This window comes from Schistosoma haematobium, chromosome 7 (genome assembly GCF_000699445.3).
Source record: "Schistosoma haematobium chromosome 7, whole genome shotgun sequence".
Taxonomy (NCBI): Eukaryota; Metazoa; Platyhelminthes; class Trematoda; order Strigeidida; family Schistosomatidae; genus Schistosoma; species Schistosoma haematobium.
The window spans coordinates 16,590,880-16,879,237 of record NC_067202.1 but is presented as its reverse complement, the minus strand read 5'-3'; the positions used below and the strand labels follow the sequence as shown (position 1 = coordinate 16,879,237).

The following is a 288,358-nucleotide window of genomic DNA, read 5'->3' as shown; positions in this document are numbered from 1 at the left end:
TTGACTTTTTCTTCCAATTGTTCCCAATTGTTAATCACTCTTTAAATGTTTGCCACCAATTGGTGGAGCAATATCTGCATTTTTTCTCTTTGTCTTGAGGATTCTAAATCACAACTTACCTCGTAATGTGATGTGATGTTGTCCTATACACCTCCAAGGTCTTCTCCTAATATCCTCTTCATCTGGAGGATTTAATCACACAATCAAATGTAAATGATAAATAAATGTTTATGATTATTGTCAATTAAAATTAATGAACCAACCTTATTCAGACCATCCACCCGTATTCACCATCCAACTCTGTCCTCAGCAATCATTCCCAGTTGCTTCCAGTTGCTATTCGTTCTTTTTATATCTGCTTCTAATTCTCAATGCATTGTGTTCTTTGATCTTCCTTTTTTCCGTTCCCCTTCAGAATTACAAATCAGTGCTTGCTTCGTGATGCAGCTTGGTACAGTAGAACTATCTTGGCATTCGTATTGAAGATTCCCATTTTGATATTGGTTGGCAGAGAGTTGTTTTGAGTTCCATATGTTTTTCAATTGTAGGAATGCGGTCCTTACTCTGTTAATGCTTATATTTTACATCTACATCAGATCCTCCTTGTTTACTAATGATAGCCCCCAAATGCCCTGGTACGGCCAAGAGTGGGGAGGGGCCGCTCTCCCTCTCCAAATGCTCTCACATGGCTACGCGTATATAGCCTCTGCCAGGGAAGTTCCACTCACTGCCTTCTTGCACTACGGGCGTTGTTTACGAAGTTGAGAGGATGAAAAGCGGACGTCCGGCGCTTTAACCGGGTTGGTGGACACGGTGGATTCACCTAGGAGAGTTCGAAAACCGTCATTCCAAACCAATGGTGCACATGGACTCCAGTATCCTGAGTGAACAGATGGCGCAGGAGCCAATAGTTGCTCTGCATCTCCTTACGTCACTCCACTGCCTTGTGGATCAGACCTTTAGGTCGAAGACTCCAGGTGTGACTCCTTAGGAAAACTACCTGCTTCGGTTTGGGCACCCGGGCATTATCATAGCCCTCACACATATCAAATAAGATTTGTGTGGCGCATATGTATTTGGTGCCTCCTTGTACCAATATCTATGTGTTAAAATTAAATAAAATAAACCGATGACTTTCTCTATGTATGTGAGGGTTTCCATCACTTCCAGAGTTTCCTCATCAAATGTGCTTCGGTTGATATTCTCTATTTTGTATTCGAGGATCTCAGTTTTTCCACTGTGTACTTTGGAGCCTATTGATACAAAGGCTGTTGTTACACTGTTTATCTTCACTTAAATTTGGAATTTTCAAAATGAAGTATTCAATATACGATTCTCACATTTTACCAAGATACTATGTTTAATAATAAATTGATTATCTCCAATTGAATTCTCATTTACAAAAAATGGATGCAAATAATGCAGTAAATATTTGAAATGAAAAAGAACTCATGTCAGAAATTTCACTCCTAGTTACCAGTGGAATCCAACCAGGTCTGTTGTGAGATATCGACTCACTGAAGACAATGGTATATGGTGGCGCGACTTCGTGGATTGGTTAAAGTTAGACATAAACACCATTGGGTGCCGGCTCAGTGGTCTAGTTGGTTAAGCGCTTGGCATTGGGACTGGTAGGTCCTGGATTCGAATCTCGCGGGGTGCGGGATCGTAGATGCGCACTGTTGAGGGGTCCCATACTGGGATGAAACGGCCGTCCAGTGCTTCCAGGTTCTCCATGCTGGTCTAGCTTCAATCGACTGATGATTTCAATCAGTGAAATTTCTAAAATCTTCACAAAAACCCTTCTGATAATGCAGTAAATGTTTGAAATTAAAAAGAACTCATGTCAGATATTTCATCTCTAGTTACTATCCAATATTCAACCAACCTCTATCCGTATAAACCAACTTACCCCACCACTACCATCACCCCCACCACCACCTTGAAAACGAAACAGGGAATGGTTTTCAACTAAACAAGTCATTCATTCATTATTATGATTAATCTATAGTTTTCTGATAGAATTATTCGATTTAATAAGGAATTATGTTTATTTCAATGGAATAATTTAGAATTATTTATGAAATTAATAATCATTAAGTCAATGATTCAAAGATGAAAATGATTAGAGTATAGTCCATAATATTGATAATGTAATCAATAAATTGATAGTTATTGTAACTTAGTACTTTAGGAGATAATATGTATTATAGGGTTGGATAGGTGGGTGGTTGAATGAGTGAGTGGGTGGGTGGGTGGTTGGTAATCAGATAGTATTTTGTTCGAGATCCAATCTAATTATCAATATTGTTGATGTATACTACATTGGAGAACTTCATTATGTAGGCAAGTAACACCGCCTATAGTTCTTTTACGGTTACTGTTGGTTCAAAGCCTGGGTAAAAGAGGAGAGTTGGGTTTAGGGTCATTCGTATTCATAAATGTTACACTATAATGTAAGTTGTATCATCATTCATGACTATTGATCAAGGTATAGGTAAAAATAACTTGAAATCTTGATAGTATTTGTGTAGTGCTAAGTAGTCAAAGGTGTTCGACAAGATTCTCAGTATCTAACAACCAACAGTAATTTTAAACTTGTACATGTTTCAACGAATCAACTTGAGATGAAATAGTAGAGAAATTTGTAACTTAGTTGAATCTTTTAATCGTGAGTAGGTTCCTTGTCTATAACTATTATAATACGTTATTTATCACCTAGGACGGAGACAATATCATCCCTAGTTCTAAGTTTCCTTCAAGTCTTTTGTTCTTGAGAGTTAAACTCTTTCTTCATGAATGTCTTCAACAGCGCATTCTAGCGATGTGTCATATACAGACTTGTTACGAAATATTTTTATCATATACAATTCTGATTCGTCATCATCATCATCCAAATCATCATCATCATCCAAAGCATCATCATCATCAGTCTAAACAACTTAACATATCAGTATATTTCAATAGTTGAGATCATGAGTCAATTGAAGCTAGACCATCATGGAAAATATGGAAGCACTGGATGTCCGTTTTGTCCTATTTTGGCATTCCTCAGTAGTACACATCCATGCGAACGCTTAACCTTTAGACCACTGAGTTAACTGGCATCCGATGGTGTAAATGTCTAATTTCAAATAATCCACGAAATTGAGTGACACATCCGCCATTGTCTTCAGCATTTATTTTATTTGTGATAAGTGAATATCAGCAACAAATATCCGACATAATTTCTCTGTTTGATCAATACAGCCTTATTAACACGATGAATATATATACCCAAAATTAAACACTTATCCAAATCGTCTCCTATAATCCTTAGTTTATATCTTTTTTGCATTTTTCAATTTTAAGGGAAGTACTTACTTACTTACTTACTTACATCTGTTATCTCTTATGGAGAAGTATATGTCGTCCATTAACATTCTCCATAGGACTCGGTCCTAGTCAAAAGCTTGTAGTGCAGTTAGGATTCGAACCCATGCCCTTTCGAACTGGTATGTGTGGATTAAAAAATACCAAAAATTATTCATAAAACTAAACGAAATCATGAATTAATCTCTACCAATTAATGAAAACAAATGTCAGTTTTTTTTCTCTCTTAAAGATATTTTCCTCTTGTCTTTAATGTCATTTAACACAGTGACATAATACTGGTCATTAAAGGTTGATACTTTAAGGGCACTAAACAAGTAAATGATTTATGATTAAATAATGAAGGAATTTTTGAAAAAAATTACATTTAGAAATCTTAAATTTGTGACCCATCAAGTCCGACATCGATGGGATATATTGTGGGTCATATGAGGAGAAATTCGAACACTTTACTCCGAACTAAAGTTTGTAGTGATGATGTTGTTCAGAAGATCAATGAACGATCCATGAATAGATCATCCAGCTTAGAGAGCGAAACTTCACCTAAATCATTCAACTGCGCTACGAACCTTCTTCAACTTACTTACTTACTCATGCCTGTCACCCTTCGTGTACGAGCATCGGCCGTCTATCAGCATTAGCCATCGAACTCTGTCGACCACCTTACAGATAATATGTATTGCACATATTAGTGACGATTAATATAAATGTTCATATTCACACAACTATGAGTTTAAATGGAGACTTTGCATGGAATTCAGTCCGATGCTTTTCATAAACCTTACACTTTTTAGTACATATAATCCAGTGTTCAAATTGCTGATAGTTTGTTTTAGGTTTCTTTGAAATAAGTCATGATCAGACAATAGATGAGTGCTTGGTGAATTGATATATTTGATCTTATTGCAACTGTTGATCAAAGCATGTTAACCAACCAGTTTTTTGTTTGTTATTTCGAACAAATTTAATGTTTAGGTCCGTCAGTCACTTAATGTCAATTAATGATGTGTGGTATAGGTCTTAGTACTTAAGCCAGCCGTATACCGATCGCCAATTATAAAGGATAAAATAGATCGAGTCGATCTAAGCTAGATCACCATTGAAAACCTGATAGCAATGTAAGACCGTTTTGTCCTAGTAAAGAACTACTCATCAGTGCACATCCACGATCCTACACTCATGACTTGAACTCAGGATCTTCGATATCACGTGAGAACACTAGCACAAAACAGCTGTCCAATGCTTTCAGGTTTTTCCTAGCAGACTTCTCCCTCCGACAGTATATAATGTCGAAAGACAACATCATCACGGTAGTTTGAACAAGGTTCACAAGTCATTTGATTACCACAATCACACATAAAAAGACTTTTTAGTAATCCCATTTGTTGTAACCGCTCAATTCTCACGTTATCTCTAGGATCCTCTGTGAACCGATCGTATCTAAGCATTAAGGACTGAAATTGGCGCCGTGACCTTAAAATCCGTTAAACACTTTTAATTGTCTCGTCTACAAATTGTTGTCTCATCAATAAATTCATATGAGCTATTCGACTATAAACATATTTTTTCAATAGTTCAGATTATTAGTCAATTGAAGCTAGACCACTATAAAAAACCTGGAAACACTGGACAGCAGTTTCATCCTGTTGTAGGATTCCTCAGTAGCGCTCATCTATAACCTTCCAGGATTCATATGTATTGATAAGAAGTAGTTCTATTGAATCCTTTTCATGTAGGAAAAAGTTTGATAGGACACGCATTGAATAAAACAACCAACTGAATCACAAGACAAGCCCGAACTTGGAATCTTTCATGTCAAAGAACAAGAGGAAAACCAAAGAACACATTAGGTCGAGAATTAGAGACAGCTATGAGAAAAATGAACAATAATTGGATAGAAATAGAAAGATGGACCTAGAATAGTGTGGGTTGGAGAATGTTGGTCCGTGGTCTATGCACCACTGGAAGTAACAAGGGTAAGTAAGTAAGTAAGTAAGTAAGTAAGTAAGTAAGTGCGGGAGTAAGTAAGTAATTAACGAAGGAAGGAAAGAATGAAGAAATACGTTTATTCTATTGAAATGGTGCATCCCTTTTCGATTATTTTTATTTTCACTATCTCCCTCTCTCTCTGTGTGTCTCCTGTTCACAAATCTACCACATACATTTGATCTTCATAGTTCAATATACAACTGAAAATAGCACTCAATAAATGGGAGGGAAGAATACGAAAACAAACAAACAATTCTATCCATTTTGACAGATCATCATAAAATTTTCTCATTTGATTGTTGTTGTTGTTCACTTTTTTTTTCTTTTTTTTCTTTCTTTCTTCTTTTTCTTCTATCATTGAATAAAAATATATTTTGTAAACTGTGTTAGATACAAACATGTATCCAATGCATATTACTATGTGTATTTATATTACATAAATAATTAATGAGTCTTAAAGAAGTGTATAACGGTATAACAACTGTTATATATACATATATATATGTACTATTGGTTGATATTTTAATGCCAACTTTTCTTTTTACTACCACTTTTCACCTTAGATACACAGTTAGGTAACTTATCTTTAACTATCAACAGAAATTAAGTACATTTTATAAGAATGGAGTGAGAGAGAGAGGGGGGCTTGTGGAGATTGGAATAATCAATGTAAGCTAGAGCACTACTGAAAACTTGGAAGTACTAGTAATATTACTAATTGTAGTATGGAGAAACTGCAATGATTGGAATCCAATTTGTGTCAAATGGAGACAACAAACGAAGAGTTGTATATGATCATGGATCAACTGAAATTAGACATTAATTAGACATCGATATCTGGATGTTAAGCGTTCGCGCATGAGACTGAACCTGTTGGTTTCGAGACCCTTAGGTGAGGTATCTAGGACATAGATTTCTGAGCAGTCCCATACTTGGACGAAATGTCCGTCTAAGGCTTTTAGTTTTTCACTGGTGGTCTAGCATAGGTCGACTCATGAATCCAACTATTAAAAACTATATTCTAATTGTAGTTTCATCGTGTTAATAGTGTGGTGTGTGCTACTTATATTGACATAAGTAGTATATGATGTTAGTTGTGAACAGAATGTCTGGCAGCAAAGAGACAAGAGGATCGAACAGTAAAGAATGGAAACAGGATGCAATTTGTATGAAAGTGCAAGAACAATGAATTCTGAGTCATTATGAGACAATCGATGGACATTTTGCGAATTAAGTATTTACTTTATGATTGTTAGGTTTTATTAACAAGTCCTATGATTTTGTCTCATTTACACCCCATCGTCCCCACCCATGTTCTGTTCACTACAATAGTAGTAGTAGTGTAATGAACAAAAAAACCCAACGGGGTTAACCAAATGTATTACAGAATCTCTTAGTAAAATCTGAGAATCATACAGCGAATTCTTCATTTGCAAAATATCCATCAACAGTCTCAGACTTCATCGTTCCTTCATGTAAACACCAATCCTTCTGTGTTCAGATTCTCTTCTTCTTCGATCTTTTTAACCTTCTACTACCAGACATTTCATTTCCTATTGATGATACATACTACTTATATCTATCGATATCTCTAGTACACACCATAGTAGTAGTATGAGTAATGAAATAAAACTATGCATAATTATAGATGTTAATAAACAAAGATGGATAGTGGTTAGCAGTGGAATCCAGAACGCGTGTTTCTTCCTATTTGGAACTCGTCAGTTGGATATCTAACATCTAACATTATAATAATGATAAGCACTTCATACAATATCATACTGTATTCAACATAATACACAATAAAAGCAAATCCATTAGTGAGTGCCAGTTTATAAATAAATCTTGTTTTTTTTTGCTTCTCTCACACTATTTTACAGATGAATAGTTAACCATTCAGATTGAATTTAGTTTTAGGTATGTCGGTCTATCGCCCCGGAAACAATCTCTCTCTCTCTCTCTCTCCATATATATATGGGTCCCATTCTGTATTATTCATATTTAGATTAATAGACTGTCATAAATATATTATATTGCTTTCTATCGTTTATTTCTATTTCTTCCCTGTTGTCACATCTAAATGAAAACCCAACTACAAATATTCGTGGTGTGTATAAATAAACACATACATATGTATATATAAATATGGATAAAGCTTAACGATTTCATCCCTTGTAACATTCTATAAACTCAGGTATATCAATGTATATTCTGTTGATCATGGTTTGTAAGTAGTATGGATGTATGTATGTGTCTATCTATGTATGTATGTGGTTATATGGGCAAGTACTTACTTAGAAGAATTTGTTATCTATGAAACAATCCTTAGAATCTTTTTTCTACAAGTTCAAATGTAACAGACATATATTATCAAGGCATAAGACAACGGACATAGATACAAATAAATATTCTCTCCCCCCCCCTCCCCGCACCCTATTCTTTTTTTTTGTTCGTTTTAGTCACCATCATCATTTGCATCATTTTCAATTTTAAAAATAAATAACTTTTACAATCGTTATATGATAACAGTATCCTGATAATCATTCATATATCTAAGGAGATCATTGTTCCTTTGTCATATACATCATAAATGATCATGATTTAGGATTTAATTACACTGACCATGAATGATGATGATTATTCATTCATTAAAACATTCGATATTGAATTCATTCAATTCCAATTTCACATGGATACATTGGATAAATAAACTTTCATTTAGTTTATGGAATTAAAAAAAAATACTACCACCAACACCACCCTCTTACCCCCCAATGAATTATTCGAATCATTATGATATAAGTAAGTGAATTGAATGTTTATAAGAAAGAAAATAATTTCCGACCCTCCTCCCCCCCCCAATTTTTTTCTTTAATGTAATATTCATTCATTAATAAATGAATGAAATTAGACATTAACACTGTTGGATACTGGGTAGTTCAGTAGTCTGGAGATTAAGATCGATAGGTCCTGGATTTGAATCCTGTGAATGGGATTGTGAATGTGCACTGACGAGGAGTTCTATCATAGGATGAAACGGTCGTCCAGTGCTTCTAGGTTTTCTATGGTGATTCATGAATTCAATTATTAAAGATTTAAAAACTGTTGAAAACCTTTTAGTGTTAAGTAATCATTTCATTGATGTTTTGTATCTATAATTAAGTTTTAAATAATGAAATATAGAGAATTTTAGGAGTTTTTAATAAATGTTGTTTTATTTATTTCATATAAATTATGTTTCTGATTAAGATCATGAGCCGATCAGTGTTAGATCACAGTTGAAAATTTGGAAGAAATGGACAGTCTTTCCGTCCTATCATAGGACTCCTCAACAGTGCACATCCATGATCCCACTTAAGGGATTCGATCTCGCGTGTGAACGCTTAATCTCTAGACGACTGAGACGGCATTCAACAGTGTTAATGTCTATTCTCAACCAATCTATGAATTTGAGTGTCCAATGTTTCTAGGTTTTCAATGGTGGTCGAACATCAATCGGTTGATGATCTCAATCAAAAACTTAATAAACTCCACAAACCCATAGTGATAAAACGGATTTATATTGTAGTAATAATAATAATATTATTAATGGCTTTATTCAATATCATATTTCGGGTACAATGTAGAATTTCCAGGTCACCAAGTTACCGTTTCTTATTTCTTGATCGATTCTGACGACACATACTGAAATCTTGTAGTGATACTGAGCAATTGTCTTGTAAATCATTTAACCAGGATTGTTGAATCATTACGATACATGTTTCAAGTTAATAGGAATTAAAGATAATCCATCTTGCCAATAAGTGATTAGCAGTTAGATGTTAACAGTTCAGGAATCGACATCTGATTAATGTTTATTCTTTTCAATACATATTGACAGCCATCATGATGTCTCTCATTGGGCTCTTTTGTAACTTGTACACCGGAAAGTCGTAAACCTTTCACAAACACATCTGAATAGGCTATGTGATGAATAGACATAATGATGTGTTAAGACAAACATAATAACAGATCACTTGTTGAAGTGTCTATATGACAGGAGTAGGTATCTCAGTGATTCAAGCAGACTGCCAGTTGAAACTCTAAATTAGTATGTCCCAACTGTCGACCTAGTTGGGTTTCTCAATAGACGATAGATGAATGATAATATGATCTAGAAGACATATTTCATAAATAAAGATGATTGTGTAAAGAACTAGTTTATTCAACATGGAGGGAAAACTAGTTTACTCTTTAAATCATTATGATTTGTATCTATCAAATGATTTTTTTATGTATTTCATTATTGACAATCTTTCAATAGTGTTATAACTTGTGGTTTTGTGCCTTTGGTGCTTTGTTTTTCACCCCGTCGCCAATAGTTACAACTTGTGACCTGTGTGTCCCTATTAAAATATAAAATAATGATACCATCAATTAGGCAACAGTGAATTATCGACCGGATCAATAACGTATAAAACCTGTACCACCAGTCTAGAGTACTTATCGGTCATGCTTCCCGCCAAGTCCTGCCTGTTAAGTTCAGAACACCAATCTCAGCCTCTGCGATATGAATCATTTATTTCAAACATGCTGGGTTTATATGCAAAACAAGCAGACCACATCGATAGTAATTGATAGACTGGACATAACTCAATAATGGTAATTAGTATCATATTAGTTTATAATAAGAGGAATATGAATAGTTTAGTTACTTAACAATTATACAATAAAAAATATACGTATAGTCTTGGTTCGTAAGTGGATCCCAAAAGTTATCAATTATTATTCACATCGGGATACACATTCCATCCCTGTCGTTGGGATCTTCAAAAAAGGGGAGGTGTTTTATCCTTGGTTGATAATTCACTGTTGTCTAATTGGCGGTATCATTACATTACACATTAATAAGGACACAGGGCACTAATTATGACAAATGGCGACGGGGTAAAAAACATAGAACCACGGGAACAAAACCACAAGTTATAACAAATATAATATGGAGTATAGTAATACTCTATAATATTGGTTTATTAAAATTCCCTTTTATTGGGTTATATGTGACACTCGATAGCCTAATCGATAAATGTCAGTAAAATCAATATATAAATGGGTTTGATTTGATTTAAAGGTGAATATGTTTTTCAAGGGCCTAATAAATCTTCATCTATTATCAGATCTGGTTATCTCTATTATTGACGTCTTCCATAGTCTCTAGGTATATCGTATCCATCAGTTTAGATTGATGTATATTAAAGAGTGATTTTTAGTCAAAAATCAATTACATATCAATCAGTAGAATGTGTTCATAACTACCTACTTAGAATAAGTTCCTTGTAGTACATCCAAAAATTCAGGATAGAAACACAAATATAATAAATTTTATATCATAAAATGATCCATAGATAGATCCTTGGTTTTAATTTCACGAGGGTGGGGTGGGTCGTGGATATGCACTTTCGAAAAGTATTATATTGGGACAATACAGCCATTTATTGCTTCCAGGTTTCCCATAGTGATAATATCCACAAACCTCCCCCCCCCAATTTCTGATTAAAATAAAATGAAACACTGTGTTTACCAGCACTTATTAACAAGATAAAAGGAGAAACAAAAACATAATTCAACTGTACTGGGTATGATATAAACAACGAACATCACACATATTGTGTATAATTCAAGTCTCTGTCTTTGTTTTCTTTATTGGGTTTTTCCTATTCAAGTATCCATTTCCGTAATAAACCTTTTATTAGTAAGAGTATCATTAACGATCGATTAACAATACATTGATGTACTAACAGTTTATTACATCATTTCAACTTCAATACAATTATTTATTGACTTATATACTTACATCTGTTATCCTCAATGAAGTATAGGCCATTGATGCACATTCTCTAAATCATTCTGTCCTGGGTCTTCTTTTGTAGTTCTATCCAATTGTTGTTCATTCTTCTCATATCTGTTTCTATTTCTTGAACTAATGTGTTCTTTGGTTTTTCTCTTCTTCTTTGACTATGAGGATTCCAAGTGAGGGCTTTCCTTGTGATATAGTTGAGTACTTTCCTCAATGTGTGTCTTATCCAATTCTAGCGCATTTTTTATTTCTTCCTTCGTTGGGATCTGGTTTGTTCTCTCGTCTACAATAGTTTATTACGAATAGTGTCTGGTCAATTTCGATACAATGAACAAGATTAATTCTATCCTCTCGTTTTGTTCTTGCTAACGATGGTGAGAAGCTTATTTCTTCGTAAAACTTTTGTTTATAGAGACTCTAATTCAGGTAAATATTGATTCAGTAATTATGAATTTCAGAGTTTTGATTGAAATCACGAATCGATCAATTTTAGACCACGATTGAAGAACTGAAATCCCTGAACGACCATTACGTTCAAGTATACGACTCCTCAACAGTGTGGATTTACTATGCCGCATGTAGGACTCGAGCCCAGGACCTTCAGTCACGCCGTTGTATGCCAGGTCAGTGGTCTGGAGCTTAAGTGTTCAAGTGTGAGACCATAAATTATAGATTTAAGTGCCGTGTGCAGGATCGTGAATGGGCACTGCTGACGAGTCCCATACTAGAAAGAAAATGCCATCCAGGTCTTCCAAAATTTTAATCGTGGTCTAACAATGAGTGATTCATAATCTCAATCAAAACTCAACATTCTCCACAACCCTATGCTGATGATCATGATTTAATTTATAATAGCTTGGATTATCGATTCTTGATATTCCGACTAAAATTTGATCAGTCTTGCTTGGTATATGTTCGTCTCATGGGGACTGTCTAAATGTAACCATTGTAATAGAAGCCAGTGTAGAGTAGATGAAATGTAGCTACCAATGGAATACAGAATAAACGTGTTATGTTGTATAGAACTAGTCAGTTGAATGTAACTCATTATTAAGATTTGAATATAGTCTCTGTTGCTTCAAACGCTAATGTTTTATCCGCTGATATGTAGAGTCCGGATGGCAATTCACTTGTGTTATCTAAGCAAAAGGAACTGATTCGAATGCCGATGTGAGTATCATTTGTGAGATGCAGATACATCTAGCTAAGAAGTTCCAAATAGGACGAAATGACGTGTCCTCAAATCCACTTCTAGTCACATTCCATCTATTTTATATGAACATTCTCTGATGGGATATGATATTTATTTCAAATTATCGGTGTTCTAATTCGAATATGTTGGCTTTGTTAGTTGAATATTGATGGTAGATCACATTCAATCGGTGTTAAATAACCTCAACTGTGGTACGGAATTGTGTTGGTTCGCATAATACACTAGTTATTATGGTGAAGTAAATGGGGTAAGGGGATTAATATCAGAACAAATAAAGTGATTGAACGTCTATTGAGAGCAGAATCAAGAATCATGCATTAGGAAGTATACTTGAGAACAATCATCAAACCAAAATCGGTTAGGATATCAAATCAATCAGAATAGTAGCTAGCTACACTGCAACTCGATCGATGGCATTCGATCACTAATTTCTCAGTAATTGATTTGTGTAAGACACTGAGGTGTGCAGAAGCTTTCCACAGTCTGAATAAGTCATCGTCGACCTACCTGACTGTTTCATTAAATACTATGAGGTGAAATCTATCGAAAAGTACGCTTGTTCCCTAATCAACTCACATAAGCTTAGATGTGGGACATTTTACATCAACTGTCTTCAACTACCCACTATGAATGCTTCATAGATTCTTGATAGATCTCTATTTAACAGTTTTACATTACAGATTACATTAAAGGTTAGATAGTCTTTAAAGTGCAAGTATGATTGGATGATTGTTTGGACTGTGGAATATGGAGTTCCTGATCACTCAGTGTTCACGATCCCACCATGAGTTTACCCTTTAGACTATTCCGTTGAAATAGTGATTGGAACTCATGGAGTTAACAGATATCATATGATTGTGTAGTGAAGCAAGTGGAAATAGATTAATGATAATAAAGATAGATATGAATTGAAGAATACCGACAATGATGTAATTTAAACATGGGAGAGAGTTGCAGCAATGAGTGACGTAATAAATGACAAGGTGTGGGGCGTAATATTACCAGGCCGAAGAAAGAAAGATTTATTACTGCCTCATTTCAGATACATAGATCTGGTTTTTGACGTTTGATTGCTATCGCTTCAGCGAATTTCAAAAAATTGTAGTTTGATTGTTTGTTAATCATGTGAAAGGACTTCAGTATACTGACTTCATGTCCTCTGTCTAGGAGATGTGTTGCGATGACAGTGCTGAATGCCTTTATTCCATTTGATCTTAAACATTTCAGAATATGTACTTTGAGTTGAACGTAGGCTCTGCTTTCTCTCCTACCGATGTAACTACTTTGACAGATACATGTAAATTTGTATACACAGTAGGTGGTAACATGAAAGTGGTACCTATCAACGTTTGATTGTGTCAAAGAACATGTTGTTTTTGTACAGCAAAATCAGTTTAGCTGAAGGACAAGTTCTTGTCAATGCAGTTTTTAGTCACATATTTTGATTGACCCTGTGACATCGTCACCTTTGAATTGAAGTTGAATAACATTAGGCTTGTTTCTATTCATTGTAGTTTCTTTGGGCTTTTTCCATCTTCATATCTCCCATACTCCTTCATAAATTTCAATGGGAATCCGTTATTCTTTAAACATCTTTCCAACATTCATTACTTCCTCTTCTGGTGTATCGGCAGTACATACTCATTCTCTTCTGTGGAATAGTGTTTGAACAAGTGGTGTTTTGTGTAACTGATTGGAGAAAATCAATTGAGATTGAGATCAATCAATCAATCCTATTCCATATTGACTTTCTTATAAACTGAACGTTGAACTACTTCATCCATCCTTCGTTTCATTGCGATATCTAGAGCAAAATGGAACTTGTTCTGATTTTCATGTCCCATAGTAAACTGGATATTTGGATGGACTTCGTTGAAATGTTTCAGAAGATTTGTCAATCTCTGTAACGATGTTGATTGTAAACGGCTGATAACAAACGACTTAAGGAAATCAAATTGAACAGTTGCAGTTTCTTTATCCATGTATTCCAATCAAATATCAGCTATCTCTCTGGACATCATCATCATCATCATCATCATCACCATGATATTCATTATAGGAAAGGAACTAATTAGAGATGAACATTTTCCCATTTTATTCCATTGTCCATTATAATCGATTGTCGTTTACTCTCCCCCCGTTCCCCGATCTATTCAGTTGTGAATAGAAAATGTTCATTGAATAATTAGATGTGTAATTACCTATTGGTAGTAGTTATTAACTAACTACCTAATGACCTAATTAGATATCATATTAATGATTCATGAATTGAAATCAACTAATCATTGAATCTATTAGTGTAAATGAGTGAGTGAGTGAGTGAGTGAGTGAGTGAGTGAGTGAGTGAGTGAGTGAGTGAGTGAGTGAGTGAGTGAGTGAGTGAGTGAGTGAGTGAGTGAGTGAGTGAGTAGAGATAAAGATGATCCACCTTCTTATGGATCTGTGTGTTTTGTGGAGTTCACTAACTGGTCAGCTTTCGATTGAATGATGAATTTACTTTGCTCGATATTCAAGACTGAAAGTGTGTAAATATACACACGAACACAAACCCATTTGGATTCAACTACAGTGATGAAATGAAAACAGTCAGATTGAAGTTCTGTTTGATCATGCGAGTAATTTGAAATACGGTAACGAATAGGTTGTTACTTATTAAGAGTTATGTGGGAATGGAATCAAACCAACCATCAATATTTAGTTAGGTATTATGACACTAGAAATAGGTGAACTTGTCAAGACTGAAGAATAAGAATAAATCTTAATGATTGTTAATAGGATGATAATGCAGTGATTGGTGTATTTAATGAAAAGTAGATGGAAACACAAGGGACGGGTTCTAGTGAGTTCTAATGAGATCCCATAACAGATGCAGTTGAATTCGCATCGAATATGATACAACTGTTTGTACACAGAAGTTAATCGATACAGAATGACGAATATGATGGATTGTTTGAAGTTAGACATGAACACCGTTGAATGTCGGTTCAGTGGTGTAGAGATTAGAAGCTAACGTGTGAGACTCGATCTTCTAGGTTTGATTCCCTGTGACAGGAACATGGATGATCCATGATGAGGAGTTTGATACTACAACAAAACACTCGTTCAATATTTCCTGGTTTTGATTGTTGATCTAGTCAAGATCAGTTGGTGATTCAAAATGTTAGAATGGAAATATATTCATTATAGTAACATGATTTATTTATTACCTTCTCAAGACGACAAAGTTGTTTAGAATTCACTTCAAAGAACCCCATCTATTCATATCACCCAAATGACTACACAGGATTCTTCCATTCTAAGCTTAACTCTCAACCCTATTTTCATACTTCATACGTTTATTAATTATGCAGAAAGTATATGAGGATTCTAATTCTTTCTATTTAGTGGTGAATTATTGGTTCGAATCTCCCTCCAATTTACTGATTGGCTTATATCTGGTTGAATTTCCATGAGATGATTTGTAAAGTCACTGAAGATCGTTTCAGATTCCACTGTTAGTTATATTCCATCTATTCAATCTAACTTAAATGTTGTGTTTTACAAGTCGTTGTTTTCCAGTAGTTGATATGTTCGACTTATCTCTCATGGGGAATGTTTACTAACAGTTGAGGTGTTATAACTACCTTTTCCATCCATCATGTGTTGAATAGTTTACACAATGAACTGATTTTATTTAGGTTATCGTTTAAGATCAAGAATTGACCGGCAGCCTTTCTGTCCATGTTTTACTCACTCACGACTAAAACACAAGGGATTGAACCCAGAACATTGGGTATCGCATTCGAAACCTTGATCACTAGACAACTGAGACAGTATTCGATGGTTGTAATGTTCTATTTTTTAAAAACTTAATCTCATACTAGGACGAAACTATTGTTCAGTAGTTTCAGGTTTACATTGGTGATCTAGCTAAGATTAATTTGCGATTTTCACCTATCAAAGTTCTGCAATTTTATGGGGAGATTGAATGTCGTGGTTCCGATTTCCGTATGTGGGGTCGTACATGTTCACTATTGTGCAGTCCCATACTAGTTCAAATCGGCCATCCAGTACTTACAGGTTTTCAGCAGTGGTTTATCTAAGATCAATTCGTGATTTCAGCTGTGTAAATACATGTGTTCGACAATAAATCGATAGAATTCAATAAATTCATCAATTTTGTATTTCTATACCGGATGTACATCATATTGTTGCAAAACAATTATCCTATTTATATATTTATAACTTAATTGTGTACAGTATCCAGTATTTAGTTACTTAGAGTTATGTAAAACAATAAAATGTTTTCATACTTATCGAAAGAGGAATGAAACATTAGAACCGCTTATTTACAATCATTTGTTCACTGAACAGTGACCGAGTACTAATCGGTGTCTATCGGTCAGCATTTAGAGGGACGTAAAATAGACGACTTTACTCTGTGATTAATTAATCGTAAAATATATATCATAATCCTCCAAAGGGTCAGCTTCAGCCAAAATAACTTAGTGATAACGTCTCTGACTCTAACGTTAAGTGACAGGTTCAAATCTACAAGGGTGTATCTGTCTCATCAGGATCATCGATACACTTTTCCGACGAGTGTTAATTAGCCCCAAATAGAGTAAGGTTTACCATCAGCTACCTGCAACCACCACGCTAAATCTCAACTGAATACCCGAAAGGTTGAGTTGCTTTAACCAGTGGTCATATTGCTACATGATCGATATAATTTGATCAACACTACAATCAACTTGACATACATAATATTAGTCACTAAATTGGAATTATCTTCAATCAGGGCATAAGTTAGTAACGTCAGAATTGATTTATTTAATCTCCAACGAAAATGTTCACATTTCCACCCAAGTGGTAGATAGTAAGTCATGATATATTGTTTGCAATCACTTGAATTGACATTGTCTCCACTTTTCTAAGTTACAATTGATGGTTAAGGTTAGGAATTAGATTTAGGGTTTTCATCACGAACTGATGTCAAAACATTATTTAAACAAATGGATGAATGAATTTCGCGCCGAAATCTAAGACCTGTTATCTTAAATCTGATTGTCATTGTGGTGGATTTAATGGAAGCGTTTAATAATAAACATACACGTTTACTATACTTTTAAATTTGATTAAAAAGAAATGTTTTTTTATCGTTGAATTTATGAGTCGATGTAAGCTAGACCATCGTGAAAAACTTGGAAGTATTGGACAGAAGCATGGAACTCCTCAACAATAAGCGTCCACGATCCCTCTTGTGACGTTCGAACCCGGAACTTTCGGTCTCGTATACGAACGCTTAACCTCTAGGCCATTGATCAGGCATCCAAAAGGTGTTAATGTCTAACTTCCATCGATCCATGAATGGCTGCGCAACCATTCATCCATTATGTGGGGTAGATTCCTGTCTCTATCCGACATTGATTAGACACTACTTGTCACAACTTCTCACTAGAACATCAGGAAATCGTCTTAGATTCAGTCATTAGTGTGCACTATTAAGATCACTACAATCTCCACAAAAACCTTATTCTCATCAAATAAAAGGAATAGACCAGTTATCTTATACTTCGATAGTTCTTTATAGCATGTTGATAAAAAACATTCGTTTGAATAAAAACTCATGATGACACTATTGAAAATTATTGAATATTAAATTATATAAGATTTTCATTGTTTAACTCATCAACTGTTCTTAGTTAGGTCAACATTGAAAATGAAGGAGATCTAGGCAGCTGTTTCCTTCTAGTATTTCGTTCCTCATCAGTATAACTTAGACATGACTTGGATACGTGTAATCGGATATAAGAACTTGATTTTCTCATGTGAATGTTCATTCTCTGAATCACGGATTAGGCTTTCAGTTTTTCATTGGTAATCTAAGTGACATCAGTTTTTGATTTAACCACTACGATACGTCTACAACTTTCCATGAAACGCAATATACATTTTGTTAAGAATTGTAAAAATGAACAAACATGGATGTTGGCTAGCAGTGGGATTCAGGGTCCGTGCCATGTCGCACTATTTCGGGCTCGTCATCTGGATGTACCTGCATCCCCGAATTGATGTTCACTCAGGCAAACGAACCCAGTACCGTTCGTTTTAAACTCCACTTAACCACTGAGTCTTGATGACCAGTGGGTGGAAATTTAAATTCATTTGTTAGTGTTTGCCTGAATCCTGAATTGGGTCCTGGATTCCACTGCTAGTTACCATCCACTTTTGTTGATAATAATAGTAACTTAACGCAATATCGAGGCAGTCCACATAGAATGCACATATGCCAACAAGAGACTGATAAAATGCAGTCCTAAATAACAATGGGAAGATACAAGTAAACAATACCAAATGAATTCATACAGTGAATACTTCATATGTAAAATGTCAATCAATTGTCTCAGACTTCATTGTTCTTTCGTTTCCACATTAATCATTCCCTATTCTTATTCTCTTTTCTTTTGCCGTGTATTTCACTGTCGATTGATGATGATACATACTACTCATCATTCATACAATCAACATTAAAAATAAAACTAAGATTTTACATCTAAACCAGATCGATAGTTCATTATTGTTTATAAATGATCTGATTACTATCAGAATGGGTTTTGTGGAGATCGTGGATGCGCACTGCTGAGAAGTCCCATACTGGGACGAAACGGCCGTCCAGTGCTTCCAGGTTTTCCATGGTGGTCTAGCTTCAATTGACTCATGATTTCAATCTGATCTGATTACGTCATAATTTCACCAATTCAAACGAAGTAAATGAAAAGGTACCCGCAATAAGAAATAATTTCACTAAATAAAATGATTGATAATTTGGTGAGACGTTAATTTATGAATGACCTTTGAGCAACAGCATATTGACCTTGAAAGTGTTCACCTACTAACCAGGACCAAATGAGGGTTATAAACCTGTGTGAAGAATTAGAATTATGATTTATAATTGATGGTTAAAGGTTAAGAATTAGATTTAGGGTTTCCCATCATGAACTGACATCAGTTATAATACCAAAACTCTATTTATCCAAATGGATGAATGAATTTCGCGCCAAAATCTGGGACCTGTTGTCGTAAATCTGATTGGTTCGTCTATAAATTATAATCTCGCTGATATTTCTTTATCATTTGTTTGAATCTATTCATTATTAAAGATTGAGTTTTGGCATATATGAATCATGAGTAAATTATCTTACAAGTTTAGATCAAAGCTGGATAGTGGTAAACAACGGAATCCAGAATAAACGTTTCGTTCTATTTAGGACGTATCGTTTGAGTATACCAACAACCCAGTGTTGGTACTCATATTGGAGCTCAAACCGAATAAATTTAACTTCAAATGATTAAATCATTATACACCAATTGATCGAATGCAGATGGCTGTTAATTTATGCAACAGCATCGATGGAAAGATTTAAGCACGATCAAATAAATAACAACATTCATTATCAATACACAAGCTTGTAGTTATCTGGATTCAATCAATTAGTGCATAATGACTTGATCATATAAAGCTAAATGTATTCGGTTTGAGCCCCAGTGTAAATATTGATATTCAACTGATAAGTCCTACATAGGACGAAACGCTCATTCTAGACTCCACTATCTGTCACTATGGAATTTTAAAATAAAGTTTTACGACAATTTGAATTAAGTTTTACTAATTATATCAGATGCTTAAAGGGAATCGATGGAATGTTTTATACTAAGATATCGTTCCAGTTGACATTTAATAACTAAGATCATATGAAATCTCATAGGATTGAAATCTGGCACATTGAATGTTTTAGTCATTGGGAGAGTAAAATAAGTTATTCACGTTTCAAACGACCTTGATCAACGCTGCTGAAACCTATGGTAAATACCACTAAACCAGGGTACACACAGTCTAGCACGAAGACAGATGCGTACTTCATTAAATGTTTTTGGGTTATGGTAATAATTCTTTCTCAGGTTCACCTACGGAAACCTTGTTATGACTTTCACTTCCTCTAAATAATCAAATTAGGTCATCTTCTCAGCACCAATGGAGCGACAAAGCGACTACAATAACAACAACAACAATCCAAAGACCTCACTAAATCATTCAATCGGTAGTAACAACGGGCGGTGTGATCATTGCCTAGATGATTATGTCAAATAATAGAAACTAATGTCACATTTATATGATTATTATCGTGAATCGAATTCAATCTACCAAGTTGCATTATATCCATATCTGTGAGACTGAAGGACTAGCCATTATAATTTATTAGATTACCATGAAAATTAATTAGAAGCAGTCAGAAGAATTACTTACTTACCCCAGTTACTTCCCGTAAAGGAGCATCGGCCATCCACCACGGCTCTCCATCCAACCCTGTCCTCAACAATCCTTTCCAGTTCTTTCTAGTTATTATTCATACTTTTCATATTTGCTTCTATTTCTCTATAGAATATGTTCTTTGGCCTTCCACTTTTCTGTTTCCTTTCAGGATTCCAAGTTAGTCCTTGCTTCGTGATGCAAGTCAGAAGAATGATCTAACCTTTTTCTCGTATACCAGTCGATATATATCAATTAGTTGCCTCTACAGTCTTAAGATATCTGGTATTCAAATTACCTTTATTCACTGTTATAGCCCGTTATATCATAAGTCAACTTCTATTACAACGTATTATCATTAGATCGTTACTATTGTTTAGTGAGCTTTATAAATATATATAATCAGAATGGGTTTTGTGGAGGTTTTTAGAAATTTCCCTGGTTGAAATCATGAGTCAACTGAAGCTAGACCACCATGGAAAACCCAGCTCAATGGTCTAGTTGGTTAAGCGCCTGGCGTGAGACTGATAGATCCTAAGTTCGAATTTCGCGGAGGGCGGGATAGTGGATGCGCGGCGGTGAGGAGTCCCATACTAGGACGAAACGGCCGTCCAGTGTTTCCAGGTTCTCCATGGTGGTCTAGTTTCAATCGACTCGTGATTTCAACCAGTGAAATATATGTAACATAATAATACAATTTTAGATTATTCTATGTTTAAACACTAAACTAAGATAGAAATACAATTACGCTACATTCTACTTTGTTGTATACAGATAGATGCATTCGTAAATGAAAAGTATAATTAGAATTCAGAATCAGGTTTCTTGTCAATCTGATCTACTAAAAGGGTTTATTATCTTAGGTATGAAGACATTTGATATCCAATGATTTTGAACTTGTATCTTATTAGTATCATTGACACACTAGATCATTTTACTCTGTAACAGTAGGCATGAGTATAACTACGAACCAGTTGACATTGAGGTCCGATTAGCCTAACAGTTCATTAACTACTCAGACTCTTCTTTTTTCCTCAAATTAACGTTGAGTAGAAAATAACAAGACAGTGGGATAAATGTTTTTATCTGAAGATTTCACCAACTCATTAACGTACAAGGTTATGTACTCAGATATTTGAACTACAAAGGCCAATAAAATAGAAAATGCAATGCTTGCAGAAATCGGAATGTACAACTCATCTTTAAATTATAGCGGTTTTTGAATAGAAGATATGGATCATACTAAAGCTTCAGATTTAAAGGAATAAAGGAATGTGGTTAGAATGGGGATTTGTGGAGATTGTAACATTTTCACAGTTGAATTCACTACGATCAGAAACCTGGAAGCACTGAAAGACCTTTTCGTCCTAGTATAGGACGCCCCCCTCAGAAGTGAACACTCACGATTCAGCACGTGAGACTCGAACCTATGACCTTCGATCTAGAGCGCGAATCTTAAACATCTGGATCACTGAGCTATCCTCCCAATCTATTCAATGTCAAACCTGGATTTGATTAGCCTCTCTTAACATATTAGTTCCTTAAAGTGATTCTTCCACATTAATTCCTTTAAAATGTTGACACCTATGAATCTTCCTACATTGACTTGAATATTGACTTTGGATACTATCTGAGGTTGCTATAATACAATAGTGAAATACTTTAAACTGGAGGGGTTCGAATTATCTTTCAATATGTCACTATCTGATAAAGGAGGATATGAAAAACTATTTTATTTTTGTAACCACACAGTATTAAACTTTCAATGTATAAAAATCTTATTAATGCTTGTTATCACAAATAGATTATACTTTGGATAATGCCTAATAATAGAATGGATAATACACGTTTCATCCTATCAACTAAATGCATTTCTAATGTAACATTGATGTGAATACTGAAACTAGAACGAAATGACTCTCATTTGATGAATCGATTGGCTTCCTATTCAATTGTTCTATTTTAATGTATACATTCACACTGGAATATAGGTTTATTCAAGGAATGCATCCTAAAGTAGGACAAAACATGTGGCCTGTATTATGTATTAATTAAAGCTAGACCACTATAAAAAACTTGGAAGCACTAAATGACATTCTTCCTAGTGTTGGACTCCTCAGCAGTGTGTATCGACGATCCCGCATACACGGCTCGAACTCATAACCTTCATTCTCATGTGCAAATGCTTAACCTCAAAACTATTGAGCCGGAATTTGTTATGAGATAGTGGTGGATAGTGGTAAAATTTCGTGGATGCCAGTTCAGTGGCATAAAAGTTCTAGGTTCGAATCCTGCAGAATGCAGTTCAACACTAAAATGAAATTACTCTCCAGTTTTTTCAAGTTTTCTATAATAGTCTAACTCATCAATTCAGCTATTAAAGATCTCCAACCCACACCTCCATTTTCTAATAAAAATAATAATCCGCCATGGGATTTCAGATACTTTTTTTTGTACTAAAAACTTTATTTATGTTATCATAATAAATAAATAAATAAGAAACACGGGAGACAAAAACAAACACTCCCATGTGTCAATTTTCTTAAATAAACTTGTGAAAACAAAAGTTAAGGGGGGGGGATATGTGTGCATGTGTGCATAAGTGTGTATGTATGTGCATGTGTGTGTGTTTGTGTGTGTAGAATTAGATCGTTAATCTGATGTGAAAAAACCCATCTCCCCCCTCCCTCTTTTATTATGTAAATAAATATATGTATCCATCCTATAGATTTATTGATTTTTGAATCATAATTAATTCACAATTAAACTTAAGGTAATTTTCATGTTATATAAGGTTAATTTCAATTCAATGATTACCCCTTTATAAAGAAGGATACAAAGTATAAACTATTCAATACAAAGAAATATAATTGAATCATTTAGTTTATCTAATCTATCCATATGCTTATTTTATGTATTCACTTGTTATTTTCTGATATGAAAGGATTGTTAATGATCATCTCTACAATCGGTAAACTGATGATTGATAGAGATTAATTGTTCTCTAACATTTTTAAAAAAATTGACCTAGTTCATTGTTAATATATAAATTTCAATAGAATAGATACAATTAAGCGGATTATATATGTATGAATATCTTGGTATGATTGAAAGTGATGGAGAATCAGTTTTTTTGTTGTTGAAATAATCTCATATAGTTACATGGATACAAAGAAGTTCTATTGATTATCTTCTTGTACTATGGGTGTTGTTTAAGAAATTGAGAGAATGAAAAACGAATGTCTCACAGGAGCTGTAACCGGGTTAGTAGATATAGAGGATCCAAGTAGGGGAGTCGGATAACGTTGACTTTAAACTGATGGTGCACATGGGGGGTCCCAGTATCTTGAAGGAGCAAATAGCGTCTGAACCAATTGTTGGTCACCGGTTATCATGGGATTGCATCTAGTAACGTTGGTCCACTGCCTTATGGATTAGGCCTATAGATCGAAGGCTCTGATTGTGGTCCTTTAAGAAAACCACCTGTTTTGGTTTGGGCACCCTGCTAGTATCCTAGCCCACACATAAATCAACTGAGTTGTGTGGTGCATATGTATTCCTTACTCCTTTGTACCAATATTTTTATATTCAAATTAATAAATGTTGGTTATGTGGATAAAAAGTTGATCATTCAATGAAACATTGTTTAAATGATTAAAATTATAAATCATTCATTATATAATCACTATGTAGTAACTAACGTTTGTTTTCTTTAGTCCTTAACGTTAATATGATACTGATCATTAGTCAGTAACCAATTAACGTATGGTTATCTCTTCATAGTTCGCTATGTCTTAGATAAAGTATAATATAGTTGTTGAATATCTAAATGTTATCATGACTAGTTAACTAAATTATGATAATCGAACATTACAAGTGAAGGGTATTGGGTTCGACTATTAGTGAACTATAAATAAATCCAGATAATTACTTGTAAACTGTTTGAAAGTCACTAGCGAAAACATAGTCAATTTCGAGATGTTTATCTAAGAAGAGTTTATATTGAAAGTATAGTACGTTGTATTCTTACAAATCAATGAACTACCGTCAACCTTTGGTATCAGACTGTGCCTTATTAATGATAGGCTAGTCTTTTTAGTTATTAGGTATGATGATTCTTAACAGTTTTAAAACAACTTAGTATGGTATAGATGGGATGTGGCCAGTGGTGGAATCCAACCAGAGTTTAATGTCGTCCTATTTGAGATTTACCAGTTGGATATGCCTGACATATCCCATAGTTAATGTCCACTCCGTTAATCGGACCCAGTACAGTTCGCTTTAAACGCAAACGCGTTATCCATTTAGCTATTTAATCCAAACAACCACTCATTTGTGCAATAGATATGAGATCTGATTCAATGTGAATTAGCTTGAATTATCCAAGTATTAATAGTTTTCGACTAAAATGTGATCAGTCTTAACTGACATTTGTGTATCTTATGAGGATTACCTAGACAGAGCAATTGTGGCGCAATTTAGTTTAGAACAGACTGGATGTATCCAGCACTAGAATCCAAAACGCTCGTCATATGAATTTACCAAGCCATAAGTGAGTAACTATCTGGATACAGTAGTCAAATGAATAACGCATTGGCGTTTAAAGCGAACGGCACTCGGTCCAAGTACCGGAGTGGACATCAACTATGGGATATGGCAATTACATCCAACTGATCAGTCGTAAATAGGATGATATGATACGCGTCCTGAATTTCACTGGTAGCTACATCCGACTTATTCTATACTACCTTATGTCATGATCGCTTTATCAAGGTAATCCGCATAAGATGCTCATATGTTAACCATGACTGATCAAAGTTTAGTCAAGAATGATCAGTAATGGGATAATCCAATCCATTTTCATTCAAATTACCTAATAACTAAAAAGACTTGCCTATCATTAATCAGTCATAGTCTGATACCAAATGTTGACGGTAGTTTTCCCATTCAAAGTGTTTATCAGCATAGGACTTCATGAAGTTTATAGAATTTTTTTTGTTTTCAAGTCATGAACTGATCTTAGTTAGATCATTATTACTATAGTACTATTAATGTCTATGTATTCACAAACATGCAATCGGTAATAAGATCCAGGACCTTCAGTTACATTTACGAACCCTTAATATCTGGATCACTGAAGCGGTACGCGAGTTTTTTATTATTTGATTTAAACCCATAATAGAACGAAACAGTTGTCCAGTGTTTCCTGGTTTTCAATTGTGCTCTAGCTATGATCAGTTCGTGATACGAACGATGAAAACTCTACAATCTCAACAAAACCATAAACTGTTAGTAATCGTGTGTTCACTAGTAACTAGCCTCTAGATGTAACTCTTATCCCCCAAATGCCCTGGTACGGCCGAGGGTGGAGAGAGTTAGCTCTCCCACTCCAAATGTTCTCACATGGCCACACCTATAGAGCCACTACCACGCAAGTCTACTCACTGCCTTCTCACGTTACTAAACAGACACCAAAAATTTTCAGCTTACATGACGGATATGATAAATAATTATTAAGAACTAGAAAGTACTAGACTACAGTTTCTTCATATTACGGGACAAGCTAGCACAAATCCTAAACACATATTCAGTTTGAAAGGATATTTTCTTTATCAAGGAGTTTACATTTTGGACTTTAGTTCGATCACAGTATGATATAACAATCCTTCAGTAATGACTGTCACATTCAGAACATAGTTGTATTCCATCAGTCATTATGTGGTGTGTGCTACTAATGTCGATAGATATAAGTAGTATGTATCAACAATCGAAAGGGAAATGCTTGGAAACAGAAGATTAGGAAGATCGGAGAAAAGAGAACAAGAACAAAGAATGATTGCTGTGGAAGCGAAGAAACAATAAAGTCTGAGACGATTGATTGAGAAGTATTTAAAGTATGATTCTCAGATTCTAGTAAGAGATTCCATAATTTTGTATTCAATTACATCTGACTGTCCTCACTTGTGTTCTCAACCAATACAGTTATAGCCTGAAGTTAATCCCTATATAGTACAGGATCAATAATATCTGATATCGTTTTGCTAAGATTTTCAAAAAGTATATACCTAAAACCTGACATGGGATCATGCCATCACCTTTCAAGTATCCTAGTAAGCATGGTAACATTAAATGATTGTCAAATAAAAACAAAAATTTCATCATATTCTGTAAGCGTTGAATTCAAGAGTTCATCTAAACTAGACTATGATTGAAAAACTTGCAAACATTGAACAGTTGTTTCGTCCTAGTATAAGACTCTTAAACAGTGTCTATCCACGATCCCACATGCAAGACTCAAACCCAGGACCTTCGATTTTGTACACTAGTGTGATTCAGAATGAATTTTAATTATATTTAGGACTAGTTATCATTTGAATATACTTGATCATATTCACACCGAAACTTGAGCTCATTGTTCTTTGCTTCAAGGACCAGTACAAAACAGAGCCTAGAAACACTGGACGACCGTTTCGTCTTGTTGCAGATCTCCTCAGTAGTGCATATTCATGATCCACCTCGCGGAATTTCAACCCGGGGCCTTCGGTCTCGAATGCGAACGCCTAAAACTTAGACCATTGATCCAACATCTAACGGTAATAATGTCTAACTTCAACCAATCCACAAAATTGTGCTACCATCTCCCATTGTATTGAGTTAGATACTTGTCTCTACCTGATACGGATTAGCTCCACTGCTCACAGCTTCGCACTAGAACTCCATGAATTCCCTCACGAAGCTAGTCACTAATGAGTAAATAGTAATTATCACTATGGAACAAAACGGCTGTCCAGTACTTCCAGGTTCTTAATAATGATTCTCCACCATCTCAAGATCAGCCGATTCATGATCTCAATCAAAAAACGTCATAAACTTCACAACCTCATAATGAAAAAATAGAAGAAAAAATCTAGTGTTCACCTCATCTAAACTATCCCTTCATACTGTTTACTCTTAATTGTTATCATTTCATGATTTCAATGAAAGAGAGAAAAGAAAATTAAAAAAGAGAAAGAAACAATGAAACAATAAAAAAAGAAAATCAAATTTGAAGAAAAAAATTGGCACCCAAAAACCATATTGTTCCTTTTTTCTTTTTTCTTTTTTTATTTTAAAAAAGGCAAAACTCTTTTATTTTTCTCCCACGAATTTGAAAAGAAATTAATTAACTGAAGAGATTCGTACAAACAAAGACGAAATTAGTTTTTTTCTTTTCTTTATTATAAACTATCAAGATACTACTGATGATAATAATAATAGTGAAAAAAAACACAAATAATTAAGACTAAAACTTAAGGTGGATTACAGTACTACTACTACTACTATTATTATTATTATTATTACTATTGAGATGGTGGAGAGGGTTTGTAGTTCAGGTAGACTTCTATCTGGAGTTTTGTGCTGCTGATGATAATGTCGTTCAGAAGAACGATGAAAACTCTACGACCAAACTATCCAGTTCAGAGAACAAAACCCCATCAACATGTGTGTGTGGGGGGAGTGTGCAAGAAGGTGCAAACAATTTATTCTCCTCATATGTGTAATTATGTGTTATATATATATATATATATATATATATATATATGGTGAACTGGTGATTGATCTCGCATTGGTTGTTCATGTGTGTGTACATGTGTTTGTGTGTGTGTCTAGCTCACTACTTACTATTCATGAAAGCCAATTTTAATTAAATTATTATTAATTACTTTTTTGTAACCAAATTTCTATTGAAATTTCTTAATTGAATAAGGTGTGTGTGTGAGAGAGAGAGAGAGAGGGAGAGAGTGTGTGTCCTCTTGGAGATGACCAAGACATAGCAACAAATACAATTGAAAATAGAATAGAAAAGAATAAAAGAAAATAAAACCAAAAAAAATTAAGCAAAGATAGATAGTGGCTAGTAGTGTAATCCAGTTTGACGCGAGTTTCATCCTATTTGGGACTCGTCAGCTGGATGTACCTGTTTGACTGGTTTTTTTCACAGTTGGGTTCATGATTCAATGTAAGCTAGACTACCATTGAAAACCTGGAACTGGCCGTTTTGTCCTAGTATAGAACTCCTCAGTAGTTCACATTCACGATTCCGCATGTAGGACTCGAACCAAGGACATTTGATCTCGCATGTGAATGTTTAATTTCTAGATCAGTGAGTAAGTAAGTAAGTAAGTAAGCAATTAGTAGTAGTAAATTTTATGAATAAACCAATCAACCCTAAAAAGCGTTCTTACATGATAACTCACATTATTTTATAATAAAAACCTCAATCGTAAACGGTGAGATTATACTTTATGGACGAACTAAACAGATATAAGATAATAGGTCTTGAATTTCGGCGCCAAATCCATCCATCCATTTTGCTAAATAGAATTTTCGTATTATACATGGCATCAGTTCGTGATGGAAACTCTAGATTGAATCCCTTACCCTAACCATCAACTGTATATCATAATTCTAACTCATTATACTGGTTTATAACCCTCTTTTAATGCTATTTAGTAGATGGATATTCTTAAGGTCATTTTACCATTTCTCAATGGTCATCCATGAATTATAGTCTCATCTTTTAAACTCTTAAGCTTAAATCCATCTAGGACTTTCAAAAATGTTCCAGGATTCTTCTAAGAGTTGAACATAATAAACAATCGATATCCATTAGAACAAACTTATAAGTGATTTCGTTTTTGACAATTTATAGGTTGAGTAATCTGTCGTTGAAAAATCATTTGAATTGATTCTAAACTCTCCCTTATACTTATACTTTTACTTATTACAGGCATAATTATTAACTTACTACATAATTCTTTTGTAGGGCCCTTTAATTTATCGTTATTTAATCGTCATTTAGATCGAATAATGCTGTCGTAAGGGCTCTCCACCTTAGTGGCCCGATATCTGACTCCAAAGAGATTGTAATGATGATTGTTGTTGAAATATATATGTCACCTATCCTCGTATAGAATCATCGACTTTAATCGCGTTAGTCAATAACGGAATTAAATAAGTCGAATAACGAGAATGGACTTGTGAATACATATATTCTGTGTATGAAGCGAATAGAATAGAGAGAAGCGGAACGACGCACAGGGAAGATGGTGGGCAAGCCAACTCCGATTTAACCAAGCGTTAATTAATAGTTATAGTTACACAAAAGTAAGTTACAGACATGTGATGAGTAATGGGATAAGAAATGTACACACACCTATGCACTCATATAAAAACAGTCAAGATTGATAAGCGAATGTGACTCAAGTAGAATGAATAGAATGGGCTGTCCGAAAGCTAGAATAAGGTATATGGGTTTAACATAATAACCAACACTACACTTTTCTTTTTCTTTTTTCATTTTAGATTCTATTGTCTTTCTCTTTGAACATGATTCAATGTTCGATCTTGTCAAACAAACACACACACATATATACAAATAAAGTAAGTTATCTTAGCTTTCTCACAATTGATTGATCACTGGGTGGTGATCAATCTCATGCTTGTCTAGTCCTTATTAGTGCAGATCGAATGCTATCGATCATGTTGCAATGTGGCCACCAGTCTAGGTGACTCGACACTGCGGGCACTATGTATTGAGATTTAGATGATGGTTGGAGGTAGTCAACAGGATCTCGTGTCACCCAGCTTCACAGTCAAAGACGTTACCTCTGACTGTGAAGCTGGGTGACACGATATCGAATCCGTCAGGGAGCACCAGTTCCCCCAAGATTACAGGTACACCTTGCTGACGAGTGCCAAGTAGCACGAAACCCGGGTCCAGGGTTTCCTGTTGACTACCTCCAACCACTATCTTATCTTAGCTTTCTATTGTAATTTATACAATTCATATGTTTCATCGATTTTGTTGATTAATCATCAATCAATATGGTAAATATTATCGATTATAATTGGTAACAATATTATTGATTCATTGAAATTAGAAATATAAACCATCAAATTATAACTTAGTAGTCTCAGTCAGTCAGTCAATCAGCTACAACGTAGGACCAGGCACAAATGTGCATCGGTCCAAGTTGTCATATTTCATTAGCACAACAAGATGAATACCTGATTCATAGAGGTAGTCACTCCAATGGTAATAATATATAAAAGAAAGACTGAATATAAGGATATAGTATAGGAAGAGAGAAATATATAAAGCAGTTTAAATATCATAGATTAGGGGAAGACAACACTCGGAAAACATCACTCAAGACCACTCAGACTTAATAGTCAAGAAGTTAAGAGTTCTTTGTAAGATCTTAAGTATCTAGAATGACTTGTCTAAGTAAAGTTATCTCAAAATGAGAAACAAAACTCACAAAATTCAATAATGTCAGAAACTCTTATTTAGTTACTTAATTACTTACTTACATCTGTTACTCCCAGTGGGGCATACACTGCCAACTAGCATTCTCTAACCCACTCTGTTCTGGGTCTTTCTTTCTAGTTCTATCCAATTATTGTTCATTTTTCTCATGTCTGTCTCTATTTCTCACTGTAATTTGTTTTTTGATATGCCTCTTCTCCTTTGGCCTTGAAGATTCTCATTTTACTAAAAATGAGTTGTTTTGTAATCGCTTACGTTTTTATGTAACATTCTATCTTGGATTTTTTTGATTGAGATCATGGATCAATCAATGTTAGACAACTATCGTAGTAAGAGACTGGTGAATAGTGCGCATCGATGATCCCTCACGTTGGACTCGAACTTAACCTATAGACCACTGAGCCTACATTTAACCGTGTAAATGTCTAACTTCCACCATTCCATCATATTGCACCACTGTCCACTATTATATTCAGTCAGTAATTGTCTCATAACAGACACTGATCACGGCTTCTCATCATATTAACTCCATCAAATTCATCTTCGAGCTAACCACTAGTGAGCCAATTGTAATTATCAGTATAGGATTGTTGAGATTGTTGAGTTTAGATTGATATCATCAATGGATGAATGTTAGATCACGATTGAAAAGCTGAAAGCAGTGGACGATAAACTTTTCCTAGTATAGAACTGGTAAACATCAAGTATTGATGATCCTACATGTAGGACTCGAATTACAGATCTTAAATCTCACGTATAAACGCTTAATCTCTAAACCACTAAACCGGTATCCAACAATGTCAATGTTTAATTTCAATCAATCAATCAATCAATCAATGATGGTCTAACATTGATCGATTCACGATCTCAATAAAAACAACAACAAAAAAAAAACATACTTAACAATCACCACAATCCCAAGCCGAAAACTTTTGGGATCTTACTATTTTTATCTGTACAAATCTATTCACATTAGAAGATATATCGTTCTTTCTTCCATTTTCTTCTTCTTCTTCTTCTTCTTCTTTTTCTTCTTCAAATTTTCTCATTTATCATATTCTACATTTGAAATGAAAATATAATGAATTATTATTATGATTCCCCCTGAATATTCTATCCAAAGACACTTACTATTTATGTGTATATATATCCTTAATCATATTTACAATTCAAATAGAATCCAATTGATCACTATACTCTATTCATATTAGAAATATTTCAATGATGATTAATATGTTTATAAAAATCGATATTTCGACAGAGTTATATGTTGTCATAGCAACAATTAAAAATTAAAATCAAATTTTATTTCAGATAAATTGTGTTCTAATCAATATTGAACGATATAAACCACTAAAATAAAAAGAACTTATACAATGATGATTAATTATGTATGTTTGCATTGTTATTTAGAACTGTAATTGATCAGTCTCATGTTAGCATATCTGCATCTTGTACGGATTGTGTCGATATTGTCTTTAGGCAAAAAAATAGATAGTGACTATCAATGGAATCCAGTTTGACGTGCGTACAGTCCTATTCGGGACTATTCTGCCAAAAAGTGATTGAATGAAATATCTTCGGCTCTTTCTAAGCTTCTTAAAGATTCATTGAGTTCACCCATTAACCATCCTCACAGTGTTTTATTCAGATATCATTCTACTGAAACAGCGTTTTAAATAAAGAGTTATATTTTATTATCAGAATGGGGGATTTGTGAAGATTGTAATAATTTTAATAGTTGAATTCATGTGTCGATCTAAGCCGTGAACAGTAGAGTCCAATCTACCTCAGACAATAGATGAAGGATTACACAAGATCATAAATCGATTGAAGTTAATCAATAACACCGTTGTATGTTACTTTAGTAGCTTACATAGTTATGCGTTCACACACGAAACTTACAGTTCTGAATTCCAATTCCATGTGCAGGATCGTAGATGCACACCTTTGAGGAGTCCTATACTATAACGATATTATTTATTATTATTGTTTAAACACATAAACATTGGTGCAAGAATGCACTAAACAGATATGCGCCGCATTAATCGTTCGATATATGTGAGGGCTGCCTGGGTGCCCAAACCGAAGACGGTGGTTTGTTTTGGGGGGGCAACACCCAGAGTCTTCGATCTAAAGGTCTGATCCATAAGGCAATAGAACAACGTCGGGAGTTCCAGTTCAATGTTAGTGGGTGACCAATAGTTGGTTTATACACCATTTGTTCCTTCAGGATACTGGAGTACATGTACACCATTGGTTTGAGATGAGGGTTTTCCAACTCCTCTAGGTACATTCTCCGTTTCCAACAACCCAGTTAAAGCCCCTACCGGACATTTGTTTTTCATCCTCTCAATTTCTTAAACAACAGTAATCCCTCGAGAAGCCAGTTAGTAGTAGTAGTAGTAGCATCTCGTTGGCGGTGGTTATATGCACGTGGCTATGTGAGAGCATTTGGGGAGGAAGAGAGAGGGGAAGCATTTAAAAGGCTACTCAGACGAAATATCTCGTCAATAGCTCCAAATTTTCAATAATCGTCTAGTTTAAATCAACTCATGAATTCAACTATTCATATAACAACTAGGTACTCTAGTCTAAACCTTATTTATCTACTCAACCCATATAAACCAGAGTTGTTTTTTTTTGTTTTTTTTTGTTGAGGGAATTCATTTTTCATTTATTAAAATTGTCTAAAATAGGGAAGAATAAAAAAGAGAAATAAAAAATAGAAAAGTTTTTTTTAGATTGGACTACCACTTGGATTCGGCTTCAATTGAATATTCTCTTTCTTTCTTTCTTTCTTTCTTTTTCTTTATTTTTCTCTCTTTTTCTTTCTTTTCTGTTTTACAATTTTGATAAATTTTATGAGAAATACTTACTTACTTATGAAAAAAGGACAATAGGATAATGATATTTCCTATTCATTTCCGTTCTAGATTTTAGTCAGGTAAATCATACTTATATGTAATAAGTAGTATTGACAAAAGTTTTTGTATATAAATATGGTATGGTTAACATTACACTTTTAAGTAAGACTATAATGAATGAGAATATACAAGTGAGGATAAAGAAGTCTTGGTAAAAATCTAAGAATCCTATAGCGTACCGTCCTATTCGGAACTCGTTAGCTGCTGTCAGTTGATGTTCACTCTAGGATTCCAACCCAGTAACGTTAGCTTCAAATACTATCTCAATATTCATTTAGCTACTGAATCAACTCAGGAATGCAGGTACATTCAGCTGATGAGTCACAGATAACATGAAACATGCCTTTTGGGTTCCATTGCTAGCCATCATCCATCGTCGTTTATTAATATTTAGTTTACATACATAAAATCAAACTGTGATATAAGAATTTTGTTGAGAAGTTCCGACGTATTCCATGGAAAAGTCCTTCAAACAGCCCAGAAAATGTCGAGAAACACTATTCAATCAACATTGGATAGAAGCTTTACAGAAACATTCAGTATTCGACTATTGGTTTGAAGATTCCAAATAAATTTAGTGAGTCCTCAGTTATAAGAAGTTCGATATGAATCGTTCCATGAGTTAATTTAGCTGTCGAACTACAATCGGTTCGTCAATTAAACCATAGAACAATATCATTTCCATTCAAATAGAATACTTGTTGAAGTCTGTTTTGGATCTGTTAATGAATTCCACAAACATTCGACATGAATACAACTATAGTGAACTAGAACACTAGTAGGGACAACTAAATGTATATAGACACAAAATTACAGAATCCCTCAGTGAAATCTGAGGATCATACAGTAAATAGTTCAGTTGGAAAATGTCAATCAATCGTCTCAGACTTCATTCTGCCTTCATTTCCACAACAATCATTATTTGTTCTTGTTCTCTTCTCTTCTCTTCTCTTCGATCTTCTTAATCTTCTGCTACCACCAGTCATTTCACTTTCTGTTGATGATGTATACTACTTACATCTGTCGACATCAGTAGCATACACCACAATATGACCAAATAATCATATTCTGAATTTTTTTAAGTATTCTATTTGCCCGTTGTTGACATTCAATACTGAAATAGATCAGTACTCGTTTATATGTTGACCTTTTCGAGTTAATACTTCTATCTCACATGTAAATCCAAATTTGTTTATATAATGGATAGGGATTTATGGTTAACTACAAGAAAATCATAATTCATGTCATTTGAAATTTATAAACTGAATAAACATATGAAATAACTTGTTGATTGTAGTATAGTACTTTAAGTTATTTACTTATTGGATAGGTTAATCGCGTCCGTAATAGCCCATTGATAACATGTCAGACTGTAGAGCTGTGTGACACGGGATTGGATCCGTTAGGGAGTATCAGTTCCCTCAAGATTACAGGTACAACTTACTGACGTGTGCCAAATAGCACGAAATCTAGGTCTAGGGTTTCCAGTCAACTGCCTCCAACCACCATCTTATCTGAACATAGTACACGCAATGTCAAGTCACCTGGACTACCGGACACATTGAAATTTGGTCGATAGGATTTAATGTGTACTAACAAGTACCTGACACACATGAAATCGATCACCATCCAGTAGTCAGCCAATTGTAATTAGCATGCCAATGTTTGTTATCATGAGTCGAAACCTAAAATTCTAATGAGGAAATCAGCTTTGAGATGAAATAATATCCAACTGTCAGTTCACAGATTGAATGAAATCTATTATCAGATATTTGTTCCTTAGTTCATCGTTTTTAACAAATTATATCTTTTGTATTGATAGTAAAAATGATTTTGTCTATCATTTTAATGAAATGTGTTATATCCTTAAGGCCTGTTTATTATCACGTGATAAGATCGCCAGTCAGAACATCGACTTATTGACCGAATCAATGACGTATAAACCAGTATGAACAGCCTAGAACCTTTCTGAGTTCTTCTTGGACCTCCGATATAGTAGTTTCTTGCCTAACACAGTCGGTTTAGTCCAGAACGACAGTAACAGCCTCCGCGATATGAATCATGTATTTCAAACATTCTTGGTTTATATACAAACTGACCAGACCATATTATACCATAAAGTAGGAAATAACAACTAATCAATCAATCCAAAGTTTTCTACCTGGATTACTTTCGATTAAATGACAGAAATGGGCAGAATTTTACAATTGATGTATGATACTTACTTACTTACTTACTTACTTACTTACTTACTTACTTACTTACTTACTTACGCCTCTTACTCCCAATGGAGCATAGGCCGCCCACCAGCATTCGTCAATTCCACCTCGTGTCCCTCTAGGGCTACTGCCAGCCCCAAACCTGGATAAAGAAGGAAGGTTAGGCATAGGATTATTGTCCTCATCTCGTAGAAAACTAACTCGTTAAAAAAGATAGTCGCTAACCAGAGAAAGATAATTCAAGCTTACATGTTACCTTCCTTTTAAACTTGTTTGACTTATTTAACTTTTACACAGTTAAACTATACAACACAATTGTTCATTTTTACATGTTTTCATCATCCCTACACTAATTGTCTTAGAGTTTATTTCCTTTGCAACAACAACAACAACTAACAAGTTATGACAACAATCATTAAATGAAATTGTGTATTAATTATAACTATGTTATACATTCAATTGTTGTCTCTTGTCATTTGACATCATATGAAATGAATGCCAAATGAAATGATAATTTATGTATGTGTATTTGTACATGTGCGTGTGCGTGTGTGTGTGTACATATATGTGTGTGTGTGTGTGCATATCTGTATCTGTGCCAGAGTTCGTACTTGTAGGTTAGAACTTGTCATACAATTTCATCTTCGTTTTATTCTTTTTTTCTCTTTCTTTCACGTTTCAGTTTTGTTCAAAAACATGTTAACAACTATTTATAGACTTGTTTTATGGAAAACTCATTTTTGTATTCTGCCAGTATTACTACTATTGTCACTACCACTACTGATACTACTACTAATACCACTATTAATACTACTATTAATAGTAATGAAACAGTTGTTAAAACCCGTACAATATGTTGTTGTTTTTTTGTGTGTGGAAGATCTAACATCCATATAGTAGATTATATCTTTTCATTTATAAATTGTTAACATTCATTTTAGTAATCATATAACATTTAAAGTAACTGACTGAATGAATGAATGAATGGCTAAATTGTCATTAATTGTGTAGTTCGAATCTAGGTTGGATCTATGAATGATGAAGTACTGTGTACTGTGTAATAAATATTATAAATCTATACATATACACGCACACACACACATACATATATACATACACTATAAGATATTCAATAACATTGTAGTTGTATTGTCTATGAAATTCAGTTGGAATCTATGCTTTATTGTCGATAAAATAGATTACTTTCTGTCTCAGTTGGTTATATGTACCTTTAGTATACTTTTCTTAGTGTGAGTGTGAGTGTATGTATGTAGGGATGTGTGTGTGTACGGGTGTGTGGACATATATATTTCTTCAAACCATTATGATTGTGGACAAGTACTATATCATATGACAAAATATAGGCAAATATAAAAATTTAATTCAATGATAACTTTAATATATTACTTATATCTAATAGATTTAGAAAAGATTAATTTCAATGGAAGATAATAATCTATGAAATCTAAATATTAATTTTAAGGGGATTTGTGGATACTTTGGTGATGAGTCTAGTTGAGCTAGACCACTGATGTAGACCTGAAAGTACTGGACAGACGTTTCGTCTTACTATACAACTCTCCAGCCACGTATATCCACGAGTAAGCACTCGGGATTCGAGCCTAGAACCGTCGGTCTCATGCGTGAACGCCTAACCCCTTAAGTCATTGAGCTGACATACAAAGGTACTATTGTTTAACTTCAATCGATTTATGATCTTGTGCAATTCTTCATCCATTATCTGAGGTAGATAACTTTCTGACACTCAACATAGTTCATAGTTATATAATATACCCATGGGCACCAGGGTAATATTACATTGGTTTTCAGACACCATCCAAACTTTCATGTAACAATCTAAACAGTACAGCTCAATCCCGTTTAACAGGTGAGCTAGAAATTGGTCAGGCTTAAAACGTTTAGCCCAAATAGTACGGTTCAATCCCGTTTCCACGAGAACCAGACACCATCCAGGTTTAAACTTCATTACTGTGTTTTGATATTTCAACTGTCAGTGGAATCTAATAAATATGATTTTCCAACAAGGGTACTATACACTTAGTTTATGAGAAAGTACCAACTTTTACGAACAGTTTAATGTTTCATTGAAATTACTTGAAATAAAAGAAATAATTGAAGAGGTTTATTACATGTGATTATGAGATCACGCCCAAGATCCATGATCCTTGCTCAAATCCCATTAGTGTGGGATCGTGAATGTACCCTGCTGAGGAGTCCTATACTGGGACGAAACAGCTAGTTAATGGTTCCAGGTTTCTAACGATGATTTAGCTTATATAGACTCATGAATTGAACTATTAAAATTTACTATAATCTCCACAAACCTCCATTCTTATTATATATTTACCTACAAACTACTGATTAAAACGACATCCAGAATGATATAGAGTCATAAATTATTTTAAATGTTCTGTCAATAAATAAATTTGAAGGTAATGAACTACAGATTAGTCAATAATTCAGTGGACGTAAACAGTTTGCCAAATCATCATGTTAATATGCTCCAAAATGCATTTCCTGGAGTTCTATTAAGAAGCTATGATCAATGATATGCGAGGCAATCACCCACCCAAGACAATGAATACACTGAATTGATTGACGTTTGAAATTAGTTCAACTGTATCCCGGCTAAATGATCTAAAGATTAAACGTTCATACTCCATGTTGAAGGGCTTATTTTCAATTCTCAAATACGAGGTCAGGATTGAACACTGTTGAGGAGATCAACAGCAAGACTAAACATGATTGCCCAAAGCTTTCAGTTTTACAGTGGTGGTATAGTTAAAAATCAGTTTGTGATTTTATAATCATCAATTCTGCGATGCAGGTACATCCAGTTGACGAGTCCCAAATAGGACGAAACGCTCGTCAAATTAGATTCCACTGCTAATCATCATCCACCTTTACCTATAATGCTTGTGACTTAACACAATATCGAGGCAATCTGTACAGGATGCACATATACCAATAAGAGACTGATCCATTTCAATCCTAAACATCAATAAAAAGATTTAAGTAAAGCCATACCGTGAGGAATATAATTAGTCAATCTGTTCATTATAACTTATCAATTGAATAATTCCAACAAATTTGTTAATTAAAAGTAATATCAGGTTTGATAAGATTATGAGCCTTTTAGAAAATTGAGAATAATATCAAAAGGGGTTATTGTGAATAGTATAGTAAATTGAATAGTTGAGATCATAAGTCAATTGAAGCTAGATCACTATGGAAAACCTGGAAGCACTGGACGATCATTTTGTCCTATTGCGGGACTCCTCATTAAAGCACATTCAACATCCTGCCTCACGAGGTTCGAACTCAGGTTCTATCGGTCTACTATAAAAGAAATAAAGATATTATAAGGATTATTTAATATATATAAAGCTTGAGTTGACAGATATTTAAATGAGTATATTCATTGATTACTGAATAGTAGTAATCTTGGTACACCTTGTTGACATGGTCCAACCAATAAAATACCTTATCCAAACCCATTCTGTCTTAAGTCAATTGAACTGGATGGCTGATTATATTGTTGATAAAAACTATGCAATAAATATATCTAGATACGAAAAGAGAATGAGATCAAAAATTCAGACAAGTGGTAACAATACTATCTGATAGATGGTGTACGAACCGTAACAATAACTAGAGAAGCATAACTCTAGTCATTATTTAATGACCAATCAATGTAAATATCTCAGTTCCATAAATACTTACTTACTTACGTCTGTTACTCCACGTAAAGGAGTATAGGTTACCCACCAGAATTCGCCATCCAATCCTGTTCTCAACAATCCTTTCCACCTCCATCCGGTTGTTATTCATCCTTTTCATATCTGCTTCTATTTCCGACGTAACGTGTTCTTTGGCCTTCCTCTTTTTCTCTTCCTTTCAGAGTTCCAAGTTAGTGCTTGTTTCGTGATGTAGTTTGATGATTTGCGTAATGTATATCCTATCCATTTTCATCGTCTTTTCCTAATTTCGTCTTTAGTTGGGAGCTGGTTTTTCTCTTCCACAGTAGGCTATTACTGATGGTATCTGGCCAATGGATGTTGAGTATCGTGAGTAGACAACTATTTATAAATACTTGTACCCTCTTGATGATGGTTGTTGTAGTTCTTCAAGTTTCAGCTTCATACAGTAGGACTGTCTTGACGTTCGTATTGAAGATTGTGACTTTGATATTGGTTGAGAAACATTTGTTTTTTGAGTTCCATATATTATTCAACTGTAGGAATGCGGCCGATGCTTTGCCAATCCTCACCTTTCCGTCTGCATCTGATCCTCCTTGTTCATCGATTATGCTTTTCAGTTATGCGAAGGATTCTACATCTTCCAGAGTTTCGCCATCAAGGGTGATTGGACTGCTAATCTCCGTCTTGAATTTGAGGACCATGGTTTTCCCCTTGTGTATGTTGAGGCCTACTGATGCAGAGACTGCTGCTACATTGGCTGTCTTTATCTGAACTTGTTCGTGTGTATGCGATGGGAGTGCCAGGTCATCTGCGAAGTCCAAATCGTTTAATTGGTTCTGAGTTGTCGATTGCATGCCGTGTTTTACCTCAGATGTCGAGGTCTTCATAATCCAGTCGACCACCGGAAGAAAGGTGAAGGGAGAGAGTAGATAGCCTTGTCTGACTTCGGTCCTTACTTGGAATGCATCTGTCATCTGTCCTCCATACACGACTTTGCATTGCAGTCCGTTGTATGAGTTTCGGATAATATTGACAATCTTCTGAGGAACTCCGTAGTGTCAAATGCCTTTTCATAATCAATGGAGTTGATGTACAGTGACGAGTTCCACTCAACTGATTGTTCGACGATGATCCGTAGTGTCGCAATTCGGTCTGTGCATGACCGATCCTTACAGAATCCAGCCGAGCGAAAGCCGAGTTCCATTAATGGTCAGTTATAAATTGAGTAACTCAAACATGAAAATAGTTGACAAAAGTTCAAACTTAATCGAAGATCACAAATGTGTTCTAATGAAGTGTCAATTAGTATATGAATTAGGTCCAAGATTTCCTCCCGACTACTTACAGCCATCCAATATTTAAGTGGAAATATACAATTGAAAAACCAAGCTCAAAATCAAATACACAATCACTCTGTGAGAAATATTTCAGAAATCATCAAGAAGATCTTAAAATCCTTTGGTATCAACTTCATTCACCAACCAGCACAATTACTTCGCTTTATTCTATGCAGACCAACGATATGAAAAGCAAAGGAAGACAAGCGCAAAATTAATACATTGGGCAAAGTGTACACTCCTGGTGTCTACACATAAGTGAGTACAGATTAGCAGTGAGACAACATGATGTTCTCTCATTGATAACAACTAGTAGACATAATCAAGGAGATGAATTCAACTAAAGAAAACGTCAAAATTTCTGGTCGAGGAAGCTTCAACTATACTAAAGAACTTCTAGAAACATAAAATCCAGATCAATCAGCAATCAACAAACATATCTACGTTAGAACAATTTATGAACCGATACAGAAGAGATCAGTGTGAATCCGAAGGCAAATGAAGGCAACAGAATCTATGAAGACAATCAATCATGAACAATAGTATAAGAATGAATCGAAATAACATTTATGGAATATTTAGAAAGCCAATGTAGACACTGAAGATATTGTCTAGGACAACAGTGAAAGCTACACGTTTAAGTCATCTAGATTGGAAAACTTAGTGCTACACATCAATCATGGTTAACTGATTTAACAAGTTACCTTTAGAAGAGGTAAGAATTCCAAGTGTTATAAGTAGTTTCCATTATGAGTCGATGATAACCCTAGAAATTTTATAAACATAGAGTGCTAAATCGATGATTCACCTCAATTTAAATGCCTTCGGAAGTATACATTTGCAAATCAAATCAAACTGACATTAACTTATTCAACTTTTACCATGATCATAACACATCGAAATCAATGAGGTACTTTCAGGCTAGCCATATTCTTACGTTCAGTTTATGTATGATCAGTCGTGATGATTATCTAATACATATTATGGAAATAAATTGTTCTTACACAAAGTTAAACATTAACACCATTGGATATTGGCTCAGTGGTTTAGAGGTTAGGCGTTCGCACATGAGACCAAAGGTCTTGTGCTCGAGATCTGAGTGCAGGATCGTCGGTGTATACTGTTAAGGAGTCTCATACTAGGAAAAAATGGTTGTCCAGTGCTTGGGGGCTCTCAATAGTGGTCTAATATGGATCAATTTGTGATCTTAATCAATAAATTATTACTATGATTAGATATATTATTATTAAAGAAAGTGATATCAAATTAGCAATGTAGTTGCAAAATGATGTACATTCTTCGAGATAGATTTTAACACAAATAAACGTTTCAAGGTAAAGAGCATTAAATATCCTGTTTTAAGAAATATGAGTATTCATTAACTTAAAGGCGTTTAATGACTCAGAAGTCATGATATAATTCACTCATACTGCTTGACTACAATCTTATTCCTTCTACAGTAATCTGTTTGATTTTCAAGTGTACACATTAAAGTCTACCATTAGAACTGCAAGATATCTATTTCCAAACTACTAACTTGTCACCATTATGTAACTACAGTATGTTCAGGAACTGAGGATAGTTCCTATCAGGAAATTTTAAACAAAGTGGCTGTTATATCCCGATGAGAATAATGAATAGTAACTTTTGGGATCCATTTATAGGCTGATACTATACATACATTCTTATTGTATAATTGTTAAGTAGGTAAACTATGCATATTCATATTCCTCTTATTATAAGCTTTATTTTGACTTATAAATGATTATTATACGACTTACTATTCTTGAGTTATGCCCAATCTATTAATTACAGTCGCCTACAATCACAACTACATTTGATTAGATCTTCTACAAATGTTGTTGTCTAATTTATGGTACGATATGGTCAGTTTAGTTTGTATAGAAACCCAGTATGTCTGAAATAAACGATTCATATCGCCGAGGTTGAGATTGATGTTCTGGAGTCAACAGGCAGGCAGTGCTAGGCAGAGATAAGGACCGATAAAGACTCTAGACTGCTCGTACGGGTTTATGCATCATTGATCCGGTCAATAAATCACTGTTCTCTAATTAGCAGAATCATTACGTTATATATTGATAGGGGCACATGACTACAAGTTATAACAATGATGTGGGGTTTTATCAAAGCATATCATAATTACGTATTCAGTAAAACGTTTCACAGCATTCTTTTTTTAGTTGAAAACATTACGAAGTGACCTTAGCTCTACAACCATCGAGAAATGGGAAGTACCGGACAACTAGTTTGTTCTAATGTGAGTTTGTTTAGTAATGATCATTTTCAACAAACCTTAGATTGAATACATGATCATTAGGTCTCATAGTAGATATTTAACTTTTTAAACTACTCAGTCAACAGCTATGTGCTTACATTTCTAGTTTCGATAGTTTATTTATATTGTTCAGTGAGATCTGTTCCTTCTGGCTTCGATGCCTTATGTTACTACGGCTGCGAAACGTGGCCAGTAAGAGTAGACGATACGCATATGCTACTGGTATTTGACCACAGATGCCTCAGAAATATTGCTCGCATCTGCTTGGATCACCGGTTAATTAATAGTGAGGTTAGACATAAGGTATTAGGGAATGATGATGGTCAGTCAGTTGATTAAGTTGTGAATCTTCATCGACTGAGATGCTTAGGCCACATGTTACGTATGTCTGAAAACCGATTACCACGACGCGCAATGCGGACTGGTATTAGAGACGGTTAGAAGAAGGTTAGGGTCAGCCAAATCAAAACATGGCTTTAGCGCCTGAAGTCACCAAATTTTAGTGTGAGCCATGTTGGTGGTAGTTGCAGACTACTTAGCTGTGGTCAGCGTGATTATCGTAACCAATGGTTGGAGACCCATGGTAACATGGCTCAGAATCGATCTTAATAGTGTAGGTGTATACACTCTCTATCTTCCCTTGAACTATGAGATTAAAATCGCTTCATATCTTTCTATGAAATAATTCTTTCTTCCTGTACTACGTCCTTATATACAATCTTTCTTTTATATATTACACCACTAATGAGGTATGGTAACTTGGACTTATCCACATAGGTGCCTGGTCCTACATTGTATCTGACTGACTGACATAATGTTATTGACAATATACAATATTAAAGAATCCTATACAAAGAGCAAATACCCATTCAATACATTCAAGTTTCATTGATTGTTTGATTCAGATCAATTTGTGATCTAAACTATGAAAGTTAATACTCTTCATAACTAATGATAACTTTGAATCAAATAAACAAAATCATTTACTTATCTTATCAATACAAACTATTAAGAAGAAAAAACACACTTTTAAAGTACACTGTCATCTATTACATAATAGTAAATAGTGAAATGACAGACCTTTCCCCCCCTCATTCTATCGATAACGAACGAGATAAAATCACTTCTATTTTTGTCTAATATTAAGAATCTATTTACAATAGGGTTGAATGGTTGATCATTATTTGAAATGTAAATTCATTTATTTGAATACATAAATATTGGTAGAAAGGGGTATCAAATACATATGTGCCACACATGTCATTTAAGTTGTGCGAGGTTTGAAATACCTGTTGATTGCCCAGACTGAAGCAAGTGGTTTCATTAGGGGGCCACTGCCAGAACCTTTGACCTTAAGGTTTGATCCACAAGGCATCGGAACAAGTAAAAAGATGCAGTCTCATGTTAGTCGGTGACCAACAACTGGTTCATATGTCATTTTTTCCTTCAGGACACTGGAGCCCTTATGCACTATTGGTTTGGAATCAGGGTTTTTCAATTTCCCTAGTTGAACCCTCTGTGTCTACCAACCCGGTTAAAGCTCCGGATATTCGCTTTCCATTCTTTCGATTTCGTAAACAACACCCATAGTGCATAGTAGGACCTTCTTGGCATTAGCTGTACGAGCATGGTCATGTGAGAGCATTTGGAGAAGAAGAATTGACTCTCCCCACCCTTGGCTATACCAGAGCATAACATCATTGTTTCAAGGAAAAAATCTATCTGAACTCATAAGTTTGTTCTTCTTACTAGTCAACATTTACATGATACTTCACAATCAATAACTGTTTATGATATATGTAATTTCATTGGTTAAGATCATGAGTCAGTTGAAGCAAGACCACTATGGAAAACCTGGAAGCACTGGACGGCTGTTTCATCCTCTTTTGGGACTCCTCAGCAGTGCGCATCCACGACCTCGCCCCCTGCGAGATTCGAACCCAGGATCTACTGGTTTCGTGCGCGAGCACTTAACCACTAGACCACTGAGCTGGCATCCAAAGGTGTTGATGTCTAACTTCAACTAATGCACGAAATTGAGCGACATATCCAGCATTGTTTTCATTAAGTTACTATCTCACAACAGACCTGGTTGAACTCCATTGGTCACTACTTCTGATATGATATATGTATTATGTATGTGTTACACTTTTTAATGAACTATTACATAATGATGTCACTGAATAATGATTATCTTTAATGAATTCAGTTACTTATGACATCAGTTGAATTAGTTTAGATAGATAGGTATAGATAGATAGATAGATAGATAGATAGATAGATAGATAGATAGATAGATGTGTGGATAGATAGATAGATAGATAGATAGATAGATAGATAGATCTATGTATTGTCCATAGAAGTGAAATAGAATGTCAGTCTAATACATTATGATGCAATGACCATATGTCTTTTGTTTAATTATAGTTAGTTCTAGTTTTAATTAAACGTCAAAATCTATTTGGTATGATGTTGTTTATTAATAGAATTGGGGGGGGGGCTTGGATCTGCTGGAGATTATAGTAATTTCATGAGTCGATTTAAGCTAGATCACTATGAAAAACGTGAAAGCATTGGATGCTGTACTCACTAGTGATTGGCATCAAAATGGATCTACTGGAGTTCTAATAAGACTAGTGAAGTACAATTGTATCTGCTGTGAGTCAGTTACAGATTGAAAACAATGGATGTTGGTTTACACAACATAATGGAATGATTGTAATGATTCCAGTTTTTCAATGATAGTCTGGACTTATGAGTTCAACTTTAATTTGAATTTTATTCATGAACTATAGTTATTTACAGAAGATAATGGTAGATGATCGCTCAATATTATGAATCAATTAAAGTTATATATTGACTCAGTGATCTAGACGTTAAACGTCCGTATGCGAGACCGAATTTCCTTGGTTCGAAATCTTAGGTGTACACTGTTGAGAAGTTCCATACTAGAACGAAATAACCATCTAGTACTTCCAGGTTTTCAATGGTAGTCTAGCTTTAATCAACTTATGAATTCAACTATTAAATTATTACATTCACTTGATATTGTTTACTTGTATATTTCCATTGTTATTTAGGACTACAAGTGATCAGTCTCATATTGTCGGTCGGCACAGGATGTATATATGCCAATAACAGACTGATCAATTTCAATCCTAAACGTCAATCGTAAAATACAAGTAAAACAACTCCAAGTGAATATAAATTTCACCTCTCATTACATAAACAGGTGGCTATTAGACCTTAGTTGTTAAGTGAATAATGAGATGACATTTGAAGCGAATGGTACTAGGTTCAAGTTCTAGAGTGAACATCAATTGTGAGATAGATGTACATTCAACTGACGAGTCCTAAACAGGACGAAACATGCATCAAACTAGATTCCAATACTAACCACTACTGCTTAATCTATTTCAAATATAAATGTAATTATGTTCAAAGAAATAGAACAAAAAGAAAAGCCAAACAAATCTCCATAAAACATTCTGTAAAAAGAGAAGAAAAAAAGAGAAATTTATCATAAATTGGCTACAAGTAATGTAGTTTCATAATGTTTTAAAATACATTCGTTTTATGGCTTATTTTTAAAATGGAAATTAGTCTAAAATGTTTTGTAAAATGTATCTTACAAAACTTTCATTGTACTAGTGATTCATCTTCATTGAAAGTTGTTGTTTTGTCGGGCCCGTAATTAATTCGTCATTTAGATCGAACGATGTTATCGAAAGGGCTCTCCAATTTAGTGGCCCGATATCTGACTCCAAAGAGATTGTAATGATGATTCTTGTTGAAATATATATGTCACCTATCCTCGTATAGAATCATCGACTTTAATCGCGTTAGTCAATAACGGAATTAAATAAGTCGAATAACGAGAATGGACTTGTGAATACATATATTCTGTGTATGATGCGAATAGAATAGAGAGAAGCGGAACGACGCACAGGGAAGATGGTGGGCAAGCCAACTCCGATTTAACCAAGCGTTAATTAATAGTTATAGTTACACAAAAGTAAGTTACAGACATGTGATGAGTAATGGGATAAGAAATGTACACACACCTATGCACTCATATAAAAACAGTCAAGATTGATAAGCGAATGTGACTCAAGTAGAATGAATAGAATGGGCTGTCCGAAAGCTAGAATAAGGTATATGGGCTTCACATAATAACCGGCACTACAGTTTCATCTTAGTATAGGACTATGATCCCGTACCAAAAGACGACTTCCAAGAAGTACGACGAAGCTTCCAGAGGCCCTAAATAAGTTGAAGAGTTTCGGTTTAATTAGAATATGATACAGCTTTTTTAGAATATGAACACTGTATGATACTCATGGACTGTAGTATAACATGTTTCTTTGAGGATTGGTTGAATTATAATGTTGATATGTAAAAAAAGCTAATATTGGGGTGTGTGCTACTTATGTTGACATAAGTAGTATATAATGTTAGTCGTCAACAGAAGGTCTGGCAGCAGAAAGACAAGAGGATCGAATAGTAAAGAATGGGAACAGGATGCATTTTGTATGAAAATGCAAGAACGATAAAGTCTGAGTTATTATGAGACAATTGATGGACATTTTGCAAATACATTCGATTGTATCCACTGGTGTTCTTGTTCACTACAATATCTATAAATATCTATGATATTCTGTACAATTTGATACTTACCCAATAAGCCCTTCTCTAGTCTTCTTTTATCGTATGATTTACGACTGTGGAGGGCTCTATACAATCGAGTGTTGTAGTTGTATATCGTATTTTGCGTTAATCAAGTAGCGAACTTAAAAGAACCGAGGATTTTCGGTCTCGCGTGCAAATTCTTAACCTCTACACTACTGACTCAACATGCTACTGCGTTAATATCTAACTTTAACCAATTCATAATATTATGTGATGGTCTAACATTGTCTTTAGAGAGTTACTATCTCACAACAGACATGGATTGAACTCTACTGGTCACGGTAATAGATCTTAGAAGATAGAAAATAGGAGATTACGACCATTGAAGGAAGAATCAATAGTTCAGTATACTGTTTTTACACTCAAAGGTAAAGGCTTGACTTGATGGATGAGAAGAATCATTGTTGTTTTTCATTTACATTCTTATTGACCCAACTCTACACATTGTATATACGATTTCACAAGTGGTTTCTAGTGAACTGAAGTGACTAGAACTGATCAGATGCTTTTGACTCACATCTATAATCCTTTAAATAGTTAGGCAAGTTGATATTCACAGATGAATTCCTTCGGTGAATTGCCTTCTTTCTTCGTTTACAATATAGATTTCAACATTTGAGATCATGAGTCAATTGAAGCAGTGATCAGTGGAGTTCAACCGGGTCAGTTATGAGAGAGTAACTCATTGATGACAATGGTGGATGTGTCTCTCAATTTGGTGGATTAGTTGAAGTTAGACATTAACGCTGTTGGATGCCGGTTCAGTGGTCTAGTTGATTAAGCGACTGATGCGAAACTGGTAGGTCCTCGGTTTGACTATCGCGAGGCGGGATCATGGATGCGCACTGCTGAGGAGTCTCATGCAGGGACGAAATGGCCATCCTGTGTTCCCAGGTTTTCCATGGTGGTCTTGCTTCAACTGACTCATGATCTCAACTGTTGAAATTACTACAATCTCCACAAAACCCCTTCTGACACAACATAGATTCCCTTCATTTTTCTTATTAACCATTCATTAACAACATGCATAAAACAATAAAGAATTCTATTATACAATCATATTTTCAATGTTACTAATGATACTTTCCCCCCCCCCCGAAAAAAATAGGTCAACTTCGATTTCACTGAAACAACCTTTTTTCTCTTTTTTTTCTTTTTACTAAATTTCTTTTTTTGACAAGACATTTTCTTAAAAAAAACAATTGAGAAGTTTTCTTTTTTCCTCTCTTTTTTCTTTCTTTTTTCTCTTTTTCTCGATTTTTCTTTCTTTCTTATAACATACAAAACGAAATAGATTAGATACATAAGTTTTAGTTAAATTAGCAACAAAAAATGCTGTTGTTGTTGTTGCTGACATTTTCGCTTAAAGTTTGAATAGAAGAAGAATTACTAGACGACAACGATGACGACGACGACGACAACAACAACAACAACAGCAGCAGCAACAACAACAAAAGCGAACAAACAACCAGTGTTAATAGATAATTTGACAATGATTTTTCATGTTGTTTTTTTTATGTTAAAGTCATATAACGGTCAGTTGTCAACAGATTTGTATATCTAATGATGATAATGAGAGATTTGTTCAAGTATTCTATAACTATGTAACATAAATATCTATATGATAAATTAGTTGTGAATGTACAAAGTATGTATTACATACACCGAGTGTTGTTTTACTTGTATCTTCTTATTGTTGTTTAGGACTGTAGTCTTTTATTGGTATATGTGTATTCTGTGCGGATTGCCTCGATATAGACTTAATTCACAAGCATCCACAACGCATGTTTCGTCCTATTTGAGACTTGTCTGCTGGATATACCTGCATCCTAGACGTGTTGATGTTGACTCTGAGACCCAAATCTAGTACCGTTCACTTCAAACACCATCTCGTTATCCACTTAGCTACTAAGTCTTGGTGTTGTTTTACTCGTATCTTATGATTGATGTTTAGAACTGAAATTGATCAGCCTCTTATTGGCATATGTGCATCCTGTACGAACCGCCTAGGTATAGCCTTAAGTCACAAGCTTTTATAAGGAAAGATGGATAGTGACTAATAGTGGAAACCAGTTTGACACGCCTTTCGTCCTATTTCCGACTCAGTAGTGGGTTCGAGTCCCGGATTGAACATCAGCTTTGAGATGCAGGTAAATCCAGCTGACAAGTCCCAAATAGGACGAAATACTCATCCTGGATTCCGCTGCTAGCTAACATTCATATTTGCTTATAATGTAAATATTAGTTGGTTGAATGAGCAAAGGTATGATTTGGTTATATTACCAAGCCTATGATGATATAAATATTGATAAGTTATTCACAAATTTAGAAAAAAGTGTTTTAACTAGTTTGTATGGAGTTGTTAATTCAGTTCACTATTGTGGTAAACCCTAGAGATTTATCCGGTAATCTACTGATTCGTAAAATGATTGTGGTATTTGATTATCGTATTGTTGCTACAGTAGACATCAACATATACAAGAGAAAAAGCAAGATCTTCAGATACAAGACAGAGACCATCAACACAATCAGAATTGATGGAGGTGGAAACTTTCACGTGTATAGACAGAATTATTGATAAACAAGGAGAATCTGATCCAGATATGATGGCAAAAGTCGGCAAAGCAAAGACAGCATTTCTACTGTTGAAAAACATATGGAACTCAAAACCGATGTCAGCAAACGTCAAAATCAGAATATTCAATACAAACGTGAACACAGTTCTATTGTACGGAGCTGAGACTTCAAGAACTATCACAACTATCACCAAAGAAGTACAGGTATTTCTAAACACCTGTCTTCGTAAGATACTCATAGTCCATTGACCAGATATCATCATCAACAGCCTACTATGGAGGAGAAAAAACCGGATTCTAACTGAAGAGGAAACTGAAAAAAGACTTTGGAAGTAGATAGAACATATATTAAGGAAATCACCAAACTACATCACGAGGCAAGCATTAACTACAAATGCTGAAAGGAAACGAAAAGCAGAAAGGTCAAAGAACACACTGTGTTGGAAATCGGAAATAGACATGAATAGGATGAATAGCAACTAGAAAGAACTAGAAAGCATTACCTATTACACTGTTGGATAGAGAAAACTAGTTGATGACCTATGCTCCTCCACAAGGTGTTACCGGCCTAAGTAAGTAATGTCATACATGACAAAATAAGTAACTTGAGAGCAGTCATTGTACATAAATATCTGAATACGGTTACACCGAAAAGGTAACATCATTTATCCTTGAATTATTACGCAATTATTGCCTTCTTTACATCTATATGTATGCGGCTTTTTGAAAAAGAAAACAAGTTCACCTGCTTTAATGATCGTAACACACTGTCATTTTGATCTCATTATTATTATTATTATTATCATCATCAAAGAGTAACTTGTCGCCGACTAAATAGATTACAGAGGTTATAGTTTCATCTAAATTATAATTGAATATTCAAGTACTATTCAAGGAATCGATTTGCGAAAATCTACTTCAAAACATAATTTCTCAATCCATAACATTACGCCTGTTACTCCCAATCGAGCATAGGCTGCTGACCAGCATTCTCCAACACACTCTGTCATGGGCCTTCCTTTATAGTTCGATCCAATTGTTGTTAATTCTTCTCATATCTGTCTCCGATCCCCGGCGTAATGTGTTCTTGGGTCTTCCTCTCCTCCTTTGGCCATGAGGATTCCAAGTGAGGGCTTGCCTTGTGATGCAGTTGGGTGGTCTCTTCAATGTGTGTCCTATCCACTTTCAACTCTTGTTTCTGATTTCTTCCTCTGCTTAGATCTGGTTTGTTCTCTCCCACAGCAGGTTGTTGCTGATAGTGTCTGGCCAACGGATCCGAAGTATTTTGCGTAGACAGATGTTAACAAACACCTGTATGTTCTGGATGATGACTTTCGTATTTCTTCAAGTTTCCGCCACATACAGTAGAACTGTCCTGACATTTGTATTGAAAATCCTGACCTTGGTGTTGACTGTTATATCCTAGCTAAGATTAAACTACGAGTAACTCCTGAAACCTAATAATGAACTAATATTATCTATATATTCCTGCTCTATAACTAGATTGTGTTTATCTATATCCGTCTTATTATAAGCTTCATTTTGACCTATAGATTATTATTGTACGATTTACTGTTTTTAAGTTATGCCCAGTCTATTGTTTACAGTCTTCTTTGTTCACAGCCAATTTCGGCTATATTTTGTATGAATGTTGTTTCCTATTTTATGGTGCGTTGCGGTCTGTTTGGTTGATATATAAACCATGTATGTTTGAAGTGAGTGATTTGTATGGTGAAAGCTGGTATTGACGTTCTGAACTCAACTGGAATGACTAGGAGAACAAACGACCATTAAAGACTCTAGTCTGTTTATACTGGTCGATACATCATTGTTATGACATAGTGTTAAAACTATATAAGTCATATTTTGATTGACGAATAAATCACTTGACAACTAGCCAGGCTTAAAGTCACAACAATCTCCATTAGGAAAAAAAAAATAGAAAAACAACACACCAACGGAAACATTACAGTTATTGACATATTTTACATTTTGTCTATCCATTGGAGGAAATAACAAGCAAACAAACAAACAGTTAATGTAGGTGAACAATTAGTGTCGGACAATAACTTGTTAAAATGTATATTACATATGTACTATTGATTAGTTACCATGTCATTTATACTATAAATTAATTCTTTATTTTAAGTACATTTATATTATTGATGAAAGTAGTAACTACGAATAAGAATAAATTTTCTGAACATTACATTCGATTCCCGCGAGGCGGAGTCGTGGATGCGCAGTGCTGAGGAATCCCACAATGGGACGAAACGGCCGTCCAATGCTTCTAGGTTTTCCATGGTGATCTAGCTTCAGTTGACTCGTGATTTCAACTGTTGAAATCATTACATAACTATTGAAGAGTCCCACAATAGGATTGATAAGTCTTGTTAATTGAACGCCTATATTCAGTTCTTATACTCTTCTAGTTACCACTGAAGCTAGAACTAAACAGCGAAATATAAGAGATACGCTTTACTCCAAAGGTTCGTTTTTATACAGAAAATCTAGGGTATTTATGGTATTTTAGATGTCCTTGGGTTTTCCCGAAAAATTCTAGAATGCTACTAAACATAGTAGCAGTATAAGTAATCATACTATCACAAATTCGATATGTGACTTTTCACTTTTTAGATGTTTCTGTCAAAACTTTTACTGAACGCTGATTGGATAAGATACTTTTCAGTGTATTCAAAGGTTTTATTGACTTTTTTTTTCAAAGAGTTTTCTGGATCTCCTCAACAAGGATGAAACGTCCGTCTAGTACTTCCTGGTATTCCATAATGGTCTAACTTCAATTGATTCATAATCTCAACTATTGTCTTATATCTATCTTGATTAATTTCATACAATATTTGCTTCTTAATTAAGATATTGAAAAATCCCTCGTTGACCACTGTCTCTATCAATTTTGTATATTTATTATTAATTAAGGTTACTTAATGTTCGTTTCATATTAGTGATATAAGGACCAAGAGAGCCTAGATAGCATTGAACACTTATTTCTTCCAATCTCTGTTTTACTTTTCATAAAACCTTATGATCCTTCCCTACTTTCTACATGTTGGAGTCAAGTTATCTACAAACTATCAACTTGATCATTAGTGGCTTAGAACAAGGATATACTTTTAAACATGCATATACATAATGATGATTTAGATGGTGGTTGAAGGTAGTCAACAGGAAGCCCTGGACCCGGGTTTTGTGCTACTTGGCACTCGTCAGCAAGGTGTACCTGTAATCTTGAGGGAACTGGTGCTCCCTGACGGATTCGATCTCGTGTCACCCAGCTTCACAGTCAGAGACGTTACCACTGAGCTATCCGAGCCGTGACCAACCTCCTGCAGGACTGAGATGTAATCACAATTGATTGATCACTGGGTGGTGATTAATGTCATGCTTGTCTAGTCGATCGATAGCATTCGATCTGCACTAATAAGGACTAGACAAGCATGACATTGATCACCACCCAGTGATCAATCAATTGTGACATAATGATGATGTTTACAATTGATTGATCACTGAGTGGTGGATCAATTTAACATATGTCAGGTACTTCTTAGTTCAGATCGAATCCTATCGACCAAGTTGTAACGTGTCCAGTAGTCTGGGTGACTCGACATTGCGTGCACTATGTTGAAATAGGATGATGTTTGGAAGTAGTCAACAGGAAACTCTGGACCCGGGTTTCGTGTTATTCGACACCGGTCAGCAAATTGTATCAGTAATCTTGAAGGAACTGGTGCTTTCTGACAAATCTGACCCCATGTCACCCAGCTTCACAGTCAGAGACATTACCATTGAGCTATCGGGCCGTGACCAACCTCTTGTAGGACTAATACAATTTACTATAATCTTCATTAACTGTCATTTTAACATTCCTTAGCAATTGGATAAAATACACTTCTATGACTTCGTTAAACTAACTTACCAAATGAAAGACAAAAGTAAAGAGAAAAAAAAACAATGAACGAACTAACTAACTAACTACAACTGTTTAAATTATGTAAAAATCAGTAAAAGTTTCATTATTCTTATAAGATTAAATGAATAAATATAGATAAATCACTAAAAGGTGTAATAATGTAAATGTCTATACACATATACTAAATCACATGTTTTTATTCAATCGGCTGCCCCCCCTCTGTTACCCCCATCACTCCCACCACCACCACCACCACCACCTCTCCCCTACCCATTCTTAACCACAAAACTACAATAATAAACATTCTAGTATTATTATTATTATTATCACCATAGTGAAATCATTTCAAACCATCTCAATGGAATGAATACTATACAGAATTACAAATCATTATGATATTGAATAGAATTGAAGACTAAAAATAACCACAGCAACAATAATAACACTAATGTTTATTTAATACAAACTGATTATGATTATTCTACACAGTTGTTACATTTTTGTCATTTAAGAAAGGAAGAAAAAATCTTTTTGAATGCCTTCAATACCACTTTCTCTTCTTTTTTTCTTTTTCTTCTTCTTCTTCTTCTTCATTTTTCTTTTTTTCGTTTACTTACTGGCTTACACACGGATAAAGTTTATGAAATAGAAAGTGAATTGTCTATTGAATAAACTTGTTTAGATTAGCGAATATAAATTCACATTTTTTTAAAAAGCAGAGATGGATAGTGATTAATAGTGGAATCAAGGATTCGAGTTTCATCCTCTTTGGGACTCGTCAGTTGAATGATTTTTATTATTCTTCTGATAAAAGTTGTCCATTATGTGTTTTTATACGGAAAAAGAAACAATCATGTCGTTTAATGGAAAGTTTTTTTCTGAGTACGATATTTTGATCATGTACAATGAGTACCTGTAACTCAGAGTTGATGTCAAATTCGAGAGAGTCGAACCCAGTAATGTTCGACTTAAATGCCATGGACATATATCTAGCTGACAACTAACAAACAGAACGAAACACTCGTCCTGTATTTCATTGCTAGCCACTATCCAATCCGCCTGGAGCCCCTCTGGGGCTACTGCAAGTCCCAAGCCTGGATAAAGGAGGAAGGTTGGGTATGGGATTAGTGACCCCATCCCGTAGAAAACTAAATCGCTAAAAAAACGCTACCCAGAAAAACTTATTCAAACCATTTAAAATATGCCATGGGAGTTAGAAGGTCTTCATTTAGAAGAGCTATGACGCCCCATGGTGAAAGCCGAGTTCCTTCGGAAGCTATGAGGATGATGCCAATTCTGATAAACGGATCGACCATTAATTTAGGTACATGGAATGTTCATACAATGTGGAAGACCGGAAGAGTCTTCCAAATTGCCGCTGCACTATCCATCATTGCTAAGAATACTTGTGAGTTAAGATAATATCCAGGCAATATGCACAGTATGCACATATGCAAATGACAGACTGATCAATTGCATTCCTCAATATCAATGGGAAGATTCAAGTACACAGTATCAGTGAATCCATTCTTTTTTCTTTAAAAAAAATTGAATTTTAACTTTTACTTCGTAGTTCATGTGTCTTAATTATTTACTGATAATACTTATTTACTTACTTACGCCTTTTACCTCTCGTAGAAGAGCATTGGTCGCCCATCAGCATTTTGCATCCAACTCTCTACTGGACAATCCTTTCCACTTCTTTCTAGTTTCTATTTATCCTTTTCATATCTGCTTCCAGTTCTTGACATAGTGTATGTTCTTTGACCTTCCTCTTTTCCGTTTCCATTGAGGATTTCAAGTTAAAGCTTCCTTCGTGATGTAGTTCGGTGATTGTAGTATTTTAACACTTGAATTCATGAGTTGATCTAAGTTAGATCACCAATGAACACCTAAAAGTATTAGAATCTTATACTAAGACGAAATGATCGTCCAATGTTTCCATGTTTTCAATGGTATTTCTAGATTAAATTGATCTGTAACTCTGTTTAACCTCAATTTTGTTTAACTTTCATTATTCCTCTAATCAATATTAGTTTCTTAGAACAAGTTTGTTAAAAATAATACATAGTTACCATATTAATCAATTGTCGAACTTGCGACGATACGTATGATTCCATACTTACTTACTTACTTACTTACTTACTTACTTACTTCCGCACTTACTTACTTACTTACTTACTTACTTACTTCCGCACTTACTTACTTACTTACTTACTTACGCCTGTTACTCCTCGTGAAGGAACATAGGCCTCTCAACAGCATTCGCCATCCAACCCTGTCCTGGGAAATCCTTTCTAGATCCTTCCAGTTGTTACTCATCTTTTCCATATCTGCTTTTACTTCCCGACGTAATGTGTTCTTTGGCCTTCCTCTTTTTCTCTTCCTTTCAGAGTTCCAAGTTAGTGCTTGTTTCGTGATGTAGTTTGATGATTTGCGTAATGTATATCCTATCCATTTTCATCATCTTTTCCTAATTTCTTTGTCAGCTGTAAGCTGGTTTTTTCTCTTCCACAGTAGGCTATTACTGATGGTATCCGGCCAATGGATGTTGAGTATCGTTCGTAGACAACTGTTTATAAATACTTGTACCTTCTAGATGATGGTTGTTGTAGTTCTCCAGGTTTCAGCTTCATACAGTAGGACTGTCTTGACGTTGGTATTGAAGATTCTCACTTTGATATTGGTTGGTGTTTAACTTATATTAGTGTATCGTGTCAATGAAATTCAACAACCTCCATGAACTATCTATACTGATATAGGGATATAGTGAACGATTAGACTTATTTGCATGAGATATCTATTTCAGTATGATCTTAGTCAGGGTAGAATCAAAAACTAGGGGATAATAAACCCCTAAACAGTCTCGTACTGAAATTGAACGGTTGTATCAACAATTTCCTAGTTTCAATAGTATCCTAAGTGAGGTCGATCTATAACGAATACGACGTGTAGCTAATATTAAAAGACGTGTGTTTTCAAGCTCAAAATGTTGAAATTAAGTTAAGTGGGAATTGTATGACACATTTTCTTGTACTCTGTCTGAATTCCATTAAATATTAACGTCTCTTTTTTAATGATCAATCTCTTTTGTGTATTATCAGTATGAGGTTGTGGAGATTATTATGTTTTTGATTGAGACCATGAACCAATTAGTGTTAGACCACCATTGAAAATCTAGAAACACTAGACGGCCTTTTTGTCCTATTGTGGGTCTCCTCAACAGTGCATATTCACGATCCCGCTCGCGGGATTCGAAGCCAGAGCCTTCAGTCTCGCGAAAGAACTTTTCACCTCTAGACCACTGAGCCGGCATTCAAAGCTGTAAATTTTTTTGCAGTCAACTTTATGAAAGTTAAATTCATCACAAACTATTATCATTAAAAGAATGACTGAATAATAGGCAACACTGAGCAGCTGTATCGTTCGATTCCAATCTTTTTGATCTGATTAGAAACAACTTGATCTTGAATCGAGTATGATACATTTAAATCATTAATTCACCATTGTATGATTCATCTAACCAGGTTGAATTAATTCATGGTAATGCTATGATAATCATTCAATGTTCTTTAGCATTACCGACGTGATTAAACTCCATTGTATATGATTTCCCACTGAATGTCAATGTAATTATTCCACTACTTAAATTATATATCTGTACAGCAATACATAATGATTGCAAATAGGATTTCTTCATATGGTTAGATCAAGATGTATTCATAACAGAATGACGATCTGTTGAGATTGTAGTAATTTTAATAGTTGAATTTATGAATCAATCTAAACTAAACAACCATCGAAAATCTGGAACCACTTAAAAGTCATTTCGTATTAGTATGATACTCTTCAATAGTGCGCATTCACGATCATGCACCGAAGGGACTTGAACTCACATGCTAACGCCTAATCTCTAGACCATTGAGCAGATAGGTATCCAATAGTGTCAGTGTCTAACTTCAATTGATCCATGATCATGAACAACACTTCATTCATTGTTTGAGGTAGATACCTGTCACCACCCAACACGTATCGGACTTATTTGGTCACGAATTCACGTCAAAACTCCATATTCGTATATTTCCATTGATACCCACTTAGTTTTGTAGAATTATTCACTTAAATTATTTACTTTATTACTAGACAAGTTAAATCAACCAGAATGGTAAAATGGATACAATACTTTAAGTGAAATGAGTGTTAAAAATACGACACACCTCAGTAACGACATAACAACACACACACTCTCGCTCTCTCTCTTCATATATATGATGGTAGAGTGAAATGTCCAGTCATGAACATCAAATAACTAGAGCATGAGATCTAGACATTATACATTGTCATTATCAATCATACACTCAATTGAACATATGACATTGGGAAGTCCATTTATTTGCGTAAATCAATGTTTACAGTTTAAGTTTTACACATGTCATAATTATTCGGTAAATAAATAGTAGATTGTAGTGCTGAAAATACTGTTAAGTGTATGAGATCTAGTCGTAAATTATTATTAGCCTTTGCTTAAAAAAACTTGTCACTTAAGTCTATTTCAAGACAATCCTCACAGAATGTACATATGCGCCAACAAGAGACTGATCAATTACAACATCAAGTGAATTTAAACTTCAGCCCACTGCACAAACAGGTGACTATTGGGATTCAGTAACTAAATGGATAACGTGATGGTATTTTAGGCGAATGGTACTGGGTTCCAGTTCCAGATTGAACATCAACAAATCTGGGATGTAGGTACATTCGACTGATGAGTCTCAGGTAGGACGAAACACGCGTCAAACTGGATTCCATTGCTATTTCACCACTATCCATCTTTTCATAATTTACATAATATTTTATAAATTACATTTAAAATATAATTCATACTTCCTTCTTTTTCTATTCATCCTTTAAGGTAACCTAATCTTTATCTAAACTTATACATACACCATAGTAACAATAATGACTTATGATAAAACCCGCTTAAAATTCAATTCAAATATATCTTATTATAATCATAATAAACAATTTGATTTACCATCATTACTGGCTACTGGAAAATTTTATATTGATGAATATGGTTTTCTTGTTACATCCAATGGTACACGTTATCGTATCCCATCTGGTCCACCAGAAGGTCGTAAACCATTACAATTTAATCAATTACCAATCATTAATAATAAGAATAAATCAATAATTCATTTCAATTATCCAATCAATATAATCAATAAATCCCATGAAACTATTCATATTGAATTACAAGATACTCATAAATTATTCAATAATTCTGATCATGATTATGATGAATATCATCATAATAGTATTATGCCCTCCTCCTCCTCCTCATTATCATTATTACCATTACCTTATATGAAATCCAATCTATCAATGAAACCATTGAATAATAGTTCATCTATGAACTTCATTCATTCAAATCAACATCATGGTCATCATCATCCTAGTGATACATTACATACCATAGATTGGAATGTGATCTTATTCACATTGATTATTAGTTCTATATCATTAGTATGTAATATTATTTTAATTGTTTTCTTATCCTATCGATTACATCATCATCATCATCCTCGTCATCCTCGTGATTATCAGAAATGGTTACATCATCACCATCATCATAAATACTTCAATAGTTCATGTAATCATAGTAATCATGAAAATAAACAATTGACTACTACCAATACTACTAATAATACTACTAATTATGAATATAAAGATATATTATGTAATCATCTTTTTAAAAATCAATCAATCCCATGTCAGTGTATTACTGATTTAAACCTAGTGACTAATTGTCCATATGTATATAAACAATTGAAAGGTAACAATCACACTAGGAATACTACTACTCATAAAGATAATAATCTTAGTAATATAATGAATTCTAATATTAAAAACTTATCATATCCATGTTGTAATATAAATTCTAATTGTGATTTACATTCATCTCTATTACATAATCATAAAAAAAGTAAAAAAATTAAATCATCTATCATAAAACAATCAAATCAATATAATGAACATGATCATTTATATTCATGTAATAAATCATTACCATCTAATCATCATTGGTTACTATGCTCTACAAATCAACAATCCGATATTGATTCATTTAATAATAATAATAATAATAATGATTGGAAAATAATTCCTAATCATGATATGATTAGTGATTGTAGTAATGAAGATGCCCATGACAACAAAAACAACAACAGTAACAAACAGCACCACCACCACCACCATAGCAACAACAACAAGAATAACAACTACTTATCTAATTCAAATATTTTATATACACCATCAAGGTATTCGAAACAACAACACAAATGTATACATCTTCAAACAAATACAAATCAAAGACATCATATATCACAACAACCATTATCTATAATTCATTCATATAATACTTTATTAAATCAATCCCCTAGACTAAGTGATTGTGTTAATGATCCAACTATTCAAGAAGACGAAGATGAAAAACAACAAGGACTAGAACAAGAAGAAGATCACGAAGAAGAAGATGATGATGATGAAGAACAAGAACGGGAAGAACAACAACAACAACGAGAAGAAGATGAACACTTGATAACTAATCCAAAATGTATCATATTGAAAAATTCCATGATTATTTATCATCAATATATTTATATATGTTATACTATAGCAATACATTTAGGTATACTTGGTATTATATTATCATTATTACAATTATTAGTTATATGTATTGCATTAATACAAAAAACTACCTTAGATACTACCTATGATATAACATATAATCATGAATTTATATGTCTATTATCGAATTCATTAGCCACAGATACACTATTATGTGTTCGTTTATACCTAGTAACTATATTTATATTATGTTCATTTATTATATTCTATATACAAATCATCATGAAAATGGTAATCACCATCATAGATTTTACAAGTTTTCAATTACCTAAATATTCCTTCTATAAACGATTTCTATTTACTATCATACATAATACTACTAATAAGCATACTACTTATAATCATGATAGTAATCATATTTATTTTCAACAAAATTTTGCATATATTGCTTTAATTCATTCAATTCCATGGGCATTAGCTGCTGGTACATCATTATTGATTGCTTTTTTATTTCAAACACCTATACATTCAAATTCATTGATAATCAATAAATCAATATTTAATCATAGTCAATATACATGGATGGAATCAATTAAATCAAATCATATAAATCTATTATTTAATGGATTACATTCATTATTGACATGTTCTATGAAGAGAACAACATCATTATCGGCATCATTGTCGTCGATATCATCATCGTCGTCGACATCAACTTCTATGAATCCTGATGTCATGACAACTAATACTTCTACATGGATATCATCAATTCTTTTAATTATTATCCCATTATTATTACAAATGATGATGATTATATTATTTATTATATTATTATATATGATTATATCTTATATTAATCATAGAAATTGTAATATATATCAATTAAAATTACCTAATCAATCAATAGTATTGATTATATTGATTTTATTGATCGAATTGATTAGTTTATGTATACCAATTGTATATTATTTTATTATGACATATTATTCAATTAATGATAAACAATTATTATTTATTACACGTATTATTATATTACATTTTTGTATTGATCCAATTTTATTGATTTATATAATACAAAAATGCCTTAGTAACAAACATATTTTAATGCTTAGTAACAAATTTAATAGAATCCATATGAAATCAATAAAAAATAAAAAAAATAATCAATTAATTGATTATCATTCATTAGAATGTATTAATAATAATGATAATGATAAAAATGAAATGAAACCATTAACATCACCTATACATTTATTTAATTGTTTACCAATGCATCATTCAAATACTATTAGTACTACTATTACTACTTATACCACTACTAATACTACTTATAATAGTAATAATAATATTCAATCTGTTGTTATGCCATATTTAACTGATTCAGGATATTTTGTATCAACAATCAATAATCATAATAATAATGATAATCATTCACTGATTACATCATCAATCATCAATAATGATAAAATCAATATGAATAATTATATATTACCCATAACAACGGATACAATTGAAGTAACTATGCCTAATATATATCCGAATAATAATAATAGTAGTATTACTAGTAGTAGTAATAATATACATCTAAAAGATTCATCATTATTAACCCCAGTTACAGAAATGAATAATCATAATACATTAATCTATAAAAATATGCATGATGCCTATCCACAATTATGTCAACATCATCAACGTTTATTAGCTGAACAATATAAACAACCAATTATGGATACAATAAAACGTAATCGTCATTTTACTAATGTACCACGTATGAATCAAACGATAACAACAACCAATTTTAATGCATTATCTCTCAATAAATCAATCAATGAATATTCCAATAATGAGAATAATGATAATACAATACCTCATATAATGAATGAAATGGTATGTACACAACAGCATAGTACAGCAACAGCAGCTGTGATGGCAGCTGCAGCAGCTGCAGTAGCAGCACAAGCAAGTACATTAACTAAACCAATACATTCATTATTAGATTCAATACAAATGACACCTAATCCATTATTATTTATAAATAAACAAAAAACAATAGAACAATCTATATCAAATGATAATCAATAATGAATTATGAACAAATTAATGATTAAGATTAAACAAGTGTATGATAAAGTCAGAAAGAGTTTTGTGGAAATTTTTTTAGAAATTTCATTGATTGAAATCATGAATCAATTGAAGTTAGACCATCATGGAAAACCTGGAAGTACTGGATAGCCGTTTCATCCTAACATGGTACTCCTCAGCAGTGTACGGTAGTACAACTTCGTGGATTAGATGAAGTTGGACAATAACACCGATGGATGCCGGCTCAGTGGTCTAGTTGGTTAAGCACCTGACGCGAGACTGATAGGTCGTGGGTTCGGATCTCGCGGGATGTGGGACTGCTGAGGAGTCACATGCTGGAACGAAACGACAATTCAGTGCTTCCAGGTTTTCCATGGTGGTCTAGCTACAATTGACTCATGATTTCAATCACTGAAGTGTATAATAATTTAATGATTCATTCAATTCATTATAAGATGAATATTATTTCTGTATATAAAGATTTTTATTCAGTCATTGAATTGTGTGTTGTTTCGTTGTTGTTGAACGGATCCAAGTTCGACGACTGTTGGAAACGTAGAAGAAATGAATATCTGTTTTGTTACAGTAGATGACACTTCAATAATCGGTACTGATGATTTAGATATAAGAAATCAAACTAAGAAACTTCGGTTTCACACACATGGACGAACACTTAGCCTTTAGACCAATAATCAGTCAGTCAGTCAACTACAACGTAGGAGCAGGCACATATATGCATCGGTCCAAGTTGCCATACCTCATTAGCACAACAAGATGAACAACAAATTCATGGTAGTTAATTCAATGGTATTAATATATAAAAGAAAGATTGTGTATAAGAATATAATAGAAGAAGAAAGAATTAGTTTGTAGAAAGAAAGGTATGAAGCAATTTTAATCTCATGGTTTAAAAGAAGATAAAGAGTGTATACATCTACTCTACTGTGATGGATTCTGTGCCAAGTACCAAGAGTCTCCAACCAATGGTTACGATAGTCACGTGGAAACCAACCAAGTGGTCTGCATCTACTAAAATGGCTCAGACTAGAGGTTAGTGACGTCAAGTACTGATGCCACGTTTCAGTTTGACCGCCTCTCACTTTCTTCGAGCCATCCCCTACACTAGTCTTCATTGAGCATCGTTCTAATCGGTGGTTGGGCATGCGTAATACATTGCCCAACCATCTCAGTCGATGAAGACTTAAAACTTCATCACCTGGTTTAGCATCATCATTCCCTAATACCCTGTGTCCAACCTCACTATTACTTAACTAGTGATCGCAGCAGATGTGAACAATATTTCTAAGGCATCTGTGGTCAGTTACTAGTAAGCTACGAAAATCCCCTACTCTTACCGGACATGTTTTATAGCCATAAAGTAGGACGAAGCGAACTGCTGAGCAGCAAAACCGTCCTTTGTTTGGTAGACGGATATCTCGCCTACGCTTTAAATGAAGCGAGTTGGCAAAAGCCAAATGAGCCACACAAGTCACTTAATTTGTGTGTGTACTATGATACTGTCCGGGTGCACAGACGAAGTAGGTGGTTTTCCTAAAGGGCCATATCCGGAGTCTTCGACCTAATGGTCTGATACACAAGTCGGTGGAGCAACATAAGGAGATGCATTAGCATGGTAGACAGTAACCAACACTATTTGTTCCCTCGGGATCCTGAAGTCCATGTGCTCCATTTGTTTGAAATATAGGTTTTCCAACTTCCCTATGTGTATCCTTCGTACCCACCAACCCGGTTAAATCTCCTGCCAAATATTCGCTTTTCGTCCTTTCAATTTCGTAAACGACACCTGTAGTGCGAGAAAAGAGTGAGTATGACTCTTCTGGCAGTGGTTGTATGTACATGGTCATGTTAGAGCATTTTGAGAGGGAGAGCCGACTCTCCTCACACTTTTTGCACCAGGGCATTTGTGGGTTACATGAAATTCATCAGAAGAAATTGGTTACATTTTCATCAAAACTACTATTATCTGTAGGTCTGAAACGCACTTTGATTAATATTAGAAACTGAAATATTATCACCGAACCATTCAAGCCTCAATCAATCACCTGTTAGGTCAGTGCACAAGGAAAACTCAACAGAATTCAAGACTTTAGATAACACCTTATACGAGAGTATGCTCATGTACTAAAATGAAACAATTTTTGATTACACTTCTGTTGTAACGTGTGGCCTTGTTCCCCTATCAATATATCGCCAACTAGAGAACAGTGATTTATCGACCAGATCAATGACGCATAAAACCCGTACGAATAGTTTAGAGTCATTATCGGCCATTCTACTCATCTTGTTGAGTGCAGAACATCGATCTCAACCTCTGTGATATGAATCGAGTATTTCAAACAGTAGGTTTATATATCAACCAGACAGATCACATCGTACTATAAAATAGGGAACAACATTTGTACAAGATTTGGCCAAATGTGGCTGTGAATGTGGGGGGGGTAGTGATTAAAAGACAGGGCATAACTCATGAATGGTAAGTCGTATAGTAATAGTTCATTGATTAAAATAAAGCTTATAATAAGAGGAATATGAATATGAATAATTTAGTTACTTAACAATCATACAATAATATAAGGTCATAAATAGATCCCAAAACAGTTACGATTCATTATGCTCGTCGAGATGCAACAACATCCACCATACAATACATGTATACCAATACACTTGAATGATAGAATAATCTTTCTTATTCACATTAGAAATCTTGTACATAAACAAAAATGTATTTCGCTTTACGGTTTCCATTTAAAAAAGAAAAAAACTAGGCTAAAGACCACCTATTCTTGTTGCCCAGTGTTTATACCTCTAATCTCCAAATTTAGATGGTGGTTGGAGGTAGTCAACAGGAAACCCTGGACCCGGGTTTCGTGCTACTTGGCACTCGTCAGCAAGGTGTACCTGTAATCTTGAGGGAACTGGTGCTCCCTGGCGGATTCGATATCGTGTCACCCAGCTTCACAGTCAGAGGTAACGTCTTTGACTGTGAAGCTGGGTGACACGAGATCCTGTTGACTACCTCCAATCATCATCTAAATCTCAATACATAGTGCCCGCAGTGTCGAGTCACTTAGACTGGTGGCCACATTGCAACATGATCGATAGCATTCGATCTGCACTAATAAGGACTAGACAAGCATGACATTGATCACCACCCAGTGATCAATCAATTGTAATCTCCAAATAGAACATAAATGTACATACATATATATAGATGTATATGTATATGCAAAGAAGTATGAAAGATTGTATAGGTGTAATACTTTTTCAGACCACATAGTAAGAAAAATGAGACAAAAAATTTAGATTGAAATAAAATGTATAAAGGAAATTTAAGCCTTTAAATGCCATGGTACGACAGAGGGTGAGGAGAGTTAGCTCCTCCTCTTCAAATGCTCTCACATGACCGTGTGCATAGAACCACTGTCAGGAAAATACTACTCAATGCTTTCTCACACCATCGGTGTTGTTTACGAAATTGAGAGGATCAAATGCGAATATTCAGCAGGAGCTTTAACCGGATTAGTGGACGCAGAGGGTCCATCCAGGAGAGTTGGAAAACCTTCATGTCAAACTAATAGTTCACATGGACTTCAGGATCCTGAAGGAATAAATGGTGTATGGACCAATCGTTGGTGACTGGCTACCATGTGAATGCATCACCTTACGTTGTTCCACTGAATTGTGGATAAGATTTTTAGGTCGAAGGCTCAGGGTATGGCCCTCAAAGAAAACCGCTAGCTTCAGTCTGGTCACCCAGTCAATATCACAGCCCATACACAAATCAAGTGAATTGTGTGGCGCATATGTATTCAGTGCCCCTTTTTACCAATATTTACGTGTTCAAATAAATAAATAACTCTAAAGTTTCACATGGGAAATTTATTCGAGTTCCTTCAAAGAAATAACTTAGATTACTTTACTCAAATATCTCAAATCATATAAGAAATTTGATCGAAGTAGTTTAACAGTATTTGGGTACTGAGTTGATATAATGCAATAAGAAGGAAGAATGTATTTGGAAAATCTTAGTGAATGAGCTTGAAGTAAATCCAACTGTAGGGACAATGAAATGTCACTAATCCTTAGCCTAGTCATTCGGTAGTTTGGTCACTGAATATAGAACCGACCATCGATCCCCGTCAAGGTCAAGGACGACTAACGCGCGTCATTTAATCGTACGACATGGAGTGGCCCATGAGGCGATAGTCTTACATTCGCTTGTATCTACTTTAACTAATATATTTCTGTAATAAAGTCCTTTGTGTTGTACAGTCTTCAAAGCATCTATACTACCTCGATAAGTCGATGGGGCAATCCACGTAAGGTGCTGACCGCAAGGTGTGACTTCGATATTAGCTGGTTCATCACACCTTTTCTTTCTTAATTTAATAGGCCCTCAATCATTCGACGTAGATCATCTACACTGGTGATTTACACAACATTTTGCCACACAATTTGATTCAGCTTTTTCAACAAAATGTAATCAAACATCAAAATTATTGAATAGAAATAAGGACATGATTCACTGGTTAACTGTATACTAAATAGGTCATCCAATCAACATTAACAATGTTTAAAGTAGTTATTTGATTAAGTGTGTAATTATCATGATTTACGTACTTCATTACGCCTGTTACCCTCATGGAAGAGCATAGGTTGCTCATTACCATTCTCCATCCAATACTACCCTAAGCAATCCTTTCTAGTTGTTTACTGTTGTTACTCATTCTTTTGATTACTGTTTCCAATTATCTGTGCAGTGTGTTCTTTGATCTTCCTCTTTTTTGTTTCCATTCAGCATTCCATGTTAGTGCATTCCTCATGATGTAGTTTGATGATTTCCTCAATGTATGTTTTATCCAATTCTTCTTCAACTAGAAGCTGGTTTGTTCTCTTCCCCAGTAGGATGTTGCTGATGGTATCCGGTCAACAGACATTGAGTATCTTATGTAGAAAATTGTTTGAAAATACTTTTACTTTTATGGTGATGGTTGTAGTAGTTCTCCAAGTTTCAGCTCCGTGAAGTAGAACTGTAATTATTATAACTTAAATAAATATCTGCTTTAAAGATTGTTAACATTAATTGACTGACTTATTTAGTGTGCAATGAATCATGTACTTATTTGTATTCAATAATTTCGATTTCAATAGTTGGAATCATGAGTCAATTGAGGCTAGACCACAATGGAAAATATGGAAGCACTAGACGGCCGTTTCGTACTAGTATGGGACCCCTCAACACTGCACATCCACGATCCCGCCCCCCCCCGTGAGATTCAAACACAGGACCTATCAGTCTCATACTAGGACGAAACAGCCGTCCAGTTCTTCCAGGTTTTCCATGGTGGTCTAGCCTCAATTGACTCATGATTCCGACTATTGAAATTTCTAATATCTCCACAAAACCCCTTGTGATAATAATTTTGATGTTTGATTATATTTTGTTGAAAAGCTTGAAGTAAATTACCATGTAAAATGTTGGATTTAATTCATATCCATTCGCTGATATTTTACAAATACATTTTTCCTCCTTAATGTATCTCAATGGCTAGCAGTGAAATCCAGTGTGACGCGCGTTTCGTCTTATTTAGGACTCGTCAGCTGGATGCACCTATATCGTAGAGTTGATGTTTACTCCGGAACTCTTTGATTAGCGGTTTACATTAGTAGGCTTCAGCTGATAAATCCTTTTATATACAAATAATATTGAAATAAACTAGAAAATAGTCCAAATTTAAAGAATGATTTACATCATTCTTCTTATAGAAGTTCTCTACTGTGTGTTTTCGTACGGAAGGAGAAACAGTCATATAGTTTAATAGACAATTTTCTTTCAGTATGATACTTTGACCATGTATCATGAGTAAATTAAGCTTATACAATAAGGTTACTGATTAATAAACGAGGTCTAGGGAGAAATTCAGAACAGTGAAACGTTTGTTAACATTAACATTGAATTATCGACAATCTATAACTTGAATTCATTGAAGTGGGAAATATCTAGCATTCGATTCCAATCAAGTATTGCAGCATTCAAGCCCTTATCGCCAACGATTGGTTCATACGCCATTTATTCCTTCCGGAGCCTGGAGCCCATGGGCACTATTGGCTTGAAATGAGGGTTTTCCAACTCCCTCATATGGACTCTTCGTGTCCACCAACCCGAATAAACCTCCTGCTGGATATTCGTATTTCGTCCTCTCAATCTCGTCAACAACAGTAATACCGTGGGCAGGCATTGAGTATGACGTTCCCGGCAGTGGTTGTATGCATATGGCCATGAGAGAGCATTTCGAAAGGGAGAACTGACTCCCCCCACCTTCGACTTTCTCTGGGCATTCGGGTATTGATTTTCATCGATACCCGAACAAAGATCAATCCGTCACGTATTCTAAGATGGTAATTAAAACTAGTCAACAGGAAACTCTTGAAATAGGTTTCGTGCTATTCAGCACTCATCAGCAAGTTGTACCTGTAATCTTAAGAAACCTGATGTTCCCTGACAGATTCGATCTCATGTTGCCCAGCTTCACAATCAGACTCTTTAACGTTGAACATATTCTCTCTCCAGATTAAAATATTCCCCATAACTCCCCGCCATTTATTATCTCCTATAAATAAATAAATTTTAAAAGGTATATTATAAAAAGGGATTATTCTTTTTTGGGAAAAAAAGAATTATCATTTAAGTAATCAAGCGAAAAAATCTCTTTCCGCTAGACATTACCCGTTGAAATGTCCAATGGTTCCTTTTTTTCTTTTTTTTAATTTTTCTTTTTATCCATTCATCAAACGTTTCTGTTTTAAGGGTATCAATTAAATTTTTACATCTATAAGTTAAGAAAAAACGAAAACTATAAATAACCCAGTGTAGATAAGATATAATAGTTTTCATAGTAGTAACTAGTTAATGTAAGTATATACAACTGACGAGCCCTAAATAGGACGAAACTCTCGTCAAACTGAATTCTACTGCTAGTCACTATCCATCTTGGCTTGAAAAAAATGACTAGTCAGTTTGTGAAGATTTTTTGTGGAGATTGTATTAATTTCAATAGTTGATATCATGAGTCAATTGAAGCTAGACCACTATGGAAAACCTGGAAGTAATTGACGGCCGTTTCGTTTTATTGTAAGACTCCTCAGCAGTATGTATCAACGATCCCACCTCGCGAGATTCGAACCCAGGATCTATCGTTCTCGCACGCGAACGCTTAAGCTCTAGATCACTGAGCTGGTATCCAGTGGTATTAATGTTTAACTTCAACTAATCCACAAAATTGAGCGTCACATCCATCATTGTCTTTAGTGAGTTACCATCTCACAACAGACCTGATTGAACTTGTTATACCCGAGCAAAGATTAAATCACGAGTAACTTCTGGGGCATATTAATTGACTAATATTATCTATACATTCTTAGGGTGTAACTATTTAATAATTGGATTACGTATATTTATATTCCCCTCTTATAATAAGCTTTATTTTGACCTATATTTTATTATTGAACGATGTACGGTTCTTAAGCTATGTTCAGTTTATGAACTACTGCCTCCCACGTTCACAGCCACCTTTTGGCTTTATTGTGTATAAATGTTATTTCCTATTTTATGATGCGTTGCGATCTGTTTGATTGATATATAAACCCAGTATGTCTGAAATAAATTATTCGATTCGATTTGCATAGTGGAAGCTGATATTAGTGTTCTGGACTCAACTGGACAGGCTAGGCGGACATAGGACCAATAAGGACGCTAGACTGCCCATACTGGTTGAACGTCATCATCATCATAAGACGTTTATATTTATTTTTAAAAGTAAAATATATCAATAATTTAAAATCCTTAACAAATAGATTCATTTCACTTGGTATTGTCTACTTGAATCTTCTGATTGTTGTTAAGGATTGCAATTGATCAATGTCTCTTTTATTGGCATATTTACATCCTGTGCAGATTGCCTCAATATTGCCTGAAGTCACAAACATTATAGACAAAGATGAATAGTGGTGGAATCCAGATTGTCGCGTGTTTTGTCCTATTCGATACTCGTCAGATGAATGTACCTACATCCCAGATTTGTTGTTGTTCACTGTAGGACTAAAACAAAGTACTATTCGCTTCAAACGTCATTGCGTTATCCACATAGTTACCAAGTCCTGATAGCCACCTAATTGTGCGATGGGGTCAGCTTATATTCACTTGGTGTTTGATTAAGTTCATGAACCAATTGATGTAAGACCACTATTAAGAACCTGAAAGCATTGGACGACCATTTCGTCCTATCGTGTGACTCCTCAGCAGTGCGCAACAGGATGAAATGGCCATCCAGTGCTCCAAGGTTTTCAATAGTAGTCTAACAACAATCGGTTCATGATCTTAATCAAAAACTTAATCATCTCCACAACCCTATACTAATAATCATTGTGTTAGAATTACAAATGATCAATCTTTTTCTTGGCATCCATCTTTGTTATGTTTTTCTTTTTGTTTTTTTTCTTCTTTTTTTAAAGCACCATACGGGAACTGATGTGAAATGTTACATTTCTTTATTGATTTAAATATAAAGTATTAATATTATCAAATATCGATTTATTTATTTATTCTATTCAGTAATGTTAGTGGTTAATCATTAAGTTTTGTATCCAGGACAAAGTGAATTACCAAGGAAAATTAAGGTTCTTGATGTGATTTTTATATTTAAACCAATTTATATCTGATGGGTTTTGTGGATATTATAGTAATTTCAATGGTTAAGATCATGAGTCAGTTGAAGCTAGACTACCATGGAAAACCTGGAAGTACTGGACGGCCGTTTCATCCTATTGTGGGACTCCTCAATAGTGCGCATCCACGACCTCGTCCCCCGCGAGGTCCGAACCCAGGACCTACTGGTTCCGTGCGCGAGCACTTAACCACTAGACTACTGAGCCGACATCCAGCGGTGTTAATGTCTAACTTCAACTAATCCACGAAATTGAGCGACACATACACCATTGTCATCAGTGAGTTATTATCTCACAACAGACCTGGTTGAACTCCACTGGTCACTACTTCTCACTAGAACTCCAGGATATACCTCTTGAAACCAGTTAGTAGTGAGCCTGTGTTGATTAATATCAGGGAGCGAGATCGTGGATGAGCACTGCTGAGGATTCCCACAATAGGATGAAACGGCCGCCCAGTGCTTCCAGGTTTTCCATGGCGGTCTAGCTTCAACTGACTCATGATCCAAACCAATTTAGTTGACATATTGTAGTGGACGAGAACATACAAGTGGGAACAAACAAATATATCAAAACATAGAATTACAGAATCCCTAATGAAATCTGAGAACCATACAGAAAATGTCCATCAATTGTCTAAGACTTCATCATTCTTTCGTCTTCACACTAATCATTCTCTGTTCTCGTTCTCTTTTCTTTAATCTTCTTAACCATCTGCTGTCAGGAATTTCACTTTTGATTGATGATACATATTACTTATATCTGTCGACATTAGTAGCACATACCACGTTAGTTATGTGTAATATAAAATGAAGCGATGTCGAGACTACAATTTATGGACAAGCCAGATCAGATATAAGATAATAGGTCTTGAATTTTTGCGCGAAATTCAATCATCTATTTGGGTAAATAAAGTTTTGGCATTATAGGTGATGTCGATTCGTGATGGGAACCTAACCTTTCTCTACCCGACACGGATTAGTTCCACTGGTCACAGCTTCTCATTAGAACTTCGAGAATTCCCTCACAAAGCTAGTCAGGATATGCTATAAGTGTAATCAAACAGTCTATGTCTTCAAAACAAGTCAGTTTAAGACTAAATTCAACTTTCAACATATTCTGTAGGTTCTTAGATAACTCCATTGATTAGGAGTCATCAAGAATCTATTTAAAAACTAGTGATTAGTATTTGAACAACTAAAGTTTGGTTGGCAGTTCCTTTTTGGAATTCTGTTAATTAAGACTAACAATCAAAATGATCTAATCTTTTGTTAGTTTGTATTCTTACTTTGAATAACTGTTTACTTGTCAGATGAACTACAACAATTGAATTTATACAACAATACTCGAAATGCTCTCACATAGGCACGTGCATACAACAACAGTTAGAGAAGTCCTACTCACTGCCTTCTCGCACCATGAGTGTTTTTTACGAAACTGAGAGGACGAAAAGCTAATATCCGACGCTTAAACCGGGTTGGTGGATACGGAGGATCCAGGTAGGGGACTTGGAAAACCCTGATTCCAAATCAATAGTGCACATGGGCTCCAGGATCCTGAAGGAACAAAATGTTCATGAAACATTCGTTGGTCACCGGTTACCATGGGAATGAATCTCTTGACGTTGCTCCACTGCCTTGTGGATTAGACTTTTAGGTCTAAGGCTCCGGGCGTGGTCCCCTAAGAAAACCACCTGTTTGTGTTTGGGCACATCATTATGAAATAGAGATAGATGATGATTACCAGTAGAGCAACATCACGAAATGCAGACCTATGGTATCCGGTAATCAATAATTGGTTCACATTGTTTTTTCTTCAGGATCCTGGAGTCCATGTGGACCATCGGTTTGGGATGAAGATTTTATAACTCTCCTAGTTGGGTCTTCCATATCTATCAATCCAATTAAAGCGCAAGACATTCACTTTTTGTTCTCTGAATTTCATAAATAACACCCCTATCACGAGAAAACAGTGAGTAGAACTTCCCTGTCGGTGAGTGTATTCACGTGGCTATGTGAGAACATTTGGAGAGGGACACCTGACTCTCTCTCTCTCTTTCTCTCTCTCTTTTCTCGTTTGCACCAAGGCATCCGACGGCTTATATCCAACTAAACAATCACTAAACAACTAAAATACATTAAATAGATGCTTATTTCTTAAACATCAAACTTTACATCATTGTTTACCTAATACTTTATAAACAATGAAATTTATCTCTTATATATACTTTACAACAATTTGTTTATCTTCAGACTTTATTTCAAAATTAAAATAAGATTAGATACTAGCTATTACATAATCATTATTGATTAATAACCATAGCAACTTGTTTATTGTTGTTTAAATGAAGTAGTTTAACTTTTACTTGGTATTGTTTTGTACTTGTATCTTCCCATTGAGGTTTAAGTCTGCAATTGATCAGTCTGTTATTGGCATATGTGCACACTGTGCATATTGCCTCGATATTGGCTTCCTTCACAAGCTTTTCGTAAGCGATGATGGATAATGGCTAGCAGTGGAATCCAGTATGACGCGCGTTTCTTCTTATTTGGGACTCGTCAGCTGGATGTACATGCATCTCAGAGTTAATGTTCACTCTGGGACCCGAACGCAGTACCATTCCATCATTGCTTACAAAAAGCTTATGAATTAAGGCAATATCGAGGCAATTCGCACAGGATGTACATTTACCAATAAGAGACTGACCAATTACAGACCTAAAGATCAATGGGAAGATTCAAGTAAACAATATCAAATGAATTTAAATTCACCCCATTGCACAAGCTACGGAGTCCTGATAGCCACTTGCTTGTGCAACGGGGTGAAGTTTATATTCACAGTTCTGAGTTCAAGTCCCAGAGTGAACATCAACTCTAAGATGCAGGTACATCCAGATGACGAGTACCGAATAAGGCGAAACGCGCATCCTGGATTCCAGTGCTACCCAATATCCATCTTTGCTTAGAAATAGTTTAACTTCCTATTGAATAATGATGCATGCATTGAATAAACAAAGTACTTGTGACATAAATTGTAATCGGTTTAATGATAAAATTGTACAAGTATGATTATAATGAATCAACCATTTATCTTATTGGGAAACGGAAACTATTTGATGAAAGATAGTAAAAGAAATATTCATTCATTCCTTCGTTCTTTAATCAATATTTAGATATTTTACTATTTAGATAGGCACTTACTGATTTCACGTCCTTCCTTCCTTCCTTCCTTCCTTCCTTACTTACTTACTTACTTACTTACTTACTTACTTACTTACTTACTACTTACTTACCTACTTACTTACTTACTTACCACCTTACTTACTTACTTACTTCTTACTTACTTACTTACTTACTTACTTACTTCTTACTTACTTACTTCCACACTTACTTACTTACTTACTTACTTACTTCCACACTTACTTACTTACTTACTTACTTGCTTGCTTACTTACTTACTTACTTACATATTGAAATAGTCATCGAACAACTTGAAGATTTTGGATGGTATTGTAATCACTTAGAACACAGCTAGGGACAACGAAATGTATTTGAATACAAGGTTACGGAACCTTACAGTCAATACTTCATTTGCAAAGTGTCCATCAATTGTTGCAGACTTTGTTGTTCCTTGATGTCCATACCAATCAATCTCTGTTCTTGTTCTCTTCTATTCGATCTTCATAGCTTTCTGCTGCCTGGAATTCAACATATATACTACTTATATCTGTCAACATCAGTAGCATACACCACAGTACTACTGCTAGTATTAATAATAATAGTATTATTACTCACTATTATTATTATTATTATTATTATTATTATTATTATTATTGAGCATGCGTAATTGATTAATCTTTAGGTATTGTCATTATTGTAAAGCTTACATATAAATATCATCGAGTTTAAAGAAACTATTGGTATATTGAATTTTTCAGTAAACTTCATAACCTTTATCATACATTCGAATCGTGGATTCGCACTACTTAAGGAGTCCCACAATAGGACGAAACGGTCATCTAGTGCTTCCAGGTTTTTAATGATGGTCTAACATCAATCAATTCATGATCTCAATCATTCAAGTATTGTTGTTTAACTTGTATCTTCACCATTGTTATTTAGAATTACAATTGATCAATCTCTTATTGGTATTTGTGAATCCTGTATGGATTGTCTCGATATTACTTTAATTCACAGGCTGTATAAACAAAGATAGATGGATGGTGACTAGCAATGGAATCCAGGACTCACATTTCTTCTTAGTTGGAATTAGTCAACTGGATGTACCTGTATCTCACTGTTGATGTTCATCTTGAAACTCGAACTGAATAACATTCGTTTGAAATACTATCGCATTATCCACATAACTAATGAGTGTTTATAGCCACCTACTTGTGCAATGGCATGAAGTTTAAATCCACTTGATGTTGTTTTAGTTATAACTTCCTATTGTTATTTAGTATTGCAATTGATCAGTCTCATATTGGCATATGTACATCCTGTGCGTGTTGACTCGATATAACTTTAATTCACAAGTATTATAAACAAAGATGGACAGTGGCTAGTAGTGGAATCCAGGATATGCATTTCTTCTTAGTTGAAACTTGTCAACTGAATGTACATGCATCCTAGACTGATTGATATTCATTCATGGACTCAAATCCAATATCGTTCACTTCAAACACTATTGAATTATCCAGTTGACTACTGAATATTGATAGACATTCGCTTGTACAATGGAGTGAACTTCAAATTCACTTGGTATTGTTTAATTAAATCTTCTCATTGATATTTAGCACCGTAATGGATCAATCTATTATTGGCATATATGTATACTGTTCGGATCACCTCGATATAGCCTTAAATCACAATCATTCTAAGCAAAGATGGATAGATAATGGCTAACAGTGGAATCATACATTATGTCAAGATGATATTGATGAGGACTATTTTTTTATGTCTTATATCCTCATCACAAACATAAACACACACACACACACATACACATACATACATACTATATATCACATATCACATATAATCTAATATGAACAGTTTACCTATCGTTGTCAGTTTTATCATTAATTCATTATAAACTGACATATTATCTATAATATTTACTCTGAAATATAAAGTAATATAATCAAATATTTATTAATGTACAACTTAGGTGATATTGTTTTTTGTTTCTTTGGGAAACAGATAGAGGGAGAGGGAGAGGGAGAGAGAGAGAGGTGGAGACAGAGAACGGGAGAGGGGGAGTGAGGGAGGTGATATAGAAACTATGAGTAAAATAAAAATGCATAATTACACTTTACATTTGTAATAATTAAGATAGAAGCATAAAATATGCGTATTTATATTATATTCCCTAATGAATAATAAAGGATAAATAACTATGATTATAGATGTAGAGATTTTCCATAAATTCAATTTAATGTTCTTTTTTTTTGAACAGTTGAATGTAAGCTAGACTATCATTAAAGACTTGGAATTATTGAACGATTGTTTCGTCCCAGTATGGAAGGTGGGACTCGAACTTACGAGCTCTGCTCAATCTGGAACCTCTATAGAGATATTTCGTTCTATAATATGGGATTCCTCGGAAGTGGAAAATGAACCCAGAATTGTTGGTTTTGCGTGTGAATGCCTAACTGTCTAAGCCATTGAGCCGGTATCCAACGATGCTAATGATTAACTTTAATCTTTCATCCATGTTTAGTATTAAGTATTATTAATATCAATTGAATAAAGTTTAAAGATTTTGTGAATATTAGACATTTTGTTTAGTTTTAATTGGTCAATGCAGAAGACAAACGATATTGACAATGAAAAGAACCTTCAATGTTGTTGAAAACCAAGAAATGATCCATATTAAGTCTGTTGAATGTTGTTGAAGTTTTACTAGTCCTTCAACAAAGATTATTTTAAGGAGATATATCTTGAAGTAAATTACTAACATGAACTTCTCCAGGCAATCCATCACTTATACAGTTGAAATACTCTGAAATGATTCAAACATCCCCTTATGACATTAAGTATTGAATGCCCTATATAATAAAACTGATAATAAAGATCACTGAATACAGAAATGGTAACTGAATGATGTATTGGTCCTTATTAGCCCCTATTTATATAACGATATTAATGAGGAAGCATAAGACAAAAGGTGAACACTAATATGACTCCAACTCAGCTATACTGAAGATAACAGACTTCTTTTCTTTCAAGAATGAAAAGTTATATAGTTGACTAATCAACCATTCATTAAATGACAAATGAACTCCGCCTGGAGTCCCTCCGGGGACTACTGACGGTCCCAAGTCCGAATAAAGGAGGAGGATTGAGCATGGGATTAGTGACCCCATCCTGTAGAAAACTAACTTGCTAAAAAAATGCTACCCAGGAAAACTTATTCAAACCTCTTAAATTCTGCCCTGGTAGTCAGAAGGTCTCCATTTAGAAGAGTTATGACGCCTTATGATGAAACCCGAACTACTTCGGAAGTCACGAGGCCGATGCCCTTTCTGACAACCAGAACAATCATTTATTTAGGTACATGGAATGTTCGTGCAATGTGGGAGACAGTGAGAGTCTTTCAAATTGCTGCATTGCTGCTGCTGTACATTGATAGCTAAGGTTTGGTACCGTTTTCTAAAAAAATGAAACATACACTAAATAGATGGCTCCCAATTCTATGAGGCATAGATACTTCTCAGTTTAGCTAATAAAGTTTCCTCTTCCTTTGTGATGTGTGCTACTGATTTCAACAGATATAAGTAGTATGTATCATTTATTGAAAGTGAAAGTTAAAAAGATCGAAGAAAGATAGAACGAGAACAGAGATTGATTGGTATAGAAATGATTGATTGACATTTTGCGAATGAAGTATCTACTGTATAGTTCTTAGATTTTACTAAGAGATTCTATAGCTTTATCCAGATATATTCGATTTTCCCCATTTTGTGTTGTCGTTCACTAGACCTTCACTGTATTCTTAATCCAGGAATCTACTAAGTTTTATCAAACTATGCTTGTGTATGAGTTGTTAGAATGGGAAGATTTTGATGTGAATTTGTCATGTATAACATGCAACATTCATTTTGTATTACTATAGCTTACATAACTTATCCTTTATTTCCGGTTATATTCACTTATGTTAGGTTCAAGATCTTGACTACTCAGCCAAAGATCAACTGATTGATTGGAGGTTTTAGCCAAATGACTGAAATGAGGAAAACCTGATTTATTGGATTCAAACTTATTAACTTGAACATTCTAAACGAAGATGAATGATGGGTAACAGGGAAATCCAGGATGCGCATTTTCTCTTATCTGGGACTCGATAGATGGATATGTCTGCATCCCATCTTTCTTTACAGTCCTTTTGAATTAAGGCAATATCGAGGCATACGCACGGTATGCACATATGCCAATAACAGACTGATCAATTGCAGTCTTAAACCTCAATGGGAAGGTACAAGCCAAACAATACCAAATGAATTTAAATTCACCTAATTGCACAAGCAAGTGGCTATCAGGACTCAATAGCTAAGTGGATAATTCGATGACGTTTGAAATGAAAGGTACTGGTTTCGAGTCCCACAGTAAACATCAACTCTGAGATTCAGGTACATGTATATGACGAGTCCGAAATAGGACGAAACTCGCGTCGTGGATTCGACTGCTAGCCACTATCCATCTTTGTTTATAATGGTTGTTCAGTGACTTCTGATGATTACAAATAGCTATGCATAATGATTTAAACAAGATAATTTAAGGTAACTAAGTACTTTATCTTCTCAATAAATGAATATATTTATTCTATCAGCTACGAGAGATATAAGGGGTGAGATAAGAGATTATTATTATTGGCTTTATTTTATATGGATTTGCCGGAGTTCTAGTGAGTAATCGTGACCAGTGGAGTTCAGCCGTGTTCGTGTGAGGCAGTAACTCATTGAAGACAATTGTGGACGGTCGCACAATATCGTGGATTGATTGACGTTAGATATTGACACCATTGGATGCCAGCTCAGCTAAGCGTTCACATGTGAGACCGAAGGCGTTGGGTTTGATTCCCATGCATGAGATCGTGAATGAACGCCACTGAGCAGTCCCATTCTAGGACGCAAACGGCCGTCCAGCGTTTCTAGGTTTTTAATGGTGGTCTGACATTCATCCATTCATGATATCAATCTAAGCTCATTTTCATATTTTTGGTACAACATAGAATTCTCAGCACAAAATATTCCAACAAGTTTCTTTTTCTTATTTGTTGATTGGTCCTGATCATAAATACTGAGTAATCGCCAGTTAGTTATTAACAGTTCAAGAATCGACATCTGAATAGTGTTCATTCTTTTCGATGCATATTGTCAGCAACCACGATATCTCTGATTGGGCTCTTTCCTAACTTGTACGCTGAAAGATCGTAAACTTTACATAAACACACCTGAATAACTTATGCAATCAGTAGACATAATAGTGTATCAAAACAAACAAAACTTGTTGAAATATCTCGATAGTAGGGAAGATCAAGTAGCTCAGATATTTAAGCAGGTCACTCGTAATAAGAATGTTCGGCGGGATTATAATTTATGAACGGACCAATCAGGTATAAGATAAAGAGGTCTCGGATTTTGATGCGAAATTCACTCATCCATTTGGATAAATAGAGTTTTGACATTATAGTTGATGTTAGTTTGCGATAAAAACCTTAAATCTAACTCCTAACCTTAATCATCAACTGTATATCATAATTCTAATTCCTCATACTAGTTTATAACCTTCATTTAACACTAGTAAATAGGTGGATATTCAAAAAAGTCACTTTAGCGTCCTTCAAAGGTCGTCTATCAATTATAACCTCTCCGAATGTTCAAAATAAACAAAAACGATGGAAGATTGAAACCCACTTTTTATTCTAACACTTAGAGAATAATATTTCACGAAAATTTAAATGAAATGATCATTAATATCACTACCACTACTACTACGACTACTACTGCTACTACTACTTTTGTGAACAGACATTTTGTTCACGACTAACATCATCTACTACTTATGTCAATATAAGTAGCACACACCACACTCGTCCTCCCTTTTAAAGCAGTCGTTCTTGCGGTGGCCCATGCTCGCCGTACCACATTCTTTGTCTCTGTTGTCTGTGCTACGCCCTCCGTTGAAATGTCGATTCCGTGGCGCGCCGACCTGTCAGGGCAACAACATCCGACATTTACCCGGCACCTGGGACGCTTAACACCCATCGGCCTGCTGAGCCATCTACATCCGACGTTTGCCCAGCAGTCAAAAGTCACACCGCTCCACACCCGCTACGGCCAAAGCCGCCCCGCCAGAACACTCCACTCGACACCAGCTCTCCGAACCAGACTGCCTTAACTAGAACCTCAGCTCGAGGCCCGCAACGGCGTCCATAGAATAGCACCTTTCCCCTCCTGGTTGATAGCGACACTAAACATAGTGAACAAGAACATGGGTGGGGACAACCGAATGTATTTGAGCACAAAATTACAGGACTTGTTAATAAAATCTAACAATCAAATAGTAAATGCTTAATTTGCAAAATGTCCATCGATTGTCTCAAAATGACTCAGACTTTATTGTTCTTGCATTTTCATACAAATTGCATCCTGTTTCCATTGTTTACTGTTCGATCCTCTTGTCTCTCTGCTGCCAGACATTCTGTTCACGACTAACGTTACATACTACTTATGTCAATATAAGTAGCACACACCATACTACTACTAGTACTACTATTAATGATAATAATACTACTAATAATCATGATTTTTTCAGGTCGGTAAACTTATTCAATCGACTGATTTCTAATTAGTTCTTTTCTATGCCAATGACAGTATCAATGAAATGTAAACAGATCTAAAGAGTGAAAATAGACTTTTTTTTCTTCTTTTTTTCTTTCTGGAAACAACAACGACAAAAACAAACAAACAAACAAACAGAAAGTAACGATTAAACGTCTATAAAACTTATGAAAAAAACTTCTTTTTTTAAAAAAAAAGATAAAAGAAAAAAGAGAGAAAAAGAAAAAAGAGAGAAAGAAAAAAGAAAGAAAGAAAATTGTAATAAATGAGTTTTATTCAATTCTATCAAGGTATAAATAATCATAATCATAATTAGAATTAGAATATTTCCTGGATAGAAAAACTTTTACGACTATAATCAATAATGTTTAGTCTATAATTATGATACATCTATGTATCTATCCATCTGTCTGTCTGTAGCGTATCTCTATGGATAACAATCTCTATGTGTATTATTACATTTAATTGTATCTATATAGAAATGATAAATTACATTATTATTACTATTCATTTAGATGATTTTATAAACTGTCATTCTAGTCTAAAGTTGATTGTTCTATATACATAAGAAGTTGTATTGATGTTATCCAAACAAGCGTTTATAAGATAGGAATCTCATAGATCAAGGATCATCAAAGCGTCCTTCAAAAAACAAAGAAAGAGGAAATTACAATGAACGTCATCTAATGCTATACGCCTACTAACGACTACAATGAAGACGTGAAAGATCAAATCTATGATAGGCTGTAGTTAATCGTTGAGAAATGCTCAATAAAGGACTTGACCATTCTGATGAGAGATTTAAATACCAACGTTGGAGTGGACAACATTGAATATGAAGACATCATGGGACAACACGGACTGGGAGAAAGAAACGAAAATGGTGAGAGATTTGCAAATCTATGTGCCTTCAATAAGCTGGTCATAGGCGGCACCATATTCCCACATAAACGCATGCACAAAACCACATGGACTTCACCGGATCACACTACACAAAACCAAATCGACCATATTTGCATCAACAAAAAGTTCAGGAGGACAATGGAGGATATGAGAACCAAGAGAGGAGCTGATATAGCATCAGATCATCACTTGCTGGTCGCCATGATGACATTGAAGCTCAAGAAGCACTGGACAATGGGGCGAACAACATCAAAAAAGTTCAATATGGCCCTTTTTTTCGGGATACTAACAAACTCAACAAATTCAAGATAGTCCTCAGCAACAAGTTCCAGGCCTTTCATGATCTACTCAATGGAGAAGGAACTACTATGGAGAGCAACTGGAAAGGGATAAAAGAGGCAATCACTTCAACATGTCATGAGGTCCTGGGTCACAAGAAGCACTATCACAAGGAATGGATCACTGTTGATACGCTGGATAAGATTCAAGAAAGGAGGAACAAGAAAGCAGCAATCAATACCAGTCGAACAAGAGCAGAAAAATCCAATTATTGGTTACCGGTTACTATGGGACTGCATCTCCTTGCGTTGCTCCATTGCCTTATGGATTGGACCTTTAGGTTGAGGGCTCCGAGTATGGCCCTCTAAGAAAACCACCTAATTCGGTTTGGGCACCAGGACAGTATCTCAGCCCTCACACAAATCGAGTGATTTGTGTGGTACATATCTGTTTGGTGCCTTCTTGTACCAATATTTATGTGGTTAAATAAGTAAATAAATCCTTTTCATTTTCCGTATTGTTCCACATGTAACACAAATTACTTGTCATTTGTCAATCAGAGTGTAGGCATACTATGATGAAGCCGATTCTCCATGTACGTACTGCTGTTGTTTAATCACAACTCAAATCGCAGCTAACCTACAGCGATATTTTAGTAAATGAGAACACAAACGGGAAGAACCAAATATATTTGAATACAAAATCTAAAAACCATACAGTAAATAGTTCATTTGCAAACTATCAATCAATCGTCTCAGATTTCATTGTTCCTCCATTTCTATAATAATCATTCTTTATCACAAGGGGTTTTGTGGAGATTGTAATAACTTCAACAGTTGAGATCATGAGTCAATTGAAGCTAGACCACTATGAAAAACCTAAAAGCACTGGACGGCCGTTTCGTCTTATTGTGGGACTCCTCAGCGGTGCACATCCACGACCCCGCCTCGCGGGATTTGAACGCATTCTTTGTTCTCATTCTCTTTTCATTGATCTACTTAATCTTCTACCTATCAGCTATTTCACTTATAAATGATGACGATGATGATAATATACTACTTATATCTATCAACATCAGTGGTATACACACCAATACTACTGTCTATGTATTATTTTTTCTTTTAAACATAATATTTGGATTGACAGACTTAAGTGAAATATCACTTATCTAATAACATTAAGTATTATTGACACATACAAATAAAGTATGTACTTTGATGATACTTTTTTCCATCTTGTATTCTCTTCAAAGTTTCTTTCTTTTATTTTTCTTTGCTTTTTTTTCTAGAAAAAAATCTGTTTCCAATCTATTGACATAAAGGAAATAGCGAGAGAGAGAGGGGGGAGGAGAGGGAGTAGGAGAGGGGAGGGGACAGGGAGGGAGGGGGAGAAGGAGAGTGTGAAAGAGAATTACACTTTTGCAATGTTATTTTTTGTCAACTTTTAGCTATGAAAGAAAAATCATGAAAAAAATAAAGAAAAATAAGTGGAGATAAATGTCTCTTTCTCTACATTTATTGAATTAATCAACAAATTCTCATGGTTTGGATAAATAAGAATTATTTATTGAATGGTTGAATTAATGAATCGATTGAAACTAGACCATCATGGAAGTTCTGGCACTATTGGAGAGACATTTCGTCCACGTATGGCATTCCTAACCAGTGTGCATCCACAATCTCGTACGCACGTGGGGTTCGAATCCAAGATATAACGGTCTCGTGTTTTAATGCTTATTCTCTAGACTACTGAGCTGGCATATAATGATGTTAATGTCTAAGTTTAACCAATCCAAAAAAATGGAGCCACTGTCCACCATTGTCTTCAGTGAGTTACTATCTCATAACAGACCCAATTGAAGTCTACTGGTCACGACTTCTCACTAGAACTCCAAGAAATACCTTTTTGAGACAGTCATCAGTGAGTTTGATTGACTCATGAACTCAACTATTAAATTACTAGGACCTCCACAAAATCCTCTTCTGAAAATATTAAATGGTTAGGAGTGTCAAAGTTAAGAAATCGTAGACTTGTGTTTCATTCTACTTAACATTTGTCAATAGTTAAAATGGAAATGATACACCCTGGTGAAACTCAAATCTAACAGTAATCAGCTAAACAGTTTGCTATTGAGCTATTTGATAGAATTCATTAATGACAGAAGGATTAGTTAAATATATTGTCGGTCACTTCGCATGGATCAATCCATTCCAAAATATGAATAAATAATAACATAGAAGACAAGAAGGACAGTTGCAAAATATCATTAATTGATTGAAGTTAGACATTAGGACTGTGAATGCTGGTACAGTGGTCTGGATGCTAAGAGTTCGCGTGCAAGACCGAAGGTACTGGATTTGAATGCCTTTGGTACAGGATTGTGGATGTGCATTGCTCACGACTCTCATACTACGACGAAATGACCTTCCAGTACTTCCAGGTTTTCAAAGATGATCAAACATTGATCGGTTACATCAGATAGACTGTAAATTACTGGTTTAACAATACGAACTATTGATGTCATCCATTTTGGTTAAGACATATGTACTCTGCAATGGATATGGAGAAGATAAGATCAAGTCGCATGATACGAATAACACCAGTAGGACCATATTTTGTAATATGTAAACATACTACCTTTAATTAGTAAGTAGTATTATTTTAAATATGACTTCTTGTAAATTTAAAAGACTGGACTTGTTTTCAATGTCAGTATACAGCTAAGTTGACACAATGTTGATTATGAAGACAGAATCTAGCATAAGAACTTACTGTTAAATGAATAATCACTTTCTTTGGAAAAAAAATAGAACGTTATCAAGTGGTTGAATATAGTTCATGGGAGATCTCAAGTTTCTTGTTAGTGTAGTTCAGAAATACACTCTGAAACTTCAGATATACATCCCATCATCTTTGAGATGGATCGTTTCAGAGTACATACCGGAGTTTAAACCTTCTAAGAACCAGTAAGATTTATAAAACTTCACACATCACCAAAATTCTATAAATCTGGCCAAAGTATAGAATTTATTTCAGAAAAAAAACAACGTAATAATCATGATACTACTCATGACTATCTAATAAGAGGAACAAGAATATGCATATTGTAGCTACTTAACAGTTATACAATAAGAATATATGCATAGTATCAGTCCATAAATAGATCCCAACAGTTACCATTCATTATTCTAATAAGGATATAACACCATGGATGAATGATCATTGTACAAATGTTTTATACTTATTTTGAACTTCTTAGAACTTTTCATCCACAATATCAAAATTTATACAATAAATGACTTAGGAGAATTCAAGTGTAAATCTAATCATTCAAATCTAGTCTAATCCCAGTATAACATGGTTTGTGTAGCAAAAGTATCGAAATTGAGAAAGTTCCATAGTGATCATAAAGCATTTTTAAACTCATTTCTAACTAATAAGAAGGACGAAACTCTAATTTATGAACGAGCCAATTAGAAGCGTTTGAAAGATTTCAAGGTCACGGCGCCAACCCTCGACACAGGTTTCGTGCTACTTGGCACACGTCAACAATGTATACTTGTAATCTTGAGAGAACATCGATTTCAGGGTTTCCAGTAGACTACCTCCAACCACCATTTGAAGGTGAGTAAACGAAAAATTTGTGAACCAATGGATGTTACGTCACTTCCTGTAAAGTTTCATACTTCATGCAAAAGAAGAAGGATGTATGGATTTAACTCATGGATCAATACTTCTGATCAGCATTTATCCATCATAATGTGTAGAGTCAAGTGATGAACCTATTCTGTTCAAATCTCTTTTATTGTGATAAAGGTCAGACTAAATTATAAATATTCTAGATATGTGTATGTCGGTGTTATGGTTGGTAGTTTAATCAAGGACATGAGTTTCCTTCAACTTGAAACTTATTAGCTATCTATACCTGGAACTCAGTGTTTATCTTATGCTCAATATGGTTAAGTCATTTCAACAATTGTTTATTTCCCTGTTTAGATTTATTTAGAATACATCATATTCCTCCACAACTCAATTTCGTCGGTTGGTTGACGTTAGATATTAACACCGTCAGATGTCTGCTCAATGGTGTAGAGGTTAAAAGTTCTCTCGCGAGTCCAAAGGTCCTGAGTTCAAGTTCCGCGGGGCAGGATTGTGGATGCGTACTGCTGAGGAGTCCCATAGTAGGACGAAGCGGCCGTCCAGTGCTTTCAGGTTTTCCATGGTTATCTAATTTCTTAAAATGTTTACTGTCTATAAATGTTGATTAAAGTTTTACAGAAATAAATGTAAATATTTAAATTATTGTGAGTAGTATAAAACGTTTTTTTGAAATTATCAAAGCGTTATTTTCAAAGGAAATTTCTAGACTATAACATACTTAAGCCTGTTACTTCTCATGGAGGAGCATGGGCCATCCACCAGCACTAGACTATAACATGCTATTACTATTTACAGATCTTCAGGATGATATAGGCGAACATGTATGATCGTTTTTGATAAGACTTTAATTTATAGATAACCTTTGGGCGATTCTGGCAAAGCAAGAGCAGCATATCTACAACTGAAGAACATCTGGAACTCAAAACAACTGACTGTCAACCAACACGAAAGTCAGAATTTTCAATACAAATGTCAAGACAGTTCACTGTATGGAGCGGAAACTTGGAGAACCACGAATGCCATCATCTAGAAGATACAAGTGCTTATTAACAGCTGTCTACGCAAAATACTTCAAATCCGTTGGCCAGACACTACTAACAACAACCTACTATGCGAGAGAACAAACCATATTCTAGAGGAGGAATAAATCAGGAAGAAGTGCTGGACGTGGATAGGACGCACAATGAGGAAAGCACACAACTGCATTACAAGGCATGCCCTCACATGGAATCCTGAAGGCCAAAGAAGGAGAGGAAGACGAAAGAACACATTACGCCGAGAAATGGAAACGGATATGAGAAGAATGGACAACAGTTTGATAGAACTAGAGGGGAAGGCCCATGACAGAGTGGGTTGGAGAATGCTGGTTGGTGGTCTATGCTCCATTGAGGGTGACAGGCGTAGGTATATATATATATATATATATATATATATATATATATATATATATATATATATATATATATATATATATATATACTAGACTTGTGAAATGAACACTGTAGTTTTTCAATATAGGTTCTAGGGGTTTGCGGAGATATTTGAATATTATTTAGATCATGAGGGTGTTCACCTAATGGTTTATAATTGATCGTTAAGCTTAGGAATTAGATTCAAGGTTTTCACCACGATCTGACATCAGCTATAATGCCAAAATTCTATTTAACCAAACGGATGAATGAATTTTGTGCTAAACTTCAAGACCTGTTATCAGCAAAGCGCGTCCAAAATCCCACACCACGGGACTCGAACCCAGAACCTTCAGTCTCCTGAGAGAACGGTATTAATATCTGACCTCAACTAATCCACAAAAATGAGCTGAGAAGTTGCACAATGAACTGGCTCAATGGTCTAGAGGTTAAGCGTTCGCATGCGAGATCGAATGTCCTAGATTTGAATCCTGCGAATACACTGAAGTGTCGCATACTAGGATGAAACGACCATCTTATGTTTCCAAGTTTCCTATGGTGATCTAAATTCATTTGACTCATAAATTCAGCTATCAAAATTCATATAAGCTGTCTACAACTGTTGAATCATTACAAATTATCTTCAATGATCATGTTATTATCAAATTCAATAATCAATATATTTGATCCATACAGATCAGATATCATGTGACTTGATCGGTTCATTTTAAAATATTCTCTAAACTACAAAACTATATTCACATTATACGCAATTTGATATTGTTAATTTTTTGTATAGAAGATCATTCTATTCTATTCCATTTTAGTTTAAGATCCTGGAACAAAATCAAACCAAAGAATGTTCCATGGATTAGATCTAAACTAAGAAATTAATAATGAAAAAGAAGTGCTTCAATAAATTTCTCAAAGTATTTCATTTAATCCATAGAAAGAAGTATCATCTAAATGAAAATGAATTCGTTTCAGTACATCCTTATGGAATATCTTCTATTAGTCCATTACCAAAAGGTATATTCAATAAAGAAGGATCTATGGAAGGTGATGATGGTGATGATGAAGATGAAGATGATCATGATGATGATAACAATGAAATCTCATCGATTTTTTCTATTCCAACACAAAGAATGCAACATAATTCATTGAATTCACATAAGAATAAACATGATGTCATTCAATATGTTCTAGGTGATCCACAGACGATGATGCATCATTTAACAAAGAAGATTAAACAAAAAATACCACAATTATCTAATAAAAATATAATGAATAGTACTAAAACAAATAAAGTATCTATGGAGAAGTTGAATAACTTGACGACGCCCCAACAGCAACAACAACATACTACTACTACTACTACTACTACTAGTACTTCTTTGAATGAGAAATCAATAAAAGAACAATCCAAGAAGGAATTAGAACCAAAACATCTGGACAATGTTAAAACAAATGAAGTCTCTATGGAGAACTTGGATAACTTGACTCCTCCTCCTCCTCGTCCTCAACCACAACATACTACTACTACTACTACTACTACTACTACTACTACTACTACTACTACTACTACTACTACTACTACTACTACTAGTACTTCTTTGAATGAGAAATCAATAAAAGGACTATCCAAGAAGGATTTAAAACCAAAGTATATGAATAATGTTAAAACAAATGAAGTCTCTATGGAGAACTTGACGACACCCCAACAACAACATACTACTACTACTGCTACTAGTAGTAGTAGTACTTGTACTAGTACTTCTTTGAATGAGAAATCAATAACGAAACTATCCAAAAAGGAATTAAAACCAAAACATAATGATAAACAACAAAAAGATAAAAGCTCAACGAAAACAATCTCTTCAATAAACAAATCCAATAAATCTCATAAAGAGATTGATGAAGACAAATTGAAACGAAAAAAGACGAAACAATCGAATATACATAGACAAACAATAAACAACGAATTGATTGATAAAACAATGACTAAATCAAATAAGAATGATCCAACTATTCAAAGAGAACATAATACCATTGAACTATTAGATCCAATCAATGTTAAAGACAATACAATGAAACAAACTGATGATCTAATCAATAAAGACTTATCTATTGAAACAATTAATAAATCAATAAAGAATGATCTAAATATTCATGAAGAACAGAATACAATTGAAATATTAAATCCAATCAGATCGATTGAATCAATTCATTATCCAATAAATATTGCCATGGCAACAATCGATCATATAAATATTCCGTTAGAAACAAAAAATCAATATATTGAAAATGATTTCAAAAGTTTAAAAATATTAAATAATAATATTCTTCATTATATTGATTTAATAGATAATAATCAGAAACAAATAGATTATATCATAGAGAAAGAAAACAAAGATAAGACACTGGAAGGTAACCATGACAACAATCTAGATCATAATGTCTATTCAATGACAAAAAAAGAGAATGGAATTCAAACCGATCAAGAATCTCAAGTTATATCAATGTTTAATGTAGATCATCCAAAAGAGATCTCATCTAAACAAATTCATCATATAGAAAAGATAACAAGAGATTATCTTGATAATAATTATAAGAATAAATTAAGAACTATTCATAATGATCAGAATAGATCTATTGAAGAGAAAGACTGTACAAATTGTGAACAATCAAAACATGAATCATCTAGTGAAACCTTCTCGTCATATCCAACTTATTCATCAATAAATCATGATGATGATAAATGTGAATCGATACAATGGTATCATAATCAACCATATCATCATCATGATCATCATTCAATTCATCATAACTGTATGCTTAGGGATTCGACGAAATCTCCACGATTATATTCATGTTATTATAAACATAATGAATGGAATAATTCATCAAAAAGATTAAAACAATTGAATACAAATCCACTGAAACATCAATATGGATGTTACTATGGCAACTCTTGTAAACAGGACCATTTCAATAAATATCGATATTCATATCTTAAACGATATTTATCTCCTCAAACGATAAAATTATTAAAGAAAGAATTAAAGTATAGATTACCATTTAGAGATCGACATTATTTAAATCGAAATGATCAAAATGAATATTGTCAATGTAGTACATCATGTTCACCATCTAAAGAATATGATACTTCTTTGATGAATCTGAATCAATTGACTCATTCTAATATACCATCCAATTCATTTAATCCAATACAACAATCATCATTCATGAATAACATTATAAATCCTATGAATATACCATCATGGTATAGTTTAAATGTACCAATGATAATAACACAACCACGATTTATCATAAGACATATCCCAATACCAATGATTATTCCACAATGTTCTACTAGAACAATTCAATCAATGAATTCATATCCATTATCTACAATCAATCCATATGTTTATCCGGATGATATAACTTCTAATATATCACAACCAATACATTATAGTCTACCATATTATCAATAGACATGATATGTAAAGTGATTATTAGTGAAATATACTTTTCAAAGTTATATAGTTTATACCTTGATTAAAAGTGTTTCATGGGATATATTGATGGTGATTGGAGATAGTTAATAGGAATATCTGGACTTTTGGCATTCATTCACAAGATGTACTTGTTATTTTAAGGGTATTTGATGCTGCTTGACAAATTCGATCATGTATCAACTAGCTTCATAGTCAAAGATGTTACTGTTGTGACGACTTTTATCGGGCTGTAAGTTACATGTGGTGTTGAGTGCCAAGTGTTACGTATGCCTGAACACCGATTACCACGACGTGCAATGCTAACTGGTGTTCGGGATGGTTGGAAGAAAGTTAGGGGTGGCCAAACTAAAACGTGGCATCAGTCATTGAAGTCACTAACTTCTTGTTTGAGCCACTTTGGTAAATGCAGACTACTCGGTTGGGGTCCGCGTGACCACCGTAATCAATTGTTGGAGACTCTGCATGACATGGCTCAGAATCGATCACCATGGCCTAAGTGTTTACACTCTTTGTCTTCACTTAAACTATGAGATTAAAATCACTTCATATCTTTCTTTCTACGAACTAATTCTTTCCTACTGTACTACGTCCGTATTAGTAATCTTTCTTTTATATATTACCACCATTGAATTAACTACTTCTATGAATTCGGTGTTCATCTTGTTGTGTTAATGAGGTGTGGCAACTTGGATCGATGCATATATGTGCCTGGTCGTACATTGTAGCTGACTGACTGACTGCTAGTTACACGTGATTTATTCACCAATCGAAATACGACTTATACAATCTTAGTACTGTGCCAAACCAGTGATGTTCGACCGGTATGAGCAGCCTACCGTCCTTATTGGTCCGTTGTTCGCCTAGTCGATCCAGTTGAGTCCAGAACGTCTATAACAGCTCTCATTATGCGAATCATTTATTTCAAACATAATTGGTTAATAAACCAGACAAACAGACTGCATCACACTATAAAATAGAAAATAACATTCATACGAAATCAAGCCAAAAGTGGCTGTGAACAATCCATGAACTGAACATAATTTAAGAACAGCAAATCGTATTATAGTAATAATCTATAGATCAAAATAAAGCTTATAATATGGGGAATGTAGATATATATAATCTAGTTACTGAATAGTTATGCAATAAGGATGTACTGTATAACATTAGTCCACTAATAGTTCTCAGAAGCTACCCGTAGTGTTTAACCTTCACTAGAATTTAACATTTACAACTAGGGTTGGTCGATAGGATTCTATCTGCATTAAGAAGGACTTGATACATATGACATTATTCACTATCTAGTGATCAGTCAATTGTAAATGACTCAGTTAATCAGTTATAAATAACGTTGAATTTGATACAAATTTAAATCAGTTCAAGGATGTATTAGTACTTGAACTGGATCATAAACTATGACATGCAAAGGCAGGTAGAAATACACTTCAATTCAGTAACTAAGTGGATAATGCGATGAAGTTTGAAGCGAACTGTACTGGGTTCGAACCCCAGACTGAACATCAACAAATCCGGGATGCAGGTACATCCATCTGTGGATTCCCAAATAAGACGAGATGGGCGTTCTGGATTCCACTGTTTATAATACTAAATCAGAAATTCACAAAATGAAACCTATTTCTATATGTTCCACCATAGTATGTTAAAGTTGTCGTTGATCACTATCCACGTCATAGTTTGTTGTTACTCAAAGTATAGTAGTATAAGATTTCTCTATTATAGTCTTACAAACATTCATCTGTTCATTGAATACTTGGCTAGTATTCAGAAATCAGTTGATCATTCTATAATCTCAGCATATTCCATACTGATAATTATCATCTACTCATTAATAATTAGCTTCAAGGTGCGATTCATGAAGTTCTAATGAGAATCTGTGACCTGTGAAGTAGGATTATGTTGATTGTGAAATAGACAGATACCTCAGGCAATGGAATGTGGTCGTGCAATGTCACGAATTGGTACTAGTTAGGTATATTCACTACAGGATACCAGGTCAGTAGCCTAAAGTATAAATGTTCACGGGCAAAACTGAGTGTCCTGGGTTAGAACCTTCATAGAGCGGTGGTGGATAATGCCCTGTTGAGTAGTCTCATTCTTAGACAAAACTATTCATTTGTTTATTTGAACACATAAATATTGTTACAAAGGGCCATCGAATGCATATGCACCACACAAATCACTTGATTTATGTGTGATACAAGCCGGGTGCCCAGACCGAAGCAGGTGGTTTCCTCAAAATGCCACACCCGAAATCTTCGGCCTAGAGGTCTGATCCACAAGGCAGTCGAGCAACGTCAGGAGATGCATTTCTATGGTAACCGGTGACCAGCAATTGGTTCATACACCATTTGTTCCCTCGGGATACTGGAGTTCATGTACACCATTGGTTTGAAATGAGGGTTTTACAACTCCTCAAGGAGGGCTTTTTGTGTCCACAAATCCAGTTAAAGCCCGTGCCGGACACTCACTTCTCGTAAAACATGAGTAAAACATGAGAAGACAAAGACGGATCATAGGAAAGGGTAACACCAAGATAATTGACCTTTGACACTGTGTTTATCAAAGAGTTTCCAATGTCACAATCATTATGGGATCCTAACATGGTGCTTAGGTGTTATTCATGTCTCATACTAAAGTTAACAGCTTGACATTTAGACAGATTAAGTATGAAACCATTAACAACGAATCATCATTCAATACAAGACAAAAACTCATTAATTTCTATGGGATGTAAAGAGGTAGAAATCGGCATACATACAACAAAATCATCTACATATTTCACAAAGGTGTTATTTTGTGGAAGATGGCAAATTATGCAGAAATATATTCTTCACTTGTAAGAATGTGGTCGATGCTTTGCCAATCTTCGCCATTACATCTGCATCTGATTCTCCTTGTTCATCGATGATGTCTCCCAGGTATGTGAAAGATTTCACATCTTCCAGAGTTTCTTCATCAAATATGATTGACAGACATTTTCCTTTCTAAACCAGAAAACGGCCCACTGGCACAAGAGATCGATAAGTTTCCATTGTACTGTCGATATATGGATGATACATTTATCCTTTGTAACGAGCATACGGACTTGATAAGAACACTCGAACAATTCAATACAGCTCATCCGTCCATAAAATTCACATGTGAGAAAGAAAATGGCGGTAAAATAGCCTTCCTAGATGTTCTGCTTACGAGGAGAAAAGATGGATCGCTAAAAAGAAACATAAACAGGAAAATGACCTGGACGGATCAGTATACCAACTTTCTCAGTTCCGTTCCTCTACAACAAAAAAACGAACCTTATTAAGACACTACATCATAGAATCAAGACTATATGCACTATGGATACGATTGAAGATGAAACAAAGACATTGTTTACAACCCTGAAGGAAAATGGATATCCGGAGAAATTTATAAATAAAAACTTAGCCAATCACAGACAGCGTAGAGAATGCCCAACGGTAAATAAAAAGCCTCTATATATACGCTTACAATTCAGAGGCGACACATCGAGTGAAATGTTAAGAATTAAGTTAAGTAGATCAATTCAAAGGACTTTTAATGCAGCTAAACTACAACTAGTATTCTTCACACAATCAATAATCACTCCGAGGTTGAAAGATATATTACCTAGACTAGTCACCTCCTTCTGTATCTATCAATTCAACTGCTCCTGTGGTGCAAGTTATATTGGCAGATGTTCTAGGAATTTGTACATTCGAGCTCGTGAGCACCTACCTGTGTGGTTAAGCAAAGGTGTTGTCAAAACTGTTAACAGCTCCATCTTAGACCATTTAGTCTAAACAGGACATACAGCCAACATGGAGCAATCTTTTGCAATCATCTATCGTGTCAACAGCAGTCTACCTAATTCCGTCAAACTGCGAATCCTACAGACGACTGAAGCAATTACTATTCGGATCAAAAAGCCAGGGCTTTGTATCCAAAAGAAGTATGTTCAGCCACTTCTTTTACCCTGGCCAACTAGCTAATAATCAATCTTATAATGTGGTGACGTAATCTGGTTAATGTTCACTTTATGTCCCAAACTTATTATTATTATCAATTTCCAGTTAGCACTTTCTCTTCTTAAATATTGACCTTGAAATTGGTTTCTTTTTAAACAATGTCCTTGTATATTTACATAAACATTAAAACAATTTTATAAATAGTAAAAGCAGAAATGAAAAGCGCGCGCGCACGCACACACACACACAGACATGAAAATAGTTTCCATGTTCAATAGGTTTGATTGTTAATCGATTTAAAGTGGAAACACATAGACACCTTCAGTCTATTGATGTGTGTGTGTGTGTGTGTGTGTGTGTAGATATGCACAGTTATGTGTGATTTTTTTGTGTTCACCCTACTGGATATTGATTACTTTCTAAACCAATTATAAAATGAAAGATGGGGAAGATAGATAATTGATTGATTTTATTTATGGTGTAAATATCTTGATACAAATTAACCATTTATAAGCAAAGATGGATAGTAGCTAGCAGTAGAATACAAGACGCGAGTTTCGTCCTATTTGGGACTCGTCAGCTGGATATACCTTCATCTCAGACTTGTTGTTGTTGTTGTTCATTTTGGGACTCAAACCCAATACCGTTTGCTTCAAACGCCATCTCATTATCCACTTAGCTATTGAGTCCTGATAGCCACTTGCTTGTGCAATGGAGTGAAGTTGAAATTCACTTGGTGTTTGATTGAGATCATGAACCGATTGATGTTAGTCCACCGTTGGAAACCTGGAAGTACTGGACGACCGTTTCGTTCTAGTGCTCACTGCTGAGGAGTCCCATAAGAGGACGAAACAGCCGTTCAATGCTTCAAGGTTTTCCATGGTTATCTAGCTTTAATTAACTCATGATCTCAACTATTACAATTAAAAATTAATCTATGATTTCGAAAGGAGTGATGAAATCAAAATCAATGAGATGAGAAGAGTTGCAAGAATGATGTATTAAACTAATGAGGCGTTTTACTAGTTATGGATTTGGCGAATCAGAGAAGAATAGAGTTTGACTTTTGGTTAATAACCCTGAAAGATTTCAGCATATCAACCTGATACTCAGTGTCAAAGAGATGTTTTGAAGTAGCGTTGCTGAAAGCTTTTAATTTCATTGGTCTAAGACTTTTGGAAACATGCACTTGGAATCAAACATAGGCCTTTCTTTCTGTTCCACTAATGTAACTGCTTTGGTAGGTACAGATAAATTTATGTATGCAGTTGATGGCGACGTGAAACGAATACCTATGGTTCTTTGATCGCAGTTAAGAACATATTATTTCGTTTTTGGCTGAGATCATGGATCAATTGATGTTAGACAGCCATGGAAACTCTGGAAGCACAGAACAACCGTTTCGTCCTAGTATAGGGCCCCTCAGCAGTGAGCATCCACAGTCCTTCGCGCAGGATTCGGACCCAGGATCTATCGGTCTCGTGCGCTAACGCTTAAGCTCCATTCCATTGAGCCGGCATCCAACGGTGTTAATGTTTAACTTTGACCAACCCACAAAATTGAGCGACCATCTTCCATTGTCTGAGGCAGATACTTGCCTCTAACTGACACTCGCGAGACTAAAGGTTCTGTACTAGGATGAATAAGCAATCCACTGCTTCTGGATAGATCAAAATTCGTTATGAAAGAGGGCAAGAAAGAAGATAATATCATTTAACTACTTTTGAATTTTAATGGTATCTTTGAACTGATATTGAATCCTTATCAAACTGTTTCAACATCCTATATTTTATTTAAAAGCACGTTTATCTTATGGAACGAATTATATCTGATATTCAGTTGGATACTTATTGTTATATCATTGATAGTTATCAGCGGAAAACTGTTAAATCTAAGCCTTATGTTAGCTGTCACATAAGATCGATGGTTCAGTACGAACGTCAAGGCAGTTCTACTGTACGGAGCTGAAACTTGGAGATCTATTACAACAATCGTCAAGATGGTACAAGTATTTATAAAAATTATTGTCTGCACAAGATACTCAGTATCAGTTGACCGGATACCATCAGCAACAGTATGAGTGAGAACAAACCAACTACCCGCTGAAATGGAAATTAAAATAAGACGTTGGAAACACATAGGACTCACATTACAGATATCACCAAACTGCATCACGAAGCAAGCCGTAACTTGAAATCCTGAAGGGAAACAAAAAAAAAGAGGAAGGTCAAAGAATACACTGTGTTCGATATTGGAAGCAGACATGAAAATAATAAAAAATTTAATGGGAAACAACCAGAACGGTTTACCCAAGACAGAATTGGATTAAGAATGCTGTTGTTCAGCCTATGCTCCTTCATAGAGGGGTAACAGGCTTAAATAAGTAAGTAATAATATTTGTTTGTTACTAAGTTGAACATATTGGAAAGATCAAAAAAATTTAACAACACACACACTATAACTTCACTATAGTTTGGGGAAAATATTCTCAAGGTTGATTTCTATGCCATATAAAGAACAATGAACTAGTATTACGTAATCGTATACAATCCCCCCCGATGACTTATTCATTTTTTTTTCACTTATTCTTAATCGTTACTATGTGGAGTTGTGAAAATTGTTTTCTGATGCTTAACAGTTACATATTCACATTACTGACGAATATCAAACTAGGACGAAATACATTTCTAAATCTTATTAGTTTTTTTTCTGATAATAATCATCTGCTCACTAGTGATTGACTTCAAGAGATACTCCTGGAGTTCTAGTGAGAAGCCGTTACCAGTAAAGTTCAACTAGGTCTGTTTTGAGATATCAACTCACTGAAGACAATGGTATATGGTAGCGCGACTTCGTGGATTGGTTGAAGTTAGACATTAACACCATTGGATGCCGGCTCAATGGAATGGAGCTTAAGCGTTAGCGCACGAGACCGATAGATCCTGGGTCCGAATCCTGCGCGAAGGACTGTGGATGCTCACTGCTGAGGGGCCCTATACTAGGACGAAACGGTTGTTCTGTGCTTCCAGAGTTTCCATGGCTCAGTGGTCTAGTTGGTTAAGCTCTTGGCGTGGGACTGGTAGGTCCTGGATTCGAGTCTCGCAGGGTGCGGGATAGTGGATGAACACTGCTGAGGAGTCCCATACTAGGATGAAACGGCCGTCCAGTGTTTCCAGGTTTTCCATGGTGGTCTAGCTTCAATTGACTCATGATTTCAATCTTTTATGATTATCCAACTAAATTCAATCTGTTATATAAACTGGTTTATTCTCATTCCACATTCACATATCTCAATATCAGTAACCAGCATAACAACAGAAATATATCTTCTATTATATTATACTAGTTCATTATCTACTATTTAAAAAATTATAAAAATCAATATAATTAAGAATAAAAAGAAAGTAAGGTATCATTATCCCCTTCTATCAAATACCTATCTATGTATGGTTAATAAGATTTAGGGAAATGAAATTTTTTTTAAATTCTTTATTATGATTGGTTAATTTCAATGAACCTATTCAATCATAAATTAAAGGAATGTGCTACACATAATGAGTGGGTGGATAAAAATATAAACGGATATAATAATCACTATGGGAGATAACAACAAAAAAAACCCTAATTAAACATTATTGTTATTTCGTTTCAGTCATTTTCTTGATCATCACATCATAGAGATTAAAAACACAAATTATTAACATTCATTAACATGGAGCATATTAAAAAGAAAATGTTGGCAATGAAATTAGACAAAGAGAATGCTGTAGATGAGTAAGTTGCGAGGGGGGAAGGGTTGATTTATTTTATTTTCTCTTTTTTGTGAAGGTTGCAAAGTTTTTGATTGAGATTGACAGAAGTTCAATGGTCTAGATGTTAAGCGTTTTATTGCATGAGACCAAAGGTCTTGAGTTCGAGTCCTGTGTGTAGAGTTGTGGATATTCACTTTTGAGTCACATACTAGAACAAAATGGTTGTCCAGTGCTTTTAGATTTTTACTGATGGTCTAACATCAATCAATTCATGATCTCAATCAAAAAAGTAACAATGTTATATTGATGATTATTTAAATATGGATATTTGAACGGTAGTGTTCATTTGGAGTAATTTTGTTTCATTCATTTTGATTCAACGGATCGGGTAATGTCATGTTTATAGGCACATGAATAGGATGATTTCAAATCAATTACTATTCATATAATATCATGAATTGATTATAATTGGTAACGATTTCAATGGTAGTATAATAATCCAAAAGCCTTTAGTCTTATTCTTAATGTAACCATTATTTATTTTATTTGTTTAAACACATAATTATCGGTACAAGAAGGTACCAAATAGATATCCGCCACATAAATCATTTGATACTACTCGTGTGCTCCAACCGACGTAGGTGTTTTTCTTAGGGAGCCACTCCTCGAGCCTTCAACCTAGAGGTTTAAACCACAAGGTAGTGGAGCAACGTAAGAAGATACAGTCCCATTGTAGCCGATCACCGATAATAGGTTCATACACCATTTGTTCAATCAGGATACTGGAGCCCATATGCACGATTGGTTTGGAATGAGAGTTTTTCAACTCCCCTATGTGAATCCTTCTTATCCACCAATCCGGTTAAAGCGCCAAACATTCGCTTTTTTTCCTCTTAATTTCGTAAACAACATATGTGGTGGGAGAAGGCAGTGAATAGGACTTCCTTGACAATGGTTGTATGCATGTGTTCATCTTTGAAGAATCTCATGCAATAACAAAACGACTGTCTAGTATTATATGTCTAATTGATGTTAATCATTGATATGAACTGTTTACCGGCAGTAGCCTGAATGAGAGTGGATAGATGTGGAAGACCATAATGATGACTTTGAAGTCATTCAGATCTGAACATTTAGAATATCAATAAGTATATATGTAGTTGAGAATAGTGATTGATGTTTTCTTATATTCTATAAAAACATATGACTGTACAGAAAGATCATTTAACTGACCATATCACTAATGATGTTTATTTTGTTAACCGTACTCTTGTATAATTTAATAGTTTATATCACTGACTAACATTGTTTAGACAATCACTGAAAACCAGGAAATCCTGGACAGTTATTTCACCTTAACATGGCAATGCTCAGTCAAACTACACATCCACGAACCCAAAGGAAATTGAATCGAAGTTTTACTGATCTGATCACTAGTGTCGAACCTTTACACTATTGAATTAGCATCCATAGACTTATGTGTCTAACTTCTCATCATAAATATCTTGATAGTATGGCATTGAAGATTTTGTAGTCTGTATAGATGAATTAATTTCACATAAGGATAGGTAGTGAGTCTTCAGGTAGAAGTTTGTAGTCAGATAAAAGTTTTTTCTGATGATATTGTTCAGAAGAACAATAAAAGCTCTACAGGCAAACCATCCAGCTCAGAAAACAAAACCCTTTCAAAATCATCCACCTGAGCTACAAATCTTCTCCATTATCTCATAACTAACTACTCATCAATATTACTTACTTACTTCATTACGTGTACCTGTTATCTTCCGTGGAGGAGCATAGGATGGCCACCAACATTCACGATCAAATTCTGTCCTGGACAAAACTTTTTAATTGTTTCCAGTTGCTATTCATCCTTTTTATGTCCGCTTCCGATTCTCGGCACAGTGTGCTCTTTGGCCTTCCTCTTTTTCGTTTTCATTCAAGATTCCAAGTTAGCATTCATCAATATTAATCCTATCTATGTATTATCAGTCATAAAAATAGTTTAATAAGAGATTCTACACAAAGGAAGTAATGCAATGAACAACTTAAGAAAAGTATGTTATTGAGATGTTCTTACAGTTGAAGCGTGAACAGTAAATAAACGAATAAATCACTTATCTCGGAGTGATTTACATTTTACGATCAATGATTTATCCGAGAAGTTTTGATTGAATGAAATATTTATACTCGTTCTGCTCTATTTTACGGATGCGAAGCTTGGCCATTAAGGGTAGAAGATATTCGTAATTTACTAGTATGTGATCACAAATGTCTTACAAATAATGCTCGTATCTGCTGGGATCACCGGTTAAGTAATAGTGAGGTTAGACACAGGGTATTAGGGAATGATGTTGGCAAATCAGTTGATACGGTTGTAAATCTTCATCGGTTGAGATGGTTGGGTCATGTAATACGCATGCTCAACCACCGATTACCACGACGCTCAATGATAAATAGTGCTGGAGATGGATAGAAGAGAGTTAGGGGTGGACAAACAATAAAATGGCATCAGCCCATAAAGTCACTAAATTCTGGTTTGAGCCATGTTGGTATATGCAGATTATTTGGTTGGAGTCCACGTGACTACGTAACCAATGTTTGGAGACCCTGGCGTAGGTGTATACACTCTATCTTACTTTCTAACAACTAATTCTTTCTCCTTGTATCATATTCTTCTATGAAATCAAAGCAATTAATTCATATGATCAGAGTGTAATCCATCTGAAGAATGTAGATTTATGTGTATGGCTTAAAGCGACCTCTTATCAAATTAAGAGATAATGGATACCATTTGGATGTTTAAAATGGAGTAGGCTTGGAATCCAAGGATAGTTGGTTAGAAATCAAATGTTGCTAGTGTAATGAACGAAGACGTGGGTAGAATAAATCAACCCGTATATTTGGAAAAATTCCACACAGTATTTTTAATCTATGAAACAATTCACTTAATACACAGTTTGCACATCTTTTAATTGTCTATAACAAGTCCTATCGTTCTTCCATTCCCGTTACTACTTAGACTGCTTTTGACTTTTCTTTCTCTTCTCTTCACCTTCTTCTTTTGTCGATAACGATCCTACCCCCTTAATTCCTGATACATACTACTTATATCTATCCGTATAAGTAGCACACACCATATAAAGATGATAATTTCATGACTAGATCTGATTTTACAAGGTGATAACAAATCATTATTATCAACCCTTTTTCATAAAATTTACCGTTTCGTCCTAGGATGGGACTCCTCAGAATTGCGCATTCACAACTCCGCATGCGGGAATCGGACCCAGGAACTTCAGTCTCGTGCACACTAACGCTTAACCTCTAGATCATTGACCCGGCACCTAACGGTGGTAATGTCTAAACTCAACCAATCCACGAAATTGTGCCAACGTCCATCATTGTCTTCAGTGAGTTACTATCTCGCAACAACATACGCTCACTAGTGACTGACTTCAAGAGGTATTTCCTGGAGTTCTAGTGACCAGTGGAGTTCAACCGGGTCTGTTGTGAGATAGTAGCTCACTGAAGACAATGGTGGACGGTGGCGCAATATTATGGATGGGTTAAATTTAGACATTAACACCGTTGGGTGCCGGCTCAATTGTCTAGAAGTTAAACGTTGGCGCGTGAAACTGAATGTCCTGCGTTAGGATCCCGCGAGGCGAGACCGTGGATACTCACTGCTGAGGAGACCCATAATAAGACGAAACGGTTGTCCAGTACCTTTAGGTTTTCCATGGTAGTCTAGCTTCAATTGATCCATAAATTCAACTATAATCAAATAAGCATTCTATTTCAAGTTATCACTTTGACAGAGTTTTGTTCTCTGAGCTGGATGGTTCAGTCGTGAACAAAACTTCATCAAAATCATTCACCTGAACAACAAATCTTCACCATCTTACGTTATTACTTAATATTAGCTGTTTAAAAATTTTCAGCGAGTAAACTGTACTTTCCCTCATGACTTAACACAAATCTATATTGATCTAAGTTGTTTTGTTTTATATCAACATAACGAGTGAGGAAACTGACAAGAGACATGTCAAACGAGTCAAAATAATAGTAGTATCAATGATAATGCGAAAAAAACCATCGGAAGACCTAGAAAAAGAATAAAAATACTCAATATTTGTAATAAAATGAGGAATAAATGTATCTATGGTGTTGTTGTGGTAAAAGAGGATAAAATTGTGAACAATCGAATGTATTTGAAGACAACATTAAAGAATGTCTTAGTAAAATTTGAGAACTATACAGGAAATACTTCATTTGCAAAATGTCAATTAATCGTCTCAGACTTCATTGTTCCTTCATTCACACATCAATCATTCTTTGTTCTCGTTCTCTTATCTTCGATCTCCTTAACCCTATGTCGTCACTTTCGATTAATTATACATACTACTTATATCTGTCGACATCAGTAGCGTACGCCATATTGTGACTGATTTTCAACCGTGTTATTTTAGTGGCCCGACATCTGACTCCAATAAGATTGTATGAATGATTGCTGTCGAAATGTATATGTCGCCTATTCTCGTATATAATCATCGACTTTAATCGCGTTAGTCAATGACGGATTTAGATAGGTCGAATAACGAGAATGGACTTTTGAATATATATATTTTGTGTATGAAGCGAATGGAATAGAGCGAAGCAAAATGACGCGCAGTGGAGATGGCGGTAAACCAACTCCCTTTTGGTCAAGCCCTAATCAATAATCATAGTCACACAAAAATAGGCTACAAACATGTGATAAATAGGATTAAAAAACGTACACACATATGTGCTCATATAAAAACAATGAAGATTGATAAGCGAATAACTAATAAGATCAAAATATGACTCAAATAGAATGAGTAGATTGGCCTATTCGAAAGCCAGAATAAGGCATATGGGCTTAACATAATAACCCACACTATATTAACACATAAAGTCTTCAACTATCGATTTTCATTATCTCATTGACTTTAGCAAGGAAGTTTATATTGGCTGCTTTTTTAATTTTAAACAATGTATTTAACTTCGATATTGGTTACTTCACTTGACTGATACATCATGGTGACAACTTCATATCTCTATGAAAGTCATAAGAGAATAATTATTCTTCGTTTGTTTAGTTGTGTTCACTTACTTGTTAGCTAATTTACCATTCCTTTTGCGAGCAATGATGGATAGTGGAAAGCAGTAGAATCCAGGACGCGCGTTTCGTCCTATTTGGGACTCGTCAGTTGGATGTACCTGAATCTCCGAGTTGATGTTCACTCTGGGACTCTAACCCAGTACCATTCGCCTCAAACGCCATCGCGTTATCCACTCAGCTACTGAGTACTGATAGCCACTTGCTTGTGCAATATTGTGGTTGTTTGAAAAATACTCATTTTGAAGTTAATCATAACCTGTGGAATTCAACCACATTGTCGTCAAGACATTTAGGCGAGACTACAATTTATGAAAAAACCAATCAGATTTAGGATGACAGGTCTCGGATTTTGGCGCGAAATTCATTCACACAGTTGTCAAAATAGCGTCTTGGTATTTTAGCTGATGTGATGAAAACCATAAATCTAATTCATAATCTTAACCACCAATTATAAATCATAATCCTTACCATTGATAATTGCTTTATAACCATCACTCAACCCTGGTAAGTAGGTAGATATTCCCAAAGCCACTTTAGAGTCACTCAAAGGTCGTTCATAAATTATAGTCTCATCGATACTTAGCTATCTACTGATTACATTGTATTGTTATCAAACTGACTAAGATCCTATAATTCTATTAAGCTAACCTCGGAACTTAGTGATCTGTGAGTAAGTCCTACGTATGATTAGGGATATAGACGTTTGAATGATCGCAAAGTTGGATGAAATGGTTATCCACCATGCCATCATTCTCAAAAAACCATTGTTTGTTTTCCTCAATCGGACTACTTTTATCGTTTTTTGATGATTTTTATAACAGGGCTGATCAACTAGAAGCAAAATTACGTGAAAAAGAATTAGAAATGCAAACTAAAGATGAAGAAGCTGCAGAAGTGATTAAAAAAATTCAACAAGTTGACACTGACAAAGAAACTGCACAAACTCAATTAGCTGAAACCAACACTAAATTAGAAGAAACCGACAAACGAGCAACTGAGGTAAGTAACTATGAATCCTTTTTTTGTCGTTATTATGAAATCAACAATTCACTCATTGAAAAGTGCCGCCATTTATTTGAGTTTGGTTAAATGAAATGGCTTATATGCAGTTTTTAATCAAAGTCCAATGGTTTTATTGTTATATGAGTTATTCACATTCAATCAGCTTGACTAAGTCCTAGTTTCATATTCCAGCCCTACTTCTACAAACAGAAGGATTACAATGATAACAACTACTACTACTGACAGGATTCGTAAGAAGAAATATACATTATGAAAGGCTATTTCACTCCCGACAAGTTCAGACTCCATTAGTCACGATTTTCCATTGGGATATTGGTAATCACGCTTCAAGCTAGTTAATAGAATGAATAGGATTGCTTTTCTGTCTGGAGGTTTCTAAGGGCTGTTTACAATTTAGAGATACTCCGCTTTTTGCTGAGGAGGGAGACAATAATTTATGAATGTCCTTTTAGCGACCCCGAAATGACCTCGGGAAAGTTCATCTACTTATCATGGTCAGCTTAGTTAACAAAAAGGCTGTTTAATCATAATGATGAGTGAATTTCTTGCCAAAATCTAGTATACGCTGTCTTTAATTTTGTTGATTCGTCCATAAATCATAGTGTCGCTTATACGAACTGTTAACGGATATCTGTCTCTTTAACTTGTGATAGGAAATTCTTTAGTGTCTTTACTCCAACATTTTTCTTCATCTAGTTGATCCATGCACAGGGACTCTCAAAAATATTTTTACGCTTCATAGTCCGTTGACTCATTATTTATAGTTATTGTGTGTATCAAGAGTCCTAAATGGATATGCTTTGGTATTCTTGCTGATAGCGATTTGAAAGTGAATATCACTCTTTGAATAACTGTGACATTCTTAATGTCATACCTGTCTCATGAATATACATAATGTAGTGTTCAAAAGGATTAGAAGTAACAGATATTTTAGAGTCAGTGGGCAACACGAGCATTTTTTACTCAATATTGCTTGTAAACGTCTTTACGGTAGATAAGTTTTTAAAGAGGTATGAACTGGATTTTTAGCAATCATTTTCGATTATTATACCAAGGTATCTTTCTGAATAGCTAGTGTATACTTGAATAAGTGAATATCATGATGTTTCGTGACAGTTGCTAACTTACAGTCGTCATGTTATAGAAATAAAACAATTGAATGCACCTTTGAATGATTCAAAAGAAAAACTCTCGGTTTCTAGCGCTCCGTTATATCACTTAACTGAACAAAGTTACTTTTAGCTTCTGCTGTTAGTACTTGCTTATTTTTAAACGCCCAAACTAGGGTGACACTAGAGGCTATTCTGTCTCATAACTCCCGAGGTGGAATTGATGTTATAAAATTTTGATTCAATAAACAGTGATGTAAGTACTAAGTAGGTAACAAGCAGTTTCAAATCTTCAGTGACGCTAAACGTTTTTTTAGTAAACTCCTGTCTAAATATCTCCGGATCATTTTTCCACATAGTTTTATGTTTCTGATATGAATCTGAAAAGTCGTCCATTCATAATATATATATATATATATATATCTTTGTCACTTATTGTCGGTGTACATTAAACTAGTCTATCTGGATCCTCCTGAGGAACTAAAATAACACAGCTTTGGTCTACAAACATTCGATCACGAACACGCTGCGTATGTTATCAGGTAACTAGGTCCTTATTGTTTGTCAAAAGAAATAACGGCTGGAGTAACTAAAGGTTACGCCTCAGAATTGTGGTCATGTAAGATGCCATAAAGAACAACCGATCTTCTCAGACTTGAGCCTTGATTTCACTTAACGGTTCTAGGCCATCAGTAGCGTTCACTGAGCTTATCTCAGTCAATCCGCCATAAGAACGGTTATATATCTGGCAGTTATTTTGGGGTCAAATTGCTTAGATGGAAACGAGCCATTAAGTACTTGGAAGCAGCAACCATCGCTCCATGTGTAGAGTAGCGTAAAGCAGACACGATTTAAAATCAACAAACACAGACAGGAAAGTGAGAGGAAACTGTGTAGGTGAAGTAGAGAAGGGGGAAAATAGAAGATACTATGAGATATATAGACGGCAAGGGTTTGACAACATCTTGCCCTATGTATTCGACAGCTACTTCTTTTAAAAAAGTCATAGTTTTAACGCCAACAAAGATGGAGACCGGTTATGATCTTCTTCACTTTTAAATACCATTTAAAACAGGAGGCAATGTTTTTTCTTTAGAATATCACAAGCACTTACATTGTTTTACGTAAGTTATCTTTGACGCAGGTTTCTCCACTCTGCCAGTCACATATAGGAATGGGGTTAGTCTGTAGAATACATCAACAATCTATTTGCCAGTTAGATAATGTGCTGTACTGCATCGAAAGCCTTGGAAAGAACGAAAGATAACTCATGAACAGTCGCTTTCTAAATCCAGAAAAATATTTCACTGTGTGGTACTAACATAATGGTTGTAAAACAAGATTAGCCTTTGTGAATGAACTTTTTGTCTCATGAGAGATCTTTCTAAAGTATTGTGTAAACCTTACTGTTTCACATAAAAGAGAGGATTTTATCCATACTTTTTGTCAGGGCATGAACTGAAGGCTTAAGGTATGTCAAGCCAACAACACGAGCACCTTTGTATATGCTCCCTCCCGTACTATAAATAGATGCGTGACTTGGGGTTCACCTCGATTTTTGTGACAGTCTCTGACTCAGGAAACCTTTTTTTCTTCCCACATTTCGATGCTAAACCTGTTTATTGACATCATATATCCATCAAGCGCTATGTTCGTCAACAGAATTGAAACGTATTTTTCTAAAAAAAAAACAGTTTTATATGCTTGCTTCCACACTGTCGTCGTTTTCCATGCGTAACAACTCAGATCCCACAAATGTTTGAAGATTTAGTTCTTTTGCAGCCTTACTCAACTGACTTACTACCAAAGCTCTATACTTCTAAGGTTAAAAGTGTAAAATCTCTGCTATTTGAAAATACACATGAAATAGTCCATAGTTTTTCACCTTCTGCAGCACTCGCCCTGAAAAATATCGATTGGCTGCTTCTAATAGTTGTCACGCTAACATACGATTTACATGAATACCCCTAGATCTGCAATGTGGGTTGAAAGGCTATTTATATAAATGAGAATAACTTATGGCATTTCAAATAATGTTATCATGCCAAACAAGTAGATTCAGACGAGCTTTTGTCACTTAATTTGAAGCTAACACATGAGCCTCTTAAGGGATTCAGGCATTTTGGTCTGTTCCAAAAACAAATAAAGTAAGGCTAGGTATGCGTTTCTGCACCACTTTTGCCGTATTTCTGGATGTAAGCCAGATTGTCTGTCATTAAAGTGTTCATACAAGTGATGAAGCTAATTTACAACAACTAAATATATTTGGGTAGAACGATAAGTGATATAACCACGACCTGTGATAATACATGATCATAATGGCATCATCTGCATATATTTCAAACGTCTGAGTAAACTAATCAGATCATAAATCAAGAACTACGTTGCAAACTGCTGGTAATCGAGGTAGTATGTAGCGGTTCACGTTAAAGACCCCACAGATATCCTACGTTTGATAACGCATTTGTCCGTAACACAATTATACTTCAAGGGTATCAAACAAGCCGGATCAGAAGTTAGGGATGAATGACTTCGAAGATATTTTGGTACAGTTGTCGTTATGTTGAGAAGTGTTTCATCTAAGCTAGCCAGCAGTTGCGAGGGATGGTTAGCGTGACGTACCCACTCGTGATCTGGTGTGGATGCGTGACCGAACGCCTTCAGCTAGGGTATGTTCGGCAAAACCAATGACGTAATTGTCAAAGACTTGCAGGAATATTTATTTCGGGTAGTTATTTACAGCTACAACGTTTAGCAAGAAGTAATTTTGTGTACTAGGAGAGCATGGAGTTTGGAGTGAGTGAGGAGAGCTGATAACCCATCAAGTGCACAAAATGCACTTACATTTAATGGGAGATGCAACAGACAACAATCAGCAATAACGCGAGCCTCAGACTATGACCATACATTTTGTCATTTCACTTTGACTGATAACATTTAATGCGAGTAGCACTCGAAGCCTCATTCTTTTCTGGGTAACGTAAATATTGAGTGCTTCTGGAACTACTTGAGATCGATTTTTAAACTTGTTTACAGAAAGTCAAGGTCAAATAATTCCAGATATTTTGCCTCCAACACTGAGACTATTTTCCAGAAATATATGGTTGTTACAGTACTATAGTACCTTAATATCACAGTAACAAAACGACTGATCATAACACTTTCTCGCATATCTCACCAATATAGAACAATCAAAATCATTCAGAGAATGTTTCGGGTGTAATCGAATCTACTAAACTCACCCCACGAGTCTCATTTTACGATACATCTCGAGAGTCTAATGAGCACACTTGGGACGGCTCAATTGTGAAGAATCGGGTTCATAAGATGAAGCACTTAACACACAAAGGAGTAAGAAGAAGGAATCAAGACAACCCAAGAATAAAGGAGGAGCCAAAAGGAATAAAAAGTTTTTTAACGTTACTTTCTTATGACTTGAGATTCGGCTACCAAAATCGATTGTCGGATGTAATAGAATCTGGAGTTCATCCAGTGGAATTACTCGGACCAAGGTTAGAACCTGAGGGTGAAGACCAAGTGACTTTAGAGAGCTATTCAGAGTGCAGGAATTTACCATACGAAGGGACGGATGAGCCGTTATTTTCCGATTATGGGAGCGAAAGTGACGATGAAGACGAATACATTAAACGGAGACGCAGCTCGAAGTTCATCGATGACAACTCTGCTATGGAAGAAGCTTTATCAGCCGTTTATCTTAATTCCGGAACACTCATAAAGATGGCAATTATTGGTGTTGAGCTGCAAAATGTTATCAAAGTTTCCTTACGAAAGGTGAGGATACTTTATTTACACCGATATTTTAACCGCCGTGTTTGGTTTTTATTGCACATTTTGGTCATAAGATATATTCGGAATATTTTAACTTAAGAATGTCCAGTCCTGTTATCGGTGCTGTGAAGTCTAAAATGCAAGGAATGAAGCTTCAAATTGACCAGCTTAAACAAGAGTTATCTACTAAACAAGCTATTTTAAGGAAGGAGGAAGAAAATAAAACCAAGGTATATAGTTTTTAAGACCTACTATATTTACATGGAGTCGAACAACTTCTTTATTTGTTTTTTTTTAATTTTAGGCCGAAGCTGAAGTCGCCTCACTACAGAAGAGAATTCGACAGCTTGAAGATGAATTGGAATCTACGGAGACTCGTCTTCAAGAAGCTACTGTTAAGCTCGAAGAAGCGAGTAAAGCTGCTGATGAAAGTGATCGGTTAGTTTATAATACTCAAAAATAACCTTTTAACCAATCATAAACACATGTCCTTCGTTGTGTTTACCTTTGCACTCTTGTTTATAAATGCTTATAATGAACTGGTCAGTTTGGTGGTTCCAGAGATTGTTGTTCCCTTGAAACATCTAGTGAATTGTAAAATTGCTCGTAATTCGGAAACATATCTTCACGAATTTCTTGAGCTTTGTTTCTGATTGTCATATTTCATGACCCAGTATTTAGTGCAATCCAGATTTCTAGTATGGTAACACAATCTCTAACACAAATTGGTTTTCGATAATAATCGAAAGCATATTTTAACACATTTCCCGTATTCTCACATAATGCGAAAATACAGTCTTTCCTTAGTCTTATAACGGATTCAAAACCAGGCTTAAGCAGGAAAATGTTTGTGGAATATAAAACTATGGCAAAATTGGATAAACCATTCTTAACTCCGTAAACTTAGGAATTAGTGGCTCCGGTTTCACAAAATAATGTCTACCTGAAAATTAGATCAAAGCATCACTGACAACATACTAGTTTAGAAGACCCTCTTAACGTACATTGCTCGAATTAGAACTGATATTGACTTTTAGGTTAAACCTGAAAGCATCTGGGTGGACAATTGTACTTGTTACTGAGCAATCGAAAAGGTCGTGCTGTTTACTGGTATCTGATAAATCTAATGTTTTTAGAACCTGCATCGGTACCGCCATGCGTATTCTGTATCAAATTCTTTGGTTTCCAATACTAAAACATTTCGTGATTGTAGGTGTCAATGAAGTCTTAATACAACCAACTATCTTCATGTATGCTCCTATGGTTTTGCTTGTTACTGGTGTTTACTGTTAGTATGGCTCACTTTGTGAAGAATAAAACTAAAAAATTCCTGTTTTCCCTGTCGTTTAGAAATTGAAGCCGGTGGGCTTATTTGACTCAAGAATATATTTCCAATGAAGATCCTAATCACAAAATATTGGTGATTCGTTCAAGTATATCTCGATAGTCTGTTGATATGAATGTAAAGCTCCGCACTAGTGTTATTCCTATGGGTTTACAAATATCCATCGTATTTCTTATCTAATAATGTCATCAAGTTTCAGATGCGTTTTTCTGTCTAAATTGCGAATGCTGACTCAGAAATGGTCTGCTTTATCGCTTTGATTGATCGTAGAGCGAAGTTAAATGCGTTGACCAGTCTATTTACCTCGAAGATCTTATCAGCCCTAGTTAGTGTTTGACTTCAAGACAGTTTCAGAAATCCTGCTTGGTCATGGACGTTAAGTGACATAGCTCATAATCAACATAATAACATAGATGCATTCATTTCTTTTCTCGGTGTAGGTATTGATTCCCAATATCTCTTCAAACATACCTTTTCATTCTGTCTTTTCGGAAAATAGCAACGTTAGATCATCCTGATTCTCATTACTACTAAATTACTTCGACTTCTTTCATCTCGTGCCACTATAGCAACTTAGAATGACATACGCTTGTCTCAGGCTCTACCTTGATTACAGTCGACTGATATCTCACTCGGTGATATAATGTAAGTGGATAACCTTAACAGTTATAGTTTACTTAGGAATAACATTTAGTTACATAACAAACATAAAAAAAACTGAATTCATTTGAGTCTTTTTTTATTTCCTTCACAAAACATCATGTTGATATTTGGAATATGAGGGTCTTGAAAGTAGTTCATTCAGTATTTAGCTCGGGGATTTCTCACAGATTCGAGTGTTCAACCAATTGAAAACTCATTGAAAATCATTTATTAGAAATATCTGAATTTTATACTTTCCGTTTAGTGTGACAACCAAAAGAATGAATCTGTTTTACCTATGTCAAACTCATACTACTAAGCAAGCGTCGTCACACTCAGTTTTAAAGTAGCCGACACTTTCTCTTCATTAAAATGAATTGATTTATGGATGACAACATTGTTCCCCATTTTGATCGATTTTGTTTGATTATGTTTTGTCATTGACACTATATATTCATAATCTTAGTGCTCGTCGGGTGCTTGAGGCCCGCCAGACTGCGGAAGACGAGCGGATTTTACATTTGGAATCTGTGGTACAAGAAACTGCAAAATCTGTGAGAGATGCAGAAACAAAATACGAGGAGGTATTGTATTACATTAAAAAAATTTTTTTTAATAAACATTAAATATTGACTGTTTGGTTATATTCTTTCTAAAAGCAATTCAGAGGAAACTTTCACAAACTTTGTATTAATAACAAAGTATTATGAAAACATTTAATTCCTTTATATATGTTTCATAGTGGTCGTAAAGTATTGGAGAATCGTACTTTCGCAGATGAAGAACGTATCAATCAGTTAGAAGAACAATTAAAAGAATCTACATTTATGGCTGAAGATGCTGATCGAAAATACGATGAGGTGCATTTCTAACTAAAGCTAATGCATTCAATGTCGTATGAGAATGAGTTTCAGTGCATGCCGTATTGTATCTGTGTTTACAAAAACTGTTAGAATAGTTTAGATAGTGATTGTTTCTTATTTCTACCAATTTTGCATGCCTTGTTATTCAAATAAGTTTAGATGGAACTCAAAACATGGTACATTTAGAAATTTTTTCAAGCACTTACAAAGACAACTATAGTAGTCAGTATGGCAAGACTACGGTTTATGGACAACCTTTGACCTATTCTAAAGTGACCTTAGGAAATTTCAATCACTTCATTGGTTCAAAATAGGGTTATACATTAGTGTAAGGAACTAGGATTAGGAGTTTTTCATGACGAACTGACATAAGCTATAACGCCGAAATGCTATTTAGCCACATGCATAAATAAATTACACAACAAAATCCAGGAGTTACTGTCTTAAATCCGGTTGGTTCGTCCATAAATTATAGTCTTGCCATTTTGATAGTAGAATTTGTGAATCCACTCCATCAGGTTCATTTGATGTATTACAACTGCATGCTGTATTTTGCATACTGCTTTAAGTAGCCGTTATTCGCTAAATGCATTGTTTATCTCATTTGTACAATTGTATAAATTGTATCATGAGGTTGTACAATTGGTGATTATGCGGTTTGCTGGTTCTACATTTCCCCCTCCTAATGAAAATACATATTTCAATACTTGATAACGTTTAGTTTGCGTGATATCATTCAATTTTCAATCGATTGTTAACGAAAATTCAACTTCATCAGTGGATTGTCAAAGTACATTGTCGAGATATGATGAAAACGTGTTATTCAATCACTTAACATCTAACACATATAGTCGGCTACGTATATCTAGTGTGTATACATACTATGAGTCAGTGTCTGTAACACAACTGCAGCCAGATTTTCAGGCCAAGAGTGAAATGTCGCATCATATGATTTTATAGTCGTTAACTTATGAAACTGTCAGTCCCTTTTGTTTTGTTTTATTTTTACAGTCCTATAAAACCTTTAATTATTACTAATATATCACGTCATCTTATCGTGTTGTGGTAACTTAATATTATATATGATTTTATAGCAAACAAAAAAATTAAAATGCATAAACCTAACTTGTTGTATATGTAGGCGGCTCGTAAGCTGGCTATCACGGAAGTGGAACTCGAACGGGCTGAGTCTCGATTGGAAGCTGCCGAAAGGTAGTAATTCCTTCCTACTGCTACTATTAATACTACTATTACATTTGATTATGCACCAATATTGATCGTATGTTCTTTGTGTGTGTATATGTAGCATGTTAATTTCCACTTGACGCCCACTTGTTTTATAATTTTCTCTCAATTCTGTCTGTTTTTGGTGTTGTATATATTTTATTATAATTGATTCAAGGCATGTACAAGTGCAAAACTGAACATTATTTTCGTGCTTTTAAATTTACATGGCTTGGATTTATTTTTCGCTGATTGTCGTGCATCTCTTCTATCTATTGCTGTGTTAATTCGTTTGCTTGACCTATATGTTCGGCTGTCATTCGCAGGCCACTCGAAAACTTGCCGTTGCCGAAGTCGCACTGTCTCACGCGGAAGATCGGATTGAAGCTGCAGAAAGGTACTTCTTAGATTTACTGGTGAAACTGGTGATTTACATCCGGTATTGCACCATATCTGTAGTCTAGTTCGATTGTATGTGATGTTAAATGTGGGATCTTTTTTTCCCACTAAAAAATACTAGCCATTTGTCCTCAAGAACAACATTAAACGAAACTGCACTTAAATTACTAAATAGTTTTACCATTATCATTAGTGTTTTTCATGTTATGGAAAGACCCGGTAGATATGTCGGTTATGCATGTTGTCTCTTTGAAAACTTCAATTCTCATCGTATGAATAGTAATTTTGTGAAATAGAGAAAAAAAATGGGAGTAATTAGTTTCTTATTGGTCACTTACTATATTAGTCAGTTGGTTTGTGTGGTGTGACAGTTGCACAAGCTTTTAACTATCTAATTAGTTCATTGAATGTATATTACAACAGTCAATATTGTAATCGCATTGTGTTATTTTGTTCAGTTTGCTGCATTACTTATTGCTTGAATTGATTTTATTTCATATAGCATATATTCCACACCCTACTCCCTAGTATGTAGCCGTCATTATCGTAGTCTAGTGTAATATACAATCAACTCATCCACTACATACTTTAATATCAGCCATCGATCTAGATAGGGCAGATCTCGAACTCGAAATACTTGGTAACTGAAAGTTGAGTACTAAGTTACCGCTCCTTATTTTAGGGAATATTTGATAGAGTAAGGTTGTTCATAAGAATTATACACTCATTCTGCTAGAAAACAACAATGATTAGTCCGTTGACCAAAGTATTGGATTGCAGACGGGAACTTTTAATTTTGAACAACCCTCACTATCTCTTAAATTATATCTAGAAAGTGTTCCCAAATATACTATAGGTTTACTTTGACCATTTAAGATTAACCATAGTGATTATACATTACGTTTTTTTTTTGAGTAACTCTGACCTACTTTTCTTCCTTTGATTTCTCTTATTCATGCATGATCTTAACATGATGTGCTATGGTGTTATCAAATCATTTCACTGCATCATTTTGCATGCATTTCTAATTATAGTCGTTTAAAGGAGCTTCAATCAATTATTCACGGTACAATGGGTCAGTTAAAATCTTTAGAGCATCAAGAATCTCAGGTTTGTAAAATAAGCATTATTTATATAAAACATATGTAATATTGACTAATACAGGGTATATTTCTTCGATCTCATCAATAGTAATAATACTAAGGTGCTTATAGTGACTATATTGAGGAATTTAATGGAGAGTAAACTGAAATGATTAGATAACAACCAGTAACTAACACATAGACCATGATAATAACAACAATTCGTATTGTTGTAACTTATGCATGGTTATGAAGGTTTGTTGCATGATTTAACTCGTGAATATTATCATGTAGTCTTTTCTCTTCATCTAATTTCTACTATCAGGATTGCATGATATATCACTTACTGCCTGTTTATTTCCTGCTATCCCTGAATGCTTTATACCACTTCGTTGTGTGTCTACAAAATGAAAAACTGCATAGTGTTTCTAAGTTAATTTATTATAATCTATTTATAGTAAAATTACAGAACTCGAAGAAGAGTTACGCATTGTTGGTAATAATGTAAAATCTTTGGAGATATCTGAACAAGAGGTATTTCTATTATTTTGTAGATTCTATATTTATATATATTTGCATATCATATATGCAACTGATCAACCAATGTGTAGTGATCAATATCTTGTTTGTGTAGTTTTTTTATTGCTGATCGAAGTTACAATGTGATCACTATTCTAAGTGAATGGACATTACTTGCACCATGTTAAGTGGGTGGAGGTAAAGTATCACTTTCGCAGTTTCATTCTAATGCACAACTTTTATATATTATCAAGCTAAAAAAAGATGGATAGCTTTCCGAAAAGAAAAATACAACTGACGAAATCATTCTTTACCATCGTTCAATTTTTTTAGCCATTGAAAAGCCAATTTTGTGCATTCACTCACGAGATTGAAGGTTGTAGGCCTGACTCACGGTCGTGGGGTTGTGGATGACTCACTAGCGAGGAGGTTCATATAAAACGGTGGAACAACTGTCCAGTGCTTTCAGCGTTACAATGATTGTCTAACTTGGATCAGTTTGTGATTTCAATGAAATTCAACTATCTCCACAACCCTATACTAATTATCAGAATATGTAGATTTACAAGTCTAGATATCTGTCTATGTAAATAGCTCACCACACACACATACATCTAATCTATTTTAAACTGTTCACTTTCACCATATCTAGAAGCCCACAGTTAACCATCATGCTTTAGATGTATTTTACCTGAATAATTTTGAATATTAGCTATATGTGTGCTTACTTATACATCATTATTATTATGAAACTTTTTTATTTACCAACTAAGTACGTTCGAATAATTTTCTGGTTAGCGTTTTTTAACGAGTTATTTTTCTACGAGTTGGGGTCGCTAACCTCATGCCCAACCCTTCTCCCTTATCCGGGCTTGGGACCGGCAGTAGCCCCAAAGGGACTCCAGGCGAAGTTATTAAGTACATTAGAAAATGATAATGTTAACATTCAAAATTTCTTAGAAAAATTAGTACTGATTACATCTCATAGTGCTCTACACTTTTTCCCCAGCCAAATCCTACAAAATATTTCAATATGGAGAAGGTTTGTAGCTCAAGTGAATTTGGTGGAGTTTTCTCTAAGCTGAATAGTTTGATCGCAGAGCTTTCATTGTTGCTTTGACCAACGACATTAGCACAAACTTCAGGTAGAAGTAAAGTGTTCCGATGTGTTTTAGATGAACACTGAAATGCTGTGGATAGATTCTTTCCAAATCTTGGTTGCTATTATTCCATCGGTTATCATACATCCGACGTCGGGGATGGTGATGAGTAGTTGTTGCTCGAACGCCTACACTAAAGCTCAATAGGTTTAATGTGTTATTGAACACAAACAGTCAGTCAGCTACAACGTAGGACCAGGCACATATGTGCATCGGTCCAGGTTCCCATACCGCATCAGCACAACAAGATGAACACCGGATTCATAGCAGTGGTTGGGTCAAAGGTGGTAATATATAAGAGAAAGATTGCATATAGAGATATAGTACAAGAAGAAAGAATTGGTTCGTAGAAAAAAGATATGAAGTGATTTCAATCTCTTAGTTTAAGGGAAGACAGAGAGTGTATACACTGACGCCATTGTGATCGATTCTGGGCCATGTCACCAAGAGTCTCCAACCATTGGTTACGACAGTCACGCGGACCCCAGCCAAGTAGTCTGCATCTACCAACATGGCTCAGACTAGAGGTTAGTGTCTTCAAGCACTGATGTCACGTCTTGGTTTGGCCGCCCCTAACTTTCTTCCAACCATCTCCGATACCGGATAGCATTGCACGTCGTGGTAATCGGTGTTCAGGCATACGTAATACGTGGCCCAACCATCTCAGTCGATGAATATTCATAACCTCATCAACTGATTTACCATCATTTCTTAATACCGTCTACTTACCCGGTGATCCCAGCAGATGCCAGCAATATTTCTAAGGCATCTGTGGTCAAATACTAATAGCTTACGAGTGTCTTCTACTCTTAATGTCCATGTTTCGCTGCCGTAAAGTAAAACAGAACTGACTGCCGCGCAGTATACTCGTCCTTTTATTGATAGATGGATATCGCCTTCGCCATAGGTGACGCAAGTTGGCAAAAGCCAAGCGAGCTTTTCGAATCCGTCCTGAGATTTCGTCGGACACCAACCCATTAGGGCTGATCAGACTTCCAAGATAAGTGAAGTTGTCAACGCGTTCGACTACTTCACTTCCTATCCTTAGTTCAGGTGTTGAACACAAACAACTATCACTTTACTGGATATTCTCTGTTTTTGTACCTAAAATAAGGGTGGAAAATCATGTGACATCAATGGTAATATTAAAAATGATATACCTAAATTGTGGACACTTAAAATCAATGAGACGTCGGTTATGTTATACGCCATTTTATTCCCTTATTTTAGTCTAACATTGTATTTGCCTACATTGGACTGGTCATATTTATATTCTAGGCAGCCCAACGTGAAGAGGCATATGAAGAGAATATTCGTGATTTAACTGAGCGCTTAAAAGCTGTAAGCTAAGCATGCTCATACACCCCCTTTTTTTAATATCCAACTTATGTTTGTGTGTAAAAGTTGCATGGGGAACTTGACACTTGAAATATTATTGTTATTATTTAAATAATCATGTTTATTCTAATATCTATTTTTCCCCATGTTTTTTTGTGTTAAATGCATGTTTTCTTGGATTGGATATTGAATTCGCATGTTCTCAAATACTGTTTTTGGGGGGGATGGGGTTGGGATACATTCCATTTAGTTAAATAAACAACGTAGTCTTCATCAATCTCAACTTGCCTCTTTATCAAAACAATTGATTGAGGTATTTTAGTTTTTTTTCTGTTTCCTTGTTTTATTTTATTTGTAAAGTGATTGAATTTTCCCAGTGGTTGCTGTTAAGAACTACAAGTACTTCCAATTGATGAATCCTAAATAGGACGGAATATGTATCCTGACTTCCACTATTAGTTACTATTGAATTGTGCTTAAAAATACTCGTTACTGTGTTATAATTATATAGTTGGTGCTAACATAGTTGATTAACTAGCCAGTTGCTAACAGTGTCGTAGAATCTTGCATAATTGTGTATTTATTTATTTATTTTAACACATAGATATTGGTACAAGGAGGCACCAAATACATATGCGCCACACAGATCTCATATGATATGCATGAGGGCTGTGATACTGCCCGGGTGCCAAAACCGAAGCAGGTGGTTTTCTTAGGGAGCCACACCCAGAGCCTTCGACCTGAAGGTCTGATCCACAAAGCTGTGGAGCAACGTCAGTAGATGCAGTCCCATTGTAGCCGGTGACCAACAATTGGTTCATACGCCATTTGTTCCTTCAGGATAATGGAGTCCATGTGCACCATTGGTTTGGAATAAGGGTTTTCCAACTCCCCTAGGTGGACTCTCCATGTCCACCAACCCGGTTAAAGCTCCGGACGTTCGCTTTTCGTCCTTTCAATTTCGTAAGCAACATTAATAGCACGAGAAGGCAGTGAGTAGGACTTCCCTTGGAGTGACTGTGTACGCGTGTCTATGTGAGAGCATTTTGAGAGGGAGAGCGGACTCTCCTTACTCTTGGTCGTACCAGGGCATTTGGGGGCCATTGTGCAAGTGGAAATGAACTTGATGCATGATCAAATTCTAATTAGATAATTTAAGGTATCTAATCGTTAAGTGTGGTTATCTCACAGACCTCCAACCAAAATATTTTAACATTTAAGCACATGATTCAGTCACTTTTTGAACAAACATTATTTCCCAAATTATTATTATGTTTATTAGCGTTGCATGTTGGGGTATGTTGTATATAAATGGGTATAAGCACATGTCTTAGTCATTTGATTAGGTGGAAGTCTACCGATTTACCATCTCTTACTAATGTAACCTTACACTTAATCTTAATATGGCTCATTTGGTGGTTCCATCATACAACGATGCTTCGAAGAAATTTATGTTCAAATACTAGCAAACTATGCTTATTTTGAACTTGTCAGACCATATGGTATGGCAGCTTTGGCTAATGTATATCCATTCTTGATCGCTGGATGATTATCACTGACTATTGTGAAGTTAACTATCCGTTTGATAGAAATATACATGGATGTCTCGACTGTTCTATATGTAGTGAAATGATTCGGTTTGGCCACCATTAGCTTTCTTTCTACTTCTATGAATTTGGTGTTCATCTTGTTGTGCTGATGAGGTGTGGTAACTTGGACCGATGCATATATATGCCTGGTCCTACGTTGTAGCTGACTGATTGACTGAGCTTTCTTCCAGCCTACTCCTATACCGGACAATATCACTCATCGAGGTAGGATGTGGTTAGGCATACGTAACATATGTTCCAACCATCTCAGTTAATGAAGATTTACTACTTCATCAATCGACTTGCCACCCTTACTTAGTACCCTTTCCCTAACCCAGGCATTGTTTACTCCGTGATCCAAAAATTCATGAGGAGTGTTTTGAAGACACCTATGATTAAATGCTAGTAACCCCAGTATATGCTTTATTTTTAATGTCCATGTTTCATATTAAGTAGAACGAAGTAAAGTGCTGCACATTAAACTTATCCTTTGGTTGGCAGACGGATATCTCGCATACGCCACAAGTTACGCAAGTTGGCGAAAGTCAATCAATCCTGGATCCGTGCTGAGGTTTCCTCAGACACCAAACTGTCAGGACTAGTAAGACTCCCAAGATAAGTGGAGTGGTCGATACGTTCAACTACTTCACTCATTGCCATTAATTCAGGCACTAACTCAGGTTAATCCTAAAGTGAAATTTGACATTTGGTGGGAGAGAACCGCATTTCAAATCTCCTTACATTGTTGCTTAAAGTGGTTAGAAGACTGCATTTTATCAGCGTTTTATCAAACAGAACTATATCATCTGCGTATTCTAATTCATTGTCTATGGTATAAATAGTATTGGTATTTTATTTCTCGTTTAGTTAATTCTTAACTTTGTAAAACTCTTTATTAGTTATTGCATTATTGGTAGAGTAACCAAGTCTTTTTGATTGAAGCATGCATAGAAGATACTTCAATAGATGGTCTGATTTCCATGAAAAGGAAGGTGTATTTCACATCGTTTATTTTATTTATAATTATTATCGTTATTATTAGGCTGAGGATCGAGCTCAAGAATCTGAACGACTTGTCAATACTTTACAAGCTGATGCCGATCGTCTTGAAGGTAAAATACGCATAGACATACACATATACCCCTACATCGAAATATTGTATTTCAGCATTTAAATAGGTTTTCATTTGCATCGTGTTGTTTAGAGATTTGGATTTATATCCTAGTATATTGCCCTAAATAATGTATGTATATACATTTCTATCTTATTTCGTGCATGAGTGAATGCTTGCCTGTTTTTTTTCCATTTTATTCGGCATATAATCTTTCTTCCAAAACATTAAACTGGAACTATATTCCAGGCTGAACGACGTGTTAAAGAAGCAAGTCATCAAGAGGAGATGAAACAAATAGAATTGTGCAAATTAGAAGGTGAGTAGTGTGTATTCTGAGAATATTTGTTTTTTGAATTATTTATAATTCAGTGTATACTCAACTCGGAACTCTACTGTTTCATGTGTCAGAGAAGAAGGCTAATGATATGTACATTAACTATCTAAACCGTTACTTCATATGACGATATCACTGTCATCATCGTTATTCTGGTAGTAGTCAATTTAATAGCATTAAGTTTCCTATTTAGCTTGATTAATATTGTCGATTTTGCAACAAATCTTATCCTGTGAAGCTTCTTAGTTCGTTTGAGTGTTATTAAAAGTATGTAGGCGTTTGTCACTTCCTTTTATTGGGCGATCTGAAATGGAAACTGGTCTTGATGACATGAGTGAGGCAGGATAACTGCTTGAAGCTAGTTTAACTCAGCCTTTTGTTAGTGGTTTCCAATAAATTAGCTGCTTTCTTCAGGGTCAATCTTTTCGAACGCGCTCATTTGTTTGTGGAAAGGCGTCACCACTTCAAATTATGGATGTCTGACGGAAATAACTAACAGCCGTCAAACTTTAGTACAGTCAACTATGTAACTTTCCTTCTATCCTATTGTCCTCTAATCGTTCTGTTTGTCATGACAGGACCTAAGGAAATAATTATTTCAGCTAATGCAGCTTAATTGGATCATCACAATGGGCGAGCCTAATCACTACCACAATATCGCTATTTCAATTTGTTTTACGTTTTCTATTACTAACCCTCTCCCTGTCTTAAGTCTGACTACTAAATTGATGAGATTTTTCTCATAGAATTTAGTCAAATAAAAAGAATGTAGTCTGATTCGTTCTCCTCTTCCTCCTCCTACGTTACTCACGTACGAATTCATGAAACGTACATTTTATCTTTGTATTTATCACGCAAATAAGAAGAATTCACTGTAAACACAGTTGATCATAATCAAAGATGGATGGTGGCTAGCAGTGGAACCTAGTAGGCACGTCCTATTTTGGGATTTATGAACTGAATGTACCTGTATCCGGGAGTTAACTCAGTAGCTAAGTGAATAACGCGATAGGGTTTGAAGTCGAACGCTACTAAGTTGGAGTTTCGGAGTGAATATCAACTCTTGGATACAAACACATCCAGCTGACAAGTCCCAAAATAGGACGAAGCGCGCATCTTGAATCCCACTATTACCCATCAGTCATCTCTGCTTGTGATCTAAGGTAATATCGAGGCAATCCACACAGGATGTACATATGCCAATAAGAGACTGATCAATTCCAATCCTAAACATCAATCTGAAGATTAAAGTAAACAGTACAAAATTGAATAATTGATTATACTTTATATTTAATTAATCATTCATTCATTTGTAGAAACATTGGAAGCTGAACAATTAAATCATACGAATCTACGTCGTGAAATGGAAACAATGTTTACTGAAGTAGAAAATATCTAATCAATAGTTTACTATTGACAGAAATATTTTGTTATTTGAATACTTTTCAAAGGAACTAATCATGATAATGCCCCAGTTACATACAAAACAGATCGTATAGTTATACAACTGTATACATATACATAAGCATGAGATATGATCAGTTAGATAATGCTATGAAAAATTTACAGCATGATATCTTTTGGTTTGTTTTATGCCTAACTTCTATTGTCTAATGAATAATGCTCCTTTCTTTTTCCAACCCCTGCCTCCTCCTCCTCATTCCCACACTCTTGAGAATGTGTCTTGAAGATTTCCTCTTGGAAATACTACTGTGTTGTTACTATTATTTCTTATCAGTATTACTTCAATTGTGTGCTTTGTTTTCGCCTTGTGTTTTTGTTATTGTTGTGTATGGTCTTATTGGTGAAGATTTTGATCTTGTAGGATGTTATGCTATTCTGTTTTGGTAAAACAGCGCCTGTTTATACTTTCTCATAGGCTACTCTCGTTGTTTTTGGTTCCATAATATCAGTACTTTTTTTCTATACTAACTCCCCTTCTATTCTCTGTTTGTCTACCATCCTCATATACAAATAGTGCCTGTTTTTACCCAAATGATTTCCATTGTTTATACGTGCATCATGTTTTTCATTTCTTTCCATGCTCGTTTATTTACATGGTGTGTGTGTGAATGTGAGTGTTTGAGCTTTTGCATAGTGTCATAATTAGCCTTATGTAATCTGAACATTAATTGTTAATATAGTAAACAATTTGTAATCAAGTACACAAACTTGTGTTCTATTCACTTTATTTATTTATCTTAACACATAGATATTGGTACAAGGAGGCACCAAATACATATGCGCCACACAAATCTGATTCGATATGTGTGGGGGCTGTGATACTGCCTGGGTGCCAAAACCGAAGCAGGTAGTTTTCTTAGGGAGCCACACCCAGAGCCTTCGACCTGAAGGTCTGATCCACAAGGCAGTGGAGCATCGTAAGGAGATGCAGTCCCATTGTAGCCGGTGACCAACGATTGGTTCATACGCCATTTGTTCCTGCAGGATACTGGTGGCCATGTGCACCATTGGTTTGGAATAAGGGTTTTCCAACTCCCCTAGGTGGACTCTCCATGTCCACCAACCCGGGTAAAGCTCCGGACGTTCGCTTTTCGTCCTCATTTTTGTAAACAACACCCCCGCCACGAGAAGGCAGTGAGTAGGACTTCCCTGGCAGAGGCTATATACGCGTGGCCATATGAGAGCGGACTCTCCCCACTCTCGGCCGTACCAGGGCATTTGGGGGCTCTATTCACTTACTAACTATTATTTAACCGAAGTAAATACTTTTTTATATTATATTAGTCGATATAGAGAATTTAGTCAGTTTTAGTTAGATTGTTAAGTGTTTCAACTATACTTTATTTACTGTTACCATGCATGTACCATTGAGAGGGAACTATGCTAGACTATGATGTACATATCTTGTACAGATGCCCTGATATGACCGAAGGTGGGGAGAGTTAGCTTTCACATGGCCACTCCAAGGGAAGTCCTATTCACTGCCTTCTCGCGAAGTAGATGTTGTTTACGAAATTGAGAGGACGAAAAGCGAATGTCTAGTGCTTTAACCGGTTTGCTAGACACGGAGAATCCACACAGGGGGGTTGGAAAAACCTCATTCCAAATCAATGGTGCATATGGCCTACAGGATCATGAAGACACAATTGGTGTATCAACCAACTATTGGTCACCATCTACCATGTGACTACATCTCCTGACGTTACTTCACTTCCTTGTGGATCATACTTTTAAGTTGAAGTCTCAGGTAGTGGCTTTCTAAGGAAACCACCTGTTTCGGTCTGGGCACTCGGTCAGTATCACAAACCACATACAAATCAAGTGACTTGTGTAGCGCATATGTATCCGATGTCCCTTTGTACTAATATTAATGTGTTCAAATAAATAAATTATCACGAATTCAATGTAATGGTAGTTAATCAGTCATGTCCCCAGTTAGCTCTACGTTGACAGATTTGTTAAACGTGTTAAAACGTGAAACTTAAACAATGGATAACCAACCATTAATAATAAAGTTAAGCTTAGATTAAGTAGATATCTTTCGTTAAACTGAACCTGATGTATTTATATTCAATTATGTTATTAACAATCAAGTTATCTTAGTTTTTTTTAGTGTAGTTAAGGTATAAAGACTTGTCCATATGAGATTCTATAAAGATGGTTCATTATCATTGATTGTATTGAGTAAAATAGTATTATGTACTGTAAAACATGAATTACAATTTTAATATAAACGAAATATTGATCTAAAGGTAAAACCATATAGTGTACACAATTTCTCTGTATAAAGTGTATTCGATGATGATGATGTAATGGTAAAAATGAAAACAATTTAATCTCTGGTACAAAATAAGATGTAATACCCTAGTTAACAGACTGGGTATTCGATCAAGTTATTATTATTATTATTATCATTTATTGATTTGAACACATTAATATTAGTACAAAGGGGCACCGAATACATATACACCACACAAGTCACTTGATTTGTGTGTGGGTTGTGGCACTGTTCGGGTGCCCAAATCGAAGGAGGTGGTTTTCTTAGGAGGCCACACTCGGAGCCTTCGATCTAAAGGTCTGATCCACATGACAGTGGAGCAAATGTAGTCCCATGGTAGGCGGTGACCAACAATTGGTTCATATTTCACAAGTTGAAATCATGAGCCAACTGAGGCTAGACCACCATGGAAAACCTGGAAGCCATTTGTTCCTTCTGGATCCCATTTACGTCATTGATTTGGGACGAGGGTTTCCCAACTTCTCTAGGTGGACTCTCTGTGTCTAGCAACCCGGTTAAAGTAATTACTTACGCCTGTTACTCCCAATGGAGAATAGGCCGCCGACCACCATTCTATCATCGGCCTTCTTTTCTAGTTCCATCCAATTCTTGTTCATTCTTCTCATATCTGTCTCCATTTCCCGGTGTAATGTGTTCTTTGGTCTTCCTCTTCTCCTCTGGCCTTGAGGATCCCAAGTGAGGGCTTGCCTTATGACACAGTTGGGTGATTTCCTCAATGTGTGTCCCATCCACTCCCAGCGCTTCCTGATTTCTTCCTCCACTGGGATCTGGTTTGTTCTCTCCCACAGTAGGTTTTTGCTAATAGTGTCTGACCAACGGATCCGAAGTATTTTGCATAGACAACTGTTAATAAACACTTGGATCTTCTGGATGATGGCTTTCGTAGTTCTCCAGGTTTCCGCTACATACAGTAGGACTGTGTTGACATTTGTGTTGAAAATGCTGACCTTGATGTTGGTTGACAAAGTAGATTTCCTGTAATCGGATATTGTAATTGAAAATTATTTATAGAGAAAGTTTTGACCACTTGACTGATCTTGTATGTCTCACCAGTCATGGTGAGTTGATGATTTTATGAAACCTTGGCTTGAGTTTAGAAACTTGATTTCTTTCTTGTCAAACTTTATGTCACTTGTAGTGTAGGCGAGATGTTCATCTGGCAATAGAGGGCAGAGTATACTGTGCAACACTAAGCTCAGTCTTGCTTTTTGGTTACGAAACAGCGTTTGATAGTAGGAGGCCATTCGTTTATTACTAGTACGTCATGTAATTTTGAGATCAAGTAAACGATTCTGAGAATGAACTCAAAATATCAGGTAAAAATGGTATGTTGATTGATAAAAATGTGAATCTTACATTGTGCATATCCAATCACCATCTACTTAGACGCTCAATGTTAACTGGTGTAAAAGTGGGTTGAAATAGAGCTAGACCAAAACAAAACAAAAAAAAACATGACATCAGTTCATATAAGTTACCAACTATCAGGATGACGATTGTAGTTAGGTGCATACTACCTAGTTTAGAACTTTACATTAACCATGATCAGTAGCTAGAGATCAATCACAACTGTATAGAATACAGTCACTCTTTGTTTGTAACATAACATACATTCCATTCTTTTTTTTCTTTTGTTTACTCTCATAGATGAATTGGTCACTGAGAAAGAGAAATACAAAGCACTCAGTGAAGAATTGGATTCAACCTTTGCAGAACTTACTGGAAACTAATTATCACATGACTTCTATCCTGTCTCCCCCCTCTCGCTCTCGCTCTCTCGTTTCTCTTTATATTCTATAAACTGTTACTAAGTATTTTTTTCGATCCTTACCCAACTGGCACCTTAATTCATTCAAATATATTCTGCTTATATGATATACAATTAATTTGTATCTTATTAATGTCTTATTATAAACCAAAAAAACCAATGATCAATTAGTCTTTGATTATCATTTCTCGAATTCATTTTCTCCTCCCCCCCTAAATATTGATTATATTCCATATATGTATGTGGGATGTTTTATTGGATCAAAATAATGAGATCAATCAACTTTGTCAAATTCTTTTCATTCATTTTACTTATGTCACAATGATCCAAATGATGGTAACATTTAATTATGATGTGATGATTTTTCTTTTCTTTGAATAAATCAACCTATTCCTAGATTTCCTTATGTTTAGAACCTTAAATTTTGATGGCAATTACACGTAATTATGCAAATAAATATACATATACAATATACATTTTCAACTTAACTAGTATTGTTTCTTAGTTCTTTCATCGTCCCCAAATACCATGGTATAGTTGAAGGTGAAGACAGTTTACTCCCCCCTCCTCCTCTTCGAATGCTCTCATATGGGGTCACGCATATATTGTGATTCATACTCACCTCTTAGTTAGGGTGTTCTTTACTAAATTTAAAAGACTAAAGAAGAATAACCGGTTGGAGTTTAAATCGGGCTGTGGGGCATGGAAGACTCAACTAGAGAAGTCTGGAAACCCTGATTCCAGTCAATAGTCAATATGGGTCACTAGCTACCATAGGGACGCATCACTTGACGATACTTCACGGCCTTGTGGATAGGACCTGTGAGTCAAAGGTTGGGGGAATGATTGTCTAAGAGAATTACCTGCTTCGATTTTGGCACCCGGGGAATATATCAGCCCATACACAAATTTTATTTTATTTATTTAAACACATAAATATTGGTACAAAGGAGCACCGAATACATATGTGTCACGCAAGACATTTTATTTGCGTGTGGGCTATGATACAACCCGGGTGCTCAGACTGAAACAGGTGGTTTCCTTAGGAGGCCACCATTCGAGCCTTTGACTTGAAGACCTAATCCACAATGAAGTGAAGAAACGTCAGTAGATGCAGTCACATGGTAGACGGTGACCAATAATTGGTTGATACACCATTTGTTCCTTCAGGATTTTGGAGCTCATGTACACCATTGATTTGGAATGAGGGTTTTCCAACTCCCCTATGTGGATCCCCCAGGTCCATCAACTCGGTTAAAATACCTGCCGGATATTCACTTTCCGTCCTCTCGATTTCGTAAACAACACCTACTTCGCGAGAATGCAGTGAGTAGGACTTCCCTGGCAGTGGTTGTATGCATGTAACCATGTGAGAGCATTTGGAGAGACAGAGCTGACTCCCTTGACTATCGGTCGTAGCAGGGCATTTCGGGGCTCAAATTTAGGTTCATATATTCTTCAATACCCCTTTGTACCAATGTTTAGACAAATAAACAATAAATGAGTTTTATTGAATCAGTACGTTAACAATAGACTATTCTTCATTTAGGAGAAAAATGTAATTAGTAGTGACCTTCTGTTCCATATTTGACCGTAATGACGATTTAGACTTGTACAATGATTAGTGAATGGTGTCACATTCGCTTAATCCTAAATTGTTGATCAAGTTTTGTTGATCTCGGTTATTACTCAAAGATCAATCAATTTCAAAGAAAATCAATCGCATCTAGAGTAGCTCAATAGTAATATCCTAGACTGAAACGTTTATTCAAATTCCGTGTCTAACGTTTCCTGTCGATTATTTCCGACCACATAGCATTCAACCTTTTGTTCAACTTCACAAAAGTCTATAATTTCTTAAAGATTCAAATTTATATGACTCAACATGAATATCTTAATGGTCAAAGCGTTCAAATACTAATTATAGTTTCTTATAAGTTGTTGCGATGAAATTGGAGATTACTTTCGGCGAGACTATAATTTATGGATGAGCCAATCAGAAGCGTTTGATAGATTTCAAGGTTACGGTGCTAATTTCAATACCTGATACTCACGTACGTTCGGTTTATAGCGGATTTTGAAGATGTGATAATTTAGCGGCTACAACAGATGGGATTACTAAGAAGTTCCTTTATTTGTGACTGAGGTAATGAAGTAATTGCTGTACAGTGTGCAGACTACCGCGATGGTGTTATCTATTTTGGAGGAAGAAATCTGCTAGATCAAGAACTTTCTTCGCTCGATCCCGATTGAGACTGAGACAAATCATAATAATCGTTGCAAATTTGATAATAAAAGCACCAGTAACACGTTACTGAAGCTTTAGCTGTTCAGTGGTATGAGTATTGTAGAGATATATGTGCAATAAAAATGACAAGTTTATACGAGTCGTTTGGAGGATTTCGAAGAATCGTTGAAATAGACAAAACAGTAGTCAGGAAGCGAAAATTTAACAGAGTACTTAGTATTAAGGAAGACTGGGTAAGAGGCAACTCCATAAATATACCTCACAGGTCCTTGGACTTTACGACAAGTCAGCCCAAAAGGGACACTTCCAAAGGGTCAGAAACCAATAGGCGACGACAATAATACCAATTATACAAGAGTATGTGCAGCCAGGCACAACAATCTATACAGATTATTGGAGAGCGTACAGATACCCGCATACACTTAGTTATGTACATCATGTCTTTGTCCACAAGCTCCATTTTCTAGACCCTACAATCGGAGTGCACACAAACATTATTGAAGCTATGTGATCGAGGCTGAAGGAGTTTCTACAATCTAATCATTGCTCGAGAGGTCAACTATTATGGAGCCATATAAATGACTTTCTCTACCGTATGATCTACGATTTGAGAACCTCTAAACCTCTTTCAAACCTTGATAAGTTTTGGAACCATGTAAAAGAAGTGTATCTACTTTAAGTCTTTGGTTTTGTATAATATATTTTTTACTTTATACTAGGTGTCTTCTGATTGGCTAGTATTTCTCAGGGTCACTTAAGATTCATTCAAAGGTCGTCCATAAATTATAGTCTCACCGGAATTGAAATCCAGAAAGGATTAGACAGATCCTTAGTATTAGTACGGAACTCCTCACCACCGTGTGCCTATAAACCCATGGGAGGTTGAACCCAGAGGATTCAGGCCTCTTAATTAACGATCCACTCTAAATCTGTTTACATGTGTAACTTTAATGTGTTCGAAATATTGCATGGTCAATCTTCCAACGTTGTTAATGAGTAACTCCATTGATCACATCTTACTAAAACTCCGGAAATTATCCATCACATTTAAGTTTTCAACACTCCCTTCTCTTCTCATCATTTAGTTTTTGGTATATTGTATCGAATACTTAGTTGAATTCATGAGTCAATTAATACGGCGAGCATGGGGTAAGTAAGATATTCCCAACACACAACCAGCATAATAGCAATGTTGTATTCCTTAAAGAAGGAGTGGGGTTAGCAAATGGACACCACGCCTTTTCCCGAGGATATCCGTCTCCGGCGGTAAGATCTCAACAAGTACGGAGCTAACACGAAAATTACCTGCAAAAAAATGTGTGTAAGACTAACCCCAATCAGTTGTCCCTTGGGCACTGTGGTCACGGTCACAGGTCACTAAAACCACCTTCAGTCCAATTTTTTTCAGATACCTCCAGAGAAACGCTTTCACGGTGTGGACAACCGGGAAGTGATAACCGCCTTCATACCTCTAATAGCACCGCTTCGCTCTCTCTTCTTCACTTCATTCACTACGATTCTCTGATTGTCTGTTCCAATCCACGAATGTACACAATATACATATTCAAAATATCCATTCTCGTATATAACTTATTTAATTCCATTATACATCAATGCGATTGAAGTTGGTAATTCTATACTAGGCTAGACGACATGAATATTTCAGTGCCAATCATATATACAATCTTGTAGTATCAGTCATTGTTTTATGCCCATATACCTTATTCTAGCTTTCGGACATTCCATTCTATTCATTCTACTTGAGCCATATTTTAACCTTGTTATTTATTCGCTTATCAATCTAGACTGTTTTTATATGAGCGTATATGTTTGTGCCCTTCTTATCCTATTAATCACATGTCTGTAGCTTAATTTTGTCTGACTATAAATATTGAGTAACGCTTGACTAAAATGGAGTTGACTTCCCAGCCATCTACCATACATGTCATTTTGTTTTACTATGTTTCATTCGCTTCATATATAAAATATATGTATTCACAAATCACTGGCGAGACTTTAATTTAGGGACGAGCCAATCAGAAGGGCTTGAGCAGTTTCAAGGTCACGGGGCCAAGTTCAACACGCGATGCTAACATACGATCGGTTCACAGCGGATTTTAGAGAGGAGGTGATTAATGAGAGGTTACAACAGATGGGATGGCGAGGCTAATTTAGGGACGAGCCAATCAGAAGCGTTTGAGCAATTTCAATCATTAGCCAATCAGAAGACAGCATAAAGTAAAAATATATTAAAAGAAAGTAATAAATTACAGTGGATATTCTTCTTTTACATGATTTAAAAACCCTAACCTTGACCTTAAAACCTAACCCTCATCTAACCCTAACCCTAAACCTTAACCCCCACCTAACACTAACCCTAACCCTAACCCTCAACTAACCCTAACCCTAACCGTATGTTAGCACCCTAATCCCTAACCTTACCCGTAAACCTAACCCTAACCCTATGGACGAGTTTCTATACCATATGCATTATGAATTCAGAACCTCTGAACCTTTATCAAACCTTAACAAGTTTTTAAATCATGTAAAAGGAGAATATCCACTGTAATTCATTACTTTCTTAGAATATATTTTCACTTTATACTAACTGTCTTCTGATTGGCTAATAATTGTCAAGGTCACTTAAGATTCGTTCAAAGGTCGTCCTTAAATTAGAGTCTCGCCCAATCATTTATACTATCTAAATAGGAGTCAGATCCACAGGCCACTAAAATGGTGAGCTCTTCAACGAACATTGTCTGATCTGAATGACGGCAAATAAAAGGGCCCCAATAATCTAGTTGGAATTCAATCCCAGGCCTACTAAAATGATAATCCCATGGACAATAAGATTGACGTCAAAATACACATACCACTAAACATGTTGATCATAAACATAAGTCTAAATGTTTCATTTTTGTATATTTATATTCATATATTGATATATATATATATATAATAGGATTATATATATAATTGGTTACCTTCAACATACAAAGTATATGAATTTGAAAAAGCGCTAGATAAAATCAATTCAATTGTGCGTATAAACTAAGCTATAAATCACTTCTTTTTTTGATAAAGAAATGAAAAAGATATAAAATAAAAGTAGAAGAAGACAACAATGTGAAATCCATCTTCAATATTGAACTATAGATTAGATAGATTGATTAGATAGATAGATAGACGGCTTAGTATCTTGGATTCAATATCTATATCTATATATATATATTGCAATACATTTTAGTAATAAGTCAACAACTTCAATGTGTTCCATTACAAATATATCCATTTGTATATAAGTAATAATAATGAAGAGTATTGAATGTAATCAAAGTTACAATTTATTGATTGAAAAATAATAATGATGTGATTTCTGTTCAATTTAATGCTTATTTATATTATGTAACCTGGTACATACATAGTTGCTATGCCTATTAAATATCTATCTATCATCCATTGAATTTACTTCAGTTCAGTTCAGTTTAGTTTAGTTACATGAAATAAATCTATAATGGAGATATTTGTGAAAATGAATAAAGAAACAAACAAACAAAAAGAAAAAGAAAAATTTTTTTTTCTTTTATCTGTTCAATATTATAGAGATTGAAGTATCTATGTATATATATAGCGAGCGAGAGCGAGAGAGAGAGAGGGAGGGAGAGAGAAGTGATTCTATTTAAAAGTACTGGAAAGTACTGTTATCACAGTTGGAAATTAGTACAATTACTTATTGAATTGAAAAAAAAAGAACAGAAATAGAGAAAAAAAAGAAACAAACAAACAAAAAACAGGCCAAACTATATATCACTATGGTATTCTACTTTATATCATACAATACATTGTAACATGTTTGGTATAATAATATTACTGTATATGCATATATATATACTCAGTTACACATACATACATACATACATACATACATACATACATACATACATGTAGTTATATACATATATATACACACATATGTATTTCTTTATTCTGATTGGATATATTTTTTGAACTCATTTACAAATGCACACGTCAAATACATACATACATACATGTAAGTATTACATACACATGAACACACACACGCGCACATAGATATATTAATGTATATCTTTATTCTGATTGGATAATAATGATGATAATAATAAAGAACCTATTGGCATACACAAAATATAAAAAAAATGTGTCATCAACAGAATGATAAATATCCATACACATTTATGTTGTCACATAGTAACTAATCTATTCATTTATCCATCAATTAATCAATAATAAATGCAAATGTATATGAATAGATCATATATAAATAATTAATAATCAATAATATTAATTGTATTGATGACGTAGTAGTAGTGGTAGTGTAATAATGAATTCTAGTTTACCTCTGTTTCTTTCTTCTATCATGTAGATCTATTTCATTCATTCATATATACATATGATCTGGATTTTATTTTTGTCTTTTTCTTTAGTGTGTGTGTGTGTGCGTGGTTACTCACTTAATAAATATAACTTTTTTTGTAAAAAAAAAAGAAAGAAATTATTAAATGGAAGACTCAACAATCACATTAACAACAAAAGGAAACAATGACATGTATAAACAAGAATGATTTATTCTCTTTAGAAAAAGGGAAACAAAAAAGAAAAATGAAAAAAAGAGAAAAACAAAGAAAGAAAAAGAAAGAACAATTTACAATTGACCTACAATAGAAAAAAATCTTTAATCAGGATGTATACAGTTTTGTTCTGTATTTTTTGGTGTTTTTTTTCTCTCTCTCTCTCTTGTTACTGATAGGAATGTTTTTTTGATTGAAAATAAAGAAGAAAGTCTTCACTGATAATGGTAATATTATGATGATGATGATGATGCCCATACATTACTTCCTTCCTTCCTTACGCTTGTTACTTCTCGTGGAGGAGCATCGACCTCCACCCAATAACACCCTTCATCCAACCTTATCCTGGGCACTCATAAATTAAGGGATAATAAATATATAGTAAATGGTATACACATATGTATATATATATATATATGTACATTAGTAGTCAAGTTGGAAATATGGATTTGATTACATAATATTACTACTAATAATAAATCAATAAGTTTTTTTTTTTAATTTTTAATATTCATTTAATCGATGCATAATATAATCTGTAATTATATTTGCATTACATTCTGGTGTATCACATAATACATGACACATATTTTCTCTTGTATTTTGTTTTCTAGCAACAAAACCAAAAATTCTAAAAAAATAAAATGAAAAAAAAAAGAAAAACGAGAATGTTATAATGAAACAATCAATATTAATGGATAATTTTTGTAAAGATTCGAATTTAAGACCTTTTGATCACATATGGGAATGTTTAACCTCTAGACGATTGAGTTACAGATAAGATTATGCATGAGCGATGTTGAGGAATACCACACTAGAATATAATGATTGTCCAGTGCTTCAAAGTTTTCACTGATGGTATAATTTAGATGAACTGATGAATGTGAAAGCTATCTAGTAACATAATGTACTTACTTACGCCTGTTACTCCCAATGGAGCATAGGCTGCCAACCAACATTTTCCAACCTACTCTTTCCTCGGCCTTCCTTTCCAGTTCTATCCAATTGTTCTTCATTCTTCTCATGTCTATCTAGATTTCTCGGCGTAATGTGTTCTTTGGTCTTCCTCTTTTCCTTTGGCCTTGAGGATTCCATGTGAGGGCTTGTCTTATGACGCAGTTTGGTGCTTTCCTAAATGTGTCTGATCACATATGGGAACGTTTAACCTTTAGACGATTGAGTTACAGATAAGATTGTGGATGAGCAATGTTGAGGAATATCATACTAGAGTGTAATGATTGTCCAGTACTTCAAGGTTTACAAAGATAGTATAGTTCAGATGGACTGAAGAATGTGAAAGCTATTGACTATCATGAATTACATACTTACGCCTGTTACTCCCAATGGAGAATAGGACACCGACCAGCATTCTATAACCCACTCTGTCCTGGGCTTTCCTTTCTAGTTTTATCCAATTCTTGTTCATTCTTCTCATGTCTATCTATAGTGCTCGGTGTAATGTGTTCTTTGAGAGGACGAAAAGTGAATATCCGACAGGTACTTTAACTGAGTTGATGGACACGGAAGACTCACGTAGGGGAGTTGGGAAACCCTCGTCCCAAATAAATGGTTAAATTGATTCATGATCATAACTATTGAAATTACTATAATATCCACAAAAACCCTTTCTGTTATTTAGTAGTTTAATTAGCTGACAAAATCAAAGTTTTGAACACTTTTTTTGTGATGGTAGTCTAGCATTCATAAATGTTAGACTTGAAGTACAGTTTAATGATAATCTGAAGAACTATATTCTATGGTTAAATATCATACATATATTTGAATGGGTTTCAATTTCAACACTTGAGCTCATGAGTTAATTAAAGCTAGACCATCGTGAAAAACCTAGAAGTACTGGACGACCGTTTCGTCCTAGTATGAGACTTCTCAGTGACAATGCACATCCATGATCCCGCCCGTCTGTCCGGCTTGAAGTACAGTAAAATGGTAATCTGAATATCTATATTCTATGGTTAAATATCATACATATATTTGCTGTGCAATTCTTAAATATACTTTATGTTAATGATCGTTCTATATTAATTGTTGATCTAAATCCTCCTGGAAACTTTCTTGAGCTACTGTCGATCTCAAGCCCGGATAAAAGAGGAGGGTTGAGCATGGAATTAGCGACTCCATTCCGTAGAAAACTAACTCACTAAGAAAAAAACACTGACAAAGTAATCGTTGATTTATAGTTCTAATGGTTCATATATATGTATTATACTTAATTAATTATGTATCTGTCATTTAGTTCTATACAATAAATGACCTAATTATGCATAGATTATAATTTCTTACTTGTGCACGTTATGATCTTGTTTACTGATACATATGATCATGTGAGCTTGAAGTTATACACTCTAATTCATTGAAAAAAAACTACATATTGAGTAGTTTGATTGTTCTCGTGTTCTATGATGTAGGGTAAGTTGAAGATAAAGCATTTGACAGTATGGATAGGAGGACCTTATTAAAACTTCTTTGACACTATGATGAACTTGAGAAGATCGTCAATATCATATGAAATTCATAGGAAGGACTACACGGCGTGAAGGACAGCAGACAGATATATTCCAAATAAGGACTAGAGTCAGATAAGTCTTCTTACTCTCCATCTTCCTCTTTCTTCTGGTGGTCGACTGGATTATGAAAACCTCCACATCTGAGAGGAAACACGGAATACCATAGATATATCGGAATCAATTAGAAGACTTGGACCTGGCTCTTATATCCTATACACATCAACAAATGCAGGTCAAAACAGTCAGTGTAGCAGCAGTCTCTGCATCAGTAGGCCACAACATACACAAAGGAATAAGCAAGGTCCTCAAATACAACACGGGAAACACCAACTCAACCACACCTGATGAAGAAGCTCTGGAAGATGTAGAAACTTTCACATATATAGACAGAATCATCGATGAACAAAGAGGATCTGATGCAGATGTGAAGGCAAGAGTTGGCAAAGCAAAGACAACATTTCTGCAGTTGAAGAATATATAGAACTCAAAACAAATATCAACCAACATCAAAGTCAGAATCTTCAGTGCGAATGCCAAGATAGTTCTGCTGTACGAAGCTGAAATTTGAGGAACTACCACAACCATCATCAAAAAAGGTACAAGTCTTTATAAACAGTTGTCGACGTAAGATATTCAATGTCTGTTGACCGAATACTATCAGCAAAAACCAACTGTGGAAGAGAACAAACCAGCCGAAGAGGAAATTCAGAAAGGACATTGGAAATGGATCACGAGACAAGCGCCAACTTGGAATCCTGAAGGGAAACGGAAGAGAGGAAGACCAATGAACACTCTATGTCGGGAATCGGAAACAGACATAAAATAGATGGATAGCAACTAGAAACAACTGGAAAGGATTTCCCAGAACATAGTTGGGTAGAGAATCCTGGTGAGTGGTCTTCGCTCCTCCACATGGGGTAACAGGCGTAAGTAAGTAATAAGCATTAGAATATCTACATTGGTCAATTCACAGTGGATACCATTGGTTGATTATGAATATTACGTAATATTTATGTATATAACTTACAATGAAGATTTGAAGCCCATTGATCTGAGTTCAGGTGATTCCCAACTATAAAACAAAAAATATTGATTCACATAATAAACTTTTAGTTTTTGTTTGTTTGTAAATAAATAAACGTTTACGATTGATTGATGAGTGTGAGTTTCACATACAGAAATGAGTAATCAGAGAGGGGTTTTGTGGATATTATAGTAATTTTAATAGTTGAATTCATGAGTCGATTGAAGCTAGAGCACTATGGAAAACTTGGGAGCACTAAACGGCTATTTCGTCATATAGTACGGGCCTCTTCAGCAGTAACTCACTGATGACAATGGTGAATGGTGGAGCAATTTCGTGGATTATTTGAAGTTAGACATTACCACCGTTGGATGCCGGCTCAGTGGTCTCATGGTTAAGCACTCGAACGCGAGACTGATAGGTCCTGTGTTCGAGTCCCGTGAGGCGGGATTGTGGATACATACTGCTGAGGATTCCCATACTAGGACGAAACGGTCGCCCAGTGCTTCCAGGTTAATAAAACAGCTGTCTAGGCTCAACCAATCATTGGATTCTCTTATTATCCTAAGGGAAAGGTCATACTTTGGACCAAATGATAAATGAAGGATACTAATGGGTACATGCTATAGGTAAAGATTTAGCCTAACTTTCTGAGGAAATAGGCACAAACCACAGGCTAAAAGTACCGTATAATTCCCTAAGGGACATGTAACAATATTTATTTATGAGTTTTGTATATATTTTCGATTGGATCAGCCAATTACTCTTGATTTTCCCATTCAAGGAAGTATAAGAATTAGCAGCAGGCTAAGACGACCGCGGAACAGTATAGTGTGTTTTTATGTGGAGCAGGGAGAAATTAGCTTTGTCATTGATGTATTCCATTTTAGATATTACTGCAAGGAATTTAAGACCCTTTGGAATTAATATCTCTTACAAATCAACATAAGCATTTCGTTCCATTCTATGCAATCTGAGGAATGCAACAACAAAGGACAAAAATGATAAGTCATCCATTACGCTCATTGTGCTAACTTTGAGAAGCATTAATATTGGACAAAGTGAACATTGCTCTCATGTAAATATCCATAGACACAGAACAGTAGTGAAACAACACAGTATCTTATCACTTATATAGATTCATCCGAATAACTATAGGCACTGACGGATTCAAATCTGTGTCATTCAGCTTCACAGTCACAGATGTCATCACTAAGCTATCTGGGCCGCGACCAACCTCCTGTAGGACTAAGATGTATTTACAATTGATTGATCACTGGATGATGATCAATGTCATGTATGTCAGGTCCTTCTTAGTACAACGTTGAGTTACCTAGACTAGTAGCCACATTGGAACTTGATCAATAGGATATGATTTGCACTAAGAAGGACCTACAACAACGTAGAACCTGTAAAATGATTTCAATGATCAATAATTTCGATTTTTATAACTTTGAAAAACAAACCACCTACACTTACCATCTTTGACAAGGATCAATTGCACAAAATGATACAGAATGAAATGGATAATTCCGTCGAAAAAACAATTTTCTCCAATTATCTGTAACTGTTAATCCATCTTGTGAAACACGTATTGTTACTTCTGTTTGTCTAACCTATTTTAATGATAAACAATACAAATCAATCCAATCAATCAAACCTCAATTGGACACAGTTGAAAAGACTCTATATATGACATATGTTGCTATGGAAATGAGTGATTTATCCTAGTTTAAAATCCTCAGCAGTGTGTAACCAATGCCTTGTCGTGAACTTAACCTATGACCTTCTCATATCTAGCAGTAAACGATGTTATATCCCGACGAAAACAGTGAATGGTAATTGTTGGGACCTATTTATGGACCAACTAGATAAACTATGCATATTCATATTCCTCTTATTATAAGCTTTATTTTGACATACAGACTACTATGATACGATTTACCGTTCTTGAGTTGTACCAAGTCTATCAATTACTATCTGCCTCATTCATAGCCATTCTTTTGGCTAGATCTTTTACAAATGTGTATTTTCTATGTTATGGTACGATGTGATCTGTTTGGTTTGTAATATAAACCCAATATGTTTGATATACATGATTCATATTGCAGAGGCTGATTTTGGTGTTGTGGACTTAACCGGCAGAACTAGGCAGGGAGAAGGACCGACAACGACTCTAGACTGTTCGTACGGGTTTATATGTCATTGGTCCGACCGATAAGTTACTGTCATCTAATTGGTGGTATCATCACGTTACATATTAATTAGACACAAGGCCACAAGTTATAACAAGTGGTTTCACTTGTACACCACTACTAAGTTAAGATCCAATGCTTCAGAAGTTCAGCCTCAGTTAATTTGTGAGATAGTGTGACTGTTATTCAATAGTGTTGATGACGAGTTTTATATTTCCAAAATGGATAAACTCAACCAATCACGAATTCCTACTAAATATTCACAAAATCACTGTTTAGATTATGCTTATGGAGATCAATTTCATTTGAGAATATTTTCCCATATCACATCAACCAGTTCTTCTCTCTCTCACCTTTGGGTTTCGGTTTACGGACCTACACACAAGGTGTTAAGTCCGGGAACAATAGTCAATAGAAAAAGATAGGAAAGATAAATTTAACACAGCTGAACGAAAAGTTTAGCCAGTTTAAGCCAACCCTAAAGGAGACAACTAAGAAATCCTACACCCGATTGGTTCTGTTCTAATAAATACACCCGTTCTCTTGCGGGTCAGGGATTCAAGGCATGTATTAGCTCTAGAATTACTACAGTTATCCATGTAGTATTTACGATCTAAGGAACCATAGCTGATTCAATGAGCCATTCGCGGTTTCACCGTTTTAAGGTATGTACTTAGACATGCATGGCTTAATCTCTGAGACAAGTATATGACTACTGGCAGGATCAACCAGTTTGTTCACAGTTATATAATATACCCTTGTGGGCCAGGGTAATTTTACATTGGTTTTCAGGAGAACCAGACACCATCCAGACTTTTACGTAAAAACCCAAACAGTACAGCTCAACCCCGTTTAGCAGAGGAACCAGAAACCGTACAGGCTTTAACGCTACAATCTGAATAGTACAGCTCAATCCTGTGGCGCAACCACACAGGTACCAAGCACCCTGGTGGACCATTCGCACCATTCATATACACACTCACATCACATGTATAGTTATTCTGATCAATGATCGCGTGAATAAATTATGCACAGCACGAACAGGCCAAAGTTGACCTATTCCGCTTACACGACAGTCAAACTCGTTAATATTAGCAATGGCGGCATGCCTTACAATGTCCCAATGACAATGGCCCTCGGGAACACTGAAAAGCAACCACCAGTATGAATGAAATCGGTTAACCAGCAAACCAATTTTTGCATGAACAGTCAGCAAAACTTGCCAAAGCAATGCCGAACCGTCCACAATAACAATGGCGAACCTCCAGCCTCATATGAGACCTTCAGCTCTATATAGCCATATAGCTTATATTGCGTACAACACATGTATAGGGTAGTAAGCGAAATAGCCCAGCCTGAAGCGTTAGGGCTTAAATAACGCTTAAAACCCACTGTCTGATGTCGGAATACTATAATACTATATTATGAAGAAATCCTACAATAAATCTTTGTTACTCATAAGTAATATAAATAGAACAATTAAACTTCACAAGGAGGTTCCTAGATTATCATTCATTTTGACGATAGTAGGATTGATTAATAGGGAATATTGAAGAATTCTTATGGTGACTGTTGACGGTTGGGGAGTGAAACATCTAATAAATAATCCATAGGTTTCAATATTTTCTAATGTAACCCCCTTTTAATAAAGAATGGTGATATTGAAGAATATTAAGTCTAATTTCAACAATTGTCATGTTCAGAAATAAGTGCCTTTTTGAACATGAATTGTAGTTTTCTAAACGATACTTATCATTAAACATGTTGATTACTTATGAATGAATTCATGTTTATTCATTGATCATGTGGTTTAGGTGGTTTTCTTTAAGATCCTGTGTTCACAAGCACTTTATCTCACAGATTCACATTTCATTCAGAAGGGGTTTTGTGGAGATTGTAGTAATTTCAACAGTTGAGATCATGAGTCAGTTGAAACTAGACCACCATGGAAAACCTGGAAGCACTGGACACCATTTCCACGATAGAACAAAACGGCCGTCCAGTGTCTATGTCTAGTCATTTCTGTGACCATTGATACTGCTACTACTTCAACTGTTTTGTTATCATCATTTTGTGCTGATAGGATATGACAACTTAAACCAATGTGTCATATGTGCCACATTCTACGTTTCATACAACTGAATGACCTAACAATCTATGTGTGAACCGATACGATACATGTATTCTTCTTGTATAATTGTTAAGTAAGTAAACTATTCATATTCGTGTTCCTCTTATTATTAGCTTTATTTTGACACATAGACTATTATGAAACGATTTACTGCTCCTCAGTTATGCCCCAGTCTATTCATTACAGCCTCCCACATTCACAGACACTTTTGGTTAGATCTTGTACAAATGTTGTTTCCTATTTTATGGTACGATGTGGTCTGTTTGGTTTGTATATAAACTCAGTATGTTTGAAATAAGTGATTCGTGTCTTGGAGGCTGAGATTGGTGTTCTGGACTCAACGGGCAGGGCGAATCGGGGAAAAAAGTGCAGTTGGATACCTAGGCCGCTCATACAGATGTATAAGTCAGCGTACCTAAATTGGCAATTGTATTTTACCATAATCGTATAAGTTGAAGATACAACAGGTTCTAATCAATAAAGCACTAATAGAAGTTTAAAATGAAGATTTAATGTCAGAATTAAGGATGATAGTTTGGGATTAACATTTCAGACTTAGGACTAGGATCCATATAGAACAGTTATGACCTATTATACTAATTCCACAATGTAGGAAATGATTATCATCTTTAGAACTGAAAGTATCTAACCCAAGTTCTCGGCGGGGAGGATTATGCTTAGAAACAACCAATGAAATAGTGAGTTTGATCCTGTCTAAGACGAATGATCTAATAGTATAATTTAGGGTCAAGTAAAAAACCTGTTCAATGATTGTTTTGATAGATAATCATGTCATAGACATAAAGTTTTTCATTGTATCCAACTGGAAAAAGATCGTTTCCCATCTCTCTTTTTAAGTTGATTGTCATCAATCATCCAATGGCTTAATCAATGTCACAGATAATCAATTCAATTAAAGATTGTTTAATTACTGACAAGGACAAGATCATAATTTGTGAACGAATCAATCAGACTTAAGATAGTAGGTCTTGGATTCCGAAACGAGATCCATTCATCCATATGATTAAATTAACTAATGTCAGTTTATGATGAAAACCTTAACTCTAGTTCCTAAACCCTAACTTTAAACTCTAAGTCCGAATCTTACTTCTTCCTATTGATTATAGTCAGTTATCATAATTCCATGATCATCTTTATCTAGTCAATTAGTTATACGAAATGGATACAAATCTTCATTAGTTCAAGTCCCAGTACCGAGTTAGTATATAAAAAAAGTATAGAGATAACTCCCAGCATCGTGGAAGTAGTAACAATGCCAGTAACAATAACAGAAAATGCTGGACTGGGAGCAGATAAGAGTTTCGTCTCTCCGAAATAGTCTCACTTACACTTATTAATTCCAATTTCTTTTAGTAGTCTGTAGAGCATTTCTGCGTTACCTACAGCCGTCGCCTTTTCCATCTCTTTTGCTTTCGTTGCCTATCACTGCTCACGGTCCTTCTTTAACCTAGATCTGATTTGTTTTCTCTCTTCATCGTCTTCAGAGCCTGATGGGATGAGTTTACAAGAATCCAACAGTGTAATAGACTTAGAAGAAATTCATTGGTTTTTTGTAACTCTTTGGTTTAAATCACTAACAGATGTCACTGCTGTTTCCACAGCTGTTTGTATATCTTTCCAAACAACATCTGGGTCAACCTCGTTTTCAGGACTACCTAAGTGTGATCTCAGTTGTTCCTGGAACCCACTTTTGGTTTTCTCATTACTCAATTTAATCCTAATGGGTCATTTTAAAGTGACTTTTTCGCGTCCAGTGAGGCGCAAGCAGATGTGTGCCCGTATTAGAGCATGGTCGAAGCCCAAGCAGGTATTCCAGAATGAGTTGGTTGGGTCACGTGTTGCACACGCCTGACCACGATTATCACGACGCGCAACGATGACTAGTGTTGGGGATGGTTGGATAAAAGTTAGGGGTAGCCAAACCAAAACGTGGCATCAGTCCATAAAGTCACTAACTTCTTGTTTGAGCCACGTTGTTAGATGCAGACTACTCGGTTGGGGTCCGCCTGACCATCGTAATCAATGGTTGGAGATTTTGTACGAAATGGTTCAGAATCGATCACAATGACGTAGGTGTATACACTCTTTATCTTAAATCGTGAGATTAAAGTTGCTTTATACCTTTGTTTCTATGAACTAATTCTTTCTTCCTGTACTATGTCCTTATATACAATCTTTCTTTTATATATTACCATCACTGAATTATCTACTTCTATGAATCCGGTGTTCATCTTGTTGTGCTAATGAGGTGTGACAACTTGGATCGATGAATATATGTGCCTGATCCTACGTTGTAGCTGACTGACTGCTTGAATATCTGGACTACCTGTTTCTGTCATGTAGATATTTCATCAAGTTTACTCCCTTTTTATGTTTGTTTTGATACATCATTATGTCTATTAATCATATAAACTATTCAGGTGAGTTTCTAGAAAGTGTACAACTTTTCGTTGTCCATTCAGAGACATTATGATGGCTGTCAGTATGTATTGAAAAGAATGAACATTATTCAAATGTTGATTCCTGAACTGCTAACATCTAACTGGTGATCACTCAATACTTATCTAGTCAAGATCAATCAAGAAATACGGAATGGAAGCTCGTTAGAATCCTCTCTTGTACCAAGCATATAATGTTGAATAAAGTCACATTAATAATAATAATAAATGACATATTAATTACAAGAAATTAACTTTACCTGAGCTGCATTTTCCAAAAGGACATCAACTGCTTTACGAATTGCTGAAGAACCTGTAAGATTCTCAGTGTCAATACTTCCTAAATAGATCGATGTAAATGCTGTGTAAAGTGCCCCCCCCCCAAAAAAAACAAAAAAACAAAAGTAGATTTCAGGTTCTTCAAATTGGATAAAATAGTCATATTCAGTAGTAATTATTAAACATGTGAAAATATCAATAAAGAATAGTTGGTGAGACGACGTTTGAGGGACACTAAACTGACTTTGAGAGTGTCCACCTAATGAACAGGACCAAATGATGATTATAAATTAATGTGAGAAATTACGATTCTGATTTACAGGTGATGGTTAAGGTTAAGTTTTCATTACGAATTGACATCACCTATAATGCCATAACTCTGTTTACGCAAACGGATGAATGAATTTCGCACCTAATTTCGAGACCTATTATCTTATACACCTGATTGGTTCGTCCATAAGTTATAGTCTCAACGAACATCTTATTATATATTTGTAAGTCAGATGGGTTTTGTGGATATTATAGTAATTTCAAAGGTTAAGATCATGAGTCAATTGAAGCTAGACCACTATGGGGAACCTGGAAGCACTAGACGGTGGTTTCGTCCTACTGCGGGACTCCTCAGCAGTGCGTATCCACGACCTCGCTCACTGCGAGATTCGAACTCAGGACCTGTCAGTCTCCCCGCGAACTCTTAACCATTAGACCACTGAGTTGGCCGGCATCCAACGGTGTTAACGTCTAACTTCAACTAATCCACGAAATTGAGTGACACATCTACCATTGTCTTCGGTGAGTTCCTATCTCACAACAGACCTGGTTGGACTCCACTGGTCACTACTTCTCACTAGAACTCCAGGATATAACTCTTGAAGCCAGTCACTGGTGAGCATAGGTTGATCAATATCAGATTAATATCATTCTTGATGATAAGGATTGAGTTCTGATCAGTTGATCTGATTGCTTAATTATCGCTATTTCAAGTAAAGATACATGGGGGCTAGTAGAGGAATCTAGGATCTGCATAGTTTCGTCTTATTTACAACACGTCAGTTGGATACATCTAGGTCATTTTTCACATCGAGACTCGAACCTTATACCTTTCGTTTTAGATATGTAACGTGTTATCCTTTAAGCCACTGAATGCAGATAGCCACTAATACACACCAGTGATGAAGAATGGTTGCAATTTCATGGCAACACTGATAAGTGATTTAAACTAAATTCCTCAATTTTTACAGCTAATGGTATCATCAATATGTTATCTTTAATCACCATGGAAATGAATGATCGTATGACAGTACTTGAAAAACTAAAAAAAATGAAAATTCAATATTTTTAGAATGTAAATAACTGAAAAGTAAGTGCTTTATAGGCAAAGATGGATAGTGGCTAGCAATGGGATGCAGGATGCGCATTTCGTCCTGTTTGCGACTCATCGGCTGGACATAACTACATCCCAGAGTTGGTGTTTACTTTGGGACTCGAACCCAATACCGTTCTCTTCAAACACTATCGAGTTATCTACTTAGCTACTGAGTCCTGATAGGGTTCTGGGTTTGAGTCCCAAAGTGAACATCAACCCGTGGTGGAGTCCCAAATAGAACGAAGCGCGCATCCTGGATTCCACCGCTAGCCACCATCCATCTTTGCTTATAAAGCTCGTGACGCATAGGATGCACATATGCCAATACAATGGGAAGATTCAAGTAAACAACACCAAGTGAACATAAGAAGTAAATGGCTTTGAAGTTTACATTTACTTTGAGAGAAAGGGAGAACAACGAATTTCATAATTGTTTTATTCAGTAACTGTTATGATGAATTCATTTGTAGGGAGTTACGATACGTTTTTTCCTGGAATTCTTTAATTATTGGAGTTTCGTGAAGATTTCATTTCAACTACAAATTGATAGACTTTGAGGATTTGTGTATAACAAGTAGTACTAGGCACATGTTTGTCGTGTTAGTTAAAGAATCCCGCAGTTGGGATGAAAAGTCTGTTGATGAGACTATAAATCTTATTTAATAGAGATCCCTAGAACATATGATCCATATATTCAGCTGATTCTACCTTCAAGGTGCAATACTGGAGGAAGTAGGGGTAAAGTAGAAGAAAACCAGGCAACGCTAAACTTAAACAGTGGGTCCGTACATGATGTAATTGATTATTGAATTGCTATATGGAGATTACCTAGTCGGGATTATCGCGATAACCAAGATCAGCAGTTGGAGACGTTGGTCGACTCATATGAAGGTATTTCAAAAATGAAAACGAAGGAACTTCTCTCACTAACGGAATTCTAACCGAAACCATTCAGGTCCTTTTGCAAATGAACCACTTACAGACCAGAGATTCATAATCCGATGTTGCTTGTGATATTCATTTTATTTTTGATATCGACAAAGTTCTATTTCTTACTGTATTTGACTAGACCATCTTGGAATCCATGTCAGTGAAAGACACTAGTGAAGTTTGTTTAGATTATCCATACGTTTACCCAATTTAATGACTAAATGATATAGTCGACTTAAGGTAATAATTTCTCAACAATATCTTCAGAAATCTTTCATCCAATCACCATATGCGTTAGAAACTTCTAGAAAATTCAAGTTATATGTTATACTCTGACTAGATGATGAATCACTGTTACCAAACTTAGAAGTCTCCAGAACTTTCCAGAGATTAAAAGTTACCAATCAACCTATTAAAACATATGTTTCCTGTACATTAATTAACCTTCAAACAAAGCTTCTATATACATTGTGTTCTTTCTTTCCTATTCAAAATGTTTATATCGGGGAATTTTGCGGATCCAAGAAGCGATTACGAAGTCATTATCAAGTGTTTGAGTAGTCAACTTATCACATATACAAAGTAAGATAATTTATATTGACTTGGTATTGTTGTGTAGGACTGAAATTGATCAATCTCTAGTTGGCATATGTGCAACCTGTGCGGATCGCCTGGATATAGCCTTAAGTTACAAGTTTTTTAAGAAAAGATGAATAATGACTAATGGTGGAATCCAGGAAGCGCGTTTCTTCCTGTTTAGTACTCGTCAGCTGGATATACCTGCATCTGAGTTGATGCTCTACCTGGGACTCGAACCAAGTACCGTTCGCTTCAAACGACATCGCGTTATCAACATAGCTACTAAGTCCTGATAGCCACCTTTTTGTGCAACGCGGTGAAGTTTAAGATTCACAGTTCTAAGTTCGAGTCCCAGTGTAAACATCAACTCCAAGATGCAGGTACATCCGGTTGACGAGTACCGGATAGGGCAAAACGCTCATCCTGGATTCTACTGCTAGCCACTATCCATCTTTGCTTATCAGGTAATTGATCGTAGAAACAAAACTTTTTGAAATGCAAATACTCGGGTTTACATGATAGAAAATCTATTTCTTCGCTTTGTAAATATATTTTTTTATACAAAAAAAACCCCAGTCACTGTCACATCAACCATAATAACAGATGGTCAAGATTGTCGATAACATTTATTTCTATTCCAACATGTTCAGAGGGAAGGAGGATAGAGGAGAGTATCATCGAAACATTCAATAGTAAAAACACTTCTAAAAAGAACTGTGTAAACATAAACGATTAGTTTAATTGTATACTCATACTACTATTAGTACTACTCGTTTAACTACTGATAATTGTTTTATTGTAGAAGATATTGGAAATAAACTATACAATAGACTAATTGTTATTTGTTAAATATTAAACTAAATATACTCACTTCTTCCTGAATCTGGAGGACCTATCGGTCCTAGTTCACCTTCATATACAGCAGGAGGAGATCTATTCGATCTAGACTTGGAACTGCTAAATGGTGTAAGAAAAGAATCTTGTCTAGTTGCATGATGCATACTCGGTTGTGAGGGATGTGTTCCTGATTGTTGGTGTTGTTGTATTGGATTATATGATGATTCCATTTCATATGAACCTAAGTCATTAGGTAGAGATTCTGTAGGATGTCGTACTGAAACTCCTTGGGATCTGTCCGTTCTATGAAAGTCATGAGGACTTTCACAGCCTACATATATGCAAAAAAATTACTATCACATATAGATTAAAATAAATTAACATAACTCGAGGACAAATTTCATGTCTGAGTGACATCATTTATGGATTTAGTTAAAACCAGCGAGAAATCGACATCAGTGATCATAAATAAAAATGACTCAGACCTTCCACAGAAAGATCCTAACTAGTACCCCTAAATGCCCTGGTACGGCCGAGAGTGGGGAGAGTCCGCTCTCCCTCTCGAAATGCTCTCACATAGCCACGCGTATACAGCCTCTGCCAGGGAAGTCCTACTCACTGCCTTCTCGCACTGCGGGTGTTGTTTACAAAAATGAGAGGATGATAAGCGAATGTCCGGCGCCTTAACCGGATTCCAAACCAATGGTGCACATGGGCTCCAGTATCCTGAAGGAACAAATGGCGTATGAACCAATTGTTGGTCACCGGCTACAATGGGACTGCATCTCCTTACGATGCTCCACTGCCTTGTGGATCAGACCTTCAGGTCAAAGGCTCTGGGTGTGGCTCCCTAAGATAACCACCTGCATCGGTTTGGGCACCCGGGCAGTATCACAGCCCTCACACATATCGAATCAGATTTGTGTGGCGCATATGTATTTGGTGCCTCCTTGTACCAATATCTATGTGTTAAAATAAATAATAAAATAAATAAATCCTAACTAGTAGGTTTCAAACATGTGCACATTGATAATGTCTCGGTTGTTTATACATGAATTAACTGGATTAAAAATGTGGAACGGTGCATCTCAATCTGATTGTTTGAATGTTTCCTACTGGCTGTAAAATTACTAATATTGGCTTATAGCAACTCACGTGCAATTGAGTTTGTTCTCATTTAATTCAGTTAAGCCCTTTAGTTAACTTATTTAGCGGACAAAGTCAACTCTGTACTATAACAACTTATTGTACCTTTATTATTGCTGTGCATGTATGAAATATGTATGCTTGATACATTGCTTACCGCCTAAGCATATATTCATTCTGCTAGCTTTATTATTAACGCCCTAATTGATTCGATAATCCATTCATCGCCCTATATATATACATGTACATTTACACACTACTCTCTCGGTTCGCTGACTCATTCATTTGCCTCGCTGCTTGGTGGTCTGAGTTATCTGCTAATAAAAAACTGTACTCGCTGCTTCTCTTTGCCTTCTGGTTTCGTACACCGTTGAGGTTTATATGGTAACGGTCACGATTGTGATTGGTCAACGAAGCACAGCCACTACAGGCTAATTGATTTTAGTAAATTTGTACGAACTTAATTCGTTGTGTAATGAAGAGAGATGAGTTGTAGCTAATCAATCTATTTGACATTAAGTAGTCTACGTGATCTCATGTGCTCCATTTGAAGAAAAAAAGATTGTTTTCATTTGAGTAAAAGTACACTAAGTAGCTCAGTGAATAACATGTCAGGCGTTTGAAGTGAAAGGTGTAGGAATAGAGTCCTAATGTGCACATTAACACTAGGATACAACCACATCCAGTTGATAAGTCATAAATAGAAGAAAACGACGCGTTTGCTGGGTTCCACTGCTAACTACATACTAGTTATACCGAGTCATCAGTATGAGGTTGTGGAGATTGTTGAGTTTTATTTGAGATCATGGAACGACCAATGTTAGTAGACCATTGGAAACCTGGAAGCACTGGACCGCCGTTTATTCTTAGCATGGGACTCCTGAATAGTGGAGTTCAACCGTACTAGGTGTGAGGCAGTTACTTACCGAAAACAATGCAATATCCTGAATTGATTGAAGTTAAACGTTGGAAACGATGAATACTAGATCAGTTATCTATAGGTTAGGCATTCACGCGTGGGACCGAAGGTCCTGGGTTCGCGTAGCGCATACGGGGTCGTGAATGACTACTGATGAGGAGTCCCATACTAGGACAAAACAGCAGTCCAGTGCTTCCAGATTTTCAATGGTGGTCTAACATAGATCGGTCCATGATTTCAATTATACTGAATTGTTTATGACTTGCAAAAATACGAAACAACGACTGATTTCTTCGTTATTTTACAATACTCCCAACAAGTCGATATGTGTGCACAAACTTCAGTTAACCATGTTCATAATGACTAGAAATCCATAACTAGCTTTTCAAAGTTATGACTGATAAAATTCAGCTATTTCAGCGATTGTGACAAATATTATGAATACCATTAAATGTTGATCAAGTAACAGAGGAACTAACTGAAGCTGGAAATGCTAATCACTAGTGTAAGGGATGGCCTGCATAGGCTATTCTAACCTCTGGACAAATCAATCTATCCATTTTTTTCAAGCCACATTTTTACCTTATCACTTAATCGCTTATTAACCCTGACTGTTTTTATTTGAGGGTATGTTTGTTCACTACTTATCCTATTCATCATGCGTATGTAACTGATTTTTTGTTTGACTATAAATATTTGTTTCACGTTAGGGTAAACCGAGTTGCATCATACACCTTCTCCACTGCGCATCATTCCATTTCGCTTCACTCGCTTCGTTTCTCCGATTGTCTATCCAAACCACTGAGTGTATGAAGTATACGTATTCGAACTCCATTCTCGTATCTGAGTTCATTAATTCCGTTAATCACTAGCACGAGTTAAATCAATGATTATATACGAGGTTTGCTGGCATTTTTATTTCGATAGCAATCAGCCAACAATCTATTTCAAGTCAGATCTCGGGTCACTAAACTAGTCTTTATCTATTATGATCATCATGGGATAATTGGTTCTGAAAGTTTTTCCCAGATAGAATCACAAGTCAATACTGAAGAGTTGTTCAGTGCTTCTTGACTTACAATAGGTCTGAAGTTAGTTAGCAATTCATCTTTTCAGTCTTCATGAAACCTTTTTCACAAGATTGAACATGACTATAGAGAATATTGCTGGGTTTTAATAGAAACACAACTACTAAAGAACTACTAGTATTGATTAGGAAAATGTTTTGAAAGATACACCTTAGTATAATTCAGTTGTAAGAGTTTGAATATTCCCATGGTTGGTGCTAAGATTGAAATTAATTAGCTTTTTAATAGTTGAATTCATGAACCAATGGAAGCTAGATCCCTATGGAAAACTTGGAAGCACTGGACGGTCGTTTCGTCATAGTACGGGACTCCTCAGCAGTGCGCATCAACGGTCCCGCCTCGCGAGAATCGAAGCCAGGACCTATCAGTCTCGTTCACGAGTGCTTAACCACCAGACCACTAAGCTGACCGGCATCCAACGGTGTTAACGTCTAACTTCAACTAATCCACGAAATTGAGTGGCATATCCACCATTGTCATCAATGAGATACTATCTCACAACAGACCTGGTTGGACTCCACTGGTCACTGCTTCTCACTAAACCCGGGAAATACCTCTTGAAGCCAGTCACTAGTGAGCATATCTCACGAAGTGGGACCATCGATGTACACTCCTGAGAAGTCTCATACAAGAACGAATCAGCCATCCGTTGCTTTCAGGTTTCCATGATGATCTAGCTTCACATGACTCATGAACTTAACTATCACATTACTACAATCTTCACAAAACCTTTTTCTGATAATTATATAACTATTGATATTAATGAGTAAACATACCTGTATGATAGGATCCAACTTGTGAAGAATATTTTGGTACTATTGAAGTTGGTGATATATGATCAGACTGTGAATTTCTTGTTAATACTATTAATGAAGGAAGACTATTGATTGAAGTAGGTAATTTAAAAGGTAATCTTAATATACAAGGTAATGCTAATGGTTGAATTGTATGTTCATATAATAAACTAACTAAATTAGTAAATATTGGTTCATTTGAAGATCCACGAAGTCGAACAGGTTCATGGATTACACTTAAAGCTGATGAATCCATTGGAATATTAGATGGAGGTAATAATGTACCAGATACACCAATTGCATGATATACAGATGATGTTGTAGATTGTAAACCTTCAATTAAATAATGTCGTATAGAATCGAATTCTTCACCTGTTTGAAACAGTAAGAAAATAAAGTAAGACTAATTAAACATATTAACCAATATATATTATTACTGAAAACTAGGGAACACTGAACAGCTATGTTGACCTAGTATGGTATGCTCCAACAGTGATCAACTACGCAAGACTATCGGTTCGGCAGTGAGCATTTAAGCATTAGATAAATAAGACAACATTCAATAATTTACATGTTTAACTTCAATCAACCTGTTATATTGTGTAGACAACTTTCGATACCACTGATGAGTACTTAGTTCACACTCACCATGGTCGATCTTCCATTAGTCACGACTTTCAACTTAGGACATGGGGGAACTCACTCTCGAAATAAGTCAGTAGTGGATCTAGTGTAAGTAAGTATTTTTCTCTTAGAATTAAAATATGGCTACTTTATAGAAACAATGTTGATTAATAATTACTTAGATGAGTATTTAGGGGAACCAATAGACAGTAGAAGGCACCTATTGTCTCGAACCTATGATTTGCAAGTCATTCAGTCGGTATAATAACTTTATATTACTTAGGTACGTCCAATCTTTTGTGAGGTACTGGGTAAGTATGAGCCACTTGGTCATTAACTAACTCCAAGTATTTCAGTCTTACATAAGTATGGTGTTTGTATGAACTAACGATTCCTTTGTACTTGTTAATTGCTTGATTTTGAATTCCAAATACAGTACATTCGTTCATGCTTATCTAGTATTTCTTGATCCAATCGCGTTATTTCTGGGATTCCTAGTTTGTACTATAATTCAAATACTCCTAATTATCATAATAAAGCCACTCGCTGCTCAAGTAACTTAGTGACAACTTCTCAAACTGTGAAGCTAGATCACACGAGTTCCCCTAGGAGCATCAGTTCTCTCAAGATTACATGTAAACCCCACTGACGAGTGTCAAATAGCACGAAACCTCAATCCACAGTTTCCTATCGATCATCTTCAACCGTTTACTATAAGAAATATATAAGAAACACTCATTTCCTTCCTGGCTTCATTAGAATGGCTATTCTAGCAATCTGATTAAAAAGTGTCTAGCGATTCAATATACCATTAAATAGGAAAAAAACAGATTATTCTACCATACATGAAGAATAACATTGTGAAACACTTTGAAATCAACGCAAGTAAGATAACAGTGATTGAAGACAAATGAAGATGTCATTTATTCAATGAATAGCACCGTCAGCGAGAAACATCACATTGGACAAAGTGGACACATTCATTCACACATAACATAAGATACCAATGAGGAGACATGATATGTTATCAATGATAACAATCTACATGGAAAATTCGATTGTAGAAACTGTCTAATTCTGAATAGAGGAGAATTTCTAGAAGGATGATATTGAAACATTTATGTTAATAATATGTGTTTTTGTATAGTCCGTCAGGACTCATTAGCTAAGCGTATAGCGTGATGGATTTTAAAGCGGATGGCACTGAGTTTGATTCTCGAAGTGAATATCAATTTCAAGATTCAGGTACATACAACTGACGAGTCCCGAATAGGACGAAACATGCCTCCTGTATTCCACTGCTAGCCACTATCCAACCATCTTTGCAATATCGAGGCAATCCACAAAAGAGCTACATCTTTCAATAAGAGTCTAATCAACTGTAGTCCTAAACATCAATGGGAAGATTTAAACAAACAATACAAAATGGATTTATTGAATAATTTAAAATAATAAACTAACCATGAGTATGATGTCTGTGGACTTTAACTACCAGTCCAAATGAATGTGGAAAGCTTCCACTATTACGAACTACAAATGTTCCAGGAGCTTCTGATCTGATTAAGTCCATTGCTGTAAACAATAAATTGAATATATAATCAATGAAATATATAGAAGAGATTTGTTAGTATTTTTATATATCAGTCATTATCAGTGAGGTTATCAACAAAAAGTAATGTAAATTGTATAACAGTTTTCTCCTACCACAGAAATCGTCTTCAGTATGAATTTACAATCATACCAAAAGCCGAGACCATCATCTGTATGTCTTGTATCGAACACCTAAACATTTACTTAAGGGGTTAGCATTCGGTGTTACACACTACTTACCGCAATTCGGAATACATCATAACGATTATTTGATATTATTGATAGAAAAAGTCAGTATAACAATGTTATGCACGAAATTCATAATTTTCAGTCTTACTCCAACTGATATCAGTAGGTGATAAATGTCACATACAGCTTATATGAACTATCAGCACAAAACATATTCAGTGAAAATCAAAGTATAGTTAAATTTTGTACACAATAACAGGACTTCTTTTCTAAAAAAGAATGTTGAATTATTCGGTTTGAAGTTGACTTTCATTGTTCGTCGTGAGTACAGATCATCTTGACTACCTACTTGAAATTTTGTGGTATACATTTCCAATTTCAATCGATTCGTGATATGAATGCAACTTTGGTGTGTGCTACCGATGTCGACAGATACAATCAGTATATATTATCAATAGAAAATGAAATGTCTGGAGGTAGAAGGTTAAGAAGATCGAAGAAGAAGAGAACGAGAACAGAGAATGATTGATGTGGAAGCGAAGGAACAATGAAGTATTAGCCGATTGATTGGCATTTTACAAATGAAGTGTTGAATGTGTAGTGACCTGCTTTTATCAAGAGAACGCGATTGGTTTAATGGAAACAATTATTATTATAACTAATTGCACCAGTGATTGTTTTACTGACATCCATTATTCTTCCATTCTCCCTTCCGTTGATTGTGACCTCGTACGAACTTACGTTTGCTCAGTAAATCCGCTTGTACTTCTTTGGTATGATCTCGGTATTCTTTCGACATCACGAGATCATCAACAAATGTACTTAGCTACAACCTTCAATTACCTACTGATATTTGGTACGCAACCTTCCTGTAGTGATGATCATAGTCAATTGCGACTCGACGCCACTCTACAAATGTATGGTTCTCAGATTCTTGTAAGAGATAATGTAATTTTGTATTCAATTACATCCGACTATCCTCATTTGTGTTCTCATTCACAGCACAGTTATCATTCAGTCATTTCCGTGATATATTCTAGGTTATTAAATCGGACAAATTTGAGTTTTTCTCTGAAATCAATTCGATTTCTTTCTCAGATTTCACAAGAAAAACTCTCCTTGCTAGATGTAAAAACCTAACAAGTTTACACTATCGCTATACTTCTGACAATACTCTAGTTTACTTAAATTACAATGAAACCTTTTCTAAATTTCCAAACATTCCTTCTATTCTTGCTACTAAATCTTTTTCAGTTATGTTTTCTAACATATATATTCGATCCGTGAGAAAGAGTTGTGCTTGAGCAATGTTATCCCTAGTCTCCTGAAGTCCAATTTTAAACCTTCAATTTTCGAACTCTATATCTAGCCAAAGAATAAATCTCATCTAGTTATCCGTGATGCATTTCAAGAATAAATCATATCCCAATTCATCAACTGCTTGACCTTACGTTGTAAGGTCAAAGTCTTTTGTAATGAATCATTGCACCAAGTCATGTTGTCAATGACTGTTGAACTAAGATGCATTAGGTAGTGTAGACATTCTCATTAGAGTTCATTTCATAATCGTAATCAATACTTGTAAAATTGTGCCTAAGATTGTAAACATTTTCATGCTTCATACTTTTTTAAAACTTGGCGTTTCATTATTAAACCCTCGACAATTCTTAAAGATAACTTACTGAAGTCAGGAAAATACCTTGATCAATTAATGTTAATCTAAAAACTCTCAAGAGGGATCTTGAAGATGTCATTATTTATTAATTTATTTATTTGAACACATAAATATTGGTACAAGAGGGCGCCAAATATATATGCGCCACACCATATTTGTGTGTGTGTGCTATGATACTGCCCGGGTGCCCAAACCGAAGCAGGTGGTTCTCTTAGGGGCCACACCCAGAGCCTTTGACCTGAAGGTCTGATCCATAAGGCAGTGGAACATCGTGAGGAGATGCAGTCCCATCGTAGCCAGTGACCAACGATTGGTTCATAAGCTATTTGTTCCTTCAGGATACTGGAGCGCTTGTGCACCATTGGTTTGGAATCAGGGTTTTCCAACTACCCTAGGTGGACTTTCCATGTCCACCAACCTTGTTAATGCTCCGGACGTCCGCTTCCGTCTTCTCAATTTCGTAAACAACACCCGCAGTGCGAGGAGGCAGTGAGTAGGACTTCCCTGGCAGAGGCTGTGTACGCGTGGCCGTATGACAGCATTTCGAGAGGAGGGCGGGCCCACCCACCCCACTCGCGGCCATACCAGGGCATTTTGGGACTGATTGTACTTTCCTTATTTCAAGTGTGCCAATGATTTTGTTGCCAACTCAGTATAGATTTCTAAAGGTCCTGGAGTAACTAGGTCACAAAGAATATTCAAAAATATTCTCATGTTTACCTACGCAAATCAATTATTGAAGTAAATCTTACATTAACTTTTCCACAATCTGTATTCTGTTCAATGTTTATCAATAGAACACTCCTGATGAATAAGTAACGGTCGGAAAATCGATATATCAATCGATATATTTCACACAGATTACTTATAGATAACCATCGAATGAACAAATTCGGTAAATTAGTGTAAGTATTTTATGAAGATTATCCACAATCTGAGGCACTGAACATCTCACTATCAGGATGGAAAGTTATGGATTCGATTCTGTTTACTGAGGTCGTAGACCTTTACTACTGAGGAAACAGCCATTTATTGCTTTTTAATTTTCTTCAATGGTTATACAATTTGCCCTGTTACGGTTGCCCTCAAATGCCCAGGTACGACCGAGAGTGAGATGAGTTAGCTCTCCTTCTCAAAATGTTCTCACATGCTCACGTGTATACAACCATTACCAGTGAAGACCTACTCACTGCCTTCTCGCACTGCGGGTGTTGTTTACGAAATCGAGAAGACGGAAGCGGACGTCCGGAGCATTAACAAGGTTGGTGGACATGGAAAGTCCACCTAGGGTAGTTGGAAAACCCTGATTCCAAACCAATGGTGCACAAGCGCTCCAGTATCCTGAAGGAACAAATAGCTTATGAACCAATCGTTGGTCACTGGCTACGATGGGACTGCATCTCCTCACGATGTTCCACTGCCTTATGGATCAGACCTTTAAGTCAAAGGCTCTGGGTGTGGCCCCCTAAGAGAACCACCTGCTTCGGTTTGGGCACCCGTGCAGTATTACAGCCCACACAAATCATTGACTTGTGTAGTGCATGTGTATTCGGCACCTGTTTGTACCAATATTTATTTGCTCAAATAAATGAATAAATAACATTTGAGATTAGTTCATGATGCAAACACTTGATTTCACTATCATTGAAGATTTGGCATTTCTCCATCCAAATAAATTGTACTATATTGATGTTTATGTTATTGTACATACTAATTCATTCTTCTCACTGCCTTTTCTTTAGGCATGATTCGAACAGTTAGGAAGTTTATGTTATAAGTTGGACAGATTTGAGAAAAGTGATTTTAGTTATAAAAGAAAGTTTTCTAAGTTTCTCATTTATACTTACCGTCATTCCGTGACATTTCAGGACGATACCATATATGAGTGGATGCTGATATTCTGCTCAACACAACTAAAGCATTATCCGGTATATGTTCTGTAATAAATGACAAGAGAAGACTATTATAATAAGTTAGTTTAGGTGTGAAGTTCGTTTTTTAATCAAAAAAAGAATTTAAGGGTCCTGGATTCGATCACCTGTGGGGTTGTGAAAATATACTACTGAATAGTTCCATACTATTGTGGGACTCCTCAGCAGTGCGCATCCACGATCCCGCGAGTGGGATCGAGTGGACGCTTAACCCCTAGACCATCGGGCTGGCCGGCATCCAATGGTATTAGTATTAACATCAACCAATCCACGAAAATGCGCGACCATCTTCCATTGTGTTGAGGTAGATACCTGCCTCTAGCCGACACACATTAGCTCCACTAGTCACGGCTTCTCACAAGAACTTTGAGAATTCCCTCATGAAGCTAATCACTAGTGAGCATATGGTAATTATCAATGTAGGGTTGTGAAGATTATAAGGCTTTTGATTGAGATCATGAACTGATTGATGTTAGACCACTATTGAAAACCTGGAAGCAATGGACGGCCGTTTGGTCCTATTGTGGGACTTTCAGCGGTGTGCATCCACGATCCCGATCGCGGGATCACTGAACTGGCATCCAACAGTCTTTATGCATAACTCTAATCAAACCTTGAATTTAGTTAATATCAACAATCGCCACAACTCTATACTGATAATTACCATATGGTCACTAGAGCCTAGCTTCGAGCGAAAATCTTCTGAGTTCCAGTGAGAAGCCATGACCAGTGAACCTAATCCGTGTCAGATGTGAGGCAGTTACCCATTGAGGAAAATAGAATACGGTTGTGCAAATTCATGGATTGATTGAAGTGAGACGAAAATATCGTTGGTTGTCTGCTCAGTGGTCTAGAGTTTAGGCGTTCACGCCAGGGACTGAAGGTCCATAGTTCGTGTCTTGAGTGCACGATAGTGTTTGCACACTGCTGAGGGGTTGCATGCTAGTACGATACGTAAGTTCAGTGCTTCTAGGTTTTTAACGATCGGTTCATGATCTTAGAGAACTCATCTGGAGAAAATCATCTGTAATTAACTAAAGTAGAAATGAGCGTTTTTAATTTCTCTGTCAAATCGAAAATTACTACGAAAACAATTCAGTAGCAATTAATAGTAGGTGAATTCAGACACTATTCAAAATAACTAAAAACTTGTTGCAAGACCTTCAATCAGCTAAAAGTTTAAGAAAATCATCTCATGCCTGACTTTCATTAAGATGGCTATCCATATCAATTAAACAAGCATGTTACTATTAAGATGCTTTGAAGAACTGACGCAATAACCATTGTTGTGGAACTTACTATTCCTACTTTGTTGGCAGTGGATTACTTCCACTCTTTCCTAATCACGACTCTTGGTTTGTTTCTGTACATTTGTTATTTTTCACCTTCTGATACAATGTGGTCCACGTCGAGTGTATATAAACAATGTCTGTTTGAAATATAAGGATAGTAGAGGCTAGTTACTACTCCTGGACTCAAGTCAGGGGCATAGAAATTAGCTTGTGAATAATAAATCAGTAAGGAACTAATAGCCGGCTCAATGCCAATAGTGCTGCTGATTGATAGTGTAACTGACCAAATCAGAGATACTAAGCTACAAACGGTGAATAACAGACCAAATTAGAAAAAGGATTCTGATTGGTGACCTGGCACGTGATAATGAACAACGGGTTTGAAGACATGACACTAAAATTCCTTAAAGTATTCGAATAGAGTGACATTATCGATTTTGTGAATATTTAATATGGCGCTTTCATTGAAAGGATAAAAGATTCTTATTGCGAAAACTAAAATCAAATGGGGAACTATTTAATTGTCATGATTACAACTGATAATCAGAATTAACGAAATCAAGATATTATCATACCTAAACCACTTGAAATTGGTTGTTTTTGTCTTGGCGGTTTGTGATCTTCTGGACTTCGATATACTGGGACTTGTGTAGGTCTATTTCTTTTCGTAGTTTCAGAGGTTTTACCACGCATTGCTCTATATGGTCGTCTAACAGGTTGATCATGTGCAGAATATGAAGTACCGGGATAACATACCCGACTACTAAAACCAGCCATAATCGCTGTATCCGATTGACTACCTCCATCAATCATTTCTGATGGACGTCGAATATATCCTCTAGATGGTGGACTAACTGGTGATCGAAGTAAACGACCAGAATGTGTTTGTACTGGACTAGTACACGAGGATCGATCAATTGTAGGTCCATCGGCTAAAATGTATAAAAACAGGAAACAAACTTGAAATTTATTCACATAATCTTATCGTTTTCTGTAGTTTTAAAACGATTCCAAACATACATCCTGATTCGAGATCATGAAAGGCGACTGTTTGAAACACCAGGATCTGAATTTCGTGTTAAATCCAGGCTCATTAACAGTAAGATGAATCAGAAAGTTTCGAGAGAACTAGTAATCTTATCCAATCTCATAGCCCTATTCTACTCAGTAGTATAGAACAACACTGTACAGTGATTGCAGCTGACCGAATCCTACTAGTGAACATTTCAATAAAATCTGAGAACCATACAGTAAATCGTTAATTTGCAAAATATCAATCAAATGTCTCAAACGTGACTGTTTCTTTTGCAAATATCCGTTCATTGTCTCAGATTTCATTGTACGTGCATTTTCATACAAATTACTTTCCGTTTCTGTCTTTTTCTTATAGATTTTTTACTGAAATACACTTTATTCCTGACCATCATTACATACTAACTCCACCTGGAGTACCTCCGGGTGCTACTGCCGGTCCCAAGCCCAAATAAAGGAGGAGGGTTGGGCATGGGATTAGCGACTTCATCCCGTAGAAAACTAACTCGCTAAAAAAACGCCAACCAGAAAAAATTATTCAAACCTTTTAAACTCTGCCCTGGGAGTCAGAAAGTCTTCATTTAGGAGAGTTATGACACCTCATGATGAAAGCCGAGTTCCTTCGTAAGTCACGAGGTCGATGCCCCTTCTGACAACCAGAGCAACCATTTATTTAGGTACATGGAATACTCGTACAATGTGGGAGACCGGGAGAGCCTTCATTATATACTACTTATTAAGATATAAGTAGCTCACACCACAATAGTACAATGTTCAACTTTCATTTAATTGTTATTACAATTGAATAGACATTGACAATAACATTGAACATAATTTTAAATAATCATTCAGATAATAAGATAAATTCAAATAAGCGGAAATTCAATGATTAAAAGGTTTGATATTTTTCGAATGGTTGTCATCATTTGACAATGAATTGAAAATGAGCTTAAATAAGTAGTATAATTGCTAAAGATGAATTTTTCATTGTTTCTTATTATGGTGAATGAAATCGAAAGCGAGAGACAGAAAGGAAGAAAGAAAGAAGGAAAGAAAGAAAGAAAGGGAGTTGAGTAATCAACTGAAGAGACTGAGTGTTTGCCAAAGGTTTGAAATTATTAACTAAGATTTGTAATGACAATAAAATAGTCTTGTCATCTAGTTGTATTGTTTGTCAAAATTTCACTTTTATAATGATGAGGTTGTCTAACGAAAAGGAAACATTAAAAACTTTATGGATATGAAAGAAATAGTCATGTTTAAAGAATGGACATCAATGATGTCGGTAGTTTATTTTTCAGCTATATTTTAGGCTACCGGTATTAGGCAAGGTTGCTTACTCTCACCCGTTTTCATTGATCTGGTGATCGACTAAATCTTAAAGACTTCAACATCTGAGGGGAAACACGAGGTGTAGTGGACAGTTAAGAGGCAGCTGAACGATATAGACTTTGCAGATGATCTGGCTCTTCTATCGCACACGCAACAACGAAGGCGGGAGAAGACGACCAGTGTAGCAGCAGCCTCAGCAATAGTAGGTCTCAACATACAAAAAGGGAAAAGCAAGGTTCTCCGGTACAGCACATCATGCAACAATCGAACCACACTTGACTGATAAGATTTGGAAGATGTAAAAACCTTTACATATCTGGGCAGCGTCACTGATGAACACGGTGAATCTGATGCAATTGTGAAGGCGCGGATCGGCAAAGTAAGAGCAGCATATCTACAATTGAAGAACATCTTGAATTCAAAACAACTGTCTGTCAACCCACATCAAGGTCAGAATTCTCAATACAAATGTCAAGACAGTTCTATTGTATGGGGCAGAAACTTGGAGAACTACAAAAACCATCATCCAAAAGATACAAGTGCTCATTAACAGTTGTCTATGCAAAATGCTTCTGATCTGTTGGCCAGACACTATTAGCAACAACCTACTGTGGGAGAGAGCAAACCACATCCCAGTGGAGGAAGAAGTGCTGGAAGTGGATAGGACACACATTGATGAAGGCACCCAATTGCATCAGAAGGCAAGCCCTGACTTTGGATCCTCAACGTCAAAGAAAAAGAGAAAGATCAAAGAACACATTACGCCGAGAAATGGAAACAGATATGAGAAGAATGAGCAACAGTTGGATAGAACTAGAAAGGAAAGCCCAGGACAGAGTGGGTTGGGAAATGCTTGGAGTAAGTAAGTAATATTTTAGGCTAAACAATTCTATATTTTGAAGCATTAGTTCAACAGAGATGACAATGTACACAATACATAAATTTTGGTGTCCTGCATGAATATCTGGGCTACCTGTTCCCTGCCATCTAGATATTTCAACAAGTTGCCTGTTTCTTTGTTTTAACAGATCATTATGTCTATTAGCCTCATAAACAATTCAGGTGCATTTATCAAAAGTTCTCGACCTCTCACTGTACAAGTTACAAAAAAGCCGAATCAGGGACAACGTAGTTGCTGACTGTTATAACTTGTGGGCCTTATGCCCCTATCAATATATGACATAATGTTATTACCAATTAGAGAACAGTGGATTATTGACCGGACCAATGACGAGCAAAACCCATACGAGGAGTCTAAAGTCCTTATCGACCGTTCTTCCTGCCTAATCTTGCCCGTAGAGTCCAGAACACCAATCTCAGCCTCCAAGATATAAATCATGTATTTCAAACATACTGAGTTTACATACAAACCAAACAGTCAACATCGTGATATGAAATCCAGCCAACAGTGGTTATGAACTTAGGAAACTGTAATGAACAGACCGGGCGTAACTCAAGAACGGGATATTGTATAATAATAGTCTATAAATCAAAATAAACCTTATGATAAGAGGAACACGAATAAGAATCAATTCCTGAACTGCACGGAGAACATTAATCCAACCACACATGATGGAGAAGCTCTGCAAGATGTGGAATATTTCACATACTTATGATGTATCACCGATCAACAAGGAGGTTTGGATGCAAACGTAAAGGCGAGGATTGGCAAAGTGACGGCCGGATTCTTACAGTTAATGAACATATAGAACTCAACCAATATCAAAGTCACAATCTTTAATATGAATTTCAAGACAGTTAATTCTGCTGTACGGAGCCGAAACTTTGAGGACCACGACAACCATCATCAAAAATGTCCAAGCATTTATAGACAATTGTCTACACAAAATACTCAATGTCCATTGACTGGATACGATCAACAACAACCTACTGTAGAAGAGAACAAACCAACTTTCATTTGAAGGGGAAATTGGGAAAAGGCGTTGGAAGTGGATAGAACATACATTGAGGAAATCATCAAACTGAATCAGAAGACAAGTACTAACTTGGAATCCTGAGTGTAAACAGAAAAGAGGAAGATCATAAAACACACTACACCGAGAAATGAGAGTAGATATCAAAAGAATGAAACAACTGGAAAAGACTGCTTAATACAATGTTGGTTGGAGAATGCTAATAGACGGCCTATGCTCCTCCAGAATGAGTGACAGGCTTAAGTAAATAACTAAAATATCACCTCTCATATACATTGTTAAGTAACATAAGATTACTTTGAAAAGTTAGACCGATAACATCATTATCCAGTAAAAGATAAACTCGACAACTCAGTGACATGAATCAAAGTCTGGAATAGAAAGATCTTTATTTCACTAACGAACGATTAAAATGATAAATTCTTATTAAACCCATTTTTATTATGAATGAAGATAATCTGGTCGCCGATAGCTGAATGGCAAAGGGTTTTGATAGTCAAAATGATAACAAGTGAAAGTGGTCGACATATTGAATTATTTGTAAACTGAATTTAAACATCTTCATTACTGGATGATCTAACCTTAGCTTTTTGTGGTTAGAATGAATCACTTACCGACGGGTTGTCTCGACCATTGCTCGTCATAACTTGAATGTCCCCAGAAATGTCTGCAAAACATGAAAAAAAAATAAGCAAACTAATTTACAGAGAACGATTCAAACAAAGTGTTTCGTGTTATGTTTCTAAGATTGACATACACATAGAATAGATAGGTTGTTATAAGTAGTGATATCCAGGACCTGCATTTTGTTCCACTAAGGACTCATCAGCTACACATACCTGCATCACAAATTCGATGTTCCCTTTGAAATCTGAACCCATTACCTTTTGTTTCAAACACTCGATGCGTCATCCACTTAACTAGTGAGTCCAGATAGCCACTCACATGTGTAACAGTCATAAATTCTAGTTCATTTTAGAACGGTTTGGGTTATTATTTTCTTTGCGAATCCCTGGAAAAGAACTGGTTATATATGCCTTCAGAATTTAGGTATTTTTTGACTATGTTAAAGTAGGCTGTCGAACCGGTAAGTGCCAAGATGACTTGTTCAGGATTTGGACCCACATATTATCGACTAAGGATGCTGATGACAAAGCATATTATGAACAATTGCATTGACGCAAAAGTAATAAACAATATTCAACATATTGGATTGTTATAAAACCGTTCATCAACAACCTTGGACTTGGGATCAGTCAGATATAATCAATGTGGGTGTGTGTGTACGAAGAAACATTATAGATTCACATTATTGAAAAGTTAAAGGATGGAATTCACTTTTGCTTCTGAGACCACTCCTAAGAGAAGTCAGACAGTTTTGAGTTGTTAGGCGAAGAAGTCATTTTGAAGCAGTTCTTCGGTTCTGTTTGAAGTTAAGATGCAGACGAATCATGTTATTTCGAATGTGCTTGTTCATAGAGAACCAAAGTCAACACTCCATTTGATCCATCAGAAGTATCAAAATAATATGCTGTGCAATAGATGAAGTACAACAGAAAAATATCCACTGAAATCACAGTCAACGTTATGTGCCAACGGTATGAAGAGAGTTGTTAAAGTAGATATAGGATCCGTTTACATAATTATTTGTAGTCGTATAAAGGTCTGAATGGGAAGATGATTTAGGATCGTATCGAAAGTTTTCTTTTTTATCGAATGTTCCTTAACCTCAATAAAGAAATGTCCTAGAATTATTCTGATTGGCTAAATCTACTCCAAGTGAGTTTGAAAGTCAGTCAACTCAAGGTAACCTGTGTAATTTGACTCAATCTGGTTACTTAACTATTCTTTCATATCACATATCTTTTATGTATTTATAAATTAGTTGGAACACAATATGGTTGTTGATACTTTATTGTCATGAGTTACATTGATGATGAATGATTTGGAAGATAGTAGTTTGTTAATTTGTGCCTTGACGATTCTGAACACAATTGTTAGTGGAACATAGATTGGATTAAAGCACGTTCCATGCACAACTGTGTTGCTGCACGCTGGTTGGCTAATTCTTAACCAATCAGCGCTAACCGACACCTGAAGAACACCCTAGTCTTCTCATATAAAAACTATAATGTTTTTCTTAGTGTGCTTCTTACTTCCATCTAACCTTGTTATTTGGAATATAATCTCTTTCCTGTTCAACCGTGTTCTGATTTGGGGACTTGTCGAGTGAATTGATGTCCAAGAATACTAAGCAATAGGAATAACTGGTTTATAATAAGAGAGAAATATAACAGTGGCGATGCGGAAAAAGGAAAACAAATTCGGCGAGACTCTAATTTACGGATGACCTTTGAACGGATCTTAAATGACCTTGACAATTATTAGTCAATCAAAAGACAGTTAGTATAAAGTAAAAATATATTCTAAGAAAGTAATGAATTACAATGGTTAGTCTTCTTCACTACTCTTCATCGGTACATGGATTGTTGTAGTATTCGGTTGAGCTAGTCATCTGATATGGGCATCTTGAATTTGTGGCGAGACTCTAATCTAGGGACGAGCCAATCAGAAGCGTTTGAGCAATTTCAATCATCAGCCAATCAGAATACAGTTAGTATAAAGTGAAAATATATTCTAAGAAAGTAACGAATTACAGTGGACATTCTTCTTTTACATGATTTAAAAACTCGTTAAGGTTTGATAAAGGTTCAGAGGTTCTGAATTCATAATGCATATGGTATAGAAACTCGTCCATAGAGTTAGGGTTAGGGTTAAGGTTAGTGTTAGGGTTTATGGTTAAGGTTAGTTTAGGGTTAAGGTAGGGTTAGGATTAGGGTTAAGGTTAGGGTTAGGGTTAAGGTTAGGGTTACGGTGCTAATATACGATCGGTTTACAACGGATTTTAGAGAAGAGGTGTTTATTGAGAGGCTACAACCCTAACCCTAAACCCTAACCTTAACCCTAACCCTAAACCATAACGCTAACCTAACCCGAAACACTAACTCTATGGACGAGTTTCTATACCATATTCATTATGAATTCAGAACCTCTGAACCTTTATCAAACCTTAACGAGTTTTTAAATCATGTAAAAGAAGAATATCCACTGTAATTCATTACTTTTTTAGAATATATTTTCACTTTATACTAACTGTATTCTGATTGGCTAATGATTGAAATTGCTCGAACGCTTCTGATTGGCTCGTCCCTAAATTAGTCTCGCCACAAATTCAAGATTCCCATATCAGATGACTAGCTCAACCGAATACTACAACAATGCATGTACCGATGAAGAGTAGTGATTTATCTTAAATTCAATAGAAGTACATAATTCTTTATTATAAAGAGTAAAAGTTGAGAAAATCATACACAGATCTTGATAACCTGACCGGACAAACTGTAGATAATGGTCAAGTCTACTTAGTAAACGATAACAAATTTTTGTAATCCTCTATGATCAATAATCATCAGGGTAGCATGAAAAGCTGAGATAATGAGGAAAATTTGCAGATCTAGTGAATAGTTCAAATGGAGTTTCGTTTTCAGTAATGGTCAGTTCGATTGTGAAACTCTCATCGTCTTCTTAAACAACACCATCAGTATATTCTTCAGGTAAAAGGAAGTTGTTCGAATTTCTTCATATAGTCCTGTCGACTTTCATTTTGATCAGTTACGATTGATCTTCATTGTCTGTATCACTCATTCTGACCTGGTTCTTTATCTTCTAATTGTCCATGATGTTTTCAGTTAGTTGATGAATTGAGTCAATTTTGACTTGTTCATTGATTACTGATTGAGCGATCTACCAATTCACTGATCTTCTTCATATATCATCTGGCGGATAGTTTAACAATTTCCTAATAGAATATGTGTTCACAGTTATCTACATGAATTGGATGATATAAGCGAAGATATGTCATGGCATTTGACAACCAGTTAGTGTTCATTCACATGAAGATGTAGAACGTTTATAGCTTGTAGTATTTCTCGTAATTGGAACAGTGAATTTAGTAGATGATGTTCAGTTTTTCTTTTTGTCAATTCATCTTTTGTTTGCATAAGATTGACTCCAAACAGTATCAATAATCTCGTTTTCATTTCTGATATGACATTTATATAAGATAGGATGTTCGGCTTATTGGTTTATACACTGAACAAAGTGATTGCTCTCTCTATATCCATTAGTAGGTAACTGTCTCATAATCGATATGATCGAACTCTACTAGTCATGGCTACCTCATCAGACCTCTTGAAATTACCCCCCCCCTAAGGTAATTAGTCGCTATCAAACAAGTATATGTTTTCTATCAGTATGTAGAGAATGTGGAGATGGTTACCAGAGTAACTACAGCCTGTTTTAACATAATTCAATTAAAATATCATATGCTAAACTAGAAAAACAACATGATAATAGGTGTATTCGAGGTTGACTTACGATCTTTTAGCAGGGGACATATAAGTTAATCTTGATTTTGTATATGGTCCTTGAGTTTGATAAATTGTCGGAGATCCAGAAAATGCTCTGCCTCTAGTTAGTCCACCTATTAATGTATTCATGGAAAAATGGTGATAAACAATGGGGGCAAAAATTATAAGTAAATCTATGTACTGTAAGTAATGCTATGAAGACAGTGAAGCTCTTGACTCACCGTATATATTAGTTTAGTTTTTCGTTATATAATCTCATTATGTATATATCGTAACTTCTTACTTATGGTTTGATTGATATCTAAAAATCTGTGAGTTTTTGAATCAGAAGAAGGATAATAATGGGACGTATTCTGTTTACTGTCGACATTTTCTGATTGGTCGTTGAGAATTGAAAGAGCTTCTAAACCAAGAGGCTTTAAATTTTTCAGTCAGTATTCATAGTCATTGGGGTTATCAGTCAAAGAAATGAACATTAGTCTAATCGCCTCAAAATGCCCTGGTATGGACGAGAATGAAGACAGTCAGTTCTTTCTCTTCAAATGTTCTCATATGGCTTCGTATATACAGACACTTCCAGTGAAGTTCCAATCACAGACTTCTCACGGCATTTACTGTTATGCACAAAACTGAGGGGAAGAAAAGTGACTGTTCAGCGCTTTAACCGGTTTGGTTGGTACGGAGGATCTATCTAGGGGAGTTAGAAAACCCTGATTCCAAACCAATAGTGTACATGGGCTCCAGGATCCTGAGGGAACAAATGGCGTACGAATCTATTGTCGGTCACCAGCTGTCATGGGACTGCATCTCCTAACGTTGTTCCACTGTCTTGTGGATCAGACCGCTAGATCATTTATACAGTTAGTTTATAATTTGAAACAATTTATATTCAGTAGTGACATCATCGACATGAAGTATAATGGAGTAAACTTGTAGATCAGATGGATGATTTTCGTAAATGTTTCAGTTACAAACGTCTTGTTGTCCTCTTGAACAACATCGTCAGTCAAGCTAACCATGCAAACAATGACAACAATAACCAAACAAGATTAATGTATCGACAAGACAAACTATCAGTCAAAAGGTGAAAAATTCTAATAGTATTCTATTTTAAATCTATGCCACTTAATATTTCACTGAGTGAAATCATGAGTCAATTGAAGCTAGACCACCATGGAGAACCTAGAAGCAATGGACGGCCATTTCGCCCTAGTACGAGACTCCTCAGCAGCGTGCGTCCACGATCCCGCACCCCGCGAGATTCGAACCCAGGGCCTATCGGCCTCGCGCCATGTGCCTAACCAACTAGATCACTGAGCCGGCATCCAACGGTGTTAATGTCTAACTTCAACCAATCCACGAAGTTGCGCCACTGTATATCATTGTCTTCAGTGAGTTGATTTCTCATAACAGACCTGGTTGAACTCCGCTGGTAACGGCTTCTCACTAGAACTCCAGGAGTATCCCTTGAAGTAAGTCACTAGTGTGCAGATGATTATTATCAGAAGGGGTTTTGTGGAGATTTTAGAAATTTCAATTGACTCATGATTTCAATCAGTGAAATTTCTAAAACCTCCACAAAACCCCTACTTAATATTGTCTAACAGGACTATGAAGACTTCACCATTAAATCATCCACGTCAGGGAAAAAGAACTTCACCAAAACAAAAACCGAATTTTCAAAGGAGTATTTAACAACTTACTCGTTATTTGATTGGATGCTTCAACAGGAGAATGTACAACTTGTATCCTTGGCTATTAAATTCAATTAAAACAGTTACATTTGTAATATCAAGGTGATTCATTGAAAAAACAAAGTCGTTTTAATGAAATAATGAAAATGAACAAAATAGATTAGTTCATAATATCACTGAATGAATTGAATTACGTAAACATTAGTAACTATATTGCATAGGAATAGTGAACATATTCAGACTTAATATTGATAACTATTATGTAATCATTTAAGCAAAGATGGATAGTGCCTAGCAATGGAATCCAGCTTGACTCGCATTTCATCTTATTTGGCACATGTAAGCTGGATGTACCTGCATCTCAGAGTTGTTGTTCACTCTGGGACTCGAACCAAGTACGGTTCGCTTCAAACGACAACGCATTATCCACTTAGCTACTGAGTCCTGATAGCCACTTATTTGTGCAATGGGTTGAAGTTTTAAACTCACTTGGTATTGTTTATTTGAATCTTCTCATTGATGTAAAGGACTGCAATTGATCAGTCTCTTATTGACATATGATCATCCTGGATAACGCGATGGCGTTTGAAGTGAACAGAGCTGGGTTCAAGTCCCGAAGTGGACATCAACTCTGGGATTCATGTACATCCAGCTAACGTGTACCAGACAAGACGAAACGTGCGACCTGGATTCCACTGCTAGACACCATCCATCTTTGCTTATAAATTTTGTGAATTAAGGCAATGTCAAGACAATCCGCACAGGATGCACATATGCCAATAAGAGACTGATCAATGGCAGTCCTAAATAACAGTGAGAAGATACAAGAACAACAACACTAAGCAAATTTATTATGTAACCATTCACAGTATTATTCTTTTGTGTATGTGTTTCGCTCATCTGCTTTGTCGTAAAATTTTTTTCACAATAGTTTTCTGGATGAAGATTTACAGAAAGGCAACCTCATTTATAGGTTTGATCATTTCGACTAGTGTTAACTGGAGTAGTACTAGTGTAGTGTGTGCTATTAATGTCGATAGATATAAGTGGTATGTCTTATCAATTGAAAGTGGAATGCCTAGAAGCAGAAGTTTGAGAAAAGAGAAGAGAAGAGAGTGATTGGTATGGAAACGAAGGAACAACAATGAAGTCAGAGACAAATGATGGATATGTTACAAATGAAGTATTTACTGTGTGGTTGACAGATTTTAAGATACATTTGGTTGTCACCACTGGTGTTCTCATTCATTACACCGGAACTCGGAAAAAAATTTATGAAAAAACTCATGTTTCCTTTAGCTGTGGTAATAAAACCTAAAACATACAAATGAATCAATCACTATCGAGAAAGTAATTTCCAAGGACATGCCTCAAATAGAAAACTGGCCTGTTCTTTATCAATCTTATTATGGTTAGTTTTAATGAATGGAACATCATTTAGTACGTACAAGGCATTAAGTTGTTGAAAAACATTCATTAGTTTATATAAGAATGAAATTATTGTGATTCTATACATGATGGAGTGGTATTTCATCGCAATCTCCGTTTGGGGGTAGATTTGAAAGTCGAAATAGGGTGAGGATTGGGATTAAGTCTTATTCAGGGTTATAGTTAAAAGTAGGGTTTATGGTTAGCTTTTGATAAAGATCATGAACCGATTGATGCTAGACCATGATCGAGAACTTGGAAGAACTGGACGGCCAATTCGTCCTATTGTGGGACTCCTCAGTGGTGCGCACCCACGATCCCGCTCGCGATATTACAACCCAGGGCCTTCAGTTTCGCGTGCGAACACTTAACCTACTGGACCACTGAGCCGGCATTCAATGGTGTTAATGCCTAACCTCAACCAATCCACAAAGTCGCGCGACCATTTTCCATTGTACTGAGATAGACATCTGTCTCTACCCGACACGGATTAGCTCCACTGGTCACGGCTTCTCACTAGAACTCCGAAAATTTTATCACGAAGCTAGTCACTAGTGAGCACATGATAATTATCAGTATGGGGTTGTGGAGATTGTTAAGTTTTTGATTGAGATCATGAAACGATTGATGTTAGGCCACTATTGAAAACCTGGAAGCACTGGACTCGCGCGCGAACGCTCTGGGTTCGAATCCCGCGATCGAGATCATGGGTGCGCACCGCTGAGGAGTCCCACAATAGGACGAAACGGCCGTTCAGTGCTTTCAGGTTTTCAATAGTGGTCTAACATCAATCGGTTTATGATCTCAATCAAAAACTTAACAATCTCCACAACCCCTAAAGTGATATTTATGATTAGTGTTAGTTGTGATTCATATAAACTAACCCTGAGCCCTAAGCCTGAACTCTGATCATAAGCTCAAACTATAACGGTGAAGAACATATTGTCAACCTAGAAAAGTTTTGAATTGATGTAACGTCAGATCTCGCACCTTTCCATTAAAGAAAACAACTCAAAGTTTCAAGATCGTTCAATAGTGGATATGTGAAAAAGGACTAAAGCAGTTGATGTAACTTTATTCGATTATTTTTTGTAAAATGAGAATTATTATATTACTCTTACTATCCATGAAATATCAATAACATTGTACGATTATTGGAACTTTATTTAAAAACTATATGAGGTCCTTTATAATGATCAATACATATTTCAAAGATGACCAATATAACCTAAGATAAATCATCTGAGAGTTGAATGAGCAAATGATCATGAGTGTCTTTAATGAATTACTCGCGTATTTTGGGACTATCGAGTGTATACTACTGAGGTTAATCACAGGGAAAGGATAACAGTTCGGTGGATGAATCAGTGAGTTTTCATCGACTGAGGTGGTTAAGATACACTCTCGACCACCAACTACTTCGACGGGGAATGTTATTTAGCGTAGGAGTATACTAAAAAAAAGATAGAAACGCCCAACACAAGATATGTCATCAGCCCATGATATTATTGATAATTGAACTAAACTATGTAAACAGCTGAACATTAGTTGATTGATATTCGAGCGACCAACTTAACCAATGAATGAAGCTATTGCATAATATGCTAAAGAAACATTCTAAAATGAGAAGGTCCATTCACTCTGTTTTACCTTAGATTTTGAGTTCCAAAATCTTCCTATACGATTTTCTCTTTTCTATGCTAAAAATTCTTTTCTGCAACTAATACTTTTTGATGCAATATTCTAATCTGACAGCTAGAATCAATGCATATTTGTGCCAGGTTCTATGTAGCATTTGGTTAACCAATTCATTACTGATTGAAACTGTTATTCACTAACAGTAGAGTGTAATTGTCACATTGTATATATAGAGAATCGACTCAAGGTAGTGTAATGTCGGTTATTATGTTAAGCCCATATACCTTAACTCTAGGTTTCGGACAGACCATTTCATTCATTCGACTTGAGTCACATTCTGACCTTGTTATTTATTCGCTTATCAATCTTGACTGTTTTTATATGAGCGCGTAGGTGTGTGTACACTTATCCCTTTACTCATCACATGTCTGTAACCTACTTTTGTGTAACTATAAATATTGATTAACGTTTGATTAAAGGGGAGTTGGCTTGCCCACCATCTCCACTCCGAGTCGTTTCTCTTCTCTCTATTCCATTCGCTTTATATACAAAATATATGTATTCAGAAGTCCATTCTCGTTATTCGACCTATCTAAATCCGTTATTAACTAACGCGATTTAAGTCGACGATTATATACGAGGATAGGCGATAACAAACATTCATACGATCTAATTGGAGTCAGATCCACAGGCCACTAAAGTGGAAAGCTTTTTCAACAACATTGTTCGATCTAAACGACGACGAAATAAAGGGCCCCACAGTAGACATATGGAACGTTGCATCTCAACTAACTGATCTAAAGATAAACTGCTCCCCTCAATATCTGAAGATCTTTGGTTAGATTCATGGGTGATTTCATATTGAAACACTGATTAGAAGTTTTACATTAGAAGAAAACATCTCTCTACCTACTATGCCTTAATTATCAATATCTCATCAGAGAAGCTATCTAATACTTATATCAACTTCATTCTGTTTATGCAAAATGATAACGAATTACTTTTCCCCGAAAAAGAACCTACCCGTCTTGGAAATAAGTCCGAGTCTTCATTTTGTTCACCTAGATTATAGTATACAAAAGAGAATAAAGATGTTTTTTTAATGTTCATATTGTTTACTAGAGTATGATATTCTATCAGGCTTTACTTTATTTGGGCATGCATATCAATTGAGCAAGACAGTCATGCTTAGAAGCAAACCATTTCATCTATACACATATACATAGACATACGGACTCAATCTTACCATATGACATAATAATATCAGATAATGGACTAATATCTCGATATGAATTATCATGTTCATAAGGACGTAAGACAAGATGATATGGATAGTATGTGGATTGTAAAGAATAATCAAATTCATGAATACGAGAACGAGGAGGTGGAGTTGGGGGAAGAGTTGTTTTCAATTCGAGATCCATGTATGGAAATGGTAAATTCATTGGTGAAACTGTAAAATAAGTTTTTATTATTTACATCTTTAAACTTGTATCTAGAAGTGATCAATCAGTATTAATCGAATGAAAACAGACCAATAACACTGAAATAGTGTTCAACTTAATTATTGTAGAAATACAACCGATAACAGTCAACCAAGTTGTATGGCATGTAATTCAAGCGACACTTAAGCATACATTGTACATTTCAATGGTTAAGATCATGAGTCATTTGAAGTTAGACCACTATGGAAAACCTAGAAGCACTGGGCGGCTGTTTCGTCCTGGTGTGGGACTCCTCAGCAGTGCGCATCCACGACCTCGCCCCTTGCGAGATTCGAACCCAGGATCTGCTGGTTTCGCGCGCGAGCACTTAACCACGAGATCACTGAGCTGGCCGGCATCCAACCGTGTTAATGTCTAACTTCAAATAATCCACGAAATTGTATATCATATTTTATTTGAACACATAAATATTGGTACAAAGGAGCACCGAATGAATATGTGCTACACAATTCACTTGATTTGTGTGAAGGTTAGGATACTACCAGGATAATCAAATCGAAGCAGGTGGTTTTCTTAGGCGGCCACAATCCGAGCCTTCTACCTAAAGGTCTGATTCACAAGGCAGTGAAGCAACGTTAAGATATACAGTCCCATGGAAGCGGGTGACCAATAATTGGTTCACACGCTGTTTGTCTCCTCAGGATCTTGGAGTCCATGTGCACTATTGATTTGAAATCATAGTTCCCCATTTCCCCTACATTGATCCTCCGTGCCAACCAACCCGATTAAAGCTTCGGACATTCGCTTTTTGTCCTTTCAATTTCGTAAACAACAGTAATACCGCATTTGGTGAATAACACTGTATAGTAAATAATTATGTTACACTTTGTGTCTGTGAAGCGTAACCTTTAAAAGGGTGCTATATATTTGCACTGGTTGTTAGTGTTTTTATGTCGCTGAACCTGTCAGGTAAGTGATGATCAGATTTAGTAAATTTGTGTTTGCAGAACTAATTTGTACATGTTTTTTGTAGTGAGAGTCTATGTTCGATTCCCTTATTAAATACCAGTTCTGTTCAATTACAGGTATGCCTTGCTGATATATTCTAAACAGTTGCAAACTTAGGTGTACGGCATTTCCTCTCGATCAATTATCTGACCTTTATGTTGTTCTGATTGAGAAACTTTTTAAACGCGTGACTTTGACTGATACATCGATTTTGTAATGAATAAATCAAATGTACGATTGACTGGTTAATGGATAGCGAACAATGCCATGTTTCACTGAAATCATGAACCTAGGAGCACTGAACATTCGTTTCGTCCTATGGTGATGCTCTTCATCAGTGCGCATCCACGATCCCGTACGGGGTAGTTGGTCTCAGATTTCCATAACCCTGTATTAATAATGTCATGTTTGTATAGTTCTATGTTGATCTATATTAAATTACTGATCAGTGAATCTTTTAATTTCCTCATAATTAGGACTGTTACCCATATCACTGATTATATTAATGCAATATCACCTCCCAGACTTAAATTCTCGAAATTTATTTTATCCTAAAAATACAAAATTGTTATCCTTATGTTGACAAACTTTAGGATTATATAGAGACAAGAAGACATAAAACATCAAAGCGGTTGAAGAGTCCATCTTCCGAGGACTTTCAGGTACAATAATAATAATACTGTTACCTGGTATAGTGGGACCAGTGAAAGCTTGACTAGACCCGTCAACCACATGACCAGAACGTTGTTGTTGTCCAACAATACGTAATGGAATATCACCTGCATCTTGTAATCCCATCTCAGAATCCGAGTAGATTCTTCGACTTTCCGGTTTTCTAGATAATCTTTGTTCTAAAATAGCCAATAGAGCTGAATCTTCATCTGTAGGTTGAAAAAAAAAATCCGAAATTCCATTTCAAAATATAAATCTATTCAAAAAATAATTGTAATTAAGTAAACGCTTACAATATTAGTTACTAAGATAAGTGATTAGACATTGAATGCAACTGGAGGGAAATCAAAAGATGAAAGTTACATACTAGTTCGTACACGTTATCAACGTAATGTATTCCTCCAACGTTTGCTTCCCTGAACATTTTAATCATCATCGACAAGTGTCACAATCTGATACATTATCAGTGATCTATTCAGTTAGCTCCTAACCCATAAGCAAACAAAGATATCTTTTATAGACTTGTTATTGCTGTCAAGTTCCATGTGCTCATCGAATGTCTTTTTTATTTTGGAATTTTCAATTCACGCTTATATTCACATAGCAACCAAAGATTGAGGCCAAAACTTTAGATCTCACAGAGAACATGATATTTTTAACCTTACTTAATTACGCCTGTTACACCATGTGGAGGAGAATAGGCCATGTACCAGTATTCTCTAACCAACTTTGTCCGGGGCAATTCTATCTAGTTGTTATTCATTATTTTGATGTCTGATTCTAATTCTCGATACAGTGTGCTCTATGGCCTTTCTCTTTTCCGTTTGCATTCAACATTCCAAGTTAGCGCCTGCTTTGTGATGCAGTTTGATATATGTCCTATCTACTTCCATCGTCTTTTCCTAGTTTTTTTTTCGACTGGAAGCTGGTTTGTTTTCTTGCACAGTAGATTGTCCCAGATGGTATCCGGTCAATGGACATTGACTATTTTGTGTAGACAATTGTTTATAAATACTTGTACCTTTTTGATGATGGTTGTAGTAGTTCTCTACGTTTCAGCTCGGTAATGTCTTGACCTTTGTATTCAAGATTGTGACTTTAATGTTTTTCTGACAGTTGTTTTGAGTTGCATATGTTTTTCAACCGTAGGAACGCTGCATATAGTTTGCCAATCCCTGCCTTTACATGCCCATCAGATCCTCCTTGTTCATCGATGATGCTGTCCAGATACGTGAATGTTTCCACCACTTCCAGAGTTTTTCCATTAAGTGTAACTATGTTGGTATTCTTCATGTTGTATTTGAGGATGTTGCTTTTTCTGTTGTGCATGTTGAGGCTTACTGTGCTGAGGCTACTGCTACACCGACTATCTTCACCTACATTTACTTGTGTGTATGGGATAGAAGAGCAAAGTCTCACTGGATTACAATTCAAAGATTCCGATGTATGATTGGTCACTTGATTCTCATTGATCAGATTAGATTCACATTGTATGAGGGAGTTAAATCTAGTTGAAAAAATCAAGTACCTATCCCCCTGATATTTATCATGTACGAAACTTGTGCGATCTAAGTTTAGTATCGTTATATTCAATTAAACCACAATACATCGTATTATCAGTAGTATCTTATGCTATCTGTGAGATATTATTATTATTAATGTCTTTATTCAATATTATATTTCTGGTACAATGTAGAATTCCCAGGTCAAAGTTTGTCACCAAGTTACCGTTTCTTATTTCATGATCGATTCTGACGACACATGCTGAAATCTTGTAGTGATACCGAGCAATTGTCTTGTAAATCATTCAACCAGGATTGTTGAATTGTGATGATAACATCATTACGATACATGTTTAAACTTAGTAGGAATCAAAGATAATCCATCTTGCCAATAAGTGATTAGCAGTTAGATGTTAACAGTTCAGGAATAGAAATCTGAATAATGTTCATTCATTTCGATACATATCGACGGTCATCATGATGTCTCTCATTGGGCTCTTTCGTAACTTGTACGCCGGAAGGTCTTAAACTTTTCACAAACGCATCCGAAATGGGTTATGTGATGAATAGACATAATAATGTGTTAAAACAAACATAATAACATATAGCTTGTTGAAGTGTCTAAATGACAGGAGTAGGTATCTCAGTGATTCAAGCGGGCTGCTAGTTGAAACTCTAAATTAATATGTCGCAACTCTCGATCTAGTTGAGTTTCAATAGTCAACTCGAGGTGGAAATTCATATTTAAAAAATGATCAACTAATATGTATTTAAAAATTAATATGCTAAGCGGTGGATTAATACTTGGAACGATCAACTTTAATTTGTTAAGTTTCACCATCAAAACTAACACAATCTCAATAGTTGAGATCATGAGTCAATTGAAGCTAGACTACCATGGAAAACCTGAAAGCACCGGATGGCCGTTTCGTCCAATTGTTGGACTCCTCAACAGTGTGCATCTGGTGCTTCCACGTTTTCCATAGTGGTCTACCTTCAATTGACTCATAATTTCAACTATTGAAACCAATACGATCTCCACAAAAACCCCTTCTGACACTAATACAATCAGCTTCGTTAAAGAGGAAGAAGGTATTTGTGAAATTTCAACGAATGAATTTGAAGTAAATCCAACGTTTCGCCTGGCAATCTAGTTCAAGCTTTTTCAAGGATGATATTTCCTTGTCTCACATTAACTTGGCGCCCAAATACAGTAAAACTATTCGATCAAATTTAGACGAAAGTTCTTATTTATTATTCTAGAATCACATCAAATTACCAAAGGCAATCTATTTCGGTTTAAACAATCGGATAGTATATCACAATCTCTTACATTAAAAGGATGCCTTCATCTCAAGGTATACAGAACTATATCTAATAATGAATTATTAATAATGATAATAACTATTGTAAAGATTAATAAATCATGAACGTACCAAGATCTGATCCATAAGCATCACCATACGGATAATGACCACCACTGCCAAGTGGTACTCTTGCTGTATCAGCTAGAAAAATGTGAAGAAAGAAAGGTTTAACAATTAAAACTAGAGATGACATAAATGTTCATTAATTTGATTTGTAATACCTTGAATCAGTACAGTAACAAGATAATAACATGACGACACTTTGGTCATTTATGATGAGAATGTTAACTTAATTGACATTTTACATTAGTTTAATACATGCCAATCTTTCCATAGTTTTCATGTTCGAAAATGATGTAGGTCATTCTATCTTGTTTCTCAATAGGTTTTTGACAAATAGAAGTGATGGATCCTCAAAAAGATTTGTTTGACGGTTGGAATACTGCTTGGACACCCAGACCGAAGCAAGTGGTTTTCTTAGGGGCAACACCCGGAGCCTTTGACCCAGACGTCTAATCCATAGGACAGTGGAACAGAGTTCAGAGATGCAGTCTCGTGGTAGCCGGTGGACAATACTAGGTTCGGAAGCCATTGGTTCCCTCAGGATCCTGAAGCACATGTGCACGACTGCTTTGGAATGAGGGTTTTTCAACTCCCTTAGATAGACTCTCCGTATCCACCCACCCGGTTTAAGCATCGAACAGTCACTTTTCGTCATCTCAACTTCGTAACCAACACCCCTGCCACGAGAAGGCAGTGAGTAGGACTTCTCTGGCAGTGGTTGTGTGCACATGGCCATGTGCGAGTATTTGGAGAGGAAGGGCTGACTCTTCCCACTCTCGGAGGTACCAAGGCATTTGGGAGCGTGAAAAAACAGACATTTAGCTTGCTAATTATTAAATGTATGATTTGCTTTTCCTTTATTTATTGCTACTCTGAATTCGCTGAATGTGGCTGCATGTAATTGTGTGAAATTGATTAGTTTCTAGGGTTTATTCTAAATCTTTGTTTGTGATCATGAATCGAGCATCGGATATGACGTGATCCAATCTGTGTATGGCGTATAAACTCTATCACTAGAATTATTATCGTAGTATATGTAGTATCTCATACAAGAAAGAAAAATATAATAATTCCTGCGTTATAACCGCAAATCATAACTAACCTGACCCAGACCGACCAATTGCATATAAAGGCCTATTACGATTTCTAAGACGTGCATCTTCACTAGTTGATATACGTTTAGTAACTCGACGATAACTTTCTAGAGGTGTTAATCCAGAAGTACCAACAGCACTGCCACCACTACCAGTCGTAGAACGTCCAAATTGTTCTAATTTTGAAAGACCAGCTCGTCGATTACGAATATTTTTCAATTCTTCAAATAATTTCCTTTCTTGTTCATTCAACAATGAACGTGTTCTTTGTAGATCAATTCTTCGTCTTTGTTCAGCTTGCCAAGATGGATCATTCAATAAATCAGTTTGTGCAATATCACCAATTAATCCTAAAATGTTGAGTATATAAAAAACAAACATTTTTAGTGTTAGGGGGGGAAAGATAGCTTCGAACAAAAAAGCTGACATTTTAGAAAAAGAATTGATGGAAATATGCTTCACTGACCTAAAGTAGCTCCTCATGGTTCTAGCACGACAATCAGTATGAAATGATGATTCATGTTGTGTTATGTAGTGTCCGATTCCAACACGGACACACTAAGTTCCGATACATGGGTCCAGTCGGCTGTTACAGTAAGAAGAGACCTCGATTTCTGCTAACCGAATTGGCGTGCCTAAGGAATCCAAATATTTTGTTGACTAATCACTCAATGTATCAATTAACCTTATCATGATGAAATCAATCTATATATGATGTAATGTGGTCCACTGTGTTTGTATATTAAGAATTTCTGATTGAAATATGGGTGAAGTAGAGGCTGGTTACTACTCCTGGACTCAAGTCAGAGGCATAGAAAGGAGCTTGTGTATAATAAATTAATAGGGGCCTAGCTGTTGGCTCTGGGTTAATAGTGTTGGTAGGGAGTGTAATTGATCAAGTGAGAGACATAAAACTTTAAGAAAATATTCAATGAGAAATAGACCGAATTAGAATCAGTAGTCGGATTGTTGACTTAACACGTAATATTGTTTGGAGGGTTTCAAGACATAATCCTTATTGACTAGTTTCGAAAGATGAATTTGCAGTCATTGACGATCTTCAATAGTAAACGTTTTCCGATTAGCAGTGGAATCCACGACGCACGTTTCGTCCTATTTGGGACTCGTCAGCTGGATGTACCTGCATCTCAGAGTTGTTGTTCACTCTGGGACTCGAACTCAGTACCTTTCGCTTCAAACGACATCGCGTTATCCACTTAGCTAATGAGTATTGACAGCCACCTATTTGTACAATCGGGTGAAGTTTTAAATTCACTTCGTATAGTTTATTTGAATCTTCCGATTGATGTTCAGGACTGCAATTGATCAATCTGTTATTGGCATATGTGCATACTGTGCTTATTGCCTCGATATTGACTGATCAATTGCAGTTCCAAAACATCAATACGAAGATTCGAGTAAACAATACCAAGTGACATTTGTAATTACTTTCAGCATTTTCTAAAGAAGTAATCAACACCGTGTAGTAGAAAGATGGTTAATTTATCGCACGATGAATACATTCATTTCCTATGATGATCATAAATAATTCAGACCATAGAATCTGAATACAAAAAATCTAAACTTCCAATCTAAGTTTATTCGCTAATGATGAAATGTAACACTTACTGTTTATCGTCGGTGAGCTATAACCTGACTCCTGGTTCGACTAACTAAATCAATCATGATAACTCACTGGAACGTCATGAATTCCATCTTAAGCTTAACTACTTATGAATGTACGATATTTAAATAAAATGGCGGTTCCTTGGAGAATGATGATGAAAGAATAAACTATTTAAAACAACACTGAAACCTCCATCAATATCAGCTTAACTCATTGGTGAGTAGATAACAAATATCGAGCTGAATTAAATCCAGAAGTTCATAATTCAGTAACACTATGATGAAATAATTCCATACTTTGGTTAGATTACAAGTTACATTCTTCAAGCGTACATTGATTGATATCCATTCCATATCGTATTAAACTAGATTATGATTAAGCATATGCAATGTGGATAGGACACACATTGAGGAAAGCACCCAACTGCGTCACAGGACAAGCCCTCACATGGAATCCTCAAGGCCGAAGGAGGAGAGGAAGACCAAAGAACACATTACGCCGGGAAATGGAGATCGACATGAGAAAAATGAACGAGAATTGGATGGAATTAGAAAAATAGGCCCAGGACAGAGTGGGTTGGAGAATGCTGGTCGGCGGCCTATGCTCCATTAGGAGTAACTGGCGTAAGTAAGTAAGTAAGTACTATGCAATGCACATCTCAACGTTACCTACAATTTCCATAACTTCAAAAATGTTCTAGTACTTGATAGATTTCTTAACGCATATTTTAAACATCTTCAATCATGTTACTTACCCATATTTGATGGACCAGCTAATCTATTTTGTGATGAAAGATAAGATGGTTCCATAGCTGAAGGAATTTGAAAATTCTGTAACAAGTGCTGTTGTTGTTGTTGGGGAAACATTGGTGGTCTTAAATTTGAAAGAAGTGGATTAGAATTCGGCATTAAATTAGGACTATGAAATAGTGTTGGAGGTGGAGCACCAGACAATGATGGTGGTGCAGTCAATGATTCTCCAGTATTATAAGCAACTGATGTAGGAAGTAAAGCTCGTGCAAGATTATTGAAAGCAGTTGATGTAGATAAACCAGAAAGACTAAGTGTTGTTAAGGGTTGTATAGCTGGTGTGACCTGTTCATAGAAATAAAATGAAAATTTATTGTTAAAGCATTTAGAATGAAATCATATATTACACTGGAACTGTAAATCAATTGAGAGGGAGCATTTATTCCACGCTTAACTTATTCAGTAAACGTAGCTAATTTGCAAAATATCAATCCATCGTCTCAAATTTGACTGTTCCTTTGGAAATATCAGTCTATTGTCTCAGATTTCATTGTTCATTCATTTTCATACCAATTACATTCCATCTCCGTTCTTTCCTTCCCGATCTTCTAGTGAAATACATTCTATGCCTGACCACCGTTTTATATAGTACTTATATGGATATAAGTAACCCACACCATACTACATCAGCATTTAACTTGATCAAGGCTAATTATGCATGTAACAACATTGTTGAGATGCTAACAAAAGATCTTGTGATTTTGAAACTATCTTCTAGGAAATCTGTAATAATCAAGCGTATTTCATTAGGAAAATAACGAAACCTGTAAGTACATAGTGATTTTAGAAAGGTTACTAGTTTTAGAAGGTCAAGTGCTAATCTCATAATCTTCAGATTGAATACATCTCGCTACATGATCTCATTCATTTGAGACTTCTATCTGGATCCTTTTAATAGTCAGAAATAATGTTGTCATTCTAGGTCCTTCAATGGAATTCTTGGTATGGTTGATGGTAACAACTTCTTATTGACTATAAGTCAGTAAGTAGGAAACTGTCAATACCATGGTATACGATCCATTCCATTTGATATGCTATGACTGAAGTCATTTGGATATCAGTCTTCATATTTCACATACTAAGACTTAATTTCAACACTGATCACTTCAAACAAATAAGCATTATCTACGAAGTAATAGCTAATAGCTAAACGACTTATACAATGGGATCATTATATGTAAGGGTTCTTATTTAAACTATATTTTTCAGCACATCATGTTTTGGTATTCTTTCAAAAAAAGTTGTAATCCCGCGAGCGGGATTGTGGGTGCGCACTGCTGAGGAGTCTCACAATAGGACGAGTCGGCCGTCCAGTGCTTCCAGGTTTTCAATAGTGGTCTAACATCAGTCGATTCATGATCTCAATCAAAAAAACTTCATCTCCACAACCCCTAAACTCTTAATTATATTTCAACAAAGGCGTACTATACTGACGACCTTGAACGACATGCTAACCTATCAGGAAACACTTCCTAGTTATATAACTATTAACAATAGAGAAATGAAAATACAGTGGAATAGAGATTATAACATGCAAAATAATTCTTTACGTGTTATATTACTCATCATCGTAAGTGTTATATCTAGAGTTTAGATTCCTAATATACCGCGTACAACTAGAGCACTTGAACACTTTAATCCTCCACATCGTAAATGAGAATACAGAACACAAGTGAAAGGAATATTATTCCAAATAGTGTCAAATATGGTACAAATCTGTCAGGTATTTATAGTTTTTTTAGTGAAAACAAAATCATCATTATAGTCATTCAATTCGCATACAGGTAGTTTTAGCATTTGTTCAACAGGGAGGCTACACGTCGAGATTCTGGAATACTCTTCCAAAAGATGATTGGATGAAATATCTTTGGCTCTTTCTGAGTTTCTTAGAACTTCCTTAAGTTCGCTCGCTGGCCGTCCTCACAGTAAGGAGAAAAATTTTGAGTTTACATACTAGGTGCTGGGTTAGTGTTATGAGGGTTAAGATTATATAACCCTATGAGATTTTTTTACCAACTGACATCAACTACAATGTAACGATGTTATTGTTAACATTCTATTTACAAACTTAACGAAACTTGAAGTCAAGATTTATAGTCGGCAGTGAGAGTGAGAGAACATTAGGTAACTATACAAACACCCTTAATTATGCACTTTATCATATCAAAATGAGATATTTCTTGTAATCTAGTTTCAGCACTACGCCATACCAAGTATGAAATCTACCACCGGAACTCTGAGTACAAAAACGATACATTCAACTTTTCATCCTTTCTTAGTCCTAATTCCCTTTAGTAGTATGTTTCGGTCTTGTTTTGCAGTGGCAGCAATCATAATAAACCCTGAGAAACTAGTGTTATAATGTCTAAATCTCTTGAGTATGAAGATTGATGCAGGATAAAATGAATTCATTTCATTTCACGAAAAACTCGTCATCTCCTTACAACTTAGGTAATATTACATCGTCTTGATAAAGTTTTGTTCTCTGAGCTGGATGGTTTGGTTGTGGAGCTTTAACGTTCTTATGGACGAAATCATCAGCACAAACGTCATATAGAAGTGAAGTCTTCTATCTGAAGTTTGTGCTGATGATGTCGTCCAGAAAAACGATGAAATCTCCACGACCAAACCATCCAGCTCAGAGAACATAACTCCATCAAAATCATCCACCTGAGCTACAAATCTTCTCCACCATCTCAATATTACATCAACAAAATTATCATGGAAATTGATATACGATAACTTTACGGTGGAGATTAGAAATGACTATGTACATCATGATATAATGAAGATTGTAAGAAAGTTAATAAGATTGTGATGACAATATACAAGTTCATTTTTAATCAGTTTTGTAATTATGCATTTTAGCTTTGTAATGTTAATACTCAAACGGTTAACTCTACTTAACTTTTTAGAGGCATCTCTGAACAGCTTGCAAGTTTGTGTATATAAAACTTTTCCTCCATATGCTCTGATATGTATGATGGTGAAGAGAGTCTGCTCTTCCTCTTCAGATGCTCTCACACGGCCTCACGTATACAGACACTTCCAGAGAAGTCTCAGTCACTGACTTTTCACGGCATTACTGTTGTATACGAAACTCGGAGGAAAAAAAGCAAATGTTCGACGCTTTAACCGGGTTGGTTGATGTGGAGGATTTGTGTAGAAGAGTTCGGAAACCCGTTGGTGAATGTGGGTTCTACGATCCATAAGGAATAAATGGCGTACGAACCTATTGTTGGTCAACAGCTGTCATGGGACTGCATCTCTCAACGTTGCTCCATTGATTTATGGACTAGAGCTTTAGATCACAAGCTTGAAAAGTGGCCTACTGAGAAAACCATTTGCTTCGGTTTCGGCGTCTGGGCAGTATCTCAACCGTCACAATAATCGGATGATGAAGTGTCACGCATACACATTTGATGCCTCCTTGTTCTAATGTTCATGTGTTTAAATTAATAAAAATAAGTGATATGCTAGCAAAATTAAAGATTATCTGTAATTTTGGTGACTATTCTATTTAAATAATCCACGTGATATTTAATATTACCCCAATTACACTGTAGAATGTTCGGTGACTGGGATTCAAATGAAAAGTTTCCTACGTTTACATCATTATGCTCTGATAGAGAACATAATCGTAACTACTAAGCGAACTGTACTGGGTTTCAGTTCCAGAAAGAACATCAACCCTGAGCTCCTGGTACATCCAGCTGACGAGTCCTAAATAGGACGAAACGCCCTTCCTGGATTCCATTGCTAGCCACTATCCATCTTTGCTTAAAAATATAAGTCTTGTTTAGGTAATCAGATAATACGTCAGTACAGCGAGAGGAAATCGATGAGGTATGAAGAATGGAGTAGGGAACTATATAAATCAATCATAGATCAAATGGTAAATAAGAGATTCTGAAGAGCTCTTACTATTGGTCTTACTGACTTTCATAGAATCTTTTCTACATCATGATGTACACATTCGTCTGTCAACTTCCATGGTAATTTTGATGATGTAATATTATCTAAATTATAAGAAGCTGATGAGAACCTAGTAAAATGAAATGGTTTCATATTATTCTGCAGCAATCTTTGAATTTTACTCTCGCCAAATTAATCAATGTATGACAAGAAATCCACTTAGATACCAATATTGGTTAAATAACCTACCTGTGGATACATACTCACAGTGGGGATGATTGACGGTTGTGTCTGAGGAATCTGTAATTGTTGTTGCATTGGAGTTTGGTGTTGTTGTTGTTGTTGCTGTAAAATTACACGTTGTAAACTTGCAACCAATGAACTAGGAATAGTAGCGGATGGACGTTGAACAGTTGCATAAAAACTACTATCTATCTGTTGACCTTAAATGTGAAAAATACATGTATGTATATTATAAACAAATAGGTAAATAGGTAAATACATTCTAAGAAATAAATATATCATCTCAATCGATAGGTAATAATTACAATGAATTCCTGGAATTAGTCTGTCTGTTAGTCGAATCTGTTCACTACCATGAAGACGATTAGTTCCTCTAAATGTTTTAGGTACACATGTCCTAATGACTTGGAACTAATATAAAACTAATATCAGTAGTTTGTTATCAATTGCTTTCAACTAATTACCATGAAACAAATCAACATGATATAATAAATGAATAAGACTAGATTTGTAAGCAGAAATGGTGATGGGTAGCAATGGATGACAGAATGCGTATTTCGTCCTATTTGGGACTCGTCAGTTGGGTCTACCTACATCTCAAAGTTGATGCTTGTATCTGAGTGCAATCTTCACAAGATGCGTATATGTCAATAAGAGATTGATCTATTTCAGTTCTAAACATTGACGGGAAGATTTAAACACACAATACAGAAATGAATCATAGATTCGATTGATTGAATTCACCCAAGACTAATAATTAAACACCATGGTACTTACTACACTAACTAAATAATCATTTCATATTTTACATCTCGAATGGAGGAAACAAAAAGTTTTATGATCCTATTTATTCTATGAGTCAATTAACATTCATCTCTTATCAATACAATTAGGCGGTTCGTTTCAACAATGAGCGGAATTACAGCCAGTTTACAGTGTAAATCATAAGTGAGCTTGAAAGACACTGAATTTCAACAAGTCACTCACAAATAATTCATTCAAGCCTAGTTACACACAGATTGCTGAACTAGTAATAAACCTTGATTCAGAGTTTCCTCTCCACTAAATTCAATCGTCAGATGTCTAAATTTGGTTCACGCAATATTGATTCATTTAGACTACTAGTCACATTGAAAATTCACCAATAGAATTTGACTAGTGTAAAAAGACCAGACAAACATGACATTGTCCACTACTCATTAATCGATTGATGTAAAGATTTCAATCTTACAGAAGATTGCTTGTAGTTTGAATGATAATGTTAATGCTTTAGAATATAAACCTGGAAGAAGAGTGTTTCATCAAGATACAACCATCAGTTTTTTCAAGATTGTTGATGAACCTTGCTGATGAGAGAAAGGCTAGTGCAAAACGTAGGTCATCACAGAATTTCTTGTCAATTATCGTCAACTAACTAACTTCGAAAATGAGCACTTTAGTGTCAGGTAACATGTTACGAATATCTCCCTGCCTAATTGATTCAATATCATCCTATTATTGACAATGTCATGACAACTTACGCAGATATACTGTCAGGATTTCCTCTAATCAAGGTCGAATTGTTTGTGTTGATGAGGATTCCGTAAACGGAATGTACACAAATACGCACTGACCTCTAGTTTTTCCATGATATCAGTTCTTGATTGAAAAATTATCTTTAACTTACATATAAGAGATCAACCCTTAGTATTCTCTTAATTAAACACAGAGGTTTACTCATTGAGCTAACCTTATTTAGACAACTGTAGAAAAGCACTTGATAGCTGTTCCGTTCCAATATGGAAATTCTTAGCAATGTACCTTCAAATTGAAAATATGCCCTATGAATGGATAATCTTAAATTTTTCAAGCCTGAAACAGATACCTTATATTTTCTAGTTTTCAATAGTTACCCACCTCACAGATGTGTTCCAAATAGAACCAGTATCAAACAAAAATACCTACTGTCTCCTTTTCTCTTTATTCTGATGATTGATTGGATAATGAAAACCTCCACATCTTAGATGATGCACGGAAAACAGCGAACAGCATGGATGCAACAAGATGATTTGGACTTTGCAGATGACCTGTACTTTCCGACCTATACACAACGATAAATTCAAATGAAGTCAAACATAGTGGCAGGAGATCGTGCAGTAGTATGTCTCAACTTTAACAAGGTAAAAAGCAAAATCAAGAAATACAACTCAGGGAACACAAACCATAACACACTCGGTGAAGAATTTCTGAAAGAGGTGGAAGCTTTATATACCTGAGCAACATCACTAATAAACAGGGGGAATCTGATGAGAATGTAAAGGAACGGATCAGCAAATCAGTAATAGCTCTCCTACAATTAAAGAACATCTGGAACTCAAAACAACTGTCAGCAAAGTCGTAATTTTCATTGCAGACATGAAGACAGTTCTTTTGTACGATGCTGAGACTTCGAGGACTATCGAACATATCATCAAAAAGGTACAAGTATTTATAAACCATTGCCTCAGCAAGACACTCAATGTCCACTGGCCGGATATCATTTGGGACAATCTACTGTGGAAAGAGACAAACCAGCTTCCGGCTGACGAAGAAATTAGAAGACGTTGCAAGTGGATAGAACAAATATTGTATAAATCATCAAACCGAGTCATGAGGCAAGCCCCAACTCAGAAGCATCAAGGCAAAAAGAGAATAGATAAACCGAAGGAAACATTTTTGCAAGGAATTAAAGACAAACATCAAAAAAGAATGAATAGCAACAATTAGAAAGGAAAGTTGAGGACAGAATAGTCTGAACAGAATGCTGGTTGATGTGTCCTCTGCCCTATGAAAAGTAACAAACCATAAAGTCATCTAATAGTTGTCTTACATATTTACACACACCCCTCATATCACTAATAAACACAAAAATGCATTAATCATGAGATTATAAAATTACGTAATCTTTATTACCAGCTGTATAATCCAAAGTTTGTTGTTGTTGTTGTGGATGGAGTTGTTGACGTTGTTGTTGTTGTAAAAGTTGTTGATGCTGTTGAAGTAATTGTTGATATAAACTTTGTAATTGTGCCAAATTTGATCGATTCATTGAAATTTGCCCACTTGACGATTGATTATGTGTAAGTTGAGTTTGTTGTTGATATTGTGGTATATCAGAGTACATGTTTGCAGTATAATCTGATTGAATTAAACCTTTAGTTAGTAAATTATTATTTTGTGGAACTTTTACTCGAGGACTAAGTAATGCTTGTTGATATAAAGGTATTTGATTTGTAGTATGTGAAGCATCTTGAATATTTATCCATTGACTAGAACTTTGTGGACTACGACCACGTATTACTGGATGACTTAGTGGATCAGATGTTTGTCGCATTAAGTTCAATCGATTGGGTTTTGATGAATCTGTTTAGTAAAGATAAATCTCAATTACTTATTGAATAATGACACAATGAGAAAAACGTTTGTTACGTAATTGACTATTAACATTCTTGAAAACTGATCTATGTCTTCAAGTTCACAATAGGACTAGTTGAATATTATCAAAGGCGGTGAAAATCCAGGTTAATATATTGATGTGTAAAGGTGATTGGTTGTTTGCTAAGTCAGACTTGTGCATAGTCTGATAGGCGTTAGATGAATTATATATTCTCCTACCCCTGTTATTATTATTATTATCGTCGGTTTTTAGTGTGGAAATATACTTACGCCCTAGTCAGACTAGTCACGTGTTCTTGATGTAAGTTGTGTTGAAGTCCTGTTACATAAACACCCAGAGAGTACCTAGTGTAGATATTCGTCTAAAGCAAATTAGCGTTCCATTAGTGTAGACGAGAAAAACTGAGCGTTCTAACACAAATAGTCTTCTATTCAAATCTAACATCGTTTCGTTAGTGAATGCTTTTTGATTCAATGCCTATTCATTGATTCCCGTATGTTAGCAACTTCTCCAATTCATATTAATGTATCATGATAGCAGTTTAAATGAAGAAAGAAACCAGAACATCAGTGCACGGGTGGTATCGATAATTGAAATTCACCTATGTCAAACTTCATATTCTACAAATGTCTTCATTTCAATTCGTTTTTAGCAATGAAGGATCATCCAGTCAAGGATTCTTCATCTTTAGCCAATTGTTTATAAACCTCCATTATAGATTAAATCAGAGTGCATTTTATAAATGTCTCTTCTAATAGCAAACGATAATGAATATGTCATAAGAAGGACTGAACATTTTCAGAGAACATTTCTGAATTCGTTAATTCACTTGGTTTTGTTTACTTGAATCTTCTTATTGTTATTTAGGACTGCAATTGTTCAGTCTCTTGCAGGCATATGTGAATCCTATGCGGACTGCCTCGATATTGCCTTAGGTCACAAGCTTTTTTCAAGCTAAGATGGATAGTGACTAGCCGTGGGATCTAGGATGCGTGTTTCGTCCTATTAGGGACTCGTCAGTTATATGTACCTGGATCTCAGAGTTGATGTTCACACCAGGACATGAACCCAGAAACGTTTGCTTCAAACGCCATCACGTTATCCACTTAGCTACTGAGTCCTAATAGTCACCTGCTTGTGGCATGATTTCACTTGGTATTGTTTACTTGAATCTTCCAAATGATGTTTAGGACTGCAATTGATCAGTCCATCAAATTCACGATAAAAACATGACAGACAAAAGGGATACTATTGATGATTAACTGTCTATGTGCCGATATGATTAAATTATAGTCGTTATCAACTAAATTCAAGATGATTTACCAAGTTTCCAGTCAAAAAATTATGTAAATAAAATCCCCGTAAATAAGACCTATTACACAAACCACCGACAACTGTTTAATGCTACAAATAAACTTCTTTAACCCTTTTTTAATGTATAAAATTGGATTTCGAGATTAGATGGTGGTTGGAGGTAGTCGACAGGAAACTATGGATCCGGGTTTCGTGCTACTTGGCATTCGTCAGCAAGGTGTACCCGTAATCTTGACGGAACTGGTGCTCAAGGCGGATTCGATCTCGTGTCACCCAGTTTTACAGTCAGAATCGTTATCACTGAATTATCCGGGCCGCGACCGACCTCAAGTTAGTAGTTATAGAACAGAAAATTAATCAAGTGATGTGAGTGAATTATGATATAAATCACGTTAATGAATTGTATCAATCCATATGAGCAATCGTGAATACAGACTCAATTGAGAAAATGCTGAAATTTCAGCTAGAAAACTAAAGAATCCTTATAGACTTGATACTCAGCTCACTCAGCGATCAGTAAGCACATCGAAATCATCAGTATGAAGTTGTGGAGAATATTAAGTTTTTGATTGAGATCATAACTTGATTGGCATTAGACCACCATTGAAAACCTGGAAGCACTGGGTGGGACTTCTTAGCCGTACGCATTTACGATCTCGCTCACAGGATTCAAATCCAGGACCTTGGGTTTCACGCGCGAACGTTTAACCTCTAGACCATTGAGCCAGCATCCGATGGTGTTAATGTCTAACCTCAACCAATCCACGAAACCAGCTCAATTTATCAATCAATCAGAAAAATCATGAAAAAATATATGAAATCAGGTCAAAGGTAAAGTCAATCAAAATAAATGTACAGACATTGACAGAGTAAATGTCAGCAAAGATCAATCAAGACCCAGGTTATTAATACAAGTTGTCAGTCACATAGGGAGTGTTCCGAATAGGAAAATTCTACCTGAAGATTGTGCTGATCGATTTTAGTCAGAACAATCAAAGCTTCACGATCAAACTGACCAGCTCCTTAGTGAACAAACCTCCATCCGAATATGAATCATGATCACGCATTTAACTAGTAAACTAGTAAGATAATAACCAGACAGAAAAGTTTTATCTTAAACAATACGTAAGTATGAAGTGTGTTAAATTTACGATCATGGTTAAGACAATGGATTTAATATATAGTTTTTGGTGTGAATGACAATTCTATGTGGCTAAAGTTTGGATCATGCAGACGAAAACCTTTCAGAATCTTTAACTAGATAATACAAATGGATAAATCTTCTCACTGAACTCTTGAACTGGTTTCTTAAGCACTTCTAGTAACCTCAGGCTACATCTACACAACAACTTCAACATGAGAGAAAAGGTGAGAGTTATGAGAGGAACGCTTGACTCTAAGGTTAGTGTATGTAGAGAAATTTTAGGGTATTTATAACATTTCAGATAGACTTGAGCTTTTGGAAGGTTCTAGAATCCTAACAATAGGATAGGTGTTACTCTTTCTTTTCTAGATGTTTCTGCGAAACTTCTATTCAATGCTGATTGGATAAAATGTTTCCTAGTGTTCCCAGGACCCCTTTGAGCTTTTCTCGAGGAAGGTTCTGGGTGTCCCTAAACATCAATGATGGAAATAGATGGATTTGAGGTCGTTTATGCTTTATCGACCATATGTTGCAGAATAGATCACTAAGTTAATCTTCATTCTTTCTTACAAAGCCAATTTAAGATATACCAATTGTGGCACTATAACCCTGACCATCAGTTACGTGTTTTTAATGTCAAAAAATTCATAAATTTTTAGTCAACTAAGACAAGTTGTAAATAAGGTATTTTAAGATGTTTGTATATGACGTGACATCCATGAATGTTGTAACAGTTATGCCTTGTTCTACCATAATTTTGATAGATGAACAGAAATATTGTGAGTTGAATAAGTAGTCTGTATTCTCCTTGGTAATAATGGTCACCACTGAATGACCAATCAATTATAAGTATCCCACTTCTTTAATGTATTAGTCGTAGTAGTCTTAATAGATCGGTGGTGCACAGAAAACCATGCTACTGTCCAATAGTAGCATGTCACATTGATATTCTAGAAAGATCCATCATGTTCTGATTAGACGGAAACTCTTAGGCTTCTTTAGAGCTTCTAGAGGCTCCATGGTAGTTCTCAGAAGCCGTACCAATAGTAATGTCTTAGAATGTGAAGCTCGATGACGTTTCTTCGAATCCCACAAATAGCAATAAATATTTTACCTTAGTTTTGAAATTTTCTATCGATTTCCTCCATCCACTCAACATTAATTAAGTACCGTTTACCGATTTAATTTTGGAATAGTGTAAATGCCTATTCTCAACCGAACTTAGTTAACAAACTACAAAGACCCCGCTTGTTACATGAAACTAGTTTTTATCACAGTATTAGTTTTCAGAAAGCATTTAACACTTGAAGGTTTTCATCTACTCACTGGACGCTATCCAAGATTTTGCTTCTACAACTAGACAAAAGGTGGAACTAATAAGGATTTGAATTTCAACATAGATGGTCCTCAATTTCAACTTATCAACACCATACAAATTGATTAAGCTAAAGCATAAAGATGAACTGATCAGGATTAAGAACATCGTTTCAAAATTGAAGTTAACAACTGAAACAGAAACGTCGAATATCTATAAGATGGTTGCTAATTACATGATAATAACATAATTAAAAGATGAAAGACTATTTCGGGAACCTACTTTACGCTAATTAGAACAATAAATATTGTTGAGACAAGGTGACTAAGTTAATTCTCAATATATAATGCCCGCAATGTCGATTCACCTAGACTGTTGGCCACATTGCAGCATGGTCGATAGAATTCGATCTGCACTAATAATAAGGACTTGACACACATGACATTGATCACCACCCAGTGATCAATCAGTTGTCAAGGTGACTAAGTATCTGATCATTTTTCGTACATTAAAAAGTTAATGTAACAAATTATAGGGTAATGTACTGTAAAATAGTTACCAAACTTGAAGCAAATATAAATTATGAACTATTCACTGCTTATCCTACAGCCCTATTCTAATCTTAAAGTACAATACATCCTCCAAGGCTCACTACTTTTTTTCTGTCTTTAGTCTTGATTCAGTCATGTTTATATCAACACAATGCTATTACCCCATTTGAATTTATTGAATCTCCTGGAAATAATGTGATTGTGTCATCAGAATCAATGTGTAAAGTCACTGAGACTATAATTTATCTACGACCTTTGAGTAATACTGAAATGACATGGAAACATCCATCTCACTATGGTTCAATGAGGGTTATAGGTTAGTGTGAGAATTTAGGAGCCGAAATGGTATTTAATCAAATGAATGAATGAATTTCGCTCCGAAAACCAAAACCTTCTATTTAAAATCTGATTGAGTTCATCCAGAAATTTATAGTTTTGCTGGAAAATCTTTCAACTTCGATTACTTTCTTACCTTAGACTTTAAGAATTCAAACATGTACAGGATTGTTTTGAGAGGAAGTAGATGCTTTTGACATGTTATGCAATCGTTTAGTAAGAGTAGACTAATAAACACCCAATGATAAATGCAAAAGAAACAATATATTATTTGTAGACTGCCTTCACTAATGATTTCACATTGTGTTAATAACGAATTTCAATAGTTCAGATCATGAGTCGATTGAAACTAGATCACTATGGAAAACCTGAAAGCACTGGACGGTCGTTTCGTCCTATTGTGAGACTCCTCAGCAGTGTTCATCCACGATCCCACCTGGCGTGATTTGAACCGGAGAACTCTTAACCACTAGACCATTGAGCTGTCCGGCATCCAAAGGTAGTAATGTCAAAGTTAAATTCATCCATGAAATTGAGTGACATATCCACCACTGTAATCAGTGAGCTACTATTTCACAACAGACCTGGTTGAACTCCGTTTGTCACTACTTCTCATTAGAACTCCAGGAAACACCTCTTGAAACCAGTCACTAGTGAGCGTATGTTGATGAGTAACACCGTTGGATGCCGACCAGCTCAATGGTCTAGTGGTTAGGCGCTTATGCGCGAGACTGATAGGTCGTGGGTTCGAATCTCGCGGGGCGGGATCGTGGATGAGCACTGCTGAGAAGTCCCACGATAGGACGAAACGACCGTCCAGTGCTTCCAGGTTTTCCACAGTGGTCAAGCTTCAATTGACTCATAATCCCAACTATTGAAATTACTACAATCTCCACAAAACCCCTTCTGATATTAATAAACAATTATCTGGCTCCCAATCTTTTTTTTGCCGGAATTGTCTGTCTGTGTATCATATAATGATCTAATAATCTCATATCTAGTCTTATGTTCTGTTGTACCTAACCATCTATTATCTTGTCTGTCGATCAAAGACTCAATTGTTTTATGCAGTTAACTGTTAGCAAATCATGCCGTTTTATTTATTATATAATGATCAAGGGCACAGATAAGAAACTTTTCCTTTCACCAATTTTAAAGAAAACAAAGTTGAAAATGATAATCAAGCCTAAAGGTATAAAGGTAAAGAACGATTAAAGTGAAGAAGATTTATAACTTAGATGGATGATTTTGATGGAGTTTTGTTCTTTGAACTGGATGATTTAGTCATGGAGCTTTCATCATTCTTCTAAACGACATCATCATCATCATCATCATCATCATCATCATGAGCACAAACTTCAAGTAGAAGTAAAGTAGAATGAGAAAATAAGAGGGAGAGAAAGTTTCAAAAAAAAACGCATGAGAAATGAAATGAAACTCTTTTTTTTCTTTCATCTTAACTCCATTTATCCTCATTATGATCAATATGATAAATGAACAAAATCCGTTATGTAATCACCACTGGAAACAAAAAAAAAATAAGTAAATACTCCACTTTAGTTGTGTTTTGATAAGAGGATAAGTGAAAACTATTGGTAAAGATTAAATCAATGTTCAACTGTTCTTGGTTTCTCTACGTCATTTTTTGTTGTTGTTGGTTATTTCAATATAAAACTGAGTGTAAACAATGATAATGAAAAAAATGGTTGATCATTATTGATAAGAGTTTTATAGAGATTGGTTTCACCTATACTTTGTATTCATTAAAGATTCTGAGCGTCTACAACACACACACATATCAGGACATGTATTGTTTCATATTTAGGGTGTCATTGATAATAAAAGGGTGTTGGACAGCTTTTTTGTCAAATGTCGTTTGTTAGACAGTTAGGATTAGAGTAAACTTGTACATTGCTTTATTCTAGCTCAGTGATCTAGAGGTTAAGCATTCAGGCAAAAGATCGAATTTTCCGGGTTAGATACCTTGTAGTGTGGTTGTGAATCTCCACTATTGAAGAGTTCTATACCAGGATAAAACTTCTGTCTTCATAAATGGTTTAGCTAAGATCTCTATACAAACTATGAAAATTCTACAACATCCACAATCTCCATTATACTATTTTAACATAAAACTGAGTCTAAACAGTGATAACGGAAAATTTCACAGGTTGAAATCATGAGTCAATTGGAGCTAGACCACCATGGAAAACCTGGAAGCACTGGAGGGCCGTTTCGTCCTAGTATGGGACTCTTCAGCAGTGCGCATCCACGATCCCGCACTCGCGGGATTCGAACCCAGGACTTGCTGGTTTTGTGTGATGGTGGATGCGCACTGCTGAGGAGTCCTGTGGTAGAATCAAATAGTCATTCACTACTTCCAGGTTTTCACTAGTGATCTAGCCTAGAATAACTCATGAATACAGCTGTTAAAATTAATACGATATCCACAAATCCCCATTCTGATAAAAGGAGACAGTTTAAAACTGCTGTTTCAGTTGGTATCCAAGAGTTTCAAGTAGTGTCTGAGTGCCACCGCATACGAAATGAAATCCAAGACCATTAGATTCCACTGAAAGAAATTTTGCCAATATCTTGTGAAACCCACCTTGAAACTATACGCTTATTGAAACATTGTAGTATTGTAGAAGAATCACTCTATAGTACAAGTTGACTGAATTTAACACTATACTCCAATAGATTATAACTGGAAGGTATCATTTACGCATTCTAACAGTTCATCATACAGGAAAAAACCAAGTGAAATCTCCAGAAATATATTCCACATGCAATGAACAGAATAATGTTTCTAGAAGTGATGACTGATAAACTATGTGTATATATACCAGTACGGGGATTTGTGGAGATTGTGGTATTTTCACACCTAAATTCACTAGTCGATCTAACCTAGACCATCACTGAAAAAATGGAGCAGTGGACGGCCTTTTCAACCTAGCATGGGACTGCTCAGCTGTGATCATCCAAGACCTCCACGCGATAATACAACCCATGACCTACAATCTCGCACGCGAACGCTTACCCTCTAAACCTTTGGGCTGGTACCCAACGTTTCCAATGTCTATGTTTAATCAATCTAGTTATGTGCATGCTAACGGTTAGTTTAGAGAGGTAATTCTCGAATTTCTAGTGAGAAGCCGTGAACAGTAGAGTTCGAACACGTTAGGTTTAAGGGACTTACGGTTGGAGGCTCACTACCGTAGGTCAATTGTAGTTTGAAATTAACAACGCCGATTCAGTGGTTTAGGAGCTAGGCGTTCGCACGTAAGACCAAAGGTGTCGGGTTTGATTACCACTTAGGAGTCGTAGATAATCACTGCTGAAGAATTCCGTACTAGTACGAGACAGTCTCTTAATGCTTTCGTATTTGACTTAGAGTGACTCGCGAATTCAACTATTATAAATACTACAATCTCCACAAATCCCTATATTAACAATAATCATGTGTTTACTAGTGACTAGCTTCAAGATAAATGTCCTGTAGTTCTAGTGAAAAACCGTAACCAGTTGGGTTTAATCCTTGTCATGTGTGAGATAGTTATTCAATGCAAACAATGAATGAACGGTTGCACAATATCGTGAACCGATTGAAATATAAATATATCTACATAAAATTACCTTTGTGATCATTAACGTATTTGTTTCATTGATTTAATTCTATTTATTTCTTACTCTTTAATTAAATTCTTTTGATCATGGGATCAGTTTTTGATCGCTTTGATTGTTTTTGTTGTCAAGTAAACTGACAATACGTTTGTATCAGTATTGGGTTGTGGAGATTATTAAGTTTCTGGTTGAGATCATGAATCAATTGATGTTAGACCACCGTTGGAATCCTGGAAGCACTGGACAGCCGTTTCGTCCTAGTATGGGACTCCTCAGCAGTGCGCATCCACGATCCCGCACCCCGCGGTCTAACATCAATTAATTCATGATCTCAACCAGAAACTTAGTACGTTAGTAAACAAACATGCATACATACACACAAATAAATAAATAAACAAACTTAAAGAAATCAAGGGGGGAGAAAAGATCAAAGTGAAATCAGTGCATAAATGCAAGTTATATAATTATAAAGTTGGATAGTGATTAACAATAAGATCTGTAATGTATGTTTCAACTTAATTAGCACTCATCAACTCAATGTATCTGTTATCTATCACAGTGTTCATGTTTACCATGAAAGTTTTACCCAATAATTTATCCTTAACATTAACAATAGAAAAATGTATTCTCATGAGAATAAAACAGATGTACATCTCTGAAGCTGATAGCTAACTGAACTCAATATGTCATTGATGAATAGAGTGTTAACTGTGTGAAGCAGAAAAATACTGTATTGAGATCTTAGATATGGAAGGTACACCTAATTGATGAATGTTGAACAAGATGAGTCGCTCATCTTGAATTCCACCACTAAGATTCAACTTTACTAAAACTGTGATTAAATATCACTATCAAGTCGATCCGTACAGTATGCTCATATGCTAATTGTAGTCGTTAACATCTTCTTCTTTTTCTCACGCCTGTCACTTCCAATGGAGCATAGGCCACTGACCACCACTCTCCAACCCACTTTGTCCTCGGCCTTCATTTCTAGTTCTATCCAATTGTTGCTCATTCTTCTCATATGTGTCTCCATTTGTCGACGTAATGTGTTCTTTGATCTTCCTCTTTTCCTTTGAACTTGTAGATTTCATGTAAGAGCTTGCCTTGTGATGCAGTTGGGTGCTTTTCTTCAATGTGTGTCCTACCCACTTCCAGCGCTTCTTCCTTATTTCTTCCTCCACTGGGATCTGGTTTGTTCTCCCCTACAGTAGGTTGTTGCTAATAGTGTCTGGCCAACGGATCCGAAGTATTTAAAATAGACAACTGTTAATGAACACTTGTTGTCGTTAACATCAATAGCTTTAAAAATACACACCTCTACAAATCAGTTTTAGTAATCTGTAGAAGGTCAGTTAAGTTCTACTTATATTCTCCACATTGAAAAATAAAGCAACGTAGATAAATCAACTAGATCAAAGAACACAACATTGCCAAAGAAAACTATCGACAATTATCTTTGAAACATAGATGTTAATTAGTTCTGGTGAGAAGCCGTGACCGGTGGAGCTAATCCGTGTTGGGGAAAGACAGGTGTCTACCTCAGTACAATGGTTGCGCAACTTCGTGGATTGGTTGAGGTTAGACATTAACACCTTTGAATGCCGGCTCAGTGGTTCAGTACGTTAAGTGTTTGCGCGCGGGACTGAAGGCCCTGGGTTCGAACCCCGCAAGAGGGATCGTTGATGCGCGCTGCCGAGTAGTCCCATAATAGGACGAGTCAGTCGTCCAGTGCTTCCGAGTTTTGAATGGTGGTCTAACATCAACCGATTCATGATCTCAATCAAAAAAACTTAATCTCCACAACCCCTATACTGATAATTAGTTTTATTTCAGATATTCTTTCAACTGCCCAATTAAATATTGTAGTAGGTAAGATGCTTCCTTAAATATAAGCTGAACAGATTTTAGAAAAATGAAGACCGTTTCTTTTTTGAGGATTCACGTTTAGAGTGATAAATTATTATGTAATAAATAGTAAGCTAAATTCTGAACTCAACCAACACCAAAGTCAGAATTATCAATACAAATGTCAAGACAGTTCTACTGTATGGAGTAGAAACTTAGGGAACTATAAAAGCCATCATCTAGAAGATACAAGTGTTTATTAACAATTGTCTAAGTAAAATACTTCGGATCCGTTGTCCAGACACTATTAGCAGTAGCCTTTTATGGGAGAGAGAACAAACCAGATCCCAAGGGAGGAAGAAATGAGGAAGAAGTTCTGGAAGTGGATAGGACACACATTGAGGAAAACACCCAACTGTGTCACAAAGCAAGCCCTCACATGGAATCCTCAAGGCCAAAGGAAAAGAGGAAGATCAAAGAACACATAACGCCGAGAAACTGAGACAGATATGAGAAATTGTATAGAACTAAGAAGGAAGGCAAATGACAGAGTGGGTTAGAGAATGCTGGTCAGCGTCTTATGCTCCACTGGGAATAATAGGCATAAGTATGTAAATTTCCAGCTATTAAGAAGTCGACATAATAAATGCCAATTAAGAGAAGTACATTATATGAAGTATTTACTAAAATCTATGAATTCCTGTATGTTGGCAGTCATTAAAGACTTTTTGGATAAGTTGTTACAAACTGACATTATTCTTAACAGGGATGGAAGGTAGCTTGCAGTGAAATCTAGGACACGTGTTTCGTACTGTTTGGGAGTCATTGGCTGGATGTATATACATTCCGGAATTGATATTTACTCTGTGATTATAACTCAGTACCTATCACTTTAAATGCCATAGCGTTATCCACTTAAGGGACGGTATTGTCTTCGAGTTCCGGGGTCAACATCAATCCTGGGACCCAGATACATACGTCTGATAAGTCCCAAATAAAGCGAAACGATCGTCCTAGATTCCACCGCTAGCCACCATCCATTTCGGTTTATAAAGCTTGGTATCTAGAGCCATATCAAGTCAATCCGCGTAGGATACACATATGTCAATACGAGACTGATCAATTGCGGTCCTAAACGTTAGTGGGAATATCCAAAAATCATTAAAAAAAGTGTATTGACAATATTCTATTCGAACAGCACTTTAGAAAAGTTTTACATGAATCCTAGAAAACGAATGATTACGTGTCATACCGTAATTGGATAAGTGCTACAAATTCAAGTATGTTTTCAAATGCTTCTAGAATTCCAGGATCTAAAGAATTTCGAAGGCTAGAGGGAAGATTAAGAAATGGTTGTCCAAACGTTCAATTACATAACTTACAACCAGACAATAGAGGTACTATGAATTATGAAAGAACCAATCAGATTTAAGATAGAAAGTTATGAATTTTGGCACGAAATTCATTCCTCCATATGGTTAAATAGCATTTTGGTTCGTGATGAAAATCTAAACTGTAGTTCCTAACTCTGACCTTTTTGCTTACACTAATCTATAGCCTTCTTTTGATCCTAATAAGTTGGTGATCTGTCTCAAGATCATTTAAACGTGGCTTAAAGGTTATCCGTAAATTCTAGTGATAACCTAGAAAACTGTTTCATGTTAATTTTGTAACTCAATAGAACTACTAATGGAAGATTGAAATCATCAACTTCCAGTCTTCTTCATCAATATAAACGTTTTTCTTTTTCAAAATTGACTTTAAACTGTTGCTATATGTGATGATTTACTTATACAACTAAATAGTCATACTAAATTACTTATTTATGCCTAATACTCCCGATGGAGCATAAGCCGACGATCAGCGTTCTCTAACTCACTCTGTCCTGAACCAACTCATTAGTCATATTATCATTAAAACTGATTTCCATCAGTTCAATGACATGTTGCACTGATAATCATATTATTTTGGTTAAATATTTTGCATATAAGTGTTAGTTTCTATTTCCTGACTGAATTAGCGAACTAACAGACTAATCTTACAATGATGAGGAATTATTTGAGATTAGACGTATAAACCGTTAGATTCCGAGCCCCTTAACCGGAATGTTAAGGACTGAGTGTAGTGCGTTCGACTGACAATGGTGTCCATGGTTTACTGAATCTGAGGAATCTCACATTGTGATGAAATAGTTTTTCAGTGCTATTTGTTTTTCGATGGCTGTTTCACTATGGTCAGTCTATTTTATTGGTTTTTAACAATGAAAGATTTAATGAAACTATTAGGAGATCAGTGAAGGTTTTACTGAATTGCAATGGAAAATTACTTTCAAATGAATTAATCAGTTAACAAACTGACGAAGTCCACAAAATCGTGTCACTGTCCACCATTATCTTCAATGAGTTATTACCTTATAATAGACCTCGTTGAACTCCACTGGTCACGGCTTCTTACTAGAACTCCAGAAAATACCTCTTGGAACCAGTAACTAATGAGCACATGAAGTGTTTGGTATTGAAAGTGAGATTCAAATGAATTACTGATAGTAATGATAACAGTTTAGTGGTACCATTTACAAGATAGCTACCATAAACTGATGAAGTTAACAGGTAGATTAGTAATACATATAGTGTATTTGTAAAATCCCACTTTAAAATATAATATTCGTATAGTGTAGACTGAATACTTTGTTCTAAACTTAAAGAGCAGAACAAAGATAGAAGCTACTGTTGAATTGAAAATAATTAATTTACATCACGAGGCACACCATAACTTGAAATCCTTAAAGGGAATGGAAAAGAGGAAGACTGAAGAACAGACTACGTCGGAAATTGGAAGCAAACATAAAAAGGATCAATAGAAACTGAAAAGTATTACTCAGGAGAGTGTTTGATGAACAGTGCTAGTGAGTGGCCTATACTCCTCCACGAGGAGTAACAGGCCTAATTAAATAAATATTAAGAATCATCATGAAAATTAGGATTTTCTAAAATATTTCCATGAACGTTTGTATCATTCATAAATTAAATCAATCACCACAGAAATCTTCCTATCAAATCATATCCGTCACAGTACTAATAATCTACTTCAAGAGGATTTCTTATTACTCTAATAAGAACTAGGGATTAATAGAGCTTAAATGTTTCAGAAATAGTAGTTATTAGAATAAGGGTTTCATGGAGATTCTAGTGATTGAAAACCTGGAAGTACTGGATGTCCGCTTTGTCTTAGTATGGGACTCCTCAGTAATGTGTAATCACGATTCCACAATGCAAAATACCCAAGTGTACATGTAAACAATCCGATTTTAGATTGTTTACAATTCAGTTCAATGAATCACAATGTTTGATTGTTTGTTTTTGTTTTCGCTTAACTCTTGTACACAGCATAATCCTAATTATATTAATGTTGTCACATAATTTACGGTATAGGGTTGTGGAGATTATTAAGTTTTTGATTGAGATCATGAACCGATTGATGTTAGACCACCATTGAAAATCTGGAAGCACTGAACGATCGTTTCGTCCTATTGTGGGACTCCGTGTCGGGTAGAGACAGGTGTCTGCCTCAGTACAATGAAAGATGATCGCGCAGTTTCATGGAGGTCAGACATCAAAACCGTCGGATGCCAGTTCAGTGGTTTAGAAGTTAATCATTCGTGTGCAAGAATGAAAGCCCTGGATTCGAATCTCACGAGTGGGATCGTGAATGCCCACTGCTGAGTAGACCCACAGTTGGACGAAACGGCCGTCGATTGCTTTCAAGTTTTCAATGATGGTCTAACATCAATCGGTTTACGATCTCAATCAAAAAATCTAATTTACCCACATTATTTTCTCTTAATGAACAAATAATCCTCAAAATGTACTGAATAAAGTTATAAAGAGAAAAAGAAAAACGACAACAAACAAAAAAAGAACTGTTGAAGTGACTTGAGGGATAGAAAAGTCTCTCTATTGACCTTATAAGGTCATTCACTATAAGAACACATAACTAATTTCTTTTATTATTATTATTATTTATCTGCTACATTTTCCTCATAAAAATGAAGTGTTGACGGACGGGGAATCGTTAGAGAGAGTAAGAGTGAGAGAGAGAGTAGGTGAGTCGAGGTAGATGAAGAGGTGAATAGAAAGTATCGGAAAACATGAAAAAGGCAATTGATGATTTATTTTCTAAAGATTGTTTCCTGTCTTTTTTTCTCCATTCAGATGTTCTTTTAAATTGTTTTTTTTCTCCTTCATTTTGTTCGTTTCATTGTTTGTTTGTTTGTCTGTTGTTTATTGTTTTCTATGCATTATGTATTCTCAACATATTGATGAACTATAGAAAGCAATTTCATGTAGGTATTAGTTAAGTAAATGTTTATTGAATATTTAGGGAGATTTGTAGTTATTAGAATGAGGATTTTGTGGAGATTAGAGTGATTTTCATGGTTGAATACATGAGTCGATCTAAGTTAGATCACCATTGAAAACCTCAAAGCACTGAATTGCCATTTCGTTCTATTATGAGATTCCTCGATAGTACTCTTCTACGATCCTACGTGCGAGACTCGAACTTGGGTTTTTCAGTCAGGTATGAAAGTTACTTACCTCAGACAATGGATGGATGGTTGCGCAACCACTCATGGATCGATTGAAGTTAGACATCAACACCGTTGATTGCCAACTCAGTGGTTAAGGGGTTAAGCGTTCGTGCTCAAGATCGAAGGTCCTGGTTTCGAGCATCGCGTGCGGAATGGTAGATGCGCACTGCTGAGGAGTCACATACTACGACGAAACGGCCGTACAGTGCTTACAGGTTTTCAATAGTGGTCTAGCTTAAACCAACTCATGAATTCAACAATTAAAATTTGTAGTTCACAATAGAATAAAATGGTTTAAGTTTGGTGAGTATTAAAAATGTGAGTCCATTCAGCTGTCAGGTGTCGAGATGAAATGTTTAACCCTCAAACTATTTTTTTGAATTACTACCTAATGATTGATATACTTTATGACTGTCAGACATCTCTGTCGGTAATTGTAGATTTCAGACTAGAAAAAATTAACCTCCATTGATAAAAAAGATCTTGGGGAATACTGAACAAAGTTAATCTCTACTGAACAAATGAACTTTATAAGTTTAGTCAAGATAACTTCGTGATCTTTATGCATTGAGTAGTGATCAAAGTCTTGTTTGTCCAGTCTATGGTGCTGATCAAATTTTATTGATCAACTTACAATGTGTTCACAAGTCTAAAGTGACTCGAAATTACTTTGGAGGGATTTGACAGGAAATACTAAATGTAGAATACATATTAGTTGGCAATCGTCAAGTAGGAGCGTCGGGACTCTTGACAGAATTGATACACCTCGTAAGCTTTAAACTAATATCACAGTCTGAGGTGTTAACATTATGTTACTCGAGTTGCAACTGGCTAAATAGTTAAGTCTTCGAATTGGCAGATTATCCAATTAGTTTGAAATGAAAGGACTATCTACTAATCATGCAACAAATAATGAAATGATTTGAGTGAGCTTCCAAAAGTTGTGACTGATAGAATAAAATCATGTATAAATTGTAAAGAATCACTACACTACTTCTAACCTCAGAAAAGATCACTCAGTTGTTCCACAATGGCTGAGAGATACTTTGAAGATACTTATGACCAAATACTAGAAACCCACGAATGTCGTCCACTTTTAAAGGTTACCTTTCACGGTCGTAAAGAAAACAATGTGTGGACTGTTGAGCAGTATACTTACCTCGTTCGGTAGATGGATATCTCACTTAGACCACAAATCACATGGTTTAACAAATTTTAAGTGAGTTTTCTGAATACTTATTGAAATGTCATTAGCCCACGAGTGCATACTCTTGGAGAATTGAATATAGATAAGAGAGTTATTCAGCCAGTCAGTCATACTCAACGTAGACGCTAGAACAATCAGCATCAGTTCGGCACACCACATTAAATCACTACAGTGAAGTGTTAGAGTGGTCGAAGTGATAACAGTATTATCAGTAGAATAGAATAGGTATAAGCGATATGATTTGAGAAGGCAATATGGATTATTGGCATAAAAAATATTTCTAGGATAATTTAGAAACTTAAGATCTGTCAGAATGCACAGTAGACAATACGAATGGTTTTGTGCCATATCCCTAACTTTCTTCTAACTTATGAAAAGCAACATCACTAACCGAGGTAGGCAGTGGTTAGGCATATATATATACGCGTCCTAACCACCTCAGTTAATGAACATATACAACCCCATCAACTAATTTACCACATTTTTTCTAGTCACCTATTACCTAACTTCAATATTGCTCATTTAGTCATTCTACGATAAGTATGTTAGAAACATTAATCAATTATGGGTTTCATAGTAATATACTATCTTATTAGGATTTCCATCCAAAAAGGATGAATAATAAAACTATCTCAATGGATGAGACTTTTGTTGATCTACAAACAACTGTAATCCATTAGGTAATACATAGTTATCAATATCATGTAAAATGCAATCCTTAGACACATATCTTATGGTTTTGGTTATCATATAAACATTCACATTTTTAATAAGGTGAGGTATAAATGACCTACAAAATACACAATTGATATATGTAGCATTTGTATGATCTAACACTACGTTAACATATGAACTTAGGAAATGATATAAGATTACAACCACCCTCAACTGAGTCATGATCTTAACTATCAAGTTACTGCAACTTCCACAAAACCCCTCTCTGATAAAAATTATCATGTGCTCACTAGTGATAGTTTACAAGAGGTATTTCCTGGGGTTCTAGTGAGAAGCAGTGACAAGTGGAGTTCAACCAGGTCTGTTGTGAGATAGTAACTCATTGAAGACAATGGTGGATATGTCGTTCAATCTCGTGTATTAATTGAAGTTAGACATTGATACCATTGGATGCCGGTTGGCTCATTGGTCTAGTGGTTAAGCGCTCGCGTGCGGGACTGATAGGTCCTGGTTGAGAATCTCACCAGGTGAGATCGTGTATGCGCATTGCTGAGGAGTTAAATACTAGGATGAAACGGCCGTCCATTGCTTCCAGGTTTTTCATCGCGGTTTAGCTTCAATTGACTCATGATGTTAACTACTAAAATAAGTAGGTATCTGACTATCGAAAAGGTACATCATTAGAGGTGAAAATCAAAAGAGAGAATAATATGTTTAAGGATGTGAAATTAGTTCGATTTATCCTCTGTCTCTTTGCTCAGCAGACACACAAGTTAACATCACAGTATTCTTTTTAAAATTAATCTCCTTATCAAACATTCAGAATATTAAGCTTCTGATTAATCGAACGAGCAAATGGATAGATGATAAGTCAATCAGATTTCATACTCACAATAGGACGAAATGGCCAGCCAGTGTTTCTAGGTTTTCAATGGCGATCAAACATCAATCAATTCATGATCTCAATCAAAACGTTAATAATCTTCATAAAGTCGTAAATTTCTGTACTACAGAAATACCAGTACATCATGCTACGAAGTTGTCGAGTGTAGAATAGTCGATGATGATAGAAGAAAACTTTATGATTGAAATGACTCTAAACTGTTTATAATTGAGTAATTAAATAAACAAATAGAAACATAACCTTGATACACTTAGATCACTTGGAGACATGAAGTTTATCCCCAAATGGAAACAAACAAACAAACAAACAAACAAAATCGTTCCATAATCAAATTTTATTGGTAGTTCTTATCGTTCCCATTTTTTTTTTAAAAAAGAAAATCGATAGTATCGATCAAGCTCTATTGATTATTTTTTTGAAATTGAACATTTCTACGTATCCATTATTTTTTTTTCTAAACAGTCAAGGTCAACTAATATTGAGTGGGCGTTTTTTTTCTCTCCAACCAATAATCATTTCCAATCATTTCATCAATATGATTAATGTATTGGATGAAAAATCGATATTAAGGAAATTTTACATGTAAAAAAGGTTAAGTGATTTAGAGTATTCAATAAAGAAAAAGGAGAATACTTCTCATAGGGAATATACACTTGATTGAAGTTAGACATTCATATCTGTTGGATATTGGCTTAATGGTTTAGAAGTGAAGAGTTTGAGTGCGAGATTGATAAGTCCTGGGTTCGAATCTTATGAGGTGGGATTGTTGATGTGTATTGCTGAGGAGTCTCGTACTAGGGTGAAATGGTTGTTCAGTGCTTCCAAGTTTCCCATTATAATTTAGCTTTAATTGACTCATGAATTCAACTATTAACCAAACTAATTATCAGAATAGAGCAGTACACATAATTGTTTAGCTTTGTACATCTACAGTACAAACGAACCTGGATGAAAACTCTTAGTTATCGAATATGCACTATATGTTCTGTGGATATAGTTCAAGAAATGCTTAACCCCTTGGGTAACACTCTTAGGGAGAACGGATACCTTAGAAACTTTATAATTAAATAAATGATCACAAATGTGTGAATAAGTGAAATACAAACGGTGAATAAGAAATCTCTGTTTATGTGCTTATAATTCAGAAGGGATGCGGCTAGAGAAATATTAACTCAGAGGTTTTGCAGAACAATTCTTCAACGCAGGAGAACTAGGATTAGTATTTTTTGCGCGTCCAATGGTGACACTGAGGCTAAAAGCTGAATTACCTAGAATGATGACCTCATTTTGTATTTATCAATTCGACTGCTCTTGTGGAGCAAGTTATATTAGTCGAAGTTCTCAGAGTTTACATTTTTGTGCTCACGAACACCTCCCAGCGTGGCTAAGCAAAGGTCTGGTAAAGAAAGTGAACAGCTCTAGATTGACCCATTTAGCGCAACCTAGTCATATTGCGAATATAAATCAGTCCTTTTCAGTTATTTATCGGGTCAGTAATTTTTTGCCAAAGCTTGTCAGACTTAAAGTCTTTCAAAGGGCTGAAGCAGTAGTCAACCGGATGAAGAAATGTAATTGTGATTAGATGGTGGTTGGAGGTAGTCGACAGGAAACCCTGGACCCGGGTTTCGTACTACTTGGCACCCGTCAGCAAGGTGTACCCGTAATCTTGAGGGAACTGGTGCTCCCTGGCTGATTCGATCCCATCTAATCCCAATATACAGTGCCCGCAGTGTTCAGTAACCTAGACTGGTGGCCACACTGCAACATGATCGATAGCATTAGACCTGCACTAATAAGGACTAGACACACATGACATTGATCGCCACCCAGTGATCAATCAATTGGGAAATGTAATTGTCTTTGTTATCTTTATTCACAAATCTTTTTATTATTATTATTATTGTTATTATTGATATTGTGAGTGGCCTATGCTCCTTCACGAGGAGTAACAGGCGTGAGTAAGTAAGTAAGTATTATTGATATTGATTAAACATCATTATTAATCTCCCTAATACCCGATTCATCCCACGTTATTATGTCTTACCAATAATTTCTTACACAACATAGTTTCCTATTAAACATTTGATCGAATCGTAATTGCACTATTTTTTTTCTTTCGTTCTATCTTGAACCATATTTATTCTGATCATGGATCTTAAAAACCAACTTAACATATAAGCTAATTCAAGTTAACATTCCGCATAAGTCATATCAACATGTCTATTATGTAGCAGTTACTCGGTGAATATAAGGGTGGACGGTCGCATAATATCGTGGATTGATTGAAGTTAGACAATAACATCGTTGGATGCTGGTTCACTGGTCTACAAATTAAGCGTTCAAGTGGGAGAACGAAGGTCCTGGGTTCGAATTCTGCGTGCAGGGTCGTGGGTGTTTACTTTTGAGGAGTCCCATACTAGGATGAAACGGCTGTTCAGTGATTCCAGGTTTTCGATAGCGGTCTAACATTGGTTCATTCATGATAGTAATTTAAACTCAATAATCTCCACAACTCTATACTGATTATTGTATCTTACTTGACAAACCTAAATTCACATGCATTAACTTTCAATGATGCACTTTGCCCTTAACCTGGCCATTTTTCGGATTAATAATTTTGGATATATGAATTGTAGAACTTTCATATTTTACTAAACCATTACAACACTGTCAATATATGGGAATCGTTGTAAACAACTCATATCTGTAGGCTGTATTCATCATGGGCTGATCTGAGTTAAGGTACTTTTGAGAAAAGAGAGTAGGAATGAATATCTACGACACTGTCAGGTATCGGAGAATGAATATCCAATAGAAGCACTTTGTTAACTTCTAATGGAATAGCCACAACTTCAATCAATTCGCAATATAGTTCCATAATCTTCCAACACTTTTAGTGGCAACTGTTTCACATTCGATACATCTTTGTACAGTCAGTAATACGACTTCGTCCTCGAGCCTTGCATTTGTTGCATTTAGTCTTACCGTTCTTCAACTGACCTATCTGACATAGTAGGACCTTGAAGAACGATTTTTCTAGCCAATATAGCCGGACTGGTTCATCAAAATAGACAAACCCGACCACCATGTCAAGGTAGCAGCAACGGTCGGGTACAAGTAGATGTTAATTGATCAGTCGTTTAAAAGAGATCAGTAAACAGTAGATTTATTTAAAGGTGATTTTTATTACGGACTGACATCATCCAGAGGAAAATTGTGAAACGAGAGTGAAGTAGACTGGTATTTCACTAGTGTCAAGGAATCTACAGTGATTCAAACACACGATTCCACTCAAGATCAAAACAAAGACCTTATGGTCTAGACATAATCACACTGACTTTGACTGCTGAAAAAAAAACTGAAATTCACAACCTTATTCATTCTACCATGTTAAAAAAATCTTCTACAAATGAGATCTATGGGCTATTGAGTCAGTTGTGACTTTATCAATTTCATGAATCACGTTATCGCACCATCATTGTTGGTCAAAGGAGATTTGTAGAAAGGAAGATGGTAAGGCAATATTGTGGATTGGTTGAAAACAGACATTAACACTGTTAGATGCCGGCTCAGTGGTCTAGAGTTTAAGTGTTCGCGCGCGAGACAGAAAGAGTTGGGTTCGGGTACCGCATGCAGGATCTTGATTGTACACTGTTGAAGAGTCACATACTAGAAAGAACCGGCCGTTCAGTGCTTCTTCTAAGTCTTCAGTAGTGATCTAACATTGATCGGACCATGATCTCAATAAAAGCTCAACAATTTCTACAATCCTACACTGACGTTTGTAGAAAGTTGGTTGTATTATTCACATGCGTTCATTCTGTATTAATCTAAGACTAAGAAATATGAATTATGAGTTACAAGTTTCTGATCATCTGTTTTTTCCAAAGTATTCTTCACCGAGTTTTATATTTGAATGAAAAGTAATTCACCTTCAGATTCAAGATGTTGTTCAATCATGAATTGACACTATTCACTAAAATTTGACCCTAAAGCACTAAGAAACCACGATTTAATTGTAGACCTTCGAATTTGATGGAAAGTAACTGTTTCGCACAATCAACTTTAAATACAATGTAACTTGTTACGTATGATTAAATGAGTTGTTTGAAAGTGATCTTATCCGAAAGTTAACTAATTATCACTGTCAAAAGAGTTAAAAGGTTATACTAACCGCCAACTGAGCTGGTCGAAACATTCGTTAAATCTTCCTCATCATCAATCTTTGTTGAACTAATCAAATTTATCGCTAAGATTCATAGAATGATTGCAATCTACTTTTAGCGCTTTTAGAATCATGGCCTAAGTGAGGTTGAAATGACTTAAGTGTGTTCAGGTTTTGCTTCATTAGAAATCCAAGAACGTAGTAATATGGTTATATTCCTTGTGCTGTTTCATTTTGTATGCTTATTACTCAATCTGATTACCTTTTTAGTTCATTGAGCCGGAAACCAACAGTTTACATGTCTACGGTTGTATAACTGAGATTAGTCCATAATATAAACCACGAAATTCAACAATCTCTATAAATCCCATAGTAATAACAATCATTTGCTTAATAATCACTAATTTCGAATGATAATTTCAGGAGTCATAGTGAGAAGCAGTAATTGGTTGAGTTCAATCTGTTTAGATTTAACGCAATAAGTCACCAACGGCCTGGAGAAGATCACTGATCAATAATACGAATTCGTTGAAGCTATACATCCAAACCATTCATTGACGAATCATTGGTATAAAGATCAAGTGATCACTACAAAACCTGAAGGTCCACTGTATAATTTCTGGAGAAGTTGTAGAATTTCCCTGCTAAAATGCTCGACATTAGAACGAAGCAGATGTATATTGCTTTCTCATTAAAGTCAGTCCCTGATCTAAACCATGATATAAATAAATTATTCAACTTATTATTCATGATATTATCTTATAAGGAGAAAGAGCAAGAACTATTACAGATCTGTAGTCATTGTTTTCCATGGATAGTGATCTTATTGTTTCATGTTGGCGTATTAATACAATCAATGTAATGAATGATTATAAGCCGTCTGTGGCTAAACATCGTGTGGAAGTTACTACAGTCGTCAGTCTAAAGAGAAGAGTTATAGGAAGTTATTGAGCATGATGTGCAGAATAAGTTGAAAATCAGAAGAAAATCGAGAGAAGTCAGTCTAGAACCAACTTGAATTTCAAAAAGCACAAGATGCAAATGAATGGCTAAAGACTAGGTGTACATATTGCATAAATATTTTATTACTTCAAGTATCATTCAAGTCTTCAACTGGATGATGAAAATTAATGATGTTACTAGTTATCCAATAAGCAGAAGTCATGGCGTCTTTTACTTTCTTATACAAGGTATTACGAGGCAAGCCTTGATTTTGAATATTTAAGGGAGAAATAAATAGAATAGACCAAACAACACATTTTGCCGATAATTGGGGATAGACATTAAAAGAATCAATCGTACTGAGCAAAAACTGGGAATGAGAGCCCAAAACGGAGTTGGTCGAAGAATCTTAGTCGGAGGTCTATGCTTTACCAGGGATGATAGGTGTAAGTTAATTTTACACTGAATGAAGTTCAAAATCAACAACACAATGGTTCAGAGGTAAAATATTCAACATTAGACCGGACGAACACTGATTTTAGACCTGGTACTGTTTGGAATTTACAATGATGAGATGTAATTTACCAGAATAAAATAAATTTCTACAATAATATTGTTTGTTCATCAATAGGAATCAATGCAGAGTAAAATTGTGAATTAATTCAAAGTAATAGATGTTCAGCGCAATATTTATTTACATTCTGGAAATTTCACTCATAACTGCGCCTTTAGTTACTACGGGTCCCAAGAATGAGTAAAGGCGAAAGGATAAGCGTGAGGTCGGCAATCCCATCCTTTAGAAAACAACCTTGTCAAAAAAACGCTAACCAGAATAAGTAATTTCAGTCATATCTATCCATTCAACATGACATTAGTTAATTAATAATCTCTGAGGAGAAAATTCATGTACAAGAGTGGAACTTTTTCATTATGTTATTTTTTACGCAGATAAACATGCCAGACGTTTTTGACATTGTATAATTTAGTGGGATATAATGTGATGGTATCTATCATATTTGTTATTGATTCATGTATTATCAATCTAAATTCGATTTAGTAGAGTATAATACAACTCCGCCTGGAGTCCCTCCGGGGGCTACTGCCGGTCCCAAGCCCGGATAAAGGAGGAGGTTTGGGCATAGGTTTAGCAAACCCATCCTATAGAAAACTAACTCGCTAAAAAAACGCTAGCCAGAAAAAATTATTCGAGCCTTCTAAACTCTGCTTTGGGAGTCAGAAAGTCTTCATTTAGAAGAGTTATAACGCCTCATGATGCAAGCCGAATTCCTTCGTGAGTCATGAGGTCGATGTCCCTTCTGACAACCAGAGCAACCATTTATTTAGGTTCATGGAATACTCGTGGGAAACCAGAAGAGTCTTCCAAATTGCTGCAATACAAAATCTGCTTGATTATTACTTCAGGTTCTCTCAAATTTCATTTCTTCAAATATAAATGTAGACAGATTCGGAACGTTTTCCTTTCATATACAGTAAGTAAATCAAGCAGTTATATACACTGTAGAATCTGACACATGTGAATTGGTTCAAATTACCATCTTATATTAGCACAGTAATATCAAATGTTTTCAAAACAAATACCAGAATAGTATTGTGGTGCGTGCTACTTATATTGACGTAAGTAGTATATGACGCGAGTTAAAAACGTAATGTCTGGCAGCAGAAGATGAGGGAAGATGAAGAAAGGAAGAACGGGAACAAAATGCAATTTGTAAGAAAATGCATAACCAATGAAATATGAGACAATGGATTGATGATTGCAACAGGAACAGTCCGGTTTGATATGATGGATTGATATAATGCAAACTAACAATTTACAATAGTGTTTTTCTATTTTACCAAGTAACTCTGTAATTCCATTTGATTGTCGCTACCCGTGTTCTCTTCACCACAGTATAAATAGTAGGGAAGATTATACAGGGAGATTCCCAGTATTCAAGTTTTAAACTACATGAAATGGATACATCTATGTCATTACAAATGATTTTAATCTGTCACAGAAAGTCTCTAATCAATAGTTTCAATAATCAGGTAGACTTCAACCAGATGAATTACAGACATTAACATAGTTCAGTTCATTTGTCTTCCTAGACTGGTACCAAAAAATAAGGTGAGGAGTTAGACACGTTTTACTAGTAAATCTGTTTCATTATCCCATATAAATTGTGAAAATAATCCTACTTACCAGTTATTTCTTGATTATGATTAACAGACCACATTGGAGCTTGTGAATCACTAATACTTTGTGTAAATAATCCACCAGCTACACTAATCAATTGTTCTTGTGTTGTAATCAATATACGTAATGCTTGTCTAGATGAATTATGTAATTTAGGAAAAATTTTATTTGTTTGTCTATCATGAATAGTAGTAACGAATTCATCATGATCATCATCATGATCATCATCGTCATCATTATTATGAACACGATGTTGAAATGGATCACAATTTAATCCATGTAATTGTTTTCTTGTTGTTAAGATATTCGATTCACGTTCAGCTGTTGTCCATATATAACAACCACGTTCTATATTATCCGTATGCTCTTAGTAACAAAAATTAAATAAACATTCAACATAATAATAATAATCAATAATAATTTTTTGATAAACATCAAAATGTAAACCATTCCACCCCCCTTCTTTATTATTATTTTTTTTCTATTTTTTTTTGTTCAAATGAATAGAAAGAATAATTCAGTTGAAGAATTATATCATCAAGCAGGTTAACTTTACATAGATACTAAATTCTTTATATTACCATGGCAAATAAATACTACTTATATAGAGATTTAATCCATATATATATTTTATAATAATATATCCATCCATAGACTAAGGAATGAACAATTGAGAATAGGAATGAATGAATGCCAAGTTTTTGCACTAATCTATATATATTTAAGTAATAAGGAAAGAAAGAAAACTGAAATGTTTTAATCGATTAGTTTCTGTAAATGATTTCATCGATCAATGGGTAGGTAAGTAAGTAAGTAACTAAGTAAGTAAGTAAGTAAAACGATTTCTAAATAAGTAACTAAGTTAAATATTCGTTATTTAACAACCCCTATCATCACCTTCCTATTTCAATCATTAAATTCATTCTTAATAGTTGAACAGACATTCTAACTAAAGAATATATACATTTATACATACAATGTTGAACTGCCAATCTTTAATGGTTAGAAAGAGTAATAGTAGTAGTAGTAACTAGGTCGGATGGAAATTTGAGAAGTGAATTAGAATTGACATTAGCAACTTATGATTGGTTGAAAATATTGTTTCTAATTGTGTATATACATATGTAGATAACATGGAAATATGATTAGTTCTTTGATGAATAAAAGGGGAATGTATATATGTATAGATTTGTAATAGAGAACTTATGCCAGAAAAATTAATCAGTCTGATTTAGATCTGTCTTATCAAATTTAGGTAAAGAGAAAAAAAAAGTGAGATGTGTAATAGAGAATTAAGACAAATTTAGAACATTAACGTGATTCAATAATGATCATTAAATTAGATCTGAGTAATTTGATCTTGAACAAAATAGATTCTATGTATGCAATCAGCTCAAAGTATTTTTAGAACATTAACAATTACTATCTATTACCATATCCCTTGTGTGTGTGTGTGTGTGTATGTGCCTGTGTTTCGTGGGGGGGGAGGAAATCACTCTACTGTACTTTCAGGAAAAATATGCTTTACTGACAAGTTTCAAGGATGTTAAAACGACCTTGTGAAGGTGAAGCCAGTCATTAATCAACCGGGACACAGGTGATATAAATAAGTAATTTATCATTATAGTTGACATCATGAACTGATCCTTACTAGATCACCATTGAAGACCAGTAGGCACTGGACGGCCATTTTGTTCTTGTATGAAACTCTTAGGCAGTGAGCATCTATGACCTCAACACCGGGGACCGAACCTAGGACCCTCGGATTCGCATGAGATGTTTTATTCTTTAGGCCAGTGAGTTGGCATCCATTGATGTTGCACAATATTATGAGCTGATTGGAGTTAGACATTAACACCTCTGTCTCCCGGCTTAGAGATCCAGTGGTTAAGCGTCAACGGGTGAGACCAAAGCCCTTGGTCCGATTCCGGAGTCCATGGTCATGGGTGCCAACCGCTGAGGAATACTATGCTAGGATGAAACGGTCGTCCAGTGCTTCAAGGTTTTCGATGGTGCTCCAGTCTTGATCCGTTGGTTATTTCAACTATACAATTTCTACATTAACGACAGTCTCTCTATACTTATAACCACTTATTACCAACTCACTTACGCCCGCTACTCCTCGTGGAGGACCAAAGGCTGCTCACCATCACTCTACATCTAACCCTGTCCTAAGTAATCCTTTCCAATTTTTCCAATTTCTATTCATCTTTTCCACGTCTGCTTCCAATTCTCGACATAGTGTTTTTCGGCGTTCCTCTTTTCCGTTTCTCTTCAGGGCTTGCCTCGTGATGCAGATCGGTGATTTTTTTGGTGTATGTCCTATCCACTTCCGACGTCTTTTTCTAATTTCCTATTCAACTTGAAGCTGATTTGTTCTCTCTCACAGAGGGCTGTTGTTAATGGTATCCGTCCAACGGATGTTGAGTACCTTGCGTAGACAACTATTTATAAATAATCGTACCCTTTTGATGATGGCTGTAGTAGTTCTCAAAATTTCAGCTCCGTACAGTAGAAGTGTCTTGACCTTTGAACTCAAAATTGTGACTTTGATGTTTTGCTGACAGTTGTTTTGAGTTTCATATGTTCTTCAACTGCAGGAATGCGGCCGCCTTTACATCTGCATCTGATCCTCCTTGTTCATCGATGATACTTCCCAAGTAAGTGAAGGATTCCACATGTTCCAGAGTTTCTCCATCATGTGTGATTAGTTTGTTGTTCGTGTCGTACTTGATGATTTTACTTCCTTCTTAGTGTATACTGAAGCCTACTCATTGAGAGGCTGCTACTACGCTAGTTGTCTTCATCTGCATTTGTTCTTATGTATGGGATTGGAGGGTCAGGTCATCTGAAAAGTCCAAATCCAAAAAAATTGATTCTGAGCTGTTCATTGTATTCCATGCTCCCACTCAGATGTCGAGGTCTTCAACCACTTATTACACTAATGTCCAATGACAAGTTACATCAGGATTGAAAATCTCTCTTATGATTTACGGTTAGAAGTACGACTGACAACTAGGGTTATAATTTGATGTTAACATTGTTCGTTTGGATTAAGTTTATGAATTGATATCAGAAGTTAAGGGAAAGTTTGGAACGATGCGTTAAAGACAAACAATAATGATATTAGGGAGGAATAAATTGAGTGAATAATACTGTAGTAATATAAATGAGTATTTAGACAGTTATTGCTTTCCTTTTAAATACACCTATTTACATATCTGTGACTTACTGTGGAATGTTCCATTCATTCTACTCATAGAGATAAACAACATTCCATAATATTTTTTTAAGCAACGATGGATAGTGGCTAGCAGTGGAATCCAGGACGCGCGTTTCGTCCTATTTGAGACGCGTTAGCTGGATGTACCTGCATCTCAGAGTTGCTGTTCGCTCTGAGACTCGAACCCAGTGCCATTCGCTTCAAACGCCATCTCGTTATCCACTCAGCTATTGAGTCCTGATAGCCACTTGCTTGTGCAATGGGGTGAATTTCAATTCACTTGGTATTGTTTGTCTTGTATCTTCCTATTGACGTTTCCATAATATTAATGTCAACTATTAGATAGTATCATATTGACATGAAATAGTTATTACTTTCTCTTTAGTTTTCACTTATTCTTTCTATCTCTCTCTCTCTCTAATCAAGATTAATCCATAAGGATTATGGATAAATTCTATACCCTAATAAAAATGACAATTTTTCTTTACTCAATAATGCATATACTACTTGTATCCACAGATATAAGTAGTATGTAAGACCTGGAAGTAAAAGAATGAAAAAATCGAAATTGTAGAGAACAAGAATGAAGGCACAATGGAGTTTGCAAGAGACAACTGATGAAAGGTGTGCATACGAAGTATTTAATATACGGTTTTTATATTTTATCGAGACATTCTGTAATTTTTATATTAAAGAATAAATTGGTCTCCCTTACTCGAGTTTTAGTTCACTACAAATGCCAAAATCTCCTGGTACGGCTGAGAGAAGGGAGAGTCAGCTATCCCTCTCCAAATGCACTCACATGGCGGCGTGTATACAGTCAGTACCAGAGAAGTCTTACTCACTGCCTTCTCGTGCTATTATTATTGTTTACGAAATTGAGAGGACGAAAAGCCAATGCCCGGCAGCGGCTTTAACCGGGTTGGTGGACACGGAGATTCTACCTAGGGGCGTTGGAAAACCCTCATTCCAAACTATTGATGCACATGAGCTCCAGGACACTGGAGGAACAAATGACGTATGAACCAATTGTTGGTCACTGGTTACCATGGGACTGCATCTTTCATGTTGCTCCACTATCTTTTGAATAAGACCTTTATATCTTAGGCACTGAGTGTGGCCCCTCAGAAAACAACGTACTTTGATCTGATCACTCGGGTGGTATTACAGGTCAAACACAGTCAAGTGACTTGTGTGAGGCATTTGTATTCGGTTCCCCTTTGTATCATTACTTATATGTTCAGCTACTGCAAGTGGTTCTGCTAACTGTTATTACGCAATTAGAATTTGAGAAGTTTATATGTGATTAGATGATTAATTCGACTATTTCAGCCATTATGCTAACTATATACCAATTACTCCTACTGTTCTTCTGTTACCCAGTGAATTTGATACTTGTGAATAATTGACACCTTCAAACTTATATATTTATTTTATTGAGTAGGAAGCAGTTACCCATCTGTTGATATTGGAATAGTGTCTTGTCATATGATGAACTGATTGAATTTAGATATGTTACCCTTTGAATACTAACTCAATTGTCTTAATTCAGAAAGCTTATGATGCGACTTGATGATCCTAATTTCGCTTCCATGAATAGTTATACTTGCACACTACAGAATAGTCCCTTAGTAGACTGAAAATATCATCCAGTGCATTCAAGTTTTCAAGAATAGTCAAACTGAATAAAACCTATGGTGTAAACGATGACATTCAACAATTCCTACAAACCTCGTATATTTGAATTAAGTATGAGTAGATCATAGAACATAATATAAAAATCTTACCTGTAATAAGTTCACGATGTGATGTGAAATATAATTCAACACAACCAGTTGATGGAAAAATTGTCTCTACAATATAAATGACAACATATTTACATGGTAATCTACTGATAATGATATAAGTAGTATGTTGAAAAGAATGAGCTTTAGTTGACGACCTACAAATTTGATGGAAATATGAAGCTGGATATTTTGGCAGGACTCTAATTCAACGATGAGCCAGCACTAAGATTCTGATGTGAAATTCCACTGTCCATTTAACACTATAGATTATGTCAGTTCGTGGTAAAAATTGTAAATCTAATGCCTGACGCTAACTCCAGTGAGACTATAATTTATGAATGAACCAATCAGATTTGGGATAACAGGTCATGGAATTTGGCACGAAATTCATTCATCCATTTGTTTAAATAGCGTCTTGACATCAGTTCGTGATGAAAACTCCAAATCTATTTCCTAATCCTAACCATCAACTGTAAATCATAATCTTTATTCTTCATATAGATTTATAACACTCATTTAGCTCTAGTAAATAGATGAACATCCTAAGGTCATTTTAGCGTTGCTTAAACGCCGTCCATAAATTATAGTCTCACTCTAATTCCTTATCCTGATTCCTTACATTAATTTATAACCTTGAACTAGTAAGTAGTTTAAGTTTCACGACGTCACTTTAGTGTCTTTCAAAGTTCATCCATAAGTTATTGTATCTTACAGAGTTTGTAATACTTGATTGTTCCAGAAGTGCTATGATGATGATGATGATACGCTGTATGACTATTTGTAGTCTTCACGATTGATCAGGTGAGTGGAAAAGTGATTGTTCGTACTGATTCATTTCCTAGTAGATGATTGGACAAGTAGAATTCTGCAGGTCTTTTTCGAATGTATTACAATTGATTGATCACTGAAATGTGATCAGTGCCATGTTTTTTTTAGATTTTTAAGGTATAGATAGAAGTCCAAGTAGTTAGACTTTTTGTGCACCACTACGATATGTCAGATGGTTGAATATAATTCGAAATGGCTATGTGTGTTAGGTCCTTCTTAGTTCAAATCGAATCCTATAGACCAAGCTGCAATCTGGTCACTAGTCTAAGTGATTCGACATTTCGTGCATTTTGTTGAGATAAGATGATGATTGGTTGCTGACGAGTGCCAAGTAGCACGAAACTTGAGTCCAGGGTTTCCTGTTGTTTATCTCCAACCACCATTTTACCTGTGCTCAATGATATTTGAATTGGAGGTGAAAGTTGAATATTAGAAGTGTGTGTTTCATCCTTTCCCCCACGTATTACCTGGATGCACCTAAATCTCAGTGTTTGTGTTTACACTGAGACTTGAATCAAATGTCCATTAAACTACTGAGTCCAGGTAACAATTGATCTGTTGAACAGAATGGATTATCCTTTATAATACTTTGGTTTCCTACCCACATAATCTCTGTCTGCATCAAAAAATGATAAACTTAGAACTGGTTCTCAATACCTCATCAAACGTACTCATCACAGGGAAGAGGCGTGATAAGAGGGCGCATTTCGGTAACTGGAAGTGTTTATGATAAGTTGAATGCTAACATGATTAGTAGGCTACAAACTTGAAACTTGATAAAGTATAAACTTTGTATATTCCAAATGTCTCATTAGCATTTGATTGCTTGCCAAAAGATTTTTTAAACTGACTAATTAATTCAGTTCATTGTTATGACAAATTACTTTTAACATTTGTTAGCATGTACCACAAATGATACATGGAAACAATGTCCTTTTACATCTCAAACGATGGATATGCAACTAAACAATTTTGTACATGTTAATTTACAGATGTAAATTATGACTTTTAATGACTGAAGATTTGGGTAAGTTTGTTATATCTACTCAAAGATTTCGCCAAATCAGTGTCTCCAAATCAGTGTTCATAAATCTGAGTTTAGACAATGGTTACATTTGATGAGACTATAGTGAATGGGATAGACATTATACAGGTCCTATCATTGCCAAACTTTATTGACACTAGTATAGATATAGATTTGATGAGGACTAAGGGTCTCCGAATTAAATGTAGGGATCTCTTTACAAAGTTAATGACTGGTGAATAGAATCTTTTTAACTAACTCTGACCGTCATCATGAGGGACTCTGTTTTGTCATGTTGTTTCGATATGCATAAACTTGTTAAATTCCTTTTAGTATGGTAACTTATGATCAATGAAAATATCTGCCGGGCCCTTTCTTTTATCAGTTTGTTAACGAAATTCAGTGAGCTTATTGGAATCCTGATCAGATCGCTTCCGTAGTGCCATCAGTAACAAGCACTTTTAAACGTAGTTTGACAGTGGCTAGCAATGTAACGCAAGAATCACGATTTTTCCTTCTTGAGAATTATCAGTTAAAACTTGAACCAAGTACATTTATGTTCAAATGTTTGCGACCTAATGGGAATGTCAAGCCGATCTGCTCAGAATGTACGTATACCAAAAAGAGACTGATCAGTCGCGATCCTAAACACTGACATTCGAAAGACTCAAACATGTACAAACAAATTATTATTCATCCCCGTTATACAACACATTAGCCATCTGGACTCAATAGTTACGTGAATAGTGCGTTGGCAGTTTAAGCGGAAGTTACTCGGTTCTAGTCCCGGAGTGAATTCTGACCCTATGAGACAGGCACATCCAAGTGATGAATCCCAAACGGGTCGAAATGTGAGACTTGGATTTAATTGTTCACCAATATCAAATTTTATTCAATATTTCATTGCTATAAGTTTACTCTTCATTCTCAATTGGTGAAGTGAAAGCCAAGTGAGTCTCGATTTATTAACGTAACTAATAGTTTGTTCATTTTTGTATTCGTTGTTTGAAACTTCACATTTACATTTAGGACTGCAGTTGACCATTCTCTTTCTTGGTATATGTGCATCCTGTGCGGATTACCTCTATGTGGCTTTAATTCATAAGCATTATAATCAGAAATGAACGATGACTAGCAGTGGAATCTAGAACGTGAGTTTTGTCCCACTTGGGATACGTCGGCTGTATGAACCTAAGTCTCCGAGTTGATATACACTCCAGGACTCGAACCCAGTACCTTTAGCTTCAATCGCTGAAAATGCCAGTGACTTAGAGCGATATGGAAGCAATCCACACAGGATATATATACATAAGCGACTGATCAATTACCATTCTAAACGTCAATAGAAAGATTCAAACAGCCAATACAAAACAGAATTAAACTTCAATCCATTTCAAAAGCTAGTAATTATCTTGACTCGGTAGCTAACAAGATAACACGATGGTATTCACAGCGATCAATACTGAGTTCTAATCACAGAGTGAACATCAACTCTGGAATATAGACACATTTAGATAACGAGTCTTTGATAGGATGGAACGCGCATCCTAGATTCCACAGCTAGCCACCATCCATCTCTACTCGCAATTAATGCTTCTTTAAACATATTGAATGGGTCATTCGATCTTAATTTGTCTATAATAAGCGTTGATTATTTGTCAGTGAATTCATAATCACACACAACAAACATGTAGACAAAAACATCATCAGAACATTTTCCCTATTGCATTCAATCTGAAATAATGTGTATTTTTATTCATGAATCGATTGATACTAGACCACCAATGAAAAGTTGGAAACTCACTAATGACTACTTCCAAGGTAATTTCCTGTAGTTCTAGTGAGAAACCGTGATCGGTGGAGTTGAATCCATATCAGGTAGAGACAAGTATCTACCTCAGATAATGGATGAATGGTTGCTCAACCATTCATGAATCGATAGAAGTTAAACATTAAGGTTAAGGGTTCGTGCACGAGACCGAAGGTTATGGGTTTAAATCTCAACTGTAGGAACATGAGTGAGCACGGTTTACTGAGAAGTATCATACTAGGACGAAACGGCCACCCAGAGCTTCTGACATCAACTGATTCATGATCTCAATCAGAAAACTTAAAAACCTCCACAATCCTATACTCATATATATATATATATATATATATATATATATATATATATATATGAAAAAATATTAAGGCGCGAATTGGCAAAGCAAGAGCAGCATATTTACAATTGAAGAACATCTGGAACTCAAACCAACTGTCTGTCAACCAGCATCAAGGTCAGAATTTTCAATACTAATGTTAAGACAGTAATATTGTGTGGGGCGGAAACCTGGAGAACTACAAATACCATCATCCAGAAGATACAAGTGTTTATTAACAGCTGTTTCTGCAAAATACTTCAAATCCGTTGGCTAGACACTATCAGCGAAAACCTACTGTGGGACAGAACAAACCACGTCTTAGCGGAGGAAGAAATCAGGAAGAAGTGCTGGAAGTGGATAGGACACACATTGAGGAAAACACTCAACTGCGTCAAAATTCAAGCTCTCATATGGAATCCTGAAGGCCAAAGAAGGAGAAAAAGATCAAAGAACACATAACGCCGAGAAATGGAGATAGATCTGAAAAGAATTAACAACGATTGGATAGAACTAGAAATGTAGGCCGATGACAAAGTGGGTTGGAGAATGCTGGTCAGCGGCCTATCTTCCATTGGGAGTAACAGGTATGAGTAAGTAACAAAGTAAGTATTGGAAAAAATGGCAGATTCATAATAATAGTTGATTTCTCATTTTCAGGAAGTAATGTGATTCAATATGGTTTCTTCTTATTTATCATCATAGTAACAAAAATTTTTTGTTTGTTTAACGTTCATGAAAGGATGAATGTTTTTTTTGTTGTTTTTTTTTCAAAGAAAAGAAGAAAATAAAAATTTAAAAAAAATTTTTGGCTGATTGGAATCATTTTCTCTCTTTCAAGTCATGTGCTCTCTTTTTAAATTAGACATTAGAAGAAGAAAATTCGTTAAAATTTATTAGAAACCATGTATATACTACTAGTGTGGTATGAGCTACTCATATTCACATAAGTAGTATACAACGATGATCAGAAATAGAATGTATTTCAGTAGAAGATCAAGAAGGAAAGAACAAGGACTGAAAGTAATTGGTACGAAAATGCAGGAACAATGAAATCTGAGACGATCGACTGATATTTGCAAAAGAAACAGTCAAGTTTGAGACAATGGATGAATGTTTGGTAAATTAAGTATTTACTGTATGATTCTCAGATTTTAATGAGATATTCTGTAATTTCATGTTCAAATACAATTGACTGCCCCCATTTGTGTTCTTGTTCACTACGTTTGTACGACAGAGACTGGGTAATAGTTCATTTTTTCTCTTCTTTTTTTTCATAAATGTTTCTATACTACTAATGGTAGTAGATAATCTAGTTTCTGGTAATTCTTATTCTCAGAAAGGGTTTTGTGGAGATTTTAAAAATTTTACTGGTTGAAATCATGAGTCAATTGAAGCTAGACCACTACTAGTGACTGACTTCAAGAGATACTCCTAGAGTTCTAGTGAGAAGCCGTTACCAATTTAGTTCAACAAGATCTGTTGTGGGATATCAACTCACTGAAGACAATGGTGTACGGTGGCTCAACTTCGTGGATTGGTGGAAGTTAGACATTAACACCGTTGGACACCAGCTCAGTGGTCTAGTTGGGCCTGGCGCGAGATTGGTAGGTCCTGGGTTCGAATCTCTCGGGGTGCGGGATCATGGATGCGCATCACTGAGGCGTCCTGTCCTGGGACGAAACGGCCATCTAGTGCTTCCCGGTCTTCCATGATGATCTAGCTTCAATTGACCCATGATTTCAAACAGTGATAATTCTTATTCATTAAGGAAGTAAAATTTTGACTATCGAAGATAAGCGGGATTTTACAGTAGAAGTTAGAACTTATTGATCATAACCAATGAGACATATGAACCTTAAGGTCCTGTATAAATGAGCGATGTACAAATTTACTTTGATTATTGAGTTCTATGGAATTAGGTCTCCTGACATTTTTATACTGCCATATGGATTAGGTTTAAAGATAATAATTCTATAAGAAAAATAACTACATTAAATTAAGTTTATGGGAAGTATCTCAGCTTGAACACAAGTATTATTGATGTCACTAGCGGAAACTATTGATGCTTGTGTTTGAGTGGAATATCTTTAGAGTATTCAATATACTACACACCGAAGACCTTCACTTTTCAACCACTACAATAATGAGATGACATCTGGTGATATATATTTTCAAATCTAATCGATTAATGATGAAGTACAAGGATTATTCGATATCATTAGAGACGATTATTCCATTCAAGGTATAGTTGAAGTCCACTAGTCATAGCTTCACATCTGAACTTTTAGACTTAATCTCAAAGCAAATTAATATTGAATAGAAAGTCTTAATATTGTCGAGATGTTTTCTGAAGATTAGTTTGACAAATTACAAATAATCAGAAATGAGGATTATTGAATTATAATCCATTGACTTAATGGGTAATCATTTTTGCATTGTGTTTTGAAGGTCTTGTTCCAATTTATAACTGGATGCTAGATGGTCACTCATGAGGAGGACTATACTTCAAAGCACTTGTTCAGTACTTTCTGGATTTTAATAATACCGTAAATGTTGTCAATCGATGGTGTGTGATACCTATAAATGATAATTATCTCCACAAATCCACTTCATCTAAGTAACAATTCTATCCGTTTAACATGTTGACTTCCGATGTAGCTCAGCAGATTAGTCGATAAAATTCTAAATCCCAAACAAAATGTACTGGATTCTGCCCTGTGTTAAAACATCACGAAAAGAGTGGTTAGATACTAAGTTGGCGAGTTTTCTGTAGACGGAAAAGCATGCTGCCTATATTGCACTACAAGTTTCCATATAAACTGTATCTAACAGAAGTAGATGTTGGTTGGCATTGGAATCCAGGAGGCATATTTCATCCTGTTTGGGACTTATTGACTTATCGATGTATCTGTATTCCAGTGTTAATGTTTACTCCTGAACTCGAACCCAGTACTGTACACTTCAAACGTCATCGCATCCTAAACATTAATGAAAAGATTCAAGTAACCAATGACATTCACAACTCACTAAAGTTTGGAATGACAAACTTACATCATGATATAAATAATAATTGAATTGCAGCAAAATAAATTTCAACTTACTCTCACATGCCTCGTCTAAATCCACTTTGAAAAAAGATAGTTTTTCAGCATCCACTGCACATGTATGAAATTGAGCTCTGTAAAATGAAAAACAAACATTAATGATTGACATGGAACAATGTCTTGTTTTAATGGTTATTTAGGACTGCAATTGATCAGTCTATTGTTGGCATATGTGCATCCTATGCGGACTGCCTCGATATTGCTTGAAGTCACAAGCATTGTAAACAAAGATGAATGGTGACTAGCACTCGAGTGAAGACACGTGTTTCGTCCTATTAGGGACTCGTCAGCTATATGTACCTGAATTCCAGGGTTGATGTCCACGTCGGGACTCGAATCCAATACCGTTCACTACAAACACTTCGCTTCAACACGTAGCTACTGAGTCATGATAACCGATTGCTTGTACAATAGTGTGAATTTGAAATTCACTTGGTATTGTTTACGTGAAGCATCCCATTGATGTTTAGGACTGCCAATGACCAGTCTCTTATTAGCAGATAAAATCGTCAATATCATTCAGGATTCACACGACCGACTACACTACAAAGTCGCGTATGGGAGACAATTGTCAGACGCATTCCATGTGAGGACCGAAGTCAGAAAAAGTTGCCTACACTCCTACTTTCTCTTTCTGCTGTTGGTTGACTAGGTTATGAAGACCTCGATATCTGTCGGGAAGCACGGAATACAATGAACAATTGGATGCAACTAGACGATTTGGAATTCGCAGATGGCCGGGCTCTTATATCTAATACATAACAACAAATGCCGGTGGAGGCAGTCACTGTAACAGCAGTCTCTGGATCAGCAGGCCTCGACATACGCAAGTGAAAAAGCAACGCTGTCAAATAAAACTTAGGGAGCACCGAATCAATCACACTTGTTAGAGAAGCTTTGAAAGCGGTGGAAAGTTTTACGTATATGGAGGGTTCGTATACAAATGTAAAGGTAAAGACTGATAAAGAAAGGATAAAATACTTACAGTTGAAGAAAATATGGAACTCAAAACAACTGTTTGACAACCAATATCAAAATGAGAATCTTAAATATGAACGTCAAGACAGTTCGTTCAACTGTACGGAGCTGAAACTTTCAGAACTACTACAAAGATCATCAAAGAAGTATAAGTATTTCTAAACAATTGTCTAAAAAGGATACCCAGTGTCCATTGACCAAATACCATTGGCAAAAAAACAGCTTCCACTTGGAGAAGAAACTAGGAGAATGGATAGGACACACAATGAGGGAATCATCAAACTACATCACGAGGCAATTGCCAACTTGGAATATAGCAGATTTGCAATGGAAAAACCAACTGTTTTAGCTCACTTATATGGGATTGGAAAATAGACATCTCCAGCGGTTGGTACTGTTACATCCTAACTAAGAATAAATGAATGGTAACTTCTAGGAGTTATTTATGGATTGTTACTATATGTATTCTTACTGTATAATTATTGTGTAACTACATATATTACTCTTGAGTAACTAGATTATATATATTTATATTTCTCTTCTTGTCAGCTTTCAGTTGATCTTTTGTCTATTATCATACAATACTATTTTCAAGTTATTCCGAAGCTATCAGTTATAGTCTCATACACTCACAACCACTTTTGGCCTGATCTTGTATAATTGTTGTTTTCTATTTGTTTGTGTGATGTGGTCTGGTTTGCTTGTATATAAACTGCGTATGTTTGAAATGTAAGGTTCATACAGTGGAAGCTGATATTGTGTTCTGAAATCAATGAGTAAGGCAAGGCAAGAAGAACCATTAAGGACTTAGAGTTGACTCTAGTCTGCTTGTGCTGGTTCCAGAGTTATTGGTTTGGCACAATGCCAAAGTCTTAAAAATCGGTGTTTTGATTAGCCATCTTGTCACGTGATAAATGACGGGCTATCAAACACAATACGATAATCCACAGTCGAAATTCGATAAATAGTAAAGGTGAATCGGAGAGAAATCATGTGTTATACGTTTTGAACACTCCGAAGACCATGGTATTAGACCGCATCCTTTTAAAATATTGTTTTTTTACTACTTTATAAAGTTATAGTAGTATATAACATTAGGATGTTACATATGGAATTTCCCCAAAAGTCTGAAAAATCTATTTAAAGTGGCTTTTATTTCTGTAATTTTGTTATCTTGAAGTAGATAAGATAAACAACCAATGGTTTGTGTATGACCATAGTATGACTCTTTACAATCTTTTTTACGTTTACTGTTTCTCCTCCATCATCTTTAAATGAATTATTCCACTGATCATACAAAATACATATCACCTGGATGTACCTGCATCCCAAAGTGGACATCAACTCTGTGATTCAGGTATATTCAGCTGACGAGTAACAAATAGGACGAAATGCGCGTTCTGGATTCTACTGCTATCCATTATTCATCTTTGCTTATAATGCTTGTGAATTAAGACACTATCGAGGCAATCCGCACAGGATGAAAACAGATGACTGATCAATTGCAGTCCTAAACAACAGTAGGAAGATACAAGAAAAACAATATCAAGGGAATTATGAAATACTTCAGAAGAATATATTCAGAAAAGAACTTCAGAGAACATAGTACACATACACATACGGGAGTAAGATAGATGCATTGATATAAATTTATTTGATTTCATACACCATTTATGATTAAATGATTATACAACTGGCAGAATATCTTGAATGTGATCGTTAGATAATTTGAGACTAAATTTCTATCATAAACGTATGGCACAACGAATTCAGCATAAGTGTTGTGGAGGTTGGTAATTTTTTGATTGAAATCATAAGTCAATTGAAGCTAGAACACCATGGAAAACCTGGAAGCACTGGATGGCCGTTACGTTCTGGTATGGGAGTCCTCAGCACTGCGCATCCACGATCCCGCACCCCGCGAGATTCAAACCCACGACCCATCAGTCCCTCGCCAGGCGCTTAAGCAACTAGACCGCTGAGCTGGCATCCAATGGTGTTAGTGTCTAACTTCAACCAATCCACGAAGCTGCGCGACCATCTACCATTGTATTGAGGTAGACATCTGTTTCTACCCGATACAGAATAGCTACACTTCTCCCGGCTTCTCACCGGAACTTCAAGAATTTTCTCACGAAGCTAATCACTAGTGAGCACATAATAATTATCAGTTTAGGTGTTGTGGAGATTGATACGTTTTTGATTAAAGTAGCAAGGTGCGGGATCGTGGATCTGCACTGCTGAGGAGTCCCACACCAGGACAAAACGGCAGTTCAGTGATTCCAGGTTTTCCATGGTGGTCTATCTTCAATTGATTCATGATTTCAATCAAAAACAGGGAATTCATAAGGATAAAGCTTTAGTTGAACAAATGGGATATGAACAGCAAAAAAACAAATAATCAACCCACCGAAATAAACATTCTTGAAGTTGTGTTGAAAAGTTTGGTTGTATGTAACAAGCGATTAAAACATCACCATGCAATGGTAACACTGGTTCAATTGGAAAAATATATCGTTCCACTCGAAAATTCACATTTGGGCATCTAAACAATATTTGGAAATAGGGGACGGTATGACAGCAAAAATAAATTTGTGAATATCCGCATGATCAATTATATACCAAGATGATCCAAAACATTTCATGTACAAGTAGCCTCATTTTCCTTCTACAGTTACACAAATTAGAGCATCTTTTGGATGTAAGTTGATTGGAGGTAGCCTGTTGAAAACTATGGACTCGGATTTCATACGACCTGGGATTTGTCATTTAGGATGATATTCAGGACCATGACATCCAGAATCACGGTCTTAGATGTTACCGATCAGCCATATAGATCACCAGTGATCTCATGGAAAACAAGTATTTTCACACTGAATGATTACTGTGTAGTAACTAGTGTTGTGTTGTTCCGATTATCACGTAAGTTACAAAACTTCATGAGAATTTGTTAGAAAGATAGCTTTCCATTTACAGATCATGATCGAAATAAAAGTGAATAAATAAATATGCTCACTAGTGACTGGCTTGAAGAGGTATATCCTGGAGTTCTAGTGAGAAATAGTGACCAGTGGAGTTCAACCAGGTCAGTTGTGAGATAGTAACTCGCTGATGACAATGGTGGATATGTCACTCAATTTCGTGGATTAGTTGAAGTTAGTCATTAACACCGTTGGATGCCGGTTCAGTGGTCTAGTTGGTTAAGCGCCTGGCGCGAGACTGAAAGGTTCTGGGTTGGAATCCCGCGGGGCGCGGTCGTGGATGCTTACTTCTGAGGAGTCCCGTACTGGGACGATACGGCCGTTCAGTGCTTTCAGGTTCCCCAAAGTGATCTAGCTTCAACTGACTCATGATCTCAACTGTTGAAATTGCTACGCTCTCCACAAAACCCCTTCTGACAATAATTTCTAGTTCATGTCACCAACTGACTTTATTCAACCAGTTATCAAAACTGAGATTGTACAGGAAACTATTTCGCTATGATATGGAACTTCTTATAAGTAAACCAGTCACATGTTTCCTTTTGTTCAATGAAAAACACTCGTCAGTTGGATGTAGCCCAACTTCAGTCATGATGTTTCCACTATTGTTTGAATTTATTATTATCAAATTTAAATTTTATGAAGCTTTCATATTTTGCTCTATATACTTGTAGTCCAATATGTTTACATGATGCTGTACAGATGAGTTTTGAAAATATAAAAAATGATGTTGATATGAACAGAGAAATAAGATGCTTTGACAAACTACGAAAGCTATTCCTCGGGACGTTATTCTATTTTATTCAAAGCTTGTAAAACACTGACATTTATTTTTGTTCCTAATCTATTCTACAGAACATAAGCTTTCGTTCGATGTATGATTCATTGCCATACCCGTTTTCTGTTCCGAAGCTATTTTAATTTAAGCATAATATTTTGCACCTTATTTTCTACGCTAAGTCTTGGCTTTGGACATAGTTGTATCTTTCCTAATTATTGTACGTTGTGTTCGGGTTAGTCACCTATTTATTCATGTACTTTTATACACTAATCTGAAATCAGGATATTGGGAATAGATCGAGTAGTGTTTCAGTTGTCTTATCTTCTCTCTCATTCACGTGTTTGTCAGCCAATCAGGTGATTGAATAGTTTTCTTCTCCCTCTACCCCATTTTGAACTCACGCGTACTAGCCTCAAAGTTAAGCCGGTCAGCCTATCGTGCCAAGGTCTTAATCTGGATTAGATAAGTAATCCTCAGCACCAAAAGTGGGTTGACAGACCAAAGGACATAATAGTGAGTTACTATCTCACAACAGATTTGGTTGAACTTCACCGGTCACTATTTCTCATTAGAACTCCAAGAAAAATACCTCTTGAAACTGAGTCACTAATGTGTATATATACTGATTAATATTCAGAAAGAGTTTTGTTATAGAAAAACTTACAGAACTCTTGTAGTATGCATTAAATTTAAATTTTGATAAATTTTTAAAAAAAGACCACATTCCTTATCAACAAATGTTTGAAAATGTTTCAATGATGGTAATTCACTAAAGGTCGTTTGATCAGTTTGTTGATGGTGGTGGTGTTGTTGTTGTTGTTGGGGGTGGTGATGTTGTTGTTGTGTAATCATTGTTGTTTTCAATAAATCAATTGGACTAGAAAATATTTGATCCCATCTTTTAATATGATCAATATCATCATTATCATTATCCTCGTCATCATTATTGATTTCATTTAAATGATCATTAATCAATAAATCATTTTGATTGAATGATAATAATGTTTGTTTGATATTATATTGATCATTTTGATCATTATGTTTATGATTAATTGATTGTATTTGATTAGTGATAATTTCATCTGGTTTTGCATATAATGAATTTTCATTATTTTCTATAATTGCATCTAATGATTGTCCAAGATAACGTCCTCTTGATGAATCACGATATACAATTGTATGTAAATAAACTAAACGATCTTGTAAAATTAATGCACCAGTTAATAAACCAGAAAAATAGCCAACATATCTAGAAGTGAATAAAATAAAACAAAACAAAAACAGTACAGAATTGAATCAATGACGAGCCAATCAGAAACGTCCGAGAGATTTCAAGGTTATAGCGCCAACTTCAGTGTTTAATGCTAATGTACGATCGGTTCATAGGGAATTTTGTAATTGAGCGGCTATAACAAATAAAATGGCGAGACTATAATTTGTGGATGAATCAATCAGGTATAAGATAATAGATCTAGGTTTTTAACGTGAAAGCCTTTCATCCATTTGGCTAAATAAATTTCTGGCATTATAGCTGATGTCAGTTCGTGATGAAAACCCCCATATATAATTCCTAACTGAGGTAAATTACGACAATTATTGCGAACTGGATAATAAAAGCATCAGTAACACTGGTTGCAGCCAGGTACTACAATATATACGGATGTTTGGAGAGCGTACAGACTCCTACATAAGCTTTGTTATGTGTATCGTGTCGTTATCCGAAAGTAGCATTTTGTGCACTCAACAACCGGACTGCACATGAACAACATTGAAGCGATGTGGTCGTGGCTGGAAGAGTTTTCGGGACTTCATCATGGCTTCAGAGACCGACTATTCTGTAGCTGTATGGATGATTTCCTCTACTACATGCATTACGATTTTAGAACCTCTGAGCCTCTTTCTAACTTTGACAAGTTTTTGAACCACATATAAGAAGTGTATCCACTTTATTTACATGGCTTTGTATCATATATTTTTACTCTATACTGTGTGCTGAATAGCTAATATTTCTCGAGGTCACTTAAGATTCGTTCAAAGGACGTCCATAAATTAGAGTCTTGCCGATGATCATTTATATATGATGACCTTTGAATGAGCCTTAAGTGACCTTGGGGAATCAGAATTCAAATAGATACACTACTTTCATATGATTCAAAAACTTATCATAGTGAGAAAGAGGTTTAGAGATTTTGAAATTGTAATACATACGATAGAGGAAATCATCGATATGACTCCACAATAGTCGACCGCTGAAGCCATGATAAGGTCGTAAAGACTTCCAGCTTCGACCACATAACTTCACTATTTTTGTTGTACACTCCAGTTATGTAAGCTTGTCATTTTTATTACGTATATATCTCTACAATACACATACCATTTAACATCTGTAGCTTTAGTAAAATCTTCAAATGTTACAACTAATGTTATTGCAATTTGCTTTATTCTCAATCTGGATCAAGAGAAAAAAAGTTCCTATTCTAGCATACTTCTCCCTCCAACATCTATTGTATCGAAAAACTACATCATCACATTAGTCTGCACAAGGTCCATAAGTCATTTGACTACGACAATTACAAATAAAGGAATTTCTTAATAGTCCCATTTATTGTAGCCGCTCAGTTATCATGTTTTCTTTAAACCATCATTGAGGACCGGCAAGCTCTAGATGGATATTCCGTCCTCGTATGGAACTTCTTGGCAATGGGCATCGTGACTGTGCGTGGGAATCGAACCCAGGACCTTCGGTTTTACTCACGAACGCTTAACCTCTAGATCACCGAGCCGGTATTTAACGGTGTTAATGTTTATTATTTATTTATTTAATTATTTATTTGAACACATAAATGTTGTTACAAAGGGGCACAGAATACATATGCACCACACAAGTCACTTGAGTTATGTGTGCTGTAATACTACCTCGATGTTCAGAACAAAGCAGGTGGTTTTCACAGGACGCTACACCTAGAACCTCCAACATAAACATCCGATCCACAAGACAGTAAAGCAACTTTTGGGGATGCAGACCCATGGTAGCCGGTGATCAATAATTAGTTCATACGTCATTTGTTTCTTTAGGATCCTTGAGCCCATATGCATCATTGGTTTGGAATGAGGGCTATCCAACTGCTCTGGTTGGACCCTCCGTCTCTATCGATCCGGTCAAAGCCTCTGCCAAACATTCGCTTTTCGTCCTCTCAATCTCGTAGACAACACTCCAGGTACGAGAAAGAAATGAGTAGGACTTCCATTGGAGTGAGTGATCATGTGAGATGGAGAGCTAACTCTCCCCACCCTCAGCCATACCGGGGTATTTGTGGACATGATTAATTTCAATCAATCCATAATGTTGCATCGCCATCTCCTTTTGTTTTCGCTGTCTTACACTCGACACACTTGTTCAACACGGTGGATTGATAGACATTAATACCTTTGGATTCTGAGTTAGTGATCTAGAGGTTAGGTGCTACACGCAAGAATGAAGGTCCTGGATTCAATTCCTTGGATTCAGAGTCTTGAATGCTGATTGCTGAGAAGTCCCATACTGAAACATAACAGCCGTCCAATGCCTTCGGGTTTACACTGGTGCTCTAACATTGGTCGGCTTATGAATTTACTGAAATTCATATTGAACTGTAATCCACATTTCTAAAAAGTTCATTATCAAACTGTAACCTTTTATTTCAAATGCAGAAAATATTTCCAATTTCATCCTTAACTTCAATGATAATGCTCTTTTTGAAATAGATATATACTTCCCCTAAAGAAGAAGAAGTAAACTTCATGCATGTACATTCAATGGTTCAAATTATTTTGAATGTTTTATACTACTACTAACATTTTAAATAGTAGTAATGATAGTAGTAACATAAATATGTTAGATCATGTCAACTTCATTGTTAGATTGGTAAATATTTATCCATTTATACGCAAATATTTACATAACCTAATTCAATGAACTTTTCTTTTTAACTAATGAAGTTAAACTGACTTTTTTCGTTTACTTTATCTACTTTCAAGTCTACCATTTATTTATAGGTTTAATGAATTCATAGACAATGAGTTTACTTTTATAGTTGAAAGTATGAGTCCATGAAAGTTAGATAACCATTGGAAAACCTGGAAGCAATAGATGACCATTTCGTTTTAGCATCGGACTCCTTAGCATTGAGCATCCACAATCCCGCTCGCGGATTTCGAACCCAGAACCTCTAGACCATTGAGTTGACATTCAATGGTGTTATTGTCTAACTTTAAACAATCCATGAAATCGCGTCACTTTGTGCGTAGGAGTCGTATCTAGGACCTTCGGTATCGTTCGTGAACGCATAACCTTTAAACCATTGAATTTATTTTTCTTGGATAAACTTTTAGGAATAAAACAGTATGATCATCTTCGTTGATAATCAGTTTTTCTCTGAATGATATAGTTTGATAACAATTAAGAAGAAAAAACGATTCATTTAAAAGGAAAGATGTATTCCCGTTTCCTATTTGTAGAATCCAAAGCGTTACCATGTGAACATATTATATCTCTGATAAAGATTGACAGATTGTCCGTCAACTCAAACTAACTTATGCTATTAGGTAAGACTTAAATCCATTTTTTAAAGTAGCATACATCAGTAAATAAACATATTGATACACTTCAGTTCAATGCATACCTACGTTGTCATACATGAATGATGAAGAAAAGGCTACATTTAACTGAATCATTCCACTGATGATATTTATGACTGAATTTCGATCAATCTTTGTTGACTAATAAGTTACTGCCTGTCATAAGCCCGGGTGAATGAGGAGGGTTGAGCATGGGGTCGGCAACCCCATCTCGTGGAAAAAATCTTGGTAAAAAGCGCCAATCAGATTCAACAAATTAAACCATTTAAACTCTGCCCTGGGAGTTGAAAGAAGAATTATGACGCCTCAGGATGAAAGTCAAAATTTTCCGGACGTTACGAGACTGATGCTCTTTCTAACAACTAGAGCAACAATTTTTACAGGTACATAGAACGTCCAGACAGTGTGGGAGACCGGGAAGACCAGTCAAATAGTTGTCGATAAATGTTTATCCTATGAGGATTACATTAACATGAGCAAATTTTTCTCACAAGTATTATAAAATAGATTAATTCTGACTAAGATTGTGTTGTAAGTCTAGGGCTGGTTAATCATCATTTGATTTATTCACCAATCGAAATACCACTTATTCCATCTTGGTACTGTACTAAACCAATGACGTCCCTACTTGTATGAGCAGCCTAGCGTCTTTATCGGTACTTTGTTCTCCCAGACCTACCAGTTAAGTTCAGAATACCAATACCAGTTTCTACTATACGAATCACTTACTCCAACCATACCTTGTTCATATATAAGCCAAACAGACCACATCACACCATAAAATAGGAATTACCATTTGTACAAGACCAAGCCAAAAAGTGGCTGTAAATGTGGGAGACCATAATCAATAAGCAGAACATGACTTAAGAATAGTAAATCGTATCATAATCGTTTATAGGTCATAATGAAGCTTATAATAAGAGGAATATAGATATGCATAATCTAATTACTGGATGGTTATATAACAGGAATAATTGCAGAATATTCATCCATTAATAGTTCACAGAAGTTACCCTCAGTTTATTCTTCACTGGGATATAACACATTGAAATCTAGGATTAGCGTTACGTTCCATTTCTCACTCATTATTTAGATACACATGAATCTCAGTGTAGATGCCCACACCGAGGTACAAATATCATACCTGTTCAGTATGTCAGTGAATACTTAGACTCATCAATACAGGGGATAATACATTGGATGGGTTTCAAATTTCCATGTGAACATCAACATTGAGATGTAAATGTATCTAGCTATCGAGTCTTATACAAGATGAAGCATGTGTCATGAATTCAGTTTCTAATCACAATTCATCTATTTTGTAGTACATCACGAGGCAAGCCATAACTTGGAATCCTGAAGGGAAGCGGAAAAGAGGAAGGCCAAAGAACACATTACATCGGGAAATAGAAGCAGATGTGAGAAGGAAGAAGCTAGAAAGGAATGCCTAGGACAGAGTTGGATGGAGAATGGTGGTGAGCGGCCTATTCTCCTTCACGTGGAGTAACAGGCGTAAGTAAGTAAGTAATTATTGCTTGTATGTTATAGGTAATCAAATGTACTGAATAGCACTGAATTCGTAATACTGTATTCCTTGAGACAGATAATTTAATTATTAAGAATCTTTTGTTATTCTTGTTATATCTAGAACTTAGATCCTTGATATACCACGTACAACTTGAGCAGTCAAACTCTAGAATCCTGGAAGTCGCAAGTTCAAAGACTGAAGACCAGTTGGAAAGAATCTTATTCTGAAACAATGTTAAATATGGTACAAAGTTCTCAGGTATTTATAGTTTTTAATAAAGTAAAATCATTATTATAGTCATTATTCAATCCATATACGGTGGTTTATAGCATTTGTCCAATCAGGTAGCTACACATAGGAATTCTGCAATGTTCTTCCGAAAGATGATTGAATGGAATGTTTTCGACTCTTTCTAAGGTTCTTAGAGCTTTGTGAAGTTCACCCATGGGCCATCCTCACAATCTTAAACAATAATATTGGTTAATACTTCAAACAGACTTCTCTTTTATCTGGAAATATTTATCTAAGTCAAAAATCTACTATATGATTTGATGATATTTCCCATTTCTAATAACGACTTTTGATACAAAACTGATAGAAACGAGTAGAAATCAAATATTTATGTATGATGGTTGTTCCAGACTGATTAACTGTCTATCGTCGTTTAGGATTGAATACGAGTATTCTAGATCTTATAACGAGCAGTCAGTCATCAAACGACTAAGTTGACATGTAATAGTTTCAAACTACAGAGAATTTACCGTTGTGAAACTATATTCCATTGTCATTATCCATACTTATTTGAAGCTTAACATGACTCAACTCTATAGAACATAAATTCTCATTAGGAATCAAAAGAATTTGGTCAAACATGATCAAACCCTCCAGCTCAGAGAATAAAACTCCACCAAAATCATTCACCTGAGCTACAAATCTTCTCCATCATCTCAGAATGAAATTGTATCATACAGATAAACTAATAGAGATTGAAATTATGAGTTTCAGCTTCGTGTACTAAATATAAATACGGGTAGATATATTTGTATGGAATAGATGGAATTTATTTAACAAAATCGATGAATTTTAATGAGTTTACGTCTAGGGATAAACATGAACTCTGAGATACAGGTACAACCAGCTAATGAGCTTCAAGTGAGACGAAACGCGCGTCCACTGGATTCGACTTGTAGCCATATTCCGTCTATTCTATATCAACTTGATGATGATGATGATGATGATGATGATGATGATGATGATGATGATGATGATGATGATGATGATGATGATGATGATGATGATGATGATGATGATGATGATGATGATGATGATGATGATGATGATGATGATGATGATGATGATGATGATGATGATGATGATGATGATGATGATGATGATGATGATGATGATGATGATGATGATGATGATGATGATGATGATGATGATGATGATGATGATGATGATGATGATGATGATGATGATGATGATGATGATGATGATGATGATGATGATGATGATGATGATGATGATGATGATGATGATGATGATGATGATGATGATGATGATGATGATGATGATGATGATGATGATGATGATGATGATGATGATGATGATGATGATGATGATGATGATGATGATGATGATGATGATGATGATGATGATGATGATGATGATGATGATGATGATGATGATGATGATGATGATGATGATGATGATGATGATGATGATGATGATGATGATGATGATGATGATGATGATGATGATGATGATGATTGATGATCAAGGTTCTGATTGAACTTCATTATAGTGTTATTCATTGGTAGAGATGAAGAAACTATTTGTTGAAATTATCTCATAGTATTTAATTTCTCAATTGATATCTCATGATGTAGGTTAAATGATTCAGCCATGCTTATAATTTGTCGGCCATTTTTTTCTCTCAGAAACTAACAAATCGATTCGTATCAATAGACTTTGTCTTTGAATCCGAGTTTTCACTTCAAATTAACCCCCTGTCCCCACCAACTATCACCACCACCACCACTACCACAACTACGACACACACACACACAACGTAAACTTTTCTTTACTAGTCTTCACGTGAAATACATTTTGCCAAACGAAGTAATTTTGTTTAGGTAGATTTTAATAAATTCTCACACAATCATTATGTCTGTTATGATGAATTAAATGACTTAAAATGTTAAGTTTATTCATTTGTTTGTCTTTTATAATCGTTTCTATACAGATCTATTGAAGGCAACTGAAGTGGAACCAAAAATACCGTGGTTCATTAAGAATATCCTATATTCAAATTAATCCCAATATGGATACTGTTATATCCAGACAAAGAATGAATGAATGAATGGTAACTGCTAGGATCTATTTATGGACTAATATGACATGTACATCTTTACTGTATAACCAGTAGCTGAGTAGATAACGCGATTGCGTTTGAAGCGAATGGTACTGAGTTCGAGTCCCAGGGTAATCATCAACTCTGAGATGCAGTTAAATTCAGCTGACGAGTCCCAGATAGGACGAAATGTGAGTCAAACTGGATTCCACTATTAGCCACTATCCATCATTATATTATATGTATATTCAAATTGCTTGTGTTATAAGCTTCCGTTTGATTTATTAATTACTGTTATAAAATTGACTATTGCTGAGTTATTCTCAATTTATTAGTTACAGTCTCTCACAATCACAATCACTTTTTGAATTGATCTTGCACAACTGTAATTTTTGACGAAACTATCATTTTTGGACGAAACAATCAGGTCATGGATTTCGGCTTGAAATTCATCCAACCATTTTAGTTAAATAGAGTTTTGGCATTATAACTGATTTTAGTTCATGATGAAAACACTAAATCTAATTTCTAACCCTTAACCATCCACTTTAAATCATCATTCTTATTCATCACACTGGCTTACAATAATCAATTAGCCCTCTTAAGTAGGTGGACATTTTCAAGGTCACTTTAGTTCCATCATATTTTCATTTTAATGGTCTAGTTCGGTCTGCTTTGTTTGTATATAAACCCAGTATGTATGAAATATACGGTTCATACAGTGTAGGCTGATGTTAACGTTCTGGACTAAACCGGCTGGGTTAGGAAAGAAGTTAATAGTAAGAACACTTGATTGCTCGTACAGGTTTATGTATTATTAATTTGGTCGTATAAAGTGATATCTTTGACTGGAGTTCGTATCACGTGATATAATCAGTCGAGAATAAGGACATAAAAACACTGTTGGATGCCAGGTTAGTGATTTAGAAGTTAACCATTCCCGCCCGAGACCGAAGACCCTAGGTTCAAATCCCGTGAGTGGGATCATGGATGAACACTAATGCTGAGTCTCACAATAGAACAAAACGGTCACTCTATGCTTCCAGGTTTTCAATGATCTCAATCAAGATACAAAATTCATTCATAATAATGAATCTTAACTAGAAAAGTAATGTTATATTTACCTTTTTTGTGAAGGATTCAATTCTCTAGCTAAATTATCTTCATAAAATTTTTTCAATATGGTATGTCCCAAGACAAGTTCATGTTTAAATCTATTAAAAGAAAGAAATTGTAATTGGGTTTCTTCTTTTTTCTCATTTCCTTTCATGTAAACATTATAAATTACATGTAATAAATTATTTCGTAACATGACAAGGACCATATTGTATTGATAGAATTGGATCAAATGAATAGCCTAGATAGATACAACAGTATTTCATACTTAGTGATCAATCAATATACGGCTACTATCAGCTACAAACTCGTGTAATTGGCATCAAGCCAAACTTTAAAGTATAAATTTTTTAAGTTATACTATGACGTAATCTACTTATATTCAAATAAGTAGTATATAACTATAGTTAGAAGTAGAATATATTTCAATAGAAGATCGAGAAGGAAAGAACGGAAACGGAAGGTAATTAGTATGAAATCTGAGATGATGGACTGATATCTGCAAAAGGCACAGTCAAGTTCGAGACAATGGATTGATATTTTGCAAACTAAGTATTTACTGCATGCAAGCAATGATGGATAGTGGCTAATAGTGGAATCCAGTTTGACACGCGTTTCGTCCTATTTGGAACTCGTCGACTGGATGTACCTGCATCTCAGACTTGTTGATGTCCACTCTGGTACTCGAACCCAGTAACATTCGTTTCAAACGCCATCGCGTTATCCACTAAGCTACTGAGTTCTGATAGCCACTTGCTTGTGCAATGGGGTGAATTTAAATTCACTTGATATTGTTTGATTTGTATCTACAATATGCACATTTGCCGATAACAGACTGATCAATTGCAGTCTTAAACCTCAATGGGAAGATACAAGCCAAACAATACCAAGTGTATTTACTGTATGGTTCTCAGATTTTAGTGAGATATTATATAATTTTGTGTTCAAACACGTTCGATCACCTCCACTTATGTTCTTCCTCTCTACAATACTAATAGATCAGTAATATCTTATGTATGATACTACTAATTGACATTGGTTCTAATCTTTTTGATAGAAATGAAATCTCACAGACTGAAATCATGAGTCAATTGAAGCTAGATCACTATGAAAAACCTGGAAGCACTGGACGTCCGTTTCGTCCTAGTATGAGACTCCTCAAGATGCCGGCTCAGTGGTCTAGTTGGTTAAGCGCCTGTCGCAAGACTGATAGGTCCTGGGTTCGAATCTCGCAGGGGTCATGATCGTGGATGCGCACTACTGAGGAGTCCAATACCGGGACGAAACGACCGTCCAGTGCTTCCAGGTTTTCCATAGTGATCTAGCTTCGATTGACTCATGATTTCAATCTGTGAAGTTTCTAAAATTTCCACAAACTCCTTATGAGAAATGAAATCCTTTAAAAGTTGAGATACATCATAATGTTAAGTAACCATAAAGCTGATTGACATGAATGATTTTAATAAATAATATGCTCAAGGGGAGAGGGGGGGGCAGATATACAATTAGAGACTAATTATCGGTAATCTGTGATATCAACCTATTGGAAATAAAAAAACCCTTGAAAAATATTATACTCATCTAATTGAACGCTAGATTCAGTTGCTATGATCCTCTATTAATTCTTCAAGCTAAATGTACATAGTGACTTGAAAACGAGAGAAAATGCACGAAATATGAAAGGAAATTGTTTTACTCCAAAGATTCTGTTTATATACAGAAAATCTAGGGTTTTCTATCGTATTTAACTTGGGTTTCCAGAAATTTCTAGCAGTATAGGTAATCATCTAACCTGAAACGTGACATGTGGCTTTCACTTTCTAGAAGTTTCTGGCAAAATTTCTAGTGAATGTTGATTGGATATTTATTTATTTGTTTATTTTAACACATACATATTGGTACAAGGAGGCACCAAATACATATGCACCACACAGATCTCATCTTATATATGTGAGGGTTGTGATACTGCCCAGGTGCCCAGACCGAAGCAAGTGGTTTTCTTGGAGGGTCACACTCGGAGCCTTCGACCTGAAGGTCTGATCCACAAGGCAGTGGAGCCTCGTAAGGAGATGCGGTCTTATGGTAGCCGGTGGTCAACGATTGTTTCATACGCCATTTGGTCCTTGAGCATACTGGAGCCCATGTGCACCATTGGTTTGGAATGAGGGTTTTCAAATTGCCCTGGGTGGACTCTCCGTGCCCACCGGACATTCGATTTTCGTCCTCTCAACTTCGTAAACAACAATAATGACACCAGAAGGCAGTGAGTAGGACTTCGCTGGCAGAGGCTATATACGCGTGGCCATGTGAGAGCATTTGGAGAGGGAGAGCGGACCCTTCCCATTCTCGGCCTTACCAGGGCATTTAGGGGCGTTGATTGGATAAGATGTTTCCCAGCATCTTTAGAGCCATTTTTTGTTTTTTTTCAAAGAATTCTCTGTATTGTCTCAACAGTTATTTAAACGATTTGTTCATTTAATATTGATATTGATAGATAATGAACTTTATCGTTATTATGTTAATTAGATGTATGTTAAACACAGTGATATACAATTTAAATGATTTCATTAAACTTCACTCAAAATTCATTACATATAAACCAATTTGATGTAGAGAGAAGGACTCAATTATTATTAACACCGTTGGATGCCGACTTAGTGGTCTAGAGGTTAAGTGTTTGCGTACGAGACTGAAGGTCCTGGATTCGAATCCTGTGAATGGAATCGTGGATGCTCACCTGTGAGGAGTCCCACAATAAGACGAAATGGCTGTCAAGTGCTTCTCCAGGTTTTCAATGGTTAGTTGACAACTAATTCTATGCTGTAATTTATTCAGTTGTAGTTTGTTCAAATTGTACTCTAAATATGTGTTAACATGAAGTTAGTTTTACATAATTGATTAGTTTCAATTAGATAATTATGAAGACCAAGGGATATTAATTAATTGTTTATTCTTGATATAAAACTCCGGAATATGCACTTATTACATCATCAGTGATTGAGCTCAAGTTTACAGCGGGACTATAATTTATGGACGGAGCAATCAGATTTAAGATAACAAGTAGTGGATTTTGGCCCGAAATTCACTCACTCATTTGAACAAATAGCGTTTTGGCATTCGAGTTGATGTTAATTCATCATGAAAACCTTAAACCTAATTCCTAACCTTAACTATCAATTGTAAATCAGAATCTTACTCTTCAAACTGACTTATAACCTTCATTTTGCCTTGGCAAGTAGGCAAACACTCTCAAGGTTATTTCGGCGTTGCTCAAAGATCATCCAAAAATTAGACTCATCAGATTCCATTATTGCCAACATAGCTGACAGGGGCATGAATTCTGACTCAGTGGTCTAATGGTTAAGCGCTCGCGCGCGAGGGGCGGCGGGATCGTGCGTGCGCACTGCTGATGAGCCCCACAATAAGACGAAAGGCTGTTTATAATACACTGACTTAAAAATAAATTGGTTTATTCTGTCGTTGAATGATCAGTTTTCATTCTTAATTTTAAGAATGTTGACAATGTTCTGCATAATACATTTGTAATGGTCAATAAATCCCCAAAATCAATAGCTCTATGAGTCTTAAACATTTGATGCTGACTATATTAGTTTTAATAGACTCATCTAGCTGAAGGCGTTTGGTTATACATCACGAGTTGGTACGCTGTGCTCAACCTCTCCTACAACAAATAGCCAGTTTACATTAGTCATTTCTCGATATATTGATAGCCTATCAAATATATCTTCGAACCTCTTCGCTTTTGACTTCTGATTTCACTGAATGGGCACGTTTCAATTATAGAAAGTGTTACTGGTTAAGGTGTTGTCGAACTTCAAATACTTTTGGCATCTTTACATTTCTCCAATTTTGGTCTTATTCTATACTCATAAATCAAATCAAAACATTCATACAGTAGACAATATATCTACAAATATTTGTCTCTATAACTAACAGTGATATCTACAATGTAGAAATCAAAATGATCGGCTTTTAAGAACACATACCTTCTTAATCGATTCTCATTCCATTGTAAACCACGTGCAGTTGGTGAACCAGGTCTTTGTCCGTATAATGGACCAAATCTTGCTTTTGATTGACACATATAAACAGCTAAATATGTTGCTAATAAACATTTTGGTCCGGTACAATGAAGAACAGCTACACGATTATTTATATTGTTGATTTCTTTAGATTTTTTGATATCATTTGTTGATGGAATATCATGATTATGAAGCCAAAAGTCTAACTGATCAATAGCTGTCACTAGTTGTTCTAAAGCGGGAGCAAGTTTTCCTGCCCAGAACAAATCAATTACAGGAGTCTAAAATGATAAAGAATCACATAAAATTTAAGTCATATACTTAAAGTTCCTGAATTTTAAGATAGAGTTTACCAGTATACTGGTGTACTTTTAGATAAATTACAATTATGATGATGACTCACTTCTTATTAAGCATTTCTGGTTAGCGTTTTTTAGCGAGTTAGTTTTCTACGGGATGGGGACGCTAACTCCATGCCTAACCCTCCTTTTTTATCCGGGCTCGGGACCGGCAGTAGCCCCCGGAGGGACTCCAGGCGGAGTGGGACAGAGTGGGTTGGAGAATGCTGGTCAGTGGCCTATGCTCCATTGGGAGTAACAGGCGTAAGTAAGTAAGTAATTATTAAGCATTTCATCAATAATAGAAATAATGTTATTAGAATATGTTATGATCCTTTGAAATTACCTTAAGGTGATGTCTGTTATTCAAGTTATCTTTCATACTACATTGAGTTTCATAGGTTGGTTGAAAGGTTGAACTTTATACTGATGTAAGTTGATTGGAAGTGGTCATTAGGAAACCATTTTGACTTATAAGTCTAGTAACATTAAGAAACTATTGTTTAGACAGATATATATTTATACTTAACGATACCTAGTCAATTGAAACATTTACAACGTAATTTAACGTAGACCATAAAAAACTTTGTTTAACCTAAGTTTCATGCCAGCTGACAATCCTCAAAGAGGTGTACCTACAATCATGATTCTTCATACAGGACTTAAATCACTATCAGCCAGATTCAAGGTTGATGACATCATCATTCATCGATCTCGGATCACATATCTCAGTGGTATTATACAAGAAGTCTATATTAACAGACAGTGACAAATAATTTTTCTCCTAGAACTCAATAAGAGATAAACTACTAACCTATGCATTTCAGTAGTATATTATGGATAGTGAATACATTTTATAACACATTAGTATGTTTTGATGTATTTACACTTTAACATAATATCAAGCTATTATGTAAGTTAATATAGGCTTCCAGTTAGACGATACATATTAATAAGATGTACTTGTAACGGTGAAAGGACTTATCTGTATAAAAACAAGAACTTGTATCAATAAAGGTCACAGATATATTACATTTTTGATTGAAATCATGAGTCAATTGAAGCTAGACCACCATGAAAAACCTGGAAGCACTGGACGGCCGTTTCGTCTTAGTATGGGACTCCTCAGCAGTGCGCATCCACGACACCGCAACACGCGAGATTCGAACCCTGGCTCAGCGGTCTAGTTGGTGTTAGTGGATACGCACTGATGAGGAGTCCCATACTAGAATGAAACAGTCTTTCAGTGCTTACAGGTTTTCCATGGTGACCTAGCTTACATCGATCCATGAATTGAACTAATCAATAAAATATATTTAAAAATTCTAATCTTACTCGACTTGAAAAGTGTAATTCTTTGGTGAATCCGGACAGATTAAATATCTGTAAAGAAATTGAAAAGAGAATGATTATAAGTGGAACAATTCAGTTGAAATGATTAGATTATTTTTAAAAAACAGATCCGGTTAAAGCCCCTGCCGGACATTCGCTTTTCGTCCTCTTAATTTTGTTAACTACACCCCGACCTCGAGAATGCAGTGAGTAGGACTTCCTTGGCAGAGGCTGTATATGGTGGCCGTGTGAGAGCATTTCGAGAGGGAGGGCGGGCCGTCCCTACTCTCGGCCATACCAAGGCATTTGGGGGTGGATATTGTTGAATTATGTAGTTTTATGCCATGAACTGACTGTAGCTACGAAACTGTTGAACATCAGTAAGCTTTTATTGATGGGCATTTTTAGGGGTAAGTAGCCTTAATTGATTCTCACTGTAGCTAATGTTCGCGTTTTGATATTCGGCGTATCGCGTTTACCTTTATGAAGGGGAAATTATCTCAGCATTTAGTTGTGGATATTAGTAAGTGTTTGTATTTCATCATTGTTGATATTCAGAAATGAAATCATTCAATGTTTTCTGTTATATATATATATATATATATATTCAAAACAAATTGGTAGGCATGTGAACTCATTGGACAACATGTTGGACATTTGAAAAGAAAGATAGTATGTTCGAGTCTTAGCATAAAAGAACAATATTGGAATACAGTTTCTATTCAGTTGATGATCCCGAAATAAATGACGAAACACATCATTGATCACACTACTAGCTGCATATGAAATCTGCTGAAATTTTGCAGAAAATATACAATCAGATTTCTAAAACGATCAAATGAATTGAAACTCTTGATTCTTGTTCGAATAATGAAAGAGAATTGATTAACAGCATAGTAAACGATAAATAATTACCATAGAAATTTCATTATCAACAAGCATATTGAGTAAAGAAGTTAATTGTGACTAATAGTAGTAGTAGTAGTAGTAGTAGTAGTAGTAGTAGTAGTAGTAGTAGTAGTAGTAGTAGTAGTAGTAGTAGTAGTAGTAGTAGTAGTAGTAGTAGTAGTAGTAGTAGTAGTAGTAGTAGTAGTAGTAGTAGTAGTAGTAGTAGTAGTAGTAGTAGTAGTAGTAGTAGTAGTAGTAGTAGTAGTAGTAGTAGTAGTAGTAGTAGTAGTAGTAGTAGTAGTAGTAGTAGTAGTAGTAGTAGTAGTAGTAGTAGTAGTAGTAGTAGTAGTAGTAGTAGTAGTAGTAGTAGTAGTAGTAGTAGTAGTAGTAGTAGTAGTAGTAGTAGTATTCCAAGTGGCATTATAGTGGTACTGATAATAGTGTGTGTAGTATCTGTAATAATCTGAGTAGTATTAGTATTATTGTTAGTAATAATATCATATCACATACCCTATAGTTTTCACCATAACGTTTTTCAAATGCTTTACATAACCATCGAGCACCTTCATTATGATCAGTTTTGGTTGCTTCAGGTGGATAGCTTACGACTAAAAGAAAGAATATAAGAGGGGCATAAAAATAATAAAAGAGTAAATTGTACCATGAAAAAGACTTCATGAAAGTGTTTTAAAGTGAAAAGTTAATGATTAATGGATAAGGCGGATAGCTCATTATTTTCGAATCAGTATTTTACCGTTCTTGAATTTATTTTAGCAGTTGAAATCATTGGTTCAAGGAAGCTAGAACATCATAGGATAACCGTTTCGTCCTAGTATGGGACTGATCAGCAGTGTGCACCCACAACTCCACATGCGTGATCCGAATTCAGGACCTTCAGTCTCGTGCGTGATCGCTTAACCTCAAGATCATTGAGCTGGCCATCATACAACGGTGTTAGTGTATTATTTCTACAAATCCATGAAATTGAGCCACCGTTCACCATTGTCTTCAGTGAGTTACTATCTCACAACAGACCCGGTTGAACTCCACTGGTCACTGCTTCTCACTAAAACTTCAGGAAATACCTCTTGAAGCCAGTCACTAGTGAGTGTATGATGATTATAATCAGAGAGGGATTATGTCGATATTATAGTACTTTAATAGTTGAATTTATAAGAAGTCCAATACTAAGACGAAACTGCCGTCAAGTGCTCTCAAGTTTTCCATGGTGGTCTATCTTCAAACAAACTTCCGGTTGAAGAAGAAATTTGGAAACGTCGTTGGAGTTGGATAGAACACATTCTACAGGAATCATCAAACCAGGTCATGAGACAAGCGCCAACTTGGAATCCTGAGTGTAAACGCAAAAGAGGAAGGTCGAAGAGCATACTACATCAAGAATTGGAAGTGGACATGAAAAGGAAGAAACTGAAAAGAATTGGTAAGGATTGTTGAGGACAGGGTTAACTGGTGAGTGATGGTGGGTGGCTTATGCTCCTCCAAGATGGGTAACAAGCGTTAGTAATAGTAAGTAAGTATATCGTGACGGACAAGATTTGACAACAAATCAAAATGTCAATTCATGGTGGCCTAGCTTCAGTTGAGTCATGATCCCAACTATTGAAATGATATAATTATTGGATTTCGTAGACATTAATTCTTAAGATTCAAATGGATAACTGTGACTAATGCTCAACTATGTTGGATAATTGTCACCCTACTTACCTATTTGAGTGAATTAAGTAATAAAAATAATTTAATATCATTTCAGATGTCTGATGGTTAAAGGATCACTAAAAGATAGTTCCTAGCTTCAGTCCCTGATTAGATTGTGAATGTGAACTGCTAAGGAATCTTATTCTAGGATACAACACTAGTCCTCCACAGTTTTGGATGACATTTTAAATAAATATCAGTCATAGACTATCGCTACTACTTAACTAATAACAAACAACTTTTATTATTAGAATAAGAGTATAGTAGAGATTGTAGTAATTTTAAAAGTTGAATTCAGGAATCGATTCAGGTTAGAGTACCACTGAGGACCTGAAAGCATTGGACGACTGTTTCGTCATAGTATCAGTCAGTCAGTAACAACGTAGAACTTCGTACGTACGTACATCAGTTCGAGTTGCCACACCACATTAGCACAGAGATGCAGTTGTCGATTCAAATCCCGTAGTGGTAGAGGTAATAAGAGTATAAGCAGTAATCGGGAAGATTAGGGTTTGGAGATGTTATTTAAAGAGTATAATCCAGTGAAATAAATTTGGAAAGAGGAAAAAAGGGACATGAAGAATTCAGAAGATTAGAATTTGGGAGAACACAGAGAGTGGATGCACCTGCGCCATTGCAAACGATTTTGAGCCATGTCATTCAGGGTCTCTAACCATCGGTTGCTATCATCTCGCGGTCCCCAACCAGGTAGTCTACACCTACCAACATGACTCAGTTCACTTGTCAGTGACTTCATGGACTTGTGCCATGTTTTGGTTTGGCCGCCCCTAGCTTTCTTCGAACCTACTCCTATACCACTGAACATAGCACGTCAAGAAAGGCGGTGGTTGGGCATACGTAACACGTGTCCCAGCGATCTCAACTGATGAAGTTTCACTACTTCATCACTTGATTTGCCATCCTTACCTAGTACCCGTTTCATAGTATAGAACTCCTCAGTTCCATATGTTGAACTCGAACCCGGAACTTTCGGCTTTGCACACAAACTCTTAACCTGTAGATCATTAAACCAACATCCAACATTGTTATTATCTAGTTTCAATTGATCCATGATCTTGTGCAACCCTTCATTGATTGTTTAAGATAGATACCTGTTTCTACTTCACATAAATTGAACACTACTAGTCATGGCTTCATACTAGAACTTCAAGAATATCTATCTTGAATCCAGTCACTAGTAAGTACATGATAATTATAATTCGAATGTAGGCAGGGGGTTTGTTTTGTGAAGATTATATTCATGGTAATAGTTAATCTACATATGTTTGATTGTTGTTTTTTTATCATATCTCTTTTATGTTATCCAAAAACAAAACAAAACACAATGACCAGATGTTGTATCATTTGACTACCAAATAAAAGAAACAACGACATACAAATCAAATAGAATTGTAACCATAATTACATGAGAATAATATAAATACATTCACTATAACTGTTTATAACATTAAAGATAATAGGAAGATTTGATTATATGTTAGCTGTCAGGAGTAGTTTTGTGGGGATTTTAGTAAGTTCAATAGTTGAAATCATGAGTCAATTGAAGCTAGACTGATAGGTCTTGGGTTCGAATCTCTCAGGGGGCCGGGATCGTGGATGCGCACTTCTGAGGAGTCCTATAATAGGACAAAACAGCTTTCCAGTGCTTTCAAGTTTTCCATAGTGGTCTAGCTTCAATTCACCTATGATTTCAACTATTGATATATATTAGCTGACGTAAATAATTTGATATCAATATTACTAGTAAAGTTTAAACACCATAGAGATTTAGTAAAAATAGAACTAATTCATAAAGAGAAAAACGATTAGAAATATTTCTACAATACATCAATTAAAGAGGGGGGGTTTGGAGATTGAGTTCGAATCCCATGAATGAGATCATGGATCATGAACGTGATGAAAACACTTTCTATGTTTATACAAGATCCTTTTTTATATAGTTACATCAAAAAATTTCATTTATTGTTTTTCTTTCACGATTTACAAACAAACACCAGAATACTTGACTACAATACGTTCATTAGTCATGTAAGACATTAACATATTGGATACTGGCTCACTGATGTACAGGTTAAGAGCATGAGGGCACGATAGAACGTCCTGAGCTCGAGTCCCATATATTGGATTGTGGAAGTGTATTACTAAGGAGTCCCATACTATGACGAAATGGCTATTTAGTGCTTCCAATTTTTCAGTAGCGGTCTAGCTTACATCAACTCATGAACTCAACTATTAAAACCTTTTTGGATTCTTTATATTATTATTACTAACTTACTTAGGCCTGTTACTTCTAATAGACCATAGACCGTCGACCAGCATTCTCCAACTCATTCTCTACTGGGTTTTCCTTTCCAGTTCTATACTATTTTTGTTCATTCTTCTCATGTCTGTCTCCATTTCTCGGTGTTATGTGTTCTTTGGTGTTCCTCTTTTCCTTTGGCCTTGAAGATTCCATGTGAGAGCTTGCCTTGTGACACAGTTGGGTGCTTTCCTCAATGTGTGTCCCATCCACTTCCAGCACATCTTCCTGATTTCTTCCTCCTCTGGAATCTAATTTTTCTCTCCCACAGTACGTTGTTGCTAATAGTGTCTGGACAACAGATTTGAAGTATTTTGCGTAGACAACTGTTAATAAACACCTGTATTTTCTGGATGATGGCTTTCGTAGTTCTCCAAGTTTCCGCCCCATACAGTAGAACTGTCTTGACAATTGTATTGAAAATTATGACTTTGGTGTTGTTTGACAGTTATATTGGTCAAAATTCTGGGAATTTACATTTTCGTGCTCGTAAACACCTCTCAGCGTGGCTAAACAAAGGTTTGATAAAGAAAGTGAACAGCTCGATATTGGCTTATTTGGTACAAACTGGTTATAATGCCAGTATAAACCAATCCTTTTCCAATTATTTATATGGTCAGTAATATTTTTGCCAAAAGCTTGTCACATTTCAAGTCTCACTGATTGAAACCATGAGTCAATTGAATCTAGACCACCATAGAAGACCTGGAAGCATTGGACGGTCGTTTCATCTTAGTACGGGACTCCTCAGCAGTGCGCAACCACGATCCCGCACCCCGCGACATTCAAACCCAGGAACTGTCAGTCTTGTGTCAGGCGCTTAACCAACTAGACCACTGAACCGGCATCCAAGTCCTTTAAACGGCTAAAGCAGTAACTATCCTGATGAAGAAACCGGAGCTAAGTGTACGGACAAAATATCTTCAACCACTCCTTTTCCCCTGTTCAATCTCAAGGTCAATTATTATCTTTTGAATGACCTAATTTGACTATTGTACTTACGACTTTTCTTAATCAACTATAATTGTCTCTGTTATCTTCATTCACATATCTTTGTATTATTATTATTATTTTTATTATTACTATTGGTTAAACATCATTATCAATCGCCCCTCTATATGATTCATTTACTTTGCATTCATTCTACTATTGTTCCTCTCATCCTATCTGACTCATATTCATTCTGACCATGGATCTTAATACTTTCACTTAACAAATAAGCTGATTCAAGTTAACATGGTGGGACTATCATTGATGGACGAACCAATCAGATTTGGAATAGCAAGCCCAGGGTTTTCAAAGCCCCCTAGATGGACTCTCCATGTCCACCAACCCGGTTAAAGCTACGGACGTTCGCATTCCGTCCTCTCAATTTCGTAAACAACACCCGTGGTGCGAGAAGGCAGTGAGTAGGAGTTACCTGGCAGAGGCTGTATACGCGTGGCCATGTGAGAGCATTTGGAGAGGGAGAGCGGACTCTCCCCACTCTTGGTCGTACCAGGGCATTTGGGGGGCATAAAACAATTGATTTAAACAAAATTAATTGAACAATGAACATTATTCATTCGATAAAAAATGGTGGGTGAGACAACAATTTATGGATAACCTTTAAGCGACGCCAGACTGACCTTGAGAATGTCCTCCTAATAACTAGGACCAAATGAGGGTTATAAATCAGTATGTGAGGAATTCGAATTACGATATACAGTTGATGGTTAAGGTTAGATTTTTACCATGAACGGATATCAGCTATAATGCCAAAACTCTATTTATCCAAATGGATGAATGAATTTAGCGCCAAAATCCGAGACATGTGATTGGTTAATTCAGAAATTCTAGTCTCGCCAAAAGATGTTTTTGTTTTACAACTGTGTAATATGATACTTGAATCAAACAATAATGTTTCAATTACATAAATGTTTGTTTCTTGTGGAAACTATTGAAATGCTTTACATTACACAATTAGAAATCAAGAATTAATGGCAAACTATTTTATTATTTAAATATAAGACTTCATCATAGTGAACATCTATGACCCTATCTGGGTCACACATAAAAACTGATTATGCTTTTGTTGGCACATGGAATTTTTCATATGAGTCGATGTAATCTAGACCATCATGGAAAACCTAGAAGCATTGGATGATCATCTTGTTCTAGTATGGAACTTCTCATCAGTGTGAATCCACGATGGGCTTTCATTTTGTAAACTGGATGATTTACTCGTAATTTATTGATCTGTGTACTGTATCAAAAAAAATGATGGAAATGAAAATCGTAGTGAACGAGAACACAAATGGGAACAATTGAATGTAGTAGAACACAAAATTACGGAATATCATAATAAAAACTGTGAGCCATACAGCGAATAGGTCATTTGAAAAATGTCAATCAATTGTCTCAGACTTCATTGTTTCTGTATTTGCATACCAATTGCTTTCTGTTCCCGTTCTTTCCTGCACGATCTTCTAGATCTTCTGCTACCAGACATTTTATTCCTGACTAGGGTGATATACCACTTATGTCGATATACATCGAACACACACCACACTTGTCCCTCCTTTAAAGCAGTCATTCTTGCAGTAGTTCTGACTGCCGTGCCACTTTTTTGCAACCTGTGCCGTGCTCTCCGTCGACCCGTTGATCCGTCAACATCCAATGTCCACTCGGTATCCGAGACGTTTGACGCCTGCGCTCCATCAACGCCACCCCGCCAGAATAATTCGCTCGGCGTCACCTTCCCTCACCGGGCTGCTCCAACTAGCATCTCATCTCTAGGTTCTCAACGGCGTCCACATAACGGCATTCTTCCCTTCCTGGTTGGCAGCGGAACCGAATGTAGTAAACAGGAACACAAAAATGGGCACAATCGGATGCACTTGAATACAACAATAACAAGAAATAATTTCTGATCAAATTGATTGATAAAATAATTTAACATATTATATCATTCAATAACTTACCTAATAAACGATCTGTAATATAAGTTAAACGAAATCTTTGTCTACCAACACTTGCTAATTCAGCTGATAAACTACATACTAATGATGTACCATATGGATCATCAGTAGTTTTTGACCATGATTGATTTGATTTAATCTTTTGTTGATGATCTAATTGTGAAGTTGTTACATTCGGTTGAATATTCAATTGAGTTGTTTGTATAAGACTAGGACTTATACGTTGATGCAGATGATCAATTTGACTATTATCTGATTTGAATGATGTAGGTGTAAATTTTCCAGTGACACATTTGGATGGAAATGGTGCAATCCATGCAGATGGCATAGAAATTTCATCGAATGTTTTATTACGACTAAGCTATTATTGAATAAAAAGAAGAAAGAATAAATATACATTTAGTGTATTAAAAATATAGGGTGAGACTGTAATATATGCAAAGGCTGGAAGGACTGGTTGGCTGTTTCGTCCAAGTATGAGACTTCTCAGCACAGTACATCCAGGATCCCGCCCTACGAGATCCCAACACAGTACCTATCAGTCTCACCCGCGATCGCTTAACCTCTAGACTACGGAGCTGGTTGATATCTATTGGTGTTAATGTCTAACTTCAATCAACCCACGAAACTGTGCCACCAATCACTATTGTCTTCAGTGAGTTACTGCCTCACAACAGATACGGTTGAAGTCCATTGGTCACAGCTTCTCACTAGAACTCCAGGAAATACCTGTTGAAGCCAGTCACCGGTGAGCATATGATGATTATTATCAAAAAGGGGTTTTGTTGAGATTTTAGTAATTTAATAGTTGAGGTCATGGTTTAAGTATATGTAGATATTTTCAAAAGTTGAGGTCATGAGTCAATTGAAGCCAGACCATCATGGAAAGCCTGAAAGTACTGGACGGCCGTTTCGTCCTAGTATGTGACTCCTCAGCAGTGTGCATCCACGGTCCCGCCTTGCGAGATTCTAACCTAGGACGTATCAGTCTCGCAGGCGAGCGCTTAATCATTAGACTACTGAGTCGGCTGATATCCAACGGTCTTAATTTCTAATTTCTACAAATCCAGGAAATTGAGCCACCGTCCACCATTGTCTTCAGTGAGTTACTATCTCACAACAGACCCGGTTGAACTCCACTGGTCACTGCTTAATATTATTCTATCTCTATATATTTAGTGAATCTAATCACGATGTTTCGAATATAAAATATATATACGTGTTTTGTTTTAATGGTCAGTAGTAGGGTTTTAGGTTGTGGATAGCTGCGAAAAATCCACGAAATAAATGTATTTATGTTATTCGAACTTATAAATCAACTCCTGTTGTAGCTGGTTTCAAGATTGGATAAGGAAGGAGGGTTGGACATTGGTTCAGTAACCTCATTCTTTAGCTCTTCTAGGGTTATTGCCAGTGCCAATACCAGGTTAAGTAGGAGAATTGGACACGGAGTCAGTATACATCATTTACTGAGGCATTATGTTAGCAAATGGATTGTAGACATAATGTTACCTCATAGGAAATATTCATCTTGCTCTTCTCTTTGATATTCGTCAACTAAAGTGATTATCGTGGAAGACATCTATACTACTAATATTGTAAATAGTTTACAATATATATGTATATTCATAAGCAGATTATATAATTTTAATAGTTGAGATCATGAGTCAATTGAAGCTAGACCACCATGGAATACATTGGAAGGACTGAACGACCGTTTCATCCTAATGTGGTACTCCTAAGCAGTGTTCATCCACGATCCCTCCTCGCAAGGTTCGAACCAAGGACCTATCAGTCTCAACTATTAAAATTACTATAATATCCTCAAAAACCTCTTATGAGATTATGTCATATTAAGTACTTTATATACTACTTACGATATAGGAAATTTGTTCCGGACGTAGAGGAGAAGAAATCTGAAAAGAAATAAACAAAACACAATTTAATTATAGTCATATTGGATACAGTATTTCGTGTTTGTTTATAAACAATCAGAAAGCCCCAGATAGTTGTTTCAATCAAAGTAATGAGCACTCACGACCTCACCATAAGGAATCAAACATAGGACCTTTGATCCTATATAGGATTCCTAACCTCTAGGCTTCTGAGCTTGCATCTAAAAATGTACATGTTTAACTTCATTCAATTCAAGATATTGCTCTATCAACTTACATTGCCTGTAGCACAGAAATGTTTCACAAATGGAATGACTGAACTAAATCGTCCATACTTTCCAATATGAACTCCAAGAATTGAATCTTAAGACTAGTTACTAGTAAACAAATGATGATTATCAGTATCGTGGGGTTTGTGGAAATCGTCGAAAGTTATTAGGATTACATACTAAAGTATGTTAGCCAAAATAAAGTGATCATACAATATCACAAATAGATTGAAGTGATACAAGCACTCGTCAATAGGCCTAAAATTCATGTGTTAGATCCTTTATGGGATCATGAATGAACACTGTTGAACAGCTTCATACTAGAAAGAAATAGGTTTATAGTGGTTCTTGATTTTCAATAGTTATTTAAATGAGGTCAGTTCATGTTCTCAATAACATTCATCAGTCCTCTATTCTGAGAATTACCGAATGGTCAGTTGAAAAAAAAGCATTGAAATATAATGTATGTCACAAACACTGATTTGAATTTGATAATGAAAGCTCATGGTTTTGTACTTTGTATGTATCATAGTGAATGAACATGTTAAACTTGTCTGAAGAGTCCTACAATAGGACAAAACCACTTTCCAGTTCTTCCAGGTTTTCCAATAGTGGTCTAAGTTCAATGAACCTATGAATTCAACGATTGAAATTACTATGATATCCATAACCCCCCTTTGGTTATAGTTATTTTTATGATTTTTATTTTATTAATTACATTTGATCGATTTAATGATCATTATCAATGATCGATAGAATTTAATTGAGATAAAAGAATAGAAATAAATGACATTGGTCACTTGTTTAATGGATCAATCCGTAGAAATAGGAAGACAATAGTGATAACTGAAACTGTGAAACTGAGTGATACATAGACAGCAACAGTTACTTCAGTAGAGCAAGTGTTTAAAACTAGGCAATTACAGGAAAACATAACGAAGTATTGATTAATTGTTTCGTCCTGTTATACCTGTAGAAGGATTGAAACCATAGTTATTAAATCAGTTGATCAGTGTTTATTGCCTTTAGATCACTAATTTGAAGTCAAATAGTTCAAACATAAAAGCTTCAGTTTGGCATGATGAAAGGATCAATGTTAGACCATCATTGAAAATCTGGAAACACTGGATGGCCGTTTCGTCATAGTATGGGACTCTTCAATAATGCACATGCACGATCCCACACATAAGAGTCGAAACCAGGACATTCTGTCTTGTCCGCGAACATAATCTGTAGACCACTGAGATAACATCCAGCGGTGTTAATGTCTAACTTCAACCGATCTGTGATGTTGCTCGACCCTTCATCCATTGTCAGTGATGAATAAGTGTATCTCTTGAACACAGATCGGACTCCACTGATCACAGTTAATCACATGTAAGCACATTATTATTATTATCAGAATGGTGGTTTGTGGTTTCTCTGGAGTTCTATTGAGAAGCCATGGAGGAAGTTATCCACTTCAAACAATGAATAAAAGGTTGCTTAAGAACACATTTTGATTAAAGCTAGACATTAACACCTTTGGATGAAGTCTCACTAGTCTACAGGTTAGATGTTAGTGTGAGAGGTCAAAAGTCCTGGGTTCTGGCCCGGTATGCGAGACCATAGATGTACACTTCTGTGGAGTTCCTTACTAAGACGAAACGGTCATCCAATGCTTTCAAATTTTCAATGATATTTCTAGCTTAGATAGACCGATAAATTCCACCATTAAAATTACTACAATCTCTACAAACCCCTCCCCCCATTCTGGGAATGATAATTGTTTAGAATGAATCATATAAACATTAATATATTTCCTAACTATCAATAGGATTATTAAAGTTACCAAATGTACCTGTTACATCATTAAAACCAAAGAAACACATAAACATAAGTGCCATTCAATCTTATTAGGTTAGAAACACCCATGGTGTTTTCAGTTAAGAAACATACATTAGCACATTGATTTATGAAAGTCTCTTTTCTATTTGACCTTATGAGATTTGAACTATGACTGTACAACAATTACTAAGTAGATGTTGATTAGTAAAGTGTTTTCTACTAAAGACAATTTAACTAATTCAGTTTTTTTTTACTTAGAAACTAAAGGTATTAGTTTAGTGAATGAGAATACTAAGTGGGAACAATCGAATATATTTGCACACGAAATTATAAAATCTCATAGTGAAATCTGAGATTCAGTTGCCACGTGGATAACGCGTTGGTGTTTGTTGAAATGAACCGTACTGGGTTCGAGTTCAGAAGTGAACATCAACTCTGAACTCTGGGATATAGGCTCATCCAACTAACGAGTCCCAAATAGGACAAAGTGACTCTTGTCCTTTATATTGTTTTCTATCCCAAAAATGCATCTTATATTACCTAATCACTTGTGTCGAATATATTCGCCATCAAACGTCAACTGAACATTTGTACTTACTTACTTACTTACTTACGCCTGTTACTCCTAATATAGCATAGGCCGCCGACCAGCATTCTCCAACCCAATCTGTCCTGGGCCCTCTTTTCTAGTTCCATCCAATTCTTGTTCATTCTTCTCATGTCTGTCTCCATTTCTCGGTGCTATGTGTCCTTTGATGTTCCTCTCCTCCTTTGACCTTGAGGATCCCATGTGAGGGCTTGTTTTGTGACTCAGTTTGGTGCTTTCCCCAATGTGTGTCCTATCCACTTCCAGCACATCTTCCTGATTTCTTCCTCCTCTGGAATCTAATTTTTCTCTCCCACCGTAGTGTCTGGACAACAGGTTTTAAGTATTTTGCGTAGACAACTGTTAATAAACACTTGTATTTTCTGGATGATGGCTTTCGTAGTTCTCCAAGTTTCCGCCCCATACAGTAGAACTGTCTTGACATTTGTATTGAAAATTATGACCTTGAAGTTGGTTGACAGTTGTTTTGAGTTCCAGATGTTATTCAGTTGTAAATATGCTGCTCTCGCTTTACCGATCCGCGCTTTCACATCTGCATCAGATCGTACCTGTTCATCAATGATGCTGCCCAGATATGTAAAGGTTTTTACATCTTCTAAATCTTCTCCGTCAATTGTGATTGGATTGGTGCATGCTGTGTTGTATCGGAGAATCCTGCTTTTCCCTTCGTGTATATTGAGACCTACTGCTGCTGAGACTGCTGCTACACTGGTCATTTTCTCCTGCATTTGTTGTTGCGTTTGGGATAGAAGGGCCAGATCATCTGCGAAGTCTAGATCGTCCAATTGAACATTTGTAGTACATAATAAACGTAATTCATTCAACAATGATGATCGAATAGGAAAAATGGGAAAAATTGATAGATATATAGTCACAAAAGAAATCCACAATCTTAGTTAATGGTATATTCGTGTAAATGAGAGTTTACATCAAAGGAGTGCATTATCAAAATCAAATGTATCTTTTAACAAATTAGGATTAACAATTTTACTAACCATTTAGTTCGTTTATGCGTAGAAGATGGGTTATTAGGTTTGTGAATTCTAAGAAAATTGGGGAGAACAGAACCTGAAGGTTCTTTCAAGAACTTATTCTAATCACCAAGTATGGTTAACTGTTTTTTTTTATTTATAGACATATTTATTAATAATAACAACCAACCACCCTTGAGGATCATAATATCTGACCTACTTTAAAGAGGTTTCAAAAGTGGTGAAATGTTTAGAAGTCAAAATACTTCTGTGTCTGATTTGAGAATTATGAAAGTGGTAAAACTTTATCTTCAAATGATAATAATCTGTCTATATAAGATGCTCAGTTGTCTAGTTGGTTAAGTGCCTGACGCGATACTGATAGGTCCTGGGTTCGAATCTCACGGGGTGCGAGACCGTGGATTCGCACTGCTGAGGAGCCCCATGCTAGGACGAAACGGCCGTCCAGTGCTTCCAGGTTTTCCATGGTGGTCTAGCTTCGATTGTCTCATGATTTCAATCTATATAAGATGTATAATGACTAATCTTAATCACGTATATATGTACTCTGACATTATTCAAACGTCCAGTTTGGTGATTACCAGTGATTGTTACAATTTAAGTGTAAATATGAAAGAACACTGTAAGGGAGAACATTGACCGATAATAAATTTGATATAAGATACAAGAGTGACATCTGACAACTGTATAGCTAAAGCTTTGTATAATCGTCGGTGATCTTTAAATGACAAATATTGATGTTATACAAAACATAACACCACAGTTGATGTTCACCCCGGGACTCCAACCCAGTACCGTTTACCTTAAACGGTATCATGTTGTCTATTTAGCTATTGAGTCTTGATAAGCACTTGTTTGTGAAGTTTAAATTCACTTCGTATTGTTTACTTGAATCTTCCCATTGATATTGTCTTAGAATTCCTAGAATGCTCGTGAATTAATACAATATCGATGCAATACGCACTGGATGCATATATGCCAATAAGAATTAGATCAATTGCTGTCCTTAACATAGACAGGAAGATTCAAGTAGACAATACCAAGTGAATTTAAACTTTACTCCATTGCACAATAGAGTAGCTACCAGGACACAGTTACTTAATTGATAACGCGATAGCATATGAAGTGTACGGTACTGAGTTTGAGTTCCAGAGTGAACATCAACTGTGAGATGTAGGTATATCTAGCTGACGAGTCCTGAATAGGATGAAACGCACGTGCTAGTCACTATCTATCTTTGCTTATAAGGTTTGTGACTTAACATAATATCGATGCATTCCGTAGAGGATGAATATATATGCTAATAAGAGACTGATCAATTACAGTCCTAAACAACAATCAGAAGATTCAAATAAAATGACAATACCAAATGAATATGTATGTATATAAATCGATAGATTTTTTTGTTCCCTGTACTGCTTGTTTACAGTATGAATGTAGTTAATGATTGAATGATAATGATTAATGATCGTCATTATTATTCTCCTGATCACCCTGAACCCGGCGCCAGGTAACAGCTTTCAACCAATATCAAAGTGAAAATCTTCAATACCAACGTCAAGGCAGTTCTACTGTATGGAGCTGAAACTTGGAGAACTACAACAACCATAATCAAGAAGGTACAAGTATTTATAAATAGCTGTTTTCGCAAGATACTCAACATCCATTGGTCGGATACCATCAGCAATAGCATTCTGTGGGAGAGAACAAATCAGCTTCCAGCTGAAGAAGATATTAGGAAAAGACGATGGAAATGGATAGGACATGCATTACGTAAATCGTCAAACTGCATCACAAGACAAGCCCTACCTTGGAATTGTGAAGGGAAGCGGAAAAGAGGAAGGCTTAAGAACACATTGCGTCGGATAATAAAAGCAGATATGAAAAGGATGAATTACAACTGGACGGAGCTGGAAAGGATTGCCCAGGACAGGGTTGGATGGAGAATGCTGGTGAGCGACCTATGCTCCTTTACAAAACGTAACAGGCGTAAGTAAGTAAGTATTATTATTCTCATTCATCATAATTATGTGAATATTGTACAGTTGATTGATTACTGAACGGGTACAATTTTTCACGTTTTTTTTTTGTTTTAATGTCGATCAAATTTAATTGATCAATGTTTGAAATGTGATCATTAGTTTAATTGGCTGAACATTATGATCAATGATTGGAGATGATGGAAATTAAACTTTATAATGACATACATTATGTATTATTTGGTATTTATGGTGGGCAATGTACTTCCCTAATTACGTCTGTTACACCTTTTATATCATGATCTGTTGACCAAAAGTCTCCAAGCTCTCTTTTCTAAATGTTTTCAAGTGCTACTCATTCTTCTGATGTCTGCCTTATTAGATAATCGTATAGTTAGTTTCGTAACCTATGACGTTACCACTAAACTCCTAGGTGGGAGACTGATTTATTTATTTAAAGATATTAACATTTGGTACAAGAAGGCACCAATCAGATATGCGCCACATAAATCATTCGATTTGTGTGAGGGTTGAGATACTATCCGGTTGCCCAAACCAAAGTAGGTGGTTTACTTGGGGAGCCACACTCGGAGTCTTCAACCTGAAGGTCAGTTCCACAACGCAGTGGAGAAACTTTGATAGATGCAGTTGGATGATGGCTGGTCATCAATAATTGGTCCATACGCCATTTATTCACTCACGATCCTGGAGGCCATGTGTACCATTAGTTTGGAATGAGGGTCATCGAAGTGTCCTGGGTGGACCCTCCGTGTCCAACAATCCGGTTAAGGATCCTGCCAGACATTCGCTTTTTATTGTCTTAATTTCGTAAACAAGAATAATGCTGCGAGAAGGCAGTGATTAAGACCTTTTCTGTCAGTGGTTATATACACGTAGTCATGTGATAGCATTTGGAGTGGGAGAGAGGACTTTGTCCACCCTCGGCTGTACCAGGGCATTTGGGAGACTGACATTATATGAGACAGAGATACAATTGATTGACCACTGATAACATTGCAAGTTGATCGATAGAATTAGATTGACAATAAAAGGCTAGACTTTAGTGAAGGCCCGTAGTTTGATTTTGTCTGACTATAAATATTGAGTAACGCTTGACTAAAATGGAGTTGGCTTCCCAGGCATCTTCGATACGTGTCATTTTGCTTTTCTCTGTTTCATTCGCTTCATATACAAAATATATGTATTCACAAATCAATTCTCGTTATTCGACTTATTTAATTCCGTTATTGGATAACGTGATTTAAGTCGACTATTATACACGAGAATAGGCGATGAAGTCAGATCCACGAGCCACTAAAATGGTGAGCCTTTCAACGAATATCGTCGAGCTAAATGAGGACAAAATCAAACTACGGGCCTCCACTAAAAGACAAACACAAACGGTTAATCAACTATAATTATCTCAATCCAACAGAATATCAGGCGGTGTTTGAAAAAGTCAATAGTGACATCTTAGGCTCTTTAATTGGCATACTGTTCGATACATCAAAAGAAACCAGTTCCTGATGATTACAGGTACCGTATGCTAATATGTGTCCGTTAGCACAATAAGCAAATTTTCAAAAGATTTTTTGTCAGGCATCTCTTATCACTTAACATGTTAATGATTAGTTGTATAATTCATGATGTTCCAAAATGATACTCATTTAAAGTTACTAGGTTGATCATAAATTTGTCCACCTCATACCTTTTACAGAAACGTTTCATAATCGAGGGATCCTTAACATCTATTAATTTATTTCATAGATATGTTGGACCTTTGGTCATGCGTAAGAACTCTTAATCTGTAGACTACTAAGTCGACATCCAATGGTTATACTGTTGAACTTCAATCGATTCATGATGTTGCTCAACCTTTCATTCATTGTCAGTAGTGGATAACTGTCTCCATCCAACACAGATTAGACTACTCTAGTTATTGTTTCTCACTAAAACTCTAGGAAACTCATCTTAAAGCTAGTCACTTGTGAGCACATGATTCGTATCAGAATAGGGGGTGTTTTGTGAAGAACGTAGTTGAATTCATGAGTCGATTATGTATTTTTATGACTGTAGATAATATCGATTATTTGAAAGGCTTTGTATCTCAGTGTTCATTAAAAACTATCACATTAAATGGTTGAAAAATTATAATCATAAGGGTATACCAAAAACTATATCCATAAACTATGTCTGATCGTCTAATTATCTCTAACGACGATTTTTCTATTTGAGTGAATAGAACTAAAATCCTGAGATTACATCACAAAATAATCAATAAATCATTGATGTATATCTCTATTGAATAATTAAACTAACTAGTTAGTAACTGAAATGTGACATCAATTCATTTAATTGAAGTATGTTAATGATTGGAAACCTCCCTAATTGGGAGGTAACTAATAATAACAAACATGATTTAGACTTGGCCAGAATGCGACGTTTTGATTTACATTTTGTCTTCATTTACGACTAGATGACATCGTTTCTACCACAAACAATGTTGTTGGTACGAGGAGTCACCGAAGGAAATTTCAACAGACTACTGATTGAAGATTTTTTTTTAATAGAAAGACTCTGGAAAAAGTGATCACAGAACAAACTGAGCGCTCGCTCGCTCGCTCGCGAGAGAGAGAGACAAAGAGGGTGATGTGTATGCAAAAGTTCGACATGAGAAATTCCATACCAAACTGACTTTATGAAAATGTAACTGAAAGGAAAAAAACGAAAAAAAACAGAAAAAAAGAAGAAAAAAGAAGAAGAAAAAACACCTTCATGATAGTGTTTTTCAAGTTCGACATTTACAGAAAGATGGTAGACGACACTATGTGAATCGTAGAAAACGTAAAAAAGGAAAAAAAAAAAGAGGAAACTATAACCGTTTAAATTCTATAGTTTATTTATATAAAAATGCATTGAATCTTTGTATTGATGTACATTGAATAATGATATAGATTTAAAGTGTGACATTTAAATGAGGGGGGGGGATGGATGGGTGTTGGAAATGATTTGTGTATGCATGTGTGTGTGTGTGCATGGGGTATTTAAAAGGACACATTTAGATTAGTTAACTATGGAATGAATGTCATTTATTGATAAAGATTGTTAAATTTTTACATTATATATTTGGAATAAATAAGTTTATCGGAAAAAAAGGGGGGAGTTATGTGGAGATATTAGTAACTGTGTCCACTAGTGACTGGCTCGAAGTTCTAGTGAGAAGTCGTAACCAATAGAGTTTAACTGGGTCTGTAGTGAGATGGTAACTTATTGCTAGACAATGGTAGACAGTGGCGGAAATTTGTGGATTGGTTGATGTTAGACATTAATAATGTTGGATGCCGGCTTAGTGGTCTAGAGGTTAAGCGTTCATGTGCAGAACCGAAGGTCTTGAGTTAATAATCCCGTGAGCGGGGTAGTGGTTGTGTACTGCTGAGGAATCTTATACTATGACAAAACGGCCGTCTAGTGCTTTGACGTTATCCATGATGGTCTAGCTTTAATTGACTCATGAATTGAATGATTAAATTAATAAACTTATACTAAAATGGGTTTATCTTTCAACATTTTCATGAATTTTGTCTGGGTAAGTGTTGAAAAGCATAATGAAGCAAACAGGGTTTTTTTCATTATTGTTTGGATTCTTTGTAAGAATTCGACTCAAGATCTTCATAATACCTTTTGCGGACGGATATTTGACTCCAGTTATATCATATGTTGATCTTTATGGAGTTATTGAAATATACATGACGTCTATCTTTATCGACTTGAATTATGTTAATGAATAATGGGATTAAATAAGTCAAATTTGAGAATGGATGTTTGAATATGTACATTACATTCACTCATTGATTTGACCAGGCAACTAGGGAGATGAAACAAAGAGGGAAGAATGAAGGAGATTGAAAAAGCGAAAAGAAGAGAACGGAACCGAAGGTGTAAGCCAACTCGACTTAAAGAAGCGTGAATTCATATTTATAGTCAGATAAAATTACGTTATAAATATATGTTGAGTAAGATAAGAAATACATATACATATTCTTACATAAAACAGTCAAGGTTGACAAGAGAATGTTTACTAGACCGTAGCTGCTACCTTGACGTGGTGGTCGGGTTTGCTTATCGTGTTGACGCAACCGAGCTATATTGGCTGGAAAATATGTTCCTGTAGGTTCTACCATGCCAGGCAAGTCGATTGGAGAACGGTAAGACTAAAAGCAGCAACTCAAGGTCTGAGGGTGAAGTAATACTGCTGACGGTAGAGGGGTGTAACAGCAGTAAGGTGTTTCCCTCCAACAACCAGCATCTGCAGCGATACTGCCTTCTCATAGGGAAGGAAGGGGTTAGAAAAGGTCGACCCTAAAAATGTCACGCCTCACCTTGCCTCACGGATTCCCATCTCCGGCGGTAAGACCCTTTGAAGAACGGAGCTAACAAGTTGAAAACCTCCCATTAAATGCCTTACGCGACCGGCCTCAAGCAGTTCTCCCTTGGGATCTGCGGTCACGCTCCTAGGTCGTTAAGATCAACATTAATCCACCTTCTGTTTCCTCAAAAAATACCTTTCCACTTTGTGGGCAGCCGGGAAACGATATCAGCCCTCATACCCATAACAGCACACGAGAGAATAATTGACAAAGTCAAAATGTAGCTTGAGAAGAATGGATAAGACCATTTGTCCAGAATCTAGAATAAGCTATATGGGTTTAGCATAACAACCGACAATACATACCCTCATCCTAATGACGTCGAGAAATGGTGACAGGCATGAGAAAAATGAACAAAAACTGGTTAGACCTGGAAAGGAAAGCCAGGACAGAGTGGGTTGGAGAATGGTGGTCCGCGGCCTATGCTCCATCGGGAGTAAAAAAGGTAGGTAAGTAAGTAATAATGGATAAGTATAGGGTTAGGTATTAATGAATATTTTTGTATATAAATATATGAACTATCTAATTCTAATTCTAAATAAAAACAGGTATATTGGATTTAGGGGTTAAATACTGAATATTTGAGTGTAATTCTTAATGAAGCTTTCACTATGATAGTTATTCGTGGTTATTTCATATAATTATGCTATTGTAGAGTGGTTCAGTATGAAGGATTGAAGGCATAGATCTTTTTAAAACATGGAAGCACTAGACGGCTGTCTCGTTCTTGTACGAAACTTCACAACAGTGCTCATTCACGACCCCATATGCGAGAGTTGAACCAGGAACCTTCGGTCTCGCACGCGAACGCCTAGCCTCCAGACCGGTGAGCCGGCATGCCTTCCAGTACTTCCAGGTTTTCTATGATAATCCAACTTCAATGGATTCATGAATTCAACGAATAAACTACTACAATCTTCACAAACCTCGTCTATCATCTTTAACCAATTTATTTACTCTTGACTTGTTCATGTGTCTTTATCGATTGAATTCGATCAGATAATATTCTTCAGAGAGAGAGAAAAAAAACTCGAATAAAACTCATCCAAGAAATCTACAACATCGTTCAATTACAAGTTCCGGAGAGGCTCTGATTTATGGACGAGCCAATCAGAGGCGTTTTAGAGATTTCAAGGTTACAGCGCCAACTTCAGTGTTTAATGCTAATGTACAATCGGTTCACAGGGAGTTTTGTACAAAATGCGATAATTGAGTGACTATAACAAATAAAACGACGAAACTATAATTTGTGGACGAATCAATCAGGTATAAGATAATAGATCTCGGATTTTAACGCGAAACCCTTTCATCCATTTGGCTAAATAGAGTTTTGGCATTATAGCTGATGTCGGTTCGTGATGAAAACCCCATATATAATTCCTAACTAAGGCAAATTACGACAATTATTACGAACTGGATAATAAAAGCACCAGTAACACTGGTTGCAGCCAGGTACTACACTACATACGGATGACTGGAGAGCGTACAGACTCCTACATAGGCTTGGTTATGTGTATAGTGTCGTTATCCACAAGTAGCATTTTGTATACTCAACAACCGGAGTGCACATAAACAATATTGAAGCTATGTGGTCGAGGCTGAAAGAGTATTTGAGACTTTATCATGGCTCCGGAGGCTGACTATTCTGTAGCCGCCGTATGGATGATTTCCTCTACTGCATACATTACGATTTTAGAACCTCTGAACCTCTTTCTAACTTTGACAAGTTTTTGAACCACGTGTAAGAAGTGTATGCAATTTATTTCCTTGGTTTTGTATAACTTCTTTTTACTCTATACTGACTGTTTGCTGATTGGCTAATATTTCCCAAGGTCACTTAAAATTCGTTCAAAGGTCATCGATAAATAAGAGCCTCGCCAAAGTTCCTTCTGTTACCAACGTGATCTAGTTTGAATGAAATGTCTATTCAAAGTCATTTTTATCTATATTCATAAGTAGTATAGTAAAAAATTAACTGTTATATAGGATAATCACTGATAGAGAATGAATGAATGAATGAATGAATGAAAAAAAGACTTAGTTACATAACAGCTGTCCCAGTTACATTAACAACATGAATTCCTTGTGTGCACATAGAACAAAAAAAAGTTGTGTATATTTAAATTTGTTACTATGCCTTAATTAATTAAGCAACAACAACAGAAAAGAAGTGTTGTGTACATCATATCATTAATTGTAAAGGTTGAAATTAACCAGTTGTTGCTATTTAAAATTGAATTTCAATTAAAGATGCATAGTGATTAGCAATGAAATCTAGAATGTATGTTTCATTTAATACGATTTAAGTCAAACGATATCGAGTAAATTTCACCTCTTCAACTCATTGCACAAGTAAATGACTATCAAGACTCAATTGATAAGTGGCGTATGAATCTATTGTCGGTTACCCACCACCATGTAACTACTTCTTCTAACGCTGTTCCACAATCTTGCGGGTAAGACCTTCAAGTCGAAGGCTCTAAGGGTTTCCTACCAAGAAAACTACCCACTTTGGTCTGGGCACCCTGGTTTGTGTGGTGCATGAATATCCGGTGCCCCTTTGTACCAATATTTATGTGTTCAAAATTACATAGTTACTTGATAGAATAGAAAAACCATACTCTAACACTTCATTTGCAGAATGTTCATTCATTTTTTCAGACTTCATTGTTCCCGTATTTCCATACCAATTACTTACTGTTCCCATTCCTTCCTCCTTGATCTACTCAACATTCTGCTTCCAGACATTCTATTCCTCAATAGTTTTATATACTACTTATGTGAACATAAGTAGCACACACCATATAATATGAATAATTTTTTGTTACTGATTTTTACAGATCAATGATTGCCCAAATATTGATTTTACAAAATAAATTGATCTATAAAATGTCAACCAAATCAGGATTGAAAACATGATACATAGAGAAAATTGTACATAAGTCAATTCATATCTCTAAAGGGATTAATTTTTTTGGACAAAATGACGATCATTATCTTTTTACTCACTAACTGAATCATATCATAGTTACTATGGTAAATAACTCCGCCTGGAGTCCCTCCGGTGGCTACTGCCGGTTCCAAGCGCGGATAAAGGAGGAGGGTCGGGCATGGGGTTAGCGACCCCATCCCATAGAAAACTAACTCGCTAAAAAAACGCTAACCAGAAAAAATTATTCAAACCTTTTAAATTATTCATTTACTATAGTAAATGAAGTATCTGGGACCAATCTTGAATAAAGTTGTGGATATTCATTGTAGTATTTGTCTAACTAAAAAAATATCTAAGAAAAGATGGATGGTAGCTTGCAGTGGGATATAGCATTCATGTTTCATCTTATTTGGAATCTGTCAACTGTGTGTATCTACATTCCGAAGTTGATGTTCAACCCAGGACTCGAACTCAGTACCATTCATTCCAAATACCATCACATTATTCACTTAGCTACTAAATCTCATTGATGTTTATGACTGTAAATGATCAGTCTCATATTGACATATGTATATATCTTGTGTGGATTGCCTTGATATTCTCATAATTCACAAGCATTCTAAGCAGAGATGAATAATGGCTAATAGTGGAATTCAGTTTGATGCGCGTTTCATCCTATTTGCAACTCTTCAGTTAGATTCGAGTCCCAAAGTGAACATCAACTCTGAGATACAAGTACATCCAGCTGATACCTTAAGTCAAAGTTGTTATACATAAAACATATCAGTTTATTCAATAGTTCGGTCTTTTTCTTCTATATGGTAGAACATTCTTGTTAAGATTCGAAATTGTTTAATGCTATTCATGTTTATGTAGTAAAGCATACCAGCTAATTAACCGACAAACATATAAAAGCGAATTATGTAATTAAACCAATTAAGCAACCAGTCAATCTTGAATACGTTTACATTGTCAAGAATGTTAGATTAATTAATTAATTGATCGATCGATTGATCGATTGATTGATTGATCGACTGACTGATTGATCGATTGATTGATTAAGTAAAGGAACGAGTGAAAAAGGTGGGTAAGGATTGAACATTTTCTTATTATGTTTCATGATTGATGACAATGATAAACAATAAGCTCAGATAAAAAACAAGTTATAAGAGTCGAATTGATAAGTCGATCTAAGTTAAATCACCATTGAAAACTGGACGGCCATTTTGTTGTAGTATGCGGCTCCTCAACTGTGCACATCCTGTATTGAGTAGAAGTGTTATAACTTGTGGCATTATGTCTTATTAATATATATAACGTAATGATACCGCCAAAAAGAGAACAGGAATTATTGACCGGACCAATGACATATAAAACTATACGAGAAGTCTAGAGTCTCTATCGCTCTTTCTTTCGATCTAGTCCTGTCTGTTGAGTCCAGGTCACCAATCTCGGCCTCCATGATATGAATTATGTATTTCAAACACACTGAGTTTATTTACAAACCAAACAGATCACATCGTACCACAAAATAGAAAATACACATTTGTACAAGATCAAGCCAAAAGTATCTGTGAATGGGGGAGACTGTAATTAATTGACTGAACATAACTGAAGAACGGTGAATCGTGTTATAATGATCTGTGAATCAAAATACAGCTTAGAATAAGAGAAATATGAATCTACGTAATATAGTTACTCAATAGTCATACTATAAGAAAAATATATGTAGTATTAGTCCAGAAACGAATCCAAATAGTTACCATTCATTATTCTTGTCAGGATATAACACGTCCTAGTATAGAGCTCCTCAACATTGTGCATCCGCGCACGAGACCGAAGGTTTTGTATTGGAGTCCCGTGTGTGGTACTGTGGATGCGTACTATTAAGGAGTCCAATACTAGGATGAAATAGCCATCGAATTCTTTCAGGATTTCAACGGTGATTCAAGCTTAGATCGATTCATGAATTCAACAATTGAAATTACTACAATCTCTATAACACCCCATTCTCATAAAAACAAATTAATCATGCTAAACTTTAATTGAATAATCTCTTCATTTTAAATGGTTCATTAGCTCAATGGTTATGTACCTTTTACTCACTACTGATTACATTTCAAGCCGAGAATCGGAGTCAGGCATCAAAAGAATGAATAGAAACTAGAAAGAACTAGGAAAGATTATTGAGAACAACGTTGGATAGTGAATTCTGATGGGTGGCCTTTTCTTTTCCACAATGAGTAACAGACATAAGTAAGTAAATAAGTTAAGTTTATTATGTTTTGAATCATTATGATCAGACATTACAGAAGAATTTTCTACTTCAACTTGGAGATAATATTGACCCATATATGAACTAAATCTTTTTCACTACAATTCGGTCTGGGCACCCGGGCAGTATTACAGCCCACACACTCACAAATATAGTGTGGCTTATATCTATTTGGTGCCCTCTTGTACCAATATTTATATATTCAAATAAAATATAAAATAAAAGATGATGCAACTATGATGTTAAAATGATCATATGATTACTGAAGTCTTTCGACAAGTAGTCTGTATACAAACTGAATGTATTCGACAGAAGAAGCTTGATATACCTCGTGGAAGAGAATAGTAGAATTAACTGTCTTCACATTCGTATTGAAGATTGTGACTTTGAGATTGGTTGAGTTGCATATGTTGATCAGCTTTAGGAATGCGGCCGTCGCTTAGCCAATCCTCGCCTTTACGTCTGCATCCAATCCTTCTTGTTCATCGGTGATACACCATAAGTATGTGAAAGATTCCACTACTTCCAGAGCTTCTCCATTAAGTGTGATTGATTTAGTGTTCTCCATGTTGTATTTGAGGATCTTACCTTTTCTTTTGTGTGTGTTAAGGCCAACCAATGCAGAGGTTGTTGCTACACTAGTTGTCTTCATCTGCATTTGTTGGTGTGTATGGGATAGAAAGGCCAGATAATCTGCAAATTTCAAATCATCTGGTTTCATCCAAACTGTTCACTTTATTTTGGGCATCTCGTCAGATAAGAAGGTCTTCATAAAGCAGCCAACCACCAGAAGAAAGAGAAAGAAGGGGAGTAAGCAGCCTTTTCTGACACCTGTCCTTACTTGGAATGCATCTTTCAGCTGTCCTCCATGCACGACTTTGCACTGTAGTCCATCGTATGAGTTCCGGACAATTTTTACGGTCAGGTGTCAGTGTTGGAGAAGTTCCCATAATGTCCTCCTGTCCACACTGTCAAACGCCTTCTCATAGTCAATAAACTTGATGTATAGTGACGAGTTCTATTCAACTGATTGTTCAACAATGATCCGTAGTGTCGCGGTTTGATCTGTTCACGACCGATTCTCACAGAATCCGTCCTGGGCGTCTACTGCGTCTTTTATCCGGTTTAGCAACAATAATCCTGTAAACAGTTTATTATGGCCTACATAATTCTAGTAACCAAATCCACTGAAAGCTTAGGAAGATCTAGACATAAGACAGTGACATCAAAGAATCATGTTTGAAAATCGTTATTCAGTTTAACATTATTACGGCATCAAATGATCTATTATTTCGTGGACCATCAATAAAGTTTTCCTTCTTTGATTGCCTAACCTTTGTTTTATATTTTAACTGAAATCGGTTTACATCTGTTAGTGATTGACATGATCTTCAGATAAAAAATGTTATCAATATTTTATTGATTATCATACAGAAACTAGTCAACTAAGGTTTCAGGCACAAACTATTAGATTTTAACTTAAGATGAAACTGAACAGTAGCTAAAACTGATACCTAAGACGTCCTATTTGGAACTTATCCGATGAATATGCCTTTCACTCAAGTTCTTGTCGACACTCAAATTCAAAATCATCTTAAGATTCAAATAACCCTTACAAATGAATTGAAATCTACAACTTTGTGTAAATTAGAGACTGTCTGGACTTAGTAACTAAGTGGATAACGTGATGATATTTAGAGTGAGAGTATTGTAGTTAGGTCTTGATGTAAAACGATCAACAATACTGTGCTGATACATCCAGCTGACGAGTTCAAAATAAGACGAAATTCACGTCATGAATTCCATTGCTGGCCCCTATCTGACTCCATTTATGAATTTGATAAAGTTTAATGATAGATCTTTAGCAATGCGAGCACAGAATACAACGCGCGATAGAGTGAATTCCTTTTATTTCACCTACACCAAAATCTTCCAAATATGGTAGACAGAATGATATCAGTCGTAACAAACTTAAATTTGTCATAACAATGGTGATAATAATGGTAATAATTGCTGAAGAAGCTAAGAGAAGTACTTGGATAAGTAAACTGATAACATGTCAGATGTTCTATTTAAATGCTGAGACAAGTTCTAATAACCACAAATTATAAATAACATGTCAATCTTAATCATATTTTTGTTCGTAAATGCTATATATACTCGATTAATTCACGGACATATAAATATTGATACAAAGGGGTACCAATTACATATGCGTCATACAAGTCACTTGATTCATGCGTGGGCTGTGATACTGCCCGAGTACCTAGACCGAAGCAAGTGGTTTACTTAGGAGGCCATACCCTGAGCCTTCGACTTAAAGATCTGATCCACAAGGCAGTGAAGCAAGGTCAATAGATGCAGTTCCATGGTAGCCAGTGACCAACAATTGGTTCATACGCCAAATGTTCCTTCAGGATCCTGGATCCAATGTGTACCATTGATTTGGAATGAGGGTTATTCAACTCCCTTAGGTGGACCCTCCGCGTCCACCAACCCGATTTAGGGTCCTGCCGGACATTCGTTTTTCGTCCTCCTAAGTTCGTAAATAACAGTAATGCCTCGAGAAAACAGTTAGTAGGACTTCTCTAGTGATGGCTGTATGCACGTAGCCATATGAGAGCATTTGTAGAAGTTGAGCATGTAGGGCCAGCAAAATGTCACTAAGCCCTAGCCAAATCATCCGGCAGTTGGGCCATTGAATATCGGGCAAATCATCGATCCTCGTCAAGGTCAAGGACAACCAACGTGCATCAGTTAATCGGATGCCATGGACTGGCCCATGCGGCAGTGGTCCTACTTTCTCTTGTGTCTACTTTAACTAATATATTTCTGTAATAACGTCCTCTGTGTTGTACAGTCTTCAAAGCATCTATGGTACCTTGATACTTCAATGGGGTAGTCCACATAAGGTGCTGACCACGAGGTGTGACTTCGACGTTAGCTAGTTTTTCACACCGTTCCCGTCAAATTCGAATAGGTCTTTAATCATTTCAACATAGATCATCTACGTTGGTGATTTACAAGCTAACTCTCCCTACTCTCGACTGTACCAGAGCATTTGTGATATGGAAAGTACATAATAATTAATTCTTCTTTTTTCACGAAAATTATATTTTTTAAAAACCTTCTATATTTGTATCTACACAACAACCAACCGTATGAAACAATCAAATTACATGAAATGAAATGAATTCACTTAATCCTACAATGTTCATTGTTCATGCTTAGTAGACATTTACCAAAAGAATTGATTACATAATAAGTTTTTTGTTGTTGTTGTTGTTGTTGATGATGATGATTGAATAGAGTAAAAAAGCTGATGATAATCTAAATGAATCTATTCATATAAATAACTCTTATTCTATATGGAAAACGGATAGGTGTCTGAGAATATTGATTAGAATTATTGATTTCATTAAACACGAAATGAACATAGGAAGATTGATGATACAGTAGAGTGTTCATTTTATTAAAATATGGTGTAATATTAACCTGATCAGAGTCTTAATACGGGACTCTCTAATGAATGTACACCCACAACCCATAATCTCAAGGGATCGAACTTAGGACAGTCAGTTTTGTGTTGAACGGTTTCACCTCTAGACCACTGAGTTGTTATCTAGTAGTGCACATGTCTAAATTCAATCAATTCACCGTATTGTTTAACTATCTTAAAACTAACTATGGTGAATACCTGTCTCATTCCCGACAGAAGGTCTTGGGTTTGATGCTCTGTGATTGTGTACTGTCACTGAGATGTCTAGCACTGGAACAATACAATTGTCTAGTGCTACAGGTTTTCATTGTCGATTTATCTAAGATAAATTTATGACTGATAGTATGAAAATAGGATTTTGTAAATGTTAAAAAAAGACTTCAGTTTTGAAGACCAATGGTGTCTAAATTAATAATCAAACAAAATAAAAGTTGAAATATAGATTTGGAATGTCAATCAGTCACATGATTTGGAGTCAACCAGGCATCTTTAGTGTTTTGAATGGATAATGATACAGTTCACATGAAGGTATATTAGATCCAGTCATCAATAGAATGAAATATACATTCTAAATCCTTACACTGTTCATTCAAAATGATTAATATTCACAATATGAAACTTGAAATAGTCTATTACATATGTAGTTTAACCAACTTAATCAAAATTGATGGAGAAACTCTGGAAGATGTGGAATCTTTCATGTACCATTGATGAACGAAGAGGATCTGATGCAGACGTAAAGACGAGAATTTGTAATGCAAGGACCACATTTATACAGTTGAAGAGCATAGACAATTAAAAACAATCGTCTGTTAATCAATATGAAAGTCAAAATCTTCTATATGAACGTCAAAATAGTTCGAAAAGAGAATGGTGGTGTGTAGCCTATTCTTTTCCACGTGGAGATTTTAGAAATTTCACTGGTTGAAATCATGAGTCAATTGAAGCTAGACCACCATGGAAAACCTGAAAGCACTAGACGGCCGTTTCGTCCTAGTATGAGACTCCTCAGCAGTGTGCATCCACGACCGGCATTCAACGATGTTAATATATATTCTTTTCAAAAACAATAATAATCAGTATATCATTTACTTACTTCATGTATTTCACGTTTATAATTTGATCTTTTCTGTGTTGATTTTAATTTACATGTATAGCAACAACTAGTTTTACAATGATCCGGATCACTTATTGATTGTTTATTCCGTTTAGGCATATGTTTATCAATAGTATTATAGATTATTATTATTATTACTTTACTTGATTGAAACTATCATAACATAAAGGCAAATATAGATTTAAAAGAAAAATTTTTAAAAAAACATTTCTCCGATCAATTTCAAAGAAAAAAACAATCATGGTATGACGTAATCTATAGTTTCCATGTTCAATCATCAATGTTTCATATCACGAATAGCATAGATACAATTTTGTTGTTGTTGTTGTTGCTGTGATGGGAAATATTCTATCTAATTAATCGATTATATTCCATATAATTTGAGGAATAAAAATGAAATATGTTAGATAAATCAATGAAAAACATTTGAGCTCAACAGTATTTCAGTTTGTTTGTTTGTTTTACTATGACATAAACATTTTACAGATGAAACAAGATTGTTGTTAAGATTAATTCATGATTATAGTATGATAAATAAATGAACATTTGTTACTATGCTGATATATATATTTATATAAATCTATAATCCAATAAGCTGAAAAGAATATGAAAATAGGATTGGTGCGTGTTTATTTTGTTTGTTTTTTTTTCTTGTTTTTTTTCTTTTTTTTTGTGTGTTTTTTCGATAACCTTGAAATCGAATAGCTATTCCCGCTTTTTGTTCAAGGTCATATGAAACAATTTTCTATAACCAATCAGTGTTTAATGATGGAGAAAATCATGAATAGTCAGGCAAAACTAGACAGTGGACTAGTAATCATAATGATAATAATTCACATGCAAATCTAGTTGCAACAAGGTTGTTTCTATCTTCTCTTGTTTTTGTTGTGTTTTTTTTTTGTTGGCTCCTGGAAACAAAATGTGGTTGATTTAAACATTGAATATTTTGCATAACTAAAATGTAAAATGAAATGGTTAGTCTGTTGTTTGGTTGTTTGTTTGTTTGTTTTAGATGGAGCCAAACATAATAATAGATATTCATGAAATATGATCCATAAAAAGTGGGTTTTGTGAAGATTGTAGTATTTTAATAGTTGAATTCGCCACGGAATACCTGGAAGTACTAGATGGTCATTTCGTCCTAGTATGTAATTCTTCAACAATGTGCATCCACAATCTCGCATGCAAGAATCGAACCTAGGATCTTCTGTTTCATGGGAGAAACTTTAACCTTCAGAATGCTGAATTATTAAAAGGGGTATTTTGTGGATATCATAGCAATTTCATTAGTTGAAATCATGAGGTAATTGAAGTTAGACCACAATGGAATACCTGAAAGCACTGGATAGCCATCATTATGGGTCCAATGATCCAATCAAGCGATAGAGAAAACTTATGATAAAGGTGATTTATTCATTATTACTCATAAAAAAATCTAGTAATGTTTTCTGTAAGATATTCATTACAACTGGAATGTTAAAGTTTACATCATTGATTGATATTTGTTAGTTCCAGACATAAATAGTGACAAGTGTGGTTCTATCATATCGAGATGGTGGAGAAGATTTGTAGCTCAGATGGATGAGTTTGATTAGGTTTTGTTCTCTGAACTGGATAGTTTAATCGTGAAGATTTCATCGTTTTACTGAACGATACCATCACCACAAACTTCGGGTAGAAGTGAAGTGTTCGAATTGCTCCACATGTAGTTCATAGCTTGTCCTGCTGAGCCATTCTTTCCCAATGATAGTTTCTTTATCTATTTACATGATGAATATTTAAAGCATTAGCAATCAAACAATTTTTAGTTACCCTGTCACCATGTCCACCCGAAGTTTATTATCAGTATTATTGTGATTATTTTCATCATTGAGTAAAATAAGTATACATATTCGTGATTGTACAGCTTTGAAAATGAATTTACCGAAAAGAGAACACTTCACTAAACCAATGCTTCTTACCGTTCACTTCAACTTAATCATTGTCAGAAACAGACTATAGTTTCAATTCACTTAGTATTATTTGCTTATATCTTCCCACTGTTGTTTAAGATTACAACTGATCAGTCTCTTATTGGCATATGTGCATACTGTGTGTATTGCCTCGATATTGTGTTAATTCACAAGCATTCTAAACAAAGATGGATAGTGGCTAACAGTGGAACCTAGTTTGACGCGCGTTTTGTCCCATTTGTGATACATCAGTTGGATATACCTACATCCCAGACATGTTGATGTTTACTCTGGGACTCGAACTCATTACCATTCACTTCAAACACCATCGCGTTATCCACTTAGCTACTGAATCCAGACAGTCACCTCCTTATGCAATAGATTGAAATTGAAATTCGCTTGGTATTATCATCCATCTTTACTTATAAAGACTACAATTTAATTCAGATTTTCATATAAACTTATTGATTATCATAACAGTAGACAAACACTAATCAAACCAGTCGTCATCATGAATATTATGGATAAAGTCGAATATTTTTAAGATCTAGACAATGTTAATTAAGTAATTTCTTAATTATTTAATGATGTAAGTTTATCTATGAAACATCATTTATGTTACCATCATCGATAAGATCTAAATTAAAAAGAATAAAATCGATAAATAATTTGATCATCCATATTGAAAGCATAATGACAGTTGATTATTATTATTAGTCATGTATAAAATAACTCCACTTGTAACTCTTCCATAGTTACTGCTGATCTCAAGCCCGGGTAAAGGAGAAGGGTTGAGCATGAGGTTAGCCACCCCGTCCCGTAGAAAATTGACTCACCTTTTAGCGATAATTCACTGATTCCAAGCACCTCCAAGTTGTATCTTCATATTTCGGAAGTTATTTGGAAGACTAGACCGATCTCTCACATTGTACGAGCATTCCATTTATCTAATTAAATGGTTGCTCTGGTTGTCAGAATAATAATAATAGTAATTGCTTTGATGAAATCATCCATAGTATTATGTAATCTTGTAAGTAACAAGAAGAAATCTTGAAATTTATAGATTATTCTATTAATACTATCATAGGTTACGTGTGAACACGATGAGGATGAAATATTGCATTCGCTACAATAGCGCTCGCCGTAGGACTTGTCGATAGATGTTGCTGTCTATAGTAGTTGGAGAGCTTTTTTAGAATATATATATGTATATATATAGAAAGTCCCCAAATGTCGAAGTAAGGCTGGAGGTGGGTTTAGTCCGTCTTCTCTCTACAAATGCTCTCACATGGCCACGGCTATACAGCCACCAACAGGTTAGTCCAACTCACTATCTTCTCGTGGCATTACTGTTATTTACGAACTTGGGAGGACGAAAAGCGAATGTCTAGCAGGACCCTAAACCGCGTTAGTGGACACGGAGCGTCCATCTAGAGGAATTGAAATGCTCTCATTGCCAACCGGTGCTGCAAATGGTATCCAGGATCCTGAAGGAACAAATGGTGTATGAACCAATTGTTGGTCACCCGTTGCCATGGGAATGCATCTCCTGAACTTGCGCCACTGCAGCATCCATCCACCAAATGGACGGATAAATGGCTAAACCTTTTGGATATAACAAACTTTGAAGATGTTAAGGTCAACTCACATCATAAAATAATATTCCATTTATCAAGAGATGGAAGTTTTGGAAAGTTAATTACTTCCTTCCTCCTGTTACCACCAATGGAGCATAGACCACCAACCAGCATTTTCCCATTCCCTCTATTATGAGCCTTCCTTTCTACTTCTCTCCAATTGTTATTCATTCTTCTCATGTCTGTTTCCATTTCTCGGCCTAATGTGTTCTTTGATATTCCTCTCCTCCTTTGGCCTTGAGAATTCCAAGTGAGGGCTTGCTTTGCGAAGCAGTTATGTGCCTTCCTCAATATGTGTTCTATCCACTTCCACAGCTTCTTCCTGACTTCTTACTCCGCTAGAAACTGCTTTGTTCTCTCTCACAGTAATTTGTTGCTGATAGTGTCTGGCCAACGGGTCCGAAGTAGACAACTTTCAATAAATACTTGTATCTTCTGGACCATGGCTTTCGTAGTTCTTCACGTTTTCACCCCATACAGTATAACTGTCTTGACATTTGTGTTGAAAATTCTGATTTTGGTGTTGGTTGACTGACAGTTGTTTTGAATTCCAGATGTTCTTCACTTGTAAATATGCTGCTCTCGCTTTGCCAATACACGCCTTCACATCTGCATCAGATCTACCATATTCATCAATCATGCTGCTCAGATATGTAAATGTTTTTACATCTTCCAAATCTTCTCCTTCAATTGTGATTTGATTGATGCATGTTGTGTTATATCGGCGAATCTTGCTTTTCCCTTTGTGTTTGTTGAGACCTATTGTTGCTGACGCTGCTCCTACACTGAACGTCTTCCCCTACTTTTGTTGCTGCGTGTGCCATAGAAGAGCCAAATCATCTTCACAGTCTAGAACGTCTTCCTGCATTCTATTAGTCCAGCTGCATCTTATCTGTCCATTATATCCCATGCACCCACCCCCCGAAGATGTTGACTTCTTCATGATCCAATCGATCAACAGTAGAAAAAGAAAATTTAATATTGAAAAGTATCATGGTTTAAAATGAAGCTTTAACAAAAATCGAAACACACATAAAATCATTCACATTCCATATATCATCCAAATTTCATTTTGTTTCTATGCCAATTCATTCATAGATTTGTTTATATAAATCATATGATCTTAGTTGAAAACTATCACTGAGTATTACACTTGTGATTACATAACCATATTGATTCATGTGAATGATGTTTACAAATTAGATTAGGTAGAATAATTAGTGAAGAATGTCTACTGTTGATTTATGTCAACTATTTTAAATTTTATAATGGAATTTTATTCTAACAAGACAAGTATAAAGAGACAGGTATCTACCTCAGTACAATGGAAGATGGTCGCGCGATTTCGTTGAGGTCAGACATTAACACCATTTGATGTCGGCTCAGTGGTCTAGTAGGTTGAGCGTCCGTGCGCGAGACTGAAGGCCCTGGGTTGGTATCCCGCGAGCGGGATCATGGATGCGCACTGGTGAGGAGGCCCACGATAGGACGAAACTGCCGTCCAGTGCTCCTAGGTTTTCACTGATGGTCTAACATCAATCGGTTCATGATTTCACTCAAAAATATGATGGTCTGCACAACCCCTACACTGATAAAAAGAAATCCACTGATCAGATTGAAAGGCAAACATAATGATGACTGTGGAACACTTGAAATAACAATTTATTTGTCTATATTCTGAGATTCATGTGAGAAACTGTTGTAACGGGTGGACTGCAGGTTTTCATAAGCAGACTTTATATCGATCGAATCAGTGACACGTAAAACACGTAAGGATGACCTAGAATCCCGATTGGTCCCGCTTCCCTGTCTAGCCCAGCCAGTTGAGTCTAGAACGCAAGTCACAGCCTCTGAGTTATGAATCGTTATATTTCAAACATACTCTGTTTATATACTAACCAAACAGACCACATCCTACCATAAAAATAGAAAACAACATCTGTACAATATTTAACGAGTGAAATAAATAATGGCCAATAGGGAATGCCCATTTAGAGTCCAAGGACATCATTAGACTTAACATGATAATTATTGGTATATTCCTCAGCATCCTTAACAGAAACAATGACTGATAGTGTTAGATCATTCACAATTAATTGATCATTTGGTAGGTGATCTATGTCATTTATATCAGGTTCTTCTTATTATAGATCAAATCCTATCGACCAAGTTGCAATGTTGATTTGTACTACGTTGAGATAATATGTTGGTTGGAGGTAGTCGACAGGAATCCCTGAACCCAAGTTTCGTGCTATTTGGCACTCGTCAGTAAGGTGCACGTGTCATCTTGAGGGAACGGATGTTAGAGGTGAGACAAGTTTTATCAGTTCCATCGGATAATGATCATTCAATGTAATGAGTCGGTTGAAGTTTTAAGGTAATGGTTGCGAACGTAATAGTCTAGTCTAAGTGTTTACCAAAAGACATGAAAATTTTGGGTCTGATCCGTGCTGCGTTAATTAGTGTGTGTACCACTGAAGAGCTCCGTCCTAGACTCAAACAGTTTTCCAGTGTTTAGAAGTATTCAATATTTGTCAAAGGCTATTTCATGGTGTGAATAATAGTGTAGAAAGCTGAACATAAATATTTGTGGTACTACTTAAAAATCCATCTGGTGAAATCAATAAGAAAGGTATTTCAATCATCACATAACTCACCTTTATACCATCGGATGATAAATACTTTGTCATAATTGATTAGTTCTCTGTGTGTTTGAATTCAATCAACTGCTTCTCAAAAACTAGATATGTGGGTCGTTTATCAAAATCGCTTCATTGTCATATCTGAGAGAATCATTCATAATGATTTAGCAATGAAAAATATCGATTACTTATATCTTTTGTTTTGCATTATGCAATAGACTCAAGCTTATCCATTGATGCCAATAACTAGATTTACATGAAGATTAAGAGAGATCCTTAGGTTACAGTTGATTCTGGCTGCATACGCGTGGAAGAGCGGACTCTTCCCATCCTTGACGGTACCAGGGCATTTTAGGGTATGGTTGGGAGCTACCAGTTGGATCCAGAACATGCGTTTTGCCCTGTCCAAGACTTGTCAGCTGAATGTACCTGCATCTCGAAATTGTTCATTCCGGAAGTCGAACTCAGTACCGTTCGCTTCAGATGCCATCTTATTATTCACTTGGACATTATTGATCATAAGTTCATTGTTAGTCTTCAAACGCCTGAAATATTTACTCAGTAGTACGTGGTGTGTTTTTAAATCAGATCTTTCAATTAAATTTAGTGATTTAATAAACAGCCAAATCCTAATGTTCACAAACCAATTTACTTAGATACTTACACCTGTTACCGTTCTTGTGTTCACCTACCAAGAATCTCTAGCCAAATCTATTATGACCTTTCATTTCCAGTTATAATAAGGTTTCACACGTGACCTTGGTATCTACCTCTAGTTGCCGTTGCCATATGTTCTTTGGTTTGTCTCTTTACCTTTCACCTTGAAGATTTCAATTTACAACTGACCATAAATTATATCGTATCGACCCCCAGAGTCTTTTCCTAATAACCTTAACTGGAAATTGGTTTATTCTTAGTCAGAGAAGAATATTTCCGATAGTCTCTGGTCAATAGATCTGTAGTGAATTATGTAGACAATTGTTTATTTATTCATGTATTTTTTTAATGTTGTTAGTAGAGTTGTTGTCAAGGTTTCAGCAGGTCATGTAACAGTTGAAAGATTGAAGTTTAACTTCATGATGCATTTAGAAAACTGAACAAATAAGACTGACAGCTTTATGAAAATGTAAAGGACTTCAGATCTTTAGTATAATAGGAGACTGGCTAATAGTAGAATCAGAAACTTAGGTTTCGTCCGATTTGAAACTTGTTAGATGGATGTGTGATGTATGCTACTTATTTTCATAGATATAAGTAGTATGTAACATCAATCACCATTTAATCGAGTTCATAGTTTTGTAAAGGATGTCATCATTTACAGATTAAATCAGTTTAGATTGATGATGAATAGTCCTCTGAATTTCACCTTACAATCAAACCAATACTATTCGAATAGATTACTCCATCATTTGCTTAACATTATATCGTTATTGATGTATTGAGTAACAAGAACTGTGTCCTAGAAAGTTTCACTAGGGACATCAAGAATGTCTTATACCTCGTTAGGTTTACTTTACAGGGAAATTAAGAATAAATATTGTAAAAGTTACTTAATCTTAATCTAGTGTGGTGTTATCTGATTTCGATGGAGTAAATTTGGATCTGTAGTTGTCATTTCTAACTTCATTACTGTAGCCTGCTTCATGTATAAATGATCTTTTCACTTATTCCACTGATTCTTTCCAGGTAGTCTTGTTTAGAATTGGCTATGTTTTTAGGTTTTGTTGCGTTCATGTTAGACAACCGCTGAAAACCTGGGAAAACTGGACGACCATTTCGTTCTCGTATGGGACTACTCAACAGTGCGCACCCACAATTCCACACAGTGGATTCGGACCTAGGACCTCCCGACTCGTGTGCGAATGCTTAATCTCTAGACCAATGAGTCGGTATCCAACGGCGTTAATGTCTAACTCCAACCAACCCGCGATATTGCACGACCATCCTTCCGCGTATAGAATCGTCGATACGTGCTGATGAAGAGTCATAGCCTATGAAGAAATGACCATCGATTGTTTCTAAAATTCTAATGGTGGTCTAATATTGATCGATTAATAATCCCAAACAGAACTCAACAATCTCTAAAACCCTTTACTGATAATTTGTTGTCTTCGTTCTTGTAACAATATCTAGGAAGATAGTCAATTGCAAACAAGATGATTTGAGTAAAACAACTGACCAGTGCTTCATAGTTCTTTTACCTTAAGTATATCTACCATCTGGTACTTTGGATTCAATGGTTTATGGATATACCGGCTATCTTACGAAAATGGATACACCGTGAACCTTCATAAACCAATGTTACACCACAAGGAATTAAACATACATGGTTAATCATTTTAAAAATATATTGGTCTAACGGTTGGTTGAGTGTGGTCAGAGGATTTCAGTGATAATATCTCTTAAGCAGAAATTGTATTAGGCAAATTCAAATCATATAAGAACCTCTAGTTCTTTAAGATTATAGAGACGCTTTACTGATAAAATCACTATAGTACGAAGTGTTTATTAGTATTATTGGCTTGATTCAATATGATGTGTTTTGTAAAATATATAATTCTTATAATAAAGCCTGGCGCAAGACTAATAGTTCCTGGGTTCGAATCTCGCGGGGTGTGGGATCGTGGATGCGCACTGCTGAGGAGTCCCACACCAGGACGAAACGGCCGTCCAGTGCTTCTAGGTTTTTCATGGTGGTCTAGCTTCAATTGATTCATGATTTCAATCGAAAAATTTCAACAAGTTATCGCTTCTTATTTCTTGATAGATCCCTGAAGACACATGCTGAAATCTTGTAGTGATATTGAACAATCGTCTTCAATTGTGATTACGTTATAATTACGATACATGTTTAGACTTAACAGGAATCAAAGATAGTCCACCTTGTCAATTAGCGGTAGGAAGTTACATGTTAGCAGTTCAGGAATCGTCATTTGAACAATCTTTATTCTTTTCGGTGGATATTGCAAGCAACCACAATATCTTTCATTGGACTCTTTTGTAACTTGAACACCTAGAGGTCGTAACCCGATCGTTGTTACTACCTTGACGTGGTGGTCGGGCTTGCCTATCGTGATGAAGCAACCGAGCTAAATTGGCTGGAATAACCGTTCCTCAAGGTCCTACCATGTCAGACAGGTCGGTTGAAGAGCGGTAAGACTAAAAGCAACAAACCCAAGGTCCGAAGGCGAAGTCGTACTGCTGACTGTACAGAGGTGTGACAGCAATAAGGTGTTTCCTTCATACAACCAGCATGACAGCGATGCTGCCTTTCCACAAGGAGGGGTGGGGTTGGAAAAGGTCGACCCCGAAAATGCACACCTCGCCTTATCCCATAGATATCCGTCTCCGGCGGTAAGGTCTCAACAAGTACGGAGCTAACACAAAAATTACCCATAAAATGGTCGTATGTGACCGACCTCAAGCAATTGTCCCTTGAGCAATGTGGTCACACTCTCAGGTCACTAAGACCACCTCTAATCCAATTTCCTTTTCAGGTACCTCTAGATGAACCCTTCTACGGTGTCGGCAACCGGGAAGTGATAACCGCCCTAGTACCTCTAACAGCACTCTTCAAAGGTCGTAAACTTTTTACAAACACATTCGAATAGGTTATGAGACTAAATAGGCATAATGATGTGTTAAAACAAGCATAAAAAATAGATAACTTGTTGAAATATCTAAATAGTAGCGGGGGGGGACTGGTAACTCAGATATTCAAACAAACCGCGTTGCAGATTGTTTTCAACTATTTGACATTCATACTACTTATTATCTACCCAGTTGTATACAACGTGTAGATGTCTATATGCATTTAATCCTTATAATCCAATGACATAATAAAAGTTTCCCCAATTAAGCTAATAAAACGAAGAAAACAACTAAATAAAACAAAACTGGCGTCAACCACAAAAGAAAACAGTGATGAATAATGTGCAATGAATTGTAGTTTCAAGCAAATTACGGGTTAAACATTTGATTTATATGTATACGTTTTGTCAAAAGGGTTTTATGGTCTTAATGCTACTACCACCACTACTACTAACACTACTACTACTACTACTGTTACTACTACTACTACCACCACTACTACTAATACTATTACTCTACTACTGCTACTACTACTACAACTACTACTACTAGTAGTAAGAATAATAATAATAATAATAAATCACATCTGTTTAAATTGTAAATGATTGGCGTCAATTGTGTCTTGCGGCTAGTAGATGATTGACTTACAATTAAATCAGATTATATTAACCGACAATTTAGAAAAAAACTGTTCTACAATGAATACTTATAATAGTTTATAAGATATAATTGCCGATACATCAGTTTAGTAATTAAAAAGCGTGAAAGGATAATTTGCTAAAACTGTATTCTTTATAGCCGAAGTACGACAGCAGCTCCACGGAAATCAGTCTTTGTTGTCCGACCTGCGTCCAATGTGTTTCACTGATCCAAAGCACCATCAAGTTGTATCTTTTCATTTCTGCAGCAACTTGGATGATTCTCCCAGTCTTTCACATTGTACGAATATACCATGTACCTAAATTAATGGTTGCTCTGGTTGTTTGAAGGAGCATCAACCTCGTGACTTCCGAAGGAACTCGGCTTTCATTATGAGACTTGATAACTCT

General features: G+C 35.6%; 5 protein-coding genes across 7 annotated transcripts; 3 read left to right on the top strand and 2 right to left on the bottom strand.

The window, feature by feature from the left end:
- Window positions 1-7,088: 7,088 nt before the first annotated feature.
- MS3_00009722 (uncharacterized protein) lies at window positions 7,089-64,209 on the top strand. Its single transcript, XM_012937906.3, has 3 exons — window positions 7,089-8,163; window positions 30,046-30,123; window positions 59,619-64,209. Exon 3 carries the CDS (start codon window positions 59,666-59,668, stop codon window positions 63,416-63,418), a length of 3,753 nt encoding a protein of 1,250 aa, XP_012793360.3. The 5' UTR covers window positions 7,089-8,163; window positions 30,046-30,123; window positions 59,619-59,665; the 3' UTR covers window positions 63,419-64,209.
- Window positions 64,210-89,018: 24,809 nt separating this feature from the next.
- Window positions 89,019-91,752, top strand: MS3_00009721 (uncharacterized protein; the record flags this gene model as incomplete). The annotated part of the gene is made up of 1 exon (XM_012937905.3): window positions 89,019-91,752. The coding sequence occupies exon 1, from the start codon at window positions 89,155-89,157 to the stop codon at window positions 91,750-91,752; it is 2,598 nt and encodes an 865-aa protein (XP_012793359.3). The 5' UTR covers window positions 89,019-89,154.
- A 7,052-nt stretch (window positions 91,753-98,804) lies between these two features.
- TPM1_2 (tropomyosin) lies at window positions 98,805-128,625 on the top strand. Of its 2 annotated transcripts, XM_051218122.1 has the most exons (10): window positions 98,805-99,536; window positions 105,482-105,659; window positions 109,979-110,584; window positions 110,886-111,019; window positions 113,311-113,428; window positions 114,982-115,052; window positions 116,595-116,670; window positions 119,094-119,156; window positions 121,785-121,854; window positions 127,601-128,625. In XM_051218122.1, exons 1-10 carry the CDS (start codon window positions 99,475-99,477, stop codon window positions 127,681-127,683), a joined length of 1,461 nt encoding a protein of 486 aa, XP_051064558.1. In that variant the 5' UTR covers window positions 98,805-99,474; the 3' UTR covers window positions 127,684-128,625. The 2 variants fall into 2 exon arrangements, with proteins under 2 accessions (XP_051064558.1, XP_051064557.1); XM_051218121.1 differs by lacking the exons at window positions 109,979-110,584; window positions 114,982-115,052 and adding an exon at window positions 114,573-114,643.
- A 3,952-nt stretch (window positions 128,626-132,577) lies between these two features.
- Window positions 132,578-234,288, bottom strand: TNS1_3 (Tensin 1). Its single transcript, XM_051218120.1, has 24 exons — window positions 233,122-234,288; window positions 231,106-231,240; window positions 227,715-227,791; window positions 220,618-220,683; window positions 215,614-215,973; window positions 190,317-190,766; window positions 187,410-187,585; window positions 183,173-183,512; window positions 180,800-181,141; window positions 179,704-179,775; window positions 176,780-176,974; window positions 174,664-174,701; window positions 170,584-170,635; window positions 168,888-168,993; window positions 165,065-165,117; window positions 160,728-161,084; window positions 158,777-158,866; window positions 154,937-155,047; window positions 152,834-153,223; window positions 148,939-149,235; window positions 145,174-145,274; window positions 139,608-139,744; window positions 138,132-138,176; window positions 132,578-135,210 (listed from the first exon to the last, which is right to left on the bottom strand). Exons 1-24 carry the CDS (start codon window positions 233,307-233,309, stop codon window positions 135,084-135,086), a joined length of 4,305 nt encoding a protein of 1,434 aa, XP_051064556.1. The 5' UTR covers window positions 233,310-234,288; the 3' UTR covers window positions 132,578-135,083.
- Window positions 234,289-240,716: 6,428 nt separating this feature from the next.
- TNS1_1 (Tensin 1) lies at window positions 240,717-277,924 on the bottom strand. 2 transcript variants are annotated; one of them, XM_051218118.1, is made up of 7 exons: window positions 277,467-277,924; window positions 257,546-257,584; window positions 255,672-256,029; window positions 249,183-249,280; window positions 247,788-247,835; window positions 246,079-246,395; window positions 240,717-242,169 (listed from the first exon to the last, which is right to left on the bottom strand). In XM_051218118.1, exons 1-7 carry the CDS (start codon window positions 277,584-277,586, stop codon window positions 242,076-242,078), a joined length of 1,074 nt encoding a protein of 357 aa, XP_051064554.1. In that variant the 5' UTR covers window positions 277,587-277,924; the 3' UTR covers window positions 240,717-242,075. The 2 variants fall into 2 exon arrangements, with proteins under 2 accessions (XP_051064554.1, XP_051064555.1); XM_051218119.1 differs by lacking the exons at window positions 240,717-242,169; window positions 277,467-277,924 and adding an exon at window positions 260,266-262,698 and having other exon boundaries at window positions 245,890-246,395.
- Window positions 277,925-288,358: the final 10,434 nt, after the last annotated feature.

Coding starts and splice junctions, on each gene's coding strand:
- MS3_00009722 (XM_012937906.3), top strand. CDS start 59,666: ATGACTTATGATAAAACCCGCTTAAAATTCAATTCAAATATATCTTAT.
- TPM1_2 (XM_051218122.1), top strand. CDS start 99,475: ATGGAGCATATTAAAAAGAAAATGTTGGCAATGAAATTAGACAAAGAG. Junction 99,537..105,481: donor AAAGAGAATGCTGTAGATGA/GTAAGTTGCGAG, acceptor TTTTTATAACAG/GGCTGATCAACTAGAAGCAA. Junction 119,157..121,784: donor TAACTGAGCGCTTAAAAGCT/GTAAGCTAAGCA, acceptor CGTTATTATTAG/GCTGAGGATCGAGCTCAAGA.
- TNS1_3 (XM_051218120.1), bottom strand. CDS start 233,309: ATGATTACACAACAACAACATCACCACCCCCAACAACAACAACAACAC. Junction 190,767..215,613: donor TCATAATCAAGAAATAACTG/GTAAGTAGGATT, acceptor TTTACTAAACAG/ATTCATCAAAACCCAATCGA. Junction 158,867..160,727: donor ACCAATTTCAAGTGGTTTAG/GTATGATAATAT, acceptor CATTTATTACAG/AACATATACCGGATAATGCT.
- TNS1_1 (XM_051218118.1), bottom strand. CDS start 277,586: ATGCCTAAACGGAATAAACAATCAATAAGTGATCCGGATCATTGTAAA. Junction 247,836..249,182: donor GTTATGGTGAAAACTATAGG/GTATGTGATATG, acceptor ATTTCTTTACAG/ATATTTAATCTGTCCGGATT. Junction 246,396..247,787: donor AATTACACTTTTCAAGTCGA/GTAAGATTAGAA, acceptor TTATCATTTTAG/ACTCCTGTAATTGATTTGTT.